This window comes from Equus caballus, chromosome 19 (assembly GCF_041296265.1).
Source record: "Equus caballus isolate H_3958 breed thoroughbred chromosome 19, TB-T2T, whole genome shotgun sequence".
Classification (NCBI taxonomy): Eukaryota; Metazoa; Chordata; class Mammalia; order Perissodactyla; family Equidae; genus Equus; species Equus caballus.
Window position 1 is genome coordinate 20,554,803 of NC_091702.1, and position 288,358 is coordinate 20,843,160.

General features: G+C 38.3%; 4 protein-coding genes and 1 long non-coding RNA gene across 41 annotated transcripts; 4 read left to right on the forward strand and 1 right to left on the reverse strand.

The window, feature by feature from the left end:
- Positions 1 to 3,815: 3,815 nt before the first annotated feature.
- Positions 3,816 to 52,898, forward strand: GPR160 (G protein-coupled receptor 160). 9 transcript variants are annotated; one of them, XM_014732745.3, is made up of 6 exons: positions 3,816 to 3,945; positions 4,624 to 4,864; positions 6,699 to 6,940; positions 47,503 to 47,620; positions 51,197 to 51,278; positions 51,439 to 52,898. In XM_014732745.3, the coding sequence occupies exon 6, from the start codon at positions 51,511 to 51,513 to the stop codon at positions 52,522 to 52,524; it is 1,014 nt and encodes a 337-aa protein (XP_014588231.2). In that variant the 5' UTR covers positions 3,816 to 3,945; positions 4,624 to 4,864; positions 6,699 to 6,940; positions 47,503 to 47,620; positions 51,197 to 51,278; positions 51,439 to 51,510; the 3' UTR covers positions 52,525 to 52,898. The 9 variants fall into 9 exon arrangements, with proteins under 9 accessions (XP_014588231.2, XP_014588229.2, XP_014588232.2 ...); XM_014732743.3 differs by lacking the exon at positions 6,699 to 6,940; XM_014732746.3 differs by lacking the exon at positions 6,699 to 6,940 and having other exon boundaries at positions 4,624 to 4,747.
- Positions 52,899 to 53,731: 833 nt separating this feature from the next.
- PHC3 (polyhomeotic homolog 3) lies at positions 53,732 to 129,979 on the reverse strand. 29 transcript variants are annotated; one of them, XM_070243233.1, is made up of 18 exons: positions 129,915 to 129,951; positions 129,040 to 129,129; positions 127,266 to 127,431; positions 123,777 to 123,932; positions 122,602 to 122,679; positions 104,228 to 104,386; positions 102,069 to 102,167; positions 94,728 to 94,974; positions 88,203 to 89,074; positions 87,863 to 87,910; positions 85,255 to 85,440; positions 83,613 to 83,766; positions 78,867 to 79,117; positions 77,827 to 77,986; positions 71,405 to 71,519; positions 68,178 to 68,310; positions 67,855 to 68,086; positions 53,732 to 62,656 (listed from the first exon to the last, which is right to left on the reverse strand). In XM_070243233.1, exons 3-18 carry the CDS (start codon positions 127,407 to 127,409, stop codon positions 62,502 to 62,504), a joined length of 3,189 nt encoding a protein of 1,062 aa, XP_070099334.1. In that variant the 5' UTR covers positions 127,410 to 127,431; positions 129,040 to 129,129; positions 129,915 to 129,951; the 3' UTR covers positions 53,732 to 62,501. The 29 variants fall into 29 exon arrangements, 20 of the variants coding, with proteins under 20 accessions (XP_070099334.1, XP_070099335.1, XP_070099333.1 ...); XM_070243234.1 differs by having other exon boundaries at positions 129,739 to 129,935; XR_011429011.1 differs by lacking the exon at positions 129,040 to 129,129 and adding an exon at positions 67,551 to 67,678 and having other exon boundaries at positions 62,518 to 62,656; positions 129,915 to 129,979.
- On the forward strand, positions 129,472 to 135,030 carry LOC138919109 (uncharacterized). Its single transcript, XR_011429020.1, has 4 exons — positions 129,472 to 129,722; positions 131,680 to 131,799; positions 132,290 to 133,588; positions 134,299 to 135,030. It is a non-coding gene; the product is annotated as an uncharacterized lncRNA (long non-coding RNA).
- A 17,850-nt stretch (positions 135,031 to 152,880) lies between these two features.
- PRKCI (protein kinase C iota) lies at positions 152,881 to 227,272 on the forward strand. Its single transcript, XM_014732748.3, has 18 exons — positions 152,881 to 153,214; positions 171,576 to 171,697; positions 183,654 to 183,743; positions 185,427 to 185,477; positions 188,172 to 188,257; positions 189,636 to 189,776; positions 192,427 to 192,481; positions 193,770 to 193,828; positions 208,864 to 209,040; positions 209,480 to 209,577; positions 210,230 to 210,316; positions 212,277 to 212,412; positions 217,018 to 217,105; positions 218,087 to 218,212; positions 219,821 to 219,900; positions 222,020 to 222,109; positions 222,486 to 222,601; positions 226,397 to 227,272. Exons 1-18 carry the CDS (start codon positions 153,114 to 153,116, stop codon positions 226,482 to 226,484), a joined length of 1,791 nt encoding a protein of 596 aa, XP_014588234.2. The 5' UTR covers positions 152,881 to 153,113; the 3' UTR covers positions 226,485 to 227,272.
- A 30,406-nt stretch (positions 227,273 to 257,678) lies between these two features.
- Positions 257,679 to 283,303, forward strand: SKIL (SKI like proto-oncogene). The gene is made up of 7 exons (XM_023623303.2): positions 257,679 to 258,009; positions 259,620 to 261,398; positions 272,466 to 272,560; positions 274,034 to 274,266; positions 277,486 to 277,727; positions 278,024 to 278,248; positions 278,896 to 283,303. Exons 2-7 carry the CDS (start codon positions 260,301 to 260,303, stop codon positions 279,052 to 279,054), a joined length of 2,052 nt encoding a protein of 683 aa, XP_023479071.1. The 5' UTR covers positions 257,679 to 258,009; positions 259,620 to 260,300; the 3' UTR covers positions 279,055 to 283,303.
- Positions 283,304 to 288,358: the final 5,055 nt, after the last annotated feature.

The following is a 288,358-nucleotide window of genomic DNA, read 5'->3' on the forward strand; positions in this document are numbered from 1 at the left end:
GCAAAATCTAGACAATCAAGGGGGCTGGCCCCGTGGCTGAGTGGTTAAGTTCGCACGCTCCGCTGCAGGCGGCCCAGTGTTTCGTTGGTTCGAATCCTGGGCGCGGACATGGCACTGCTCATCAAACCACGCTGAGGCAGCGTCCCACATACCACAACTAGAAGGACCTACAACGAAGAATATACAACTATGTACCGGGGGGCTTTGGGGAGAAAAAGGAAAAAAAATAAAATCTTTAAAAAAAAAAAATCTAGACAATCAAAAGACAGTTCCAGATGAATTCAAGAATGGGAAAGACATTGCCTTAATGGATTGTTGGTGAACAATGAATCCCCTTAAATACCAAACTAAGGTAAACGATAGCAAGAATTATCATTACAGAGCAGAATGAGTTGCAGGGTTGACACTGTTGATGTAAACAATCAATCAGGTGGTCAAGGAAGGCGAGCTGGGCCAGTGGGCCTTCGCTGGAGCAGCCACCGAGGTCAGTTTGGCATTATTCCTGCCTGTAGCTGTGCATCTGGCTCTGTGATCTGCCCAGAGATTCGGTGAGCTTCTCTCCAAAACATTATTTTTCTGCTTAAATTAGCTAGAGTGGATTCTGTTCTCTGTCGTTAAGACTGACTGATAAACCATTCAAATAAAATTTAAGAAAAATAATGTATGTGGTCAAAGTCGGAGTTTGAGGGGAAACCAGTGCTTACACCCAGTTGTAAAATGTTGTTCCAACTTTTTAAAAGGGCAATTTGGCAATGTTGATTAAAATTTTAAACATAAATCCCAGAAGTTGTACTTCTAGGAACTTATCTTAAGGAGTTATCTTCTAAGGAGCTCACATTCTGGGGTGGAAGGGTGGTGGGAAAACAGACAGTAAAGAAGGTAAACACTTAAACGATACAGTATGTTAAAAGGTGAAAAGTGCTAGGGCTGGCCCCATGGCCGAGTGCTTAAGTTCGCGCGCTCTGCTGCAGGCAGCCCAGTGTTTCGTTGGTTCGAATCCTGGGTGCAGACATGGCACTGCTCATCAAACCACGCTGAGGCAGTGTCCCACATGCCACAACTAGAAGGACCCACAACGAAGAGTATACAACTATGTATGGGGGGCTTTGGGGAGAAAAAAAGGAAAAAAATAAAATCTTAAAAAAAAAAAAAAAGGTGAAAAGTCCTTAGGAGAAAGGAGAAAGCAAGGAAGGGGACCAGGAGGTATCAGGTACTTTGTAATTTGTGATAAATGGTCAGAGAAGACTCTCATCCGAGAGGTGAAGGATTAGGTCATGTGGTATTTGGAAGAAGAGAGTTCCAAAAAGAGGAGACAGCAAGTGGAAAGGGCCTGAGGCAGAGGCCTACTAGCACATTGAAAAAAAACCCCAGCAAGACAGCTAGTGTGGCTGAGCAGAGAATGGAGTATGGAAGGAGGTGGCTCAGAGGGGTAATGTCAATGGGGGCAGACAACTATAGCTTTATAGGCCATTGTAAGGACTTTGGTTTTTACTCTGAACGAGAGGGAAGCCACTGGAAAGTTCTGAGCAGAGACGGATAATACTGGACCTACATTTTAACATGACTATTTCAGCTGTTGCCTTACAGAGGGGTTGAAGGAGGGCAAGGGCAAATACGGGAAGCCATTCAGGAGGCAATGATCTAGTCAAGAGATGGATGGTGGCTTGAAAGCACGGGGAAGCAGTGGAGTGGGGAGAAGTGCTCAGATTACACGAATGGGCAAAAGTGTAGGAACAAAGATGTTCAAGGTAATGTTGTTTGTAACTGAGAGAAACTAGAAATAACTGAAATGTCCATTAATAGAAGGCGGGTTAAATAAACTATGATACAGACTTCTTACTTAAAAACTCTTGTAGTGATCAAAAGCAAGTATTATTTTTTAAATTAAAAATCTAAGTGAATAATAGTAATTTTTAATGCTATTCAATTTCAGCAAAGAAGGATATGCTGTAGTTTTAACAAAAGCATGTTTTTGGACCATTAAAATATCTTGTTTGGTAATTAAAAATGCAAACCTAGAAGCACTGAAATTAGAGTGTCTTATTTAAGAAAAAGGTATGAGTCAAACAGACATATGCACCTGTACCTGTTAAACTAGTGTTCCAGTAATTCAGGATTGGTCACTACGAAACATGTGCTTCTATTCTTTTCAACATTTTTAGTAGAGCAGATATAGTCTAGGAAATGAGGAAACAAGACGCTAGGCGAGTCGTGGTCTTTACTGAAACTTTAAGATTGACTTTGCTGTTACAAAGCATCTAAGATCTGAATAGGCAAAGAGATTAGTCTAAAGGGTGACAGTAGGAAGTGGATATGTGGTTCTGAATCTCCATATTGGCCCGGTGTCCATGTGGTGGAGGCTAAGAGCTGTTAGATAAGAATTATCTCACTGATCATTTATTCATCACTCACCATATGCCATGCACTGTGTCCTGTGTTTTTATGATGACTTCTAATTTTACAACACATAATCTAACCTCACAAATTTGCCCAAGGTCATTAGCTAAATGAACGGAAGAGCTGAAACTCATACTCGGATTGTCTCATGCCAAAACCCACCCTCTTTCTGCTGTAACACTCTGTATTAGTTAGGGTTGGCTAGGCTGATTTTTAAGGCTTTTCTTTGGAAAGAATGGTGTATCCATTAGGATTGCATTCAGTTGCTTGTAACAAACCCTGACCGAGAGTGCTTTAAAGTAAGGGGATGAGTTTTCTCACGTAAGAAGTCTGGAGCTAGGCAGTTTGTGTAGGTACTGCTCCTCCTTTTCTCTTGTGTGTTGCTCTGCGGTCATAAAGCGGCTGCGCCCTCCACCCTCACAGCAACATCGCTGCCAAGAAAACAGAAGGGGAATAGCAATGGCGTTGGCATCAAGAAAGCAAAGACCTTCTCAGGACTCTCCAGGCAAGTGCTTCCTGCATCTCATTGGCCGGAATCGAGTCATGTGACTGCCCTGCAAGGCCCCCTGGGAAGGTGAGCATTTTAGCTCAGCACATTGCCTCCGTGAACAAGATGTGGGCTCTCTTAGGAAGAAGGCCCCTACAGCGGCCTCTGAGACAGGGTTCGCCTTGGGAAGGAGTCTGGTGTGCACAACCATATGCTCCCCAATCTTCTCCAGACAGGAGGGGTCCGAGGGCAGTTGCTGACACAGGCTTTGGGAATGGAGGGAGAACAGGGGGCACTTGGGGATACTTGGGGATGCTGGGAGCATTTGAGGACAAATTCAGCCTGCTGGATCGGCCTGGAAAGAGGCATCAAGGGTGCAGGCTGGCTCCTCAGAGTCACCTCCTCCCAGCCCAAATATATTTGTTATAACATAACAATTATCACTCAAATATTTGTTGAATAAATCTAACAAATTAGCACTGTTGACGCCAAAAAGACAATGCAATGTAAGTACGCTTTTGCAAATGTGCTATTTGCAGAATTTTATTTAAAAAACTGAATTCATAGTGCACTACAGGCGGTTGCTCAGTGGCATGCACGTTTCAAGTTCTGTCACCCTGTATATACCCTCATCTGGAGACAACCGCCAATGGCCCCTTGTCCACCCCGCTGGGGAGAAGGGAGCTCCTCGGGCCAGGGTCTCACTAAGCGCCCGGCGGCCCCCGCTCCCGCACCCTCCACCTCGCACCCCCGGGGCATCCCGTCTGCCAGCCTCGAGCCCAGCCCCTCTCCCGGGGCCAGAGGTGGCGGCCGCCGTGGCCTCTCCCCGCCCCACTGGTAGCGAAAAGCTGCCCGGCGCCCACGCCCGCACTTCCCGGTCGGAGCGGGCCCGGGGCGGGGCTCGCCGCCCCCACCCACCTCCCCGGTGCAAGCGGGCGCTCCGGCCCTCCTCGGCGGTTCCTGGGGCCGGGCGGCAGGTGCCCGGGCGGCGACCTCGCCGCGAGGCTGCTGGCACGCCCAGCGCCGGGGAGGCGGAGCCGAGCCGGGAGCCGCGGCGCTCGGTGAGTGCGGTCCGGCGCCGGGCTGCTCGGCGCCCGGTTTCCCGGCGGGCGTTGTGCGCGTCGGGGCGGAGCGCAGCTTCCCTTGCCGGGGTCCAGAAGCTGCCCAGAAGCGGGGGTCTCCTGGGACCGGGGAGATCCTGGGGCGGGGCGGGGCCTTGGCTGGAAGCCGCAGACGCCCGAGCCTGAGCTCTTCGGCTGCCGGCTATCGCGTAGCCGTCGTGCCTGGGGTCTGTCGTGAGCTTGGGGACCGAGGGATGGAACCTGGTGGCCTGGGTTGGGAGAATACTCACACCGAGACCCTCGCACCCTGCTTCCAGGGGCGGCAGCTCTTAAACATTGTAAAACAGGGGCTGTTATAGACATGGGTGTATGTAACTTGCACTCTCCTCCCTGGCACACACAGGTGGGCGTATACAGTGACGTACACACATGCAGGTGTATTCGTTGGGGCAGACTTGGCGTCCCCTGTCCTGGCCCTCGGGCGTTGGGGACGGCGCCCGGCCGCGCGCCGGGCACTGGGATTAAGCCCCAGGGCTTTGCGGGCTGTTGGTTCCCGGAGACCGTGGAGTTCCGGTTGGTTCCTCTGTGGCCAGACTGGCTGGCTCAGAATTCTCTCTAGATAACCCGGGACCGCCCTCCGGAACTCGTTGGCTGGAGCTCTTTTTCTCACCTGGGCAGGTGGCCTCGGTAGGTGGCTGGGGGCCCGCCCGCCGCATTCGGACCGCGAGGACTCGGCGGCGGAGGAACGTCGGGCGGGGAGGAAGCGCGCGCGCTGCGCCCCCACCTTGTGGAAGCGCCTGGGGTAAGCGCGGTGTTGCTCAAGCCGCTGGGAAAACCCGCAAGATCGGAGTTGCAAAGGACGCGTGAGTGAGTGTGTGCCTCTCCGAATTGCTAACGGCTTCAGCTCAAATCGTTTCAGGTGTGCTTTGCAGATATTTTTTAAACTTATTTAATTATAAAAACGACTAATTTGTATATTATTTTTTCAACCGTCTATAAGACTGGAGTTTCTTTGTGGTATCCCCAGGATAGAATTATTGGGAACTGCCGGTAGGGATTAGCCTGGCTACTGTGCGAATCACAGGAACAGAGAAGCTGTGGTTTTTAAAGAGACAGAACGCGGCAATGTAATGTGTGATCCTCGGTTGGATCCCGATTTGAAGAAACGTTTTTAAAAAATTGAGCCGATAGAGGAAATCTGTAACTGGTTATTTGATAGTATTAAGGATATTAGTTTTGTTTAGTCACTTTTGGTAATGGTAGCATTACAGTTTTTTTTAAAACTCTCATCTGTTAGAAATACGTACTGAAGTTGAAATATAGGTTATGGATTTGCTTCAAAATAATCCAGTTTTGGGGAGCGCCGTTAGTTGATAAGAGAGGGGGAACAGATGGGAGGAGACTGGCTGTGAGTTGTTAATCGTGGAAGCTGGATGAAGAGTGTGGGGGTACGGAGTTCCTTACACGATTGTCTCTACTTTTGAGTGTTTGGCATTTCCCTTTAAAAGTAACACCATCATCACCACCTCCTGGGGAGCTTTTGTGCAGAAGGTCGGTTGGGAAGGCACCGCTAGTGATTCCAAATCCAGGGCCTTACACAGACCCTCACTCTTTGTAAATTGGGTGTAAAGGCTGCCTCTCCAGACTCAGGAAAAGTCTTCTTTTCTCTCTCCTGGGGTTGCAGCTTTATTTTGCTCAGAAGGCAGAGGGTGTTTGCTGAGTGTGACAGAGCTGAGCGGATCAAGTTGATGCAGGTGGATGCTGGGTCAGCTTTTTATATACAAAGGGTATTAGCCGGCCTGGGGGTTGAGTTGTCTTCAAACAGACAGGTTGTGCAAAATGTGTTTCAGTTTTTCTGAACTGCCGAAATCCTTTCCAACTTATGCTCATCAAAAAACAGAGCTCAGAGTAGTGAACACATCATATACACCTAGGATTTGGGTACACTTCTGGAAGCACTGTATACATCAGTAAAAAGTGTGCATTATAAAAACAAACGACACTGTGAGTGGAGCTCTGCTTCTTTGCTGAAAGAGAGTTGAGCTGTGTGTGTTGCCCTTCTCATGTCCTGACCTTGTTTGCTTCAGGCATCATGAGTGTAAATATTTAGAAAAGAACTGACTACTAACAAAATTCTGCACTGTTCTTTTCCTTTCCAAGGACACTGCTTTGAAGAGGAGAGACTGGGGGAGTGATACCTATATATTGATCCAACTTGCTTGGTTTTTCCCCTCTGGATTTATTGTATAATTCCTATGCATTCTGTGATGCTTGACTAGTAATTTGGAAAAGCGATGATGGTTTGAGGGAGCTATTAAAGCTCAGTGGAAGGAGGAAGGGGAGGCATACTGCTGAAAGATAAACCCACATTTTTTAGTAGCTTCAGTGGAGCTGATTTTAATGCGTCTTTGCTTTTAAGAGGAAACAAGCCAAATCAGTGACATCTGGGATAGTTGAAAGTTGAAGTGTTAGATGAATCCCCTCAGCCTAGACCTTGCCCATGTAGATTTGCTAGTGTAAAAGAAGTTATGAAGATGCTTTGTCAGATTCAGTTCAGAAAATGCAAGAGTATGTCCCAGCTTTGTCACAGTCTATGGAAAAATGAGAGAACCAGCAAAAAGCCCCTCACAGTTGGAAAATCTAGTGAATTCAGGATGGTTCTTACATGAAGTCGCTTGGTTTGTGGTTCAGTTTTCTTTGTCTGGATAAAAGAAATATGTAACTGCTAAAAGTGTCTTTATTTTCTATCTCAGTTCTCTAAAACAAGAGCATGGAGGGAGAAAACTTGCTGGGCCCTTTAGTGACCAGGCAGTGACCTCACGTTGACTCTCCTCTGTGTGAGGATGGTTGAACTGGACTCTGAAGTGTTGATTGCTAATAGCCATTTTAAGGAATTACCACACATGGGACACCATCTTCTCCCCGCATCACGTTGTTGAAGGGTATAAACACATTAGAAAAGCAAATGACTGCTTTGTTGGCCTAAAAATGAAAGGTAAGTGTGTTGGCGGTCAGGTCAATAATACTCTTTTAGTTTGTTAAGTACTTTGCTTTTATCTCCATCACTTCACCCCATCCTGTGAGGTGGAACAGCGGTGCTGGAGGATTATTTTAGTTTTTAACAAGTGAGAACTTTGCAATTAAAGGAACTAAGACTTTTCAAGATGCTAGAGATGTGGGGGCAGGAAATTTAACGTTTATTAAGATTTTGTAGTAGTCTTCACACACATATCGTGTTTGTAATTCTCATAAATCTCTTCAAGTTGGGTATTATCAGCCTATTTTGCAGATGGAATTGTAGCTAAGAGAGGTTTAATAGTGCACTCGAGGTCTTGTACCCAATAAAAGTAGAGCCAGGATTCAAATTCTTGTTGGATCTTAGAATTTACTTTGTTTCAGCCTCTGTACTGTGCCTCACTACCTTTAGCAGACAGCAGAGCTACACACCCTGGAGTTGGTTAGTTGGTCTAGGCAAGCTGGCTTTTTACCACACTCGACTTGCCTAGTTAGAAACTGGGGGCATGGGCCACATCCAACCCACAGAGATGTCTTATCAGGCCAGCATAGAGTTAAAAAGAAAACCAACGTTGAACACTGGGAGACTTCAAACGTTCTGACTCCCAAGAATTCCCAAAGGTAGCGCTAGAGCAGCCTTCTCTCCAGAGAAGGGTAGGGCACTCCAGTTCCTCCTGGTCCCCATGACTCCCTAAAGTGCCCCCCACTGTTGAGATGGGGGCCATCGCACTGGTCCTGTTGTTTCTCTTACAGCAAGGGGTCTTTCCACATGTGTGTCTCTCCACAGTGGGATAATGAAAGATAGGTTGGGACGCTCTTGTCCCAAGAAAAATGGGAAAGAGCGTATTCCTTCGAGGGAATGAAGAAAGGAATGAAGTTCTTGTGTCTACTAAGCAGGGCTTCTATGTCAGAAAAATGGCAGGTATGTCGTCGTTGTTCTCACACCGGCCTCCTTGACTCATTCACACACACCTTTAGAGTTTGCTGCCCCTGCGATACAGGAAGATGGAGTCTGAGTGTGGGCAGCTTGCCGCGGGGGAGAGGAATGTCTCCAAAATCCCAAACCGCGGACTCTGTGAGTGGGGGAATGGGTCCCTTGTGCCGGGGGGGTTGCCAGGGTGTGCTGCGGGGATGGGGCACCCGGAAGCCCTCCCCCTTCAGGCAGCCTGACGTCGGGGTCTGTATGGACGCTGAGCTTGTGCCTTGGCTCCCTGGCGCTGCTCCGGGGCCCCCGCTCCCCCGCCCCTCCCCCCTCCGGTGGGGACAGTCTGCCCCGCACACGGCCTGGGCCCCAGCCGAGAGCTCTGAGCGCTGAGGACCTGAGGCGCCCGGAGCCGGCCCCTGAGAGATTTCTGTGCCCCATCTCCTCCTCTTGAAACTTTCGGGTGACGGTCCCGGGACGGCCGTTGTCCCCTCTATCTGGATCTGGAGCTTCATTGCGGCTGAAGCTTCGATTTAGATCTTTGTTTCCTTCGCCTGAATTGTGAGTGTTCGCAGCTCTGTGTGTGTGTGGTGTGGTGAGATGAAGAAAGGGAAGAGGAAATGGCCCGAATGGACCCTTGTGGTCCACGACGTGGTGGTGAGGGCCCGTCCGGCGCTGTTTCGAGGCCTGTGTCCCTAGAGCGCTCAGTCCGGCGACCGTGTGCGGGCGCGGGGGGAGAGCGCAGGCGGCCTGAGGAGCCGGAGGGTTCCGTCAGCGCGTGGCCGGCGGGCGGGCTCGGGACTCGCTCGGCCCTGCAGCCCGGCCGAGGCAGGCTCACCCTGCGCGTGGCCTCGAGCCGTGTGGCCGCATTCATTTCTGGCTCTCCCACCACCTGCCGCTGGCTTCGCGCTGTTTCATCAACTGCTCTGCGCCCCCAGTCTCCCCCGCTTCCCATGGAAGTCGTGACACGGCCCCCTCGGCAGGCCGCGCGGGAGAGTGAGGCCTGCGGCTCCCCGGGGGCCTCTCACGGATGCTCGGAGCGCCTGCCACCTTCCCTCGGCCTTTATTTGGGCGATGTGCCCCGAACTTGGCGGAGGAAGGCAGCGGCGTAGCCAGGCCCCCAGCCCTGACCCCCCGTGTCACAGGGAGCCGGGCCGGCCGCCCTCTGGCCGCAGGGCTTCGGCCCTGTTGCTTGGGAGTCAAAGTCCACAGTGACTGTGGCGAGGACGTGGAATGTCCACAGTGACTGTGGCGAGGACGTGGAATGCCCCGGGGTGCCGTGTGGGGACAGATGCCACCGTGTGTGGAAGAGCAGGCTGGCGTCACGGGGAATGGGTCAGCTCAGGAGACCCTGCCACCGCTGGTGGCCACTGGGTCCTGTTGCGTCCGCCGCGCGTGTGTCGGCCGGCGTAGGCAGACCTCACAGGAGCGCTGAGGGGCCGACGCCTTCGAGCCGGCGCAGGCGCAGTGAGGGACGAGGCCGACTTACCCTTGGTGGTGAGATCCTAGGACAGGAGCACCGGCAGGTTTACTATTTAACTTGGAGAAATAATAAAGATACTATTAACTAATATTTAAATGGCATTTTATAGTTTTTAGAAGGGCTGTCTAATTTGATCTTCAACCCCTGTGCAGGTTTGTGTGCATTTCTTTCTGTTGCCTTTTGCTGCCTGTCAGGAGAGGTACAAAAGTAAACTGAGGCTCAGGCCAGAAATGAGCCCAGAAATGGGAACATGGGACTGGCCTATTCATTCTACTTTATCAGGGAAGGTTCTTATTCCTTCTGTCCTTAGGGTATCCTAGGGAGCGGTGACATCCTGGAGAGGGCAGGGGAGATGTTGATAGCTGAGGTGTTCCCAGGATGCTGAAAGCATCCATTGTGTCCAGGGAGGCTGAATGGAGGGGCAGCGTGTCCCCTCCTGGTCCCGCAGAGCATCTGAGGCGGAGGTCGCCCCTGTTAACAGCTGCTGCCCAGACGCAGTCATGGGAGTGCCAGAGGGGCTCAGGGAGGAGAGGCGTGGGCTCTGGGACTCCTTCCTCCTCAAACCCCAGGTCCAGACCTTCGCTAAACCCGTTTCCTTTCTCCTCCTCCTATTTCTCCTCGTCCACTCCCAGCCAGGTGTTCCAGTGAGACGTGGAACAGTCCCCCGCCCCCTGGCCCCATCTCCCAGCTAATAGGCCCCCAAGCCCGCTCCCTTCTAACCAGCCCTTCAGCGGGTTCTCACTGCCTCTGCCATTTTCCGCTGCTGTCCTTGCCTCCTAGTCCTGCACAGGCTCCTTCCCTCCTTTCAACTTTACTTTATTCTGGAAAGTTGAAGGGAAAAAAATCATCTCTGACTGCACCATCCGAGGACCCAAAGACGTTAACATTTTGGCATATTTTATTCCAGTTTTGTTTTGGTTTGATTTGCTTTTTTTAAAAAAATAAACTTAATAAGTTTTTACATTTTTATAAACATTTAATTCACTTTTGTGTAAGCATTTTAACAAAATTGTCATACTGTGATTAAAATTTATCATTGCATTTTCCATATCTTTACGAATATCATTTATAATAATTGCATGCTATTTCAGCCCTTTTTAGCCGTTCTCTTAAGATTAGAGAACTAGGTGCTTGCTCATTTTTTGATATTGTAAATCATTCTAAGTTGAATGTACATAAACCTTTGGTTCTGTAATATAGTAAGACATAAATCTATTTGGTCTTCATCCCTGCTTCCTAGTACAGAGCTCCCGGTGAGAGGAGCATCTTTTGTTATTCATAATAACCCTCTTTCAGCCTTACCTGACTTTATGCTAATAAAGTGATTCTTGGAGGACGGGATGTGATTACCAGAGGGACCAACCACCTGATTAGAGTGTTGAAACTTTCAGCCTCCCACCACTCCAGGGAGGAGAGGACTGGAGATTGAGTTAATCACGCATGGCCAATGATTTAATCAATCATGCCTATGTAATGGAACCTCCATAAAAACCCTCAACAATGGGGTTTGGAGAGCTTCCAGGTTGGTAAACACAGCAAGGTGCTGGGAGGGTGGTGTGCCCCTTCCCCATACCTTGCCCTATGCATCTCCTCCATTTGGCTGTTCCTGAGTTGTATCCTTTATAATAAATCGGTTATAGGAAGTAAAGTGTTTCTCTGAGTTCTGTGAAGTGTTAAAGCAAATTATTGAACCTGAAGAGGAAGTTGTGGGAACACCTGATTTATAGCCATTGGTGGAAGTGACAACCTGAGACTCATGACTGGCATCCGAAGTGGGAAGTCGTCTTGTGGGACTGAGCCCTTAACCTATGGGGTCTTCACCAACTCTGGGTAGTTAATGTCAGAATTGCTTGGTGTGGAAAAACCCACATATTTGGTGTCAGAGGTGTTGTGAGTAGAGACAGTGTTTTTACCTTTCCATTCCATTTCACATTATTTGGGATGGATTTTCCTATAAGAATTACTACTATAATTACTGAGTCAAAGTTTTGAATAGTGAAAAGCTTTCTTTCTGATTACGAAAGCAATAAATTTTCATTGTGGAAAATCTGGTAAATGAAGGAGTTCAGAACAGGCCTCCCCAAAATGTACCACTTTGGCATGTGGAATATTTTGAGCTAAAGGCAATCCCGACTCTGTGGGCTCAACTTTTAGCTCTCCCTTAAAGAATTTAAATTGGAGGCCTTCCCATAAAAAGAGTTATTACCAGAAATAAATTTTTATGACATATCTTAATGGCAGGGCAAACCTCTAATTACCAAATATCTGCTGTTCTTATCATCCTGTGAATTACCCTCTTGCCCTCTGAAGCCTCGGGTTCCTATCCCATTCCTTAGCTCAAGATGTCATATATATCTCATTTTACCTTTTTGTTTCTGAACCTCTTGTGTATGTGGGGTCCCTGTATGTATGCAATTACATTTGATTTTCTCCTATTAATCTGTCTCATGTCAATTTAATTTTTAGACCAGCCTGAAGAAACTAGAAGGGTAGAGGAAAATTTCTTCCTCCCCCACCGAATAAAAAGACCAACCAACCAGAGATCATCACTGTGGGTGCAGCTTGGCTCCTCCAGGGTCAGGGCTGTCTGCAGCCCTGCTATTCCATGTGTGGCCTGTGGACCAGCCACACAGGCATCACCGGGGAGCTTGTTAGACATGCAGAATCTCAGGCCCACCCCAGACATTTTGAATGAGAATCCATCTTTTAACAAGATTTGCATTCAAGTTTGAGAAGTATTGGTTTGCAAGGCTCTGACCTTACCAATCACAGGTGGCCTGTCATTAACTACCTCTGATATGTGTATATATACATTTTTCCTATTTACCGTGTGTTGGGATAATACTCTATATATCTCTGGTTTTCAACTTCCCATCCCCCACAGCGTTAGACAATGTGAGGACAAGGGCACGCTCCCCTCAGTGGCACTGATTCAGGGATCAGCAGAATCTGTGGGAGGCAGGGGGAATTCCAGTCTGTCCCCAGTGAGATGCCCTGATATACACAGGTTTTATCTTGCTGCTCTCATTTATTATATTGTCAGCATTTTCCAGTTCTTTAGTTTTTCTGAAAAGCTTGTCTTTCGTGACTGCAGAGACTGGTCCCTCTTATGACTATCATAATTCATTTGACTACTTCCCTGTTGTTAGGCATTGAAGTTGTTTTGATTTTATGGGGGTGGGAGAATGTTCTGTAGGCTATTATAAGTATGCTGAAGCATGCTGCTCAGACACTAATTACTTCCTTCAACTCTGATTATTTCCTTAGGATAAATTCCTGGAGTGGAAATACCGGGTCAAAAGGAATGAGCATTTTAAACACTCTTTAAAATGTGCCAGGAGTGTAGGAACTGCCCCCACACCGGCCATCCCAGACAGGGTAGTGTCGTTTGTAGACAAACTCTCTGGGGACCAGTGGTCATGCCTCATTCGTCATCATACCTCCGGGCCTGGCTTAGAGCAGCCTCTGAGGTGTGTCTCTAAGGGGGGCTGGGGGCGTGTAGGGGAAGTTACCGGAAGGGTGGGTGGCTGCCTGTTGTGGTGGCATTCTCTTCCTCCTGGCCTGAGTCCTGAGTTGTAATAGATGCCCCTGACCAGGCAGCAGCTTCCTTCAGGCTGTATCTGCACAACTAACTTCACCTTCCAGTGGCTGGAGGGGGCAGGAAGCAGAGCAGAGGGACCTGCAGTTAGTGGAGGCCTGAAATGACAACTTCACTTACTAGTCCTGAATCTGCTGGACCTGGTTGGCACCAAACTTGTTTTGCTTCCTAAGTCTGGGACTGTTAGGTTATCTAACACTTTTTCCTTCCATGAGCAGACCAGGAAACTCATGCTAAATAAACTGTATTCTGAAAGGTACACTCAGATTCTGATATAAAGAGAAAGTGAAATATCAGCATTATATTTGTGACTGAGTCACAATCTGAACTTGGATGCCTGGAATATATTTTTATTTTTGGCCCTCTGCAAATAATTTTGAGTAAAGAGTGAGTGAACATACAAAGAATAAATGAGTTTGATTATGTTTCATAACATACCTATGTTAAATATTTGTGTGTGTGTATCACATGACAATTAAAACATTTAAAAATAGGTATTAAATCATTAGCTACTCATTTACATTAACTATTTGACATGTTATGATTTCCAAACTGACACACTCGCCCCACACCTTCTTGAAGTAAGTGTGATTGATTGATTCAGAGTTTGTCTAGTAGTAAGTCTTTTTTATTTTTGGCATTTTTAATCAATCAATTTTGATTTTACATAGAGTAAAAATGCACAGATCTTAAGTGTTGCATTTTGTTAAATCTATGCACCCATGTAAACAACATTCTTGTCAAGATACAGAACATTTTCATGCTCCAGAAAGTTCTCTTGTGCCCCTTTGCAGTCAGTCTCCCTACCCCAGGGGCAATTGCTGTTCTGATTTCTAGCACCATAAGTGAGCTTTGCCTGTTCTTAAACTTCATATAAATAGAATGCAATATAGAGTAGACTCTTTTATAAATGGAATACAGTATACAACAGGAGAACAAAAGTGGTTTCTTTTATCAACATAATGTTTTTGAGATCTATGTTTGTTGTGTTTCAGTAATTTGTTCTTCTTTATTGATAACTAATATTCCATTCTTTGAATATACCACAATTTATCCATTCTCCTTGGAAGACCATTTGGGTTGTTTCCAGTTTGGGGCTATTATGAATAAAGCTGTTATGAACATTCTTGTACAAGTCCTTCTTTAAAAAAACAGTTTTATCAAGGTGTAATTTACATGCCATAAAATCCATCCGTTGTAGGTGTACAGTTCTGTGATTTTTTTAGACTTGTACAACCACCACCACAATCTGATTTTAGAACATTTCTGTAACCCCTGAAGTTCCTACATGCCTGTTTACAGTCAATCCCCACCCCTAAGCCCAGGCAGCCATTGACCTGCTTCCCGTCTCTTGCCTTTTCTGTATATTTCCTAGAATCTGTAGTTTTTTGTGTCTGCCTTCTTTCACTTGGTGTAACGTTTTTGAGGCTCATCCATGTTGCAGCAACATGTTCCTTTGTATTGTCGAATGGTATTCAATTTTACGGATGTACCACGTTTTGTTTATCTATTCACCAGTTGATGCACATTAGAATTGTTTCTGTTTTTGCCTATTATAAGTAACATTTCTATGAAGATTTTTGACAGGTGTTTGTGTGGACCTATATCTTTATTTCTCTTAGGAGTGTAATTACTGGAACATATCATAAGTTTATGTTTAACTTTTGAAGAAACTGCTAAACTGTTTTCCAAAAGTGGCTGTACAATTAGAGTCCCACCCACAACGGAGGAGGGTGTTCATTTCTCCACATTCTCACTAACATTCAATATTGTTAGTTGTTTTGATTATAACCATTCTAATGGATGTGTGATGGTATCTCATTGCAGTTTTAATTTGTATTTCCCTAATGACCAATGATGTTGAGTACCTTTCCATGTGCTTATTAGTCATTTATATGTCTTATTTGGAGAAGTGTCTAGGTAAATCTTTAACCCATTTTTTAAATTGGGTTGTCACCATTGTCTTAATGAGTTGCAAAATTTTCTGAGTATTTAAGATATTAAAATAAAAATATTTGAATAAGAATATTGAAATATTTTTTAAAATTCTAGAGGCAAGTCAGATATATGATTTGCAAATATTTTCTCCAAATCTATGGCTTATCTTTTTATTTTCTTAATGGTGCCTTTTAAAGAAAAATGTTTTAAATTTTGATGAAGTCTAAGTTATCGATTTCTTTTATGGTTTGTGCTTTTAATTACCTACCTAAGAAATACTTTCCCAGCTTCATAACAAGCTTTATCTTGAGAGCAATTTTACATTCACAGCAAAATTCAGCAGAAGGTATAATTTCCCGAAGAGATTTTCCGTATACCCCCTGGCTCCAAACACGCACAGCCTCCCCTATTAGCAACATCTCCCATCCAGTGGTACATTTGTTACAATCATTGAACCTACACTGACACATCATTATCACCCAAAATCTGTAGTTTACATTACAGTTCACTCTTGGTGTTGTCTATTCTATGGGTTTGGACAAATGTATAATGACATATATTCAGCATTATTGTGTCATACAGAGTGATACTACAAATCTTCTGCACTCCCCCACCCTAACCTCTGGCAACCACTGATCTTTTTCCTGTCCCCGTAGTTTTGCCTTTTCCAGAATGTCATATGCTTGGACTCATACAGCATGCAGCTTTTTCAGATTGGCTTCTTTTACCTAGTAATATACATTTAAGCTTCCTCCATGTCTTTTCACGGTTTGATAGCTCTTTATAAGTGCTGAATAATCAAAATTTATCCAGTCACTTCCTGAAGGACATTTTGGTTGCTTCCACCTTTGGACACTTATGAACAAAGCTTCTATAAACATTCGTGTGCAGGTTTTTGTGTGGACATAAGTTTTCAACTCCTGTGGGTAAATGCCAAGGAGCATGATTGCTGGATTGTATGGTAAGAATATGTTTCATTTTGTAAGAAACTGCCAAATTGTCTTCCAAAGTGGCTCTGCCATTTTGCCTTCCCACTAACAGTGAGAGTCCATGGTCCATGTAAACAGTGAGAGTTGCTCCACATCATCTCCAGCATTTGGTGTTGTCATACAAGTCATTTTGTGGACATAGAGTTTCATTTCTTCTGGGTAAATACCTAGGATGAGAAGTACTGGATCATCGGATAGGTGAATGTTTAAGTGCCAAACTGTTTTCCAAGGGTTTTACCAATTTATACTCCCGCATATTTTCAGATACTTGGTATTGGTCTTTTTGCCTGTGTGTGTGCGAGGAAGATTGTTGCTGAGCTAACATCTGTGCCACTCTTCCTCTATTTTATGTGGGATGCCACCACAGCATGGCTTGACGAGCGGTGCTAGGTCTGCTCCCAGGATCTGAAGCTGCAAACCCTGGGCTGCCAAAGCAGAGCACACAAACTTAACCACTATGCCACCAGGCCGGCCCTTGGTCTTTTCAATTTTAGCCATTCTGATGGATGTGAAATTCTATGTCCTTGTGGTTTTAATTAGCTTTTCCCTGATGATGAATGATGTTGAGCGTGTTTTCACTTGCTATTGATCATTTGTACATTTCCCTTTTGAAGTGTCTTTTCAAGTGTTTTGCCTGTTTTTGTTTTGAGTTGTTTGTCTTTTTACTGTCGCTTTGTAGGCCCTATATCTATATCTATGTATAGAGTCTGGTAGTCTTGGCACAAGTCCTTTGTTAAATACATGTGTTGTGAATATTTTCTCCCAGTGTGTTTTTTGCCTTTTAATTGTCTTATGAGCAGAAGATTTTAATTTTAATAGTCTGCTTTATCAATTTTTTCTTTTATGATTGGTGCTTTTGTGTTTTGCTTAAGAATTCCTTACGTGGTACCCCAGGGTAGCAAAGATATTCTCCTTTGTTTTTCTTCTAGAAGCTTTAGAGTCTTAGCTTTTATGTTTAGGTCTGTGATCCATCCTGAATTAATTTGTATGTGTGGTATGAGATGGGATTGAGATCCTTCTTTTTCATACAGTTATCTAGTTGGTCCAGCACCATTTATTGAAAAGACTTTGCTTTCCTCCACTGAATTGCATTAGTACTTTCCTGTAAATCAAGTGGACTGTTGGAACTCTCTACTCTGTTCTGTTTGTCTGTTCATAAGCCAATATCACACTTGAAATCAGACAGTGTAAGCCCTTCAACTTTGTTTGTTTTCAAACATTTTTGACTATTCTGTCCCTTTGCATTTCCATATACATTTTAGAATCAGCTTATCAATTTCTACAAAAAAGCATGGTTGGATTTTGATCAGGACTACATTGAACCTATCAATCTAGGGAGCATTTGACATCTTAACAACATTAATCTTCTTATCTATGGATATGGTATATCTTGCCATTTATTTAGGTCTTCTTTAGTTTCTCTCAGCAGTGTTTTATAGCTTTTAACATTGATGTTTTCTGTGCAGTTAAAAAGATTTATTCCTATGTATTTTATGTTTTTGAATCTATTGCATATGATATTTTTTACATTTTCAAATTTTCTTCATATATATATATGCCATATTTAAAATTGATCTGAAACCTTACTAAATTAATTTATTAATTCCAGTAAGTTTTTGTTAGATGCCATAAGATTTTCTGTGTATATAAACATCATCCACAAATAGTTTTATTTTATTCTTTCTAATCTCTATGCCATTTTTTTTCTGACTTCACTCAACTAGCTAGGATATCCTAAAATGTTGAACAGCAGTGTTCAGAGCAGATATCTTTGCCTTGTTCCCAATTTTAAGGGGAAAGTGGTCAGTCTTTCACAATTAAGTATGATGATAGCTGTAGATTTTTTGTAGATGTCCTTTATCAGGTTGAGGAAATTGCCCTCAATTTTTTCTTTGCTGAGAGGTTTTCATCATGAATGGGTGTTGAATTTTGTCGAAAGCTTTTTCTGCACCTCTGAAAATGATCATGTAGGTTTTTTTCCCTTGATTTTGTTCATGTGAATATTTCTCTTTTTCATCTTTTGGCATTTTCTCCTCACCTCAATTAGGGAAAAGACCGCCATTACTCAGTTCAAACACTTGAACATCTTGGCATCATTCGTGGAATGTGGGTTCAAGATAATCTCCATAAAATAAGTTATAATCTAAAAAACACCTAAATATTTAGATGTTTCTACCTAAAACGTTTAGGTAGAATTATTTTACTTGGGCGTCCTACCTGCCCCCAAAACCTTCTCTTACTCTCTGAAACTTCCACCATTTAGTCTCCTTCTTTAAAAAAATCAGTCTAAGGAGATGTGTATATTTTCCAAATCCTGAGGGAATGAAAACAAAAGAGGTGAGTATTTTTGGTGGTAGAATAAGCTGGCATAGTCTGGGATGCTGTTGTCAAAGAGTTACGGGAGAGCTAGACCCTGGTTGACTGAGTAGGCTATCCCAGATTGTGTGATGTTGAGAGAAGGAGCTCCCTCAGCTAACTCGCCTGTTTACTTTCTCAGCAATGACAGACAGAGCCATGGTTTAAGAAACCATGAACCACTGAACTTGAGCCATGTAGTCATTTCTCTGGTTACTGAGTCATCCCAGGAGCTGGGTTCAGCAGCTTGGGACTGTGAGTGGGGTTGCAGGAACTACTGAACACAGTTTTATGATTGGTACTTTTCAGGTCATTGTATGCTTAAACCCCCTCCTATGCTTAAGAACAAGACTAAAGTTGATGATAATCATTGAGAACTAGGAAGCAATCTCTAGTTCAAATATGCTTTGAAGACTAAACCTCTTTTATAAGCATGTTTGCTAAGCAGTCATCCCATGTATATTTGGACATTTCTGGTGGTGGTAGAAATACTAGCTCCCAAAATAATATAGCCTACCTTTGAACAACTCCCATTCTTATAACACTTTAACTATTGCTCTTATGAATCTCTTCCCCATATTTGTTGACTTCTTTAGGTATATTTCTATTTATTGATATCTTTCTTAAAATTTGGTAACAAAAACTGAATGACTAATACAAGGTATGGAACTCCTTTCTCTTTAATTCCAAGCATTGTACTTTTATTAATTATCTGTTCTCACCAAAATGATGGAAGAGGTGAATATATGTGTAAAATTTGCAGTAAATAAGATGACACAGTCACATGGTGATGGAGGGATATGTGAAAATATACATCATCATCATGTTAATTTACAAGCAAACATAGGACATTGGGTAAAAATTAATGGCAGCTGTATTGAAAACCAAATCATGTCAATGTAACCTAATTTTTTCAAAAACGTTGTAAGGATCTGGAGGATGCAGGGCACATATATCTTGACTTTCTCATGCTATTGATTTAATTATGTTTAACATAATCGTCAACAACCCAGGGAAACATAGTTCAGCTCAGATGATACCACAATTAGATAGTGGAAAGGTCATACAGAGACATTATCAAGGATAAGGTACTGGTGTGGGATAGTTCTTATCAGCTAACCTTTCACAGTTCAGTCTGGGACCCAGTTATATTTAATCAATTTTAACCCATGACTAGTGATGTATTGTGTATATGTTTGTTTGTCTACCAGAAATACTGGCAACAGGAGTCAAAATAACATCGATAAATTAGGTACTTAGAAGTTGGACAAAGTCAAATGAAGACTAATTAATTTTGTAAGTAGCAAGTTCAAATTGGAGAATGATTGGCTTTCCTGGCAGAAGCCCCTGGGCCATGGTGAATCACCAGGTAGTTGAGCCATCAATAACTGTTAATACAAGTATATGCAGAATACCATATTTCATAAGTTGGTGCTCTGGTTAAGAATACTTATGTGAGGCTGAGAGCAGGAAAAAGATATAGCGAAGGCTTACAGTGGATCAATTTTGAAATAGAAGGAGGGACATATGCAGCAAGTGGGGAGGGATATAAAAAAGAACCAGTTACAGGTACTTTGCATTAAGTAGAATGGGCTGAAATGCATTAAAAATGACCAAAAATGTAACAGCTCAAATCCAGTACAAGTTTATTTCTCTCATGTTACAGTCCTTGTGAGTATTTCAGGTCATTGGTGGCACTGCTTATTCGGGGACCCAGCTGGTGGTAGCTCTGCTGCCTTTACCATGTGTCCCTCAGAGTTGCTCTGTTGCCCAGGAAGGGGGAATGAGCTCAGCCCAGAAGTGGTTTATATCACTTTTGCTCACATCCTATTGGCTAGAAATCAGTCATGTGACCATACTGCAAGGGAGACTGGGAAATATAGGTCAGCAGTGTGCTTCAGAAAAAGAAGGGGACGCAAACTTTGAGAACCATTAACTGTTCCTGCCATACCTTTAAGAAACAGATTTCTCACCAACAATAGAATTTAGAACACAAGAGTATTTTCAACTTAGGATTTAATACTAGTTAAACCATCATTCAAGAATGAGGGTCAGAATTAGGAGTGATGTCAGCATCACAGTGGAGTGAGCTCTTCCCTTAGATCCTCCCCACTAAGATACAATGAAAAGGACATTCATATACAAACAGAGGACATTCACACAACACAGAAGACGTCTGAGAGACCCATGCAGCCATGGGTCTGAAAGTGGAGGTGCTGGACCTTCCAGAGGAAGTGGTCTCCTCTCCCTCCCCCAATGGCAGGGACCCTGGGCTCTGGACCACGAGTGGCTCTGAGAGGAAAGGGGGAAGGAGTGGCCATCCACAGGAACACCTTCACTCTCCAAGTTTCCTCACAGCCTGTGGGAAAGCCCCACATAGAGGTGACTAAGCTATTGCAGGGGTGTCTTCATCAAGCTAGCACTCCAGGAAAGCAGATAGTGAGGGCAGAGTGAGAATGCCACCAGGACCAGACAGATGAAAGAAAGCACCCCTCCCCCTCTCTGGTGCTCCAGCTCAGCCTGTCGGCCACAGTGCCCACACAGATAGCAAAGCAGTGGCTGTGAGCCAGCAAGCTGTGGATCATGGCAGGCTCAGAATACTTAGCTCTCGACTCCCACCCAGTGGCGGGAGGTGGAAGCTGTGACCAGATACTGCCACTACCCAGAGGCACAAATCCATGCCATCAAACAGTATGAAAAAATATATTAAATCTCCAGAAGGAAAATGACAAGCACCCAGAAATCAGTGCTGAAGGCATAGAAATTTATAATCTAAGTGACAGAGAATTTAAAATAGCTATCATAAAAAAATTCAAAGAGTTAGCAGAAAGTAGACAGTTCAATGAAATCATGAACTTCTTCACAAAAGAGATTGAAACTATAAAGAAGAACTAATCAGAAATGTTGGAGATGAAAAACACAATGGATGAGATAAACAAAAGTGTGGACTCCCAGGAAAATAGAGCTGATATTATGGAGGAGCAAATCAGCAGTCTGTAGGACAGAAATAGAGAAATGCTTCTGATGGAGGAAGAGAGAGAACTAAGACTAAAAGGAAATGATGAAATTCTCCAAGAAATATCTGACTCAATTAGGAAATGGAACATTAAGGATTATAGGTACTGCAGAGGGAGAAGAGAAGGAGAATAGAGCAGAAAGCTTGTTCAAAGGAATAATAGCTGAAAACTTCCCAAACCTGGGAAAGGAGTTGGAAATACAAGTGAAAGAAGCCAATACATCTACTAACTATATCAATGTAAAAAGACCTTCTCCAAGGCATATAGTAGTAAAGCTGGCAAAAGTCAATGACAAAGGAAAAATATTAAGGGCAGCAAGGCAGAAGGAAATAACTTACAAAGGAACCCCTATCAGGCTTTCACCAGATTTCTAGCAGAAACCTTACAGGCTAGGAAAGAGTAGAATGATATATTCAAAATTCTGAAACACAAAAACTTTCACTCAAGAATACTCTATCCAGTAAAAATATCCTTCAGATATGATGGAGTAATAAAAACTTTCCCAGATAAATAGAAGCTAAGGAAGTTCATTGCCACAAGATCCCCTCTACAAGAAATGTTCAAGAAGGCCCTCATACCTGGAAAAAAAAAGAAACAGGTAACAAAGATGTCAGCAAGGAGATAAATAGGCAGACAAAATCGGAAAATTGCAGCTCTCTATCAGAACAGGTTAGCAAACACTTAATTATAACATTAAAGAGAAAGCGAAGGAGATGCTGGCCTGGTGGCCTAGTGGTTAAGTTCACGTGCTCTGCTTAGGCATCCCAGGGTTCACCAGTTCAGATCCCAGGCATGGACCTATTCATGTTTATCAAGCCATGCTGTGGCAGCTGTCCTACATATAAAGTAGAGGAAAATGGGCACGGATGTTAGCTCAGAGTCAATCTTCTTAGCAAAAAGAGGAGGATTAGCAGCAGATGTTAGCTCAGGGCTAATCTCCCTAAAAAATAAATAAATAAAAAGATAAAAGGAAGGAAAACACCAAAAATATAATCTCATGATTTTAACCACAAATGCACAACACAAGATGGAAGAAGTTGTGAAGGGGAAGAGGAGAGGAATGGAATCAACTTAGTCTAAGGAAATAAGAGGCTATCAGAAAATGGACTCTCATCTATAAGATGTGTTATACAGACCTTATGGTAACCACTAAACAAACAATTAGAGACACAAATGATAAATAAAGAGAAAAGTAAAAAAACCATCATAGAAAATTACGTAACTGAATTGGTAGTCAAAAATACTGTGACTAGAAACAAAGGAAATTCAGAAGAACAAGAAAAAGAGCAATAAAATGGCAGCATTAAGCCCACATATTTCAATAATCACTCTAAGTGTAAATAGATTGAATCATCCAATCAAAAGACAGAGAGTGGTGGGATGGATTAAAAAGCAAGACCCAACAATATGCTGCCTCCAAGAAACACATCTGAGCTCCAAAGACAAACACAAACTCAGAGTGAAGGGATGGAAGATGATACTCCAAGCTAATGGCAAACAAAAGAATGCAGGTATTGCCATACTTATATCAAACAAAGTAGTCTTCAAGGTAAAACAGGTAATGAGAGACAAAGAGGGACAGTATATAATGATAAAAGGGACACTCCACCAAGAAGATGTAACACTTATAAATATATAGGCACCCAACACAGGAGCACCAAAGTACATAAAGCAACTATTAACAAACCTAAAAGGAGATATTAACACAGTAATAGTAGGGGACCTTAACACCTCGCTTACATTAATGGATAGCTCATCCAGACAGAAAGTCAACAAGGAAATAGTGGAATTAAACAGAAAACTAGACTAGATGGACTTAATAAATACATATAGAACATTCCGTCCAAAAACAGCAGAATACACTTTCTTCTCAAGTGCACATGGAACATTCTCGAAGATAGACCATATGTTGGGAAACAAAGCAAGCCTCAATAAATTTAAGAAGATTGAAATCATATTACACATCTTTTCTGACCATAGTGCTATGAAACCAGAAATAAACTATAAGAAAAAAGCTGGGAAAGTGACAAATATGTAGAGACTAAACAACATGCTACTGAACAACCAATGGATCATTGAAGAAATTAAAGGAGAAATCAAAAAATATCTGGAGACAAATGAAAACTAAAAGACACCATACAAACTCATACGGGATGCAGGAAAAGCGGTCCTAAGAGGGAAATTCATAGCAATACAGATTCACCTTAACAAGAAAAATCTCAAATAAGCAATCTTAAACTACACCTAACAGAATTAGAAAAAGAAGAACAAAAAAAAGCCCGAAGTCAACAGAAGGAGGGAGATAATAAAAATTAGAGCAGAAATAAATGAAATTGAAACAAACAAAAAAAACAGTAGAAAGGATCAATGAAACAAAGAGCTGGTTCTTTGAGAAGATAAACAACATTGACAATCCTCAGCCAGACTCACTAAGAAAAAAAGAGAGAAGGCTCAAATAAATAAAATTAGAAATGAAAGAGGAGAAATTTTAATGGATACCACAGAAATACAAAGGATTATAAGAGAATACTGTGAAAAACTTTATGCTAACAAATTGGACAGTCTACAAGAAATGAATAAGCTCTTAGACTCCTACAACTTCCCAAAACTCAATTAAGAAGGAACAGAGAATCTGAATAGACTAATCACAAGTAAAGAGATTGAAAGAGTAATTGAAAACCTCCCCAAAAATAAAAATACAGGACCAAACGCCTTCTCTGTAGAGTTCTACCAAACCTTCAAAGAAGACAATACCTATCCTTCTCAAACTATTCCAAAAAGTTGAAGAAGACAGAACACTTCTTAACATATTTTAGGAGGCCAACATCACCCTGATCCCAAAGCCAGACAAGGACAACACAAAGAAGGAAAACAATAGGCCAATATCGCTGATGAACATGAATGCAAAAATCCTTGACAAAATATTGGCAAACAGAATACAGCAATACATTAAAAAGACTACACCCCATGGTCAAGGGTGATTTATACCAAGGATGCTGGGATGGTTCACATCCACCAATCAATCAATGTGATACACCACATGAACAAAATGAGGAATAAAAACCACATGATCATCTCAATAGATGCAGAGAAAGCATTTGACAAGATCCAACATCGATTTATGATAAAAACTCTCAATAAAGTGGGTATAAAAGGAAAGTACCTCAACATAATAAAGGCCATATATGACAAACCCACAGCCATCACCATACTCAATGGGGAAAAACTGAAAGCCATCCCTCTGAGAATAGGAAGAAGACAAGGGTGTCCACTCTCACCGCTCTTATTCAACATAGTACTGGAGGTTTCAGCCCAAGCAATTAGGCAATAAAAAGAAATAAAAGGAATCCAAATAGGCAGTGAAGAAGTAAAACTCTCCCTGTTTGCAGACAACATGATTTATACATAGACAACTGTAATGAATCCAACAGAAAACTATGAGAAATAATCAACAACTACAGCAAAATTGGGTACAAAATCAACTTACAAAAATCAGTTGCATTTCTATAATCACTAACCAACAGAAAGAGAACTCAAGAATACAATCCCATTTACAATTGCAATAAAAAGAATAAAATATCTAGGAATAAATTTAGCCAAGGAGGTGAAAGACCTATACAATGAAAACTATAAGACATTATTGAAAAAAATCGATGATTACATAAAGAAATGGAAAGATATTCTATGCACATGGACTGGAAGAATAAGCATAGTTAAAATGTTAAAACTACCTAAAGCTATCTACACATTCAATGCAATCCCAATCAGAATCCCAATAACATTCTTCATGGAAATAAAGAATCCTAAAATTTATGTGGGGCAACAAAAGACCTTGAAATAGCTAAAGCAATCCTGAGAAAAAAGAACAAAGCTGGAGGCATCACAATCCCTGACTTCAAAATATACTACAAAGCCATAGTAATCAAAACACCATGGTACTGGTACAAAAACAGGCACACAGATCAATGGAACAGAACTGAAAGCCCAGAAATAAAACCACACATCTACGGACAGCTAATCTTTGACAAAGGAGCTAAGAACATACAATGGAGAAAGGAAAGTCACTTCAATAAATGGTGTTGGGAAAACTGGACAGCCACATGCAAAAGAATGAAAGTAGACCGTTATCTTTGGCCATACACAAAAATTAACTCAAAATAGATCAAAGACTTGAAGGGAAGACCTGAAACCATAAAACTCCTAGAAGATAATATAGGCAGCACACTCTTTGACATGGGTCTTAGAAGGATCTTTTCAAATACCATGTCTACTGGGGCAAGGGAAACAAAAGAAAAAATAAACAAGTGGGACTTCATCAGACTAAAGAGCTTCTGCAAGGCGAAGGAAACCAGGAAGAAAATGGAAAGACAACCCACCAACTGGGAGAAAATATTTGCAAATCATATATCCAACAAGGGGTTAATCTCCAAAATATATAAAGAACTCACACAACTCAACAACGAAAAAACAAAGAACCCAATCAAAAGATGGGTCGAGGTTATGAACATTTTTCCAAAGAAGATATACAGATGGCCAGTAGGCACATGAAAAGATGTTCAACATCACTAATCATCAGGGAAATGCAAATCAAAACTACACTAAGATATCACCTTACACCCATTAGAATGGCTATAATCACCAAGACAAAAAATAACCAATGTTGGAGAGAATATGGAGAAAAGGGAACCCTCATACACTGCTGGTGGGAATGCAAACTGGTGCAACCACTATGGAAAACAGTATGGAGATTTCTCAAAAAATTAAAACAGAAATACCATATCATCTAGCTGTCCTACTACTGGGTATGTATCCAAAAAACTTGAAATCAGCCATTCAAAGAGACTTATGCAGCCCTATGTTCACTGCAGCGTTATTCACAATAGCCAAGATGTGGAAGCAACTCAAGTGCCCATCAACTCATGAATCGATAAAGAAGTGGTGTGTGGGGGCTGGCCCCGTGGCCGAGTGGTTAAGTTCGCGCACTCCGCAGCAGGCGGCCCAGTGTTTCGTTGGTTCGAATCCTGGGCGCGGACATGGCACTGCTCATCAGACCATGCTGAGGCAGCATCCCACATGCCACAACTAGAAGAACCCACAACGAAGAATACACAACTATGTACCGGGGGGCTTTGGGGAGAAAAAGGAAAAAATAAAAATCTTTAAAAAAAAAAAAAAAAAAAAAAAGAAGTGGTGTGTGTGTGTATATATATATATATATATGTATATACAATGGAATACTACTCAGCCATAAAACAGAGAAAATCGTCACATTTGCAACAACATGGATGGACCTTGAGGGTATTATGTTAAGGGAAATAAGCCAGACAGAGAAAGGCAAACACCATATGATTTCACTCATATGTGGAAGATAAACACATGGACAAAGAGAACAGTTTAGTGGTTACCAGGGGAAAGGGGGTTGGGGGTGGGCACAAGGGGTGAAGGGGCACATTTATATGGTGACTTACAAATTTTGTACAACTGAAATTTCACAATGTTATAAACTATTATAACCTCAATTTAAAAAATTATGGCATAATTATACATCATATAAAAAAATGAGCGTCGTCGGTCCCTGTGGAAGAGAATTTGGCAATATCTAAAAAAGTATATGACCATTTGCTCTTTGACTTAGCAGTTTCATTCTGGTAATTATTCCAGAGGAAACAACTGCACAAATCATCTTTGCAGAAAGATGCTTAGGAACTATAGACCAGAGCAAATGATAAGGGGGTAGGTGCATATGGGTGGAGGGAATAAGGATGGAAATGGGACTTTTCTGAGTATCCCTTTCTGTATAGTTTTGACTTTGAACAATGTGAATATTTTACATATTCAATTACTTAAAATTAAATAAAAATGAAAACAAAGCACATCCTGTAATTGAATATACAAAGAGTAACTAATAATAAAAAATGGTATATCAAATTGATTACATAACCACAAAGAAAACTTTGTAACACGATGCTCAGATTCTGCACTCATAGTGGGATATAGTCTAGGGACAAAGAGTGAGAGAGAAATGTTGCACTTTATTTACATGGTGAGTTGTTGGCGATGGTATCAATGTGGTAACTTGGAAATTATTTGGTAGGCGTTTAGTTAGGACAAATAAATCAATATAGTATTGTAATTGGGGACCCCGTTCTTATTCTGGAAGAAGGGAGATAAAAATGTGGAATGACATAGGTGAGTTAGAATCCTGTGATGTTAGCTCTGAACTGGAGGTTATCAGTGTGAACTCTTGATCAAAAAAAAAATAATTTTTTTCCAGCCCTGCCCATTGTAGGTCTAGACGCAAGGACACTCCAGTAGCAATGTGCACACTTAGTGCCCAGGTTTTACTTTCTAAATACCATTTTTTACTAAAAGAAACTAGGGCTCCTTGAAAAAAATGACTCTGGGTCAGCAGAAGTACAAGGTGCCAGAAAGCAAACAAGTGCTTAGAGCCTGGGACACGTCACGAGGACACAGGGCCAGCCAGAAGGAACTCCAACAGGGTGAATTTGGGAAGATTTAGGCATTCAAAAGAATAACTATGGCAGTGGATTGTAATGTATGGAATAAAAAGAAATCCGTGAGTCTATAATATATTTCCAGGAAAAAAGAATTGCCAGCTTGTAAAAGCAATTCTACAATTTGTATAGAATTAGACAAATCACTGTTTTTTGTAGAATTAGAAAAATCACCATTTTGCAATTCCCATTATGGTCATTGATTCAGGCAAGGATGATAAATGGATGCTAAAACTTGTAGGTGAAACTTTGTTGTGGAACTGCATAGTCTCAAGGTATTACCCCAGAGGTTACTTATTGATTACAAAAATGAAAAGGTACCCCTACAGTAGGGAAATAGGGCAGACACCTCCTTAATCAAGTGATCTAACCTCACATGACCAGCCATGAGACAAAGTGACATAATGGGATGCATGATCTAGATAGCATTCTTTTGAAAAATGTGTATCTAATACTGAGAAACAATTAGACAAATCCAGATTGTGCAATATTCTACAAGACGATTGACCCACAGTCTTCAAAAATGTCAGTGTCATGAAGCATCAGAAAGAAAAAATGGGGAGCAAAATGGTGAGGTGAGCTGACCTGGGATTCTCTCCCCTCCAAAATACAACAAAGGATTGGAAAAACTGAATTTCAGAGAATAAATCTAATGCCAACATGTTAGAGACCTACAATACCAAGAAGGCGGAGATCATAAACCTTGCTCACGGCCTCGGAGGCGCTGGAAGGGGTAGGAGAGAATACTGCTCCCTCCCCTAGAGTCTGCAATGGCTGCTGCGTGGGTCGGGAAGGAGCGGGGGAGGGGCCGTGAGACCCGGGGATCATCCAGGACTCCTGCCGCTGATTCAGTGGAGACCCGCTGACGGAGGGGAAAGCTTCCGTCCATGGGGACCTCATAAATCAAGGGCCTCGGGAGACCAAAGAACAGAACTGATCTGAATCCAGATCAGGGCGTGAGAAAAGTAGCCCCTCACTCCTGGCAAAGCCACTGGGCGCAGCCATCTTGCCCAAAGGCGGAGAGCTCATAACACGTGGCTCTCGACCCCCATCTAGAGGCGACAGGCTGTAACTGCAACCGAATTCCACCACCATGTGAAAAACACCACTCCTTTACCATCCAGCAATTTATAAAAGCCCCAGACCAGAAGGAAAACAATAAAAACATAGAATTAAGTCCTGAGGACTTCGAATTAGGTAAACTAAGTGATAATGAGTTCAGAGCAGCTATAATCAAAAAACTCAATGAGGTAGAGAGAAAGATAGAGAAACAAGCCGAGTTCTGGAGTTACTTCACAAAAGAGATTGAAATCATAAAGAAGAATCAGACAGAATTACTAGAGATGAAAAATACAATGGACCAGATAAAACAGAATATGGATTCCCTGAATGCCCGTGTAGACCCCATAGAAGAGCAAATTAACATAATTGAAGATAGGCTGAATGGCTCCAGACAGAGGAAGAAAGAGAACTAAGAATTAAAAATAAATGAGGAAAATCTCCGAGACATAGTGGATTCAATGAGGAGTAAGAACTTAAGGATCATAGGAATTCCCGAGAACGTGGAAAAGGAAAATGGAGCAGAAAGTGTGCTTAACGAAATTATTGAAGAGAACTTCCCAAATCTAGGGATTGACGGAGAAATGTGTGTAGAGGAAGCTTTCAGATCTCCTAGATTTGTCAATGTAAAAAGACCTACTGCAAGGCACATAGTAGTAAAATTGGCAAGAAGGAAAGATAAGGAAAGAATACTCAGGGAAATAAGAAAAAAGAAGAGAATAACCTATAAAGGAGCCCCTATCCGACTGTCAGCGGATTTCTCTACAGAAACCTTACAAGCTAGGAGACAATGGAGTGACATATTCAAAGCTTTAAAACATAAAAATCTTCAGCCAAGAATACTCTATCCAGCAAGAATTTCCTTCAGATATGAGGGAGAAATTGAATCTTTTCCAGACAAACAAAAGTTAGGGGAATTTGTAACTAAAAGCCCTCCACTACAAGAAGTCCTCAAGAAGGCTCTCATACCTGAAAAAAAGAAAAAAGGGAAAAAGGGGTCACAATCCACAGACTAGGGAGACCGATGGATAGAACCAGAACAGGATAGCAAACATTCAACTATAGCATTAGGGTAAAGGTAAGGAAAGTACCAAAGCGAGGACGATCTTATCACTCTAATTACAAATTCATAACACGAGTTGGAGTAAGAAATGAAAATAATTATTTAGGAGGGGAAGAGCAAAGGGTCTAAATCAGTATTGGTCAACTGAGTAAGAGACCACCAGAGAATAGACTATATAATACACGAGATTCTAAATACAAACTTCAGGGTAGACACTAAAATAAAATACAGAACAGAGTCACAAATCATAAATAAGGAAAAATCCAAGAAACCCAGCATAAGAAATTGTAGTATTAAATGGGTAGGCTAAAGCACACAGGAAAAGAAACGCAGGAAAACAAGATAATGAGTGACAGATTGTCAGCATTAAGTCCACATGCATCAATAATCACTCTCAAGGTAAATGGATTGAACTCTCCAATAAAAAGACACAGAGTGGCAAAATGGATTAAAGAACAAGATCCAACAATTTGTTGCCTCCAAGAAACACACCTCAGCCCCAAGGACAAACACAGACTCAGGGTGAAGGGGTGGAGGACAATACTTCAAGCTAATAGCAAGGAAAAAAAGGCAGGTGTTGCAATTCGTATATCAGACAAAGTGGATTTCAAAATAAGATAGGTAAAGAGAGACACAGAGGGACAATATATAATGATCAAAGGGACACTTCATCAAGAAGAAATAACGCTTATAAATATCTATGCACCCAACACAGGAGCACCAGATTCATAAAGCAACTATTAACAGACCTAAAGGAAGATGTTAAAAACAACACAATAATAGTAGGGGACCTCAACACCCCACTCACATCAATGGACAGATCATCCAGACAGAAAATCAAGAAGGTAATAGTGGAGCTAAATGAAAAACTAAAACAATTGGACTTAATAGACATATATAGATCACTTCACCCTGAAAGAGCTGAATACACATTCTTCTCAAGTGCACATGGAACATTCTCTAGGATAGACCATATGTTGGGAAACAAGGCAAGCCTCTACAAATTTTAAAAAATTGAAATAATAACAAGCATCTTCTCAGATCATAGTGCTATAAGGCTAGAAATTAATTACAAGAAAAACGCTGAGAAAGGCACAAAGATGTGGAGACTAAACAACACACTACTGAACAAGCAATGGATCATTGAAGAAATTAAAGAAGAAATCAAAAAATACCTGGAAACAAATGAAAATGATAGCATGCCATACCAACTTATATGGGACACAGCAAAAGCTGTATTAAGAGGAAAATTCATTGCAATACAGGCACATCTTAACAAGCAAGAAAAATCCCAAATAAGCAATCTTAAACTACACCTAACTGAACTAGAGAAAAAAGAACAAATGAAGCCCAAAGTCAGCAGAAGGAGAGAAATAATAAAAATCAGAGCAGAAATAAATACTATTGAAACCAAAAAGGCAGTAGAAAGGATCAATGAAACAAAGAGTTGGTTTTTTGAGAAGATAAATAAAATTGACAAACCACTAGCCAGACTTACAAAGAAAAAAAGGGAGAAAGCTCAAATAAACAAAATCAGAAATGAAAGAGGAGAAATAACAACAGACTCTGCAGAAATACAACAGATTATAAGAGAATACTACAAAAAACTATATACCAACAGAATGGATAACCTAGAGGAAATGGATAAATTCTTGGACTCCTACAATCTCCCAAAGCTCACTCAAGAAGAGGCAGACAATTTGAACAGACCAATCACAAGGAAAGAGATCGAAACAGCAATCAAAAACATCCCAAAGAATAAAACCCCAGGACCAGATGGCTTTCCTGGGGAATTCTACCAAACTTTCAGAGAGGATTTAATACCTATCCTTTTCAAGCTATTCCAAAAAATTAGGGAAGATGGAACACTTCCTAACACATTCTATGAGGCCAACATCACGCTGATACCAAAACCTGACAAGGACACCACGATAAAAGAGAACTACATTGATGAACATAGATGCAAAAATTCTAAACAAAATTTTGGCAACCAGAATTCAGCAATTCATCAAAAGAATCATACATCATGATCAGGTGGGATTCATACCAGGGACACAGGGATGGTTCAACATCCGCAAATCAATCAACGTGATACACCACATCAACAAACTGAGGAATAAAAACCACATGATCATCTCAATAGATGCAGAGAAGGCATTTGACAAGATCCAACAGCCATTTATGATAAAAACTCTGAACAAAATGGGCACAGAAGGAAACTACCTCAACATAATAAAGGCCATATATGACAAACCCATACCCAACATCATACTCAATGGGCAAAAACTGAACGCCATCCCCCTGAAAACAGGAACAAGACAAGGATGCCCTCTATCACCACTCTTATTTAACATAGTACTGGAGGTCCTGGCCAGAGCAATCAGGTAAGAAAAAGGAATAAAAGGAATCCAAATAGGGAGGAGAAGAAGTGAAACTCTCGCTGTTTGCAGATGACTTGATCTTATATATAGAAAACCCCAAAGAATGGATTGGAAAACTCTTAGAAGTAATCAACAACTACAGCAAAGTTGCAGGGTACAAAATCAATTTGCATAAATCAGCATTTCTATACTGCAATAACGAACTAACAGAAAAAGAACTCAAGAACACAATACCATTCACAATCGCAACAAAAAGAATAAAATACCTTGGGGTAAATTTAACTAAGGAAGTGAAGGACCTATATAATGAAAATTACAAGGCCTTTCTGAGAGAATTGGATGATAACATAAGGAGATGGAAAGACATTCCATGTACATGGATTGGAAGAATAAACATAGTTAAAATGTCCGTTCTACCTAAAGCAATCTACAGATTCAACGCCATCCCAATCAGAATCCCAATGACATTCTTTACAGAATTAGAACAAAGAATCCTAAAATTCATATGGGGCAACCAAAGACCCCGAATTTCTAAAGCAATCCTGAGAAAAAAGAACAAAACGGGAGGCCTCACAATCCCTGACTTCAAAGCATACTACAAAACTACAGTAATCAAAACAGCATGGTACTGGTACAAAAACAGGTGCACAGACCAGTGGAACAGAATTGAAAGCCCAGAAATAAAACCACACATCTATGGACAGCTTATCTTTGACAAAGGAGCTGAGGGCATACAATGGAGAAAAGAAAGTCTTTTCAACAAATGGTGCTGGAAAAACTGGAAAGCCACATGTAAAAGAATGAAAATTGACCATTCTTTTTCACCATTCACCAAAATAAACTCAAAATGGATCAAAGACCTAAAGGTGAGACCTGAAACCGGGCTGGAAGAAAACGTAGGCAGTACACTCTTTGACATCAGCATTAAAAGGATCTTTTCATACACCATGCCTTCTCAGAGAAGGGAAACAATAGAAAGAATAAACAAATGGGACTTCATCAGATTACAGAGCTTCTTCAAGGCAAATGAAAACAGGATTGAAACAAAAAAACAACCCACTAACTTGGAAAAAATATTTGCAAGTCATATATCTGACAAAGGCTTAATATCCATAATATATAAAGAACTCTCACAACTCAAGAACAAAAAATCAAACAACCCAATCAAAAAATGGGCTGGAGACATGAACAGACATTTCTCCAAAGAAGATATATGAATGGCCAATAGGCACATGAAAAGATGCTCATCATCGCTGATCATCAGGGAAATGCAAATCAAAACTACACTAAGATATCACCTTACACCCATTAGAATGACAAAAATATCTAAAACTATAGTAACAAATGTTAGAGAGGTTGTGGAGAAAAAGGAACCCTCATACACTGCTGGTGGGAATGCAAATTGGTGCAGCTACTATGGAAAACAGTATGGAGATTCCTTAAAAAACTAAAAATAGAACTACCATACGATCCAGCCATCCCACTACTGGGTATTTATCCAAAGAGCTTGAAGTCAGCAATCCCAAAAGTCCTATGTACCCCAATGTTCATTGCAGCATTACTTACAATAGCCAAGACGTGGAAGCAACCTAAGTGCCCATCAACAGACGAATGGATAAAGAAGATGTGGTACGTATATACAATGGAATACTACTCAGCTGCAAAACAGAACAAAATCAGTCCATTTGCAATAACATGGATGGACCTTGAGGGAATTATGTTAAGTGAAATAAGCCAGCTAGAGAAGGATAATCTGTGTATGACTCCACTCATATGAGGAATTTAAAATTATGGACTGAGAACAGTTTAGTGGCTACCAGGGGAAAGGTGGGGTGGGGGGTGGGCACAAAGGGTGAAGTGGTGCACCTACAACACGAATGACAAACATTAATGTACAACTAAAATTTCACAAGATTGTAACCTATCATTAACTCAATTAAAAAAAAAAAGAAAGAAAAAATGGCAGGGAAGTATTCTAAATTAAGAGAGACGAAAATGACATGACAACTAAATGCAATGTGTTATCCTTGATTGGATCTTGGATTTTTTTACAAAGCTGTAAAGGACAATATTGGGACAGTTGGGGAAATTTGAATATGAACTGTGTACTAGATCTTATCATTATGTTACTATTTAATTTCATGGGTAAAATAGTAGTAGTATAGTTATTTAGGAAAATGGCTACCCAATCGTAAAATCAAAAATCATTGTAGGAAAAGTGGGAAAATATAGGGACAAAATGAAGTCTTATAGGACCACACTACCTAGGATAACCATTGCTAAGCTTTTGTATATTTCCATCCAGTCTACATATATTTAAACAAAATTGAATTATACCAATCATGGTTTATATTCCTTCTTTTTGTTCCATGTTATATGATTGACAATTCTCCATTTCATTGAATAGTCCTCAAAGACATTTTAAATGGTTATATAACATCTCTGTATATTTTCTTTTTTATTTATTTATTTATTTTTTAGTTATTGTATGAGTCTTATTACCATATTTTATCCACTCTAACACCCCATCAATTGTAAAACATCATTATTTGATGTACCACCAAAAAGAAAAATATCCTGCCAAATTATGATGCAGTTTTTTTACTTAGAATTATCTATACTTATTGAAAGAGCTCCTTTAGACTTATTTAGTCAGTTTTTTTTCATCATATCTTTTTTGTATATGCATAATTAGGAAGATTTAAGCAAAATAAATTGGTGATGGTATTCCTAACACTTCTTCACATTAAATGTCCAGCTTTTCTAAATTACATTTCAATTTAGTCTTCAGTGTCTATGTTTTCCCCCACGGTACCATCCTCTGTGCCGTCAAATGCTTTGTATAGTACAGCATTTAGGAGTGCTCCACTCCCTTTGAATTTTACACTTTAAATGGCTGAATTGTATGACATGTGAATTATATTCCAAAAAGGTGTTTTTAAAAAAAAAAAAAAAAAGTGTAAAAGTGTTCCTTTATTACATCTGAGATTTTCTTCCAAGCTGCAAATTCTGATGCTTCCTGATCTCACCAGAAAGTGCCAGTAGAGATTTTCAAACAGCAACCAGCACTCCTCAAATGGTCTTTAAATTGTAGTTGACCAGAACACGGAGTGATGGCGTCTGCCCAGTCATGGCGCCAGGAATAGCCACTGAGGTCACTCCTGCATAGGCAGTGACAGTTACCACATAGCCACTGCCTGCTAACAGTGACCTGTAACACCTAAAGTAGGTGAAATACAGTCTTTTGTTTAAAAATGAAATTTCTTGTTTTTGTTTTTAAATAAATTTTAATTTTTACCCAAGTAACAAAGGTACATTATTCAAAGGACTATCCAGTTGGGTCACAAGGCTTATTCCAGGAGGAAAAAGAAAAAATCCATTTTTCTGCCTGTTCTCCACAGGCAACTTCACCTCCTATAACTGATGGTATTTACCTTCGTACCTCCCGTAACATGCTCATATTACGGTTTTCACTTTAAGCATTACCTGTTGACTTCCAAAGGGAAGATGATTATTTAGGCTTCTTCCGCCTTGCTGACAAGCCCCACTTCCACTGTCACTATAACCATGGACACTTCCCCGACCCCATGCTGTCAATGTAACTATGATATTAATTGTGGTTATATCCGTATTCAGTGTTAACATTATTCTAACTGCAAAAACTCTCCACAGCTAACCAGGGTCATATATTACAATTTCATTTCCTTTCCTGAACAACTTTTTTGTTTTCCTTTGAGTGGACTTTTTTCTTCTTTGTTTCTTTATACTTATCATTAATTCAACCACAGACTCTTCCCTATTCTGTAAATCTCTTTAAGTACATTCAAAGGTATTTGGAATTTCCATCTTGTGGAAATTTCTCCCGTGGCCATATGGCCTGCTCTCGCTCAGATTGTGTGCTCTACCTGTGGTGTGGAGATAATCTCCTTCCACCCAAGGATCCTCCTTCCTCTCTTCTAACGCATCCCCCATTTCCTGGATCCCAGTCTTTCTCTTTCTTAGTTTACTCCCTCATTGTGACGGAGTATGCCTTCCATTGGCTTCCTAAGATCTTCATGTGATGCAAACATTTTTGAGACCTCACATGCCTAAAAATGGCTTTGTTTTATATCTACGCTTAATTGACCATTTAGCTTGTGTAGAATTCTACATTGGATATTAATTTTTTCATTAAAGACTTAAAAGCTTTTTAAAGTAAACGGAATACTTAAATCATTTGTATAGTTGAGAGTTGTACCAATTTGTAGATAACTTATTTAGTTTTTCCTTTTTCAGTGTATTTAACTTTTCAAATACTTAATACAATCAGGTGGTTAGAAGAATTTTCATCTTCTTCTCCCCAAAGCCCTGCCAGTACTTAGTTGTATATTCTAGTTGTAGGTCCTTCTAGTTGTGCTATGTGGGACACCACCTCAGCATGGCCTGATGAGCAGTGCTAGGTCTGCGCCCAGGATCCAAACCAGTGAAACCCTGGGCTGCTGAAGCAGAGTGCACAAACTTAGCCACTCGCCAAAGGGGCTGGCCCCCCCAGGAGAATTTTACTACTAGGAAAAATGTATATATTGAAGTCTCCATCCCATCCATAGCCCCATCTGCCAAGTTGCTACCCTTGTCACCATTGTTTCTAACTTCTTAAGCGTCCTTCCAGGATTTCTTTATCCATATATGGAACTTATTTAACTATGTATTCTTTTTCCTCACCCCTTTTACACAAAGGGTGGTGTATTCTATGTACTGTTCTGTATCTTGTTATTTCCTTAGCAGTGTATCCTGGAGATCTGTCACTTTTAAAAGATAGCTACACAGTATTGCATTGGATAGATGTGTCATAATTCATTTAAAGGTTTCCTTATTGGTGGACATTTGGGTCGTTTCCAATCTTTTGTTATTATAAACAGTGCTTCCATGAATAATCTTATAAACAATTTTTCATGCATGCAAGTAAATCTATAGGATTACTTAGGAGGGACTTGTTGGCTGAAAGGACATATATGTCTGTAATTTTGGTAGACATTGCCAGATGGCTCATCACAGGAGTTAAACCATTTACACCGCTGCAGCCTCACAGATGTACTCTGCTCGTGAATTGTGGGAGTTTCCCTAGCTTTTAAGAGGCAAACATAGTTTAGATTTCTCTTTTTCTTTTTATAGGTGATGTCGACCATCTTTTCATATGTTTAAAGCCCATTTATCCTTTTTTTGTCAATTGTCTCTTCACAGCCTTTGCTCATTTTTTAATTTCACTATTGGGCTTTTGATCTTTTTCCTGTCTGATTTCCAAGAGTTCTTTACAAATTCGGGAGATTAGTGTTTTGTAATGTTTTTTCCCAGTTTGTTGTTTTCTTTTGATTTTGCCTATGGCTTTTATGCCAGAAAGTGTTGTTTTTTATTCGGTTGAATTTATCACTCTCTTAAGGTCAAAGTTATCCCTGGCTTCCACTGTTGCTGAAGAGCCTGACCCCATCCTGACTCTTTTTTCTTTATTTTTTTATTGAAAAATAAAATACAGAAACAGAAAGCCATTCACAAAAATGTATAGCTTAATGAATCATAAGGTGATCATAAGGTGAACACCATTTAACTACCCCTCAGGTAAGGAAATAGAACTCTGTACCATAAGCCCCTTCCTTGTGACCGCTCCCAATGCCATCCCTCGCCCCCAAATAACTTGACTCATAGAGTAACCACTTTCTTGCATTTTTTTTTTTTTTTTGAGGAAGATTAGCCCTGAGCTAACTACTGCCAATCCTCCTCTTTTTGCTGAGGAAGACTGGCCCTGAGCTAACATCCGTGCCCATCTTCCTCTATTTTATATGTGGGATGCTACCACAGCATGGCTTTTGCTAAGCAGTGCCACATCTGCACCCAGGATCCGAACCAGCGAACCCTGGGCTGCTGAGAAGCAGAACATGTGAACTTAACTGCTGCGCCACCAGGCTGGCGCCCCACTTTCTTGCATTTCTAAAAAGTAGTTTCATCACCCAAATGTTTATCCCTGGAGACTTTAATTTAGTCTTACCCTTTAAAAAGTAATTATTTGAGATGTCTTTTAAGTCTCTTTTTTACTCTATAGATGATTTCTCCATTCCTTTTCCCCTTGTTCTTTGGTTGAAGAACTGGACCATGTGACCTTTAGAGTGCTCCACAGTGTGACTTTCGCTGACTGCACACTCGTGGCACAGCTCAGGATGTCCCTCTGGCTGCTGTATCTCTTTCCTGTTTTAAAAACAGCTTTATTGAAGTCCAGTTGAGACATAGTAAACTGCATGTATTTAATGTGTACAATTGGATATTTTTGCCTTATGTCTACACCCATGAAAAGACCACCACCATCAGGATAGTGAACCTGTCACCCCAGAAGTTCCCTGTGCCCCTTTGTAACTTCTCCCTCCTGCCCCTCCCTATCTCCTCAGCAGCTAATGATCTGCTTTGTGTCATTATAGGTAAGTGTGTATTTTTTAAGATTTTTATATAAATGGAATCACGCAGCGTGCATTCCTCTTTTTGCCGGGCCTCTTCCACTCGGCATAACTGTTCTGAGATTCCTCTGTGTTGCTGCCTGTATATTGATAGTTCCTTCCTTTCTTTTGCTGAGTAGCATTCCATTGCATGGACGATAGCACTGTTTTGTTTGTCCACTCACTTGTTGATAGAAATCTAGATTGTTCCCAGTTGTGTGTCCTCTGTATTTCTTGCAAACTGGCAGCTGGATCTAGAGATTTGATCAGACTCAGGTTTGGTCTGCAGGGGGCATGAAATGTCTGGTTTCTCTGCTGTTGTGATGATGATAGCAGTAGGTGCTTGATGTCTGTCTACATTTGTTAAATTCACGGGTGGAAGGTGGAGGGAGGAGAGCTGGTTGCAGAGTGGTGGAATTCTAAGTCTACAGTTTATTTTTTATTTATAAATCAGAACACTCTTTGAAGAGATACTTCCTCTTATCTACTACTTGGTTACCCAGTGGTACGTCTTATATAAGGCAGGGTAAATGCTTTATTCTTTCCCTTAACTTACAGGATATCCATTCCATCTCTAAATTCTTTATATAAAACCTGTTGTTGGTGGTTTTTCTCTTAGGAAACTGGTAGTCTCTTCCGTTATCACTGTTTTGAAATTTCTGACGATGTGCTGTAACGTACGTCTGTTTTCTTCCCAGGTGGGCATTCATGGACTCTTTCACTCTTAAAAAACCATCAGAAATTTCTAGAAAATGTTACAGCCTTTTATTCGATTTCTTCCCCTCCAGTGTGTTCTTGCTTTCTGTGACTCCCATTATTCAGATTTTGCACCTGCTGGATTGGTTCTCTAATTTTCTTATCCTTTTCTCTATCTTCTTGTTCTGTTTTCTGGTACGTTTCCTGAACTTTATTTTCTAACTCTTCTGTTCAGCTTATCATTTCTGCCATCATATTTTCATTTTCCAAGAGTGCTTTCTTGTTTTCTGTTGTTGGTGTTGAGAGTAGCCTCCTCTTCTTGTTTCATGGATGCAGTATTTTCTGCCTGAAAACAATGAATTTCTAAATAAAGTTTTCTTCTACCATTGTCTCTTTCTTCCAAGTTGTCTTTTTTTCTCCTTGTGGGTTTGACTTTTCATAAGAGAGATTTCCTTTGAATGTCTGGGGACCTTTGGATGTCTAGTCATACTTAGGAGAAGGGCTTCATCTAGGATGTTTCCTTAGGGAAGACTCAATGTCAATATCTTTAGATATTTCTTGACTGATCCCCAGAGAAGGAGTTTTGGATCTTTGTTTTGTGATAATAGTATTCCTGAAATCCAAATGGGGAAAAGAAGGCTGGAGAGGTGTCATCTTTTAATGTATGTATTTTTACTCAGTCTCCGTTTTCAGCATGGGACCACTCCATCCTCATCTCTTCCCACGGTTACCCTCTTCAGAGGGGAAAACCTCGTTCTTGTTCCTTGGTTGGGGAGAGACAGTCACCTGCTGCACTGAGTCAGGGAAGGGATCTGAGGTCTGTTTGTTTCATTTACAGTGAATCCTCCTGTTTTTAGCCCTGTCTTTACATCCCTTTCCAAAGTTACCTGGGCCAACAATTCCTGAGCCTTTTGAGGGTCCTGAGGTAGAAGCTAGCTTGCCATTGTGCTTTCTCCATGGCTGGCTTTCCTGAGCCTATTCTTAGCATATATGAGTCACCTGAGGATTTTATTAAAAATGAAATTGATTCAGCAGGTCCAAGTTGGAGCCTGAGAGCCTGCCTTTATTTACAGCAGGCTTCTGGGTACTGCTTGTGCTCCTGCTCCTCAGACCACACTTTGTGCGGCAAAGTGCTAAGTCATTTACCACTCATTTTCCAGCCTCTGGATTTTTTGTTTTTGCCAGTGTCCACTATTGCATTTTGTCCTTGGAGGTTTGTGCCTTTAAAAAAAAATGAAAAATTTCAAACATACATACAACTAGACAGAATTACCATTAACCATGGGCGATCCTTCCCCATCTACACTCCATCAACTCCCCACCAAACACAGATGGTGTGTTATTTTGAAGCAAATTCCAGAGAAGATGCCTCATCTGTAAATATTTCAGTGTGTATTTTTTTAATGATAATTTAAAAAAGCAACCATATGTATTAGTTTGCTGGGGCTGCCATGACAAAATTCCACAGGCTGTCTTAAACAACAGAAATCTATTTTCTCATAATTCTAGAGGCTAGAAGTCAGAGGGCAAGGTCTCGACAGGCTTGGTTTCTCCTGAGGCCTCTCTCCTTGGCTTGCAGGCAGCCACCTTCCAGCTGCATCCTCGCATGGTCTTTCCTCTGCATGCGCCCATCCCCAGCGTCTGTGTGTCTTAATCTCCTCTTCTTATAAGGAGACCAGTCAGATTGGATTAGGGCCCATCCATACGACCTCACTGAATCTTAATGACCTCTTTAAAGGCCCCATGTCCAAAGAGAGTCACATTCTAAGGTACTGGGGGTCAGGGCTTCAATGTAGAAATTTGGGGGAACACAACAAAATACCATTATCATGCCAAAAATTAATAATTCCTTAATATCCTCAAATTTCCAGTCAGTGTTCAAATTTCCAATTGTCTTATAAATATAAATCTGTTTCAGTGAGTTCAGATAAGTTCTACACAGTGCACTTAGTTGATATATCTAAGTCTTTTGTGTCATTGATACAATTTATTGAAGAAACAAGTTGTTTGCCTTGTAGAGTTTACTACCATCTGGATTTTGCTTTTTGCATCTAGTGGAGGTATATTTAACATGTTCTTTTGTCCTCTCTTTTTTGTAAATAAGCAGTTGAATCTACAGTCTCGATCAGCTTCTAAGTTTCGGGCGAGTCTGCTTCCTAGGCAGTGGTGCATCCTTCCATCTCTCCCTTTGGATGTTAGTAGCTGGTGATGATCACTAGCTGCCTCCATTAGTGCATCAGGGGTTGCAAAATGGTGATTTTCAATTTGTATTATTCCTTACTCACTTATTAGTTAGATTACTTCTATAAAGGTAAACACCTCCTCACTTAGTATTTCGTCACCAAGTGCTATAGTTAGTACAGAAAAATGCTTGATTCTTTCGCTGTATTTACCAGTTTAAAAACATAGTGACTTGGTTCCCTAGTGTCCTCAAATGTGACAAATTAGGTTTGCTTGTTCATTTTAGAATCAGGTACAAACTCAATTTGCTGTTCTTTTAGTGGTGTTATGAGAGGGAGTAGAGGTAATTACATTTATTCAAAAAGCCATCTTTCATTAGAAGTTGTATCATGATTTATGTAGCCAATTTCCTACTGTTGGATATTTAAATTAATTCCAGGTTTTTGCTTTATGTCCAATACTGTGAAATGAACATCTGTAAAAATAAATGAATAAAACACACTCATTTTCAGTGTACAGTTTGAATTTTGAAAAATGTACACACTTGTTGGCCAACCCACCCCAATCTAAATATAGAACATTTCCACCTCTACAGAAAGTTCCCTGGTGCCTCTTCGCCCAACCTGGTCCGATGGTCTGTCTGGCCTTACAGATTCGTTTTGCTGTTCTGGAATTCCATATAAGTGGAATCACACAGTCTGTACTCTCAGGTCAGGTTTTTTCATTCAGCATGTTTGGAGGTTCATCCCTCTGTAGCAGGTATCAGTACCTCATTCCTTTTTATTGCTGAGAACTATTCCAGTGTATGGATATACTACAATTTGTTTATCCATCCTCCTACTCATGAATATCTGGAGTTTTCCAGTTTGGAGCCATGATGAATAAAGCTGCTACACACATTTGTGTACGTGTGTTTTCTTTTTGTGGACAGGTGTTTTCATTTCTCTTGGGTAAATACCAAGGAGTAGGATTACTGGATGAAATGGTAATTGAATGTTTAACATTGTAAGAAACTGCCAAATTGTTTAAGCAATGCCTGAGAGGTCTCGTATTGTCAGTCTTTTAAATTTTAGTTATTCTAGTGGGTGTGCAGTGGCATCTCATGTACTTTTCATTTTCATTTCCCCAATGTATCTATTTAAATCTTTTGCCCATTTTTCCAGTGGGCTAATTGTTTTACTGAGTTGTAAGAGTCCTTTTATATTCCAGATCCAAGTCTTTGGTCAGATATTTATTGTGAATATTTTCTCTCAGTCTGTAGCTTACCTTTTCCTTCTCTTAACTATGCTTCCAAAGAGAAGTGTTTGTTTTTTAACAGTCTAATTTATCAATTTGTATATGTGCATGAGTACATGTGCATGTCCTAAGAAAGCTATGCCCCCTATAGTGGGTTGACTAGCGTCCCCCCAAAATTCATGTCCATCCAGAATGTGTCCTTATTTGGAAATAGGTTTTTGCAGATGTAATTAAGGTAAGGTCATACGGAATTAGGGTGGGCTCTAAATCCTGTGACCATCGTTCTTATAAAAAGACGAGAGGACACACACAGGGGAGAAGACCATGTAAAGATGGAGGCAGAGATTGGTGTTACGCTGCCACAAGCCAAGGAATGCCAGGAGCCAGGCGCAGCTGGAAGAGGAAGGAAGGATTCTCCTCTAGAGCCTTCAAAGGAAGTGTGGCTCTGCCGACACCTGGATCTCAGACTCCTGGCCTGTAACGCTGTGAGAATCACCTTGTGTTGTTTTGAGCCTCCCAGTGGTAATCTGTTATGGCAGTCCTAGGAGACGTACACCCACCCAGGATCACAAAGATTTTCCCGTTTGCCTCTAGAAATTTCAGTTTCACTTCTACATTTAGTCTTATGATCCATTTTATTTTTGTGTGTAGTGTGATGTAAGGATTAATTTTTCCCATATGGATATCCAGTTTCCAGTGCCATTTTTAAACAAGACTATCCTTTCCCCCGTTGAATTACCCTGCACTTTTGTTGGAAATCAATTGACCATAAACGTGTGGATCCGTGTCTGGATCCTCTTCTGTTCCCTAGCTTTACAGAACTATCCTTATGCTGATCTCACCCTCTTCATTTCTGTACCTTTATCAGGTAGTGTAAGTCCTCCAACTTCATTGCTCTTAAAAATCATTTTGGGTCTGCTGGGTCCTCTACATTTCCATGTAAATTGTAGAATCAGCTTGCCAATTTCTACAAAAAACTTGCCAAGTCTTCCAGTCCACAGTATGCCTTCATTGATTTAGATCTTTCTTTCTGCAATATTTAAAATTTCCAGAATACTGTGCTTGCATGTGCTTTGTCAAATTTATACCTAAATGTTTCATATTTTTGATGCTATTGTAAATGTTTTAATTTCATTTTCCAATTGTTTATTACTAGTATGTACAAACATTTCTTAAAGGTAACCTTGCTAAATTCACTTGTTACTTTTATTAGCTTTTGTTGTAGATTCCTTAGATTTTCTAAGTACATGATCATGTCACCCATGATTAAGGACAGTTTTACTTTTCTTTCTAGTTTACATGCCTTTTATTTCTTGTTAGTGCCTTATTGCACTGGCTAGGTCTTACAATAAAATTTTCAGTAGGAGTGGAGGGTGGACATCCTTATGTTATTCCTGGTCTTAGGGTGAAAACAGCCACTCTTTCATCACTGAGCATGAGGTCAGATGTAGGTTTTTCATTGATGCTTTTTATCTAGTTGGAAAGTTCCCTTCTGTTGTCTGTGAGAGTTTTTATCATGTTGGATTTTGTTAAATGCTTTTTCTAGTCTATTCAGATGATCATATAGCTTTTCTCCTTTATTCTGTTAACATGATGAATTACATTGATTGATTTTCTGATGTTATTGGCTGTGATCTATTAGGATATGTTACTTTTTATATATTGATGGATTTAATTTGATAGTATTTTATTAAGGATTTTTGACTCTATGTTCTTTAAGGATGTTGACTTATAATGTAGTTTTCTTAAAATGTCTGTGGTTTTGGTATCAGGTAATTCTGGTCTTGTAAAATGAGTTGGGAGGTGATTTTCTCCTCTTGTGTTCTCTTTAAGTTTGGTCCTTCTTCCTTAAACGTTTGGTAGAATTCATCAATGAAAACATCTGAGCCTAGAGTTTTCTTTGTAGGAAGGTTTCTCAAGTGCAAAATCAGTTTCTTTATTAGGGATCTTTTTAAATGAGTTTTGGTAGTTTCCAGAGATTTGTCTCTTTGGTCACAGTTGTCTCACTTAATGGAATAAAGTTATTCATAATAGTCCTTTATTATCCTTTTAATGTTTATAGGATTTGTAGTGAGTTACTCTTTCCTAATTTGGAAAGAAGTTCTTTCTTAGTTTGGCTGGAGATTTATCGATTTTATTGTTTTTTTCAAAGAACTAGCTTTTTGGTTCATTAGTTTTTCTGTTGTTTAAAAAATTTCATTGTTTTCTGCTATTTTATCCTTCCTTTAGCTTACTTTGGGTTTGATTCACCCTTCTTTTTCTTAAGGTATTAACTTAGGTCACTGAATCAAGACTTCCTTTCCAACATAGGCAAATATAAGAAAATCAGAACAAAACAGTGCAAAAGCAATTAATGTATTGGTATTAAAATTGAATTTTGATTTTACCAATTTTCTGACACTTGCATTGTTGCTTTTCAAAGTTCTTTTTTCTAGTACAGCTTTTTAAAAATTCTGACAATATAAATAATACATGCTAAATGTTAAAAAAAAATTTCAAAGGGTAGAGAGATTATAAAGTATAAAGAATTACATTAGTCAGGATAGGCCATAACAAATAATCACAAAATCCTTGCAGTTTAATACAACAAGCCTTTACTTCTTGCTCACACTTTACATCCATTGTCAATCCTCAGCGGCTTTGCTCCACACAGTCCCAAGGACCCAAGGACCCAGGTGCACGGGGCTCCACCATCACGAGCTGTACTATCTCGAACACACGGCCTTGTCATTGCCTGCGGCAGGGAGGGGAGAGGACTGAGGGGCTCCCATCTGCAGTTAAACACTTTGGCCTCACAGCCTGTTGGCCAGAATTAGCCACGTGGGCCCTCATAATTGTAAGCGTCAGGGAACTAAACTCTTCCCATGGGCCTAGAAGCAGGGATGAGTGAGCATACAAGTCTGTACCCCAGGAAAAGGGTGAAAGTCACCTGTCCTCCTCGTCCAAGATAACCCCTACGTCCTGTCCTCTCCTGGCCCCAGTGACCTTCCTCAGGGCCAGCCTTACGTCTGGGTTGGTGATTACTCCTGTGGTCTGACCCATCAGTGATTCGTATTTCACTGTGTTCTACTTTTGCAACCCTTAACTGATTTTATCAGTGTATAAATGAGACCTGGGAAAGAGAAAATCAAGATCCCTTGCTAGTTGCCTTAACAACATGTAAATTTCAGATATCTTTTTAAAACTTTGCTTGAGAATGTCTCTGAAAGATACACGATTAACTGGGAAGAGTGGTTTTATTTAGGGACAGAAATGGACTGGAGAGTGGTGAGTGGGGGTGAGGGGTGCTGGAAGAGTGGGTAGGAGGGGTAATTTTCACTATATACACTTCTGTAACTTGTTTTATACCATGTAAATTATATTACCTACTTTTAAAAATAAGTTAAATAAAAATCTTTGTTTTCTATATTTCCTTACTCTATATTGAATCTAATTATATGTAAATAAATGAAAACACGTTTCCTTAAATGTTGTTGTAGTTGAATGACACTGTATTTTTTCACTGAATTTTGACACATCAAGCAAGGACCACATTTTGAAAAGTGTATTTACCTCTTGGAGGAATAAAATTCCATTATCCAAACAGCTCAGTTAGTTATGGTCCTTTGGGTACCAATAATCAACAGTCACTCTTACTTGGATGTTACCTTTCGGGAACGCTCTGATCCCTTCTACATTGCACTTGAGAGCTGAGCCGTAACTGACTTACTGAACATGAGCTTTGAAACCAGATCTGAGATTGAACTTCAGCTCCAACACACGTCAGTTGTGCAGCCTCAGGAAATGTGCTTATTAACCTCTGAGCCTGTTTCCTCATGGCAAAAAAGAATATATACCTTTCACGATTGTTGTAAGGATTAGCTAAAAGGTATGTGAAACCCTAGACAAGGCTCAATACATTTTTTCACCCCCAGGTTTTCTCCACGTGTGAGGCTCAGCAAATCCCGCTATAGTGTGAATTCCATTTTCTGTACGATAGTAGACCAGAATGTTAACTGTGCCCATCTTCTTCCCATCCTACTCTTTAATGCACATGGTTTTGTTAAACTTTTGATATTTCATAGCACAACTATTTGATTATAATAATACTATGAAGTTATTTACCTTTTTTTACTCTCAAGCTCATGAATACAGAGGACTTTCCAAAGGCTACATGATGTGTGATGTCGCAGCTGATTAAATGCAGATAAGTCAGGCATCTGCTGTTGGGCCAGACACTAAAGCAATTTGTGAAATGGGAAACAATGCCACTCTGCTGACTAAATTTTTTTGTTTGGGAAAATATGCTAATTTTTCATTTAAAAAAATGTTACTTATTGCTAACATGCAACAGTGTCAAAAGGTCCTTAAATCAAACAGTTTGAGAACTGCTAGTTTAGACTCTGAAGCCTGTGAGTGAACTGTGTGATGTAGGCAAGGTTTCTTTCACTAGATGCCGTGTTACATGCACCGCATCACAGGGTCTGTGGTGGACTTTCGATCTAAGTACCCCCTTTCCTCCTTTTGCTGGAAAGAATAGCAGCAGTCAGTTACTGGCTCCCATCCCACAGAAAGTTACAGTTTTTCTAAGCAGAGATCTGGAGTCCCTTACACTGAACTCCAGTTATTAATGGCTATTGATGGTTATTTTTGTTTTCTATCTTTCACACAGCACTTATTCACACGGCATTCTGGTATGCCAGGAACCGAAAGTAAGATTACTGAAGGCAGTAAAACTGAAATATAATAGGAAGATCATCAGCCAAGAAAGCCCGACTAGAGAAAGCAGAGTAAGTATGGTGGTTGTTAAGAACTAGCAGGGTTATCAATAGAAAAGCTGAGACCGGTCCATGATAAGAAGTCGTGGTTTGCTTCCCTCAGGCCCTGCTCATACTTCTCAACTGGTCAGATCATACAGCAAGCAGAGAGGCCTTGAAAAGGACTTCCACACTAACTTTTTAAGTTGTATATGAAGCATATGAGTTGACTGATAAGTAGTTTAAAAAAATCATTCAGGAGAAGAACCATATCTTGTAAATCTCTGAATCTCTGTAGTTAATGTGAACATTTTTCAAGGGAAAATTTGGGACAGGTAGCCCATCAAAGGATTTCTGTCTTGTTCTGGGACGTTTAAAGAACAAATACTGGAATTTTGAATGCTTTCAGTGGGCTGTGGGGGAAGTGGGATATAAAGTTGGTATCACCTAAGAAAGTTTTGATTTGTTTCCATGATCATGGTATTCAGGAACCACTGTAAAATGAACAAAAACTCATTTTCCAATATATCTCCTTTCGATTGCTTTTTATTGCCTCGGGTTGGACATCTTCCTTGGGCCTCTTCCCCCCTCATCTCTAAGTTTCTCCCAGCTTTCCGATTCTCTTATGTGTTCCATTTCAGACTTGTCTGTCTTTCCTCCAGAAGGCCGTAGCTCATCCTCCTCCTCCACGTCCTCCTCCTTTGCTGCCCTTCCTTAGCCCCTTGGAGACACTCTGTCACTTCCCTCCTCCAGGGACCAGCCTGCTTTTCTGGCCTTACAACTGGCCCCACTCTGAGAGTCAATGATGAAATGGAAACTTGGGAAACATCCCTCGGATGTTGCCTACTTAAACAGATTTCTGAGCTTTACTTATTTAATTTTTGATACGAGTTATAAAGGATAAAATCATTTTATACATATTACTTTTTAAGATTTCTTTTAAAGATACTTTTTTAAAAAGTGAGTCTTGAAAAAAAATAATAAAAAAATAAAAAGTGAGTCTTGAAAAATTGGAACCCACACTATTTCCCTTCCTCACTCCCATTCAAACCAACATTTACTATTTAAAACTAAGCCTGTTTTTTTCTTGGCACGAGGAGGACTTTATATGGTCTTACCATTCCACTAGGCTTCCTATCCAAGCAACATCACTTATAAGGCTAGTGGCATTCATCAAGGGAGTAGCCATGAATGTGTGCCCTTGCATATCAAATCTGGAATGGAACTTTTTCAGGAGAGGGTCATTAAACTATATAGTATATTTAATTATAGAAAAAATTTGAGTGTACAAAAGAACTTGTTTCATTGGTTCTTTTATACCTATGGTTGTGAAAATAGGTATTGGGTGCTTTTTAAAACTATCTTTACATATATAAAGATATATGTAAAGATGTGTGTGTATAAATTCATAATTTGTGTACCTTAATAAGTGAGCTTATGACACGGTAGATTTATGGCCATGAGAGTATGTTAAGGAAAAAATTATTCATGACCCTCGGTAAAGAACAGTAAGGCAGACTTTACTCAAGGCCACTGCAGCGGGGTTCTGCAGTGGGAGAGCGATTGAGTCCAACTCTGATACAACAAGGAAAAGTGGGGATTTATAGCCAGGAACAAGGTGGGGGTCAGTGGATGGAATATTATGGAGGAAACATCAGGGATAAGAGGGGATTCTGGCTCATTCGACCTAACAGGAGTCTTGCTGAAGGCAGGCCAGGGTGACCAGACATCACCTGGGGGACAGTGGGGGACAGTGGGGGGTGAGGAACCTAATCAGATACGGAGGGTGGGGGATTCTGGTTAACCTGACTTAGCAGGATTCTTGCTAAAATTGGACAATGAAAAGACAAACACAGCTCAAAGTCAGGGCCTAGAAGAGTTGCACTCTCTACTCAACTAGGAGAGACTGTGTCAAGTTAAGGTTCGATCTGTCAGGCAGAACTGATAGCCCTCTCCCACACTGATTTCCTTTCTTCACCCTCAGACAATATCCTCACTAGTCCCTTGAAATTATTTAACCATCAGTTATCTGCTTTTAGGCAAATTCAGTTTTCTCACTTTCAGACTTGATACTCCCTTACTTACGTTTTTCCTTAAAGTTTGACATATTCTGAAGAACCTGTAAGTATACTACTACCGTATTAATAATTCAATGTGTACCCTTCTTAGTCTTTTGATATATATGTATAATGTCTCAAAAATTAAATGACAGGGCTGGCCCCGTGGCCTAGTGGTTAAGTTTAGTGCACTCTGCTCTGGTGGCCCAGGATTGGTTTCTAGGCACAGACCTACCTCACTCTGCTAGTGGCCATGCTGTGCTGGCAGCCCACATACTAACAAACAGAGGAAGATTGGCAGAGATGTTAGCTCAGGGCAAATCTTCCTCAGCCAAAAAAAATAAATGACATGTTGCTGCCTAATTTCCTAACCTGAAACTCACTTAACATATTGTGGAAATTTATATTATCTTTTTTAACATGTAACAAATTCATAAGGCTTAACATAAGTATAGAAAAGGTAGAGTGAACTGTCTTCCTCCTATCCTGAGAAACATTTTTAACGGCTGCACAATAGTACATCATACGAATGATACCATGTATCATTTTTAACCCATCCCCAATTATTGACATTTGTGGGTGGGTTTGTTGTTATCATTTGGGTTTGGTTTGGTTTGGTTATTTATAAACTCTGTGGTTGAACAGTCTTGCAGAAATCAACTGGAGGGTTTTTCTAGGATAAATTTCCTTAATTTCTTTCCTTTCCTGATTTCTTTCTCTTTTGTCATCATCTTTTTCCTGCCTCCGAATGCACTTATCACTCAAGCCTCAACTCTTGTTCCTTTGCCTTTACCTAGCACTTCTTAATGGTCTCAGATGTCCATGCTCAGTCCCTGTTCCTTCCCATATTCTCTCATCTCTCCAGGTGCCCCATCTGAAAGATCATGTTCCAGAAGATAAATCTTATCTTTCTTTCCTTTACTAATGTCCCCATTGTTTTCAGCTGAACCATCTGTTTTATATCTTTGAGCTTTAGAGATTTAATCTGAATAATGATCCTGCAGCTAAAAAGCTTTGAAAACGGCTATAGTAAAGGACCCCATAAGCATTACCTCTAAATTTCACTGACAAAAAGACCAAAAGACAAAAATGCGGGTGGGGTAATTTTGTCTGGAGCCAGAGTGGGATTGTTCTGACTATTTCTATCAGGCTGCTATTTTAAGCCTGTGTTTTGGCTTTGCTAGATAAAAGTATTTTTCTACTTATTTACACAAGTTATTAAAACCTGTACTCAGGGGTCAGCCCGGTGGCGCAGCGGGTAAGTTCGCACTTTCCACTTCTCAGCGGCCTGGGGTTCACCGGTTTGGATCCTGGGTGCAGACATGGCACTGCTTGGCACGCCATGCTGTGGTAGGTGTCCCATGTATTAAAAAAAAAGTAGAGGAAGATGGGCACGGGTGTTAGCATAGGGCCAGGCTTCCTCAGAAAAAAAGAGGACTCGCAGTAGTTAGCTCAGGGCTAATCGTCCTCAAAAAAACAAAAAAACAAAAACAAAAAAACCCTGGACTCATAGAGAAGTTTTAGTAACTTATATATAACATTTTGGTTATAGATCCGAGAGTTCTGGACCATGTGGTTCTCAAAAAATGACCAGTGTATACACATTAATTCTTCTTGATCATGTTCTGTATTCTGTAAGTATCATGAAAAATATAAATTCCTGTTTATATATTTATTTGGGGAAAATGAATGGATTAAATCAGATTTCTGAGAACAGACGTGCTTGCTTTGTAAAGTTTTAAAAGAGAGAGCATCAAGATAACATCAAGGTTTTCTTTTCACTTTTCTTTGCAGGAATGGAAAATAAAGGGAAGCAGTGTTTTATCATATGTATTTCAGCCAGCCTTCTGAAATCTAACTAAAAATATGACTGCTCTTTCTTCAGAGAACTGCTCTTTTCAGTACCAGCTACACCAAGCAAATAAGCCCCTAAATGCCAACTGTTTGCTGCTATTGATTATACTTGGGAAAATATTACTAAATATCCTCACAATAGCAATGAAAAGAAAAAACACCTATCAAACTTTTATGGCGTATTTTTGCATTTCATTGGCATTCACTGATCTTCTACTTTTGGTGAACATTTCCCTTATATCATATTTCAGAGATTTTGTACTTTTAGGCGTTAGGTTTACTACATACCACATCTGCCTATTTACTCAAATTATTTCTTTTACTTACGGCTTTTTGCATTATCCAGTTTTCCTGATAGCTTGTATAGATTATTACTTCAATTTCTCTAATACCACCAAGCTTCCATTTAAGTGGCAAAAATTATTTTATTTTTTTATAATAATTTTAATTTGGATTTCAGTCCTTGCTTATGTTTTAGGAGATCCAACCATCTACCAAAGCCTGAAGACACAGAACGTCTCTTCTCATCAATGTCCTTTCTACATTAGCTTTCAGAGTTACTGGCTGTCATTTTCCATGGTGATTATCTTATTTATAGCTTTTATAACCTCTTGGTCAGAAGTTACTACCTTGATACAGGCTATGAGGATAACTTCCTATATGAATGAGACTATCTTATATTTTCCCTATTCATCCCACTCTAGTTATACTGTGAACTCTAAAAAGACACTCTTGCCCAAGTTCATTATCTGTTTTCTTGGTACCTGGTTACCATTTGTACTACTTCAAGTAATTATCCTTTTACTTAAAGTACAGATTCCAGCGTATATTGAGATGAACATTCCGTGGTTGTACTTTGTCAATAGTTTTCTCATTGCTACAGTTTATTGGTTTAATTGTCACAAGCTTAATTTGCAAGATATTGCATTACCTGTGGATCCATTTGTCAACTGGAAATGCTGCTTCATTCCACTTACAATTCATAATCTTGAGCAAACTGAAAAGCCTCTATCAACAATTTGTTAATATGTTGCCGTATTAAAACATTATTTTATGAACAGGAAAGGATGACGACTCAGGACACACAAGGAATGAACTGAACTGAAGCTTTCGCCCTGCCTAACTTTCATACCTTTTCTGAATGTGTTTTGAGACTATGATATTATTATTATTTTAAACAAAATAATTACAAGAAAATTTTTATACCTATTCAGGAACACTGCATGTTAAAAATATTAATTTGTAACACAAAAGTGAAATGAGCTAACCTTTGGCCATACTGATATTCGTGTTACCCAAAAAAACTACTGGATGCAAACTGCTATGTAACCCTCAGATTCAATGCCAACTTTAAGATATGAACTTTAATAAACATTTTTATTAAATTCAGAGCAAGAAAATCAAGATTGTGTTCTTAAAATGATTTGGCTTAAATTTTCTTTAATGTAAGAGGAAGAGTAGCTCAATTTAAATTCAGCTTATTTTTAAAAATATATCTCTGTTCTTAATGTGGATATTCCTGGAAGAAAAGTTTAGGTTGCTCACCTTACTAACCTGGGAGTACTGACTAGGTCTCGTTCCATGACATACGAGGTACATTTTCACTGATAACTTATATGTCACATACTTGCATGTCAAATCATAATCACATTGGCAACATATCACTCTGTACAGTAGGGTTTCTCATCTTCAGCACTATTTGACATTTTGGGTTGCTGGGTTTGCATTCTATGCTGTGGGAGGCTGCCCTGTGCATTGCAGGATGTCAGCAGCATCCCTGCCCGCTGCCCACTAGATGCCAGCAGCACCTCCTTCCCCAGTCACGACAGTCAAAATGTCTCCAGACATTGCCAGATCTCCCTGGTGGGCAGAATTGCCCCTGTTGACAACTACTGGAGTAAAGCAATCTTAATGGCAGAATAACTGGAAGGCACTTTGTGAATTAAACTTTACATGGATATTGTCTAATCTGTCAACATCTGAACCTGGCCCCTCTACTTCTCTGTTACTTTTCCTCTGAATGTACTGCTGTCTAATTGACCACAACATGGGACTGAGATATTTTAAAGTATATTGTACTTAATTAGTAGAGATTTACACCCTGCAGATTTTAAATCAGGAAAATTTATAACTACCTCAAACCCTTCATTAAGCTTTTTGTTTGTTTCCTTAAGAGTATTCCCTATGCCTCATAAGCTTAAAGAAAAAAAGAAAAATTATTCAATAGACCAGCCAAATGGAAGAGGCTTTTATTTGTAAAGAAATGAACTTACAACTGGTCTACAATATATTATTGTAATATAAACAATATAAATAAATGATCCTGTAGGCCCACTAACCTCCATCCAGACCCACATGAAGCAATGTTACAACAATATTCTATGTGAAAATGTGCAGGTAACAAAGGTGCAATTACAAGCAAGTTTAAGCAGCAGAGTATAAGGTGCTTTAATTTAACAGTTAATGTTGCCATCAACAAACATCTGAATGCTCAATTTTACTTCACTGAATACAGACACAACAAATATGAAAATCTAAAATTCATACACATGCTACTTGTTAATATGAAAGTGCTTTTTCTTTTTTAAAAAAATACACCAAATGGACAATCTTTTTACATAGATCATGGTGTGCTCTTATAATGCAAAATTAACTTCATTTTCAGGTTATACATTTTAAAACTGCAGCTACAGACACCAATCTAGGAACGCTAATGCTACGAGTGCTAAAACTATTTCATTTCCTGTAAGGAGGACTCGAATACAATAGCCAATGTAAAGAATACATCTATATATAATCTTAACATTTGTTTTCTGTAAAGATAAAAAATGTTTTCTTTCCCCTTGGTGATGCTTTGTTCATCCTGGGAGGATCAGCTTTTGAGGTTTTAATAATATGAAAGTCCTATTTTAGGACAATACGAGGAACCAAAAGGAGCAATTTTTAAAAATCAGTTAACATGTGCTTGAAGCATCAAAAATTAAAATTAAAAAAAGTTTATCACAATTTGCCTTTGTTAAATCAACAAATTTTCTTTTAACAAGCAAGAAGACAAAAAGCACGAATTCAACAAAGAGGCTTGAAATAAATGCCTGCCCCAGTGTCAGTACCCACCCTGCACACTGCTGTCTACAACTCCAGGCTTCACCACAAGCTCACTCCTTACTCTGAGAATAGTTTTTGGAACTTACTTTGACTTTTTTCCTACGGAAAAAACAAAGACCATGCTTTTGAATGAGGTGATTGGGACTCTGGTTAAACATCTTGGAAATTAGACATCCAAAATTATACCATCTTTGCACACTTCGTTGACTTTTTAAAATATAAGAATACAAATACAAAAAGTATTTATGCAATAGATATTTTAACAGCATAAAATATTTGAAAAATTAGTTGAATTAAAACATTGTAAAAGTTAATTTTACCCAGTACTATGAAAAAAGTTTTTAAACCCAGACTATCTGGTTATTTGAATATCAACATTCCTAATTTTCAATCAGTTTGTTACACACACTAATCTAACATGTATCTGGACATTTTCCTGCTTTAAAAAGCTGTGACTATGATGAGAAGAGATCTTTATAATATTAGATATTTTCATTTTGTATCTTTATGGAGAACATTAGTATCAAGTGATATTACTATGTAAAGCTGTGTCAATAGGAATTACAACGTAATTTACAGAATCCTCCAGTAGGCAAGGAACCTTTACTCAATTAATAATCTATCCCATCGATGTCTGCTCCTCAAATACTTGTCAATTCCAGCAGGGAACTGTTTTATGTTTACCAGTTCTGCGTTTTAAAGGAAACCCTTTTACTATGTAATATATGTGTGCTTTCTAAAAAGCAGATATTTGTAATAACAATAAAATTTATTTTGTGTGATTTTTCTTGCTTTAAAAACAAAAAAAAAACAAAATAAAAATCAAACCTGTTCAGCGATCTCCTTTGAGATTTTTCAGTTTTATAAAGTTACTTCACTGTCAATACTGGGTGTAAAGTTTTTGTAGTTAAAAATGTAAAGTCAGTCAGCACCAGCTTCTTTGTACTATTCTGTCACACACCGTGCATAGCAACCTCTGGAATAGATTCAAGTGTCAAAATAACTCTGAGAAATATGGGCTGTCACAACAGCTTCAAAATGTAAATCCTTAATGTTAGGTACCCTTAATTGTGTAACCTATCAGATATACGGTTGACTGGTGTTCAACTGTGAAATGTGTTGTAGGAATTGTGATGTGACTCACTTAAACACCTTCCATGTGATCTGCCTCATCCTTTACCCAAGGCATAAAAAATTCCCTCTCAGTTCCAACTTTATGTTCAGTACATTAAGTAATAATAATTATGTCCATGTTTGTTTAAGCCACCAGATTTTGTTTGAAGATTTTGTTTACTTATTACTAGGTTCCTTAAGTCATGTGCACCACACAGTAAATGTTCAAATGGTTTGCTAAACGAATGGATAAATGTCAATGAATGATAATGCTCATATGTGTTCATATGTACAGAGGTTAACTAGCAAGAAGCATTTAGAAAAATGGCCTCATTTGCTCATCTGTATGAATTTTCTACCTTAATCTTTAGGAGAACAAAGACTGTAGGTGCCCTAGGAAATGCATGCTTAATAAATAATTATCTTTCAGCAAAAGCTCTTAAGTATTAAATGAACCATTAAAAGGAAAGAGAATTAATTAAATAGGAGCAACTTTAAAAATACCCCATTATGTGGCCTAGAATCATCATTTTAGAGCAAGGAGGCACTTTAAAGATGATTTGAACCAAAATTCACATTTTGAGTAGTATAGGGTCCATGCTGTAAACTCAGAAGAGGAAAGAGGTTAAGAGCTAAGTAACTGCCTGAAGCGTCACACAGCTAATCACCAACTGGAGTAAAACCCATCTCCTGGCCAGCGTTCTATCTTATTCGTCATGTTAATTTAATGATTATTCCATCTATTATTAACTATTGAAGTAGACTATTTAGTATTACCTAAAACAAAAAGGATTATGATTTTTAACATGGCATTCTAAACAAAGATTTTAAGCAGTGGTCACTCTGGTTTGCTTGAGGCAAGACTAAAAAAGTTTCTTCTTTCTAAAGTAGGTTGACGTTTATTTCACTACCAGACCCACCACTCTCTCATAAACACCAACTTCTTCACCTCCATCAATCAAAGCTCCACAAAACATGAATTTAACACTGATCATATTCCCTAAAGTATAACTTTTAAGCAAATAAATGATGGCTACTATCAATTCCTAAGATTACAGGAGGCAGTGTATACAGGTTAGGGTCTAAAAGGACTTACTACATTACTCTTACATTTAAAACTATGTATGCCACGTTAGCATAAGTGTTTTAAATTTATCTTGATTTTTTCCCACATTAAAATTTTTTCCTTTTAAACAATACATTTTAAAACCTTTGCACAGGTTTTCTTCCTATGGATTCATACTGATGCCACCAATATCACCAAGAGCAACTATACTTTTCAGAGGCAGTAGGAAAAAATATTTTTCTAATGTACCTCTTCTCCAACATCTGATCTGAGAGTAAAACTGTCATCTTTAAATAAAATTAAATGTTTACAAGTTATACAAAGGGAAAAATACAACATCCGTGGGAAACATTTCCTAAAAGGTTCCTCAGCATGGCGCTTCAGAGGTACGTGCGCCTGTGCGAGGGCAGCCCGGAGCCTCTGTGTGGGAAGCGGGCCTCAGCCAGCAGAGGGGGGAGGCCGCTCCCTCTCACCCATGTGTACTGAAGCGAAAGAGCAGAAGCAGCCAAACAGTTTGCTCTGGAATATGACGGCAATAATTATATTTGTATTAGTGCTTTACAATTTCAAAAAAAAGCTTTCTCATAGTATTATTTTAAAATAGATTAAATAAGCTCTAAAAAATATGTAAAACTTTAAAATTCTTAAAAATTTAGGAAACTTTTTTCAAAGAAGATAATACAATTTTCAACATTTTTTATTGAAGAAATGGCTTGTATTGCTGCTATGAGGGAAATTTCCTATGAAGGAAATTATAGTGATGCATTTTATGAACTTCTAACAAAAGAGGAATATCTTCCCAAAGAATTTTAAGATGTACAGCTTATAATAGGTTGAAATTAAATTTTAGTAAGATTACATATTTACTTTTCCTAATACTGTTATTTGTGCTTATCTAACTTGAATCACAATTTTTAAGATGAAATCAAATGCTTCTAAATAGATTCATAAAATACCAATATTGATGAGTGTGGATTAAACAATTCATTTCATGATCCACACTACTGTGCATCAAAGAAATGGAGGTAGGCTTGTCTTTACTGAAATCCACACTAATAAAGAGAAACCTGTAGCTCTTAGTCATCCAATGTTTAGACTGAGACACAACCTAACAAAATCCTGTCTTAAAAACACCTTTCTTTATAACAGTCCATATGCTTGATTCAACTGTGGTATCTGAAAATGGACTCTCTCTCCTCTTTAATTCTGATAACTCAATCATAACAATTAACCTTTGAGTTTTTAACAAATATTCTCCAAATATATTTGTCACCTTTTTGAGAAGTCAAAAATCACTAACTTATGTATCACTTGAACTATTAATATGCTCCTAAGGGCAGGATCACTTGATAAAAAGAGTGAAAGAATGAGTCTGCTTACAGGTAAATCTCGACATAAGATTTATGGGATCCAATAAGATAATGGGATCCAACCATTACAATTTATTATTTTGAACTACTGAAGGTCATATCTATACTTCATGACCTCAATCAGTTAACTGTACTATCCTCTTGGGTCTCGAATGCTTTCCCTCCTATTTGTCTCCTCTTCTACTTCCCTATCCTTCCCCCTAGAATACCTTCCCCAGGGCCCAGCTAGTTACATATATGGTGCACAGGAAACAGACTGAGCAGACACTGTGCAGAGATGGGCCAGTTTCTACTGCGCAAAGGTTTCACTGAAACATGACTATTAGGTATTAGAAAGTCCTGTCCCAGTTACCTCCCTAAAATTAACCCTACTACAAAATCCTCTCTAAGGATTTTCAGCCAAAAGTCTAAAGAAAGTTTTCATGCAGAGTTTCCTTGGGGCTAGAGGAGGCTTTAGGGATGGTGAGGGGTGAGTGAGGTCCTTCTGTGCTGTCAGTAAAGCTCAATGCCAGTTGCATGTTGGCAGCACGTGTTTCTGCCATTCACTAAGGGTGAGGATCTTCAAACCACAAAATATAACCAGGCTGTTCTGGTTAAAAATATGTCTTTAAAACATTTTAACAGTGCCAGCCAGGGATTTTTTCCATTTGATATGGCTGTGAGGATGGCATCATTCGCATTTCTTTGCAAAACTGTTTACGCACATGTAAACACAACATAAGTCAATACAATCCATGTATTGCCTCCCTATCATACTTGTGCCATGGTGGCACCCAAACCCTGCCAATGCAAATAATGGGAACAATCCAGTGCTATGGGGCACTATGACAGATTTTAAACTAAGACTGGTATTTGAATAAATGTCTGACTATAATTCCACACTAGATATATGAAGATTAGCTATGTCAAAAATATTCAAAAGCATGGGCAAAACAATACTTATTTCATACAGTTCTAAGCGTTTCAACACGCCAGGAAACGAAAATAAAACACTGAGCTACCTAAAAACAATCATTTCTACTTAAAACTAGGTAAAACATGAATACTAACTTCCAAAGTGCAGAAATTTGTTCAGTGTTGAAGTGGATGAGCTAACAGAGTGGCAGGTCTCGTGTCTGCCTCTCCCATTCTCAAGCTTCTTCACTGACATGTCTTTCCTCCCATCCCCTCTTCTCTACTCTTAGGTGACAGCTCAAACGGGGACCAAAAAAAGTCTGTTTAGCAGATGCCACAGCAAATTAAAAGTACCATCATGGAACCAGTTATATGCTACTTAAACAGCGGCAGGCTGGGAACAGCACTGTCTCATGCTATACTGATTCTATCAAAGCTGCAGAGCTGCGTTCGACACGTGCCTGCACAAGGCTTGATGAAAAGCCATGTCATGTAAAAAATAACCTTCACAAACCAGCTCTCTCGGTTTGTTTACCTCCTTCAGAACACACGGCTTAAAACAAATAAAATCTCAAATTTCTAAGGTTTTTTCCCTCAATGAGAAAAGAGTGCATTAGTTTAAAGAAGTCAGAAAATACCAACCTCGGTAGCAAAAGGAAGGACTTCCCATGTCCCCTTTCTGCTTGTCACTCCCTCTCCTCAATCAAATTCCTAAAACAATTAGTAATATGAAAGAAAACGAAAATAGTAGCACTCTCCCCACCTATATCACACTAAAACTGTGCTTAAAGCTCAGGAGACAGGCCAGGGCCATTATTTACATCCACTATATCTAACTGAAGCTTTGAAATTAAGATGGTTAAATCATCTAGAAAGAAAGAGCTGCATCAATGAATAAAACTACCAATTGAAAGCAAATGAGCCATTTCTAAATAAAACAACTCAATTTTTTGGGTGTTTTCAGTGGGGACAACAGAAGATCTGGACTAATCTTAAGATTATTAAAAGGTTTAAGATATAAGGTGCTCTCAAATGGAAACCTCTCTTGTAAGCTTTCTTGACACTTAACACAGTGCTAGGCACAAGGGACTTTCAGGAAGTACATAATGACTGATATGAGAAGAGGAAGTAGATAAAAGGAGAACCTACAGCACAGTTCAAAGTTATGACCTTAGAGGCTACAGATATTTATATTTAGTTATGGGACGTAATCATTATTGCTAGAGGAGTCTATCCCTAAGTAATCAATTTTGTATTAACTGTTTGTGGATTATCTATCATCAAGTTTTAATTCCAGAGGAGATTTTCCTTTGTGCCCCCATCCGCCACATAGTGGGCCATCTCCTACAATGCTTAGCCTATACTTGTGCTCTGAAGTTGCAAGATGAGGGGAACAGTCAAGCCTATGACAACTCTGTCACAATGATTAACTGCTAATATATGAAAATTGACTACAGAGTACCTACCTTTCCTTGAATCCAATCCTTTCCTTTAATCCAATAATTAGAAATGTGATATAAAGAAATATGTGACACAGACTACAAGCTATTGTAGGTCTGGAACATGAGCCTTACACTATATTACATTCTAATCCTACACATAACTATCGGTAAACATCTTTTTTTAAAACATTACTACACAAAAGAACCCCACAAAGCATACATTCAAACAAGAGGCATCTAAAGATTAAAAAAATTACCCGCTGTATTTTTGTATAAAAATAATCAACATTCTCTAATGTACACAAAGCCAAAAGATAAATATTTGTGATGTCTTTAATGACATCTTTAGTCTTCTACTAGCTCAACACAATCCTTTTGAAAAGAGCAGTGACAATGACTGAAACCCATGGACTCTTTCCTACCTACTGAATCTCTGGCAAATATCTGTGTATGTTCCTTCAATTATTAAAACATTTCCATTTTGTGGTATAGATAAGATAAAAAAAAATTAAAACAAATTTTTGAGGTCCAGGACTACAGAGCTCTCAAGGCTCCCAGAATAATTTTGTTTTAGTGTCATAATTCTCAGAGAACACTAAAAAGGTTTTGTTTTAAAATTTTTTTTCCCTAAAACATGTACAGACAAAATTGGATCTGATTATCCAAGAGATATCACTTGGTAAGTGCTTTGCAGGAAGTATGCAAGGGTTTAGTCAAGGAAAAAGGAATGTGCATTCTAGCTAGACCCAGCACGTTCAACTTCAGAAAAAATCCCAGGACCAACCACATAGCCACTACAAACGATTGCCTTGCCAGCAAAGGCTGTGCACTGGTTCATAAGGTATAATTATATGTGCCTTCATCAATGCAGAGGTGCAGAGAGATGTGAAAGATAATTAATATGAATCAGTACTTTCTGAGAGTCAAATTATTTGCAGACTAGTCCTTATTTTTTAGGCCAATTTAATGATTTTTCCTCCTTTTTCTAGTATGCCGAAAACTGGAAAAATGTTCAGCAGAACATTAATGCTATCTGAAGCACTTAATTGTATAATGTATTCCTTATGATGGCCTATCTTTTCAAAATAACCCTTTGGGTGAAAAAGAGCAGCATTTATCACTCCTACATCAAAGTTTCTCAACCTTGGCACTACTGACATTTTGGACCAGATAACTCTTTTTTGTGGAGGACTGGCCTGTGCATTGTAGGATATTTAGCAACATCTCTGTCCTCCAGCACTAGGTACCAATAGCAACTCTCCCCCCCAACCCCCAAGCTATGACAACCAAAATGTCCCTAGACATGGCCAAATGTCCCCTGGGGAGCAAAAGTGACCTCCATTGAGAACCACTGCTCTAAATGTACAAAGACTTACATGAAAAGTAACTTTCTCAGTCACACCAAATTCTTGGTCAAGCTTGGAATAGAAACCAAATCTTCTGACTTCCAGATCAGTGTTATTCATGCTAGAATGCAATCTTTTTTCTAGACATAGCCATTGTCTAATAGACATGTTTTTTAAAATGCACTCGGATAGCTCACTGCATACAATTCCAGTCACTGGACTACTAAATTATTCCTAAATTACCTCTCACAAGACAACCTATAGCAAACTTATAGGGTAGAAAAATGTCTAAGAAAACTGAATCAAAAGAGGAGAAAGGTAAATCATTAAATTACTTTTAAAAGGATTCTTTATATTAATGATAAACATCACCTTTAAAAAAATTATCTAGTATAACACGTTTCTTTGAAAAATATCATGGCCCTCTATAGCAAGTCTTTCAACGTTGTGTGTGACCTGTAAAATTAATTTCATCACTGTTGACTAATTATGAAAATGTACGATGAATTTTCATATCTGTAGAAGAAATGTCAGCTTTTGATGCAGAGATCCCAATGTGGTGGGCTATCCACCACAGTAAGTGATAATATTCTAGGCCAACTTGAGCCTTTACCTTATGAGTTTGAGAAGAGTAAACCTGCTGTGATCTCAAAGTGTCAGGCTACTGTTACGACTCCTTCAGAGAGTTGATGCGCGCACAGATCTTTAGGGCCGGGCCCAGCTTGATATTCATGGCGCTCATAAGATGGTCTTCCTTTAGCAAGAGAAGGGCCTGTCCGTCAATCTCCTGTGCTCTGAACTCATCTGCGATATCTTGGCAGCCTGGAATTTCAGCAGAGGGATGGAGTGAGAATTAACACACATTTGGATGTTACTCCTAACAGTCACAATTATGCTTTTACTGGGCCTGAGTATCTGAAATACAGGCTGAGAAACAAATGAGATTTATTTATCGTAGGCTTTCTTGGGTTCACTCCTGAAGAAGTGAGCATTTCCTGGTATTCTGAAAATAAGAATTAATTTGAAATCCAGGTAAAGCAATTTACTTGGAATTGTTGTTCTAAAAATATTATAGAAATAATTAGATGAGTCAGGTAAAATATACAGATTGATCAGTCCAGATATAACATACTTTCACAAAAAGGAAGATGGTGTCACCTCAAAGCATGCCACACATATAACAAGTTTGGATGAATTCGTTATTATACCTCATCAACTCATCTTTGTAAAATATGTCCTTCACACATAGATACAGAGAAGTAAAATATATATTCTACCATTTCAGTAACAATTTAGGAATATTTTCTTAAGTACTAGAGTACCGCTTTCATTATCATTTATACCTTATGCTAATTTACAACCTTCAATTGCCAAGCACATCTAAAACTTTTATTGTTCACTCAGCCAGAACCAAACCATCAAGACTGTAGTATCAATCTACTGTGATGCTGCTGAAATGTATTACACCGCTTGACTTGTATGATGACTTGTATGTAGACTCATTTCTACTTCAAATCTTAAATCACTGGATTTAAATTCATCTTCCCTTTGATAAGAAAACATAAATTCTTATTGAAATTATGAGCTTGCTAACTAATCTCTTAGCAAATAACCAATATTTTAGCTCTCAGTCTAAACCAGGCACTTCAGCAGGTAACAACGCTAGCATCTACTTGAACCTCAAATGTTTATTATCTACCGAATTTTGCACGGCCAGGTTACTCACTAAACTTGCCCACTAAGGGTAAAGACACAGCCAGGAAAGTAATGAATTAAGGAACCACGAGAGAAGTAAATGAAAAAAATGTGGAAGCTTCCTTAAAAGAGACAGTAAAATTATAAAAATGAATTTAAGAATAAAAACTAACGGCTTAAGGTCTTTCTATTTTACTCAAATCAGCATTCTAAGGGAAATCACGAAGATACAGAAATGGTTACATGATACCTTTGGATACCACAACTTTGCTGGAATGATTATCTTTCTATAGCAAAGGTGTCATCCTCTTGTTTATAGAAGATAATGAAGTCACCCCCATAACCAAACACAAAGCACTGCAGGTATGAAACGCATATATTTTTGGGTAAGTGAAGGACTGAATGAGTGAATAAACAAACAATGAACAAAAACAGAATCTGCCACAGAGGAGCTATCTGTAAAGGTAATACAAACATTTTTTCTGCATTCAGCTGTGTAGCCATCTTTTTCTCCTGGTTCTTTCTTTTCCCATCTTCTCTGTTGGTTGTATCTTTCCTGTTCCCTATATAGCAGCCGGGTTTTCGATTTCTCTATTTTAATAATTTCTCAGACTTTTAAAAACTGACATTTCAAAAGTACCCTATGCAAAGTTTTTATGGTTTTGCCCATTTACCATATAAAAGAAACTATATAGTTAAAATGAGATTACTCACCATAGAAAAGCCCCTTTTCTTTTCCCAGAGGTAGCTCTCAAAACTGGGCAGACAAAACTGACTAATCTTGCATCTAGTTGTGACTTCATCCTTCTTTTTATGAAAGAACTAATGTTCTTCTCTCTTCAGTCTTACTTACAAGAACACGGGAAAGAAAAGAAGAGAGAGAAAGATAGGGTAGGACTTACTTAGATTCAGAAAACAGGAGCAGTGAGAAGTAATGAAGACCATAAGAGCTACATTTGGGAATAGAAACAAGGAGTTCTCCGTGAGAAAAATACACAGCATGTTCTTTTCCCTCCGTATTATGAGATCTCTCTTCAAATGTCTTCTTGTAGGTAGACAGTAAATGTATTAGCAAAATAATTTTTTAAAAAGTGCTTTTGAAAACAGCATGCTCAAATGGGAAGGCATTATCTTCAGAATTTTAGATTACAACTTAAGCCAATCACAAAAAATGGTAGTTATATTATGCATCAGTATAGAAATGAGAAAATAAAGTGACTTAAAAAAGAAAAAGGAAAAACAAAAACAAAGCAGAAGCAAATATACTTCCAGAAACTCATGAGAGAAAAACAAAAAAAAAATTCAAGATGCTCAAGGTATACTGAGCTAAAGCTCACTGAGTTTCTGATATTAGAATCTACTTCTGTAAAACGGCTGGCACCCCAGGGACACACACAAAACCTATCCCTACTGCGGCCACCAGTCGGCTCAACTGACTTTACGTCACCAGAAGCAGCTGTGAGGACGGGCATGGACCTCTGCACATGGACATGGGGCCCAAATGAACTTCGCAAGTGTCCAGTTACTTTTCCAGCTAAACCCAAAACAAAAACACCCCCGCACAAAGTGACCTCAGTAAGGCTGGTGAAAAGATTATCACCTGTCACTCACTACTATAGAATAAACAAGTCCCAGTATTAGTATTATAAAAACCAGTAAACAGTTGTATGTTTTTAGATGATTCCTATTTTATATGCCTACAGAGAAACCAAATCTACTGCGGATTAACAGATCAATAAACAGAATAACCTGATCTTTGCCAAAGGCGGTTCACAGTAACAAGGAAGAGTCTAAGAAGATAATTGCAGTTAACTGAAAATAAAAACAACTGTTCTTGTAGAGAGCTTTTTAATGAACAAAAATTCAGAGGAAAATAATTTTTCACCTTATTAACAGCTCTGAGATTTGGATGTACTGCATACCAGCTCTATGTCCCACCAGGACGGTTCACAAGACGACATTATACAAAGAGAAGAGAAAACCCTAGCAGTGAATATTAAGTGTCCTGATAAAAGAGGGAAGCCTATCCTCAACTAGAAAGAAACAAAATACAAGAGATTACAAAATTTAGAAGCTTGTTCATTCTATGAGAAAAGCTCGGGAGGAGACTACTCAGAAAAAACAACAACAAGAAAAACCCAGCCCTGAATGAGCTGAAAGAGGCTCAAAAGGAAGTTTACAAAGGCCAGAAGAGGACAGAAAAATGAAGATAAAGGCTTTTTCTGGTATGAGATCTACCTTAAGCTACAGGCATTCTTCAGAGAAAAACTTCGAGAAACAAGAAATAACTGATCACACATAATAAGCTTGTTATTTAGCTTGTCAAAGCAGTTTGGGAATACTCCCAATTAATCAGTAAAAGAAAAGCCGAGTTATATTAAGCAGACTCCTGAACAGTACCAAGCAGTTCTAAATTATAAAGCAGTCCCTTTTTAATGATATATAATATTCTCTACACAACTGGCAACAAAATTAAGTGTCTTGAACTCAATAGGACAAGCATCTCAAATTATAAGCAATAATAATAATTTTTTAACTCAAATGGACCAAGACTGAGACAAAAGAGTTAGCCTTTGTTCTGATAAAGCAGCCAAGAGAAGCTTCATGGCTAATGGATGCTGAGGAATATTAGCCCTAAAAACAAGCACAGGAAGTGATAGGAAAATCAGCAATATCTATTATTTATTAATTATATGGTCAACTACTTTTCTCGGGATATGAACCAATCTTCCTCCCCTAAGGAAAATAAATACTTTCCTCCAAATGAGAAATCAGGCTAACAAACAGCTCATGGCCCACCTGGAAGACAGACTACTTTCGAAGACGACAGAATCAAAGTCCAGTCCCAGGGGATCAGTATAGATCCCAGCACTAATTCTCAAGATACCTACACTGGTCTAAACACTAAAATTTATTTCATTAAATCTTAAAACCACAACCAGTGAAGACTCACCATCCTCTAATACATCAGTTTCACAGCAGATTCTAAATCCACATGGCTAGCACTTAACTCACACCTAAGTTTTCTGAGGCGTGTACTCAAAAATCTTACTATGAAAAATTTATCCTCTCTTTAAACAATTTTATCTTTCTTTAAAAGTGACCATATCTAAGTTTCTTTAAAAATAACTTATTTAGCATTTCTAAAGCAAGTTATTGAAAAAATAATTTACTAACACTTCATAGAGCTCTGTATATAAGGTCAAATGGCTGATATGTTTTTACAAAGCAGTAGTACTTCTGAATATACTTTCTTGACTCACACAGCACATTAGCCATAAGTTTGCTTCTGAGACAGTGGTCACCTTTATAGAAAGAATAATTAGCAAAAATAGCCAGATTAATTTTAATAAGTCTGTAGATAAGTTCAAAGTGGATGTATTTTTCTGGAAAGCTTGTGTCAAGAGATGGTTCCATTTACAATAAAACCAAAATGGGACAACCATTAAAAAAAAACTCCTTGCTTTCCATATTCGTAAGGTCAAATTGAATAAGATTTGCTGATTTAAAAAAATACATTGTCCTACCATATATAACTAGTGTGGGTCTCATCATGAGCAAAGGTGTAGCTGTCTTTAGCATCAGCCCCTTGGAAAAAGGGGGATACAAAAGATTATTGTTGCATTAAAGGAAAAAGATAAAGACTTAAGCTGACGGAAAGAGTGCCAAAATGAGAGAGCCAACAAACACAAATAAGGAAGTTACCCTCAAATCAGAACAGGATACCATAACTGAATTCTAGTTGTCTACTTAACAAATCAAATTTCAGAAGTGTTTTTGATGTCTACTTATTGCAAAGAATCCAAGAATGCAGCTTCCCTTAAAAGAACCAGCTTTTTTAAAAAGCAACTAAATTTTACCATATTCTAAAAGGTCTTGATTAGCTTTCAAAAATGTAAAAAAAAATTATGGTCTCTCTTATTTCATTTAAAAAAGGTTAAATTAGGAAATAAGGAGAAAATAGAATAGAAAAGTAGAAGAGCAGAAGGGAAGAAGTGTCTGACTCAATCTCTCTACTGACCTCTCGAGAGAAATCAGACTGAAGAGAAGAGAGCACCTTTAATATCTTCACCGGCTGAGGGGTCACAGCAGAAGCAGGACTAGTCAGTTTTTATCGACTTGGGGGGTATGAGAAAACACCCAGTTGTGCTGAGGGAATAAGCAAGAGGAAAGAGATCACATTTCAATAGCAAATGCCATTTAATTAACACATACACACAGTACCTCTCTAGCCCTTTTGTGCACTAGGTGTGGATGGATATAACATCATTCCTGTGTGTGAATGCACAAGAAAAATATTAAGGCCAAAGTGGTGAATTACATACCAGGCAAAGAATGGATGAAGGCCCAGACATCATCCACTGTCCATATAGATGGCTCTGTTTGTGCAACTGGTAGCAAGTCATTGTTCTCAGGCATCTTTCTAATTCTCACATCCCGAAGCTCACGTTCTCTTTCCCGCTCACTTTGCCTGCGCAGACGTGTTGTCATAGCAGATGGCACAGGATCTTCATGAGAAGCCAAGTCTTCTTCTGCAGATGGATAAGTAATTGGAAGCTGGAAAACGTAGTACAAGTAAAATACAGCATTGCACTTTCCTTGCATTTCTGAAAAGGGTATTGTACATTGAAGCAAGGTTTCTACAGACCTGCCTAAGGAGATGTTCTCTTGCTGCCCCATCAGGGCCACTTGGACGACGGCCACGATGACCAAGACTTTGATTATCAGGCTTACGATTCCAACGACTAAGTGCAAATTTTTTAGAACAGCTAACATTGTACCTAAGAAATTCAAGTAAGAAAAAACATTAAATGATCCACGAGACGTTCCATTTACTATTTAATTATGACTTCAAAGTGCAACTGTGAATGAGTCTCATACACTTAAGAACTATAATACCTCAGAAAGTAAACCGTAATATTTACTGGATTTACTTACGCTAAGAGTCAAAAAACGGTCTCTGTATCTATCATAATATAGCTCTCAATATAATATTGGCCACCTATTACAAGGTATTGATATTTTCTCCTAAAACTAGCATGACAGTGGGAAACTTTCTGCAAAATACATAGGATAACTGATTTTTTATAGCAGCAAAATAATTCAAGGTTCCAGCAGATAAAGAAGTTATGAATTAACTATTTAGATGTTCAAACTGATACTTTCCCCAAGTAATCATTTCTGAAGAGAGATTACTAAAAAGAGCTTAATATAGTAGAAAGGTGGAAATCTCAAACGGCTAGTAAAAGATTTCTCAAATGTTACTAAAATCAAAAAGTGAAAACGTAAAGTTGAGACTTCAAAGTTACACAAGGAATTCATAGCTCTCATTATCCGGGAAATTCACAAGTACATATTTCTTTAAAATTGGCTGAAAGATTATTTCTATTTTATAAAAATAAACTCTCTAATATTTTCGAAGATACACCTTTATCAGGCATGATGACAACTTAAAAGAGTCCACTGCCATTTAGTGGATTCCCAAGCCCTAGAACAGGGGCCAGCAAACTTTTTCTATAAAGGGCCAGATAGTAAATATTTCAGTCTTTGTGGGCCACAGAAGTCTCTGTCACAACACTCAACTCTGCATTTGTAACGTGAAAGCTGCCACAGACAATAATGAATGAGCATGGCTGGATCCCAATAAAACTTCATTTAGTAACACTAAAATGGGAATTTCACATAATTTTCATGTGTCACGAAATATTATTCTTCTTTGGTTTTTTTTTCAACCACCTAAAAATGTGAAAACTATCCTTAGCTCTGGGGCCACACAAAAATAGGTTATAGGAAGGACTCAGCCTGGTCAATTTGCCAACCCCTTCCTTAGAAAGAAGAGTAAAAGGAAAGAATCTAAGAAACAAAATTTCTGAGAAGCTACAGAAAGGCTAAGAAAAACATGTGCAGTTCCTTTTTTACACACATAAAACTGCCAATGTGATTTCTTATTTTCAAAACTCTTTTGCTCTAAGATGATTTTTCAGGAAAATGACAAGAATAAATCCCAATAAACTTTGCTATTGACAACTGTTCTAGACCAATATCCAGATTCCAAAATAAATTTTTCTCATTCTATGTTTTATGAAAATATCAGGAGGTAGAAGTAAGGGGTACTATGAGAATGAATAGGCTATTTTTCCCCTAGAAATACAAAAAAGAAAAAAGTGTCGTGAAGGCCACTTCATTTTACCCTAAAACAATTCAGCAAGCTCCTCTGTGCTCACTATGCTCATTTGTGGACCCAGCTCTGTAGGTTTCTGACTTCCATTCACATCAATTGACAAAACTTCTTTCCCCATTACTACAGGGAGGAGAGACTACACTTGCTGTTTAGTCCCTAAGTATGCAGACAGCCAAGACAGGCAGCTAGACAGACGTGCAAACAGCAGCAGCTCTTCCTGACTAATTGATCCTCTCTTCCAAGCTCTCCCATCTGCATTTCCCTACGTTAGGACCCCAGCCCTCTAAAGAGATTTCACCCAACGGTATAATAACGTGACAGCTTAGCAATCATCTCTGGGAGAAGACTGATGATAGCGTACAATGTCCTGAAATATTTCTAAATAGTCAAGAAGTTTAAAATATTATGAAAGGCAATGCTTTTCCCTCAGAACTTTTAATCACTTAGAATCAGAAAGCCACTCTTCTTTCCTGTGGTATATGCAAACTGGAAAACTCACAAGTTAAAACAGGAGTTACATAATTTGATCAAGACTATCAATGACATAAAAGAATATTTGTGTAAGAGATCGACAATTGAGAAGCCAAGGAACTCACTTTTGAAGAAAAATACTTTATTACTTATTCAACTTATTTTACTAAATATATTTTAGTGGCACCATACTAAATAATATGTTCAAGCAAGAAATTCCCTAAATGCACACAATTAAGACCTTACATTCTTTGAGAGAATAATCAGTTTTTGGAACAGAGAACAAATTTCAAAATAATCAACCTGTCCATATACTTCACCTTAGTAGTAAATACCTATATTTGGATTTATTATCAGAATCAGAGGTGTTTTTTGGGGGGTTTTTTTTTTAGTGAGGAAGATTGGTCCTAGGCTAACATCTGTTGCTAATCCTCCTCTTTTAGCTTGAGGAAGATTGTCACTGAGCTAACATCCATGCCAATCTTCCTCTATTTTATGTGGGATGCCGTCACAATGTGGTCTTATGAGCTGGGCTAGGTCCACACCTGGGATCCGAAACTGTGAACCCCACGGTGGCAAAGCACAGCGCTCGAACTTAACCACTATGCCACCAGGCCGGCCCCTTTTTTCTTTTTTAATGTAAACTAAACTTAAAACAAGATCAATGAAGATACTAAACACTTCTTTTGTCATTAATACTATTTACCTATAATATTGCTATTGAAAATACATATTTAAAAAAGACAGATGTTTTGCTATCTGATAATGTAACAGTATGGAGAACTTATGCTGCAGCTGTCCTACTTAGAAACTTAAATAAGATATGGCTAAAACAAATGAAAACATTTTAAAACAAAACAAAGTAAATTCAGGTATGTCAATATTGATAAAACAATCTTGTGATTAAAGAAATATTGTTTTGATACCTCCAGGACTAGCAGTCTATTCACAGGAGGGATTCTCCTGACTACGCTTACCACAGCAGAGTGCTACTTCAACATGAGATCACACTGTAAGACTCATGTCAGTGTTATGAATGTGGAATTTTCACAGAGCAATATTTAATAACTAAATAGCAAAGGAGCTCCAGATAATGCCTATTTGATATTATTCCTCTACTTTATAATATCTAGTTTTGACTACTAGTAAACTCCACAAGTTTTCTGGTTTTGTTACAGTGGTTGTTGGTTTGTGCTTTATGAAATTCAAGAGAAAAGAAATACCTTTTGGCACATGACATAGTGCAGAATCGTTTTGACCGCAGAAATTCATTAGCATATCCCATCTTCCCACAGAATTCACACTTGAGCAACTCACTGTCCATTTCTTCTAAAGTCTCTAAAAAAGAAGGAAAGAAAGGAAAAAACTTCCAAAACTTTGTGGCAAATTTTCTTTCATCCCCTACTTTGTGTGGCTGCTGCTAATTCAGACCCTCCAGCAAACGTAAAGGCGTGGTCTTTTAACTTTCCAGTCCACAGCCACTGTGGCAGGCAAAAGCCTCCAACAGCAATGCCCCCACTGGCCCCTCCTGCTCCTGCATAAAAACTGTATAGAGTTTTCTCTATATAAATAAACAAGACACTGTTAAAGGTTCATTTTGCTAAGAATCTAGCATGTCTAAAATGTGCAAATAACTTTCTTAAGCACTGTAAGAGAAATGAAGATGAGTACAACAAAGTCACTGCCTTTCAGGAGAAACACTTTCAAAAAGCAGCATGTGGGATAGGAATTCTGGTACGTTGTGCTGTGGAGATACATAGCAGAGAACACGTAACTCTAACTGGAGAGAATGAGGACGCCTTCAAAAACAACGTCAAATTTTGAGATGTCTGATTTAATAAAATAATTAACACTTAAAGATCTGCAGTGCACAATAGAATATATAAAGATGTATATATCTAATTATAAAATAGTCTCTTTTAGTTATATTGTATTAAAACAAAAATAATTTAATCTTAAAAATCACCAACAATTTTGTAATTTCTAACGTCTACCCCTCTTTGTCAGGGTGCTCTCTATTAGTCCTTCCTCCGCCTCTACATCCCTACTACATCCTTCCTCCACCTCTACATCCATGCCATACCTCAAGCCATACCACAGGACCCAAAGAAACTTCCTACCTAAATCCTCAGGTATTCAGCAGGGGTCACCTATAAGCACGCAACTTAATCTTGATGATCCACAGTTTTCCCATCTGTAAAACAGGGTTTATAATACCTTTCCCAAAAAAATCACAGTGAAGATTAAATGAGTGCCCAGCAAGGAGTAGGCATAAAAAGTGACAGTTCTATTTCCTACTTTCCACATAGGAACTAAGAGTACCAAGACCTGTAATAAATGCTAAGAAATACTTCAGGGGCCGGCCCCATGGCCAAGTGGTGAAAGTTCTGCACGCTCCACTTCGGCGGCCTGGGTTCACAGGTTTGGATCTGGGATGTGACCGACTCCACTCATCAGCCATGCTGTGGAGGCATCCCATGTACAAAGTAGAGGAAGACAGGCACAGATGTTAGCTCAGGGCTAATCTTCCTCAAGTGAAAAAAAAAGAGGAGGGGCCTGGTGGCACAACAGTTAAGTGTGCTCGTTCCGCTTTGGCGACCCGGGGTTCGCCGGTTTAGATCCTGGGTGCGTACCTATGAACTGCTTATCAAGCTATGCTGTGGCAGGCATCCCACATCTAAAATAGAGGAAGACGGGCACGTATGTTAGCTCAGGGTGCACCTTCCTCACAAAACAAAAAAAACAAGAAAAGAAATACTCCAATGAAAACTGTTAAGTTCTTAAATCTACCATATTTTGCCATTTTCTTGCATCATCATAATTCCTATGCCAAGTCATACAAAATATGGAAAAAAAAGCACTCCACTAACTAAAGCTTTTAACTGTGAGCTCCATATATGCTTTTCTATGCTATTCGTTTAACCAAGACTTGTTAAGCTGAAGAAAGGGACTCTGAAATGTAGACATGGATGATAAGTTCTCACTAAGTTCAAGCACTCACATCATCCTAGGGTAACGAGAGAGCAAATGGCAAAGTGTTAAATCAACTGAGGGCTACTAAAAAACATACTGTGAAATAATATTTGAAGATCCAAGGGACATCCAAATACACTGTCATGACTGATCAAATCATGAAGTAGCAAGTGATCATTTTCAGAACTTACCAAGACTACCTCCATAAGCAAAAGTCATCAATTTGGTAGCAATGAGGAAGAAATAGTCTCAAAACAAGTAAAATAAAAATTGCTCCTTCTAATGACCTAGAGGAGGCTTTCTCACAGCTGTGGCCCAACAACACATTCCTGGGACCTGATGTCACAACTTCCAGGAGTATTGATTTTACTTGGTCATGCTTGTAACCTGACCTGACCTTGAAAAGCCTGTACCAGAGACAGAACCTCTCACTCAAGCACCACTGCCACCAATCTGGACCCAAAGAATCCATTCTTCAAGTTGTTCCATTTCCAGTATACCAAAAGCTTTATTTCAAAAGTTTTTATTAATCAACATAACAATATGCAACACTTGAAAACAGGTTAGAATACCTTATGAAGGAGAAGGAAATGTTTTGCTGGTGAGAGAGGGGAGATCACAACCAGGTAGGGTCTAAGGGTTAACAACTAACAAAAATAGAATAGCAGTTTTACTTCCCATAAAGAAGAGACGAACATGATCAGATTTTAAAAATCTCTGTTTTAGAATGTTTGGTCAGAATTTTCACAAATTTGTTACCAAGGCTACTTTTTCACATTTGTGAATAAAAAATTACAGAGCCAAATGAATTAAAAAAGTGCTGCTTTAGCTAGTAAAGATGGGATTCTATGGCAGAGACAGCTGGTAATTCTCCAATATCTATTCTTCGCTGTTCTCCCACAGTAACAAAATTCTAGTTTTTAGCTAGGAATATGGCCACTGAGAATAAAAACGATAGTTTCTGCCCTAGGTGTGGCCAATTTCTGACCAGTAACATGTGAATGGAAATGCTTGCAAATTCCAGGTGGTGACTTTTCCCCCATCTCATTGATTAGAATGTGATCATGAAGAATAGCTATTTTGGAAATGAGAGCAACATTCTTCCTACCTTATGGTAGAACCATAAGACACTGGGAGCTTAGGTGCCCAACACCATGGAGCTCCGGACTGCTACCTTTGGGCTATGTCAGAGAAAATTAAACTTCTACCCTACTTAATCCAATATTATTCTAGATCTCTAATGCAGTGGCCAAACATATATCCTAACTAATAGAGGTTCTGAATTTTTTAAATTTTCCTGAAGACTTGAGATCACTTGAGGATGGGCAGCAAAGAGAGAGGGAATGAGACAGAAACCATGATTGGTGTGATGACTGACCAGGGAAGACAGAAGATATTTTGGTAAATCACAATCCATCAGTTGGAGATTCTGGATACAGAACCAGTCCAAACAGAAACATAGTTTAGAGCCAGACCTGATTGCCTAGTGGTTAAAGTTTGGCACACTCCACTTTGGCAGCCCAGGTTTGGTTCTCGGGTGTAGAACCACACCACTCATTTGCCAGTAGCCATGCTGTGGTGATTGCTCACAGAGAAGAACTAGAAGGACTTACAACTAGAATATACAACTAGGTACTGGGGCTTGGGAAAGGAAAAGAAAAAAGGAGGATGATTGGCAACGGATGTTAGCTCAGGGTGAAGCTTTCCCAGCAAAAACAAAAAAGAATCATAGTTTATCTTTTAAAAAGAGAATAATCTTTACATTAAGTTTTTTTATACTGAATTAAAAACCATATATACTACTAAAACCAAAGCCACTAAATAAGTGACCTCACCACTTCACCCTATAGTACTTACCATAAACACAGAGACAGAAACATTCTATAAAATTACCTTTGGAAATTAAACTATGAAGTATTTAAAATTTTGGCACATTTTTATGTAAATATATCTCCACTATGAAATAGATCAGTCATCTATTTGTATTGAATATATTTAACATTGTGTAAATTTAAAGTGTACAACATATTAATTTGATACATTTACATATTATGGTTGCTGTTTTAGCTGTATTTAGCACCACTATTACACTGCGTAATTATCCTTTCTTTTTAGCAGTTGGGATCATTTTTAGTCTCTTAGCAAGTTTGATGATTGTAGTTACAATATTATTGTCTACATTCAGTATACTGTACATTAGCTCTCTATGGCTTATTTACTACACATTGCATGGATTAATCATCTTGAAATCTTCCTTTTGCTTACTCTGGTATTTTCTTCTGTTAAACTACCCTTTGCCTTGTCTTCCATCAATCCTTCCCTTCCTCTTCCCACCATGACTACAAGTATCAATTATGTGCCAAACCTTTACATTCATCCTACAGATGACCAGCAGTTTTCAAAAACTCATGTTCATGTCATCTGCCTAAAAATCTTCAGTAACTATCCTCTTGACAAGATAACTCCTAACTCCTTAATTGAACATCCAAGGTACTCTAGAATCTGACTCTGCCAGTCTTACTTCCCACTACTTCTCTAACCCACTGCCTACTTCACTGCCCCCTGCTGAAGTTAGATAGCACTTGGCACACCCTTCATGCATTTACTCATGGTGTTCTAACCTGAAAGTTTCTTCCTGTTATCTTAAATCTATTCTTTATCATCCAAGTTCCATGTCAAATCCCATTTCTAGAGAAAATTCACCAAACTGGCAATAATGTCAACCAGTTTTAAAGTCCCAAGTTCTTACTGTTTATATAATTCATTTAAAAGTTACCATATGTTTCTCCTTTGTTATCTTTCTATTATGGAGACTTGCTAGCTCCTACCAGATCAGAAGCTCTGATGAGGTCCTAGTACAGCCTAGCATGTGCTGTATGTCTATTGTTTTATAAAACATGAGTACCAAGGGATATGCCATGAAGCTTTCTAAGCAGTTTTCCATTTTTCTTTAATGTGTGCACAAAAGAGGGCACATTATATACACTGTCCAGCAGAGAACTTTCACTTATATACTTCTTGTAGATATACGCAAGAAACAAAAATCCCTGCACATTCATCTTTACTACTCTTCATCTTAAATGAAACATTTTCTCAGATAAAATAGTATGCATAACTAAAAGCAAATATTCAGGAATGAAATTAAATTCGTAACAACAAAAGGCAAAATGTAGATATTATTTGAATCCTGATTTGAACAAAATAACTATAAAAGGACATTTATACAATTATATAATTGGGGAAATCTCAATATGAATCAGGTACTAGAAGACATCAAAGAATTATTATTGTTTTGTGCGATATAGTATTATAGTTATATAAGGCAATGTACATTTTTTAGAGATGCACAATGAACTATGTCTCAGTGAAACAAAATGAGGACTATGATTTTTTTTTAAACAGAAGTAAGAAAAGAAGGGAAAGAGAAAAAGCAACAGAGAAAGAGAAAGAGAAAGAGAAAGAGAGAAGCGAGGGAATGGAAGGAGGAAAACAAAACGGATGGACAAGCTAGTGTGGCAAAATAACGTTTGAAATTGTTGAGTCTGGGTGAGTGGGGATTCATTATATAATCCTATCTAATTATATGTATGTTTGAAATTTTTCATAGTTAACATTCTTTTAAATAAAAAACATCAAATTGAACTTAATGTAAGTTAACAGTAAAAACCTAATTTTATACTATCATACTCTTTGCTGTTCAAATAAAAAGTAAAACAGTGATGAATACATTGCAACAGTTTATAAATTACCAACAAAGACAGAGATGCCTTCCTTTTAAGAATTAAGAAAACTGTGGGCTAAGACAATATCTATTTTGCTTACTATCATGCTATTTTGCTTAATTTAGCAAAGTACAGGCACACAGGACATGCTTAATAAGTATTTGCAAAATGAAATCAATTTTAGATGAAATATACTAATATATTGAGGATAATTACTCAGAGACAAATGTTAATTAATTCACTACTATAGAGCCCTGACTATACTAAATGCTATTCCATTAAACTGAACCGTATCAATTGCAGGGCCATGATGAGAATCAATAAATGATAAAATATTTCATTTTTGCATTGGTGTTTGTTTTCCCGCAGTCATTTTGTATATCACTTTGACTTTTATGGAACATTCACTATTAGAACAAAGTGTATAAAAAAGGATTCCTTGACATTAAGGAGATTTACCATTATTTTTCTCTTTGAACAAATTTAATCACCTCTTGATGAAAAAGTACATCCTTAATACAATTGTAATATCCACCTGATAGCACACATCAGAATATGGAAGTCTAAAACCAAATAACTCATAGGCTCTAAACTTTAAAGCAAACTCAGTAAAACAGTCATTTACTTAAAGTCTGCTTAGAAAAACAAAGCCAGAGAATTGGTTTTTTGATGCTAAAATTCTGTATTACTTTCGTATATAATGGAACTTTTCCCACCCACACTCTTCAAAAGTCAAACTGACATAATACAAATTAACAACAGTCTTGCTATTTTAATTATTTGGCCATTAAGAGTCTGGTTAGCTTTCCCATTTTAGTGAAATAAAGTATTACGTGAGAATAAAAGTGAATACTTCAAGTGAAAAATCTGTGCAGAATAAAAATCCATGTTATGTTTCAAGTAGTAAAAGTCAAAGTTAACTCAAATGGTATCAAGTAACATCTACGAACCTTCAGCAATCATGTCTTCCATCTCCGTGTCAGACGAATTATCTGCATGTTTTGTATTATTCTGTAGCTCTGGCTGAACACACACAGAATTTATCACCTGAGTATCCAGGAGAGGCCTTTTTTTCACAGGCTGTTCTATTAGCAAAGATGAACGACTCACCTTAAAAGAGAGAGAATAAAATGAAGTAATCTTTGAAAAGACTTTCAGAAATAACTTGGTTAAAAAACCTTTTGAAATGAATGCTATCTGTGATAATCTACTTGTTCAACTGATCAGATCCATTCATTAAATGCTTTATTCCCTAAGAAAAGGTTAGACAACCTGGACAATAACTTTCTATGCCAGGGAATCAGCAGTACAGATACTTCAAAGTCTCCGTCAAACAGAACCTAGTGTCCCAGTTTAGGCAAGCAGTTAAAAAAAAAGTCTTAAGAAATCAGTAATAAATTTTGATTAGCCAGCATCCTTAATTTATTTTTTTTCTGCCACAACTTGTAAGATTTTTCCTGTACAAAGGTTTTTATTTGTAGGGTTACTTCCTCAGGATAGATCATTATTGTATGTACTTTAAAGACAAGGGAACTAATGTTCAAAGTGTTTAGGTGATTTCTTCACAAAAGCAGAATCAGGACTAGAACTCAAGCCTCCTAACTCTAGTTCACAACTTAAACCATTATAATCACAAAAAGAAGTGGAAAAATCCTCAAACATTAACATTAATATCAACAACAACAAAAAATTAGGGGCTGGCCCACTGGCACAGTGGTTAAATTCATACACTCTGCTTTAGCAGCCCAGGGTTTGGATCCCAGGCACAGACCTATGCACCACTCATCAAGCCACGCTGAGGTGGCATCCCCCGTACAAAGCAGAGGAAGACCGGCACAGGTGTTAGCTCAGGGACAATCTTCCTCAGCAAAAAGAGGAAGATTGGCAATGGATGTTAGCTCAGGGACAATCTTCCCTACCAAAATAATGATGATAATAATAATAATGCTACGTGAATAATTTAAAAAATACAAATTTACTTGCTACTTACAGGAAATGGCTCCAATCCCTCCTGAATCACAAAGCCTTCAATAACATGGGTCAAAATCTGTGGTTTAACGATAGCCTGTGGAGGTTTGTTTTCTATACTGGGAATGCTACTGGGCATAGACGTACTATTGCTCCTTGTGGTAGCAGCTGGAAGTAAGAGTGGAGGCGGAGGAACAGAAACATGTGAAGGGTCTGATGGAGATTTAATGACTGAAGCACTGACTGATGCCACAGCAGGTAATTCCACTTGCTCTGAAAAGAAAAAAGTCATTTTTTTGATCTTTAGCATTCTGCCCAGGCAAATATGAAATAAAATTCAAGAATAAACATTAATAACAATAACAGTTAATATCTGGCATTTTAAAAAACCATTCTAAGAACTTTATATTTATTGTCTGATTTAATCTGCACAATAACCTTATGAGATAGAAACCACTCTACCCCTACTTTACAGAAGAAGGGAATAGCTTGCTCAAGGTTATCATTCCAACCTTGGTTAAAAAGAACTGTCCCATAAAACATGAAAATGTTTTAGAACGTCAATTTAAGAATAATTACTAAAATAACTGCTTTTTAAAAAAATTTTAAGCTACACAGATGTTAAATTCCTTATGTTCCTTTTATCTATTCTAAACAGTATGGGAGAAACAAGTACTTTGAAAGTATGCTTAAATAACAAGGATCCTGAAATCCACAGACTAAGCAAAGATTCTGATGAATTACACAGGGCATCACCTTTACTTCAAGCAGTAAGGCTAATCCAACTCCATGCACACATGTTCTTTGGTGTTTTCTTTACAACTCTCCAGTGGCACTGTATATGTCAATTTGGGGGAACAACTGTAGTACCAGGCAAAGGAAAAATGTTGGGCTGGATCTCTGTGATCCCTTCCCTTCAAACTCTGAAGACCACAATAAGTAGACCAAACAGCCTGTGATGGAGGCTTTACTCACCCATTTGATAGCACCGAAAAACCTTTACTGCATGTACTAAAGTGGAAAGATGGAACCAGTTGATAGCTAGGAATATCACTGACTACAGATATTTGAGAAAAATAACAAAAAAAGAGCATGTGTATAAAGATACTACTACTACTTACTGAACACTTATATGCCAGCTGCTGTGTAAATGCCTTACATGTTGTAACTCTTTTTTTTCTCTTTTTGCTGAGGAAGGTTGTCCCTGAGCTAACATCTGTACCCACCTTCCTCTATTTTGTATGCAGGATGCTGCCACAGCATGGCTTGATGAGCAACGTGTAGGTCCACACCTGGGATCCAAACCTGTGAACCCTGGGCCGCTGAAGCAGAGCGTGCAAAGTTAACTACTATGCCCCATAACACATTTAATCCTCAAAACTAGCCTATGAGTAGGTACTGTTTTTATAGACATGGAAACCAAGACACAGAAAGATAAAGTAACCTGTCTAAGGGCACAGTTAATAAGTAGTGGAGCTGGGATACTAACCCAGGCAGCCGGGTTCTGGAGACAACGCTCTTAATTGCTATGGTAACTCCTCTCCACCAGCAGTATGGAAGGACTGACACCATTATCAAAGACACTCAAAATATAGCCCAATTCGGTAGAGAAGAAAGAATAGGAATCCCTAAAGTGTAAAAATTCCAGCTAACAAAACAGTGCAGTGATCATCTGTGTAGTCTCAGAAATGGAAAAGCTAACAGTTCACACTTCGCAACTCCGATGTGATTAATATGTAGCTTATCACAGCACTATTATAACCACAAATTAATCTAGCTCTACCAAATAATCCAGCAAGATAAACTGTACTGGAAAACCTGTTTAAAGTCACACAATCCCTTATGAAAAACTAAAAAGGAAAGTCAGTAGAAAATGCTGGTTTGCTGATTTCTGAGAACAAATACACAATTGTACACATGTATTACCAAACTAAGGAACTCAACAAATATCTTATCTATACCCAATCCTCCCATAAACCCCTAGGGGAAAAGAGATAAAACATATAAAATTCTGAAGAGGGACTGAAAGGTATTTTTTCTCTTGGAAGGAAAATATAAATCTATGGGGAACTAGAAAATAAGATAAGGGCCGGCTCCGTGGCCGAGTGGTTAAGTTCGTGCACTCCGCTGTGGCGGCCCAGGGTTTGGATCCTGGCCGCGGACATGGCACCACTCGTCAGGCAACGTTGAGGCGGCGTCCCACATCCCACAACTAGAAGGACCTGCAACTAAGATATACAACTGTGTACAGGAGGGGTTTGGGGAGATAAAGCAGGGAAAAAAAAAAGACTAGCAACAGTTGTTAGCCAAGGTGCCAATCTTTAAAAAAAATAAATAAAATTCTAATGTCCCTTACAGATTCATAGATACTCTGTTACTTTAGAAATATAAAGCTGAATTCAGTATAATTTGGTTTATTCAGAAAATACTGCTTGGTATATGTTCTAATTAATTTTTAGATCATATGTACAAATGTGCCAATTTTACACAGTCCTAAGTTGTGTTAAAAATAGAGCTTTAAGTTACTTTTAGAAGAAGCTAATACCTATTACTTGCCAGATTATAATTAGCTGCTAAAATAGAAAACACAAGAAACAGTAATGTATTACAGTAGAACAAAAACACAGTTATTACACTCTCTGGATTTAAGACAACTGTGGAAGAGAACCCAATTAACTGATAGGACTCTGCCACAGGTCACTCTGCCTCTTTAGTCTCATTTGCTGAGCATGATCTACGGGCTGCTTCTATCTCTTTTTTAATGGGTGCTTCTTGCTTTACAGAATTTTTATAGGTATATGAAAACTGAATCCTGGATGGAAATAAGTCCCTCTATTTTTGTAGGTTAGTTTATTTCACAATTTGATGACAGTTATTCTAAATATCAACCTGTGCTTGCTCCTCCTTCTCACATATTACACAAGAGTATTAAGTATTTACTTCATAGTAAATTAAAGAAGATTCGAAAGTCTACATTCTACTTAGACAATTTAGCCAGAGACGTTCTTGACAGGATCTCAGACTATACTCCTGAGGAAAAAATGTGAAGATATTCTTGTGTCCCAATAGTTCAGAATTATTTACATTTTCTTTGAGTACCATTAGTAATGCTTATTAGGTAAGTAAATCACAGTCACAGTGTGAGGTTACTATCCAATTAAACTTCTATTTTTGCCTTTCTAAATCAAAACTCCAGGAAATCTGCAGTATATGGAAGGTTCCATTTTCAGTGGACAGAAACAACAAAGATGATTAAATTTTTTAGATTTCCTTAAATCCATCTTTTAAGGTATTATTTGGAATAAACAAAGGCAACAACATTAAACTTGTCAAATATTTTATATAAGTTTATTGACTAAAGGTTTCCTATTTTTCAGGAGGGGAAAAAAGTTGCAAGAAAATTGATTTTCCCCCTTCTATACTTTCCAGAGAAGCACACTGGTAGTGAGAGAAGGAAAGCCAGAGAGAAGGGAAGGGTTAGAGATGTGGCATGCAGAAGAAAAGAAAAGAAAAGCGAAGCAAGGGCTGCCTTGGCAGCAAACAAATCAGTTTCCCATTACAATTTGTTTCCATGCCTGTTATAGTGGTTCTTCTGTGCTGAAAATGATTATGAGGACAATGAGATACTGAATAGAACAGAAGACTCACAACGAGGCCTGAACCAAGATCAGTATCATCTGGATCAGGGGTCAGTAAACTTTCTATAGGGGACTATATGGTCTCCACAACTACTCATCTTTGCCAAAGCAGTGCAAAAGTAGCCACAGAAAATATCTGAACAAACGAATGTGGCTGTGTCGAACAGAACTTTATTTATGGACAAGGAAATTTGAATTTCACACAATTTTTACATGACATGAAACACTACTCTTCTTTTGAATTTTTTTTCAATCACTTAAAAATTTTAAAACCATCCTTAGCTCATGAGCCATACAAAAACAGGAAACAGGAAAGATCTGAAGCATGAGCTATAATTTTCCAACCCCGATCTAAATAAAATATTCATAAATTTAAAAAAACTCTAACTCGGAATCTACCTTTTTCAGGACCTAGACACTGGGCTACAGGTCATACTAACGTTTTAGTAGAACAGCTAGGATTCACAGTCACTTGGATGTTGTAAGGAGGAACATACAGAAGATTTATCTGAAGTCATAAATAGCACTGAAGTAGTGAGTACGAATTTGAATGTTTAAACTCAATTTTTTAATCCATGTCTCTAGTAAGAATTAGTGAGGCTTAATTTAAGTACTGTCTGGAAAAGAACACCTTTAAAAGCCTTTACTCAGTCTGGATCACAAGCAATTACGAGGAATCTCAAATATGACTTAGAATGCACTGTGATTTTTGGAAAGTATAACTGAAATCTTTTTTTTTTTTTATTGAGGTATTGATAGGTTACAAACTTGTGAAATTTCAATTGTACATTAATGTTTGTAACTGAAATCTTTAGATAGAGATTTTGACTTATTCTAATTTTTAAGCTAGAAATAGCTTGACACATGAATTTGAATGGGCATTTGAAATACATCTGTACAAACCACTAAAAGTTAGAAAGCTAAAATATGTTTTTCATTTGGCTGTTTCCTTATCAATTGTTCTAATTGTTCCGTGTCAAAAAACACCCTTGAATTCTCATCTATGTTGTGCTGCAATTAATCACATAACAAATTAGTTTAATACCATCTCTAGCGGGAAAAAAATAAACTTTTCCCATTACTAAAATTTATCTAACAGAAAATTCCCACAAATTTAGGTACTTGCTAACCTAACAAAGGATGTTCAGAAGTCAAATCTTCTCCTCTCCCCACAGTTATAGCAGCTGGAGACAATGTGGGTGGTGGGGGAGTTCTGTCCATCCGGACACATTCATCTGACTCTTCCGGCATTTCTTCCTCACACACATCTTCTACTTGATAAACCTGCAATGACAAACCACACTGCCTTAAAACGTTTCTGAAAATACATTTAACAAGGTGTTCCTAACTTAATTTAAAAAAAATAAATTCTAAGTGTTTTAAACTTAAAAACAGGGCAAAATGACTATACAAGTTGAAAGGAAAACTTTCAAATCACTCAAATGAAGTTTTTGATAATACGTGACGATATTTCACTAAAAGCAAGTTGTAGATTACTATCTAGGCTACAAATCACTAAAGTTTTCAAAAAGGTATCTGTCAAGTCAGAACATATTTTTAGTTTTGAGAACTAAAGAACGTGTTTTGATTTTATAAACCTGAATAACTATTTTGGGAATTTTCTATTGTTTCTGTTAACTTCTGTCAAAAATCAAAATAGATACTAATACTTTTCACAAGCACAACAAGTACATCTCCAAAATGACACATAACATATCAGGAAATGTACTGCCTAAAGGACTACATCCCAGGGTCTTCCTTATTATATTTATGTGAACTAAAGATTAAATTATGAAAAGTAATGCCCAAGTAACTACAAAAAACGTATGCAATTACATCTTTTAACTTCTGATCTGCTCAAGAATCTAATGCATTTTTATAAGCTAATATCAGGTAAACAGAAAATACCTGTCCTTGAAATAACTGATACATACACACACACACACACACACCATCCTATGCCATCTGACACATTATTTTTAGTTGTTTAATACTGTTCCATACTTATAGAGGAAAGTTTTTAAGTCTTTGACTTAACTACCTTGGTATCCAAAGCAAAGACTAAAGAAGAAAACATGGACTCAAAAGCACTCTGACAAGGAACTATATAACTAAAAATAACTAACATTATTAATTTTTTATTAAACTTCAAGCTGAATTTTCAAAGTCCACTTCTAAAGATTGACACAGGTATTTTAATTTGTCATCACTATTTATTTAACCACTATTGTTGGAAGATGATAGATTACTAAAAACAAAGCCACAAAGCAGTTCACCTCCCTTCTTTTATGTACAAAGCTTGCTACTTAAATTTATAAAGGTTGTGAGTTTTTAAGATTACTTACCCAAATTGATTAATATTTCTAATAAATGTTAAAACAAAAAACTTTTCAGCAACGTTAACAAAAAATTTTAAGTGATATCTAATACTGTATACATTTTTAATCAAACTATTGAAAAAGTTTGATGATTTGAAGTATGTGAAAGTAAATATAAAAATGATCAAGAACTCTGAACCCAGCAAAACCAGGTATTATATAAAGGACTATGAAGTTTCATCTACAAAGATATCTCTAACAACCCCAACAGTGTGGGAAAAAAACCCACTAACTTTCTAAAAGCCTCTACTAAGAATAAAATATCTTTTCTTTTGCCTGTTTAAAACTTTAAAAATCTTAACGGTACAGATAATTTTGTATCAAATATAATATCCAGAATTGTGATCTGAATCAGCTACTAAGTAGGCAACATTTTTAAAAGTTATTTGCTCACAGCCCTGCATCTGGAAGCCTGTTTCACCAGCAGAGATTCCTTGCCTCGTGTCTGGATCCTCAGAAGTGGAGGCAGTCGTTCCTTACTGTACAGTGCAACAATGATAGCTGCTAGTATCTGTTCATGATAATTTTTTTTTAAATGATGATAATGTCCAATACAGGGAAAGTCATCCAAAAAAATGTCCTGAGGGTTAAAGGAAAAAAAAAAAAAACCTTCTAGTGAGGGGCATCTGCTGTCGTAGTGATTACCTTAACTTGGCAGAGTGGTGGGGATACTGATTCAGAGGTAATTAGACAAGTAGAGTTTCAGCAACCAGTTCAATTGTATCTATGTAGCATTCCTTTGTTAGGTATTACTTTTCTCCCAAAGATCATTATCTTTTATTAAAATGCTGAACTCTCTTTTTAATATTAATGCTGTTACAAGTTTTTCAAATACCTACGACAGTAGCTTTTAAGGAATCAAAGTTAGTTCATGCACATGATTCTGATTTTTAAAAAATAATGAAACAGTTTTAAAGGATAAAAAGAGGCACAACACAAATAGCATATTCTGAAATAATCCATCAAAGAATACCGTAAAATACTTTTCATTATTTATAGTCAAACCTAACTACATACTTTCTTCCAGATCTCCCATGTAAAGGCAAAATAAGTTAATGAGTAAAAGAAGGAGGCAAAAACATCTGTCACAGACATCTGGCACCATCAGCATAAAAAAATCTAAGTGCAACAACTAAAACATTGAATAAAGCAAAGAAGTGGAGGTTTTGCTCACAAGATCAGGGAACGGCACATCACAATTCTGTTTAGTTCATAACTACAACTATTCTAAAACAGGCAATGACTGCCAAACTTACCTCAAAAATACATCAGTCACATCCGTCTCCCTTTCCTAAATAAACTGTGGAACATTTATTAGTTCTAAATTATCTACCCTCACATCTTACTTAGCATAACCAAACAGCAATGAAAAATCTTAGTTTTAGAAATATATCTTTTTTAAGTGTATCTTTTAAAAAGCATGATTTTATAATATATTTTAAAAATATATCTTTTAAAAAAATACCGATTTTACTTTGATAATTTATACTAATCTTTCAAAATTTCACATCCCTTAAGAAGTAATCTCTCTACCTTTAAATATTTGAGGTAAGGAGGAATATGTAAAGAAATGTGTAATTCATGAGGAAACGATTAAAAAAACAGATTTGATCATAGGTAATAAAAGAAGAGTATAGCAATTTAGTAAATAGGCTATGGTACTCAAAGGTAAAAGAAAAATAACATAGAAACATCTACAGCAAGCATGACCATATGAGTGATTGAAATGAAAGTTATCACTTTCATAGAAAAAAATCCAAAAATGAGATGACACGAATTTTTTTTAAAAATTTTTTTAAGAGAAGTCAGGAACTAACAAAATAAAATCTTAAATATTTTTAGCTTTAATTTAATGAAAGTGTCACTATGCTTTTGATATTTCTATCCCAAATATGTCCCTCCAAGATTTCCCCTAACAAAGACAATTAGAAAAATATACGGCATAGAGAGAAATTTTATTTTTTACTTGTTAAAAACCAAGTCTACTGAACTAAAAAGTGAGAATATTAAATTTAAATTAAATTTGATCTCTTTGAAGGTACTGAACACTCTGAAGCCTGTGTTTTTATGCTACGATATCCACTGCAAACTCTTCCAGCAATCCTTTAAAAGAAAATGGAAAGACATGATAATTGAATGAAAAACTTATTTCTAACGCCCATTGTTGTTTCTGTCAAGTTGTTTTTAATAAAAGTGAATAGGAAACGAAATTCAATCTCTTTGTGCCTATTAAGATCAGTCAAAATGACAAGAATAAAAGAATCTATAGATTTGCACACTGAGAACCAAAATGTTTCCTATTATGGAAAGACTCTGAAACTCCTTTCCTTTCTGAACTCATGGTTGTTAGCCTTTAAATGATAAAATCTCTTCAGTGAGGTTTGATCTTTGAGAAGATTGTTTTCCTCAGTTAAAAACTGAATTTGATCATTCTGCCTAAACATTTAGAGACTTTATTTCCATTTTTATTGTAAATTATTTTATAAATTTAAAAAGTCCTTTAAAGAATGTTTAAAGAAAAACATTTTTCAAGGTAATTTTCCTTTGTAGGCAACATGCACCATTTTTAGAGGTTTATTCTGATAAATTTCACCACCAATCTCAATTACTCAAAATTTTTACTCCTCCCAATGAATTTTTTTATCCTCAGTACTCAATTCATCCACTGAGATTTTTCAAGCTTTTTAATGAGAAATATGCTAAGGATATATTTCCCCTTAGTAGAAATCTAAAACTCAGAAGTTTAATAATTCTAAAAGATGGTCTACAGTTAACTTTTTTTGCTAAGTTGGATTCTTTCCTAGAATAAATGTTTTTTAAGAAAATTTTAATTACAAAATATATTACCAAAAAACTACATCATACAAGCATACTTCCACCTTGAAACAAAAGCCCCTAAAGGCCCAGGACTTCAGAATGCATACAACCAAAAAGGTTAGCTAGATAAATCATACGTTTAAGAACATACAAGCCAACAGAAGGGATCTATGAAGGATAATCACCTTAAGAGAAAAAACTTTGTGCAGATGACACTGGTTCAAATGCATTCCCTTGGGGAAAAAAAATCAACTCTGTAAAGATAGCAGATGGATTTGTTTAAATAGTAATAAAATTAACGAGGGACTTTAATAACCATCACAAATTATCAAGCATGCAACCATACTACAACAAACGGCATTTTTTTTTTTTGCCCATAGAGCAAGTTTCTCAGACACTGACAGATGGAAATTTCAAGCTTTTTAAATTCACAGGCATTTAGATCTAACGATATAACATAATGTGGGAGAAAATAGTTTTTACTTTCAGTTCAGCAAGAAAGTCAAAGAGCTTCCAAGGGCTTACCACTGGTGGATCAACAGGTGCTGGTGGTTGCACTTGTAGGTTTACCGCAACAGTCTGTGGAGGAGGAAGAGTCTGAAATGGCAACTGGACCAAAGCTTCTGCAGCTGGAAGCTCCTCTTCTGACACCAAAGCATTCTGCACCAAAACCTGGCCCTGGGATAGAATTTCAGGCTGCACTTGTAAAGACTGCATAGACTGCAAGGGCAGTGGTGGAATCTGAGCTGGAGGAGATGTCGACATCTGCGGAGGGGTTGCAATTGGGATTGGAGAGGACTGCAGGGTTGAATATTGCTGGTGTGATGCTGGAGACACAATCTGCTGGCCTGGGGACACCAAAGTGGACTGCTGAACTGGGCCAATGTGTACAACAGGGGAAGCTGGAAGCGGAAGATGGGACGGAAGATTCAGCTGTGCTGTAGGTTGCACCTGATTAGCAGTGGACTGCTGCAAGTTTGGCCCTGACTGGAGAGCTGATGACACAAGAGGGTGTGGCTGAATAAGTGCTTGTGGATGAATAATTATAGTAGGAGACTGACTTGGTGAATGAGGCGGTGGAGGAGACACCACTACAGACTGCTGTGCTGACTGTGACTGGTTGGGAGACATTGTTAAAGGAGGGGGATGACTCTGAATCGGTGAGCAATGCTGTGACTGGGCATTAGTGGGAGCTGGAGGAAGGCCATGGTTTTGGAGTGGTATACAGTGCTGGGACGGGGGTGGGTCTTGAGTTGGATTTTGAAGTGTGATTGGCTGAATTTGCTGTTGCTGCTGTTGCAATATCAGCTGATGGTGGGAAACCTTGGGAGGTGGTGAATGAAGAGGAATCTGCTGATGTTTTATTAGAGGATGAGGCTGAATTGGAGGATATGAAGCTGTGAGAGAAAAAAATGACAATTAGTATTTATTTCAAAAATAGCATAGAAATTTTTAAATCTAGCGGAGGAAAGTTTTCATATCAGAAGGTCATAATCATTAGAAATCTACTACCAGTCTTCCAGACAAGAGTGCCTTGAAAATGTAATGACAAACCTTTTCCTTAGAAAACTATGAAGATTTCATAAAATAGGCTGTACTAAGTTCCAAAAGAAAAGTGCCTAAAACAACTGATTCATCAATCTGAATCTACACCTTTCTTGTTAAACTTTATAGGTCACCAAAATATCTGCATTAACTTTTAACAAAGCTTATCCACTTGAATTCCTTCTTTGGGGAGAAGAGGGGAAGTATCATTGAACAACTATAATATATATAAAGATAACTTCAAAATAATAAAAATACAGTATTAAAACTCATAAAATAAAGGTCTCATCCTTTCTAATCTATGTCTAAACATTCTTCCAACTAACAGTCAATGTAATTACTTATAAAGCTTCCCAAATAAACTTCCAAATTTGAGCCGAGATGAAGAGTTGGTATTATTTGACTCAGGAAGAGAAAATGTTTGCATAAAAAGTTAATTCACTTAAGCAAAACACATGTGTGAATTCTATAGCTTGGTTAAATAATCACCGTAACTGAGAAATGAAATTTCAGGGTCCATTCCAAATCGTGGAGAGCACTAGTGTTACTTGCAATCAGAAGTCCATGGTGTCTAAACAAAGGACCTTGTTTTCTTTCTTTCCTCTCCACAAAAAAAAACCCCTACAGTAATCTATAATTGATAGGATTCAGTTTTCTCCACAGAGAAGCCACTCATGACAGGGATAATAAATATAAGAATTAGCAAAATCAAGTAGTAAGGAGTTTCCCATTCACGATGCCTCTTGTGTACATTGGTGCACAGGTTTGCAGAGGGAGATGCTGGTGAAATCCCCTCTATCTAAATGAGTATGGAAACTGGGCTCACAAGAAGATAAACTGAAAAGACTGCTTAATATTAATACCATGAAAAAATTATACACATTTAAAATAGATTTAAAGATAGGGCAAAGTTTTTCTTAATCTCATGTTATGATAAAAGATTGTAACACCTTGCATCTATTTTTATATTCAACCACACTTGTGACAAAAGCCTTATAAAAACTTCTAACAACTTTTTAAAAACATTTTTGCATTTGGTTGCTTATTATTTAAAATTTTGGAGAGCCTTTAAGGAAATTAACATCTGATTAACATCTCAAGAAAGAGGCATTTAGAAGATTCAACAAATATCCACTAACTGTTTTAAAAAAAGGAGGAGGAAATTAGGTCTAAAATTTCATCTAACAAAATAATTTTCATATAACTAGAACAGCACTTTAAACTAAGACTGAAAATTTTATGCCAGCACTTTATAAATGTGTTGATAAAGACTTTATATTAGAGAGTACTCAATAAAATCTTGGATTTCTGTAGAGTGCCTTTCAAAGAGCTCAAGGTGTTTTCACATCTCTCTCATTTGTACTCACAAAATGCCTGTGGAGTAGATAGGTATTATTCTTCCCTTTTTTACCGATAAAGAAAAAGAGTTTTCGCAGGCATAATAGCAAAGGCCCACTTTAATTCAGTTTTTTAAGTTATAATTAAAATTTACCATATTCTTGAAGTACAATGGATATTATATTCACAAGAATAAAAATTCTTTCTGTGCTCTAGCAAGTAAGCAGTCACTTTTTATATTCTAGAGCCAATAATTCAATAGATTAATAGTCCACCCTGTCACCTAGATTAAATTTTTCTTTGATCAGAAATCAAAGTAAGTCTATGTATTTTATATTAGTCCAAAAGTCCAACTGATAAGCACATATATTACAGAAATACTGTGAGGGTATCTGAATCAATACTTCTGTACAAGAAAAGTACTAGTGCCCTGGAGAATAATATCACATATATTTGTTTCTCTGATTTTAATAAACACTTTATTATTGTGAAGGTGGCCTTATATTTGGAGAATTAATGATCGGCATCCTCTCTCACATATGTAGTAGAATTCTTTAATTATTGTAAATAATTAAATATATTCTTGTAAATTATTAATTATTTCATTCAATAGTTACAATAACCCCACCAGGTAGACAGGGTACTACACCAATACAATATATCACAAGTGAAGAAACTCTGAGTAGTTAAGTGACTTGTCTGAAATCACCCAGCTATTAAGCAGCAGTGCTGGATCTAAAAGAACCCATAATCCCAGCTGAGTCTGGGTTCCTATTATGGACTGAATGTTTGTGTCCCCCAAAATTTATATGTTGAAGCCCCACCCCTAATGTGACTGTATTTGGTAATGGGGCCTCGAAGGAAGTAATTAAAGTTAAATGAGGTCAGAGGGGTGGGGCCCTGACCCAAAAGGAGTAGTACCCTTATAAAAAGACACACCAGAGAGCTCACTATCCTCTCTGTCTCTCTGTCTCTCTCTGTCTCTGTGTCTCTCTCTGTCTCTCTCTCTGTCTCTGTCTCTGTCTCTCTCTCTCTGTCTCTCTCTCTCTGTCTCTCTCTCTCTCTCTCTCGGCACTCAGATGAAAGCCAGGAAGAGAGCCCTCACCAAAAACCAAACACTGCCAGACCTAATCTCGGGCTTTCTAGACTGAGGAACTGTGAGAAAGTAAACTTCTGTTGTTTAAGCCACCCAGTCTATGGTACTTTTTTATGGGAGCCTGAATGGACTGACACAGGCTTTTCACTACACATTGAATTAATGTTTGCAAAAAATGGTACATATTTTTTCCAACTCGACTAATTTCATAAAAGCTCTAAAAACCGCCATAAAAAAACCTGAGCTGTAATATAGTTCATGATAATTTCCAGACATTTGGTTAAAGTTTGCCTTTATTTCATATATTAAAAATAGAATTATTAACTGTCAAGTGGGAACTCTACCTTCAAGAAATGATGAAGAAAACCAAATGATTTAAGCCCCCTAGAAATATATATAAGGACATAATAATTATTAGATTATTAAAATAATTAACTATATAATTAATATTTTGCTAAATATTTTATTTGATAATTTATTTAAATTTTATTGTTTTATATTTAATATTTATTATTAAATATATTAATGATATAATTAATGTTATTAAAATATATTATTAAAATAATAATTATTAGATTATACTACATTAGAACATAAGTAGATTTTTTTATATTTGAAAGTGACCTGTAGGAACAAGCATTTTTCTAATTGAGGAAAAGGACAAATTACCAATTCAAGAATCTACAAAAAACATCTTAGCTTCAAACTAACTGCCCACCAAGAAGAGCAGAAAAACTAAAAGGGGGGAAAAATATAGCTGCTGCCTTGTCAGAAGATACAAATTGCTTTGAATAACTGCAGTGTAAGGCTTGAATGAATTTGTAAGTTTGGCAGCTGCAAGGGTTTACACAGCTTAGCGTGTTCCATTTGGTTTTGTTTCTAATCAGTAACCGTGGAAAACTGGACTTCGGTTAATACACATAAGAATTGCAAGTGTCCTGCGGCTCTTCAATGGTTCTGGCTTACTGGTCTCCTCTATACCTACATAAAATACTGGCCATCAGAGGATGGCAACTATAAGGCTATTACAACACTATCAATGAAAGGGGGAAGAGTAAGTGTCAACCAGAACTAGGTACTGGGAGTCCAGGGTGACTGAAAATCTGAAAGTAGATCTTGCTTGAACTAACACTGAAAGAGTTCCTAGCTTTCTCTGAAGGTAGCATTCTCTTTCGAAGGACATTAACCTACCCTCCAGTATAATCTATCAAAACTACAGAAATCACTAGAAATTGTCCCCTGAGCAGTCATTCCATGCACAGTGGGTCACTGCTGCTCCATACTCACTCCTATCTACTCTGGCCAGAAGCTGGTTTGAGGCTGAGAATACTCTAGACAATACAGTACAAAAATCCTGTCATCAAGCCATACAGACAGTGGGACCTGGCAGATAGATGTTTATGAAAAAGAGTTTATAGACGTTTATAAAAGAATTTACAGATGTTTATAAAAAAGAATTCACATCTAACTATACTATGAATGGATTTATTAAACATTATAACAAAGCCCACACTTATCTAAGATTCAGATTTAAGAATTCTAAGCAGTAATACCTAATACAAATGGAAAAAATTGCGCTATAACTTCCAAAATTCAAATGGAAAAAAACCCAACTATTAATCCAACAAATATTTACTGTCCACCTATTACAGATAAGTACAAAGAAAGCACAACTTTGTGCTGTCAAGATAAAAGGATGAAAGGGTGAACCAGAAAAAGGATAAAAGGAGTTAATAAATGTAAAGTACTTGACACCTAAGTGCTCAATATTACTATCCTTGCCTCAAAGCTTACTGTCTAGTACAAAAGCCAAGATCAGTAAGTATACATATAACTATAAAAGAAAAAGTACCATAAAGGAGCATAAAAATGCTACATAAGTTCAGAGTGATAAGAGATATCTAACTAGGAGAATCAAATAATTCCGAGATTTAGAGATTGGGAGACAGAGAGAATGTTGGCAATATTAGCAGAGGGGAAACATGAAAAGAGAAACAGATTAGGGTAGAGAAAAAGCAAACTTCAGTAGTGTAAAATGAATCTTTAAAAAGTAATGCAGTTACAAAAGGACAGAAAGAATATGATTCCCTGATGAGGGTGAACTAAAGGAGAATTTTTTTTAATGAAACATGTGAGATGTGTAGCCTAGTGCATGACACACACACACATACTTTCAATAAACAATAGGTATATTGGTAAAAAAACATATGCAGACACATTAGGAGTAAGGGAGACCTAAGTATTCTTAAGAAGCAAAGGGAAGGATCCAGCATGAGAGACAAAAGATGCTGCAACAACTACAAGAGAAGGTCAGGAGCCGGTAAAAAAGACGCAATCAAAAAAGATGCAATCAATGACAAGCTAACAGTGCTAACTTTAAAGAAGAAAGCAGATACTTCCTTTTCTCAGTAGTAGTGAAGAAAGCTCAACACTGAGAAATTCTGAGATGAACAGAAGAGATAGTAAGGAAACTCACTCTGGCTCCAATATTTTCAGCATGAGAACCCTGAAGCAAGGTTATCTGTAGATAGCAGGGAGCACTCATGGATTCAAGGGTTGATGAGAATGAAAACCACTTAGTTGATTCCCTGACACCCTTCCTCTCAGAGATGGAAAAAAAGCAACATGGTAAGGAAAATAACTATGCATAATCCTTATTTTGGGAAAGTGATAAATTCTTGACACTAATGACAACTTTAAACAAAAAATATATTTGATTTTTTAAACGCTTTTAATTTTGTTCCACTAAAGCATATTAAAGAAACTACAGGCAAATACATGTTTTAAAACTAAAAGGTTTTATCTATATAATGGGAGATCAGCACACAATGAAGATGTTAATCAAATGTCAATTGACCAAAAAAATCTATTTTATTATTATAATTTGTTTTTAACTGTTGGGCTTTTTTTCCAAGCTACAATATTAAGATGTTCTTTTTTAACTTATGAAATTCACATTTAAAAACGTTTTTAAAGTACCATTCTTGTTCAAGCAATGGACATCTTTTATTTTACTCTGCCTGCCAAGAAAATGAATAATGCAACTATTTGCAACAAAAGTTTTATCCCACCTGGTGCTATTAACTGGTGAATACTTGATGTCCGGGTGACAGCTGTGCTTCGTGATTCCAGACCTGGACTTTCTCCTTTCTTATTACTTTCTGGAGAAGGATCTCGTTGGCTGATTTTAGAACTGGTCACTGTTGTTTTGTTATGACAAATTGTCAACGATTGAGTTTGACTAGTGCTTTTTGGCGGACCATTCTGTGAGCTAGATAATACACCCAACTTCTGGCTGCGTAATGTTAAATTCTGAACCTAAGAACCACATAACAAAAAATAAGGATGAAACAGATGGTATTAATTGATGTGTTAATCATTACCATTATAACAATGACAACATGTATATATTATGCTTTTCATACATAAAGTTCCAAGCACTTGAAACAACTGATTAATTCTGAAGGGGAGTTGTTATTCTAAGTAATGATATCTTAAAAATTAAGTTGCAATTTTTAAAAAAGACATTGAGAAAGAATCAGTAGAACCATATACACTGCAAATGAACTATGAATATGAGGAAATCATTCTGCAACATACTGCATTTTGAAGTTACCAGCTTGGAGACAGCCAAAGGGAAGGAGAAAGAGGAAGGGCATTCCAGGCAAAGAGGAAAACTTCAGCAAAGCTACAGAGGTGAGAGAGCCAAGGGTGTGTAGGGGAGAATGAGTAATTCCTTCAACTTCACTCCGACTTCCCCATGTCAGGAGATAGTGAAACATTTTAAGGTTACAACTATCTCATAAACTTGTGAGAAGTTACTACGTACAATTGTACAATTCGGAGAGCATGGATACAATTTTGCTGTCTTAATAAAGATCAGAAAGAGAGAACAACAACAACAACAAAAAGCTACCAGCTCTACAGCGATTATAAGGGAACACTAATCTTCTAAGCAAGCAAATTAATTCACCAAATCACCTACCCTATTGAGGGAATTATGAAAAGCATTTCCCATTTCCTCTTTTTAACTAGCTGGATCTTGTCGTGTTATTGTTATGAACACTAACCTGCCTTTGAGAACTAGATCTCATGAACTGAAAAGATTGTGCATGGCCTTGAAATGGGTTATGTGATGGCTCCTGTCTACACCTGGAGCTATTCTAAACATACTGCCAGTCTGAATGGTGGCAGCGAGCATCCAAATTACTCTCACCTTAGGTTTATAATGTCTCCAAACAGCAAGAAAACAGCTCTCCAACAGCTAACTCTTTGGCTATGTGGAATGAATGCACCAAATACATTTATGCTAGCACTGGCCCTGGGAGGGAAACTGAAGTAAAAAAGATTCCAAAGTGACAAAGCAAATGATATATTGCTGCTTTATGAATGTTCTCCAGTTTCACGAGGGCTCTCTCTCTCTACAACTCTATCAACTCATGTTCAAAGGCTATACCTTCTCCTTCCAAGTGCCAAATGCAGTGTTCAGCCAATAGCAAGTGCTAAGTAAATGTTTGCCTCAGAGCAGCGGAGGTTTCAATCAGTTCTATTCTAAGTTACTGAAAGAATTTTCTAAGTAAGACCATATGGAGTGTCTTCTCTGATTTTTGTCAAATATTTCATAGCAATATAAGCAGATTAACAATTGCTGTATTATTGAAATGTAATACAAAAATAAAATATGCTAAAATCCAGATTTCTCAGCTTGCCACTCGGCCCTCCACAGTCTAGGCCCAAACCACTTCGAGCCCCATTTTCCACTCCTCCAGTCCCAATGCTCATATTCTAGCCAATTGTTCTGCTTACCCTTCTCCAAACATACCTTCCTTCATTTAGAGCCCTTGCTCGAGTTCCTCTTGCCTAAAACGCCCTTCTGCTTCAGCAGTGACTCCTGAAGCCCAACCCACTCTTCACAGCCCAGTAAAAATCCCCTCTCTCTCCCCAAGAAACCGCCCCAAAGTCCCCGGTTAGAAACAATTTCTCCTCCCCTCTATAATGGTTTTCCCATACAATTTGGATCATATTGCCTATAGCACTAACAAATGTCTAGCTTATTTTAGAATTACTAATGTCTGTGTCTGTGAAATACTAAGACTCTGGCTGGCAAGCTCTCATCTGACATTCATTTTTGTACTCCCTGCAGTTCAGTGCCGCAGACATAACAGAAACTTCAGAAGTCTGACATATTGTCCTACATCTGATTCAGAAATATATATTACGCGGCTTTTGTTGTTGTTGTTAAGTATTTAGTTCTATTTACAGTTTTCTTAGGCTAGCATTAAAACTTGTTCATATTTAACCAAAAGATCTCAACAAATATCTAGTGGAGGCACATTAAAATCTCTCAGGAAGCAAGGGAAAATAGCATTAAAATTTAACCTCTGCCATAAATGATAACGTAGACCACATAATAACCAAAAGCTGAATTATAGTCTGAGAAACTTGAAAACTTTCCTTCAAATGAAAAGCATATTCATAATAAATGAAGATTTGACACAATAAACCCTAAAACCTGCAGCAGTGCATTTCTATAAAATGTTGTATTTTCTTCTTCTAATTTTCCTTTTGTTTTCTGGAATTCAGAAAGAAAATGCATGTGTGTGCATATAATATATACTATATAATATTTCTATGAATAAAGTTTAGAATATGGCTATAATATCTATGGTCATCTTGGCTTAAACATTTACAATAAGTTTCAAACGTAAACTATACTCCTAAAGTATATTATAAAGCTAATTTAGCTGTTAACAGAAAGATCACATATTTAGATTTCTTTGACAGAGCTTCACTTCTGAGCAGAACTCACCCTTTCTAATACAAACAATACTAGGGCACTCTAATGTCCAACTTTCATTTCACTGGACTTTTCCTATGATCAAATTATGGAAACTTTTTGACTTTTGAAAAAGTCTAAGTTTCATGTGAAGTATTTTTGCTAATTTCACATCTTACATTTTTATAGTGGATTACCCAAATACTCTCACATCAATTTTTCAGTTTGGATCTAACAAATACTGTGTGAATTATCACAGCATCTCTTCTTTGCAGACGAGGAAACCAAGAGTTAATGAGACACTGCTGGCAGGAGAACTGAGTTTCTAGCTCTTAAACCCAAAGCACTGTTTTCACCTCAATTCCAACAGCATTCTCCAGATACCCTTGATAAGTAAGATTTCTTGCTTTTCTATAAACATACTTCTAGTCCTATGATATCTTTTCTGAAAGTCAGATTTTTTTTCTTTTTTTTTGCATGGTGGGGACAAGAATACAGCATTTAAAATACTAAATAAGGGTGGGCTATTACAAATATCTCAACTTTTGACAGTATGCTATAAATAAATTTTAATACTGAGGAAAAATTAACTGTTATACTGACTTCTGTCACTGAAGGAGTATTAAAATAAAATTTCAAATTTGGTATTTCTGAATTACAAGAAAAATAATTGTTTTTAAAACTGCAAATACAAGTTTAAAAATTAAAAATGTGGAGCACAGATTTTTTAAAACTAAGAGCCCTGAACTCAAGGACAGGTATCACTGGAATATCCAAAGTATTAGCATCACCTACCACTGCCAACCTCATTCACTGCCATTTCAAAAGAACAGCAAAGAAAAACATTTGTAGAGAAATTCCTAAAGGTCAATCCACCCGTCTAATTCCTCACAGCCTATCTTTGAATGAAGTCAGATTATCACAGAGCCACATATCCATATCAGTAAAAGTGGACCTCAAAGACCCACTTTGGGTTTTTTTGAAGGAAGATTAGCCCTGAGCTAACATCTGCCACCAATCCTCCTCTTTTTTCTGAGGAGGACTGGCCCTGAGCTAACATCCGTGCCCATCTTCCTCTACTTTATATGTGGGATGCCTGCCACAGCATGCATGGCTTAAGAAGCAGTGTGTAGGTCCGCAACTGGGATCCGAACCGACAAAACCCAGGCCACTGAAGTGAAACGTGAGAACTTAACTACTGCGCCACCGGGCTGGCCCCAAGAGCCACTGTTATAAATTACTTTGACTATGCTCACATTGAAGATGTCATCAGAGACACTGTAAGATATTTTCTCCATGAGAATCCACAAAACTAACTGTGCTCTAGAGAGCATGTTAGTTGTATTTTCCTAACAAGTGGCTTATTTTACCTTAAAAACTGCAAATGTTTTCTTTAAATGGTGTGTTTCTCTCTTCACCATTTGCTACTTGAAAGCTAAAAACCAAATTCAAGATGCATCCTTAGACAATGTATAACAAAAACAGTAATCAGTGGCATGTGATATCTTATGTGCCAGACACTATGCTAAGTACTTTACGAATATTGTCTCATTTATTCCTTATAACGACTCTGAACTATTACTTTCAGTTTATAGCGAAGAAATTGAGACTTAGCATAGGTAATAACAATAACAGCTAACATTAGGGAGTGCTGTTTCAGACACCGTTGTGTTTTTCATTTATACATATTTAATCCTCACTACAACCCTATGAAGTAAGCATTATAATTACTTTATAAATATTGATTTTATTTTATATTGTGGAAACTAAGGTGAGAGTTTTTTGGGTTTTTTTTAAGATTTTATTTTTTTCCTTTTTCTCTCCAAAGGCCCCCCGCCCCCCGGTACATGGTTGTATATTCTTCATTGTGGGTCCTTTTAGTTGTGGCATGTGGGACGCTGTCTCAGCGTGGTTTGATGAGCAGTGCCATGTCCGCGCCCAGGATTCGAACCGACGAAACACTGGGCTGCCTGCAGCGGAGCGTGCGAACTTAACCATTAGGCCACGGGGCCAGCCCCGAGGTGAGAGATTAAAGATACACAATGAGAAAGAGGCAGAGCAAGTATTTGAACCCAGAGAGTCTGGCTCCAGAGTCCAAACTTATGAACACTATGATATACTATGATCTTGTCCCAAATCAATCAACTGGCAAGTGATAAAGTTGGCAATTGTTGCTGCTCAAGTCAGAATTTGAACCCAGGTCTTCCTATTTCCTTATTTGCGAAAAAAAGTACTGATGAGTGCCTATGACCTTCTAGATACTACACATACATATTACTCATTCTTCAAGTTACCCTACAAGTATGTGTGACTATTAGAGATGTTTGGTAACTTGTCTAAAGTCATACAACTAAGAAAATCCATGAATTACTTCATGCATGTAATTTGAATAGCAACCTCACTCCTAGCTCCATGCCACTTTCCTACTCTTAGTTGGGCTTTTTTCTTGTACGCATTCAATTTATTTCATCTTGTTTTATTATACGCAGCTTGTAAATCAATTAAAATCTTAGAACAAAGTTAGGTATATATAAAAATAAAATTTAAAATATTCATCAAGTTGATAATGTTCTAGCTCTACTGGGTTTAATAAAACCAAAACAAAACAGAAAGATCATTAATTCAACAAACTCATCCCACAAAGAGACACTACAAAAGTTTAGAGCTGAAAGAACCTAAAAGTTAACAAAGACAAAAGTCTCATTTTGTAAATACAGAAACTAAAGTCTAACAAACTTCAGGAACTGTGGAGGGTCACAAAGCACATTAAGGAGAAACCTCAGTTTAATTGATCACCATCTTTATGTGCTGATTTTGAAAACTGGCCTTTATTATTAAATAAAATAATACATTAAGAGGTTCTATGAAAAGTACCAAAGAATACTGCTATCTCATTTTTCACTTTTTACCAGAAGATTGAGATTATTAAAACAAGAAGCCAAGGACAACCCTAAGACATACCAATTTCTGCCATACATTGTATAAAACACTATATTCTACTCAGTTATTTTAATTTAAAATTTATTCATTTTTATCAACTTTACTGAGATGTCATCAGATAAAGATGACATACAATAAAATGAATGAACCAGTTCAATAAGCTTTGACATACGCATATACCATGTTACCACCACCCCAAACAAGATATAGAACATTTCCACCACCCTAAAAGTTCACTCATGTCTCTTCCCAGTCAATCTCATCCGCCTTCTGACCCAGGTACCACCAATCTGAATTTTTTCACTATAGATTAGTTCTGCCTGTTCTGAAATTTTATACAAGCAGGAATCAAAGAGTATGTACTCTCTGGTGTCTAGCTTCTTTTGCTAATTGTGTTTCTGAGATCCATCAGTAGTTTGCTCTTTTTTATTTATGAATAACATTCCACAATTTGTTTATCCATTCACCAGTTAAGGACACTGGTCACTTCCAGTTTTGGGCTATTCTAAATAGAGCTGCTATGAACATTCATTTGCACATCTTTATGTTGGGTATATGTTCTCAGATCTCTCATGGGAAACATCTATAAGTAGAATTGCTGGGGTCACATGTTAAGCATAAGTTTAACTTTACAAGGAACTGACAAATTGTTTCCCAAAGCAGGTGTACCATTTTACACTCTCACCAGCAATGTACAAAAATATGGTTGCTCCACTTTCTCGCTAACCTGTGGTATTATCAGTCTCTTCATTTCAGCCATTCTAGTGAGGGTGTGGTGATATTCATTGTGGTTTTCATGTACATTTCTAGAGTGATTAATGATGTTCAGCATTTTTTCATGTGCTTACTGGACTTTCACACAGCTTCTCTTGTGAAGAGTTCAAATCTTTTGCCCATTTTGAGTTGAATTGCTAATGATCTTATTGAGTTGTAAGCATACCTTGTATATTCTGGATACAAGTCCTTTGTCAGATATATGTACTATGCACATCTTCCCTCAGTCTGTGGCTTACTTCTTCATTTTTACAACAATGTCTTTTGAAGAACAGTTTTTAATTTTGATAAAGTCCAATGTGTCATTATTTTCTTTTATGGTTAGTGCTTTTTGCATCCTAAGAAAGCTTTGCCTACCCTAGAGTTATAAAGATATTCCCTATGTTTTCTTCTAGAGGTTTTAATAGTTTTGGCTTTTACCTTTAGGTCTACATTCTACTTAAAGTTTATTTTTGTGAATGATGGGAGGAGAAAGTTAAGGTTCATTTTTTTCCACAGTACCAAAGTAATATTCTATTCAATTTTTTAAATTTAAAATTTACCCAATTTAATTCATTTTTAAGCTTAAAATCAATCTTGACTTAACTACATAACTGCTTACAAAGGAATCTACACAAAAGAATACATCTCAGATAACAAAATAAATGTGCTTTACAATAAAACTAAACATACAACATCAAAGCAAAAACTTACTAACTTTCACTAATGTCAGATAACCTAAATAACTATGTTTAATGGTATTATAATTTCTATAGAACAAAAAAACTTTCTTGAAGCTCTCATTGTATTTTTATTCAATTTCAATCTGAAACGTATGACAAAGAGCGCTGAAACCATCAGTAACTTAAACACAAATATATGTTTATCTGTAACCTGAAGATCCAGACCTCAAGAACCACATTATGAAGCTAGACAAGCTCACCTGAGTAGCTGCAGACTGACAGGAAGATGACGATGACGACGAGACAACAGGAATGTCAGACTGTACAGCAGCCACAGTGGTAGCGGGTGTGAAAATCAGCTGTACAGACAGAAAAACCAAAAAAATACCCTAAGACAAAAGAACGTGTCCCACACACAATGTATAGCAGCAAGAAAGACTGAAATTTGTGACAGAAAGACAATGCAGTTTAGGACTGCCTCCTAAGCAAAAGGTTTTACATGACAAAGAGAAGTTTCTGATAATAGAGAACTCAAAAAAATCATAAACATTTTTGAAACAGCTCATGATTCTGATGAGTAGAAAAATAAATCAGGGCTCAAAAGAGAAAATGTATTTTGGTAATACGAAATCCTCACACCAAATTTTGCCCCAAATAAGCTATTATACTTAAACTTTTCCCAGCTCAAAACTATTGTGGCAGGATTCCTAAAATGGAACTTATAATAGACAATCATAGTCACTGCTCTTGAATACAAATTAAATTTCAGTGAGAAACATGAAAAGAAACACCGAAAAGTCTTTTCAGTCCTCTTTACCACAAAGGATAACTATACCACATACTACACTATAATATTGCACTCAGCCACATAGAATCCAGAGTAAAAAGCTAGGTTGCTCTTGATTTTAAAAAACTAGTTGTAAAGAAATATTCATTCTAAATGTGAATGCCACAACATGTCAAAATTCAACAACGAAATAGGTTGCAAAAAAGCTTCAAATCAAAAAAAAGTAAAAGAAGTAAAGACATATTCAATTCATTTACTAATCATCGCATCTCTTTTCAAATGTTTTTTCAATATTGAAACAGAATGCCATTAATTCAAAAAGGCAGTACAATCCCCTCAGAAATTATCCAATCCAACTGAGTAAATTATGACAGTTGTTTTCAAAGAATGTATAAATACTCTATTTCAAAATTGCATCAAGAGTTATTCAATTCCTCAAAAACTGTTCCTGTTTAAATTAAAATTATCAATTAAGGGATCTTTAAACTTCAGTTCTTTATATACTAAATTCAAGTGAATTAAACAACAAAGTATCACTTTCACAAGAAAGTAATTTCCAGTACAAACAGCTGAAAGTACTAAACCTAAAGGAGATGATGTTCTATTTAGCTGGAACCGTATAAAACTGCCAGTTTTTGAAGTCAAAAATGATTAAATAGCAATCATTTCAAATAGTTCAGCCTAATTTTGAAGCACTTTATTAATTAAATAAGATCTCATGGGGGAAAAAACCCAGAAATATGATAATGTCTACTGAATAATCTATAAAGAAAAGGTGGTCATGTCATTATTTCCTGTCAGAAATATGATGGGAAACTTTCTTTGTAATTTTAGTGGAGAACTGGGGATCCAGATACATATTCAGTTCACTGGACAAAAAAGAATATAAACATATACATGTTAGGCCCAAAGCTCTTGTCTAGCTACCTGTAAAGACATGAAATAAAGTAAATGTCAACCAATTTCTACATTCCTTTAAAAAGCTCAATAGTTAAATTAGGAAATCAGTAGGTACTCAATATAAACAGGAAAATTTCCATTCCTGTTTTAAAAAGATCAAAATGAGCATAAGAACACAAATCACTTTGCAGAATGTGAGATGGGAATAATCACAGCTAAGAATCACATCTGGTAAATTACTAGGAACTCAAATCCAGATTTCAGAAGATCCCATAATATAAATTCTAACTTACAGTTAATAACCAAGTTTTTAACATTTCTAACTATTTCATCAAATCTAAGATATCAAAGATATACAATGATTTTATGTATCATTATAAGAACCAATTATAACTGTAAGATGCCATAAATTATAAACTGTATTTCAGTTTCAGAGATGTTAAAATGTGAAAAAAGGTGTGGAACCAATGAAATTTGATAGTAAAAAATAATCACTCTTATGTGACAGAATCTGTTAGCCTCCCAATGTTGCTAATCACCATTAATTACAATGGTGCTAATTACACCAAGCAGGCCCATGACGTAAATGTACAAGAGCTAAGCATACACACACTCAAAAAAATTACGCGTTCCTTAAATATTAAAAATGCCTCTCAACGCATCAAATCAGGAAACATTTTGATCTCTCTCAAGTCCTTAAACACTGAAAAAATTTGGTAGCTCATATCTTACCATTTGAGCTCGGAGATACATTTGAGCTTGGCTTGCCGTTAGGGTAGGGGAGGTACTCCCTAGTAACATAGTCTGTTGGGTAATACTGCCGCTGGTAGAACTGGAAGCCTGGGAACGGCTTATTAACTGTGCAGGTGTAGGAGAAGTGGAGAGGTTGATCTAAGGAAGAAAACATATTAGGTCATAGGCTTCCATTTCTTGCTTCTATGTCAGTGAATTTCACCAAGCTGCAGCTAGGCAATCAATAGCAGTATAAACTGTGGCTAAGGAATCTAAAAGAGAGGGCTTCATCTTTGACAGACACCCCGCTCTCACTTCTTTGGGTAATTACTTGCACATATGCAAACAATAGCATGTACTTGTTAGTAATCAGGACAATTTTTAAGGATATCTTCATTGTGTTTCAATAAGATTCCAGTATCTTAAAATATCATTTCTACTACCTCCCAAAAGTTAGGGCTAAAGTTCCATTATTTTAATATTACACATAACTTAAAACATTCAAATGAAACATTCGAACTGTTTACACAATTTTGTCAGATTCTGTCACTTTTTGAGGGCTTTCTGAAGCAAACAAAAATTAAAACACGGATAATCCATTCACATGTATAAAAACATACATGTAACATATAATTAGTATAACATTCTCCCTCAAAAGCTCTCAGAGAAAAAGAAAATACAATTGCTACTTGTCAAACAGACAGAAAAGTCCTGAATTTTGGTTACAAAATTAGATTATAAACACTAAAGTTAAAACTGCTGTTAAGAATAAACTAGTGTAGTCTATCTTTAGGCTACGTAAGCGACCAGTAACTGGTTGTATCTGTGAAGGCAAACTGGGTGGGGCAGGTAAGAAAGAGGACAAAGGGAGATACGTGTACACTTCTTTATCTTTCCAATTTCATACCACACACATCTATCACATCTACTTTAAAAATAAATAATATTTTTAACAGGAGTAATATAATCTGACCTCATATCCTTTTTGTGGACAAAGCTAGAGAATAAAATTAAGAAATAGTTTATTAGACTTTTGATTCAAGCAACAAGGCAGACTGGACTAATACATCCACGTGCCCAAAGAGACTCACAGAAATGCTAGATCAACATGAAGAATTAGAACATATAGCCGAACTCAAAAAAGGGGAAGGGAGGGGGGAAATTCCCAGGTGCCAGAAAGGAAGAAACTCAAAATATTTAAGCTCCTGCTGACACCAAGGCAGTCTGGGGGATACTGGCCTACAGAGACAGAAGACCTGATTTTGAGCCTATTTCTGGGGAGAGCTGGAAGTAAAGCCCTATTTTGAGCCAAGATCCTCAAAAGGGCTGCTCAATATGTGAAAAGGGAGCTAGAAAAGCTCGACTCATATGCCCAGACAAGCATCAGGGAAGCCTGCCATCAGCCCTGCTCCCAGTGTAGGGAGAGAGGCTCCTATGAGAATCAAAGCTCCAGGCTGGTGCCATGCGGAGATACAGAATCCAAATTTATACTACTTGCACAGTTCCACAACCCATCCCAAAACATTAGCATTTGCACTCATCCAGGACATCTGTTAAACTGAAAAAGTGATTGGAAGAAGCTGAGTGAAGGCTATACAGGAGGACCTCTCCGTACTATTTATGTAACTTCTTCTGAGTCTATAATTATTTAAAAATAAAGTTTAAAAACTGTATAGTGGGCACACAAGAGTTGGTTAACTAATTCTTTAAATTTATCTGTATCTTTTAAGTGATTCTTAATTTTAATAAAATACTTAAATCTGTAATTCAGTGCATACAGACAATTAATATAATATACAGAATTATTCTGCAATCTGGCTTTTACTCCTAGCACATCACTAAAACCCCATTAGCAATAATCACCACTGCCCTCTCTCTGACAAATTCAGTGAATTGTTTTCAAGCCATCCCTTCTCAATCTTCTTTACAAGCTCTTCCTTCTGGGCCACCCCAAAACGTTCATGTGTTGTCCTCAATACTTTTCTTCTTGAATTCCTAGATTATCACATCTCCTCCCACAGTTTCAAACAACTCAATCCCAATGACTCTCAGTCCTTGAGGCAAACTCTTATTCTGAGCTTCAAATCCAAACACCTACAAAACACATCTTTCTGGATGTTGCTTACCAACAAAAACTCAACATGTTCAAACACAAAACTCATTATTATTCCTTTTTAAACCAGCTTGTCCTCAAATGGCTACTGGCAACTTCTAAAACCCCCTAAAACAATTATCTGGGAGTCATCCTGATTCTTCCCTCTCCTTTATCACATATACAAAACCAGTCAACCTGTCTTATTATTTCAACACCTATATTCTCATTTTCATTTTGATTTTTTTTTTCTTATTATTTTAAATGTTTTTGGTTAGGAAGACTGGCCCGGAGCTAACACTTGCTGCCAATCTTCCCTTTTTTTTTTTTTTGCTTGAGGAAGATTCGCCCTGAGCTAACATCTGTGCCAATCCTCCTCTACTTTTTGCATATGGGATGCCCTCACAGCATGGCTTGATGAGGGGTGTGTAGGTCCACACCCAGGATCCAAACTCACGAACCCTGGGCCTCCGAAGCAGAGCGTGCCAACTTAACCACTATGCCACCAGGCGGGCCCCCCTCATTTTGATTTTTAATCACTTAGCTTAGGAGTCTAGGCCCAGGGCACTTCCAGATAGATTACTTTAGCACTCCTCCATACACACCCTTCACATTAGCCATGTGAAACTATCTGCAATGTCATGATGCCTCAGGCCTCTATGGCCCTGGTAATGATGCTCTGGACTACACTGAGCACTCCCCTACCCCACCCATCCCCGCCCATGTAGTGAACAATTCTCTAGAGCCAGCCCTGATGGCCTAGTGGTTACAGTTCAGTGCACTCTGCTTCAGCAGCCGAGGTTTGCTTCCTGGAGGCACAACCACAACACTTGTCTGTCAGTATCCCTGCTGTGGCAGTGGCTCACGTAGAAGAACTAGAAAGACTTAAAACTTGAATATCCAACTATGTACTGAGGCTTGGGGGAGGGATAAAAAAAGAGAGAGAGAAAGACTGGCAACAGATGTTAGCTCAGGGCAAATCTTTCAAAAGAAAAAACAAAACAAATAAAAATCACCTGTTGTAATAAGCTTTTTCAGGCATCCCCAGATCCCATGTAACTGACTATTCCCCTTCCTCTTTGCCTGTTACCTTCCATACACTTCTAGTGTATACTTCTATCTCACCCTTCTAAACAATCATTTCTTTAAGGAGGGGATCATGTGTTATTCATCTTCATACATCCAATATCTATGAAAGTGCCATCATTCAATAAGTTTATTACGTGAATGAATGTCAAGTTATTTTAAGACATACTTCAGAGTTTTAATGTAATATATAAACCCAGCACAGAGAGCGTAAGTGTGTATGTATGGGAGAAAGGAAGAAACAATTTTGGTAGAGCCCCTAACAAAGCACAGTAAAAAGGCAGAGCTAGTGTGGTGATATTAGTTCAACCCTATTTTTGATGTGCTATATAATAAATGGTTAATAAGTTTCCTCCAAAACTTATTCTTTTTCTACGCTACTCTACAAATGGACATTGTGGATCAAGCCGTGCTGCAAAGGTTAAATCACTCAGCAGGGTCAAACTGGACCCATGTACTTCGGCATTCAGGGTGCCTTCCTATACCCCGAGTGCTCACTAATTTGGCTCACTCTGCAAAAATGATGCATTGGTACTTTTTTTCAGTCAGTGACTCTTAAAAAAAAAAAGAAAGAAAGGTACTTTAGTAAGGATAGACTACACAGTCTTTAAACAAAAACATAATAAAAGTTTTTTAAAAAAATGATCGGTTGATGGCTAAAATGCCTGAGAGTGCCCTTTAAGGAAGTAGAACATCAAGTACAAACCTAATGTTTTTCTTTTTCTTAAAAAAGAAAAAAGGAAGTAAAAAAAGCTAAAGAATAACTTCCTACCCACCTGCATTCCACTTTGTCTAAATTGTGAGATCAGCGAATAAATATCATGTTTCTTTTTAAGTTCCATACAGCAAGTAACATTTCAGGCAGTGTCTACTAACAAATGCCCAACCCACAAGGGCAAACAGGTCAGTAGCCATCTCTGCAAGAAGTCCGTTTCCACAGCTGACCTGACTAAAAAACGTCCCTTCCTTTCCACAACTGATAAGGCTCTTCTCTACTTTTCTTCTTTGCTCTGACCTGAACCAGAAACCCTTAACTGTTTCCATTATTTTCTCTGTCAATTCCATCCCACACTCCTAATTCCCTTTTACTTTAAAGGCTTGGCCAGTCCTGTCACTTCATACCTCAAGCCCCACACTCCATAAAGGAACTCACTCCTTGAGCCCTATTACTGGAAGCTCTCTCCCCACTGGCACTAATTCCATGAGTCACTGGAGAAAACCAAGTCTGTCAAGAAAAGCCACTTAACTCCCAACCACCTCTTGGTGTCCCCAAAAGGAGGTTACACAGGGTCCCTGGCCCAGAGTACTCCCTAGAGCCAAGCCCATTTGCTGCCATTTGACTGATCAGAATCCATCAGGTATATCCTCAGAGAGACACAGCACACAGAAATTAAAAGAACAATGGATACTTGTATTCAATGGCATGAAAATATCTTTATGATCCACTGGTGAGTGAAAAAACTGCAGAATACCCTGTAGAGTATAACCCCACTTACATAAATGTCTGTGTGCATGTAAGTCAGCCCTCCACAGCCACAGGTTCCACATCGGCAGATTCAACCAACCTCAGATCAAAAGGCCTGTGATGGCTATGTCTGTACTGAATGTGTACAGACTTTTTTTCTTGTCATTATTCCCTAAACAATATAGTATAACAACTATTTATATAGCATTTACATTGTATTAGGTATGACAGTAATCTAGAGATGATTTAAAGTATATGGGAGGTTGTGCGTAGGTTTTATGTAAAGACCATGTCATTTTACACAAGGGACTTGAGCATCCAAGGATTCTAGTATCCATGGGGGTACTGGAACCAATCTCCCATGGATACTGAAGGATGACTGTATACATACATATCACACCTGTAAAAAACATGTTAAGAAAAAAGTGCACTGTATATACATACAATAATGCACACTCATAAACCTGCACATGATTAATGAATAATGCCTACTAGGGGTAAAATTTGCAAAGATTTATATTTTCTTTTTCAAAGTTCTTATGTTTTCTAAGTGGTTATTAACTTTAGAATCAGAGAGGAAATGCCATTTTCTCTTTTTTTTAGGAAAATTAGCCCTGAGCTAACATCCGCTGCCAATCCTCCTCTTTTTCCTGAGAAAGACTGGCCCTGAGCTAACATCCATGCCCATCTTCCTCTACTTTATATATAGGACGCCTGCCATAGCATGGCTTGATAAGCGGTGCATAGGTCCATGCTTGGGATCCGAACCAGCGAACCCCGGGCCACCAAAGCAGAGCGTGCAGACTTAACTGCTATGGCACCAGGCCAGCCCCTCCTTTTTTTTTTTAATATTTACTTTAGCATATTGTTTTTATCAGTTTAAAGTAGCATATAAATTTTCCTGTCTCATTATTCAGTGGGAATTTATATGTGAGTAATTCAAACATCTAGAAGTGTACAATACTATATAGAAATTTTGAGTAATGATACCTAGCCATGAAGGATTTCCTTTTTAAGAGACTGCACGTTTTTAATAACGAAAAGAAATAAAATGCCTATCCTATTATAGAAAACCATTGTTTCTACTTTCTGCATTACAAGCTGTAAAAACAACAGCAAAACAAAAAAAAAACAACCTCACAATCTCCCAATTGCTTTCAGATTTTTGACACCCTAGAAAGAAAAGTTGCACTGCTGAAACAATTAAAATACTGGAAATAATTTAAAATGTCCAGCCAAGAAGGTTAATAAGATAAAGCACATCTATACCGTACAACACTATGCGGTAGCTGAAGTGGGTGAGACTGAGCTCTATGAACTAATGTAGAAAGATCTCAAGACACAGTTAAGTTAAAAAACAAAATGCAGAATACCTACCACAGTGTTTATAGTGCATAAAAAGAAGGTGTGTTAAACACACATACACGTTTCTTCATGCTATGCATGTCCATAAGGCATCAGTAAAGATCTGGAGGGATATCTAGCAAACTGAGGAAACAGAAGGACTGAAGGGGAAAGGAGGCTGAAGAGGGTAACACTTTTTTACTTTTTCTGTACTGCTGGAATATTTTATGAGAATGGAGTAAACTTCTCATGACCATACAGATATTCAGGCTAGAGTTTTTTGTTTTTTTTTTTTTTAAAGATTTTATTTTTTCCTTTTTCTCCCCAAAGCCCCACGTACATAGTTGTATATTCTTCGTTGTGGGTCCTTCTAGTTGTGGCATGTGGGACGCTGCCTCAGCGTGGTCTGATGAGCAGTGCCATGTCCGCGCCCAGGATTCGAACCAACGAAACACTGGGCCGCCTGCAGCGGAGCGCGCGAACTTAACCACTCGGCCACGGGGCCAGCCCCCAGGCTAGAGTTTTATTTTAGACTATTATTAAGTTTTGGAATAGGCTCAATCACTTGAAATTATATTTTTAAAAATCCTCGAAAACAGTGAGTTTTAAAACTTAAAGTACCTCCTAAAATAGATAACAGAGGATGAGGACATTAGCTATAGAACACTGAGAAGGACAATAAATAAATAAGCAAGGAATTTTCTCTTAGATGATTTCATAATGGATTCATTTGATATGTGGTTGATCTGATTTAGACATTTTTAGAGAAAACTGAACATTTTCAAGGTTCTTTATCTAAAAACAATCTCACTGACCCAATAAGTGTACTCTTAAATGTTTTTTTTTCAAGAAAGTAACTGGATATGTATACAAAGATATGTAACAAAATATTCAATGCAGGTTTACTTACAATAGCTAAAAAAACGTAAAAATTAAAACTGCCAGCAAGAGGAAAATAGTCTTTAAAAAAAAGGTAGAATATTATGTAGCCATTTAAAATCATGTTTATAAACTTACGGACAAAGAGAACAATTTAGTGGTTACCAGGGGGAAGGTGGGTGGAGGGTGGGCACGAGGGGTAAAGGGGCACACTTATATGGTGTCTGACAAACATTAATGTACAACTGAAATTTCACAATGTTATATTATGACCACAATAAAAAAAATCATGTTTATAAAATAATAAATACAGAAGATAACTGGTAGTCTAGTGGTTAAGATTCAGTGCTGTCACTGCCACGACCAGGGTTCATGTCCTAGTCAGGGAACCACACCACCCATACGCTGGTTGTCATACTGTGGTGGTTGCACGTTGCTGTGATGCTGAAAGCTCTGCCACGGGTATTTCAAACTCGAGTATGGTCCCCCATGGTGGACAGGTTTCAGTGGAGTTTCCAGACTAAGACCAGGAAGAAGAACCTGGCCACCCAGTTCCAAAAAAAACAGGCCATGAAAACCCTATGAATAGCAGCAGAGCATTGTCTAACATAACACCAGAAGGTGGGAAGATGGGCAAAGACCAGGAAGGGTTCTGCTCTGCTGTACACAGGGTCTAGGAATCAGAATCACCTGACAGCACTAACAACAAGCAGAAGACAGTAGTCTGAGCACACCCAAGAGCTTCTCACTCCTCCTAAAACCCATTGAAATAGCAGTTAATAACAACAACAAAAAGAATGAGGAAACAGACAGACAAATCTAGACTGTGGTGGACATTCCGTAAGTGAGCTGGATTCTTCAAATGTCATGAAAGCAAAAAAGAAAGGCAGGTAGACTTTTTTATATTAAAGGAAAATAGGACACCCACATGCAATGTGTGATCCTTAATTAAATCCTGGGGGAGGGGAGGCTATAAAAGGTATTTTTGAGACTACTGAGGGAATCCAAATATGGAACATATACTAGATATTATTGTCTTCATTTCGTAGGTGTGATATGGTACTGTGGCTGTGTGGGAGCATCTCCTTCTTGGGCAATATGTGCTCAAAGACCTAGGACTGAGGTGCCATGGTGTCCTCAACTTACTGTCAAATGGTCAGGAAAATGCTGTATGTATAGATAGAGGGAGATACAGAAAATATGGCAAACTTAACAACTGGTATAGATAGCTACTTGAAGGGTACATGAGGGTCACTGCTTAGTCTTTCCATTTTTCTGTGGGTTTAAATTTTTTAAAAAACCTTAGAGGATAAAAGAAAAACAACATCAAACAAAAAGAAAACACACATAAAGCAAAGAGAGAGGAGGGTGCCATCTGTATCAAGATATTTCATCACATTTCTACAGGATCCAAAGAAGACGGGATCATACTGATGGAGGAAACAGAGAGAAGGAAGCTACAGTCCAGAACATAGGAAGAAACAGACCAGAGTGGATTGAGACCCAGAATTTAGAGGCATAGAAGCAGAGGTAAGAAATGGGGCTGAAAATTGAAGGATTATCTACAGGTAAATCCACGAAACACTCACCAGGTATAACCCCATCCCTGTCCCACCTAAAACAACAGGCATCGAGACCTAGAAAGAAAGGACTCTTCTCTAAATAAGTCAAAGAACTGCTGAGGAAAAGCTGGGCTTCTAGAGTGGGTATTCAGACCTTGAACTAAAACCCTCCTTATTCTGAAACTGCTGCTCACCTGCCTAAAGGCCAGCTTCCTACTGCATAGCTTCAATTCTAAACCTGCCAAAGGTATATCCTTCCCACTGTCACCACGTGCTCTTCCTACGTGCAAACACAAAAATTTTTTTTTTTAATTTTATTTTTCCTTTTTCTCCCCAAAGCCCCCTGGTACATAGTTGTATATTTTTAGTTGTGAGTCCTTCTAGTTGTGGCATGTGGGATGCCACCTCAGCATGGCCTGATGAGCCGCCATGTCCGTGCCCAGGATCTGAACTGGTGAAACCCTGGGCTGCTGAAGCAGAGCCCGCGAACTTAACCACTCAGCCACGGGGCCGGCCCCAAATACAGAAATTCTAATCAGCCTCTTCACTAAGGAAAGAGGTCTGCTGGGGGGCAGACCTATCGTCAGGCCAGTGGAAGAAACCGAACTTGATTAATCCACACAATGATTCACTCTTAAATTAAGCAGAAAACCAAGCATTTTAAGAGAAAATTGCTTTCTCTTACAAAAGAAAAACCAGCAGCACAAACTGAAAAAAAATCAAGATAGTTCCTACAGAAAATAAATTATTCAGGAACTATAAAGTGTTTTAAAATCTGATAAGTATTACAACAGAGATCTAAAATATTTCATAACAGAAAAACAGGATACTATAAAAAAAGAATAAGAAAATCCTCTTAGAAATTGGAAATACAATGGCTGAACTAATTTTTTTTAAAGATTTCTTTCTTTTTTTTTTTCCTCCCCAAAGCCCCAATACGTAGTTGTATATTCTAGTTGTAAGTCCTTCTAGTTCTTCTACGTGAGCCGCCACCCCAGCACGGCTACTGACATATGAGTGGTGTGGTTCCACACCCAGGAACTGAACCATAACACAGAACAAAAAAGGCAAAGACAGAAAATGAATAAAAAGATAAAAGAAATAAAGGATCAATCCAGAAAGACCAACCTCCAACTAAGAAACTCCAGAACGGGAACAGAGAAAATAGAAGGAAATACTTTTTTAACTTTTTTAGTTTCATATACATGAACACTGAACACCTAGTCTTCAAACTAAGACAGTCCACCAAATGTTCTGCACAATGACATCTAGACACATCCTCACAAAACTCCAGAAAAACTAAAGAAACAGGCAAACCTAAAAGACTGAAGGGAGAAACAACCAATCACCCGAGGAATGATAATGAGACTTAACATCAGCCTTTTCTTGAGCAGTACTAAAATTTTGAAAACAATGGTCCCTGCTTTCAAATTTCCTAAAAAAAATTATCTTCAATAGAGAACTTATGTAAAAATAATTATAGGAAAGGTATGGGTAGGGAATTTTCAGGCCTGTAAGCATTCCAAGTTTACCTTCCATGTACCATTTACAAGTAAGTTATTAGAAGATACTCCGGTAAGACAGAACTCTTATCACAGTGCCTCTGACTGTTTACATGTCTGTGTCCTGTACCCCTGTATCCTAAGACCTCTGTCCACTCTGAATCCTCTGCACTGAACACCATGCCTGGCCCCAAGTAGGCATTCAATAAGGAAGTACTGGCACAGATTATCCTCATGAGCATGGGAGACTAACACAGAACCCCACTCAGGCATAAACCCCTGAAACCAAGCTCTGCTGTTTCAGGATCATGAGCTTATGATGAGTCCTCTTCTCCGCAAACTCTACATATTTTTTAAAATTCAGCATAAGTCCCATAGACGAAGCCTTCTCCAACTACTTCAATCCCCAGAGATCTATTTTCCGTAACTCCCATGGCATTTATCCCTTGATTATATACTGATATGTTGTTTACTGTTTGGTATGTCTAGTTCTTCAAATGCATATTACTGTCCCTAAGGGAAGGGACTTTGACTCGTGTGTACCCCTAGTGCAACTAGCACAGTGTCAGACAATAGAGATACCTGCTGACTGGCTGCCGGCCCATACCTGGCAACATAAGAATCTCATCACTGAGGGTCAGGATTTATACTCTCTGCTATTACACAATTTCAGACAATCAGAATATATCCTGGGCCAGCCGGGTGGCACAGCAGTTAAATGCACACGTTCTGCTTCGGTGGCCCAGAGTTCACCGGTACGGATCCCGGGTGTGGACAGGGCACTTCTTGGCAAGCCATGCTGTGATAGGTGTCCCACATATAAAGTAGAGAAAGATGGGCACAGATATTAGCTCAGAGCCAGTCTTCCTCAGTAAAAAGAGGAGGATTGGCAGCAGATGTTAGCTCAGGGCTAATCTTCCTCAAAAAAAAAGATTTTGGGGCCAGCCCTGTGGCCAAGTGGTTAAGTTCGTGCACTCCGCTTCAGCGGCCCAGGGTTTCGTCAGTTCAAATCCTGGGTGCGGACATGGCACCATTCATCAGGCCATGCTGAGGCGGCATCCCACATGCCACAACTAGAAGGACCCACAACTAAAAGTACACAATTATGTACCAGAAGGCTTTGGGGAGAAAAAGGAAAAATAAAATCTTAAAAAAAAAAAAAAAAAGAACTTGTAATCCCCTCAAGGGTCAAGATACAGCATTAGCAGCAATATTAATACTGGCTTCCGAGCAGTTGATGACATGTTTTATATTTTCATTTTAAACATTAAAAACAAAAACAACTGTTAAAAAAAAAAAAAGAATATATCCTAAAATGAATTCTCTGCATGGCAGAAAATCCACTTGCAGTAATCAAGAAGTAACATTACACATTATATATTCTAATTGATGATTATAACTCCTATAATTTCACCTTTCAATAAACATTACACACCTACTGTGTGACAGGCACTGTTTTTTATAACATACATAAACTGTTCAAGAAAACCTGACAAAATCTTAGCTTAACATTTAAACCACTTTTTTTTTTTTTAATAGAACCCTTTCTTCAAACACAATCTTATTCAGTAACTTTTTGTGTGTGAGGAAGATTGGCCCTGAGCTAACATCTGTGCCACTCTTCCTCTATTTTATGTGGATGCCACCACAGCATGGCTTTGACAAGCGATGCTAGGTCTGCACCCAGGATCTGAACCTGCAAAACCCAGGCCACCAAAGCAGAGCACATGAACTTAACCACTACACCACCGGGCCAGCCCTGACACATACACACAATCTTATTCACAACTCCCAGATTCAAATAGATCACAGAGCTGCTCTGTTTAAAGTTTAGGGTAAGGCCCAGAGCCCCATCTATTTTAGTCTGTTCAGGATGCCACAACAAAGTACCACAGACTGGGTGGCTTAAACAACAGAAATTTATTTCTCACAGTTCTAGAAGCTAGAAAATCCAAGACCAAGGTGTTGGCCAATTCAGTTTCTGGGGAAAGCTCTTCTGCTGGATTGTAGATGGCCTCCTTCTCACTGTATCCTCCCACGGCAGACTGAGAGAGAGATCTCTGGTGTCTCCTCCTCTTTTATAAGGACATCAGGTCTACTGGCTCAGGGCTCCACACTTAGGACCTGATTTAACCTTACTCATCTCCTTAAAGGCCCTATTTCCAGTACAGTCACAAGGAGGTTTAGGGCTTCAACACAAGAATTTTGGGGAAATGCAATTCAGTGCATAGCACCATCTATTGAGCCTTCTCCTTGATCCAGACCTAGGGACATCTGGACGAAAAGACTAAAAACCATCTAAGTAGACAACTTAAATTTTGCATTAAAAACAACAACAACACAGGTATAAGGAGTTTAAATGACTTGCCCTAAGTCACACCACCAGTCAGTCACATATAAGACTAGAACCCAGGACCCTCAGCTCCTCCATGCAACCAAACTTCCTCTCGTGATAATCCACAATTGTTAGCAAAGTCATCCCGTATTCGTGACGTGAAGTTTCAATGAGATGCACAAGACATCACGAAACACCAGACCTCCCACATGAACTCCAAACTCATATATCCAATGTCTACTCAACACCTACAGGAGGGCGTCCAACATACATCACAACCTAAAATGTCCAAAACCAAAATCCTGATTTTCTTCTCCAACACCTGCTTTGGCAGATTATTCCAGATGTTCAGGTCAAAATACTACAGAGTTATCCTGGACTCTTTGCCTTTCCTCATATCTTTTATTCAATCCATCAGAATATCTTGTTAGTTATACTTTCAAAACATATCCAAATTTCTATTATAAAATATTGAAGAAAAAGATACTCAGAGTCTGGCTAGTCATTTTTCACTCATCTTCTGTCACCATTATAGTCCAAACCAACAATATCTCTCTCTTGGATTACTATAAGAACCACTTAACTGATCTCTATGCCTCTATCTTTGCCCCCTAGAACCTACTCTCAACATTGTAGTTAAGTTAAAACCTGTGTGAGATCATGTTACTTCCCCAATAGCTTACCAACTCATGCGAGTAAAACCCAAGGGTTTTATAATCTCCTCATGACAGGATTACAACTACCTCTCTAACGTCATCCCTAAACGATAGCCCCAGCTCTCTCATTCCACTCCAGCCACACTGCCCTCTTTTCTGTTCCCTGAGCATATTTGCCTCTCTCACCCTCCTTAAAATGCCATCTTTATTAGCAACGCTTTCCCTGACCACCCTAGTTAAAACAGCAAATTCCCTCATCCCATTCCCCTTCATCGCTTTATTTTTCTCTATAGCACTTAACACCATCTGACATATTATACACTGGTTTACTATGTGTCTATCCCTAACTAGCTCCATACAGACACAGATTTTGTGTGTTGGGTTGCTGTATTCCCAGCACCTAGAAGGGTGTTTGGCACATATTAAACGCTCCATAAATATCTGTTGAATGAATGAGTGAATTATGCATGAATAAAGTCATAAAACTAACTGAGCTTCAAAAACTCATCTTGCCTAGGAACATAACTAGAAAGCTATCAAAAATAATTTTCCCTTTTGACAGAATAGTACAGTGAATTAAAGTCAAAACATCTGGAATTAATGTAGATTCCAGGGCCAAAAAACTATGAAGAAAGGGAAAGAGAATGAGACACAAACAGCCCTTGAGTCATTTAAAAACTTATGATTGCAATTTCCAGCCAATAATCCTTTCCAGCTGAAAATGTCCAAAGACTTGGAACAGAAGGTATACAGAATGATGACGCTTCATTTACATTAAAGCAAATAAAATTAACTACCTATCTATTTACATTTATGTATAGAAATGCACAGTAATAAGATAGGAAAGTTTCACACAAAACTTGCCAGGGCAAAAGGGACTACTGCAGGGGGATGTCACTTCTACTCTACACATTTGTAGCGTCTGTCTCTTAGACAACAAGAGTATATGCATGTTTTATTTAGGCAATATAAAAACTAACAAAATAAAGCTCTTTAATCTACTTCCTTAGAGATAACCACTGATTAACAGTTTGTTGTATAGTAAAGATTTTCTTTCTCTATAGTCAGACAGATACAGAGATAACTTTTAAAAAATAAGTTAAATGGACAGGAATTCTGTCTCCAGGAGGATGGGATAGACATACTTTTCCCTATTCCTCACCTTAAGTACAACTAAAAACCCTAGATCTTACATATAAAACAAACATAAGAAGATCCAAAAAGGTGGAGAAAAGCAGACTGACTAGGGACCTCAGGACCCAGAGGATGAGGTGGTTGTCAGCTCTCTGGGTTTTCTTTTTGTCTCATATAACCCAAACCTGGAGCCGAAGTCGTCGGTAACTCAGAAACCCCAATGGATGCAGACAGAACAAAAGCCCCAATATAAGCCACTCTTTCTAGCCACAGGATTAGGAAAGGGACAGCCTAGCAACATAGAAAACTTTTAGACAATAACTGCTCTATTCCAGCCAAACACCACAGAACACACTGTGGCCCCACGCACACCCACACCAGCAAAAACCTAGACTTTCACCCTCGCCAGACTGTAAGGAGGCACCCTAATCCCCCAATTCCTCCAATGGGTTAGTGTCAGAGAAGGCAGGCGGAGAGCCAGGACTTTCATCCCAGGAAGGCGGTAACAGACTACCACACTACCAACCCACCCCATTCCTTCAATGTCAGTGAGACCACATGGGAGGAATAACAGCATCCTATCCCTCCCAGCCAAGGAGGCATCAGTGGAGTCCCAGTAAGGAGCCAGACGCCTCACCTGCCACAGAGCAATTACAAGGAGCACTCCCTCGGGTGTCAACAGAGACCCAATGGGGAATGTGGACTTCTACCCCTACGTAGCAGTAAAGACATGGCACATGCTCCCTTTCAGAAGCCAGCCAAAACAAAAATTTTAAATAAGATCCATAGTCTCAAAATGTCCAGGTTTCAATCAAAAGTCACTCATCATATCAAGAACCAGAAAGACCTCAAGCTGAATAAAAAAGAGAATCAACAAATAGATGTCAACACCAAGAGATCTTATAATTACCTGACAAAGATTTTGAAGCAGTCATAAAAATGCTTTGAATAAGCAATTATGAGCCCACTTAAAACAAAAGAAAAAATAAACTCTCAGCAAAGAAATAGAAGACAAAGAACCAAATGAAAATTTTAGAATTGAGAAATAGAATAACCTAAATAAATGAGTTAAATGAGTTACATTCTTGCTTTTTTTCACTTAATACCTAGTGAAAATCTAAACCTCTCTGTATATACACACACAGCATTTTTTAGTAGCTATAGTATTGCACTGTATGAATTAACTATCATTTATTTAACTAATCCTCAATTAATGGACATTTATATTGTTTATAGTTTTTCATTACTACAAACCATACATATTTGCATAATTATGTCTTTTTTTGCATAATTATCTGTTATTTTTAGTAAAGAACATCACTAAAAATGAAAGTGCTATGTGAAAGGGCATGCACAGTTTAAATTTTCATACACACTGCCACACAGCCCTCCAGAAAAGCTGTACCAATTACATTCCCACTAATATTGTGTAAGCACACCTACTTTCTCACATCCTTGCCAACAATGGGTATTGTCTCACTGTTTTTCCTCGTTTTCTAATTTGACAGGTGAAAATAATATATTGTTGTTTTTACATACATTTCTTTATTATGGTAAATATATTTTCATGTGTCTATAAAACAAAGTCTTTCTTTTGAAAATTACCTATACAGGTCTTTTGTGAATTCTCATTGTTTATCTCACTAACATAAAAGAACCCTTAGTATTTCACAAATATAAACTGATTGACATATATGGTAACATATATATTTTCAACTGTTTTGTTGGGTTTTTCTGATGCTTTTTTTTTCTGCAGAAGAGTTTTAACTGGTTTAGATTTCATTTTAGCAAATCAAGTTTAACTAAATATTAGTCCCATTCAATTGAAGTACAAAGACATCAATCTAAAGACTCAGTCCCAACTAGTTTTAGAGCCTATCAATCATGAAATCACCACTCTTGCTCCTGATAAGAGTCTAGAATTAGTCTTTTGTTTTATTGAGGGGAAAGAAGAGAATGCTGGCACGTACTACTTATCTATATAGTCAATTAAAATAGTCTTTTCCAGATACACAGTTTCCCCAGGTGGCATGATTGGACTTCTGACTCCATTTTTTAAAATATAATATTCCATTTCCACATTGGGATCCCACTCCTACGCTAAACCCCAACCTATCTGGCTGGTGACTTGACAACCTACCTTATAGCCCTTTTATCTACTGGAGGCTGGACCCTTTCAAAACCATGGCTTTCACTGTTATGTGGAAACCTACCTCAAAATAACCCAAACTCTGAAAACTACTACACTGCCATCTGATGGCTCATTATTATCACTACCTAGAAATTTTTGCTACCATGCTCTGACCTTCTTTTGGAGACTGACCTAAATTTACTAAGCTACCATGTGTGTCATCATTTGGACTGCAAGTCAACTCACTTGAGCTGTTGCTCAGCTAGAACAGAAAATAAAACAAATGCGAGGCATTATTCCTTTCTTTTCTGAGCATCTGTTCTCCCTACTTACTTCTTTTCCCCCACCAGCCAGTCACAGGTTCTGGCATACTTCATAATAAAAGGCTACCTGGTTTATGACAAGTAGCACTAATAATCTCATAAAAAATAAGCACAATCACTGGAACTGTAATTTCTGTGAAGGTCATATACATAAAATCATAATAAAAAAAGTTTAAAAGAATACCTTTTAATAATGTGAAGAGAGAAAAATTCAAAAACACATCTCTCTATACATATATAACCTAATGTTATTTCAGTATTTCATAGAATTTGTCTATAATTTTTTTAACCAGCCCACAAACTGCTTACCAGTCCTTTCCTTAACTACTAACGTATTAGTTAAAGACTTATCTCACATCTATAACCATAAAGACAGTATTAATGCTTAGGGCTATATCACATTAAATTTTTCATCTTCTTCATTTCTTCTAACATTTTCAAGCCATAAGTAATTTCTTTTTTAGCTAATTTTATTCATGTTCCAGGATACTTCCACACTAAAAAAGAAATTTTTAATTAAAAATGTCAGATCGATAGCCAGAAAAACATATGCTCACCATATATATATGCTCACCAAAATATATGCTCACCATACACGTACTTAGTCAGCAAAGACCACACCCTTAGCTAAAGACATACAGCAAAAGTTCATCTTCAATTCTTTAGCAATCTACAAACTATACTCCACTAGAGTCAATTTTACAAAGTATCAAAGTACTACCATCCTGGATCAGGAAAAAATAGCTAGAAAGAACATTGTTAGGTTTAACTCAGTAGTTCTCAGCCAGCGACAATTTTGCCCCCCAGGAAACATTTGGTAGTACCTAGAGACATTTTTGGTTATCACACTGGGGGAAGGAGGAGCGCCGTATCTAGTAGGTGGAAGCTAGGGATGCTGTTAAACATCCTATAATGCACAGGACAGTCCCCTATAACTGGTCCATAACATGTATAGTGATGAGGTTGAGAAATCTGGGACAACTGACGAAATCTGAATATAGACTGCATTGTATCAATGTTAAATTTCCTGACTTTGATCACTTTCATGTGGCTTTGTTCCTAGGAAATATATATCAAAGTACGCAGGAAAGGAATAAGTCTCAACTCACCCCCAAATGGTTCAGAAAAAGATAACACATATACACGTAGAGAGAAAGAATGAATGATAAAGCAGTGAGCCAAATGCTAACAATTGGTGAATCTGAGTAAAGAGTATAAAAAATTTTTCTCATTATTCTTGCAATTTGAAATTATATCAAAATAAAAATTTAAGCAAGTATTAGCATAACTGTAAAGTTCTTTTAACTGGGAAACTTTGCACAATTTCCCAGTATATATGTGCAATATGGCAGATCAGCTTTCTTTTTACTCCTTTCTCAAGATAAATTACACTATCTTGAATGGATACTTGTAAATTGGACCCAGATAACTCAAATAAGTATAAGCTTAAAAGTATAATGTCTAAAATGTGAACTGCAGAGAAAAAGCTAGGAACATCTAGATGTCTACCAAGGACATGACATTCTTTAGTATATCACAGTAAATGCATGCCCTAAGACCCCTGCATTGTGTGTTTTAGGCTTTCGGTACACACTGAAAACTGCAATAATTTAGAATCACATAAGATCTAAACACAATCAGTAGGAAAGCATGTATAAGAAATACAAAAACATTTTTAAGACTCAGGTTTTCAGAATTTTAACATCAGTTCTAAATTCTTGAACCTTATCATTCCTATTTCCAGGCACTTGTTACTTAAACAGCATTCAACAAATATACAATAACAGCTTTGCAAATTTAACAGTTTGCTTTTGAAAAGCAATAATTAAAACTTTTAAATACAGGAAAAAATTTAGAGCACTTACAGATGTCTGGGACATACTTGACTGTTGCGTGACACTTCCTGTGGGGGATGTGGATGGTCTTCCACTGGACAAACTTGCCTAAAATAATAAGATCTTTACAATATGTCTACAAAATCCTAAAGTTAAAAACTTTCTGGTACCAGGACACCACAAAACCACAATGAAAGTCAAAATGTCTATGTATGAAACAATTCATTTTGCAGTCAACATGGATTAAGCTTTGGCTAAACAGATTAAGAAAAAAAGAAAAAGCTGAATGGTGAAAACCCAAAGGCTAAGCTTACTTTAATAGCTGCACTTATCGTCAGTTTTACTCTACAGGTCTCTGTCTTCTGTGAAGTGGAATCACCTCTCCAATGTTATGAAAAAGAAACTGAAGCTACATCAAGTACCAGTGGGTTTCAGTTTCCTAACTAGTATCATGAACACGATGTTATTTAAAATTACACTACCAAGAAGTAACAGCTGGGGATGTGTTTATAATAGAAATAAACCTTTCTCAGGTTCAGTCAACTGAGATCCTCCTCTAGTGAGATTTAAGATTAAATCTCATATATAGTTTTATTTAAATAAATAGTAAAATAAGAATGAAAATTTTTTAAAAAATAAGCATGTAATCATAAAATCATCCTATTATGAGTAAAAAATAGTATGACTGGATTTTAGTAAGGTGCATATACACATTTTATTTAGAAAATTTCTGGAGGGCTACCTATTAAACTGTTACAACGGCCACCACTGAGGAGTGAACAACAGCAGTGGGTGTGGAAAAGGAACACCTCTACTTTACCTCTTATAAACAAATACCTGATGTTGTTAATGAGTGTAAATTACTTATAAAATAAAAAAAACCTTTTTTGTTAAAATGTAAACATAATTCATGTAACCCTAAGTATTCACTGTTGTACCTAGAATTTCATATACAAAACCATGAAGTTAGCATAGCACTTCCGCAATGTAGAAAAAAGCAGTGAGACAAAAGCTAGCAACAGAGTAACATGGAAAACATATCCATTTTTTTTTAATTAACTTCTATTTGGCAGGCTATTATATTTCCTTAAGGAAAAATAATCACAGGACATTTGAGAACTATGAAATATCCAGTGTATTTATTTTCAGTAACTATCTGCAGATACTGTCAACTTTGGTCCCCTGAATTCTTATTTCAGTCTCACCTGAACAGCAGCAAGGCTTTGAAGCTGGGAGCTGCTTAAATGCTGCTGCTGAAGAGCTGCAGTGTGCAGCATTAAGTGCTGCTGTTGAGCTGCATACATCTGCTGAAGGTACTGAGCAGCTGAGCTGGGGGGGCGATGCAATGCCTGTTGAATTACCTGTGATAAGTCAAGTGAACCAATGTCAAACCAGAATCTTAACCATAAAATAAAGTATAAAAAAGTAGCAGTTTAAAATTTCACTACTGTAATATTCAATGTCATCAAGCTTATTAACATAGTTCTCTCCTAGTTTCATATCACTACAATTCATTAATCTGTACAAATTAAAATTACCCAATAGAGGTAATTCACAAAAGAAAAAAGGGCCAAATAAGCATTTGAACAGATCTGCAATCTCACTAGTTAAAACTTACAAATTAAAACACAATACTATTTTCCAACTTTCAGATGGATCAAGATTTAAAAGACTACTACTACTAAATAGGGAAACAGATAACTCTCATACACTGTTAGTATGAATGTAAACTGGTATAACCGTTTTGGATAAAATTTGGTAGAATTCAGGGATTGGGTGCAGCGAGGAAAATATATATACCTTCAGCCATTACAAATAGTAATGTAGATGAGTGCCGTTCAGTACAGCCACTAGCCACACCTGTCTCCTGAGCACTGTGCTAGTGCAACCAAGAAAATGAGTCTTGGACTTCACTGAATTATAATTTTAATTTAAATATAAATAGTCCCATGCAGTCAGAATCTACTGTATTGAACAACACAGAAATATCCATATTTATTAACAAAAAAATTCCCAAATATATCATTAGGTGAAAAGAGCAGGTTACTAAATAGTGCATAGAGTAAGGTATCATTTTTACATTAAAATATTTAAAAGAATATTTAAGAAAACATTAAAAGACTACCAATGGGCAGCTAGATTAGAGGAGATTTTTATCTTCTCATTTGTACTTTTCTTTAAATATCTGAAAAAACTTACAATGAGTAGGTCTTATATTAATAATCACATAAAATTATAAAGCTATTTTTTTAGAAAATTACTACATAATTACTTTTTCAAATATTTTTTAAATGTCAGATTCCTTGTTTCGATTGTTTCAACATAGAATAAAACTATTCTTACTAAAAAAAAATTCCTGAAAGTCCTAATTACTGTGAATACTTATTAGTAAAATACAAAATCTGAGTCTGAAACTTCATAAACAGATAAATGTAGAAGAGTCAAGTACTCTAATCACAGAGAAAAATCCTTTATCAGTCCAAACCAGTAAGTCAGACTACGCCAGTCCTCTGCAATCACATCCCAAAGTCATGTCATGCCCACACTGACTCTGAAAGAGCACGAATCCTAATCTCAGCATCAAACCACAGAGTTTTCACAGGGCTAAGGAAGTAACAGAGCCACAATCCTACAGCTTGAGGGACTGAGTCAGGACACCCTGAACCACAAAACTGTGAATCTCTTTATCCAAATACCAAGAAAGCATATTTCCTTCTGCTGTTTGCCTTCATGTGTTCCCATCTCATCCATATTTAGCTTACTATACCTGCTACAGACTCCTGTCACAAAATCAATGTAGGCATTTGACCCCTAGTTGCAGAGGTCTAAAGACTAGCATTAAGTGATTCAGAATTACAACAATGTCTTTTTGGTCAGGTAAATGTATACATTTTCTTCTAATTCCATAACAAAATTCTAAAATCAAACTGAAGTAACAAATGCATAAGCTATCTGACAGATATTTTTGCCAGAGAGTAGTAATTTTTTTCTATTGTCAGCAGTCTTTCATTACCATTCAATGCTATACTCATGGGAGAGAGACTCTTTAAATACACGTTAAAGGTACAGCACATTGTTCTTATTTTGCTCCTCTAAAGGAACAAGGAGGGTAAAGAGAATTCACAGGACTGAAAAAGAAAGCTGGAAGGCATTAAAGAACTACTTAGGTAGTTCAATAAATATGGATTTGATTGCATTTTAAGAGAAGCAATTCTATGATCTCATAGGAACTAGTGTAAGTGCTATTTGTGAGATATATCTATATCTATACCTCTCCAGTAACACACTATTTTTTTATTAACACATCCAGCTGAGGTAAAAACTAGAGAACAAAATGGCTTATTAAAATATTACATCATCAGTACACTCAAAGATCTAGATACTCTTCCCCATATCCCCTGCCTCGGAAAAAGGTGAAGAACACAAAAAACACATTCTACAATCCAGTTTGAATTTCTGCTGAACTGACTGGGTCTCCAGCAATTCTGATTCCACCCATGTTAACCTCAGAATCCTAAACCATAGAACAGTTAAATAGCCATTATAATGAGATAGTCATTCTAGGAGAATGGAGCAGGGAGAAGACTACATTGCAAACAGGTAAGTTATTTTCAGGGTAGAATGCAATCATGGGGATTAGAGAGAGAGAGTAAGCAAGTATAATGGAAAAAAAAAGAACTCACAGAGTGGTTAAGGGCACAACTCTAATGTCAGAAAACCTACCAGCTATGTGAGTTTAGAAATGTTATTTAGCCTATTTAAAACATCAGTTTTCACCCATGTGTAAAATGGAGATAATAACCAACTTCATAGAGATATGATGAGGATTAAAAGAGAGAATCCATGTAAAGCATTTATCAAATACATGGCACATAGCAATTGTTCAATAAATATTAGCTATTGTTATTTATTAGGTATATATAATGTGCCCCACACAGTTTGAGATGTTTCCTTTAATCCTCATAATAACTAATGAAGTAGGTGGTCTCATCTTCGTTACAGTTTCCTGAAGCTCAAGGAGATTATGCCTCTCACCCAAGGCTACATAGCGACAAAGAAAATGGAATTCAAACAAAGAACATATCAGACTGCAATGTCCATGCTTTTTTTATCAGTCCTGCAATACCATATTGCCTCAACCTCCATTATTATAAAGGTTAACAAAGTAAGCTTAATTTTCTCAACTAAGTGAAGAGCCTAAGACTTTTCCTAGTTAAACACATATTCCCTTCCCCTTTTGTCCCTAAGAGCTTTAGAATGGATCCTCCTGCTTAGGGTTCTTAGGCCACTTGGGTTTAAAATGAACCTCTTAACACATCTACAGACCTGAATAGATCTCCCTAAGTCTATATTTTGGGTTCAAATGTAAAATAACCCAGAAAAACCTAGAGCCATTCTGCATATTGGGGCTCTACATCAAGTGTCTCCATATTGCAGCAATAATTAGGAAGCTTCCAATTATAATTTTCCTGATATACCTTTTTACAAGGTACATGGTGACAAAGGTAAGCCCTGTCAATAGAATGATTATTAAATAACCTTTTGGTTGTTTCAATCATTAACAATTCTAACTGTAGTCATTTAGAGGTTACCACGCAACCCATTCGAGGATATGAAACAAGAGATTCATCCGGTTTAAGCAAAAAGTAATGACACGCTCAGTCTTGGCCTACCCGTCATTATAACTGAAATACCTGCACAGCGTGCCTGTCTGCACCACTGTAGACAGAGATCTGTGGCTGCTGCATTCGAGAGGAGGAAGTGGTGATGGTGGTGGTGGTGCTGCTGTTGGTGGTTGTCGACGCAGAAGAGGTTCCAGGATTTGGTTCACTATCCATGGCTGTACTGTGGTCCTTAAATCTAGCAGACAACACAGACGGTTTGTATTGGCAAAAGCATTATCTTATGGGCTTTAAAGAATCTTTAGTTATTCCAAAGAAATAATAAGCAACAGTCTAAATTTCTAAGAAGGGCCTCATAAAATACAGATAGCACACAATCACCACAAGCACTTAAAAGGGAAAAGTATTTCACAAATATATAGCATATTTAATAGTTAATATCTACTAAATTTGACTTCAATTGATTCAGGACATGTAACTCAGATAAAACCCAGCATGAAGTTATCTTTTCATTATTGAAGGAAGATGAGTGTTTTGAAACCAAAACAGGTGATACAAGAATACTAACCTACGTAGGAAAATAAAAACTTAAGCAATATGAGAGTACTTTAAAATATTTCTTCACGTTCTTTTGACCACACTAATTACAAATTAAAGTAATTCTTACCTATACATTAAAATATAATGCCTAAGAACTTGTGTTAATTAGCTTAGTTTTGGGGTACCATATATACACTTTGCTTTAAAAATAAGTTCTCTTAGAAAATAAGCTAATTAAAAAAATAACGTTTATTAACTCACACTGGCTTTTCCCCTAATTATTCTACAATATTGTCCTTATTTCATCAAATAACTCTTATAAGCAGATTACTCTGACTGGGGAAATAGAGAAGCAGCTGACAACAATTTCCCCACTTTCTGACAAAAATCTCTTTTCACAAAATTGATCCAAATTTAGAGAACAGCATAATTATGTCACTTTCCTCAGGTATCGACAGTAAAGTACGTTTTTGTACAAGACTTTCTGATTCTTTTCCCTTCAATATTACAAACTCACATCACTATTGTGGTACGAAATTCCACTAAATACAGAATCTGTATTTGGATAAATTCAAACAACACTTTATTCTAAGTCAATTCGGAGGGCCTCAATGTTGTCGGAAACCAGAACTACAGTAGATTTTATAAAATTAGAAATGCATCACAATGGGGAAAAGCACACGTGAGAATATTCTGGTTTTCTCTGCCTTTCTTATCTGTCTTGTCTTCTGAAAAAAAAAAATCTGACCCACCTCACATTAGCAGCATTGACAAGAATGTAACAAGAACGCATTCTTCTTCAAGAAAAGACAAAGGAATTTGGCACTAATTGTGTATGCATACACTATTCCCATATGGTGTCCTCTTATGTACAAATTTTCTTTGTTCTTTATATCATTTATGCAAATAGTAGTCAAACGCTCTTCAAGGATTCAAATGGATAAAGATCTCGATTTACTAAGAGGAAAAGCAAAAGGAAAAAAGTGGGGGGAAAAAGCTGACTCTTCACTAACTTTTTTGATAGTAAATGACTCATACATCTTTATGCTTCTCTGTTGTTTTAATAGTTTTCCAAACTGCCTTCCACTCATCAAAGCACAGCATCATAGGTTGACTGTTCAACATCACACAGATTTAATGATAGACGAGGTAAACTTTTCACCAAATTACTGGCTGTCATAACACTTCTGAACCTCGTACCAGTGATATGCAAAAAGCCAGCTTAAATTCGGGTCCTTTTAGACTGCTATTCTGCTTAACCATGAACTCAAACCCAAACCCTATAGTAAGCAGTTCAGTAACTAACCAAAAATGGTCACAGAGAATCCAAATTCGAGGCACCAGTCTAAACATCGATGAGTGGAACTGGCCAAACCACTGTACTGCATTTGGAGATCTGGCACAAAAGAAAATTTTGGTAACTCCACCGTCTATGTATAGTAACGCCTGCAAAATGCAGCCGGCCAGTCCTGGTGCACAAGAGGCCTAGGCAGGAAATACTAAGTTTGAGTCGCTCGCTAAGCATACCATCACACCGCCACACAAGAATGTGGCCCTCTAGGGAGGCATCCACACTGCAGCCAGAGACCCGAGGGAAAGATCTTTCCTTCCAGGGTGTTTTCTGCCGGGCCAGCCCCGCAGGAGCCCGGGCCGCTCTGAGGCCCGCGCTGGGACACCTCTCCCCGCCTCCCGGGGGAGGGCGGCGAGCCGCCCCGCGTCTCGGTTCTCCCACGGAGGAGGAGTGGGGTGGCGCCGGGGAGGGAAGGAGGGGAGCGCGAAGGAGGCCTGCCAATGCCCGCCCAGCCCTACCCAGCCTCCGCGGGCCCCCGGCGCGGGCGCGAGGCCCCCTAGCAGGGGTGACAGCGCCTGAGGGGCCCAGCGGGGCTCATCTCCCGGAAGACCCCCGCGGTCGGGGTCCCAGGGGTGACCCTGAGCGCAGGGCCCCGCCGATCCGGGACCAGACGGCGGAAGGGGCGCTCCCGCCTGGAGGTAACCGGACCCTTACAGTTCGCCTCCGTCCCCCGACACGGGCCAAGCGGGCTCCTCCACGATAAGGGGCTCTCGGGTCTCCTTTTCCCTCGCACTGCCCGCGAAGGAGCCTCGAGCTTTCCCCTGGGGGGGACGTGTCGCTGCCCCCACTCGCCCCCCGGTTACGACATCAGTCACCAGCAAGTCACTCACTCCGCTTCCGCCATCTTCTCTCCTCCATCACTAGCACGGGCTGCGCATGCGCCCCCCGGCGGCGGGCGGAGGGGCGGGGTCGACTCAGCCCGGGGCCCCCGAGGTCACGTGGGGTCCTCGGCTTCCAATCCCCCCTCCCACCTCAGGCCTTGCTGTGTCTGGGAAGTGACCAGGTTTCCCCAGTTTAGATGCTAGTCTCATCCCCAGCCCTTCGCTTTCTCTTTCCTAGGGTCTTCTTCCTCTTGGGGAGGGGTCTGTAACCAAGATATGCAAAGTTCTGCTTAGACTTTTTAATTAAAAATGTGAAGAACATCTAAAATATACCATTGCCTATGCAAACTGCAAAGAGGGAGATGAAAGAAAATACGAGGATAGGATGCTGAGGTCTTAGAGGGAAAGGAAATGCTATGTGGCTGCAGGGCTTGTTACGTGGGGCGCATTGGAATTTGGGGTTCAGAACCAGCAGTCCCTGACAGGCTTTAAAATAGTGTTCCAATGCCGTGATGGGGGTGGTTGAGAAATCGTCCTGATTACCCTGTGAATATCACTCATGTCTTCCACATGAATTTACTGAGCGCTTAGTAGGAATTGCAAACCTGAATACCACAGAGAACAAGCAGGAATGGCCACCAGTTTGCTAATGTGCTTGACTATATATGGCAACTTCTCTGAGGCAGGATGAGACGGATATATAAAGATGAGTATAAAAAGACCCTGTCTTCCAGGAAATCTTAATCTGGAGAGGGGCGTGGATTTTATAGAGATATCCATGCGGTATAACTGTTCTGGAACAGATCCATTAAGGGCTTTGGAAACCTTAAGTTCAAGGAATAATAAATCTTTACTGCCCTTCACAGGAAAAACCATACTGATCACAAGTGATGTCTTCTTTTTTGCTTTTCTTAAAATGGTGGAGTCGCAGTAATTTCGAGAACTGAGAAATGAAATATTGATATAAATTCATCATGAAATGCAATGTGGTCTAATGAAAAGTATACTTAATCTTAGAAATCTTGTGTTGCAGAATCTCCCTAGGGAAGGGAAAAGAATGCTTCCTATGTGAGCTAAATTGTCCCTTTACCTTGATTCCCCATCTGATAACATTGTTTCTTTACCTTATTTTCCTCTCTCACAGCAGTGCCCTTCCTACTTCTCCTAGGAGAACTCACTGAGAAAGTCCCCTTTTGAAAAGTCCCTGTAGATGCTTAAAAATAAGATATTACTGCTTTTTCTTTCTTTTCTGACATGCTCATATGATGTCATTGTCATTCAATTCACAAGTCAACAGTCTATTGGTATTACTGAAATTTTTTTTCAGAAAAACAAAAGGGAAGAAAGCACAGTCTTAGACCTATGTTGAAAATGCATAATTCAAGGAAGCGTTTGGAATAAATAGGCCAAAACTGTTCCTTTTCATCCCTCTTTCCTTTGAACATCTAAGGCCTGTATCTACATTGTCACCTTGTGCAGATCAGCTTTAAAAGTCAGGACATATATTGGGCAAAGTGAGACCAGTATTGCTTTTTAGAAACATTTCAAAACTCAGTGTTTATTATAACGACAGCTGACATTTGGATAGCCTTTTCCTAAGTGCAGAAGGACTTCCACAGACTCTTTTCATCTTCACAACAACCCTGTGAAGGAGTTATCATTGTTCCCATTCAGCACAGAAGGATAGTGAGGCTCAAGGTGATTATGTGCTTGTGGTGACTCTGCTAGAGTATACCAGAAGTGGGGTTCTAATTCAAGCTTTCTCTCTCCAAAGCCAGGTTTTCTTCACTGCGTCATTCAGCAAGTCCCTGTGCGAAAAGTTAGAGGAGACAAAGCATGAGGAGGAACTACGCTTGAGAAATTTACCATCACTTATCTGATCAAACAGAGGAAGGTATTTTACCCCTTCGTGATTTCCTAAGGAAAGAAAGGATTTCTACGGCATGCTAGTGGGGTGAACTTTTTTCTGAAGTTTCCAGGAACCACTGCTAGGATCCTATTTGATTTTAGAAAAATCCCTCTCACATTGTGAAGGATGGATTGAAGAAAAGTGAAAATGGAGACAGGGAAACTAATTGAGGAACTATATTAATCCTTAGAGAAATGATAAGGGCTACAAAAATGAAAGGGAGGGCTAGATTCAAATTTTAACTCTGGTTGCATTAGTCACTTCAAGTGCTCAACAACCATGTGTGGCTAATGGCAACTATATCGCACAGTGCAGATATAGAGCATTTCCATCATTGCAGAAAGTTCTATTGGACAGTGTTGGTGTGGACTCTAGATCGGGGGTTGGCAAACTATATCTGTCTTAGTCAGTTTGGGTTGCTGTAACAAATACTGTAGACTGAGTGGCTTAAACAACAAACATTTATTTCTTATAGTTCTGGAGGCTGAGAAGTCCAAGATCAAGATGCTGGCAGATTCAGTGTCTGGTGAGGATTCTCCTCCTGCTTTGCAGACAGCCACCTACTTGCTGTATCCTCACAAGGTGGAGAAAGAAGGCAGTGTAGCAGGAGTGGGGACCATGGGCGTTGGGGCCACTTATTCATGTAACTTGCTTGTGCCTTCAGGGCCTGCTTGCCCCTATCATGTATATTCCGCTTTTATTTGATGATGAGTGCTGCTGTGCACACCCAACTTTATGGATTGGTGGGTCAGATAACACTCCGTTCATGATGGGCAGGTCAGATTGCATGGTAACTTGTGACTCATAGGCATTCAGTCTCTGTAAGGCCCAGTAGCAGGCCAAGAGTTGTTTCTCAAAGGGAGGGTAGTTATCTGCAAAGAACGGCAGGGCTCTGTTCCAGAATCCAAAAGGCCTGCACTGTGATTCACTTGTAGGGGTCTGCCAAAGGCTCCAAACGGCATCCCTTTCTGCCACTGACACTTCAAGTACCATTGGATCTGCTGGATCATATGGCCCAACTGGCAGAGCAGCTCACACAGCAGCCTGGACCTGTCACAGAGCCGTGTCTTGTTCTGGGCCCCACTCAAAACTAGCAGCTTTTCGGGTCATTCAGTAAATGGGATGGAGTAAAATACTCAAATGAAGAATATATTGCCTCCAAAACCCAAAGAGGCCCATTAGGTTCTGTGCCTCCTTTTTGTTTGTAAGAGGAGCCAGATGCAACGATTTATCCTTCACCTTAGAAGGGATGTCTCAGCATGCCCCACACCACTGGACCCCTAGAAATTTCACTGAGGTAGAAGTGAAATTCTTTTTGCATTTATTTCCCACCCTCTGGCATGTAAATGTCTTACCAACAAGTCTAGAGTAGTTGCTACTTCTTGCTCACTAGGTCCAATCAGCATAATGTCATCAATGTGATGGACTAGTGTAATATCTTATGGAAGGGAAAGGCGATCAAGGTCCCTGTGAACTAAATTATGACACAGGGCTGGAGAGTTGATATACCCCTGATGTGGAATCATGAAGGTGTATTGCTGGCCTTGCCAGCTCAAAGCAAACTGCTTCTGGTGGTCTCTACTAACATGTACCAAGAAAAAAGCATTTACCAGGTCAGTAGCTACATCCCAGTTACCAGGGGATGTGTTAATTTGCTCAAGCAATGAAACCACCTCTGGTACAGCAACTGCAATTGGAGTCACTGCTTGGTTAAAACCTACAAAATCCACTGTCATTCTCCAAAATTCATCTGTCTTCTGCACGGATCAAATAGGTGAGTTGAATGGGGATGTGATGGCAATAATCTCTGCAATCCCTCCAGGAATATGGTATTGCTGTTGGTTTACTAGTTTTCTAGATAGAAACAATTCTAGTGGCTTCCACTTGGCCCTTCCCAGCATAATAGCCCTCACTGAACATGGCAGGGAACCAATGTGGGGATTCTGCCAGCTGCTGATTATTTCTATTCCAATTATACATGCCAGGACTGGGGAAAAAAACTATGGGATTGGTTTGGGGACCCACTGGGCCTGCTGTGACACAGAATTAAGGGGAAACTCCACCGATCACCTGACCACTATAAGCCCCTACTCTGATTGGTGGACCACAGTGACATTTTGGGTCTTCTGGAATTAAAGTCAGTTCAGAGCCAGTATCTGGTAGTCCCCAAAAGGTGTGATTATTTCCTTTTCCCCAGTGCACAGTTACTCAGGTAAAAGGTGGTAGGTCCCTTTGGTGAAGGCTGAAGAAAGATTAACTATATAAATTTCTGGTAGCGTACCAGTGTCCTTCCTCTAGGGGCTGTGGCCTCCCCTTCATGTAAGGGGTTCTGGGGTCTGTAAACTGGCTCAAGTCTGGGATTGATTGAGGGGCTGTGACTCTTTTTATTATTCAGGTTAGACTTTTGTTTACTTGACCTAGAACTTTTCTACTGATACAGTTCAGGTAAGAATTTAGTAGACTTCGTATCTATTTTACTTCTAGGAACACCATGATCAACTAGCCAGCGACATAGGTCTGCACCAGTCAGACTGTTGGATTGCTGCTTTGACTCTGCTGTCCATCACAGTAACCACACCCCCTTTGCCTCTGGCAGTTGAGCGCTTCCAATTGGCCCCTGCCACCCTGGGATCCAATTACTCCCAATTCAATGGGTACAGTTCTGCTATAACTTCTGGCCTAGAGAGAAGAGTGATCGCAAGAGCGCTTCAAGGATGCCAGGGCTCCCCTCATAAGCTGCTATAGACTGAATGTTTGTGTCCCCCCCAGAGTTCATGTGTTGAAGCCCAAATCCCCAATGTGATAGTATTTGGATTATGGGGTTAGTGCCCTTATAAGAAGAGACATGAGGGAGATGATCTTGCTTCTGCCATATGAGAATACAGCAACAAAGTGGCTGCCTGCAGGCCAGGAAGAAGGCTCTCACTAGACACCACATCCGCCAATACCTTGATCTTGGACTTCCCAGCCTCTAGGACTGAGAAAAATAATTGTTGTTTAAGCCACCTACTCTATAGTATTTGTTATAGCAGCCCAGACTGACTAACATAAGCCCACAGGCCGAATCCCCTTGTTTTGGTACAGCCCTCAATCTGAGAATGGCTTTTACATTTTCTAATGATTGAAAAAACAAAGGAAGAAGAATATTTTGTGACAAGTGAAAATTATGTGAAATTTAAATTTCAGTGTCCATAAATAAAGTCTTATTGGAACACAGCTGCACTCGTTCATTTATGTATTGTTTACGGCTGCTTTTGTGCTACGAGGGCGGAGCTGAGTAATTACAACAGACCCTATAACGGTCCAATTACTATCCTGCCCTTTACGGAAAAAGTTTGCTGACCTCTTTTCTAGATCACTGATGACCCTGTGCTAGATTCTTTTGGAGCAATTAATACAGCACATTCAGGGTCCTATGCCCCAACTAGACAGTGATCACTCTCATAGGATCCTATAGGATGAGACAAAAACTCCAGCAGACCCAGATTTGAATATTAAAGTCACTGCTTTACCACCTTAGACAAGTAATTGAACTGCTTCAAGTTTTCGTTTTATAATGTGAAAAAAGGGGGACCACAACACATTACAAGATTGCTGTAAAGTCTTAATTAAAAACCAAATATAAAGTCTAAAAAAATCTTTTTTCTTTTTCTTTTTTTAACTTTTTACCAAGGTCTTTCTTTACCTAGAAGTGCTCAATAAATGTTATTGAGTAGCCCTAAGACTGACTAGGTTTTAAATGCTTGTTGAGGGAATGAATGCTTGGATATTCGCATGAATGAGGTATAAAATTCTAGCATGTCCTGTAAATTGGAATGACACAATGCATAGACTTGCTTTCTCTTTTCTTTGAAAGTAGTGTACTAAAACCAAATACTTTCACTAAACCAGATAAATTGAAACTGAAAAGACAATCTCTAGTACTGCCACCTCTCACCCGTCTTGCAATAATCAGTGTATTAATCACACGCTTATCAGTCTTATCTTCCCTGGACACCTGTGGGCGGCACTGTGCGCCGGCTGCTGTATTTCCCCAGGTGCTGAATGGTAGAAACACAGAGCGTTAAGGCTGGAAGGAGCATTAGACATCATGGGACCCACACTGAGGAAGAATCCATGGCAAAAGCAGAATCTGAATTCTGATTCCCTACCCACCGGTCCAGAGGTTTTTGCCTTGGGCCACAAAGCCTTACTTCAAGCACTTAGGTGCTCAGTAAACACTTGCAGATGCTATGTACTTTCATTTCCATTCCGCTTTCACACTTAGTGTTTGCTTAGCACTGTGGCAGCCTGGAAGAGTTGTTATAAGCAGGGCTTTAGAATCAGACAAACTTAGATTTGAATCCTGGCTCTGCCACTCCCTAGCTGTGTGACCTCTTGCCATCCTGTCAGCTCTACCCTCAAAGGATGACCTCATCTCTGGCCACACTACCATGAACACGCATGAAATCATCAAAATACAAACCAAATCTGACTCTTCTCACCACCTCCACTGGGATCCACCTAGGCCAAGCTGCCATCGTGTCTCTCCCAGACCACTGCCGTTGGCTCCCCAAAGGTCACCCTCCTTCTATTCTTGTTCCTCTGCAGTCTGTTCTCCGCACATCAGCCTAAGTAAGCTTTTAAAATTGTAAGTGAGATCATGTCACTGTCCTGCTCAAATCCTCCAGTGGCCTCCCATTACACTTAGCAGAAAGCCCCGAGTTTTCTCTGACTCACTCTGCTCCAGCCACCCTGGCCTGCGGGTCTCTCCTCTCCCAGCTGGGAATGCCCTTCACACAGATATAGCTTCCTCACTGCCTCCAGGACTCTCTCAGCTGTCTCTCCTCAGAGAGCACTCCCTACCACCCAAAGTAATACGGCCTTCTCATCGCTTTCTTCCCCGTATCGCTCTTTGCTTTTTGCCATACCACTTCAATGCACCAGACATTATGTTATGTACATATGTGTTTATTTATTTGCTACCCCAAACAGCCTCTGGGTTATTACCTCCATGTTTTGTTCACTGTTGTATTCTTAGTTCTTAAAACACTAAGTGTTCGGGCTGGCCCAGTGGTGTAGTGGTTAAGTTCATGTGTTCCGCTTCAACAGCCTGGGGTGCACCAGTTCGGATCATGGGCACAGACCTACACATTGCTCATCAAGCCATGCTGTGGCAATATCCCTCACACAAAATAGGGGAAGATTGGCACAGATGTTAGCTCAGTGATGATCTTCCTCAAGCAAAAAAGAGGAAGATTGGCAACAGATGTTAGCTCAGGGACAATCTTCCCCACCAAAAAAAAAAAAGAAAAAAAATTAAGTACTCATTGTACTTAATGTGCCTTCAGTGAATGAAGCTATTTAACTTCTCTAATCCCCACTTTCCTAATCTGAAAAATGGGGATAATATTTACCACAATGTTATAATATATAGAAGTTAATGTAGAAGTTAAATAAAAAATGAAATAATGAGGGCGGGCCTGATGGTGCAGTGGTTAAGTTTGCACATCCTGTTTCAGTGGCCAGGGGTTCGCCAGTTTGGATCCCGGGTGGACATGGCACCGCTTGGCAAGTCATGCTGTGGTAGGCGTCCCACGTATAAAGTAGAGGAAGATGGGCACGCATGTTAGCTGAGGGACAGTCTTCCTCACAGAAAGAGGAGGATTGGCAGCAGATGTTAGCTCAGGGCTAATCTTCCTCCAAAAAAAAAAAAAGAAAGAATGTATATCCACAATAGAGCATGACAAGTGCTCGGTAAGCATAGCTGTTATTATTGCTCACTTTTTTGTTATGTTGCCACATGCTGTTATGCTTAAAGGAAGATAATCTTCTATCATATTTCCAAAGGTTATGCATTTTTTAAAAATTACGAGGCAGTTCTTACTTTTGAAAGTTAGTTAGCATTATACATTTTTTAAACTTGCATATACTGTGTTTAAAAATATTTAGTGTATTTGAGAATAGATTTTTGCCTCTAAGGTCCTAATATATTACAATAAACAGTGTCAAATCAGTTCCACATTAAGTCTTAATTGTAACGTCCTATTTATGATAGATAAGTCTCTCGTGATTACATAAAATGCCAGACACACCAGGAGGCAGAACAAAATACATTATAGGGAACAAGCAAAGCTACTGAACAGGGATGAAAAGTTGGGGAAAACTTGTCTGACAGAAGCATACAAAGATACAGAATTTGATTTTAATATTTATCTTTAGTAAATTCTGAATACAAAATTGTGCAAAAATTTAAATAATGCAGAAATATATAAGTAGAAAATGAAAGTCCATTGTAATCCACTCTTTCCATGCCCCCACATAATAATTTTTAACAGCCTTTTGTATATACTTCTTGAATTTCTGAGTACTGACACATGTGAGTCTATATATCTATCTCAGCAATGATATTGAACTATACACACACTCTTCGCCAAATTTCTGCACTTAACAGTGTATCTTTCTGTGTCGCTGTGCTTGTTTCCTTCCAGTTCCTCAAACCTGCGAAACTTTGCTTACCTCAGGACCTCCCTCACAACGCTGGAATATTCTTTCCCATACTTTGCAAATCTGGTTCCTCATTTCCCTTTAATTCTCTGCATAAATATCATTTATTTGCATAGATTTTCTGATTAATTTTAGAGTCCTCCCACCGTTATTCTCTATGACTACACAATATTTATTTCCTTTGGAGCAGGTACCACAGTTTGTAGTTAAGTATTTTTTTGCTTGTTCTCTTGCCTATTTTTTCTTTCCAGACTGTGCATCTCACAAGGACAGGAACCAAACCTATTGTGTATATTATTGTATATAGTAAGAGGACCAAAGCTATTACTGTATACTCAGTGCCTGCAAGGTGACAGGCACATAGCAAGCCCTCAATAAATAAGTGTTGGAAGAATAAATACACTTGTAAGTAACGCACTGAAAAAAGTATATCTCATCTTTCACTTCCTGTGCATGATGGATAGAGCATTGCCTTCTTTTTCTTCAGTTCTTTATTTACCCTTAGTTAAGAAACAGTACTGTACTTGTCTTGATTTGTACCTGGGATTTATTTTATTCAGGTATGGTAAGGTGACAGACAATAGAGACAACGGCCCTTGAAAGAAGAGTTTATTATTTATAGTTCCCAAGAGAAGGAGGCATGCCACACCATGCAGAGCCACGTAGGAAAGTACCGGGGTCAGTCAGGAGGCAGAAAGAGTGAAAACGAGCACGGCCCAGAGCCTTTATAGTGTTTTCTGCAGGAAGTAATGAGGGAGGCAGTGCAGGAAAGTTTGAGCAAATTTGGGATTGGATAGTATGAATAATTTTGGCAGACTCTGGTCTATGGGGGTGTTCTCGAGTTGTCCAGTACCTGGCCCTGGGGTGACTTAGGACAGGGGAAATATTGGCTTGGTGTGTGAGTTAGATAAAGGAGGTGACTGGGGATATGGGCCTTGGATTGGTTGGTTTGCATATGAAAGGCACGTTTACAGAGGAGCCATTTGCTCTCTCTAGGAATTAGCTAGCCCTGGAAAGGGTGGTCTCTCTTGTGTCAGTAAGGCCACCAAGATATCAAAGCATCATAAAATATACAAAATAAAAAAGATGATTAATACATTTCTAACCTAATTTAGGTATTATGAAGGTTGATTCCCCAATTAAATTCTTTAGATGAAAAATATAATCCAGGGGGCCAGCCACGTGGCTGAGTGGTTAAGTTTGCACAGCCCAGGGTTTCATCAGTTAGGATCCTGGGTGTGGACCTAGCACTGCTCATCAAGCCATGCTGAGGCGGAGTCCCACGTAGCACAACCAGAAGGACCCACACTAGAATATATAACTACATACTGGGGGACTTTGGGGAGAAGAAGAAGAAAAAAAAAGAAGAAGATTGGCAAGAGATGTTAGCTCAGGTGCCAATTTTTAAAAAAAAAACAAAAAGAAAGAGAGATACAATCCATTATTACTATGCGGTATTTTAAATACACTATATACTTACACAAAGTGTAGTATGATATACGTTGATTTCAGAATGATTTCTGCTATGATGATTTAATGTACATATGGTTTTATTCAAAGAAATAGAATAAAATTGACATATTTTTCTGAGGAATGCTTGGGTTGCTTATTTGAAGTAGTTTTATGGAAATAAAACATTTAAAAGCTGATAATTTTCCCCTAGCCAATACTGTACTATTTAATCTTAATCTACAATAAGTTTCCTCTGTCTCAATATAGTATATTTAACAGCTCAGAAGCAATCTATCCTTTGTAGTGGATATGAAACATTTTGTAGGTAATTAAACATTTGTGTGTGTGTCTGTGTGTGTGAATCTTTGTCTAGTTCAATACAGGAAGATGGGCAGGGCCTGAAATATGGAGTTGAGAGCCTGACTTTAAGCACTGGTCCTGCCCATTTCCAGCTGGGTGCTCTTAGGCAATTCATTTAACTTCTCTGAACCTGAAGTTCCTCACTACGGCAGGGATAACAGTAATCTTTACAGGCGAGACTACTGAGAGAAATCAGTTCATCTAAGCGCAACTGTGCTTGTCACAGTGTTTTGTGACTGCAATGCGCTATATACATGTCTTTGAAGTTTATTCTTACTGCAATGTACCACAGGGATATTTTTTCAGAATAAGAATTCAGAAGGTTTTTCTGTTGTTGTTGTAATTGTAGAAATGTTCAAAGGAAAGATCAGAGGGGAAAACACTAAAAATTGATTCAGGAAAAGAATAATAATTCATTCTCTATTTATATAGTGAAATTTTGGACTTAAAGGGTTCTTTCCATCAGTGAACTTCAAAGAGCTTTGAAAAGTTTATTTATTTTCATAATATTTTGAAGTCAGTTAGGTTAAGGTTGTCATCATTTATTCTCTGTAAGGGAAATAAATACACAGCAAGTTATGTAACCTGCTTAAGTCAAAATTAGAAGCAAGGCTTTCAATATTGCCACATAATGCTCAGACTGGAGATTGTGCTGCTCTCCACAATAAGCACCTTCTTTTGCTGGAATCACCTAAGGTTTGGTTTTATCAAAATACTTGCTGGAGCAGGCAATTAAAATATAGAAAATCTGTCATCAAATAATCATTAGCTATTCATTATCAGCAAACAATCCACATCAAGTGCCTGTAAGATATAGGCATTGGTTTACCCTTAATGAAGTTAAGAATCTGCATCCTTTCCTGAGGTCCCAGAGCTGCTATTCTCGTCTATTCTGGGCCACCATTCCCTCTGCTCTCATCTAAAGAACCAATATCTTCACATTCTCTTCTCCCTGAAACTTCAGCTAATTTAGGACTAAATCCACAGATCCTTCCCTGGCTTACGGAGTCTTTATTTTCTAACTCTAATGTTAAACACCTTCCTCTGCTTCCAACTGCCCTTATACTTAAGCCTCATTGAATTTCTCACCGTTCAGACACAAACTAAGCCTTCTCCCCGTTCTGCCTTTACACTCAACACTAATTCCACCTAAAATAACCATAAGAAGAGGTTGAGGGGAAAAAGAAAAGGCTACACTTGTTCAATATTTATTGAGTGCTCTACATAGAATATCTTGTCTAATTTACACAGCAAACCCATGAAGTAGGTATTACTATTCTCCATTTTGCTGATTAGGATACTCATTTTTAGTGGATTAAGTAACCCCTCCAAGGTCACACAGCTAGTAAGCGGCAAGATTGGCTTTGGAACCGAAGTCCAACTCCAAAATACATTTTCTGGCCTCTCCCATATGCTGATTCTCCACCCACTGTCATCAGCTGGAATTACTCTTCAGACTCTGCTTAACATTTTCTTCTTTGGGTCTTCACAGCCTCCCACGGATGGAGGTAGTTGCTCCCATAGTACTCTGTTTATATTCCTCTAGTAGTACTTACCAGGTGTTTATTTTTAATTGAGATATAATTCACATAATATAAAATTCATCTATTTGAAGTGTACAACTCAGTGTATATTTACAATGTTGTGTAACCACCACCACTATCTAATTCCAGAACATTTTCATCACCCTAAAAGAATCTCTATGACCATTAGGCAATTGTTCTCCATTCCACCTTCTCTGCAACTCCTGGAAAAGACTAACTTGCTTTCTGTCTCTATGGATTTGCATATTCTGGACATTAATATAAATGGAATCATACCATTTGTGGCCTTTTGCATCTGGCTTCTTTTATTTAGCTTAATGTCAAGGTTCATCCACATTATAATATGTTTCAGTACTTCATTCCTTTTTATAGATAAATAGTATTCCATTTTATGGATATATCACATTTTGTTATCCATTCTTCACTTAACGGACATTTGGTTTGATTTCACTTTTTAGCAATTATGAATAATGCTTCTGTGAACATTCATGTACTAGTTTTTGTGCAGACATATGTTTTTAATTATTTTGGTTATATAACTAGGAGTGGAATTGCTGGGTCATATCGAAACTCTATGTTTAACATCTTGAGGAACTGTGAAATAGTTCCCAAAACAGCTGTACCACTTTACACTCCCGCCACCAACACATGAGGGTTTCAATTTCTGCACATCTTTGCCAACACTTGTTATTTTCCATCTTTTGATTATAGTCAACCTAGTGGGTGTGAGGTGGTATCTCATTGTGATTTTGAGTTGCATTTTCCTAATGACTAAGGATGAATATTTTTTCATGTTTTTATTGGCTATTTGTATGTCTTCTTTGGAGAAATGTCTATTCAAATCCTTTGCCCACAAAAAGAAATTGAGTTATTTGTCTTTTTATTATTTAGTTTTGAGTTACTTATATATCTGAATACTAGTCCCTTATCAGATATATGATTTGCAAATGTATTTCTCATTTTATGGATGACTTTCATTTTCTTGATGGTGTCCTTTGAAATACCAGCATTTTTAATTTTGATAAAGTTCAATTTGTCTTTTTCTTTTGATTTTTGTGCTTTGGGTGTCAATCTAAGAAACTATTGGCTAATCTAAGGTCACAAAGATTTACTATGTTTTCTTCTAAGAGTTTTATAATTTTAGGTCTTACATTTAGATCTTTGATTCACTTTGAGTTAATTTTTGTAAAGGATTTTGGTAGGAGTCCAACTTCATTCCTTTGTGTATGGTTATCCAATTGTTCCAGCATCATTTGTCAGAACAAAATAAAACAAACCAAAAAAATATGATTTCCCCCACTGAATTGTCTTTGCCCTTACCACGTGTTTTTAAATAAACATTGACACGTCTGCTACTGTGATCTCCCTGAGTGCAAGGATTTTTTTATTCCTACCTCCATGTCTAGCATGGGACTATGACACAATAAACCCTCAACAAACATGTTCAATGAAAAACTGTTTGGAGATTCCTAGAGTCAACCAGCAAATACCAAGTGCCATAGACTTTGCTAGGTTCTGGGGAAGTTTTATACATAAAGCTCACAATCTAATGAATTTTTCAACCCAAAAGTTTCCAAGGGGTCCCAGAATCTTACAGTCCTAGACTGGAACGTGTCTTGGAGATCATGGACCCCCTCATTTTCCAGTAAGGAAAAGTAGACCTTGAAAGCTGAATGGCAGCCTGTGGCCTATCTCATGTAAATTTGCCAGAGGGTTCCAGATCTCTCTGGAAATTTCATTCTGACTATTGCAAGTTGACAAAGGACTTTTTCAGTTAGTCCTTGAGAAAGACAACTGCCTCTGTTTCATACCACACTTATCTTCTGAGATAACTGCTATCAGAGATTTTTTTTTTTAAATTCTTCCAACCTAGCTGTACACAGTTACTCCTTTCTCTGAATTTCTATAGATCTTACTTGCTCTTCCACAAAATTGGCGGTTTATTTTGTACTGCACTATTGCTTTGGACTGTTATATAATCTTGAATTGTTATTTATCACATGGTGATGTGTGGCCTTCTTAAGTAGACTACCCCAACTAGACTCAGGGGCAAGAACTGAATTTTATACTTTAGTGTATGAAATATAGAGCCTTGTGCCTAGTGCACATGCAGCAGATGTTTCTTCACATTATTTATGTATTTAAATAATTCATTTTTAAAATAAGAAGCTAATAGTTCTAAGTTTTGTTCTGTTTCCCCCCTCCCATAGATGAAGAGGCAGCGTACTCTTCAGAGAGTAAGCTTACTCTTTACCTTCTCTCAATTTGTAAATTTTCTAGTGACTTTCTACTTGCTTTCCTAAAGGAATGGGGAAACCAGAGACCTAATAATTAGTACCTATATATTTAAATATTTCTTAATATTACTATTAAAAGTTTTAAAATTCTAGTAAAAGGATAAAAAAGATTGGAAGAATTCCACCAAGAACCCAATAAATTAAACTAACTCTCAAGGGAACTCTGAGTCGTGGTTTTAAATTACTGAGTCAGAAAGTAGAGAAAGACATCCTGTTTCTCTTCTTATCTCAAGCTTGCTTTCTAATTGTGAGGTAGAGGAAGGAGATGGAATAATCTAGCTGCATATTGAGCAGCGCCTTGCAGAACGTAACTAGAATCTTTGGAACTGTTTAACTGAGTTAAAATATAAAATTAAGACTAAATAAAAGGTTGCTGAATGAGAAAGAATGAGTATGTGATGACATGATAGTACACTACCATGCATCTATGGGAATCCAGTGAGCCTGTTAATTGACTGTGAGAAGAACAAATTATCTGTGGCTCAAAGTCATTCTCTAATGACAATGAACCCAGACAGCATTTTAGCATATGATTAGATCAGGCAAAACAAACAAATAAAAGACAAAAAAACAAAACTAAGAATTTTGTGAAGTTAATTTTTTTCTCATCTGCCAGAAATCACTCAGTCTCTGTTTCAAATTCATGCTGTTTTACAATTATGCTAAAGAATGAAAAAGATTGCAACAATAATAAAGTCATCATCATTCACTTCTCTGGACTTCATTTGTAAAATGGGGCCTGGATTTTTTCCTCCTCCAACTGTAATCAGTGGACCAGCAGCATCAGCATCATGTGAAAGCTGGTTTGAAATGCACAATCTGGGTCCCAGCCTAAACCTTTGAAACCAGAATCTGCATTTTAACAAAATCTGCACCTAATTTGCATGCATGTTTAAGTTCGAGAAGACTGACCTAGATCATACAAAGTAACTTCTAGCTAGTCAATTCTACCGTCCCATGATTCTAGTTGAAAGATTCTAAGTTAGGTAAAATGAGAGTCACTTCCTTAGGAATCGTGTTTGACTTGAGTAAACAGATCGCTCACAAGTTGAACTAACTTTTCAGGTCACAGCTTTAACAAGGCAAACAGAAAATAAAGACTTGCTCTGCTTGTTTAGTGTTGCCAGCTTCCTTCCTCTCGCACTAAGATGAATTTTAGTGTTTAAGTGGACGTAAACCCATGTAACATTATTTAAATATTAAGTTAAATAATTTAATGTTTGTGGAACACCTACACTTTTCTAAGTGACAAAAATAACTTAAAAGGTAAGATTCCTGCTCTTGAGGCACCTAAAAGATGGTAGCTTTGCTTTAAAAGTCTCGGTGTCTGGGACCCTTTGTTGATTTTAGACTGATTCATAATTTGTTATTATCTGGAATAGGAAGCCATGCCAATTCAATACAGTATCTTGTGCTTAAGTTGCAGGGTGCTAAGCACAGCATGCAGCTTTATCTCTGGGGTGCTGTTCCCGTTGACTTTGTACATGTGATTAAGCAGCCAGACATCATTATAGACTATGAGCTCTGCTTTTTCCCCTGACTTCTCTGTGGCCCAAAACAGGACATGGTTTAATTCAAGGTCAGCAAAAATTCAATGTGAAAATATTTGAGTCCAATAGGAAGTAGGCAGAGGTGGTAGAGAAAATGAACTAGTCCTCTGTCGGAGGGGAGAGAGGTTGACAAACTTGTGGGGGAGAGGAGTTGACTCCAGAGGCTGTGAGAGAGAACTAGCTTACTGCAGGAGGCTGGTGCTGGGGTGGGTGAGCGGCTGGAGCAGGGAGAATATATTAGATAAGGTTTACATTTTCAATTGAATATGCCATCCTCAACAACAGTTTGCCTTTTCAAATTGGAGTGTAACTTACATTTAACGGTTGATTGCTGTTAGTGACAGCATATTTGGTAGGCAAACATCATTAAACAATGATACTTCTAAATGAAGTTTCTATGTTTTGATGGAGGCTCTTTCAATATGTCATTTTACTAGTCAACTTTGTGCCTTTCAGTCTATCGAGACACAAGTGTGTTCTTCTGGCTCCCAAAGAAGATGAGCTAGTACTTATGAACTGTTGCTACTTTTCTTTGTCATTTACTGGCACGTAGCTTGCTATTTTCCATTTTTTTCTCTTTATCAGTATATATTCTGATATCCCATCTGGACTGTTACTTTCTTAAAAATAAGGAGAGAGCATAGTGCCTGGCACCAATTAACTCCACAGGAGTTAATTATGTTGAGGTTTCTTACACTTATTTGATTGTTCAGTGACTTTCATTAAGTCAATGTTTTATAATTCCTTTGTTATTGCTGACTCTTCTGCCTAATGGAACTCTCTATTGATGGTTCATTAGAACAAACCTTTTCTTTCACACGTTTTTTGTATTAACATTGTGCTACTTTATATTTTAAGAATTAATTAGTCCAGCCTCAGGAAATCCTTATCAAGTAAAGCAAATGATTATTCTTGTCTTATAGATAAGAAAAATAAAGCAAAGTGATATTGTTCGGTGTCAATAGACATTATTGAGAACGTATTACGTACTAGATGCAAGGGATACAGAGAAGAACAAATTACAGTCCCAGCCTTATGAATGTGCCAGCAAGAAAATAAACTCTGGGAACGGCTGGCTTAGTACTTAAGTTTGAGTGCTCCATTTCACTGGACCGGGGTTTGAAGTTTTGGATCCCAGGCGCCGACCTAGTACAGCTCGTCAAGCCACGCTGTGGTGGTATCCCACATAAAATAGAGGAAGATTGTCACAGATGTTAGCTGAGCGATAATTTCCCTCAAGCAAAAAGAGGAAGATTGGCAACAGATGTTAGCCCAGGAAAAAAAGGAGAAAAAAGAAACTGACACTGTGTAATACGTGTTGTAATTGATATATAAACATAGCGTAGAGCAGGAGTACAGAGAAAGAGGAAAAATGACGAGAATGAGTATCTAACAGCCTGGGGGCAGAGGAGAGTTTGTAAATGGTTCCTAGCGGAGAGTGGAAGTGGGCCAGGCATCATGGGGACTGAGCTGGGGAGGGCTTTTCAGACTAAGCAAGAGGGTACTGTATATAGAAAGGTGGAAATATGTGTCACCGGCATCAATAAATGAGTGATTATCAGGGAACATATAACATGAATTTTAAAACTATTTTAAACTTAAAGTGAAGACATTTTATTTCAAAGGCAAAATAAATTAACGCTCATACTGCTTTATGTCATTATCTGCATTGTGGGAGTAGACTGAGGAACTAGAATGAAAATAAATTTGTGTGGCTGGCGTGACTTGGAGATAAAGTGGGAGATGTCAATGGGGCAGTGGGAGGGCATAAGAAGAGGAAGGGGAAAAGGGAAATCATGGGGGTATTGTTTGATAGTTACACTAACTCAGTCAGGTTAATTACAGAATAAAAACTAAACTCTCTCACTAACCTCAGCTGTCAGGACTCCAATCAGGAGTTTTAGTCATGGCTTCTGCTCTTGAAAGTTAAGTAAAACAATTAATGTGATATTAGGACATGATCACACAGGACCTATGTACTATTTATTGTCTTATTTACAATTCTCCAAGCAGGTTATTCCTTTGCTCCACATTGAGGCAAGCACTCTGATGATCACAAAAGGAGAGATGTTGGCCAAAAATATTTAAATCCCTCAAGCCTGTGGATTTGAGCATTAATTAATTTTTTCCTATTAAATTTATTGCAGTGAGACAAAGGCAAGTATAATTCAGCTCAGTGCCCAATATTTATCTCCACAGGTCACAAAGTGCCTCCAAATGATCAAGACTTTCAGTTTAAACACTTTTTTCTCCTTTTAATGACTTTATCACATGCTCAGTGTAACCGCTGAAGAATGCTAGGTTAAGGGCGGCAGGCTTATGCAAAGTTGAGGGTATTAGTAAGCACCATTATTAGTAAGCATACAACAGAAAGAAAATGGGCTGTAGGAGGCTTGTTCAGTGTCTACCACTGAATTCCCATTTTGTATCATTTGATTCTCGGTTAAGAAACAGGCTTCGAAGATCCAGTAGCAGAATTTATCAGGTGACATAAAGAACGTGGCAAACAAACTTTCATATTTGATCTTGGTTGCAGGGCACACTGGTGAGGGTAATTAAGACTGAATATAAAGGTCTACCTGAAAGATCTTCTGATCAGTCATTTTCTTGTTAGAGCAGCTCAATCTGTAGAAAGGAAGCCAAATGTCCCAGAAGATACGATTAATGTGACTCCAGGTTCCTCTTAAAACCTTTTACAGAGTCCTATTTTCTTTAAACTAAAGAAGTGGCTCAGTAGTTTCTAATATCTGGTTACTAAAAGTAACACAATTGCTGTGCCCTGATCATCCCATATGCATAACTCTTTGTGCCTTATATCTATTTCAACTGCATCACATTGACTTTAAAAATTAATGTCAGAGCATGTCCAGAATAGAGACATGAGCTCCCTGTATACTCTCCCCAATGAAACAACCATCACTAGTGAAAATTATAAATAAAAAACTACCATTGGATCAGACTGTGGAGCAATTTATGCCCCAGGGCATTGTCAAAAACACTGGGGCAATCAGTTGCCATTGAGTGGAGGCTAACAGCTAGGAGTGACATCAGTAAAGGCCAAACCAGCCAAAAGCTTGAGAGGGAGATGGAGGAAAGAGGCAGTCAAAGAGAACTTGACTGAAACAACTGTCATCCCCCAGGGGAAGGAGAAGGATTCAGTGTGACAGTGTGCATGCCAGAGATGCACCCTCTGAGGAGAGACATCAGAGGCTGCACACTGTAGGGAAATAGACTTTACTGAACTAGTCTAGCCGAGTCACTAAACAAATAAACAAGCAAACAACAACAACAATGACAACAAGCCCTGGAGCCAGTCTAGATCAATCTCCAGTGTTGTTACAATGGACCTGTACAGTTTGCAACAAAAAAATTATAAGACATAAAAAGAAACAGGCAAGTGGGACTTATGCACACAGAAACTGCCTTTGAGAAGACGCAGATGTTGGACTTAGCAGACTAAGACTTCAAAGCAGCTATTATAAATATGTTCAAAGAACTAAAGGAAACCACGCTTATGAGTATAGATTCAAAATTCCTCAACAAAATATTAGCAAATTGAATCCAGCAACATATAAAAGGGATTATATGTCATAACCAAGCAGGATTTGTCCCAGAAATGCAAGGTTGGCTTACATCCAAAAATCAATTAATGGGCCAGCCCTGGTGGCCTAATAGTTGAGCTTGGTGTGCTCTGCGTCAGTGGCCTGGGTTCTGTTCCTGGGTGCAGACCTACACCACTTTTCTGTCAGTGGCCATGCTGTGGTGGTGGCTCACATACAAAGAGAGGAAGATTGGCAGCAGATGTTAACTAAGGGCAAATCTTCCTCAGCCAAAAAAAAAAAAAGAAAAAATCAACTAATGTAACATACCATACGAACAGAATAAGGGACAGAACCACATGATTATCTCAATAGACATAGAAAAAGCACTAAACAAAACCCAACACCCTTTCATAATAAAAATAGCCAACAAATTAGGAATAGAATGGAACTTCCTCAACCTGACAAAGGGCATCTACAAAAAAATCTAGAGCAACCATTACATTTAATGGTGCAAGACTGCAAGCTATCCATGTAAGACTGAGAATAAGGGGCTGGCCCCATGGCTGAGTGGTTAGGTTCATGTGTTCAGATTTGGTGGCCCAGGGTTTGCCGGTTCGGGTCCTGGGTGCGGACATGGCACTGCTCATCCAGCCATGCTGAGGTGGCCTCCCATATGCCACAGCTAGAAGGACCCACAGCTAAACAATACACAATTGTGTACTGGGGGGCTTTGGGGAGAAAAAGGAAAAATAAAATCTTAAAAAAAAAGGGGGCCAGCTCTGGGGCTGAGTGGTTAAGTTCACGTGCTCCGCTGCAGGCAGCCCAGTGTTTCGTTGCTTCAAATCCTGGGCGCGGACATGGCACTGCTCATCTAGCCACACTGAAGCGGCGTCCCACATGCCGCAACTAGAAGGACCCATAACTAAGAATATATAACTACGTACCAGGGAGTATTGGGAAGAAAAAGGAAAAAAAATAAAATCTTTAAAAAACAAAGACTGAGAATAAGACAAGGATGTTTACATTCTCCTCTTTATTCAAGATAGTATTAGAGGTCCTAGTTAATGCAATCAGGCAAGAAAAAATAGTAAAAGGCATCCAGATTGGAAAGGAAGATGTAAATCAACTTGTCTTCTTTTTTTATTTTAAAGATAGGTCCTGAGCTAACATCTGCTGCCAATCTTTTTTTTCTTCTTCTTCTTCACAAAGCCCTCCAGTACATAGTTCTATATTCTAGTTGTAGGTGCTTCTAGTTCTTCTCTGTGGGATGTCACCTCAGCATGGCCTGATGAGTGGTGCTAATTCTGCGCCCAGCATCTGAACCAGCAAAACCTTGGGCCACTGAAGCAGAGCACGCAAACCTAACCACTCGGCCACAGGAACTGCCCCACAATTTGTCTTCTAAAATTGCATAGTCATGTATATAGGAAATTGTAAGGAATCCACCAAAACACTATTAGAACTAAGAAAGAGTTCAGCAAGCCTGTAGGATACAAGATATATGGAAAATCCATCATATTTCTATACACTAGCAATGAATAATCAAAAATGAAATTAGAATGGGAATGTAAATTGGTGCAGCCAATACGAAAAACATTATGGCGGTTCTTCAAAAAATTAAGAGTAGAGGGGCCCAGTGGTCCTATGGCTAAGTGGTTAAAGTTCTGAGTGCTCCACTTTGGGGACCCAGGTTAGCAGATTCGGATCTTGAGTTTCATAGGAAATGTCCAGAATAGGAAAATGCACAGCAACAGTAAATATGCTAATGGTTGCCAGAGGCTAAGGAGAATGGAGAGTTGCTGCTAATGCATGTGTAGTTTCTTTTTGGGGGGATGAAAATTTTCTGAAATTAGATAGTGGTGATAATCGCATCACTTTGTGAATATTCTAAAAACTATTGAATGGTACACTTTTATTTTTATTTATTTATTTGAGGAAGATTAGCCCTGAGCTAACATCTGCCACCAATCCTCCTCTTTTTTGCTGAGGAAGAGCTAACATCCATTCCATCTTCCTCTACTTTATATGTGGGACGCCTACCACAGCATGGTTTGCCAACTGGTGCCATGGCCATAACCCAGATCTGAACTGGCAAACCCTAGACCGCCAAAGCAGAACATGCGCACTTAACCGCTGCACCACCAGGCCAGCCCTGAATAGTACATTTTAAATGAATGAATTGTATATTATGTGAATTATATCTCCATAATGCTGTTAAAAAATTAAGGTTATGCTTTCCCTGATAACCACGACCAAAAGCTTTCTTCATTCAGAAAAGGAAAACTTATTTGTATGATGGGATTGATGCAAATTATCAATATTTACAGATTGTTATTGATGACAAAGTAAGCAATAAGCTTCCTCTGAAAACAAGGACTACCTTCAAAGTATGCCATGACGGCAATGATGAAGGATTTTTCAAACTACTAAGGAGTAAGGATCCAAAATAAGAAGTTTTTTCTGACTTTCCTTTCTAAACTCTCACTTCCCATATAACATAATTTCCTTTTCTAGAGCATCATATAATTTTTCAGATTTGTCACAAGCATATTAAATTTTCCACTAATCCAGTTATTTCACAATCTCGCTTTAAAAACAGTTTATATTCCATAGTTAATTCGTATTTAACAAGCTGATGCATGTCCCCAGTTGCCAAAAACCTTGATATCAAGTCTCCAACCAGAGTTTTTATGAAGAGTGTAGAATCCAAGTTTGTAGCAGTTGTATGATATCCTCCCAGGCTAAGTGTCACATATAACTCTGATGAGTCAACTCCCAAGCCTAAAGAAAATTATTTCTTTGATTATTCCAACCCTTTTAGTATGTGTTGGTACCAAGACTGATGCAGGGGCTGAATTCATGCTACCTGTAATTGCAGTATGTGACAGAGCCAAGACCAGTGGAACGTCAGAGACTAGGCTACAAGGACAGATTCTTTATAATGCCTGGTTAGCCAGTGTTAGAAAAAATGCTGATGGAAGGATGGACGGATGGACGAATGGATGGATGGACTGGATAAATACTCATTATGCACCTGTTCCACGCAATGGCAATATACGGGGGCCTAGATATGGGGGCCGTGGAGGAATAAAAGTCATTCTTCCATCATATCTTCTAGTTGAGTTTCCTCCTTTATGACATTCATTATTACATTTGTTACGTATGTTATTAAATTCTTTCCACAGAAGAGGCTATGCTGCACAGGTAATCAAATTCTTGTTCCCCAAAAAAGGCACTATATACTTGAGACGATTTATGTAATTGGAAGGGAGAATTCATAAAAGAACAAAGTCTAGATCATGACGAAGCCCAATCATTTCCAGGGACCTCAGACGCCAGGGCTGGACTCAGGATTTCCACGCCGACGGGTCCTGGGGCGCACTGTGGAGACAGACTCACTCAGCCAGAAGGCGGGGCGCTCTACACGTAAAGAACCTCAAATCCCAGAATCCCACGGAAACTTCAAATCCCAGAAACCCGCCGGGCAAGTCTACCCGAAGGCCCAAGTGGGCTGACCGCGGACGCGACCAAGTTAGGAAACTGGGGTGAGACCCCGCAACATTTTGTCACCTACCATTTTCCCTGTAGGGAAGGGGCTTTTTACAGAACGACAGTTACCCGTCCTTCGCGTTCTCTCAGTCACAGGTTCCACGAAAGGCCCCCTCCCGGCGGGTTCGATAAGATAGTCAGCGTCTCCCATTCTCTCCTCCTTTTCTTGCCCCCCGAGAGAATGGTTCAGCCGGGCATGAGGTCCGGGAGTTGGCTCGATGGTTGCGCCCGCCCTCCCCCGGAATGTGGGCCTTTGGAGCGAGCGAGGTGGGAGGGGCGGGGAGGCGTGCTGGGCCGGGGCGGCGGTGGGGGCAGTGGCGGCCGCGGGCTGTGGGAGGAGCCGCGCGGTTCCGGCTGCCCCGGCGAGGCGACCCTTGGGTCCGCGCCGCGGGCCGGGAGGACAGGTAGGCGAGCGGGCGGCCGCGGCTCCGGGAGAGGCTCTGGCGGCGGAGTCCCCCACGGCGCCTGGCGCGCCCCCCGCACCCTCGGCCTCCGGCGTTGAGGCGGGGGAGTCAGGAGATGCCGACCCAGAGGGACAGCAGTACCATGTCTCACCCGATCGCAGGCGGCGGCAGCGGGGACCATTCTCATCAGGTCCGGGTGAAAGCCTACTACCGCGGGTGAGTGTCTCGGAGGTGGGGGTGGGGGGCCGCAAGGCCAGCTCGACTTGGCCTGGAGGAGGGGAGGGTGAGGGACTGGAGATGTTGTGGGCGGGTTGGTCTGGGCGGGCGACTCTGGGGACTTGGGATGGGTGACCGGGTGATCGAGGGAGGAGCGTGGGGCGCTGGATTGGGGCACCTCCAAGGTGTGGTGCACGGCGCCCGGCAGTCGGGCGGCTGAGGGTCCAGAGTAGAGTCCGAAGGAGGAGCCTTGGAATAGAGTAGGTCCACCTGGTGGGTTCGAGCGACTCGCCTACTAATCGATTTACAAGGGCTTTATGTTCTTAAATCTGGATGTATTTGGGGTTGCGAGTTGATTCCGAGTGATGCCTCAGTTAACTAAGTTTGCGATGGGTTTAAGAGACAGGACTGCTTCAGTTTCCTGGTCCTTTTGATTACCAACAGGCCTAAAACCTCTGGTTTTCCGAGTCAGGTTTATCTTCATCGCCTAGATTTCACCAAGTGTATCTGGCCTGTGGTCAGGCTGCCAGTATATTAGACACAGGAGTTAAAAGGGTAAAGTTGATGCGTTTTCAGGGATGTGCATTAGGTACTTATGTCTCACCAAGATTAGATTGTATATGTGTAAATTAAAATTTTATGAACGCTTCTTTGTCAGTGTTGCTTCAAGGACTGGCCGATAGGATGAGATATATTGCAAGGTGAGAAGAGGACAGCCTAGGCACAGTTTTAAAATCTGTGATCCGTACTCATATCGTTACTTAAGGTATAACTCCTGTGGTTACCAGAAATAATCCAGTCTTAAAACCGTTGTATTAAATCATATTCTGTAATCAATGACCTGAAGTGTCCCCCTTCCCTTGAATTCAGTTATGGTTTGGATTCTTTGAGATAATTATATTTAAGCGCATTAGAAGGGTGAAATGTTAGTGTGAGCATAAAGGTTTGAAACTAAGGGTTAACAAAATCCAGCGCTTTGGCCTATCTTACTGCTTGTCCAAGCAGAAGTAAATTGTTTTAAAACACTCGAGCACTAGGAGGTTGAAACTACAATGAATTACTTTTACATTCCTGAGAGGATCAGTGAAGATAGCACACTTTCAAAATGCCTCTCTTGTTTTGATTTCAAAGAAAATATATGCCCCTAAGTGTCTTACTGATTTGATGTGAGGACTTAAGTTAGTTTGCTGTGACGAAGCCTCTGGCCCTGTTTATTCACTTGATTGTGTTCAGGAGTAGTCTGTAGGAGTTATTTGGGACAGTATCAGTGTTTGCATAAATTGATCAGGGGGGTCTTGATTTTAAAACAATACCAAGTAGTGTGTGTATGTTTTTAAAAAGATTTTAGTTGTCACAAGAGCTGTTTTGACTTGAGGGTGGTCAGCGATGAACTTTGCACTTTGGGAAAAAAAGCTTTCCTTCCTTTACCTTACCTTTAATTTGATAGGTGAGATCGTTTGCGCTAGAAAGTGTTCCATTTTATAAAGTTGACAATTCATGAGTTGTTAGGTATGGAGAATGAAATGTAGTATGTGTTTTTTTTTTAAGATTTCGGATTATTGACAGTTTAAAAAACTAGATTAAAAAATGAATATACACACATGGTAGGAAAGTGCAAATTTTGCAGAGGTATAAAGTAAAAAGTGTCCCCCATCCCCCTCTTCCACCCTCCAGAGGTAACTACTACTGACAGCTTATTTCTGGTCTTTCTGGAAATTGCCTTTATTACTTTAAAAGTTATACTTCTGTTTTGTGATTTATCACCTTTACATAGTATCTATTGATTCCTTCCTCTGAAAGATGAGAAATTGGGGGCACGCTGTCTTTTGCTTTCTCTCCTCCTGGTGCTTCTCAAGTTTTGATTGTTAAACTATTATTTTTTAGTTTCCCAGTTTACCTTTATGACTTTAAATAATATGAATCCTTGACTTATTAAATTTAGATAGTTCCCAACGATTCCAACTATGAAAGATGAAGAAACTAGTGCTTCTTCCTTTTTTCCCATTTTTATTAGTTTGACAAAAGTAAATAGGCCTAGTTAGTACATCAAAATCATTGTAAGCTTCTCCTTTGGAAAGAAATCCAAGTCTGCTTGCTATACTTTAGGAAAGTAGGTATCATATTTTCTTGGTTTATTGCTCCAATTATTTAAGAAAAGAGAATAAGGACATAGAACCCTTGTAGTGCTGACCAAAATTTCTCCAAGACATTCAAGTTAACATTTTGGTTTTTTTTAAACCTATGAATTTTTGCTAAGGAATGAAAGGATCAATCCCTTGCCGTTTAGTGCGTTTTAGGCAATGAAAGCTTTCTAATAGTGCCTTGATTTCAAGCCTCGTTTAAAGACAACATCAGCACTTTCTAAATTGTACCAATTTCTGTCCTCTGAAATTAGATCTGTTAAGATTATATGTTTATTAGCAATAGTCTAAACTGATGGTTATGATATTTCATAGTCAGCTGCTCATTACTACAGATGAAACTAAATGAGTCACCAGTGAGGATAGATGGTAAACAGGTTGGCTAACTGGAACACCTACTTGATTTTAAAATAGAAAATCCCTCCTTTATATTAAGAAATGTGAGGACAGTCTGCATTTGAAAAAGTTTCTTTTCCCTCAGAGCTTCTGAATGGCTGTTATCTGAGAGCTTTTGCCTTTATCCCCTTCTTACAATATTTGTTTCCAGCGAATATTGAATCTGAGAATAGCCAGAATTTTGAATAATTGAAATAATAAAATGAAGTGAATAAATTGCCCTCTCCTTTCAAAGATCTTTATAATGTTCTCATTCTGTTAAATTTGTTCTTAGTGCAAATGTGATCTCTCCGTAGATATAATGGACCTTTAATTAGATTTTTTTCTTGTTTTTAAGCAGGAGATTAATAGCACTGAGAGTCTGATTTTGTTGGAGACCACCTAAGAGTGCCTGTCTCACAGGCTGTGCCCCTCTTTCCTTGTCAGTGAGTGGCCTGCCTCCTTCAATCATTACCCAGTAGTGTTGGTGTGGAGGAAGAGAAACAGGTTTTGTTGGTTAGTGATAGATTGCCATTGTATGTGCTTATCCTTATATAAAGTTACTTGATATTATGGGATAGAATTTAACAAGGAAATGTCTGGACTGCTCATTTCTTAACATTATAAATGTATGAGAAATTTTGCCAAAAGCTTGTAAAAATGCTTTTGAAACCACTGTTGAGCCGTTATAACAATCCAGAGGGTTCTTTCTGTGCATGTCTGCATATAGAAGATTAACTCCTTGCACATTTGGAATGTATAGCTGGTTCAGTGAAGAAGTAAGAAGGGTTTTCCTCACTGTGAACAAGTCTTGGCAAGACTTGGTTTTAAAAGTGTTGCAAAATGATTTTAGCGACATCCTTTAGTAATGGTTCTAAGGAGATGAACAGTGTGTATTGAGTTGAGAGTTGGGGGAATGTGAGTGGCTGGTCCCGGAACCTCTGATATGGCACCTCACCAAAGGGCAGCTGATCCATAGCTTTACCAGAGAGACGAAGGACATGGTGGCCTCGTGCCAAAACCAAAACAACCCTCTCAGAAATTTGAATTAGATAATATAGAGCTAAATTGCATGTTAGCAGTGAGGCCTGAAGCTGGAGAGTTGAGGGAGAGGCTGGTGAGGCCAGCACTGACCGTGTGCAAACTAAAGGAGAAAGAAGCAGCTCTCTACAGAAAGTCTTCCTGGGGGCCCACGGTAGCTTTCTAATGCAGTTCCCGACGCTCTTCGTGAGGGAACTTGAATGTTTGTTACTTTATAATTGAAATGAGCCTTTTAATTAAAACATGAAGTTTTACGATTCCAGTTCTTGCTTACGATTTCACATATTGCCAAAGTGTGTTTAAACTCAGTTTAATAAATCTTGTTGAACACCTGCTGTAAGCCATGCACATGGTGCTATGGTGGGCACAGAGGATGTAGAGGTGGATAATACAAAGCTCTGCCCTCGAGGAACTGAGAGACCTGTGGGAGGAAAGACATAGACGAGTTAATAAAGGGGTGTGTGTGTGGGGGGGGTGTGTGTGTGTGTGTGTGTGTTTCCGGGTAAGGTACTTGCAGAGATGGATTTTGGGGAGGAGTTGGGGTGAGAGAAGCCTTCCTACAGGATGAAATGTTTGAGGCTTTTAAAGGATAGATAGGTTTGCCTGGTGGATGGTGATGTTGGGTGGGGTTCATTCCAGGCATTGCACAACTGCAGGATATGTTTGGAGAATTAAGATCAGTTTAGTTGTTAGTCCCGTATTCATTCCTTATTAGGACGTACAGTGTGAAGTGTGGGCACTGATGAGAAGTGAGACTAAGAAGGTTCAGAGGCACTGCATCATCAAGATTCTTGAATATCATACCGTGGACTTCAGACTTTTTCTCATTGGTGAAGGTTTTAAGTAAGAGAGATGCACGGTTAGATTTTCTTTTTAGAAAGATCACTCTTGGAACACGTATGGGAGGTGAACTGGCGATGGATGAGAGTAATTTGGAGGCTTTGGAAATAGTCCAGGTGAGAGATTCTGAGGAGATAGAAAAGAGGATATAGATTCAATGGTGATTTTAAGGGGTAGAGTCAATATGAATTGGAGATTGATTGCCCGTAGGGAGGCCGGGGGAATAAGGGGGTCTGACCACTCATAGGTTTCTTATTTGAGAAAGGCTAGGGGCTATAGAACCGCCCTGGTGGTCTAGTGGTTAAGATTCAGTGCTCTCACCACCATGACCCGGGTTCATTTCCTGGTCAGGGAACCACACCACCGATCTGTTGGATGTCAGACTGTGGCGGCTCCATGTTGCTGTGATGCGGAAAGCTATGCCACTGGTATTTCAAATAGCAGCAGGGTCAGGTGGACAGGTTTTAGGAGCTTCCAGGCTAAGAGTAGGAAGAAGGACCTCTTCTTCCTGGCCACACTTTTCTGAAAAAAAAAAAAAAAATTGCAAGGGAATATTGAAGGAAGAGATTTGTGAGAGAAGTTAATTCATTACCTGGAACAAGAAACCGAATTTTGAGCTCAAGGCATCCAGGGGCAAATGTCCAGAACTAACTGGGGAATAGTTTATTGTGTACCTGCTCTATGTCTCAAGCACTGTGTGTGACAGCTCACTTATGTAGGAATGTGGCTGAGAATGATGGTAGAAACAAAAATGCCACCAGTGGTCAAATACACATCACAAAGGCAAGGTGCTAAAGCTAAATTTTTAAAATAACAGCAATACGTGAAGTGGAATGTTCCCCCTGTAGCCTGTCACCTCCACTTCCTAGGGGTGGCCATTGTTAACAGTTTGGGGTAGTCTACATCATATCAGTATATCTATAAGTATCTGGATATGTACACACAGACACACCCTTTTATTTTTCCAATAAATGGGTTCATATTTCTATGCATATTTCTAGAACTCAGTTTTTTTCATTCATGATCTTTCCATGTTAAGATAGACAGATGAATAGATACAGATATAGGTAGACAGAGCGATCCACCTCTTTCTTTATAATTGGTACGTGGTGTTCCACAGTATTGTTATACCATAATTTTTCTAATTGATAAACATATAAAGTTGCTTTCATTAAATCACTATTTCAAATCATGCTGAAGGAACACCCTTATTTAATATGTATTCTTGCAAATATGGTCGAAGATAATGCCTATTTTAAAACTTGATGTTGTCCTCCAAAAAGTTATCAATTTACTTTCCCAACAGCAGTGTACAGATGAAGTGTTTTCCTTAGGCTCCCATTGCACTTTATTGATCTTTTAAATTTTTGCAAATAAGATTGGCAAAAACTGCTAACTCTTTTTTACAACTGTCTTTTTATACATTATTGGTCATTTATATTTCCTCTGTCGGTTGTCTCTTCATGTCTTGCCCATTGTTTCTCTTGCGTTCTTTTAATTTCTTTTTATTAATTGTTTGAAGGGACATTGACATTTTGTCAGTTAAAAAGTTGCCAGCATTTCTCTAACCTGTTGCTGTCTGGAGTTTCTCATTTTTATGTAATTAAATCTGTACCGTTTTTTCTTTATGGCTTCTGGGTTTGTTTTCTTAGGTAGATGTGTTTCTCATCTAAAAATATTCTATTTTTTCTTCTATTAATTGTCCAGCTTTTAAGTGAATATCTTTTGAATAAATCTGGTATTTATGGGTTTAGTTATTTGTGGTGTACTGATACAACTTAATTTTTTTCAAAATGTGTTCTAATACTATGATTGAATAGGTTGTTCTTTCACCATTGATTTGAAATGATAACTTTGTTATATAGTAAATTTCTCATATGTGCCTAAGTACTTTATATTCTATTTCATTGATTTGGGGGGAGAAATTTATTTTTACACATACCACCATTGATTTAATTACTGTAATATTATAGTTAATTTTTTTTTTTTAAAGCTTGGCACCTGAGCCAACAACTGTTGCCAATCTTCTTTTTTTCTGCTTTTTCTCCCCAAATCCCCCTTGCATATAGTTGTATATATTTTTTTAGTTTTGAGTCCTTGTAGTTGTGGCATGCGGGATGCCACCTCAACATGGCCTGATGAGCGGTGCCATGTCTGTGCCCAGGATCCGAACTGATGAAACCCTGGGCTGCTGAAGCGGTGCGCGTGAACTTAACCGCTCGACCACAGGGTTGCCCCTATAGTTAATTTTGATATGTGTTATGGAAAGCCTCATTTCATTAACTTTCTATTTCCAAATTTTCTTGGTTATTCTTAGAAATTTTTTCTTCCAGATGAATTTTTGAAGGTTTTTATAGGTTCCAGAAAAAAATCTTATTGGCATTTTGATTTAGAATTGCATTGAATTTATAGATTAATTTGACAACTGATAGTTTTATAATATTGAGCCTTGCCTTGTAAGTATGTGGTATAATACCTGTTTATTAATTTCTTTTGTGTTTTTCAGTAAGGTTTCTGTCCCAGAGGTCTTGTACATTTCCTGTTAAGTTTGTTAGATATTTTATAATTTTGTTGCTTTTATGAATGGGATTTTTTATTCTCATAGGCTTATTATATACCATCTATTTTTGTATATTTAAGTTGAACTGGCCACCTTATTAGTTCTAATTATTCTTAGTTTACTGTCTTAGAATTTATGGGTAGATAATGCCATCTACAAATAAGAGTTTTTCCTCTTCTCTTCTACATATCTCTTTTTTTTATTGAGGTCATAATAGCTTATAACATTGTGAAATTTCAGTTGTACATTATTATTTGTCAGTCACCATATAATTGTGCCCCTTCACCCCTTATGCCCATCCCACAAGCCCCTTCCCCTCTGGTAACCACTAAACTGTTCTCTTTGTCCCTGTGTTAGTTTATCTTCCACATATGAGTGAAATCATATGATGTTTGTCTTTCTCTGTCTGGCTTATTTCCCTTAACATAATACCCTCAAGCTCCATCCATGTTGTTGCAAATGGGACAATTTTACCTTTTTTATGGCTAAGTAGTATTCCATTGTGTGTGTGTGTGTGTGTCTGTGTGTGTGTGTGTGTGTACACCACATCTTCTTTATCCAATCATCAGTCAGTGGATGCTTGGGTTGCTTCCACTTCTTGGCTATTGTGAATAACGCTGCAAGGGATGTAGGGCTGCATAAGTCTCTTTGAATGATTGATTTCAAGTTCTTTGTGTAAATACCCAGTAGTGGGATAGCTGGATTGTATGGTATTTCTATTTTTAATTTTTTGAGAAATCTCCGTACTGTTTTCCATAGTGGTTGCACCAGTTTGCATTCCCACCAGCAGTGTATGAGGATTCCCTTTTCTCCATATTCTCTCCAACACTGGTTATTTTTTGTCTTGGTGATTATAGCCATTCTAATGGGTGTAAGGTGATAATCTTAGTGTAGTTTTGACTTGCATTTCCCTGATGATTAGTGGTGTTGAATATCTTTTCATGTGCCTATTGGCCATGTGTATATCTTAGGAAAAATGTTTGTTCATATCCTCTGCCCATTTTCTGATTGGGTTGTTTGTTTTTTCGTTGTTGAGTTGTGTGAGTTCTTTATATATTTTGGAGATAACCCCTTGTTGGATATATGATTTGCAAATAGTTTCTCCCAGTTGGTGGGTTGTCTTGTCATTTTCTTCCTTGTTTCCTTTGCCTTGCAGAAGCTCTTTAGTCTGATGAAGTCCCACTTGTTTATTTTTTCTTTTGTTTCCCTTGCCCCAGTAGACATGGTATTCAAAAAGATCCTTCTAAGACTGATGTCAAAGAGTGTACTGCCTATATTTTCTTCTAGGAGTTTTATGGTTTCAGGTCTTACCTTCAAGTTTTTGATCATTTTGAGTTAACTTTTGTGTATGGCCAAAGATACTAGTCTACTTTCATTCTTTTGCATGTGGCTGTCCAGTTTTCCCAACACCATTTATTGAAGTGACTTTCCTTTCTCCATTGTATGTTCTTAGCACCTTTGTTGAAGATTAGCTGTACGTAGATGTGTGCTTTTATTTCTGGGCTTTCAATTCTGTTCCATTCGTCTGTGTGTCTGTTTTTGTACCAGTACCAGGGTGTTTTGATTACTATAGCTTTGTAGTATATTTTGAAGTCAGGGATTGTGATGCCTCCAGCTTTGTTCTTTTTCCTCAGGATTGCCTTAGCTATTCGGAGTCCTTTTGTTGCCCCATATAAAATTTAGCGTTCTTTGTTCTATTTCTGTGAAGAATGTCATAGGGATTCTGATTGTCATTGCATTGAACCTGTAGATTGCTTTAAGTAGTATGGACATTTTAACTATGTTTATTCTTCCAGTCCATGTACATGGAATATCTTTCCATTTCTTTCTTTTTCTTTTTCTTTTTTTTTTGGAAGATTAGCCCTGAGCTAACTGCTGCTCATATTCCTCTTTTTGCTGAGGAAGACTGGCCCTGAGCTAACATCCATGCCCATCTTCCTCTCTTTTCTATGTGGGACACTTACCACAGCATGGCTTGCCAAGCAGTGCCATGTCCACACCCGGGATCCGAACCGGTGAACCCTGGGCCACTAAAGTGGAATGTGCATACTTAACCACTGCACCACCGGGCTGGCCCCTCCATTTCTTTATGTCATCATCGATTTCTTTCAATAATGTCTTATAGTTTTCATTGTATAGGTCTTTCACCTCCTTGGTTAAATTTATTCCTAGATAATTTTGTTCTTTTTGTTGCGATTGTAAATGGGATTCTATTCTTGAGTTCTCTTTCTGTTAGTTCATGATTAGAGTATAGAAATAACAAGCAATTTTTGTAAGTTGATTTTGTACCCTGCAACTTTGCTGTAGTTGTTGATTATTTCTAATAGTTTTCCAATGGCTTCTTTAGGGTTTTCTATATATAAAATCATGTCATCTGCAAACAGTGAGAGTTTTACATCTTCATTGCCTATTTGGATACCTTTTATCTCTTCTTGCCTTATTGCTCTGGTCCAAACCACTAGTACTTTGTTGAATAAGAGTGCCAAAAGTGGGCACCCTTGTCTTATTCTTGTTCTCAGAGGGATGGCTTTCAGTTTTTCGCCGTTGAGTATGATGTTGGCTGTGGGTTTGTCATATATGGCCTTTATTATGTTGATGTACTTTCTTTCTATACCCATTTTATTGAGAGTTATTATCATAAATGGATGTTCGGTCTTGTCAAATACTTTCTCTGCATCTATTGAGATCATCATGTGGTTTTTATTCCTCATTTTGTTATTGTGGTGTGTCACACTCATTGATTTGCAGACGTTGAACATCCCTGTATCCCTGGTATAAATCCTCCTTGATTGTTGTGTGTGATCTTTTTATTGTATTGCTGTATTTGGTTTGCCAATATTTTGTTGAGGATTTTTGCATCTCTGTTCATCAGTGATATTGGCCTGTAATTTTCCTTCTTTGTGTTGTCCTTGTCTGACTTTGGGATCAGGGTGATGTTGGCCTCCTAGAATGTGTTAGAAAGTGTTCTTTCTTCTTCAACTTTTTGGAATAGTTGGAGAAGGATAGGTAATAAATCTTCTTTAAATGTTTGGTAGAATTCTCCAGAAAAGCCATCTGATCCTGGACTTTTATCTTTGGGGAGGTTTTTGATTACTGTTTCAATCTCTTGTGATTGGTCTATTGAAGTTCTCTATTTCTTCTTGATTCAGTTTTGAGAGGTTGTTTGAGTCTAAGAATTTATCCATTTCTTCTAGATTGTCCAATTTGTTGGCGTATGGTTTCTCATAGTATTCTCTTATAATTCTTTGTATTTCTGTGGTATCCATTGACATTTCTTCCCTTTCATTTCTAATTTTATTTATTTGAGCCTTTCTCTTTTTTTCTTAGTGAGTCTGGCTAAGGGTTTGTCAATTTTGTTTATCTTCTCAAAGAACCAGCTCTTTGTTTCACTGATCATATCTACTTTTTTTTTTGGTTTCAATTTCATTTGTTTCTGCTCTAATTTTTATTATTTCCTCCCTTCTGTTGACTTTGGGCTTTGTTTGTTGTTCTTTTTCTAATTCTGTTAGGTGCAGCTTAAGATTGCTTATTTGGGATTTTTTTTATTTGTTAAGGTGGGCCTGTATTGCTAGTAATTTCCCTCTTATGACCACTTTTGCTGCATCCCATATGAGTTGGTGTATTTTAATTTTCATTTGTCTCCAGATATCTTTTAATTTCTCCTTTAATTTCTTCAGTGATCCATTGGTTGTTCAGTAGCATGTTTAGTCTCCACACACAAGACAGTTTCCCAGCCTTTTTCTTGTAGTTGATTTCTATTTTCATAGCATTATGGTCAGAAAAGATGCTTGATACGATTTCAATCTTCTGAAATTTATTGAGGCTTGCCTTATTTTCCAACATATGGTCTGTCCTTGAGAATGCTTCATGTGCACTTGAGAAGAGTGTGTATTCTGCTGTTTTTGGATGGAGTGTTCTATATTTATCTATTAAATCCATCTGTTCTGGTTTTTCATTTAAATCCATCATTTTCTTGTTGACTTTCTGTCTGGATGATCTATCCATTGATGTAAGTGGGGGTGTTAAGGTCCCCTACTATTATTGTGTTGTTAATGTGTCCTTTTAGATTTGTTAATAGTTGCTTTATGTACTTTGGTGCTCCTGTGTTGGGTGCATATATATTTATAAGTGTTATGTCTTTTTGGTGGCATATCCCTTTTATCATTAAACTGCCCCTCTTTGTCTCTCATTACTTGTTTTGTCTTGAAGTCTACTTTGTCTGATATAAGTATGGCAACACTTGCTCTCTTTCGTTTGCCATTAGCTTGGAGTATCATCTTCCATCCCTTCTCTCTGAGCCTGTGTTTGTCTTTAGAGCTGAGTTGTGTTTCACGGAGGCAGCATATTGTTGAGTCTTGTTTTCTTTTGTGTTTTGATGGGGAATATTGGCCCTGAGCTAATGTCTATTGCCAATCTTCTTTTTCTTTTTCCTCCCCAAAGCCCCAGTACATAGCTGTATATCCTAGTTGTAGTCCTTCTTGTTCTTCTATGTGGGATGCTACTACAGCATGGCTTGATGAGTGGTGTGTAGGTCTGTGCTCAGGATCCAAACCAGTGAACCCCAGGCTACTGAAGCGGAGCATGTAAACTTAATCACTACGCCACTGGGTGGCGCCTGGGTCTTGTTTTTCAATCCATCCTGCCACTCTGTGTCTTTTGATTGGAGAATTCAATCCAGTTACATTTAGAGTGATTATTGATATACGAGGGCTTAATGCTCTCATTTTGTCACTCATTTTCCAGTTGTTCTGCATTTCCCTTGTTTCTTGTCCCATGTATTTCGGACTGTCAGTTCAGTTTGGTAGTTCTCTATGATGGTTGTCTCAGTTTTCTCTTTATCATTTGTGTCTCTGTTCTGATTATTTGTTTAATGGTTACTAAGAGGTTTGTATAAAAAAACTCATAGGTGAGATAGTCCATTTTCTGATAGCCTATTTCCTTAGACTAAGTTGATTCCATCCCTTTTCTCTTCCCCTTCTAAGTTATTATTGTCACAACTTATTCCATCTTGTGTTGTAAGTTTGTGGTTAAAATGACATTATATTTACTTTTGATGTTTTCCTTCACTTTATCTTTAATGTTATAATTAAGTGTTTTCTAACCTGTTCTGATAGAGAACTGCAATTTTCTGATTTTGTCTGCGTATTTATCTCCTTGCTCAAGGCTTTGTAAACCCTTTATTTTTTTTCCAGGTATGACGGCCTTCTTGAGCATTTCTTGTGCAGGAGGCGTTCTTGTGGCGATGAACTCCTTTAGCTTTTCTTTATCTGGGAAAATTTTTATTTCTCCATCATATCTGAAGGATGTTTTTGCTGGATAGAGTATTCTTGAGTGAAAGTTTTTGTATTTTAGAATTTTGAATATATCATTCCACTCTCTCCTAGCCTGTAAGGTTTCTGCTGAGAAATCTGATGACGGACTGATAGTGGTTCCTCTGTAAGTTATTTCCTTCTGCCTTGCTGCCCTTAATGTTTTTTCTTTGTCACTGAGTTTTGCCAGCTTTACTACTATATGCCTTGGAGAAGGTCTTTTTACCATGATAGAATTAGTTGTATTAGCTTCTTTTATTTGTATTTCTAGCTCCTTCCCCAGACTTGGGAAGTTCTCAGCTATTATTCCTTTGAACAAGCTTTTTGCTCCATTCTCCTTCACTTTTCCCTCTGGTATACCTCTAATCGTTATGTTACGTTTCCTAATTGAGTCAGATATTTCTCAGGGAATTTATTCATTTGTTTTTAGTTTTAGTTCTCTCTCCTCCTCCATCTGAAGCATTTTTATATTTCTGTCCTTTGTATTATCAGCTGTTATTCAGGTAGTGCATGATTTTTCTTTATGTCAACCATTGTATTTCTCATCTCCAACATTTCTGGTTGGTTTTTCTTCATAGCATCAGTCTCTTTTGTGAAGTATTCCTTCTGTTCATTAAATTTGTTCCTGAATTCATTGAACTGTCTATGTGTATTTTCTTGTAACTTGTGGAATTTTTTTATAATAGCTATTTTGAATTCTCTATCAGTTTGATTATGAATTTCTTTACCTTCAGGTTTGATTTCTGGGTGCTAGTTATTTTCTTTCTGGTCTGGAGTATTAATATATTTCTTCACACTGTATGATTGTGTGGATTTGTTCCTGCATTTAGTGATAGTATCTGGTCGCAGCTTCCACCTGCCACCACTTGGTTGGGGGTCAAGAGCTGTGTGTTCTGTACCCACTGCAGCCTCTGGTGTCTGTGCCTGTGCTTAGCATCTATGCTGACAGGTCCTGTCTTCGATTTCTGGTTCACTTGCTCACAGCTGCTGCTTCTCTAAGCTGTGTGCTGGTGGTCTGGCTGACCGCTGAGCTGGATCAGCAGGTGGGGGGCGGGGCTCTTTCTTTCACCTGCATGATCCCAGGAACATTCTCACTCAGCCCTTGCTATCTGGTCTTCTAGAGTGCTGGCTTGATGAGGACACCCCTGCAATAGCTTAGCCACCTGTGTGGGGCTTTCCCCCAGGCTGTGAGGGAAATTGAAGAGTGGAGGTGTTGCCATGGAGGGCCACCCCTCCCCCCTCTTTTCTCAGAGCCTTGCGTGGTCCCGGGCTCTGGGTTTGCTGCCTTTCTGGAGGGAGTGGAGATCCCCTTACCTCCTTCCACTTCCTCTGGGGGTCCAGCATCTCCACCTTCAGACATGTGGCTGCATGAGTCTCTCAGATGTCTTTTGTGTTGTGTGAGTGTCCTCTGTTGGTTTATGAATGTCCTTTCTGTTGTATCTTAGGGGGTGAGTCTAAGGGAAGAGCTCACTCTACGGTGATGCTGATGTCACTTCTCCATTTACTTTTCTTAACCATTTGGCTAGGTTTTCCAGTCAGTGTTGAATTTTAGTGGTGTTCTTTTATCTTAATGAAATATGATCAGTAGTTAGAAAAATTCTGTAAATTATCTTCAAAGATACCCAGTCTTCTTTTCTCCCTTTGAAGTATGTTAAAGAGCGTAGAAACTGAGTTTTATAATGTACCCACATGTCCCAAGAACTGTGAGAAGTGTTTATAATCTACACAGCAATATTCAGAGATAGATATCATCATCTCCATTTTATGGATGCTAACATTGACACTCAGTAAACTATAATACAAAACTGAGTCTTACCCTTCAGAGAAATTTCTCTTTTCCAGTTTACTATATTGATGGAGCTTTTAAAGATCACTTTTTTGCTTTATTTTCGAATTCATATTTCACAGTTCTTTTTGAGTCAATTTTGTATCTCCTTGGTTATTAAAAAAGAGAAGTTGAGGGGCTGGCCTGGTGGTATAGTGGTTAAGTTTGTGCTCTCTCCACTTGGGCTGCCTGAGTTTTGCAGGTCAGATCCCAGATGTGGACCTACACATTGCTCATCAAACCATGCTGTGGTGACATCCTACATACAAAATAGAGGAACACTGACACAAATGTCAGCTCAGGGCCAATCTTCTTCACTAAAAATAAAATAAAAGAAGTTGCATTATGACTTTTTTTTTATAATTAACAATCAATTTGAGGGGTGATACTTTGAGATTGTATGAATATCTTATTCCCCCAAAGTCTTTCACCCAGTGGTTTTACCATCCATGGATAATCCTGCCTAAATCTATGATATTGGTGATTACAAATGAAACTTTTTTTTCTGATTATACTATATTTAATTTAGGAGAAAAGCTTGTGTTGAAATAGCAGAAGTGCTAAATGTGGTTCCTTTTTAGGTTTATTTTTAAAAGCAACTAGACCTAAGGAAAAACTTTAGATTCTATAGTTAGAACATAGGAACGTCATGCTTAAATCAGTGTGTCTTCTAAACTCAATAGCAAAATTAAAAATACCTTTTTTTCCTTTTTTAGACATTCAGCTAAAACTATATCTAAATTTTCCATTTAGGGAATCTTTATGATGAAGCCAAATATGTTATGTTGGAGACCAGTGGTAAGGTGATTTATGCTAATGCTGAAGTTAGCACCAGAGAAAATAAATCTTGCATGCATAATTTGTTTTATACCTTTAGAATGTAGTAATATCTTTATTTTTCAGCTCGTTTTTAGCTTTGATGCTATAATAAGGATCTGGTGATTGTGGACTGTTTGAACATGGTACTTTCCCAATTACTTAGAGAAGTGTTTATATAAAACTCCCTTAAGTGTTTTAGTTCCTGGAACTTAGGGAGTGGTAGTTGATAAAGCATGACTCCTTCATTGAGTCTCTTTACGAGGTATGTACTTATGTTTTTAAAAGACTACAGAGATGTTTTGAAAATATTTGTGTATTCTGATAAATATTTTTTAGCTCTTGAAAAATGATTTCTGAAAATCCCCTATTGTTTACAGACATGCTTACATATGTGTTAATTTCCCTGTGGACCTTAATAAGGAAGTCATATTTTGATACTCTCTGATCATACTGATGTTTTCTCTTGCATTCAAAAAAGATGTCACACTTGTTTTTTACTAAAGAAGTTCTATGAGAGCCTTTCCTTCTCTTCTGATGTAATTCTAAAATACGTTTTCCCAACTCTTACCCCCTCATACTGGTAACTTTGAGGATGTTTTGAAAGGAAATTGCTTTAAGATAAGCAGATTCTCTTTTAATGTCATTAGAAGGAGGAAATATTTTAAATTAAAAATATTTAATTTGTTTATAAAAGTCATTTTAAGTTTGTTTTATATTTTATTTATATTTATTTTATTAGAAAGTAAATTTTATAATAAAATCATACCTTTACATGGTGGAAAAATTCATGATAATCTATACCGTTCAGAAGGGTCTATAAGTAGAAAGTACGTCTTCCATGTCTAGTTTCTCCCCAAACCCCAGTTCTACCACCCAGAGTTAACAACTTTTAAAATTTTGTTTTGTTTTATTACATCTGTTGTTCAGTATGAAAGATGGGGAATTTAGCACTTCTTCGTTGCCTCCTCTCCCATTTTTAGTTCCTGTGGTTACATTTATAACTTGAATAGTATAACTTCTCCTGCTTTTCCTTTTTCTAATTGTGACTAAAAAGAAATAAATTTACCATCTTGACCATTTTTAAGTGTACAGCTCAGTGGTGTTAACTGTATTCACATTGTTATGCAGCCAATCTCCAGAAGTTTTTCATTTTGCAAAACTGAAACTCTATGCCTGTCGAACATCAGCTCCCCATTTCTCCCTCCCCCCAGTCCCTGGCAACTACTATTCTACTTTCTGTTTCTGTGAATTTGACTACTCTAGATACCTCATATAAGTGTGATCATATAGTATTTGTCTTTTTTGTCACTGGCCTATTTCACTTAGCGTAATGTCTTCAAGGTTCATCCATGTTGTAATGTGTCTCAGAATTTCTTTTCTTTTTAAGGCTGAATAATATTCCTTCATATTTATATATCACTTTTTCTTTATCCATTCATCTATTGATGGATGCTTGGGTTGCTTCCACCTTTTGGCTATTGTAAATAATGCTGCTATGAACATAGGTGTGCAAATAGCTGTTGGATTCCCTAATTTCAGTTCTTTGGGATATATACCCAGAAGTATAATTGCTGGATCATATGGAAATTCTGTTTTCAATTTTTTAAGGAACCTTCATACTGTTTTCTATACCTGCTGCACCATTTTACATTCCCGCCAACAGTGCACGAGGCTCCTGTTTCTCCACATCCTTGTCAACACTTGTTATTCTCTGTTTTTTTATAGTGGCCATCCTTAATGGGTGTCAAGTGATATTTCCTTATGGTTTTCATTTGCATTTCCCCTGTGGCTGGTGATGTTGAACATCTGTTCATGAGCTTGTTGGCCATTTCTATATCCTCTTTGGAAAAATGTCTGTTCAGATCCTTTGTACATTTTTTATTTGGGTTATTTATTTTTTTCTTGTTTCCTGCTTTTATTTTTAAATCATTAGTTTTAGATAGAGACATTTTTGAATTTACGCTTCCTTTCACTTTCTCCACATCTTGATTTTTCTTAGTAATTTTTACATTGTAAAGGTTTATAACATTCTATTGTTTAACTCATAAATTTTTCTTTAAAGTGATTTTTAAAAGCATTTATAATGAATCCTTATATAAGTGTTTTGCACTTGAAGAGCCAAGTACTAGTATAATTAGATGCTTAGAGAAGGAAAAATAATCTTGTGCCAATAAAACTTCTCTCTTTTGAAGGTTCCTCTTAACTTTGTTTTTTGGGGCTGGTATGTTTTCTTGGTCATTTCCTTCCTTTGTTCAATAAATATTTATCAGGTGCCTTTTCTGTGTTAGGCACTGGGTTGGCTACTAGGAATATAATGAAGAAAACAAAACTTCTGCTTGCACCACGCTCACATTCTAGCTGGGGTAGCCAGTGGGCTGTAAACCTCAGTTTGTCTGTCGGGGGGCAGAAGAGGTAGGTCAGAGAGGCAGCCAGGGACGGTTCACACAGGTTTGTAGACCGTGCTAGGGACTTGGAATTTTACTTTGCATGAGGGGACAGACATTTGAAGAGTTTAAAGCAGAGGAAAGCCATGAACTATATTAATTTGATAAAATCCTTAAAACAGGGTCTGATACCTAGAGATCACTATATGAGTGCTTGTTAAATGAGTCATTCAGTCTATTTGCCTCACTTTTGAAAGGATGACTGTGGCTGGCTGCTGTGTGGAGATCAGATCATGGGGAGCCTTCTCGTGGCTCTTTGGAGGAGACCCCAGGCCTCTGCTCTAGAACATTTTGCTGCAGTTCTGTCTTATAGTGAATAGCTGCTAGGTGGACTTATTTAAATACTCTTGCTTATCTAACAGATACAAAAATAAATACACAGTTATGTCTATTCCTATGTTTTTTGGGTCTCCACCTTAAAAGATGAATCATTTTAAAAGCAATTTTGGAAAATGGGAATTCTTTTGGAAAAAGGTGAAAATGAAGGTGTGAGATCTAGAAATCATACAAAGAGTGGTTGCTAATCTCATGGTGGTTAATCTGTGGAAGTCGGGGTTGAGGAAGAGGACATGACAGGTCTTTATCAAATTACTGAAGAGCAGTCTCTTGGACAAAGGGTAGACTTTAGGGAGGGGACTAGTGATTGGAACAGATCTCAGGTAAATCTAAGGCAGAGGCTTATCAACAACAGAGCCATTTATCTGTGCAGTGTAACACCTCACAAAAGAGTGCGCTTCTGAGAACTAACACTGAAGCCAAAGCAGGCCTGCCGTCTGTTGGAGCAGCAGGCTGGGCTTCCTCAGTGAGGAGGGGAGAGGGAACTGAGGGTTCTCCCAGGTGCACCGTTTTTATTTTTAAAAATTGATATTGTTTACTTTACAGAGATCGTGTCCTGGAAGCTGCACGTGTTGAAGGACACAAAATAGCTGAAGTCTCTCAGATTGTCAGGCATTCGGTAATATGGAGATTTAATCACTGCCAAACTCAAAACTCCTTTTCTCTTTCAGGGATATCATGATCACACATTTTGAACCTTCAATCTCCTTTGAGGGGCTTTGCAGTGAGGTTCGAGACATGTGTTCTTTTGACAATGAGCAGCTTTTCACCATGAAGTGGATAGATGAGGAAGGTGAGTGGGGAGAGGGGCTGCCTGTGTAAGCCTTTGATGTCAGATACTATTCTTTCACTTGTTTTTAAAATGTAATAAAAGCCCCAATTAATTTAATGAGGAAAAGGTATCCTAGAAATTTGATGCCATCATTATTTTTCTTTCTTTCTTTTTTTTAAAGATTGGCACCTGAGCTAACATCTGTTGCCAATCTTCACTTATTTTTTTTTCTTTTCTTCTTCTCCCCAAAGCCCCCCAGTACATAGGTGTATGTCCTAGCTGTAGGTCCTTCTGGTTGTGCCATGTGGGACGCCGCCTCAGCATGACTTGATGAGTGGTGCTAGCTTTGCACCCAGGATCTGAACTTCTGAAGCCCTGGCCCGCCGAAGCGGAGCGCGTGAACTTAACCACTCAGCCATGGGGCTGGCCCCATCCTTATTTTTCTTTAAATATTTGAATTAAAAGAGTACCAAAGTGTACAATCTTTGTTTTGCCCTTTTTACCACAACATAGAGGGAAATTAATGAGACTTTTTTTAGCAATAAGATAAACATGTCATCAAATAGTGTTACGTTTTACTTTATTTTGAATATAAATGTTGTCATATTTTAACTTAAGAAATTATCTTCAATAATTTGACAGTATTTTTTACTGAATATTACTTTAAAGAAAATGTTATGGAATAAAAGTGATCGTGACAACTGTTGTCTCAAAGGTGGTGGCAGAGACTCAATACCTCAGTGACTTGTGCTCAGAAACATTTACTCAATATCTGTGCACCGAGGGTAGATGTTTTCTATTCTCAGACTCATGGTCTCATAGGGAGATGGACAGGTGAATAACAAACGTGATAGGTTGAACGTGAGTGCATAGGGGTCTTGGAATACGAAAGCACAGCATCTACATGTGCCTGAAATATCTGCAACTGAAGTAAACCTATAACAGAGAGGAAAAGTTTTCGAAGTGGAGGAGGTGAGGGGAAGACCATTTACTATGAAGAATAAGATATAAAAAGGCACGGAGGTATGAAGAACACAGTGTGTGGGGAGGAACAGTAATTCACTGAATTTAGTGTGGGGAGTGGTGAGGTATGAACTTGGGCTGGATCCTTGCTTCTCAGAGTGTGATCTGTGGAGCTTAGTAGCAAAGAGGACTCTCAAGCTCCATCGCAGGCTACTGAATCTGACTCTACGTTTTAACGGGATCTACAGGCCAGTTGCATGAATATGAAAGTTTGAGAAGCATACGACTAGATCCCAGAACACTTTGCAAACCACAGTAGCCTTTATTTTACATGATGCAATGTCATTGAAGTGTAGTTAATAGATAGTTTGTATAGTGGTTTCTATTAATTATAATACTAATGGAATTTCATTTTAAGGAATGTCATTATAATATTTAGCTCAATAATTGGGGCAATTTCTATGTTCTTTGATATGAAGAGCCCTGGAAATATATTATCCCACCTCTAAGGTATAGGTAAACACAAACCAGTTTCATTGTAAAGACTTTGAATTTTTTTTTTTTTTGTGGTGAGGAAGATTGGCCCTGAGCTAACGTCTGTTGTGAATCTTCCTCTATTTTTTTCCCCCTCCCCAAAGCCCCAGTACATAGTTGTATATCCTAGTTGTAGATCATTCTGGTTTCTCTGTGTGGGATGCTGCCACAGCGTGGCTTGATGAGTGGTGTATAGGTTCACGGCCAGAATCTGAGCCATTGAACCCCAGGCTGCTCAAGTGGAGCACATGAACTTAACCACTCAGCTATGGGGCTGGCTCCTAAAGACATTTAAAAAAGTTTTTATAAAGTAATCCATGTTCACTGTTTGGGGAAAAAAAGTAACACAGGTGTTCATGAAATTTAAAAAGAAGTTTCTTTTTGCCCTTTCTCCTCTCTCCTACCTCAGCAATCCCAGTCCTAAGAGGAAGCTAATGGGAACAGCTTAGTATATATTCCTTCTAGATGTTTTCTATGCATATACAAGCATGTATGTTTCTATACATTATTTATAAACACACTTTTTTTTGCACAAAAAGAATTACATACAAACTGTTAAGCAATATATTAAGCACAATATTCCATGTTGTACGTATTTCACGATTTATTTATTTAATCCCTTATTGATGGACATTTTGACTGTTTCTAGGTTTTTGCTACTATAAGCAGAATATAATGAACATTTTTATATGTAATTTTGTGCTATTTTATGGGACTCTGTAGTAAATTCACGGAATATGCACAGTGTAAATTTTGGTAGCTAGTGATAATTTGCTGTCAAAAAAAGTTAAACCAATTTATGGCACACCTGCATTGAATGAGAGCATCCCTTCACTTTTGCCCTCAGCAACCTCAAATACTGTGAGCCTTTGACATTTTTGGAAATCTAATAAGTGAAATGCTGGCTTGGTGGTTTTTTTTTTTTCCTGCTTTATTTCCCCAACCCCCCGGTATATAGTTGTATATCTTAGTTGCAGGTCCTTCTAGTTGTGGGATGTGGGACACCGCCTCAACGTGGCCTGATGAGCGGTGCCATATCCATGCCCAGGATTCGAACCCTGGGCTGCCGCAGTGGAGCGCACGAACTTAACCACTCGGCCGCGGAGCCGGCCCCCTGGCTTGGTGTTTTAAATTTTGTATTATTTAAGAGTAAGACTGAGTATCTTCATCTGTTCGACCATTTTTTGATGTACTCTATTGCAAGGTTGGTTTAAATATTGTTAATTATAAATGATGTGGATGTCTTACAGTGTGTCTTTAGCCTGAAAATGAGACTGTATAATTTAGCACAGTCCAAAGAATATAATTAGCATCAATAAACTATTGTTATTATGAACCAATGTTATTTTAGTCCTGTCTTGATCATTTCATGCCATTTATTTGCTGTTTAGGGTTTTTATAACCAGTGGTTTTCAAACTGTGGTGTACATAGGAATGACTAGATAATGCATTTTATTAGAAGAAATTGGTTTAGAGACAATCCATTAAAAATTTTTATAGTACTCTTGTACTTTGGATTGCTTTTCCTAGAAAGTTCTGATCCCAGATTGTCACTTTGATTGATTGATTGATGCCTGTCTCTTTGTTGTTCTTCAGGTCTTAACTCAAATGTCATGTCTTCCAAGAAGCCTCCTACCCTTATTCACTTTCTGTCTTATTTGTCTGGTAAAATGGAAGCTCCGTGAGAGCAGAGCTCTTGTCGTTTGCCGTGGCGTTCCACTGCCTAGAGTAGTACTCAGAAATGCTCACAGAATATTTGTGAATTATATAAAAGGCTAGCAGCAAGCCTTTCCATGGTACAGTTTTATGTTAGTTATTGGAGATTTAAGCTTTGGGAGTTGCAGTTTATTCTATTTTTTTCTTCATATAATAGCATATTTTAATTAACAGGTTCACATAGTAAATTAATTCTCTGATGAAACAGTCTTACCCTTTTCTAATGCAAGTCATAGTTCTTTCTCTTTAAATAGCTATTAAGTATCCTGATTTTCTGAGGAAGACTACAAAACTGTTGCTTTTGCCTCACTCAAGTAAAAGGTTAAACTTTCCATTAAGGTCTGTTGATTCCCATGTGATCCTTCTGACCCTGGTTAGTTCTGCTATCAGTCTTTTCTTAATTTTAGGCATACAGAGCCCGTAGTAACTATTTTTAAGTTCCTTGCAGTTATTTTTCAGTTGTAATTTTGTCTCCTTTATTTTTAGCCATGTAGACATTGGGGCATGTTTATCTGGAGAAAAAATTTTCTGTAGGATCAGTGGAAGACAGGGCTGTAATTCCGTTTCTCTGGTTTTTGAGAAACATTGTTCAAGAAGCTAAACATTTAATTGTGGGATTTTATGTGACAGCAAATCAAGATCATAAGCTTACTTCATTTCTTTAAACAGATTTATGACAACCGCCCTTTTTCCTTGTGTTCAAGGCCAGTTTTACTGATTTGTTTTGATGTGCATGTGGAAAAACTGGTTTCTTAATCTGACTAAGCATTTTAGAGTGAATAGTAATTTGTAACAGTCATGCCCACTTCTCATATGCGTGACAGAGTGTGCAGCAGAGAATGAGAAGTATGACTTTTTAGTTACTCATATTTTAATTGTGACTGTTTTTCCTTAAGGATGTATTTTTTATATTTATACCCTAACATTAAGTGTTTTCTGAATTTCTAATTCTATAAATTTCTGATTTATTAAGGTCTGATTACCTGGTTTAAATGTAACCCTGTTTCTCTTCTTTCACTTCTCTTTTACTAGAAACTAGCCTTTGGATATTTTGTTTCTTATTAAAGTTTTTTATAGAATAATGTGGGGGCCCGGCCCAGTGGCCGAGGGGTTAAGTTCGAATGCTCGGCTTTGGGGGCCCGGGGTTTTGCTGGGGATCCTGGGCGTGGACATGGCACTGCTCGTCGGGCCATGCTGGGGCGGTGTCCCACATAGCACAACTAGAGGGATCCACAACTGGAATGTAGAGCTATGTACCGGGGGGCTTTGGGGAGAAAAAGGAAAAATAAAATCTTTAAAAAAATTACATGCTTTTTAATAAAAATATTGATTTGTTTGAAGGGAAAAATATCTCTGGGGATCTTCAGATCCCCAGAAATAGCTGGGATAAATTGATGATGTGTTTTTCTGTGAATATACATCTAGAAGGGATAGGGTAACAATTTTTTTCTTACAAATAGACTAATATTGTGCAAGCTGTTATTTAACTTGCTTTTTCACTTAACGTCTTGTGGATATCTTTCCATATCAGTGTATGAGGATTTATATTGTTCCTCTTAAAGGCTGTGTAGTATCATGTAACATGGTTGTACCATAATTTATTTAACCAATCCCCTTTTGATGGGTATTTGGATTGTTTACAGTTTAACTGTCAAAAATATTGGTGCAGAGAGTATCTTCATGCATATATTTTTTGGGCACCTGTACTGTATTATCTGTAAGATAAATTCCCTGAAATGGAATGTGTTCTTGATCATAGATGGTACCAAGTTGATCTCCAAGATATTGTACCTTTTGTTATACTTTCACCAATAGCATATGTGAGTTTTTTTTTTTTTACACTGTGTGAAAGAGTGAGGGAAAAAGCTGAAAATGTGAGTGATTTCCAGAGCGTGGGAGAGGGTATTATTTGGATATTGTTCTTTAATTCATGTCCTGTTGCCTTCAATAGGTAAGATTCATGAACATTTAACGTGACCTATAAGCATTCTTTGACATAAAGAATATGAAGTGTTTCTGAATTCTGGGAGGTTAAACTTCTTCCTGACTTGCATTATAAAATCTGATGTGTTCACAGGGGGGAAATTGAGTGCCAAGGTGTAACAAAACCATATTTAGGATGGTAAGAAACATACTTCTTTTATGTGGTATTTTCCAAACATCTTCAGTCTGGTGTAATTTTAGCGGGTGTGTTAAGAACTAGAAGAGCAAATTGTTCTTGCTTTTTCTTTATCACCCAACACTATATACTGAGAGTGGTAATCATGTCAGAAAAAATAGTGAGGGGAAACCTTTTTGACTGAATGTAAATTCAGTGTTACTTCAGTTACTTAGCAGTATTATAGCTCTGAACCTGGAAATTAAAAAATGAAAATCAACATCAATAAGAAAAAAAATCTAAGTACTCCTGAGCAGATCTCATTTTGTAACTGATATTTTCCTTCTGCTTGGAGAACTTCCTTTAACATATCCTGTGGTGGAGTTTTGCTGATGATGAATTCTTTCAGCTTTTTCATGTCTTTATTTCACCTTTTAAAAAACGGCTTTCTTGAGGTATAATTGACATACAATAACCTATACATATTAAAAGTGTACAGTTTGATGAGTTTTGACACCAAAGAAAACATCACCATAAGCAAGATAAAGAACGTGTCCACCACCCCCAAGCGTTTACTTGTGCTTTGCGGTTCCTTCCGCCTGTCCCTCCAACTATTGATCTGCTTCCTGTCACTATAGATTAGTTGACATTTCTAGAGTTTTATAGGAATGGAATCATACTGCGTGTAAGTCTGTTTTTTGGTCTGGTTTCTTCCACTCAGCGTAATTATTGATACATGTGTTATATGTGTCAGTAGTTCCTTTCTTTTTATTGCTGAGTGGTGTTCCATCATGTGGATGTACCACAATTTGTTTATCCATTTGTCTGCTGGTGAACATTGAGGTTGTTTCCAGTTTTTGACTATTACAAATGAAAGTGCCGTGGCAATCATGTCCAAGTCTGTGTACAGATATGCTTTTCCTTTTCTCTTGAATAAACACTTAGAAGTGGAATAGATGGATCATAGGATAGGTATATATGCTTGTTTTTTATAAAATAGGAAAAGAAAAGTTTGAAAAGGAGATGAGGTTTGGTACTGTGCCCCAGGAACATTCTCAGGCAGGTGGTTTTTAGAAAGGAGTTTATATGAAGTTGAGAATCTGGAAATTGATTCCTTTTAAAACTGCCTATGCCTGATAGTCCCTGGACAGTCTTCCTGCACTCCCAGAGACAGAGTACCCCGAGTAGAAGACAGCTGACTTAGACAAGTCCCCACACACTTCTCTTACGTCTGACCTCTGCCCCAGCTCTGTGCTCCAGACATTCTGCCCAGTAAGCTCTCACTGTTACTTTATCCACCAGGCTGTGTAGATGCCTGAGAGGCAAAGGGATCAGACTGGGGCCCACCTGGGAGAAACCCCTTGCAGTGATGGGGTGAGGATGGGTTGAGAGGTGAGGCAAGGGAGGCCGTAGAAGCCTAACAGGGCACCAGGACTCCCAGACTCCTGCTCATGCTCTGGTCTCTGGGAAAGTCTGTCCTTCTTGTTGGCATCCCCATCTCCAATTGCATTGTTGTCTTCCTTACCTCTCTAAGAGGTAACTACTGTCATAGGATAAGTTTATAGTTCAAACTGTTTTCTCCTGTCCCTCCATCCCCAGGCAACCTCTGATCTGCTTTCTGTCGCTGTTCCATATATGTAAATGACAAAGTATCGTGTTTTTATGTGCTTTTAAATTCACATAAATGGCATTATTCAGCAAATATTCTGAAACTTCCCTTTTTTCACTGGACATTATATCTTGAGGTCTATTCATGTGGATAAAGAATTAGTGTGCTCTTTTTTATAAATTCTTTTTTTATGGTGGTAAAATATACATAACAAAGTTTACCACTTTGATCTTTTTTAAGTGTGAATTCAGTGACAGTAAACATATTCATAATGTTATGCAGCCGTCTCCACTACCCATCTCCAGGACTTTTCATCATCCCAAACACACGCTGTCTACCCATCTCCAGGACTTTTTATCATCCCAGACACACGCTGTCTACCCATCTCCAGGACTTTTCATCATCCCAAACACACGCTGTCTACCCATCTCCAGGACTTTTTATCATCCCAGACACACGCTGTCTACCCATCTCCAGGACTTTTCATCATCCCAAACACACGCTGTCTACCCATCTCCAGGACTTTTCATCATCCCAAACACACGCTGTCTACCCATCTCCAGGACTTTTCATCATCCCAAACGAACGCTGTCTACCCCTTTAACAGTAAGTCCTCATCCCCCTTCTTCTGGCCCCTGGTAACCCTTCTTACACTTTCTGTCTCTATGAATTTCTATCCCTGTAAATTTGTCTCTAGGTCACCTTTGCTTTTGAAAGATAATTTTGCTGGATAAATAATTCTGGGTTGATGATTTTTTTCAGCTTTATCTTTGTTCCTCTGGATGGAATGTGTCTCTGGCTGCTTTTAAGATTTTTCTATTTATCACTGGTTTTAAGCAATTTGATAATGATGGGCCTTCGTTTAGTTTTCTTTGTGTTTCTTAACTTGAGATTTGTTGAGCTTCTTGGGTCCATGGGCTTATAGTTTTTATCAAATTTGGAAAATTTTTGTTCTGGGGTACATATAAGTTCCTTGGAAACAGTTGATCCTTCATTGCTTGATTTCTGATATCTTGAACCATTTTTTCATTTATTTTGTCTGTTTTTTTATTGTTTTAATTGGAAGGTTAAATCCGGTTCCTATTACTCCATCTTCTCCAGAAGTGGAAGTTGAGGATGGGCAGCTTGATATTATAACATATGCTTTGGTAAACACTGATTTCTACCTCCCAGAAATAGGAAGCAAGAAGCCAGAAATCCACTAGTGTTGTGGTTGGGCCTAATATTGAAAGGATACCACCTAAACCCCATAGCATTCTTAGAAAACTTTTGCAAATCTTTATTTTAAGCAATGCAGCCCTTTGGAGTAGGGAGTGCAGTGACTTTCACAGGAGGTGTTATAGTGTTCTGAACCTAGTACCTAGAGGCAGGATGGCAGTGGGAAGGTCCTGGTGGGAACAGAGAGTGAGTCTGTAAATCTATGGCCAACTCAAACGTCAGGGAGAGGAGTGTGGGGGAGCTGTCTCAGGGAAACGTTCAAGATTGCCAACTTTGGTGTTAGGCTGTGTTGATTTTTTCAAATGTAGGGCACTGAGTTCAGCCATATGCTGAAATACCAAATATAGCTAGTGTTATATATGTGTTTCATGTTCTGCATCTTGCCAGGTTATCTCGTAAATAGTTGGATCTTGCATATTTACACACTTTGAGGTCCAGTGCTCTAATTTGCTTCTTTCTTTTTATAGGTGAAAAGAAAATGTAGATGCATTGAAAAAAGACCAGGCCTGCTGGTTAATGTACACATTTCATTACCCTGAAGTTCTTTGGATAGATCTCACTCTGGGTGTATGCCTGTTATAGGATGGAATTCGGACTTTAGTAATAAAGTGGGCTTTGAGAAATAGCCCTTCCTCTCATCTTTGTTTCATGATGAGTCTGCATGGAATGTTTTACTTCTGAGTTATGTGTCCTGCTTTATCAGGCATTAAACAGTTGGCCCAAAAAAGGAAATACTTGAGCCAAAGACATTCAGTCCAATAAAAACAAAATAGGTTTGAGTATACGTAATGTCAGTGATTAACTCTTATTTTCACACTTCCTTGTGGTTATTCAAAAGTATCAATTTCTAGGTACATATTGAAAGAAGGTACTTGACTTGGCCTGGGTTTCACCCAACAGCAAGCAGATACTGATCTGACAAAAAGACAATGTCTAGAAAGAGGGAAAAGTTGGTTTTTCAAAATATGGTTATAATGATACCTTTAACATTAGTTAATTCCATTCATGGCTTATTTTATTTTATTTTATTTTTTTGGTGAGGAAGATTGGCCCTGAGCTAACATCTGTTGCCAATTTTCCTCTTTTTGTCTGAGGAAGATTGTCGCTGAGCTAACATCTGTGCCAATCTTCCTCTATTTTTTGTATGTGGGATGCTCCTTAGCATGGCTGATGAGTGGAGGAGGTCCAAGCCAGGATCTGAACCTGCGAACCCCGGCCTGCCAAAGCAGAGTGCATGAACTTAACCACTTTTTGAGGTGGCTGGACGATTTTACGTTCCCACCATCAGTGCACGAGGGTTCCAATTTCTCCACATTCTTGCTAACACTGTTGGTCTCTGTTTTTTTGGGTTTTTTTGTTTGTTTGTTTTTTATAGCCATCCTTAGTGGTATCTCATGAATTTGCATTTTCCTAATGATTAGTGATATCGAACATCCTTTTATGTGCTTGTTTGCCACGTGTATATCTTCTTTGGAGAAATGTCCTGTGCTCATTTTTTTTAATTGGGCTTTTTTTGGTCATTGTTGTTGAGCTGTAGGAGTTCTTTATGTATTCTGGATGTTGATTCCTTATCAGATATATGATTTGCAAATATTTTTTCCCACAGCTTGTCTTCACTGTGTTGATGGTGTCCTTTGATGCACAGAAGTTTTTTTGTTTTTTTGTTTTAACAATGAGCAAATATCTTTTTTTTTTCTTTAAGATTTTATTTTTTTTCTTTTTCTCCCCAAAGCCCCCCGGTACGTAGTTGTATATTCTTCGTTGTGGGTCCTTCTAGTTGTGGCATGTGGGACGCTGCCTCAGCGTGGTGTGATGAGCAGTGCCATGTCCGCACCCAGGATACGAGCCAATGAAACACTGGGCCGCTTGCAGCGGAGCGCGTGAACTTAACCACTCGGCCACGGGGCCAACCCCTGCACAGAAGTTTTTAATTTTGATGTAGAACAATTTTTCCTTTTTTTTCCCTCTGCGTTTGTTGTTATATCCAAGAAATCATTGCCAAATCCAATTCATGAAACTTCTCCCCATGTTTTCTTTCAAGAGTTTTCTAGTTTTAGCTCTTAATTTAGGTCTTTGATCCATCTTGAGTTAATTTTTGTTTATAGTATTAGATAAAGGTTCAACTTCATTCTTTTGTGTATGGTTATGTTTGAATATTTTATAATGAATTTTTGTTAGTTATAGGTGTTTAATGGTATTGTGATTATATTAAGGAATTTTTATCTAGAGTTATAGAGATTTGCTCAAAATGATACAGTGGGAGGGGTATGCACGTAAAACAAGATTTTGTCATATGTTTGAAAGTTTTCAAAATAAAAAGTTAAAAAGAAGAGTTAGTAAACCAGGAGAATGGTGTTTTAGAAATCTAGACAGAGAGTTTCGATAAATAGTCGGTGAGCAGCTTTGTGAGATGCTGTGGAGAGGTCGCCTAGAATAAAGACAGAGGAGATGCTGTTGATTTCAGCAGCTTTTTCATGACCTTAGATACAGCAGTTTTAGTAATGTTTGGACTAAAACCAGAGTGCAGAATTTTGAGAAATGCATGGAAGATAGAAACATGGAAAAAGCAAGATGGGATCACTATTAAGAAAAATTATTTCTAATAAATCTAAAAGATTATAAGCCTATGATTAAAAAAATACAAAAGAGACGTATGAAGTCAAAAATGAAAGACCCTGCCCCGTTTTCTCCCCCTTCTCCTCACCCACCTCCTCCGGTTCAGTGTACTGTTTGCTATTGAGACGGTGGCTGTTGAACGAGTGGAATGAAAACCTGTGGGAGAGAGATTTTTGAGAGGGAGACTGGAACATGCCTTTGCCTGAGCAGAGCTAGTGGAAGGAAAATAAAAAAGAAAATGAAACTGAGGAGGAATAATGGAGTGACCCCAGAGAAGATACAAGGAAGGAGGGATTTGGTGGCCAAGTTGGAGAAAGCAGAGGCACTCATTTCTTTGAGACAGCAGGAAAGGAGATGACTTAGTTTTTCTCTCTCAAGTAGTAGACCGCATTCTCTGCTGAGAGTGACTGAGGTTTGGAGGGTTGGTGACATCTAGTGTGTGGTATCATTTGGTGTAACCACAGGAATGAGCAAAAGAATGGCAGTGTGGAGGACCCAGCTCAGGCCCCAACTATGTTCAAAATGACTTTTTCATTGAGGAATGCTGTCATGCAGGGAGATGTGCCATCTCATCGATTGCCAGGGTGACTCAGTGCTTTGGCTGGTTGACTAAGGGAGGTGTTTTCTTCTTTCCTTCTGTGAGTGTAAGTTTACTAAAACAAGGTGTTTACATTGAAAAGCAGCTCAAATGGGACTGCTCTTCAGTCCAGGGTACTTTGGTAGGTGTGCTTCTTCTCCATGAGCCTCTTTAAGTAGACTCTGAGGTGAAGGAAAAATTTGACACAATGATGACGTCGAGACCTCTAACCTGACCGACCGTGTGGTGGCAGTGGAACCACTTTCACTTCCCCATTTAAAGAAACAGGTAACACAAAGCTTGTCCCTGGCCATTAGTCATGCTCCACTGACAATATGAAATGTAGTCAGGGTAGGTTCTGTTTGCTATATTTTGAATATATACATTATTGAGAATTAAATGGTTTTATATATATAAAATTTGGTATCTGTGAACCTCGTGATATTTTATAGAAATAGAAATGGAAGTTATATTACTTACTTTAGAGAATAGAATTGTCTAAATAAATATCTAAAGACTTGTCCTTGTCAAATATTTCTCTCTATATATGTTTTTCCTGAAGATTTTATGTAATGGAGATTGTTTACTAATCATCACGTTTGGAGGATTTGAAAGTGAGCTTTACTTTACTTTTTATATTTTTTAGGAGACCCTTGTACAGTGTCATCTCAGTTGGAGTTAGAAGAAGCTTTCAGGCTTTATGAGCTGAACAAGGATTCTGAACTCTTGATTCATGGTAAAGGATAGTCATTTCTTACTCTTCTAGAGCTTTTTTTAAATTTAAATAACCCTATATTCTTGACCTTCTTAAAACATAATCCTGATGTCATTTCTTTGATCTCTGTCCCTTATCTGTATGTAATGTTTTTATTCAGTAGTTTCTCAAATGCTAGAGAAGATAAAACCAATCACCTTCTTATAATCATGGGCAATTTGTTATTCGTGTATGCCTTCTTGGATATTCAACTGTGATCATCTCTCAATGCGTCACAGCAAAGGTTAGGGTAGAATTTGAGAATTGAGAGCCTAGTAGAACCTAAGTCCATCCCCTTGCAATTTTGTAATGTATGCAAATAATGACCTCCGGAGAGATCCTCAGTGTCCTTTCTTTTATTTAAGGGTCAACAGTGAAACTATTTACATAGTTATTACAGACTTTGTGAGAGGTGGGCAGTGGGCTAGAAGAAGAGACCTAAACTCAGCCATCGTGTAACTGATACATTGTCAACCTGGGTTGTAAATCTGGATATTCTGATTCCAAATCTGTGCTCTTTTCATTGTAACATCCTACCCTTCAAATTTTTATGTTGTGTAGAACCCACTTAATATACCGCATTTAATTACAATACATTGGTAATGTTTTATGGAACATTTTTGAGAGCTTTAGGCGACTAGACCTAGGGAACTCTTTAAAACTTGAAGCAAATATAAATCTTCCGTAAGTATAATGAATTATTTCAATACCTTGTTGTTCTTCCCTTGTATTTTTCTTTACAGTGTGTTTTTTAAAAAACAGTAGTTTGACTTTTTTCTACCTTTGGAATTTGACATGGTGACTCCCAAGGGAGCCATAATCTAATTTGTTGAGACCCTAGGAGAACTTTAGAAGTCACCCATTTTTTTGTCATCTCTTTCTAGAATAAAACTGCAATGAATGTTTAAGAAATGATTGACCAATAGTATTAAATGGTCAGTTTGTTTTAAGGTTTATTACTTTTTGTACTATATCACAGATCTGTTTTCAGAAGTTAGCTTATATTTCTACTTTTAAAATACATTAGGAACTATGTTTCCCATACTCTGTGCTCTTTATTAAACCATGTCCTTTTGTACATCACAGAATACAAACACTTGACTAGATGTTCATTAACATACTATTTCTTTATATTCTCTCTCTTTATAAAAATGGTCTGAATTAGCGTGTTTATAAATTTTTAGTTTCTAAGATAAAACTTACATTTTTGATTTGAGTGACGTTTCTGGTGTCAATTTATTCCTAAAGTTAGTATACATATTTTAAAAACGGTAATGGTTTATGTTCGTATTTGTATTTATTTTTGTAATTTAATTTTAATTTTTCATCGTAGCAAACTTACTACAACAGGGATTTAAAGAAATAGTTAATGATTTCTCTAAGGGCAAAAAAAAATCAATTTGTGATGTAACAAGGACTGGAATGAATAATTTGAGCATCTACTGCATTGTTTATGGATGTTCACTTTCATAAAAACTTCTTTCATTACAGCCTTGGTAAAGTGGATCTCTTCAAAGTGTAATACTGATCATATGCTAAGTATTTTGTGTCAAGAGAGGGTCAAGTTGAAATTTGGGTCATTTTATTTGATATTCGAATTTAAAATTCATATGTAATTTGTATGTTTTAAATATTCTGTATTAACGTTAGTCTATTTTCTTTCAGTCTTTCCTTGTGTCCCGGAACGTCCTGGAATGCCCTGTCCAGGAGAAGATAGTGAGTGTCTGTGTACTTCATACCTTTGAATAGAGTTATTTGTGATACAGTGGCACATGTGAAAAGAAATCAGAAATAGAACTCTTAATTCACTTGGTTTCTTTTCTGTTCTTCAGTCTAATTTAGAACATATTAGCAACTGCCTAAACTCTCTAATTTTGCTAGATCAAAATCAGGCAGTTCTTAGTTACAACTTACTGACAAAGTGTTCTTTTGCACATTTGAAAGGAAAATTAAGTTAATTTTAAGTCATGTTTCTTCCTGGTTTTTAATTTTGGAAATTTCAAACCTATGGAGAAGTTGAAACAACATTGAAAACAAAGATACTCATATATCCATTGTCTATATTCACCAATTATTAACATTTTTTGTGTTTGCTTTATCTCTGTATCTTTATGTGTGCACATATGTGCATGCATGTATATATATAGCAAGCACACTTCTTTTATTTTTATTTATTTTTTTGGTATACCCTTTGAGAACTGACAGGACACTTCATCTCTAAATACTTCAGCATGTGTCCTTAGGAATTGTTATGGGATCTTCTTTTGAATGTCTGAGCTAGTGGTTACTGAGAGGAATTGAAAGAGTCAGCTCTTTGGCCTGATATAATTTAAATGTGCAAACTTATGTACGATCGTAAGTTATTGCTTTTGGTATATAGTATAATTTATTAGTTGTAGATAGGCAACTCATTTTCATTTGTGGTTTCTGCACGTATACATGACTTTAGAAGGAAGGGTGGTAAATGTTTTGTTTTTAATTAAGTGAAATAGTTCTAAACTTTTAATTCTAAGACCCTTCATGCAACTTGGTGAAAAAGAAAAATTAATGACGGGTGTTTGTATATAGAGTTGAGTGGGGACTATGTACTATAAAGGAAGATGGGGAAAGATAGGGAATATGTAGACCCCGGAAGCAATAGTGAAAAATTTAGGTTAGGATTTGACTAGGAGTATTTCACTGGAGTTCCAGTGGGAGATGGATAAGCAGTGCACGCTGCCTTCACAGAGCTGCTGGAGAAGCGGCTGTCCTCTCTGTCCAGGCGAGAGTTCTCAAAGACTTGCCATTGTTGCGGATCTCTTATGGGTCTGTGGCACACTTCCTAGATAACATATTTCCTAACTTTTCACTCTGTTTCATACTCACTCTCCTTCTTTAAAATTTGCTGGTGAGGATTTTGACACCACTCCTCTCCTAGTATGATAAATATTACTAAACTAGAGCATAGAGGAAAACTGGTAACCATTACTGGGGTCTCTTGGCTCTTTGAATTCCTAGGAAACATTAACATGTTTAAGTTTAAGATATATCAAGTTGTAGTTCATGAAAGCTTCTGAAATAGATTTTTCTTTTAGGTTAAGATATTAAGAGAAACTTTCTGCTTTGGTACTCCTAACAGAACAAATAATTAAAAATAAAAGCATCTATATTTAAGATTCTTTCTGTATTATGCTAATTCAGAACATTTTAACTGGTCTTTTCTATCGTAATTTAAAATAGTAAACCTAGTGCTACATTTGCTTTAAAATATGACTTTAGAAACCGAATGGAATCTTTGCACAGTTTTAAGTATTACTGTGGAATATTGCTATTAATGACTAATAGACTATATAGTAGTGATTGACTTAACCAAAATTGCGCAGGTGCACTAGATTAGATCTTCTGGAACCTCTTAGTTTGTTTAGGAAAAGTATTAATATATAAACTATTGGATAAAAGATTGTTGAGGAAGAAGAGAATATTCTCACAGTTACAAAATGTCCATTATAGAGTACTTAACAAAAAGTAAAATGTACCTTTACAGTAAAGAGAACTAGCAATCACTACCTTTAACAGAGTGATTGAACACCAGTACTGAGAGTCAGCAGTCTGACATTTGTGCATCTCTTAATGTGATGCAATCATAAATACTCATCACCTATGTGTCATTTTCACCAAAGTATTTAATACTGAGTCTAATGAGAAAAGAGACAAATCCAGAATGTAGCATGTAATATAAGACAACTGCCTAGAGTCTTTTAAAAAAAAAATCAACATCATGAAAAACAACAGCAAATAAGGCAGAGTGAATGCTTTAGTATATATGAAAGAGACAAAAAAGGTATAGCAACCAAGTGGGTGCCTGAATCTTGACTGAATCCTGGAGAGAAAGAGAAAGCTATGAAAGACACTTTGGGTGCAACTAGGGAAATTTGCATATGAATTGTAGATGAGGTGATACTGAATTAATGTTAATTTTCTAAGACATGGTGATGGTATTGTGGTTAAGTGGAATTAGGGGGAATGTCCTTAATCTCAGGCAATGAATACTTAGTTATTTAAGACTGAAGTGTTATGATGTCTGCAACTTACTGTTAAATGATTCAGAAAAAAAGTGTTACATAGAGAGGAAAGCAAATGTGGCAAAATGTTAGTAATTGGTAAATCTAGGCGAAGGATGCAGGTGTTTATTGTTCTATTCTTTCAATTTTTCTGTGAGCTTAAAAAATTTTCAAAATTAAAAGTTGGGGGAAAATTAAAAAATGGAAAAGCAATGATAGTTATTCAAACATTTATACTCCATGGGCTTTATTTTCATTTCATATTTTTTTCTTGCAATGAATATCATGAAAAAATCACAGACAATTATAGAATTACTTTTATTTGCACTTGCTCTTTTCTTTTCTTTTTTAACTTTTAATCTCTCTCCAGAATCCATCTACCGCAGAGGTGCACGCCGCTGGAGAAAGCTTTATTGTGCAAATGGCCACACTTTTCAAGCCAAGCGTTTCAACAGGGTAAACCTTAGTTTTTCGATCGCTGATCATTTGAGACATTAGTTTTTTCCTCTCTGCTATGAAAGATAGTCTTGTTATTCCCTTTTAAGGGAGTAAGCAGAGTGACCTAACATTCCTGGTTTCCCTGGGCGGTACACCTGTTATCCTGAGGTAATTTTTAATAAGCATCTCCTCTCATGCTTAAAAATGTTCTAGATGGGGCCAGTCCAGTGGCATAGTGGTTAAGTTTGTGTGCTTCGCTTCATCGGCCTGGGGTTTGCAGGTTCAGATCCTGGGCGCAGATCTGCACACCGCTCATCAAGCCACCCCGTGGAGGCGTACCACATACAAAATAGAAGAAGATTGGCATAGATGCTAGCTCAGCAACAATCTTCCTCAAGCAGAAAGAGGAAGATTGGCAATGAATGTTAGCTCAGGGCCCAACTTCCTCACCAAAAAAAATAAATTAAAAAAATAAATTAAAATGTTCCAGATTGGATGATTAATTGTCTGATTACCCTACCATAAGAAAGTTGGATTTTTTAATGCAATTCAAGACAGCCAGAAAATAAGTTTATTTTGCAAACCATTTTATGTTGTAATTTTAATTTTCACTGATTAGAAAATAATAATTGCAAACACTGATCTAGCTTTTACTATGTCTTGGCCACTTTTCCAAATGCTTAACATATATTGACTCATTTAATCCTTACAGCACCCTTGTGAGATAGGTGCTATGTATTTCCATTTTATAGTTGAAGCAACTGAGGTTCGGGGCTGTTAAATAACTCACCCAAGTGACACAGCTAGTAAGTGGCAGAGCCGAAGTTTGAAAGCAGTCTGTCTCCAGAAGTCCATGTTTTTAACTACTGATAACTACAAATTTATAGGCTCCATTTCCATTCTAAAACCAATGCCGTGTTCTGAATTCATTAATGTAAGGAGCCACCACCTGAGGTTCCCAAACTCGTTCCCAGCAGCACTGATATTTGAAAAGCTTTGAAATGAAAAGTCACTTTAGGTATTGCTCTTTGGGTTGACCTCTGAACTGTCTGCAAGGTTTATGTTTGTTGGGAGTCCTTGCACAGCTTTTTCGGCCATATGTTTTTCAAGCTTAATTCACTTTTCCTTTTTTTATTACTCTGAACTTAATTATGTGAAGACTGAAAATTCTTGGACTTCTAACAGAAAACAGCATGGTTGCAGATTTCACCCTCTTTGAAACAAGCTGTCTTTTTCTGTTTATTTTTCCCATTGTAGCTTTTGGAAAAATTGTGTATGCTGAAAGGAATTGAGTTAGAGAAGAAAGCCACTTATTTTGACTGTTAATGAGCAAACTGTTGGGAAATGATTCTGACCATTTTTTGTTGGTAAAATCCTGTTGCACTCCCCTTTCCAGCGTGCCCACTGTGCCATCTGCACTGACCGAATATGGGGACTCGGACGCCAGGGGTATAAGTGCATCAACTGCAAACTCCTGGTTCATAAGAAGTGCCACAAACTCGTCACAATTGAATGCGGGCGGCATTCTTTGCCACCGGTAAGACACAGCTGTCTGTTTTTTTAATAGAGCATTTGTGGTAACTCTGCTAGAACAGAGGGCTGAAATGGGGAGGTCTTAGGGAATCACAGCTCAGTGTTGTTGCAGGATGGGTGGAACACTTTACAGTCCAGTTGACATATTCTGAATTTTGGAATTGTTATTCCAAATTTGTTTGTAGAATATAGTTAACTTCTTTGTTTAACTTGCTATGAAATCTTCTGGTCTAGATTAGGAAGATGTAGGGAGACCCACTTAGGAGATATTTTTCTCTTCTTTAAGCTAAATCCATTAGTTTATAGCTCCCTTTATTCTAGCATCTGCACGAAGCAGAGATCAGGTAAGACGAGTCAGAGGCTTCATGTTTGCCATTTAAAGTGTGAGATTACTGGGGAATTTTTGCATTTAAAATTTTTGCTTTTTGCTTTCTAAGTATATAGTTAAAACGTGTTCGTTATGGAAAATACAAATGAATAAAGAAAAATTAAGTAAAAATCTCCCATGAAATCTGCTGTCTAAAGGTGATTGTCATTTGATGTATATCCTTCCCAAACTTTTTCTGTGCAAATTTGTGTGCCTAAACTTTTAAAATTTTAAACATATATAAGAGTAGATGGAACAGTATATTGAACTTATGTATTACCAGTCCCCCAGCTCCAGCAGTTATCAACGCATGACCAATCTTGTTTCATCATTACTCCATCGATAACCTGCCCTCACCCTGTATTATTTTGAAATAAATCCCAGATGTATTTCCCTAAGTACCTCTAAAAGATAAGGACTCTTTAAAAATCGACTAAAAAACAAATTCCTTATATCAAATATTCATCCAGGCAATGTTCAAAATTTCAGTTGTCTCATAAATATTGTAATTTTGTTTTTGCAGTTTTTATTATGAATCAGAATCCAAATGAAGTCCATATTTGGGATTGATTTGTCTTAGATATTTTTTAATTTACTTATTCCTCCATCTCTCTCTCATTTTTTTCCTTAAAATTTAGTTGTAGAAGAAACTGTTGTCATTTAAAGTTGCAGAATTTTTCTCTTTGTTTCTCCATGGTTATGTTTAAAATGTTCCCTTTGTCCTCTTTATTTTCTGTATATTATCTTTGGATCTGGAGATTTGATTAGATTCTGGTGTTGGTTTTCATGTAGGTTGTTTTTGAGACTACTTCATAGGAGATGGAGTATTTGTCTATCAGGAGACACATAAATGTTTGGTTGTGTCTTGTTCTTTTACGTATTTTTAACAAAAGAGAGATCATATGTGTACTGTTTTATAACCCATTTTTCTCACTAAATGATATATTTTGGTGATCTTTCTGTATCTATTGCCTCATCATCTTTAGCATAATATTTTGTTATATGTCTTTACATGTATAATAATGATTTACTTAACCTATTTTTTAACCTGTTTTTTAATTTAATTTTAAATTAATAATAATTTATTTAACCCATGATTGAACATTTGAGTTGTTTTCTAAATTTTCCTATAAAGAAAACCATGATGAACTTCCTGGTAAATGGATCTATAAGTAAAATTACTGGGTTAAAGTATAAGCATTTTTAAAAAGATTTGGATGAATTTTTCTAAATTGTCTTCTAGAGTGATTATACCATGTTTCTTCATAGTACTTTTTTTGGACATTGTGAAAGTAGGTTATTATTGGTGGCTCTTTGGTATTAGAATTATTTAGCTAGGTCATATAAGCTTAGGAATGGGTTTATAGTTAGGGAAGTGAAGATCCAACCTTAAGGAAAAAATAGAAGGCCACAAATTGTGAAGATAGTTTATCCAGGTTACTGTTTGTATTCTTGAGTACTCTTTATGGAAAGGTGATGGAATGACTTATGGAGATTCTTAAATGTAGAAGGAGAGAGGGACAGGGTTAGTGATTATATTGATATTTTAGGATGGGTGCTAAATGCATTGAAAAATCCATGAGCCTATCTTTAAGGTAGTCTTAAAATTATAACTGTATAGGTAATGCTCCTTTTCAAGTTTACCCTTTCTTGCTGTTATTCATTAAAGCTGGGTCCAAGATTAATGAATTGGTAGCATTTTAGTTTGAATTAGCATTGTGCCTGAGGTTATTGGCAGTCACTGGGTTAAGTCAGTTTCTAGGAGATATTTCTTTTCCTCTTTTGGGTCCCTGACGCCTTTGAGAATCTTCAGAAAAATTGGAAACCCACAAAATTTTACATGTAATTTCAAGAGGTTTATAGACATCTTAAAATCTATCTCTGGTCCTCAGCTAAAGAACTCATATACTAGAAACTCCTTTTGCCAGAGACTTATAGTGAATTTATGGAGCACAAAGGAAGAGTAGGTACTATAGGAGAGAAACAGATCAAAGTATATAGGATTTTAATTTGACTTCTAATTGATGGTCTGAAATTAGTTTTGTGTTTCTTCTGTTATCTGTGAAATGCGACTACCATTTCCTCATTCGCGGGAATAGAGTACGGGTTCATATAGTAAAATTAAAAGTAAATTGAATATAATATAATTCTCACTCATTAAGTTATATTCTTTCAAATTTAAGTTTTAATATGCTGTCTCATCAAAATCATGTTATCTCTGGATTTATAGAGGTATTGTGATTTAAAAAGCATCCACTAAGTTACCCTATCTTTGAAATGTTTGTAGGAGCCTATGATGCCCATGGATCAGTCTTCTATGCATTCAGACCATGCACAGACAGGTAAGAATGACGCTGGCACAAACCACTGTTCATTAACGAAGTATTATTTAAGGACTTCTTTAGGTGACTCTTTCACCCAAGTTTAAAAACGTTCATGTTCTTCCTAAATAAAAGTTAGGTAATCGTATTTTGTGATGGTAATATCTGTCATAACATTTAACATATGCATTTGGCGTTTTAAAAAGATAGCTATGTAAACCATAACAAATGACTGTTTTCTCTAATTCAGATACGTTTCTTTTGAGACCCCTTTAAATTCAGCAAACTTAGTTGTTTAAAATAATGAAAAGATATACTCGTTTTATAGGCCATGTTGACTATGTTCAAGTGACATATTAAAAGCTTTGTTATCAGAAGTAGGGGCTGGCCCCATGACCTGGTAGTTAAGTTTGACACGCTCCACTTTGGCCCAGGTTCGCGTGTTCAGATCCTAGGCACAGACCTACACCACTTGTCAGCCATGCTGTGGCAGCAACCCACATACAAAGTAGAGGAAGATTGGCACAGATGTTAGCTCAGGGCAAATCTTCCTCAACAACAAAAAAAGCTTTATTATTAGAAGTAGATTTTATGTAAAAGATACAGAGGTGCAGTATGGAAAATTCAAACAAGATCATGTGAGTTCAAATGTCACATAAATACAAAACCCTAAATATGTATCTGGGAAATTTGGAGAGCAGTTAAGTGGGACAGAGCAGCCTGATCTGGGATGAATCCAGGAAGGGGAGGCAAGGGAGTTTGTCTGGAAGGACAGAATGCAGTCCCTTGTTCATGGAAGAAGCTGGTTGTATGAAATGTAGGCTTTTTTTCGTCCAAAGTAGCTTCAAAGAATAGAAGCCCAGAGTCCAATCTTGGTCAGTTTCTTACCGGACCTGTGTGGTATGGTAGTCAGGAACGTTTTCAGTATAAAGGAAGTAAGGACTGAAAATCAGAGACACTCTATGCCTCAGTCATACTAAAATAATTAGAGTTTATAGAGTCACCCTTACAGAAGGAATTGATTAATTTGTAAAGAGGAGAAATATTTTTAAAATACCAGAAATATTTGTTAAACTCAGTACTTGGCTAGTGATTGGTTCTCCCTCTCTTTACCCTCATTAAAGATGAAGATTTAACTCATGTCTGTGCACAGTTTATTAGTAGGACAGATATTCACTTTTAAATGATGAAAACTTATTCAGAAATAAAAACTTAAAAAAATCAAGTCAAAAGAAAATTTTAAGTCAAATTCAGTTGATGAATGCTATATTTTTCTCCCTTTTTTTAATGTTTACGATTGGGTTTTTAGTAATTCCGTATAATCCTTCAAGTCATGAGAGTTTGGACCAAGTTGGTGAAGAAAAGGAGGTAAGATAATTAGTCTTATTTTAGTCTGATACATTATGTTATCAGCTTTTTAGTAAGACTTGACAGTTTAAAAATATGATAAATTGACTTGCTTGGTTAGATCATAATGGCAAAATGCAGGAATGATTTTTAATGTTTCTTGAGTTTTATTCTGATTTAATTAAATTACTAAATTCATTTAAGAAATAGTCTGGTGGGATAATTTATTTTCATTTTAAGATATCATAATTTAAAAAATATAATGTATTTAAGAATGGTGTTTAGAATACTTGATAGTATTGTTTAAAATACATTATAAATCTTTCCATTTTATAGGCTAATTGTTTATTTAAAGTATAAATGATTAAGCATCTTAACCACCATTATTTTTTTCTGACAATTAAACATTTTATCAGTTTTTAAAATAAAATAATTTTTAACTAAAAATATCTAAGTAAAATGATAACCAATTCTTTGTTAAAAGCTTGTAGTGAAAAAAATTTTTGCCTCATACCTTCCACTCCCACTTTGACTTCAGAGAGGCAGCCTTTTTCAGTCATTTCTGTTTGTGTCCATAATGTTTATACCTCTGTTTTTCAATTTTTCGACTTTATATATTTCTGGCCCTGAAGGCTTAGTTCACATTACCTCTCCCTTTTCCCTTCTCTTTCCAATGTTTGATAAGTATATTATTTTTTACTCTTGGTTACCTTTAAAATAAAAAAACAATTTTTAGTTATGGAAAATTTCAAACATAAATAAAAATAACAGAATAGTATAACAAAGCCCCTGTACCCATTACCCAGCTAGAACAGTTAGCAATACACGGCCAGTGTTGTTTGTCTACCCACTTCTCTCTCTTGTATCATTTGAAGCACATCTGTTGGTTGCCTATTTAATCTTACATCTTAGTTTCTTGTTCTCTTTTGGTCTATACCTTGACTTTCCTCTAGTCATCCCTTTTCTTTCTTCCAACTTTACTCTTTTACCTACATGTTTATTTTTATGTTGCCAAGGTTGTTAACATTTATAATCTGTCCTGCAACTGTAACCACATCTTCCATATTTTGTTCATAGGTTGAATGAGTCATTCAAAGGAGGAAATTTCTAACAAGGAATGAATCCTCTGTTCTTCTGACACCATGAGTTGCTAATGTTTTCTTCTATTTGGTCTTTAATACTCTTTCATAGCTTTTGGGGGTTTTTTGCAGTTTCTCGTTGGTTGTATTATTTATTGCTTTGGTTGTTTACCAAAGATTCATTTGCTTTTATCTTCAAGATTTTTTATACACTTTAAAGTTGAAGAATAACATACAGTGAAGTACACAGCTGACGAGTATATAGCTAGATGAGTGGACAATATTGACCACCCAGATCAAGAAGTAGGGTCTACTAGCATCCCAGAATCCCATCTGTGCCTTTTCCCAGTCACTAACACTCCCTCCTCCCTTCAGGTAACTGCTGTCTTAACACCACAGATTAGTTTTGCTTTTTCCTTCAAACTTTATGCAGATAGATTCGTACAGTATGCTTTTTGTGCTGGCTTCCTTTGCTCAATGTTGCGTTTGTGAGGTTCAGCCATGTTTGATATCAGTATTTCGTTTATTTTCACTGTTGATTCAGTTTATTCTACTTTTGATTTTTCACCCTAGATTGGGATTGTTATGATACATTGCTATGAACATTCTTGTAAATGTAGTTTGGCGCACGTATGTAAGCATTTTTGTTAGGTGTATGACTAGGAGTGGAATTCCTGAATTGTGTACATTGAACTTTAGTTGATAATACCAAACAGTTTTCCAAAGTGCTTATATCAGTTTAGACAACATCTGAGAGTTTGATTTGCTCCACATCCTTGTCAACACTTTGTATAGTCTTTCTTTTTAATTTTACCCAATCTGTTGAATGTGGAGTAGTAGTTTATTATAGTTTTTATGTGCATTTCCTTGCCTCACACCTTTTCAAATATTTATTGGCCATTTGAATATCATTTTTAGTTAAGTGCCTATTTATGTCTCTTTAAAAGAAAATGAGTAGTCTGCCTTTGTTCTACTGATTCGTAGAAGTTTTTTGTGTATTCTTGACATTAGCCTATCAGTTATATATTGCAAATGTATTCTCCCAGCCTATGACTTGTATTTTCACTCTGTTAATGATGCCTTTTGATGAACAGATATCCTTGACTTTTAATGTAGTGAAATACATCCGTCTTTCCTTTTTGGGTACTGCTTTTGGGGCCCCTTTAAGAAAACTATGTCTTCCCCAAGGTTATTGAGAATATTGAAAGGACTATACTTTCCCCCATTACTCTGCAGAGCTGTCTTTTTTCTCCCTCCCCAAAGCCCCGGTACATAGTTGTATATTCTAGTTGTAAGTCCTTCTAGTTCTTCTATGTGAGCTGCTGCCACAGCATGGCTACTGTGATTCTGCACCTGGGAACTGAACCCGGGCCCCAAGTGAAGCGTGTGAAACTTTAACCACTAGGCCATCAGGGCTGGCTCTGCAGAGCTATCTTTTCATCAATTATATGCCCATTACATGGTATATTTCTGGTTTCTCTTTTATTTTCCGTCATTTTATCTATCTTGTGCTGATATCATGCTGTTATGATTACTATAGCTTTGTAATGTTTTTATATCTAGTAAAATTCTTCTACTTTGTTGTTCTGGGGATTATCTTAGCTACTCTTACTAGCTTTTTGAATTTTCATATAAATTTTAGAATTGGCTTGCCAGTTTCCACAGAATCAAACGAATAAACCAAACCCGTCAATCAATTTCAGGAAAAGTGACATCTTTACAATATCAAGTCTTCAATCTATGAACACGGTATATTCTTCCATTTACTTAGGTCTTTTTATTTTATTTATTTATTTTTTTTTTTGAGAAAGATTAGTCCTGAGCTAACTACTGCCAGTCCTCCTCTTTTTTTTTTTGCTGAGGAAGCCTGGCCCTGAGCTAACATCCATGCCCATCTTCCTCTACTTTATACGTGGGATGCCTACCACAGCATGGTGTGCCAAGCAGTGCCATGTCTGCACCTGGGATTCGAACTGGCAAACCCTGGGCCACCGAGAAGCGGAATGTGTGCACTTAACTGCTGCACAACCGGGCCAACCCCTAGATCTTTTTAAATTTCTGTCAGTGTTTTGTAGTTTTCAGAGTTCTTGCACTATAGGTATTTGATGTAAATTTTTAAATTAAAATAAATTTAATACTATTATATAGAAATAAGTTTTTTTCTAAATTGTCTTGGATCCTGAGACTTTGCTAATTGATTTATTTATTCTAATAGCTTATCTACAGGTATTTTTAGGTTTTCTACGTATATGATAATCTTATCTATGAATAACAGGTTCATTTCTTCCTTTTCAAATCTTACAGATTAGTTTTCTTGGTATTTTATTTATTTATATTTTTAATTGCAGTAACATTGGTTTATAACATTATATAGCTTTGGGATGTACATTGTAATGTATTTCAGATTCTGTGTAGATTACTTCATGTTCACCACCAAAAACTAATTATAGTCCATTCCCTCACATGTGAGGTTAATCACCCCTTTTGCCCTCCCCCCTGCCCCTTCCCCTATGGTAACCACCAATCCAATCTTCATTGCTATGTGTTTGTTTGTCGTTGTTTTTAGCTTCTACTTATGAGTGAGATCATATGGTATTTGACTTTCTCCCTCTGACTGACTTCCCTCAGCATAATACCCTCAAGGTCCATCCATGTTGTCACAAATGGCCAGATTTCATCATTTCTTATGGCTGAATAGTAGTCCATCGTGTATAAATACCACATCTTTTTTATCCATTCCTCCCTTGATGGGCACCTAGGTTGCTTCCAAGTCTTGGCTATTGTGTATAAAGCTGCAGTGAACATAGAGGTGCAAGAATCTTTATGCTTTTGCATTTTCAAGATCTTTGGGTAAATACCCAGCAGTGGGATAGCTGGATCATATGGTAGATCTATTCTTAATTTTCTGAGGATACTCCATACTGCTTTCCATAGTGACTGCACCAGTTTGCACTCCCACCAGCAGTGTACAAGGGTTCCCTTCTCTCCACATCCTCTCCAACATTTGTTGTTTCCTGTCTTGTTAATTATAGCCATTCTGACCGGAGTGAGGTGATACCTCATTTGTAGTTTTGATTTGCATTTCCTGAAGCTAACGATGTTGAGCATCTTTTTATATGCCTGTTGACCATCTGTATATCTTCTTTAGAGAAATCTCTGTTCAGATCCTTTGCCCATTTTTTAATTGGGTTGTTGGTTTTTTTGTTGTTGAGCTGTATGAGTTCTTTGTATATTTTGGATATTAACCCCTGATCTGATATATGGTTTGCAAATATCTTCTCCCAATTGTTAGGTTGTCTTTTCATTTTGTTGATGGTTTCCTTTGCTGTGCAGAAGGTTTTTAGTTTGATGTAGTCCCATGTGTTCATTTTTTCTTTTGTTTCCCTTGCCCGGTCAGACATGGTACCTGAAAATATGCTGCTAAGACTGATGTTAAAGAGCACACTGTCTGTGTTTTCTTCTAGAAGTTTCATGGTTTCATGTCTTACATTCAAGTCTTTAATCATTTTGAGTTGATTTTTGTGCATGGTGTAAGGTAATGGTCTACTTTCATTCTTTTGCATGTGGCTGTCCAGTTTTCCCAACACCATTTATTGAAGAGACTCTCCTTTCTCCATCGTATGCTCTTGGCTCCCTTGTTGAATATTAGCTGTCCATAAATGTGTGGGTTTAATTCTGGGCCCTTGATTCTGTTCCACTGATCTGTGTGTCTGTTTTTCTGCCAGTACCATGCTGTTTTGGTTACTATGGCTTTGTAGTATATTTTGAAGTCAGGGAGTGTGATACCTCCAGCTTTGTTCTTTTTTCTCAGGAATCCTTTGGCTATTTGGAGTCTTTTGTTGTTCCATATAAATTTCAGGATTCTTTGTTCTATTTCTGTGAAAAATATTGTTGGAACTTTGATAGGGATTGTGTTGAATCTATAGATTTCTTTAGGAAGTATGGACATTTTAACGATGTTAATTCTTCCAATCCAAGTGCATGGAATATCTTTCCATTTCTTTGTGTCTTCTATTTCTTTCAACAATGTTTTATAGTTTTTGGTGTACAGATCTTTCACCTCTTTGGTTAAGTTTATTCCTAGGTATTTTATTCTTTTTGTTGCAATTGTAAATGGGATCGTATTCTTAATTTCTCTTTCTGCTACTTTGTCGTTAGTGTGTAGAAATGCAACCGATTTTTGTATGTTGCTTTTGTATCCCGCGACTTGACTGTATTCCTTTATTGTTTCTAAAAGTTTTTTAGTGGATTCTTTAGGGTTTTCTAGATATGAAATCATGTCATCTGCATAGAGTGATAGTTTCACTTCTTCTTTTCCAGTGTGGATCCCTTTTATTTCTTTTTCTTGCCTGATTGCTCTGGCTAGGACTTCCAATACTATGTTAAATAAGAGTGGTGACAGTGGGCATCCTTGTCTGGTTCCTGTTCTTAGAGGGATAGCTTTCAGTTTTTTTCCGTTGAGAATGATATGTGCTGTGGGTTTGTCATATATGGCCTTTATTATGTTGAGGTATTTTCCTTTTATACCCATTTTGTTTTTGAGTTTTTATCATAAATGGATGCTGTATCTTGTCAGATGCTTTCTCTACATCTATTGAGAGGATCATGTGATTTTTATTCTTCATTTTGTTAATGTGGTGTATCACGTTGATAGATTTGCAGATATTGAACCATCCTTGCATCCCTGGAATGAAACCCACTTGATCTTGATCATGATGTATGATTTTTTTTTTTATTAAGATTATGATAGTTAACAACCTTGTGAAATTACAGTTGTATATTATTATTAGTCATGTTGTAGGTACACCACTTCACCCTTAGTGCCCTCCCCCCACCCCCCTTTTCCCCTGGTAACCACCGATCAGTTCTCTTTGTCTATATGTTAACTACCACCTAGGAGTGGAGTCAAACAGAGTTCATCTTTCTCTGTCTGGCTTATTTCACTCAACATAATACCGTCAGGGTCTATCCATGTTGTTGTGAATGGGACGACTTTGTCCTTTTTTTGTGGCTGAGTAGTATTCCATTGTATATATATACCATATGTTCTTTATCCAATCATCAGTTGCTGGGCACTTAGGTTGGTTCCATGACTTGGCTATTGTGAATAATGCTGCGATGAACATAGGGGTGCATGGGACTTTTGGAATTCCTGATTTCAGGTTCTTAGGATAGATACCTGGTAGTGGGATGGCTGGGTCATAAGGTATTTCTATTTTTAACTTTTTGAGAAATCTCCATACTGTTTTCCATAATGGCTGCACCAGTTTGCATTCCCACCAACAGTGTATGAGGGTTCCTTTTTCTCCACAGCCTCTCCAACATTTGTCACTCTGGGTTTTGGATATTTTTGCCATTCTAACAGGTGTAAGGTGATATATTAGTGTAGTTTTGATTTGCATTTCCCTGATGATTAGTGATGATGAGCATCTTTTCATGTGTCTATTGGCCATCCGTATATCTTTGGAGAAATGTCTGTTCATGTCCCCTGCCCATTTTTTGATTGGGTTATTTCATTTTTTGTTGTTGAGCTGTGTGAGTTCTTTATATATTATGGAGATTAACCCTTTGTCAGATAAATACCTTGTAAATATTTTTTCCCAATTAGTGGGCTGTGTTTTTGTTTCAATCTTGTTTTCCCTTGCCTTGAAGAATTTCTTTAGTCTGATGAAGTCCCGTTTGTTTATTCTTTCTGTTGTTTCCCTTGTCTGAGGGGTTATGGTGTCTGAAAAGATTCTTTTGAAACTGATGTCAAAGAGTGTACTGCCTATGTTCTCTTCTAGAAGACTTATTGTTTCAGGCCTAATCTTTAGGTCTTTGATCCATTTTGAGTTTATTTTAGTGAATGGTGGAAAAGATTAGTCAATTTTCACTTTTTTACATGTGCTGTCCAGTTTTCCCAGCACCATTTGTTGAAGAGACTTTCTTTTCTCCATTGTAGCCCTCAGCTCCTTTGTCAAAGATTAGCTGTCCATAGATGTGTGGTTTTATTTCTGGGCTTTCAATTCTGTTCCATTGATCTGTGCACCTGTTTCTGTCCCAGTACCATGCTGTTTTGATTACTGTAGCTTTGTAGTATGCTTTGAAGTCAGCGATTGTGATGCCTCCAGCTTTGTTCTTCTTTCTCAGGATTGCTTTAGCAATTCAGAGTCTTTTGTTGCCCCATATGAATTTTAGGATTCTTTGTTCAATTTCTGTAAAGAATGTCACTGGGATTCTGATTGGGATGGCGTTGAATCTGTGGATTGCTTTAGGTAGAACGGATATTTTAACTACGTTTATTCTTCCAATCCATGTGCATGGAATGTCTTTCCATCTCTTTATGTCGTCATTGATTTCTTTCAAGAAAGTCTTGTAGTTTTCGTTGTATAGATCTTTCACTTCCTTGGTTAAATTTATCCCAAGGTATTTTATTCTTTTTGTTGCGATCGTGAATGGGATTGAGTTCTTGAGATCTTTCTCTGTTAGTTCATTGTTAGCATATAGAAATGCTACTGATTTATGTATGTTGATTTTATACCCTACAACTTTGCTGTAGCTGTTGATTGTTTCTAATAGTTTTCCTATGGATTCTTTGGGGTTTTCTATGTATAAGGTCATGTTGTCAGGAAACAGCGAGAGTTTTACTTCTTCGTTGCCTATTTGGATTCCTTTTATTTCTTTTTCCTGCCGAATTGCTCTGGCAAGTGATTTTATTGTCTGTTTTTTTTGTTGTTGTTTTGTTTTTTTGATAATTTTTTTAATCTCTATTTGTGGTCATTGCTTTCCCACTGAAATAAGTCCCTTCAGCATTTCTTGAAGAACTGGTTTCTTGGTGATAAACTCCTTTAATTTTTGCTTGTCTGGGAAGCTCTTTATCTCTCCTTCCATTCTGAATGACAACCTTGATGGATAGAGTACACTTGGCTGTAGGTTTTTTCCTTTTAGCACTTTAAATATGTCATGCCATTCTCTTCTCACCTGTAGGGTCTCAGCTGAGGAGTCTGCTGATATCCTAATGGGCTTCCCTTTGTATGTCACTTGTTGCCGTTGTCTTGCTGCTTTTAGGACTCGCTCTCTATCTTTAATTTTGGACATTTTAATTATAATATGTCTTGGTGTGGGCCTCTTTGGGCTTATCTTGTTTGGAGCTCTCTGTGCTTCCTGAACTTGGATGTCTGTTTCCTTCCTCAGGTTAGGAAAATTTTCATCTATTATTTCTTCAAATAAATTTTCTGCCCCTTTGTCTCTCTCTTCTCCTTCTGGGACACCTATAATCCAATGTTAACACACTTCATATTGTCCCAGAGTGCCCTTAGACTGTTCTCATTCTGTCTAATTCTTTTTTCTTTTTTCTTTTTTCTGTTCTGCTTGGGTGATTTCCTCTAGGCTTTTGTCTAGCTTGCTGATCCGTTCTTCTGCATCCTCGACTCTGCTATTGAGTCCCTCTAGTGAATTTTTCATTTCCAGTGCTGTATTCTTCATTTCTGATTTTTTTTTTTATATCTTCCAGTTTTTTGCTGATGAGCTCACTGCGTTCATCCATTCTTCTCCCAATATCTGTGAGCATCTTCATGATATTTTGTTTGAACTCTTTGTCGAGTAGGTCGCTTGTTTCTGTTTCATTTAGTCCTTTTTCTGGGGTTTTGTCCTGTTCCCTTGCTGGGAAAGTATTCCTTTGTCTCCTCATTATGCCTCTTTCTCTGTGCTTATTTCTATGTATTAGGTGAGTCGGCTGTATCTCCTGATCATGGAGAAGTGGCCTTATGTATGAGATGCCTTATGAGGCCCAGCAGTGCGCTTCCCTCTCTTCACCAGTCCAGAAGATCCAGGAGTGACCCCTTTGTGGGCTACTTGTGTCCTTCTGCTGTGGCAGGGTTGCTCCCACTGCAGGTACCAGGGAGTCTAGTCTTTCCTTCCCTGGTGAGCTGTTTGTAAATCCGGTTTGGGGAGCCTCAGCACCGATGACTACAAAGTCTATCAGCACACTCCTATTGCAGTTTTTCCTCTTAATTGGGTTGGTACCCAGTGTAGCTGGTTGCTAGGCTGAGGGGCTTACAGTTGTGATAGGCCTCAGGCCTACAAGGCTGTTGTCAGTTCTCTTAGGAGTGCAGCTGAGTGGGGCTGGCCCTAGGCCCACAAGCACTCAATTGTTTCAGTCTTTGGAAGGTGGGGCTGATCGTTTTTATGGCTATTTGTGAAGCACAGGTCTTCTGTGCTGGTAAGCCTCACCCCCCCCACAGGACCAGACACACCCTCAACACAGTCCTGGTCCGTGCAAATTCTCAACCCCCTGGAGCGTACCCGGACGCCACACTGCAGGGGCCCCCACTTCTCCCCCAGTGCTCCCCACAGTTCACCTTGTCTTCACACGGGCCCTGCCCCACAGTGGCAGACACCCTTGCCTGCCTGTAGAGGATCAAGGCACTCAGTCAGTGCAGGCTGAAAAGTAGCCTGAGGGCTTGCTGTTAGGTGGGGCCAGTCCCTAGGGCGGGTTGCCTGCCCTGGCTGACCTGGATTAAATCTGTGCTCTAGTGGGTGTGGCAGACCCCTGGGCTAACAGGCCAAGGGATGAACCTCAATGGCGCCCCCTGGGGTCTGTGTCAGCACACCTGGACCAGTTCAGAACAATGGCCCCCACCAATGTCTCAATATCTGGAGAGATCCCTCCTCTCACCAAGATGCCCCCAGAGCCCACCAGGTGAGTCTCATTTCACCAAAGGCCTTCTCTGGTGATTTTAGGTTGCTGCAATGAGTGAGTTTGTGCACGGGCCCTCTAAGACCTGTGTCTTTTCGGCTTTCGGCCAATAGCTTTTCTGGGGGTGTCCCCGCTGCAGTTAGTAGCCAGCAAAGCCAGACAGTAAGACTCCCATCTCAGTTGGGCTGAGTCTGAAGGATGCTTATAGCAGTATTGCCCCCGCTCCAGACCTCACTTCTCCAGAGAGAACTGCATACCTTCGGGTGGCTCCCGCCTGGCCAGCTGAGAAGCTCCACTGCTCCCAAAGGTGGCCTTTTTCCTCTCCAACAGGAATTTCTGCCTCTTCTGCCTTAGTCAGGACTGTCCCTTGTTGTGGGGATTCTTTTTATCCAGTTTTCAGTTTTCTGTCCAGGGTAATTTTTCCAAAAATAGTTGTAACCTGGTTGTGTTTGTGGGAGGAGATGAGTTCAGTCTGCTTACGCTGCCATCTTGAGATCCCCCCTAGTTTTCTTAGTATTGAATTACAAGGACCTCTACAGATGACCAAAATGATGTTGAAAAGAAGTGGTGATCAGGTATTATTGTCTTGTTCACATCTCAGAGGGAAATCTTCTAATATACATCAAGTTTAATGTTTGCTGTAGGCTTTTATTTGTAGATATCCCTTTCCATTTGATATGTTTGTCGGTGGCATGCTTATCATTGGCGGTTGTGGAGTTGATCATTTGTAGATTTCATTAATTTTCAATTGTTAAGGCTATTTTTCATTTCTGGAATAACCTCTGTGTTGTGATGTATTATTCTCTTTATACTTTGGGGAATTTGATTTGCCAATATTTACTTTAAGATTTTCTTTGTTGTTTTAAATATTGAGAGTCATTGACCTGTAGTTTTCCCTGTTTGTATTGGATTGTTGAGTTTTGGTATTGTCGACAAAAATAATCCATAACCAATCTATAAATGAAAATTTGGGAGTGTCGACAAAAATAATCCATAACCAATCTATAAATGAAAATTTGGGAGAGTTTATTCTGAGGTAAAATCTGAGGACCATGTCCTGGGGCCTTTTTCCCAAAGGAAGAAAGGGCACCCAAGAAGTGAGGTGTACAGAGTGGTTATCTACCCCCAGAGAGGATGTTTCACATATGATTGAAATGTCCCTCCCACAGTAGTCACAAGATTGCCCTGTCGGCACAGTGCTTGATGGACACAGCAGGTAGTGGGTCTGCTATCTCGGAGGGCGTAGCAGGAGGCAAGTCTATTGTCTCGAGCTGGGCAGTCACAGGTGAGCGCAGCAGTCAGTTCCTAGCCTAAGGAAAGATGCTTAATCCTTAAGGAAATGCCAGCGTTAGGAGGGGGAGGGAAGTTGCACCTTTATCTCAAGGGCCTTTGTTCTTGCCATAGGGAATCTCTAAAGCAGATATACAATACATGGTCAACGGCCGTGGTCAGGTCCTTTTGGAAAGACAAGGTCAGGATGAATTAGGTTTACATCAAATGGCTTCCTCATATTGTCCAATACATCCTATTGCTTGCCATTTCTATTTGTCAGTATCAAGATAATACTGGGCTCATAAAATGATTTTGGAAAGTTTCCTATTCCCAAGAAGGATTCTTTTATACGATTGGCATTATTTCATTCTTACATTTTTGAAAGAATTCATCAGAAAAGTACTCTGGGTCTGGGGTTTTCTTTGTGGGAAGGATTTAATTCTGGATTCTGTGTCTGAATGGACCCAGGACAATTTCTATTCTCTTTCTGCTTTTATCTGTGTTGTTCCTTGGAATTTGTCTAACCTAAATTTTCAAGTTTATTGACATAGAATAGTTAATTTCAGAGACTATGAATGATATCCTTTTTCGTTCCTGATAAAAGTTATTGTACATTCCCTTTTTCTTTATTAGTCTTGCCAGGGGGATATAAATTTATTTGTCTTTTCAAGGAACTGACTTTTGGCCCTTCTTTGTTGAATGCTTATTTTCTATTCAAGTGCATTGATTTCTTCTCTTATTATTTTCTCATGCTTTTCAGTCATTAAATCTAAAATATATTTTAATCTCTATTATGATTTCTTCTTTAATCCATGTATTATTTAAAAGTCTACCGATTAATTTTCAAATATTTGGGAAATTTTTTTATTATTAACTTCTAGCTTAATTGTGTTATAAGTCAAGAACACATTCTGTGTGATTTCAGTCCTTTGGATTTGTTGAAACTTCCTGAATTCCAAGCACATAGGCATTGGTAAATGTTCTGCAGGTGTTTTCAAATACAATATATTCTGTAGTTATTGGGTACAGTGTTCTGTGTAGGTCGGTTAGGTCAAGAGTATGAACACTGTTATTCACTTACCTCACTGACTGCTTGTTCTTTCCCTACTAAGAGGGTTCATTGTGGATTTGCCTGTTCCTTTTAGTTTTGTTAGTTTTTGCTTTACATATTTTGAGGCTATGTTATTGAGTACACATAAATTTACAATCCTAATATCTTCTATTTGGTTAACCCTTTTTTGTAATGAAATATCCCTCTTTGTTTGTAGAATGCTTCTTGCCTTCAAGTCCTTATGTTAGGCAATTGCTATGTAACAAATTACTTCAAAATTCAGCGGCTTACAACAACAGAATGACTATGTGATAGTTTCCATGGGTCAGGAATCCAAGCGTGGCTTATCTAGGTGCTCTGCCTCAGTGTCCCTCACAGGCTGCAGTTGAGGTCCTGGCAAGGACTGCTGTCATCTCAAGGCTCGACTCGGGAAGGAGCCACTTCCAAACTTACTTGCCTCATTGTTGACAGGATTCATTTCCTTGCCAAATGGCCCTCTCTGTAGGGCAGCTTACAACAAGGTAGCTTGCTTCATCAGAGCAAGCAGACAGTAGGATCCAGAGAGAGTGCATGCCAGCAAAACACAGCTCAGTCTTTGTAACCTAGTCTCAGAAGGAACATTTCATCACTTTTGCCATACTTTTTTCACCAGAAGCAAGTCACCAGGTCTAGCCCATACTCAAGGGGAGGGGATTACACAGGGCATGAAAACTAAGAGGTGGGGATCACTGGAGGCCGTCTTAGAAGTCGGCCTACTACAGTAGGCTGCAACTACTCTGTCTCATGTTAGTTTAGCGACAACTCTCTTTTGGTTAGTGGTTGCATGGTATATGGCTTTTTGTCCTTTTACTTTCAGCCTTCTGTACCCATATATGTAGGGTGTGTCTTATTAACATCATATAGTTGGGCTTTTCTTCCCCTCTAGTCTCACAGTCCTTGGCTGTAGTATTTAGTATGTTTTAATATTTACATATTTTTACATTTAATGTAATTTAAGCTAATTACTGATTTGTGTTTAAGTCTACCATTTTTCTATGTTTTCTGTATCTCGCCTGCTTATGTTACTTTTCTTGCCTTCTTTGGGGTTATTTATTATTCCTTTTTCACCTCTTTTAGCTTGTTTGAATTCTTTTGCTGTTCTATTACTGGTTGTTCTAGAGATTCCATCTTACATCCTTAACTTACTTAAATTCAATACAAATTATTAATAATACTTCTACCATTTTCTAGAATATGCAAGGACCTTAGAACACTTTAAATTCGCTCACTTTTCTTTCCTGCCTTTCATGCTATGTTGTCATATTTTAAAATTCTGTGTGTGTGTGCATATTAGTGTTTTTAAACAGTCAGTCCTTATTTAGGTTTATCCACATTTTATTCTTTTTGCTCTACATTCCTTCCTACATGTCTGTCCTTTCATCTCAGATCATCTTTCTTCTTCTTGAAGAACTCAGTATTTCCTTTAGTGAGAGCCTGCTGGTGATGGATTTCCTTAGTTTTTGTCTGAAAATGTTATTTCACTTTCATTTTAAAGGCTGTTTTTGCAGGATATAGAATTGTAGGTCAACAGAGTTTTTTTTTAAGGCCCTTTGAAAGTGACATTCCACTGTCTTCTGTCGTTTCATTCAGTCTTTGTATTGTTTCTGTGAAGCTACTGCTGCTTTTCTTGCATTTGATTCTCTTTTATAGTTTCCAGTTAACCATATTTAAAGTCTGTATGTTGCCTTAGCTTCTTACCATTCTCTGCTTTCCTTTTTTTTCTTTTTTTTTTTTAAGTTTGGTACCTGAGCTAACATCTGTTGCCAATCTCTCTCTTTTTTTTCCCTTCTTCTCCCCAAAAGCCCCCAGTACATAGTTTTATATTCTAGTTGTAGGTCCTTCTGGCTCTGCTGTGTGGGATGCTGCCTCAGCATGGCCTGATGAGTGGTGCCATGTCCTCACCCAGGATCTGAACTGGCAAAACCTGGGCCACCGAAACAGAGTGCGCAAACTTAACCACTTGGCCATGGGGCTGGCCCCCATCCTCTGCTTTCTTAATCTGCCCTAATCTGATTTTTCACTCTTGTTTATTTATCCTTATTACCAAATCAGATTATTTTTTCTAAATTTTTGTGTATGACCCTTCTTTTGACTCATCTGTCCCCTTCAGTTTTCATAATACCTTTTTTCTGTTTGTACTTACTGGTTTCTTTATCTTTCTCAAAATTTACTCTTTGTTTTTCTTGATACTCTTCACTTTAGAAATTCTTGCTTAATTCTCATGGGTACATCTGTTGATTGTATGCTGAGATTTTGCAGGTTTCTAATAAAAAATTATCTTCAGTCTTCTCTATAAATTACCAGAAGCCTAAGTTTCTAGTTGTGAATGAATTATAAAGCTGACCTTGTCATTCCAAAGGGGCCTTGGTATTGTGTAGCAAAGAATGTTTTCCATTAGCTGAACTGCCTTATACTTCCAAAAATGTCTCTACATGTGTCATCTCATTAGCTCAGATTTCATCCATCAGGCTTCCAGCAGACTCTTCCATCTTGATGTCCTATTCTAACTTCGGTGTGAAAAACCAAGCTCTTTATCTCAACAACTCTGTCAATCTTATCCCATGCTCACACTTTATTTTCCTATCAGTGGTACCTCCAATCTTCCAGTCACCAAAGGTAGTGGCTTTTTTTAATTCAAGCATCTCTGTTGCCTCCATACCCAAAAGTTATCAGGTCCTTTTAAAGATATTGTTTAACGTTTCTCAGATTTCAGCTCCTTCTCCATTCCTGTCAGCCACCCCTCTGACCTCAACTCATGAATTCATCCAACCTCTTGAGTAGTTAGATTATATCATTTGGAATGATGTAAGAAAAGAATTGTTAAGAACTTAAATAAAAAAATATTGAAAAATCATCATAGGTATAACTAGGTGTTAGAAATATAATGTATTATGCAAAATACTTCCAGGTATAACTCTGATATAAACATTCTCAACAGGCAATGAACACCAGGGAAAGTGGCAAAGCTTCGTCCAGTTTAGGTCTTCAGGATTTTGATTTGCTCCGGGTAATAGGAAGAGGAAGTTATGCCAAAGTACTATTGGTACGATTAAAAAAAACAGATCGTATTTATGCAATGAAAGTTGTGAAAAAAGAGCTTGTCAATGATGATGAGGTAAGCACAGTTATGTTTTAGTACTTCTGAACTGTGAAATTGGCTTAAGTGTACTATTTCAGAGAAAACCTTAATGTTTGTGCCTTCTTATTTCAGTCTACTTTTGTAAATATATGCCTCAAACAGATGATGTAAGATATATTTAAAGTAATCTGATAATTATTAGATTTTTAAAAAATAAAAATCAAACCATATTATTATCAAAGGAAAGTACTTGAGCTTTGTAAGTTTCCTAGACTGTTTCATAATATTGAAAGATTACCGGTGGTGTTTTTCTCTTTGTATGTAAATTGTTGTTTCTGATCATCAATGGTTTTGATATTTAGCCTAGTTAGTTAATAACTGCATTGGTGATAATTGAATTGCTGAGAACAAATTTATCGTAGTTTTGATGGTATCGTTTCAGTTTGACGTAGCTTTCTTTCATGTTTTGACGTAGGATATTGATTGGGTACAGACAGAGAAGCATGTATTTGAGCAGGCATCCAATCATCCTTTCCTTGTTGGGCTGCATTCTTGCTTTCAGACAGAAAGCAGGTAAGATGAAGAGATAATGGAATGATTACTGGCTTTGTGCATTTGGGTATATTTCACAATGAGAACCCTTTCTACTGTGATTGCTTCAGTGGAAGTCTTGGAGACGGATGCCACAGTACCATGCTTATAACTTCCTGCTGCTCATACTCCAGTAGAGGATGCCAATATCACGTCGGATCAGCATTAGGAAATTACCTGCTTTAGGCAAAACAAACAAACAAAACAGGTCATAACTGTGGCAGTAGGAATCCAACCTTTTAAATATACCCAAGATTCTAGTTTTAGGACTTAAAGTTTCCTAGAATTTGACTAGGGGGAGAATTCCTGACTCCTTTACCTTAAGTGACAGTTGAAACTGACTTCTCTTGCGAACCGGGTGGGAGTGAGGGGCTTTGGACTGCAGGCGGTACTGCTCTAGAGGAGAAGTAGCAGCTTACAGAATTATTGTCGTGCTGCTTTACTTTCCTCTATCTTCTGTGATTAAACAGCTTTCTACTCCAACTACCTTGGTTTCCACCAAGTTCCTGGAATCTTTGTTAGGGTATTTCAGACAGAATGCTCTTTAAGTTGTGACAAGTCTCTACAGTGTTTAGAAAGCAAAGTTACGCTGCCTCATTTTGGATCTCGGTTTCACGTGTTCTCTCTGTTTCAGGTTGTTCTTTGTCATAGAGTATGTAAATGGAGGAGATCTAATGTTTCATATGCAGCGACAAAGAAAACTTCCTGAAGAACATGCCAGGTAAGTTTTTTATTTGTTTTCTGTTTGTGCTGGATTTTGGGGGAAGCTGTGGGAATTTTTTACATGCCAGTGTTTGAAAAAACAGTAGATAAATCATTTATTTTGATACTAGTTAATTCTTTGAAAGTCATGTGGAAGCTAAGCTAAAAGTTAGTTTACATTATTATAGATGTGTATATATAACATTGTATATTACATATATAATAATATAATTATAAGCAATTGAAAAGTATAAACAATAGTAAAGGGGAAACCTTTAGTCTGCTAAACCCAATTATTTTCAATAATTTTTGTCTGTTCAGCATTAGCTACTGAAATAATGAATTTACAGTCACTTATTAGTCTTATCAGGTTTGCAGTTATCTCTGACATTTTTCATTGCAAGATTATTATTCGTATACATATTTGAGAGTAATAAAACAACTTCGCTTAAGCTATTATGTTATTCTGTTCTTCCTGTAATTATAATTTCTTAATTCTTCTGCCTTTGACTTTTTCCCTCTGATCCTGTACATATTGATGAATAAGAGAAACAAGTGTTAAATATTATTTGTCTGTCTATTTATTTATCTGTTTGTTTATTTTCTGCCCTTAGTTTGGTGTTATTATACAAGATTGTAAATTGTTTATATGTTGGAGGAGTTAGGTGGGGAAGGATCATGGCCTTGGATAAGAAGTTTAGTCCATGTTTTGTTTTGTTTTTTCGTCATAATTAGCAGTATTCTCACCTTTTTGTGTTTCATAAGAGTGATGCCAAAATGAAGCATGTGCGTTTGTATAACTATGTAACAAAGGGTAGAGATTTCATGTTTAAAATGGCTTATTTAGTGGAAATCTTGCTAGTTTATTGATAATTTCTTGTCAAAAAGAGATAATATCCTTCAATTTCATAAGAAGGTATAAATTGGACTAATCTAATCTTGGAGCCAAACTGTGGTGGTGGTTGTTTAATTTACTGTATGTCCATTGTTTATTTAGGGTTTATCAGATGGTCACCTTCATAGCAAAGCCATAGATGATATTTTGAATTGTGAACATAGCCAGTATTTGTTCTTTGTTCAGTTGGACTTGGAGAAAGTAGTCTAGTTTTTACTGTCTTAAAGTGCCAGTTCTGGTCTTATACCTTCTTTGCTTTCCTAGGAACCAAAGTACAGAATAAGGGCTCAAGTTCCCTATTCAAATAATTCTGTACCTCCAAACCTGATCATGATAACATTCACCAGAGCAGCTATAAACCAGCTTGGAGGTTTTCATTTTCATTATTCAGACCAAAAGTTCTGGTTATTACCAATGAGTTGGTGGTAGTTCTAAAAGTTATTTCTTTAATATTAAATGTTATGGTTGTAGAATAATTTCTTGTAATTCTTTTTCTAGAATTTTGGTATGGATTTTATAGTTTGAGTTGTCAGCTTTTAGTATTCCTTCTATTCTAGACCAGTCAGTGGTTTTTAGCATTTTGGAAGGTCATTGGTCCTTTAAAGAAGTGATGAAAGCAATGGAAACTCGCAGAAGCTGTACATGGGCATATATACATACAGCTTTGTCTTCGGGCATAGGAGTATGGACTGCCTCAAGTACATCCAAGGACCCAAATTGAATACGATGTAGTCTATACAGAAGCCAAACTATAATGATGTACACCTGAAATTTATGTCATGTTATAAACCAATATTACCTCTATATAAAAGAACCCCTGTTTGAGACTCAAATTAATAACTTTATGAAAAGTGTGAGTTTAATTTAGACTGGAACTTTTATAGTTGTGTTTGGGGCTCACATATTGGAAAATGGTACTTCAATTTATGTTTTGATATTGTCCCTAAAAACACAGGGAGAAAAAATCTTTTGACCTGATTTTGATGTTTTCATTTGCAGATGGGAGTAGGGCTTAAATATCTTCCTCTAGAAACTTACCGCAGTTTAAAAATTTGAATCAAATGAGTTTTTCATTTTATTTTAGATTTTACTCTGCAGAAATCAGTCTAGCATTAAATTATCTTCACGAACGAGGGATAATTTATAGAGATTTGAAATTGGACAACGTATTGCTGGACTCTGAAGGACACATTAAGCTCACTGACTATGGCATGTGTAAGGTGAGGCAAATTTCCAGTTATTCAGAAGATCTCAGTGGCTCATAAAATTGTTTTGGTAAAATAACTTTATATTTAAAGATGGGGAAATGATTGCTACTTTGTTTAGGATACTTTTTGGAATCTAGCACAAAGACAAATTGTACTTATTTCCTGACCATTTACGAAATTCTCTATTTTTTCTGAGTGTAATATGTGCTATAATGAGAATTAATTTCTTTTTAATGTCAGTAAGTTTTTGTCTTGAAAGTTGTGACACTATTGAAGAATATTTGGAAATAAAAATTGTCTAGAATCCCATGACTTGAGGACAACTACTTGCATATCACCTTCCAGTTTTTGTCATTTAATTGTAACTCTGAAATAATGCATTCAAGGTTTTCCTAGGAAATCTATTTAAAATTTAAATATCTGATGTAAAGTGCAGTAGACCAAATGAAGAATTTTAGTTTTTCAGGACATGTCCTTCATTACTTGGTGTTCTATTCTTTTTGTGACAGTGTTTCATTTAAGGGTCTAGCCTTTTTCCACAAAATGTGCAGGGAGCGACTCTCCTTGTTAAAGTAGCTGGGACAGCGTTCTCCTCACAGTAATGTGGCAACAAGCATGCCAGTGTGTGAGCTGCATCCCCTGTTCACCTGAGGGCAGGGCCTCCAGAGCCTGGAGATTATTTAAATGCTAACATGAAGTAAGGCAGTCTAACAGTATCAAAGGTTTAGCCTTAGTATCTGTCCAGCAACATTAGAAAAGAAATCTTCACCTAAAGTATTTTGCTTTTATGTACAAAACTCAGACATTTATCTTTTCTTACATTAAATTTCTATTTCCTTAAATTTTCAATCATAAACAAGTAGAGATTTGGTAGGCGAACCTCCTATACCCATCACTCAGATTTGTGCTGCCTTTTTGATCTCTGTGTCATTTTTTTTCGCAGTGGATTTTCTTCTCATTTCAAAAGAAAAATGACAGTAATAAAGGAGTCTTATAATTTGTCAAGGGAAAATAAAGCCAAACAAAAATATGAAGAATGTTAACCCTGGTACAGAGTGTACAAATTAAAACAATAATAAAACAGGGTTTTTTTAATTTGAGTTCATAATAGTTTACCTCATTGTGAAATTTCAGTTGTACATTATTTCTTGACTGTCACCACATAAATGCTCCCCTTCACCCCTTGTGCCCACCCCCCACCCCCCTCCCCCCTCCCCCGGGTAACCACTGAACTGTTTTCTTTGAATGAGATGGTTTTTTTGCATGCCAGATAATTGATTTTAAAATTATAATAGTCTGTTTACAAGAGTTTAATGCAATGGGCATTCTCATATGTCATTGGTGAAGGTATATATTGTTGTAACGTTTTGTAAAGGAGTTTGGTGAGGATATATCAGGAATCTTAAAGATGACCATATTCTTTGATCCAGTAATTCTCCCTCTGGGATATTCTGAGTAAATATTTTGGTCAATGAGGAAAGGTTTATGACCAAAATTTTTTATTGTAGTTTATGATAAATGTTATAAGTAATCTAAATGGGTACTGGTAAGGAGGATAATTAAGGAAATTATGGAATGGCCACAAAACATGGCATTATGAAGTCGTTTAAGAAGATGTTTACAAACAGTTCATAACAATGTAAAATGTTTATAACATTAAGTAAGTTTTAAAGTATAGAATTGTCTAATTCTATATGTCTTGTTATGTATTATTCTGTTATGTAGCATCACACATTTATTCTGTTTACTTTTAAATATTTTTAAAGTTATTATAGTGGGCATGCATTACTTAAACTATGAAATTCACAAAAATGAATTAAGCCTTTCTTTTTCCTTTCTTCCTCCCTCTCTCCCTCTCTCTCCCTCCATCCCTCTCTCCTCCTCCTCCCCCTCCTTTCCTCCCCTCCCCCTCTCTGACTCCCTCTGCCCCTCTCCCCCTCTCCCCTTCTCCCCTTCTCCCCTTCTCCCCTCCCTCCCTCCCTTCCTTCCTCCTTTCTTTCTTTTCTGTCTCTTTTTCTTCAAAGAAATTTGGAAATCCTGTTTTGCCTGGAAGATATTATTAGAGAAAAATTACTTAATATTTTGTTATTCTGAATGAAAAATAATATTGGTTGTTATACAGTCTCATTCTTTCCAGAGATCCTCAGTCAAGTTAATCAGGATCTTTGATAAATCTTAGCAGTCTTATTTAGTAGTTCTTTAAGTTGGTTGTCCTGCCTACTTCCCTTTCTGTTTTTCCTCCTTCTCCAGGAGCTGCTTAGTCTTATTAGTAGGAAAAGACATCAGGATTGGAACTCTGTTCAGAGACTTTGCTAACAGCAGTTGTCTCTGCTCTCACTAACACATTGACACCCATGATGTTAAAGCTTATGGGAAATAAATGTCCTGGAAATTTGAATGTTCTTATTTTATGACTTAGAGTCAGTATTTAAACTTACCTAAAGTTAAGGCAAATTTTGGATGAATTTCTTTTCCTTATGACGATTCCTCGGGAAATTTAAAACACTAAAATTTTCTTCCATAGTTTCTCCAGAAACACATCCTTTAATTAGTTTCTTCATTTTCTCACTAGATGCTTTTATATAAGAGAGTGCAGAGGATAGTGATGACTGGAGGCATGTGAAAACTTGAATTAGGATCTTCAGGCATATATTTAAATATTTCGTGAACATTGATTTTATTCACTGAAAAATTTCAGCCATTTTATGAATTGATGTGCCTTTAACTCTGTTTTTTCATCAGCAGGGGAATTTTAATAATAACATTTATGTTATGCTGTAGATAATTTAGCTAATGGGCCTACATTCAGATATTCGGTCAACAAGTGAATGATGGAGCATAGCTCTGTTACAGGTTAACAGACTGCATTCCTTGCCTCTGACTCTTGCCCTGAAAGTGCATGTCATTTATCGTGAGACTGTATGTTAAGCCATTGCCAATAATACAGATCATCTTAAGTCACATATATATTTCTTCGTTTACAAAAATTACATATATATCCCTATTAGGAATCATAAAAAAATCCTTGGAGTCACAACATATTCCTAAATCTTTCTCCAGATGTTTATAGCAGTGTTAAATACAATAGAGTAGAATTTGAAGACAAATAAATACACCATGCCCAGAATATCTCTGGAGGGACACATCAGAACCTCATGACAGTGGTTGCCTCTAGGGAGCTGGAACTAGATGCACAGGGGCAGGAATGGGAGGAAAGCTTGGTTTTCAATGTATCCTCCCTCCTTTTTTTGTTTGGGATTTTGTACCATATAATCTAACAAGAAGGAAATGGTTAAATTCTAAATGCATATGTTCAGTTGAATTTTATAGTCATTAATAATAGGAAGTCTGTAATTACATAGGAAATTACATGCTTATAAAGTTAAAAAAGCAGATGCTTAATTGTATATTTACTATTCTTCAGCTTGTTTTTAGATTATCTTCTTTTTTATTGCTGAGGAAGATTCGCCCTTAGCTAACATCTGTTGCTAATCTTCCTTGTTTTGCTTGAGGAAGATTGGCTCTGAGCTAATATTTATGCCAGACTTCCTCTATTTTGTAAGTGGGTCCCTGCCACAGCACAGCCCCCGATGAGTGGTGTAGGTCTGCGCCTGGGAACTGAACCTGGGCCACCAAAGCAGAGTGTGCCAAACTTAACCACTAGGCCACTCGACTGGCTATCTTTTTATTATTTCTTATTTAATTGCCTTGTGGCCAGAGAATGATCTGAGTGATATTGGTTCTTTGAAATATATTGAGATTTCCTTTATGACTTAGTATTTGGTCAATATCCAAGATGTACATAAAAAAGAATATAGAATTTTTATTTTGCATGCAAGGAGTCTCTCTCTCTGTTTCACAAACTCTCTCTCCTCTATTGCTCCACGTACCCACATGGGGGCTCCAACCTCAGGACCTAATTACCTCCCAAAGTCCCCACCTCCCAGTGCTATCACTTCATGGCCTCAATGTACGAATTTTGGGGGCACACAAACATTCAGTCCATAGCAGGGATTGTGAAATTCTAATGATTTTGCTCATTTTTACTCTTTGTATTTTGAGGCTGTGTTGTTAGGTACATACAAGTTTGTTATAACTTCTTGGGGATTGTTCCATTTGTTATTATGTGGTTTCTCAATTCGTATATATTAGTGTGTTTTGCCTCAATTTTGTCCATCCTGTAGCTATTAAAATACAAAACCAGAAAACTTATCCCTTAGGAAAAATGACTGGAAGGGAAATACCATAATGCCAGCAGTGGTTGTGTTGGGAGGTGGGATTTAAAGTGCTTCTTTTCTTCATAAAATATGATTCCTTTTACTCATATGAATTTGAATTTTTGTATCAAATTTTTATTTGAGTATAAATTATTTTAAATTAATTTTTATCTTAGTTGAACTTACTGTTTGCCAGCATCTAATGAGGACGGGTTTTCTGTAAGCTGTTTAGTGGCAACCTGTGATTTTAGTAATAAATGCAACTGTGCTAGTGATATTTTATTTAAGCTTAATGTATGCCTACAGATGCTGAGCTCATGTGATAGATGAGATAAAAAGGGGAATTTAAAACAGAATTTTGGATCTTATTTTTTCTTTTTTTCCTTTTTTTTTATAAAAGGAAGGATTACGGCCAGGAGACACAACCAGCACTTTCTGTGGTACTCCCAATTACATTGCTCCTGAAATTTTAAGAGGAGAAGATTATGGTAATAAATAAATAGATGGTATTTTAGCTATGAGCTAGAAGGATAGTTAGATCTGGTACCAAGTGCATTACAGTACACTTATTTCAATGCTGATCTTATTACTATAAACTTTTTTGATCCTTTACAACCTACATGAAAACCCTAAACTCTGAAATTGGAGCCAGTGGGACCTGGGTAGTATTTGGAGGTAGAAATTTGAATAATATTTTATTAGTGGCAAGCACTAAAGAGTACTAGGCACTATTTTAGACAGTTTACATATATTAACTAAGTTAGTCCTTTTAGTAATCCTATGAGGGAAGCACTGTTAGTTCTCATTATACTGATGAGGAAGCTAATGTACAGAAAGTTTAAATAACTTATCCAGGGTCACACAGCTATGAAGTGTCAGAGTTGGGATTTAAACTTGAGCCATGTGACTCACGAAGATTGTTCAGAGTTCCTGGGATATTTCCCCCAGGAATCTGAAAGGTGGTAGAAAGATTGACTGCTTGTCAGGAACCAGAGGATATGTTTATCTTAAGAAAACATTTGACCCTTTAGGTTCTGGCCCTCTGATTTCAGCAGTTGTAAAGGAGGCTGGGTGCCTGTGACAGCTGCTCCTAATCTGACTCCAGGATCTCTCAAGGATTTTTAATCAGCTAGCAGAAGATCAGGTTTTAGACCAAGGAAGGTTATTCTCAATTAGAGCTTAATTATATCATCAAAACAAAATATTAGATACAGGCCATGAGTCTGAAATTACAGACATAGTTGGGAAAAGAAACATGTTCTATTGCCTGTATTTTATTTTTAAAATTATCTTTTAAGTACCTCCCCTTGTTGATAAGTGAAATATACCTATAATCCTCAGTGCCTACCATGATAGTTACAATGCTTTTAAGAGTTTGCTTTTTCATTGTGGAATAAAATGAATCTCAAATTATTGACTTTCAAGAATGCAGAATGGATAAGTGTTGCTTTAAACTTTCTCTTCGGAAGGTTTCAGTGTGGACTGGTGGGCGCTTGGAGTGCTCATGTTCGAGATGATGGCAGGGAGGTCTCCGTTTGATATTGTTGGGAGCTCTGATAACCCCGATCAAAACACAGAGGATTATCTCTTCCAAGGTAACTTGCAGTATTTTACAGACTTCCACTGTGAATAACCTATTCTAGAGCGTGAATGAGGACGGCTCAAGTTTTTACTCTGAGTAAGAAAGAGAAGAATAGTAGCTGGCCCAGTGCTTAGTGGTTAAGTTCATGAGCTCCGCTTTGGCAGCCCAGGGTTCACAGATTTGGATCCTGGGCGTGGACCTACCACCACTCGTCAGGCCACACTGTGATGGCATCCCACATACGAAACAGAGGAAGACTGGCAAACGTGTTAGCTCAGCAACAACCTTCCTCAAGCAAAAAGAGGAAGATTGGCAACAGATGTTAGCTCAGGACCAGTCTTCCTCACCAAAAAAAAAAAAGAGAGAGAGAATAACCTGGACAATATACTCCTTAATATGTGGGGCTTTGGTTTTTCTCCTTTTTGATACATCATTCCCACCTCTGTAGTCTTCAGTCCCGTTTGCCAGTTCTCTTCTCATCCTCAGACACATAACAAAGAGGTTCCTTCAGATGGTGTGTCATGAACAGAAATTGGAGGAGGGAATCCTGGTGGCTAGAGAGGACGGTCTTTTCACCTGGACCCCAAGGCTGAGTGCATAAGTCCAGAACAATATGGGAAAAAAGTTGAGTACCAACAAGATAAGAGGGATCAAAGGATGAAAAGAAAACCCCAAGATTGGAAATACAAAGAATGGAACAGAACAGAAACAAGCAGATAAACACAGGGATCCCCCCCCAACACACAGTCCAAAGAAGTGTGAAGACTGCCATAAAATTCTACATTTAATAATTAAGGCCATCACAGGAAATGATTGCTATTCCGTGTAATGGGAAATCCAAATGGCCATGGAATATGTGGAAAGACGTTCATCCTCACTAGTAATTAGGGGTATGCACATTAAAGAGCTACTATTTTGTACTCATACGTTTGGCAGAATTTTTTTGTGTGTGTGTGAGGAAGATTGTCCCTGAGCTAACATCTGTGCCAATCTTCCTCTCTTTTGTTTGTGGGACACCACCACAGCACGGCTTGGTGAGCAATATCTAGGTCTGCACCCAGGATCCGAACCTGCGAATCCTGGGCCGCTGAAGTGGAATGTGCGAACTTAACCACTACGCCACTTGTGCTGGCCCCTTGGCAGAAATTTTAAAGTCTGGTAATACCAGTGCTGATGAGGATGTGGAGCAACAGGAACTCTCATAGACTGCTGGCGACAGTGACAATGACACAAGAGCCTTGGAGAATAATTTGGCAATGTCCAGTAAAATTGAATATAGTAATATGTGCCAGCTTTTTACAGATATTAACTTGTTTAAACTTCATAACAACCTTATGCAGCAAGTATTATTTTTATTCCAGTTTTACAGATGAGAAAACCAAGGCACAAAGAGGTAGTCAAAGAATAAAACGTGCATGTAAATGATAAAATCAGCATTCAGAGTAGGGGCTGTCTCTGAGGAGGAAGAAGAATGGGACTGGGAAAGCACACGAGACACTTAAGTAGTGTACATAACGTCTTATTTTTTTCTGCTAGAATGCCTTAAATATCTCATAATAAAAATTTAAAGATTAAAGCCACGTGAAAGTTAAATATAACGCTGTAAATTTTATCTTTCTAGTTATTTTGGAAAAACAAATTCGCATACCGCGTTCTCTATCTGTAAAAGCTGCAAGTGTCCTGAAGAGTTTTCTCAACAAGGTATAAATCCTGTATAAAATCTTTAGTGGTTTATCTTTGTATAAGGGAAACTGGCAGGTAGAGCTTCAGGCAACATAGAATTCCAAAACATCAGACTATGTGATTCTTTCAGTTAGATCTGGAATTTATCTGTCACTAAGATGAGTTGTGCTTCCCATTTTGCCAGTATAATTTACCCCAGCTATACATTACATATGGTATTTTTAATGTAAATGATATATACCATGTACTCAATTAAGGGCAGATTGCATCTTTGGGGATAGTCTCAATGGTACTTTCAGTTCTATTTTTCAATTTTCTTTGGCTTATCATTATTTATAGAATCTCTTTAGCTTTTGAGTACTTGGGGCAATAGTGTTCCTACAGATTCTCATGTCAAAAACCCTATAATTAGATCAAATCAGAAGAACCGAGATGCTATCATTGGCTCTTAAAAAATCTGAACATCATTCACTTGTTTGTTGCTAGGCTGTTGGTAGGCTAGGAGAGTTTGGGGATCTATCTGTCATGATTCTGAGCTGCTTTTACTCATAACACTTCTAAAACCAAACGTGTAGGCTTTTTTCCACACCACTTCTTCAACTCTCCAGACACCAAGTGGATGTCTTACAATTCAGTTCATTTCTGACACTAACTACTCGGAGTTAGCATCAGACTGCATATGGGTTTAAATGTTCAGTCCCACAAGACTGTCGTCACTTCAGATGCCAGTCGCAAGTATTGGGTGCCCACACTTCTGGCTGACTTGGCTACAAAGTTGGGAGTTCCCACAACCCCCTCAGTTCAGGTTCAGTGATTAGCTAGAATTACTCATAGAACATACAACTCATAGAATTCATAGGCTCATAGAACTCAGGAAAACAGTCTATTATAAAAGATACAAATGAACAACCAGATGAAGAGGTACATAGGGTGAGGTCCAGAAGGGTCCTGAGTGCAGGAGCTTCTGTCCCGGTGGAGTTGGGTTGTTCCAGCCTTCTAGCGCATGGATGAGTTCACCAACCGAGAAGCTCTCCAAAACCCAGGATCTGGAGTTTTTAAGGAAGTTCCATTATGTAGCATGATTGAGTAAAGCATTGGCCATTGGTGATTGAACTCGATTTCCAGCCCCTCTGGAAATGAGGCTTGAAGGTTCCAAGCCCCTCACCACATGATTGGTTCCTGTGTCGACCATACCCCATCCTGAAGCCATCTAGAGGCCCACCAAGAGTCACCTTATTAGCCTAAACTCAGGTCTGATCAAAAGGGACTTGTTATGAATAACAGAAGACACTCCCATCAGAAATTACAAAGGTTTTAGAAGCTCTGTGTCAGGAATCTAGGACAAAGACCAAATATAAACTCATTATGGTATCACAACGATCTTGGCAATCGTGAGTCTTATTTTAAATAAATGGTAGGTTAGAAAGTAGATTGATGTGTATTTATCTTTAAGGTAAATAAGATGATAATGAATTTTAATAAAATAAGAAATTGAAGCTTGTTTTAAATGAGTACTTCATATGAGGAAAGCTTTAAACTAGAAATCTGTTTCTAGTGAAAAATGAAGTTGAAAGGTGTAAATATGCAAAATAAAATGCCTTTTATTAGAAAGAAAAATGGCAACATGTTCTCGTTCACAGTAATGAATAAACCAAGACTTTTTATAAGCTGCAGCCCCTTCTCAGTCCAGCAATTCAGATGATGGTTGTATCGTTGTACACAGATTTTCGTTTGTTGCTGTAATTGGGCAGAGGGCTTTTAAACTGAGCTAAGAACAAACTGCTGGAGTTTGCACATTTTGACTGTCGCTCTGACCCATGCCAAAGACATAGCTGGATGCTGCTCAAATGGCTCTGCTGCTCTTTCTCCTCCCGGTTTTCTTTAACAAGCAGTGGTGACACGTCTTCACTTCGGTTATGTGATAGCAGTAGAGGGAGCCGTGAGGAAGTCGCACGTGTCACAGCTTCAGATACTCATTTGAGTCTAATGGTGTACTTCCCAGAAATGACAGGTAGACTGTTCTGATTTCAGATGTAAAGGTCTCCTATAATAATGGACATGAAACACAGGTCACAAGGATTATTTATTCCGGAGCATGATATTCACCCAGTTCTTGAAACATTTCTTTGCACCATAGGACCCAAAGGAACGATTGGGTTGTCATCCTCAAACAGGATTTGCTGATATTCAGGGACACCCATTCTTCCGAAATGTTGATTGGGATATGGTATGTAAATTTTGATTGTTTTCTATGTTAGGTTTCATTATTATCTTGGGCCAAGTTTTATCATCTTAAAAGATTGTTGAAAAATCTAGTATATCACAGCTTAAATAACTTAAAACACTCTCTAAAGTGCTTTTCTAAAAGCTTTTAAAATAATAAAAGCTTAGAATATTAATTTAATGGAGCAGGTTGTGTATTATTGAGGCCTGCTTCAATGTTCAGATTTGTAAGTTATTTCCGTTATTGTGAACATCGGAGAACCACGCCTAGGGACTCACTTTAATAAAGACTGGGAAACATCTGTGGGCAGAGGAGAAATGAAGAGGTGGAATTTTTCTAAGAATGCAGGCTTGAGCTGTCATCCAATCTGTCTTTCTAGATGGAGCAAAAGCAGGTGGTACCTCCCTTTAAACCAAATATTTCTGGGGAATTTGGTTTGGACAACTTTGATTCTCAGTTTACTAATGAACCTGTCCAGCTCACTCCAGATGATGAGTAAGTAATTCTACAGACTGAAATATTTTTAAAGTTCTTTCAAAGCCCCATTTTTAGTGGCTTCACGGTTTCATTATCAGTTTATACTATAATTTAACCATTCAGTTATGAGATATTTGAATCCATTATACTATTATAAAGTATAACAATAACTGCCATTTTCAACTCTGCTTTACATGCGTTATCTCTGATTCTCACAACCTTGTAAACCTCGTTGTGGTCATCTTCGTTTTACAAATGAGGAAACCGAGGCTCAGAGAGATTAAGTGAAGTTACACAGCTATCAGGTGGCAGAGTCAGGATTCAACCCCAAATCTGACTGCCTAAGCCTGTGCTCTTTGCCCTGCTCTGCACCCTTTCCCATTTTGACAATGACCATCTTTACCTGAGTTCCTGTTACCTTAAGACAGAAAGGGAATTAGGTCAAAGGGTATGAAATTTTAAAGGTCTTGATATGTATTGCCAAACTGCTTTTCAAAGGATTACATCAGCTTATCACATCCAGCCAACAGTAATCTGACGTATTTTTTGTGTTTATGTTGCATCTTTTAAAAATATGGTTTAGAATAGTTTGGGGATATTTGATCATCTACCTGTCATTCAGAGTCATTCTCTCATCTCAAGGAGGCCCTTGCTGCTTGACAGTCATTTTACTTACATCTCATTAATTCTTACCACATTCCTCACAGCAGCTGTTCCGAACTGTCTCTACATTTTAGACGCCTTCAGTCCTACCCTGCCTCCAGCGCTCTGACAGGACTAACCTTGCCTTAACTTGACTGCAAGGATGGAGACCTTGCTGCTGTGAGCTTGCTCCCTTTCCAGCTGTCCCCAGACCACCTTGCATCTCAGAATTGCTCTCCAACGCTTCTCAACCTCTCTCTTCTTCCCTATTCTTGGAAGGCTGTCCCTCTTTCTCAAGGGGCACCCTCCTCTTTTCCTGGACCTGTTTCCACAAGTTTCCTCCCAGATTTCGTTTTGTCACTTGTCTCCATTACTCCACCTTCTTTAGTTTCCCTTTTCCTCTGCTTATAAACATGCTCAGGTATCCTAATTTTTTCCCTTGAATCTTAGCACTTTTTTTCTTTTCTTTCCTTTTTTTTGCTTGAGGAAGATTAACCCTGAACTAACATCTGTGCCAGTCTTCCTCCACTTAATATGTGGGTTGCTGCTACAGTTTGGTGGGCAAGTGGTGTATGTCTACCCCTGGGATCCGAACCCATGAACTCAGGCTGCCAAAGCGGAATCTGCCGAACTTAACCGCTACACCACGGGGCTGGCCCCTCTTAGCACTTCTTTGAACCACCACATTTTTCTTTTCATCTTTAAGCTTTTTCAGAAATAGTTAATAGAAGGTCATGGTAAAAAAAAAAAAGGAAATCAGCAGTATCTGTATCAGACTCCTTCAGAGTAGTGAACATTGATTGTCTTACACTTTCTTACTGCCCAAACTTTAACCCCTTACAATTTAACCTGCTCCTTCAGCTTTGGAAGGTTGAATTGACTTCTTAATTTCTAAGTTTTGAAGCATGTTTTGTTCAGTCTCCATCTCTCCTGATGTCTGTAAAGCATTTGGCATTCATGGCCTTGCTTTGGCACCGCCCATCCGGGTTCTGTTTAATCTCTCTGATTACTCGTCATCTGTTTTTGCTGTCCCCTTGAGACTAGGATGCTCCGTGGTTCTGTTCATGACAGCCTTCTCTGTGCTGTATGCAGCTTGTGCCTGGGAGATTGCAGCCAGCCCCGTAGCATGGATACCAGCTATTTAAATGACTCCCAGCTAAATTAGCAAACAATTATTGAGCAAAAGGCACTATGCGAAATACTAGACATTCAAAGATGATCAAGACGTAGGCCAATCTTGCAAAAAACTTACTGTCTCCTAGAGGGAGAGATACATACCAAAATCATTATTTCTGACAGCATCGTGTATTAGAAAGAGTGCTGGATTTAATCAGAAGATAGGACTTTGAATCCTGATGCCACCTCTTCCCAGCTCGGTAACCTGGGCGTGAATTGCGTAACTTCTCTGAGCTTGCTGCTTCTCATATTGCCCACCTCACGAGGTTGCTGTGAAGAATAAATGAGCGGTGGTTTCTAAAGCACCCAGCCCTACCCTGATCTCTCTCCTGAGCTGCATTTCCATCTGCTTGTGTACCATCTCCTCTAGTTTGTCAGACATGCATCTAAACATAGGAAGTCTAAAACCAAAGAAAGACCCTCTATGGTCTCTTTTTCTGTTGTTCTCAATCAGTTTGTTGTTTTTATTTACCTTTTTCTGCTCATTATATCACCGTGTGTTCCTGCATTCAGATTCAAAATGTCAGTGATTGTTGACTCCTTTTTCCTTAATAAACTGTATTACACCTTCAGCTGCCAAGTCCTTGTCTCTTTTTCCTTTTACTTCATCACTTGTGTCAGATCCCTTTTTTCCATTCCCATTGCCATAAGCCCAGTTCAGATCTCTTTCAAATCATACCCAGGACATTATGCCGTCCTCCTAATTGGGCTCCTTCTTTACTTTGCAACCCAATCTGTATACCTCATGAAGTACCATTCCACTTCTCTAACTCCTTTAGTCAGAAACCTTTAGTAACTCCTACGCTGCCTACCAGATAACATCTATCCTCTTGGCCAGCATTTGAGGCCTCTCGCCATTGGCTCCAGCCTGACTCTCCAGCCCTCTCTCTCACTCCTCTCTCACACAAACGCTGTGTTCTGGCCATTCCCCGATAGCGTGCTGTTACCTTTGCTCATGCCATTTCCTCTATATTCCTTCTTCATTTGTACCTGTTGACATCTGCCCCATCTTTCAGAGCACCCTCAGATGCAACCAGATCTTTGATGGGTCAAGTGAATCTCCTTAGTGTAAACATCACTGGCTTCTTTGAGCCAGCCATGACCTTCCTTCCAGCATCATCTGCCACTTAACACCCTTCTATTCCTGTGCTCCAACTCTAGTAAATTACTTGCATTCTCCTAGACCTACCATAATCTTTCATGAGTCTGTTCAGCAAATGTTTGTGGAATGAACGCTGCCTTTCTTGATTTCTCCAGCTAGAAGTCACCCTTTTCTTTAGAACTGTGGTTAGAACAGAACTTAGTTTGTCCCACATGAAACTTGGCAGCTACTGCTTTCTCTTGTAGCTTTCTGTTACGTGAAGTAGCATCCCTTCCTGAAGGAAGGGACTGTGTCCCATGTAACTTCATGCTCTGCAGTATGGTGTGTACGTTCAAGTATTAAAATGTTCGATAGTACTACTCGCTCTTCTTCTATATTAACCAGAATTCCAATCTCTCCCCTCCCTGTGACCCATTGCCTCCCTGTGGTGGTCTCTCCTTTTTCCAGGTCTTTCAGTTTACTTGTTCCTATTGCCTTTTCCTGTTGGTTAACTTCTTCTGGGCCTTCTCTTCACCGTACTGCATCTGGCTGTTGAGGTGACTACTAAATTGAATACTAATTCGGACCTGGATGTTCACCTATAGTTAGAAATGTAGCTCAGGTCAAAAGTTAAGATTGCCCAGAATTGTGACAACTTGTGCCTTTTTTATTCCCAGCCCTCAGTTTTGGACTACTTTTTGGTTCTAAGCTTGCTTGTGGGTTTATTAGTCTTTTCTGATTTTCAGTACTCTTGATTCTTCTGGGAAATGTTTTGGGATTAATCTAAAAACTTGTAAAAATTTTTTCCATAATTTATATAAATTAGCCTTATTTTTGGTTTCTTAACCTTATTTTACCATTTGAATTAAAAGTTGAAGAAATGTTGATTATGAAATTTATTTTTCTTTCAACAGTGACATTGTGAGGAAGATTGATCAGTCTGAATTTGAAGGATTTGAGTATATCAATCCTCTTTTGATGTCTGCAGAAGAATGTGTCTGATCCTCATTTCTCAACTATGCATTTTGCTCGTGTTGCCATTTAATGCATGGATTCACTTGTTACCAGCCTGGATACATTTCATATTTGCCACCGACAAAAAAGCACTCAGTATCTTCTGTTGTTGTCTGTAAGAGTCAATTACTACATCCAAGTTTAACTGAAAAAAAATTGAAACTGGTTTCCAGACAATTGTGTCAAAATTAGTTACACTCGTAATCCAGCAGCCTACTGATGAGTAATGAAAGTGTCCTTTTCATTTAAGGGAAATACTTACCACTGCTTTTAAAAAGAGTGTTGCATTATTAAGGCACATGATGGAATTGCATCTAAGCCTCGCATAATTTTTATCATTCTTCCTTTAAGTCATTTAAATGTTTAATTTTGGAATAAAAGATTAATTCAAAATATAACAACTTGTTATGTTAACTATTGGTTTCTGAGTTCTTTGTGTTTAAAACTTTAGCTGTAGTTTTATCATTGCCTTGGATAATTAAAATATTGATTTTTAAGGCAACATTTTATTAAATTGATTGGTAATAAAAGGTGTTGCTTGCTTAGAATTAGGGAATACAGATTCTCCTTGAGGAATAAAATAGGCATCTTTTATTAAGGATCGGATTCCAGATCATTAGCTGTCATTGAAAAACTGATGCAGATGATTTCTTTAGGATATCAAGGGATGGGCTTCTCAGCTTGTCTCTTCAGCCAGAACTTTAACTGGAATGTTAGCAAATGTTGTTCAGAGGATCCGGATGCAATTGAATGGAAAATTTCTCAGTATGTAAAAAGGGAAAAATAGAAATTTAAAATAGATCCAAAAAAGTGCAGTGGTACTATTTATTTCTTATTCGAGAGTAAATCCCGCAGCTGTTTTTTGGTGATTTGATTTAAATAATGAGGCACTCGCTTGTTACCAAACTTGTAAAAGCATTCCATTTATCCAGTGGAGACAGAATGTATACTATTTTTTCCTTATAATTTAGTATACAGGAAAGAATTCATCTTCTGAATAGTGTGTTAACCATGATTGTTTCTTCCCCCAAACCACATTAGCCATACTTTTGGACCCTAATTTATGGAGTCTTCAGTGAAATCCAAGAAAAGTAATAAAGTAAACGTGAATAAATGTCCAGGGCACACACATACACTCACACACGTCACAGTTCCAGCTCCTTCGGTGAGTTTTTGTTAAGTAGGCAACACATGGAATACAGAGTAGATCCGTTTCAGGGGCCAAGTTCTTCAGATTATTTTTTATTAATATTAGTGGTTAGCAATTTATTATTTAAAGGGATGTCAGAGATAGCATTCTTCTGTTTTAATATTTTTTTATGAAAAGGGACTTACAGAGTAACATAATCATTTAAATTACTTACACTTGCCCAATCTTAGTAAAATTTAATTTAGAGGGAAGCTATCTAGTCTTAAATTTAGAATGATTTAAAATTTGTAGGCATTTAATAAATTATATATATATATATATATATATTTTGGATGCTATGTTTCATTAGAAATGTAATTTTTCCAGTTTCCGGCCATGTACTCATTTTTTCTTCACATAACTAAGTCTGAAAGCAATGAAAATCTCAAAGGAAAATATTAATATACATTCATATGTTTATTTAAGATGTATATATGTTTCTCTTAATACCTGAAACTTATTTTAAAACAAAAAGCAGTATTCACTTCAAATCGTAAACTTCTAGAAAATTCTGACATCTTATGTCAGAAATATGTTTATGATCTTGCTTTTAAGTGGTGCTGTTTTCCCTAGGGCATTAGTTCTCAAATTTAAAATGTAGAATGATCACCTAGGAAGTTTGTTTAAAATGCACATTACTGAGCCCACCTTAGAATTCTCTTGGGGCTTTGGACCTCATTTTGAGAAACACTTTCTTTGAGTTATTCTTTTACTTCGTCTTGTTAAATATTAGAGTGAAGAATCACGGTAAAACATTCTGAGCAGGGGTAGACATTGAGCCACGATCTTACCTACACTTTTAAATCAATTTTGAATGAATGACTTCTTCAAGTTTGATGTCCTCTCAGAAAAAAGAAATCCATCAGGTTTTTATCAATAATGTTACAAAAGACAAGCATTTTTCTGTGATGATGTTTTAACCATTATTCAGGGTGGTCTTTTGTTTTTAAATCTTTTTTTTTTAACTAATAAGATTTACTGTATATATTTTATACAGAATTACATTACAAAAACGTTTTTAATTATGTTCTGTCTTTTGTAGTTTTTAAGTGCCACGCCAGTTCTTTTATATTAGATAGAAGTTTGCTCACAGTACTTGCCAGGGGAAGAAGACAGTTGACAGAATGGCTGGAATTTTGGTATTCTGAGAAAAAAATTTTGCATAAGCATGTGGTCAGATCATTTTATGTGTATGCAGCCTGAATTGGATATCAGGTATTTAGCTTGTTTAGTGTCTGTACATTTACTTTTTAAATTTGATTTTGATTTTTGTCATGTAGAATACTGCCTTGGTCATCATAATGTAATCTGTCTTTGTGTACCTTTTTTTTAACTTTAAAATCTCTAAATAAAATGTTTAATACTCACCAGGATTGGAACATTTTTAATATGTAGTGTATCAGAAATCTGTGTAAGAACAAAGTATATTAAAATTCGTTGAAGAATTAAGAATGAAGGGGCTGGCTGGGTGGTGTAGTGGTTGAGTTCGCACGCTCTGCTTCAGTGGCCTGGGGTTTGCAGGTTTGGATCCTAGGTGTGGACCTGCACACCACTCATCAAGCAATGCTGTGGCAGCATCCCACATACAAAATAGAGGAAGACGGGCACAGATGTTAGCTCAGGGCCAATCTTCCTCACTAAAAAAAATAAATAAAAATGAAAATTTTAGAGTTTGGAGTTTTGCTGTACTTAAAGCAGCATTCTGCTAGTACTGATGTCGTATTGTAGACATTCATTCATAAAATGCTGTTCAGTGTATTTTTGAACTTGCCCTTCTGTGAATGTCTTCGATTGGAAAACAAATTAGTAAAGAATCAGCTGAACATAGAGCATTTTAACTAGTTTTAAAACTGAGGCAAATTTAAACAGAATCAGAATAAATTACTCCCAAATTATGTTCACAGTGATCTAAAATTCCTGCTTTCTTGGTTGTAGCTAGTCTCTGTACATGAACAAGTGTGATCCTGGAGTCCTGAAGTACTGTAACTTCCTGTTTCCTTCCCTTCATAGAGAGAATGAAATCTTAAACGCCTTTACTGTTTTCTTAATTGACTTCCCAGAGAACTAGGGCCTGTATACTAAAACAGTAAAGACTGATCTCCTTTGTCTGTTATTTAAGTTCAACTCTTGCTTAAAATGGGGTTAAAGGCAGTATTAATGAAGTACTGTCCAGGCCATCCCCTAGAACAAATCGCAAATTTGGTTGTTTTCTTTGAGTTAGTAAAATACCAAAAGGGAGGCCAAAGAGGAGTTGGAAGCTTTAGGGAAATTTTGCGTTAAGGCGGGTAGTCACTGGGGCAACCAGTTTCTCTCTGAAAGGTGAAGTCAGCCTCCAGTCTTTAAAGTCCAACAGGCTGGTGTCTGGGAAACACCCCACGGCGAGTCTTTTGGTGTATTTGATGGTCTCCCTTCCTAGATTTACCCTCCTGCTCTAGGACTTCAGGGGTCAGTTAAAACCCGGATAGTCTAAGTAGTTCGTATCTGTAGTTTATTGTTTATATTTAATATAGTATATTCAATATATTTATTGAATATACTGGAATTTACTATGCATTGTACTAAATAGGGCTAATAAAAAGACAAAACCAGGGCTGCCCCTGTGGCAGAGTGGTTAAGTTTGTGCACTCTGCTTCTGCGGCCCAGGGTTCACAGGTTCGGTTCCTGGATGTGGACCTACACACCGCTCATCAGGCCATGCTGTGGCAGTGTCCCACATGGAGGAACTAGAATGATTTGCAGCTAGGATGTACAACCATGTACTGGGGCTTTGGTGGTGGGGCGGGGGAAAGATTGGTGAGAGATGTTAGCTCAGGGCCAATCTTCCTCACAAAAGAAAAAAAACCCAACTTCTGTCCTTGACATTTGAGATGGGAAACAGAGTTACTGAGAAAGATATTTGTTTCCACAACAAATAGTCCAGAGAAGAAAGACAAATAAATGTAGTAAAGTGTACACTATGTGGTCATGACAATTTATCCCCTTTACCAATGGAAAGTGTATGAGTTTTACTTGACATTCATATGTAGTTGATCCATGCTAGACATTTTTCAGATTTATGGTAGATTCCACAAAGCTTTTGGAATTCATATATACACAATAAGAATTCATAGAAACAATAAGAATAAAATCTTAGGTGCCAATATACACCCATAGTATAAACATGCACATAGTGTATAGTATATATACACATAATACTATGCATATAATAAGATTATTTTTGGCTTTTGCGCTCAGAAATATCAATTGAATTTTACATGGAAATGGGAGAGAAAATTTTCAGATGCTTCTGCTTAGATTTTGTACACTCCATGTCTGAAATTCATAATTAAAATTAATCCAGCTCAGAATTTGAGAGTGACTTTTGGATGTGAAGTGTGGCGGTGCAATTCACCTTCGTGTAGCAGCAGTTTGTGGCTTAGTAGCATTAACACGGTATTTTTACTCCTATTACTATTTCAATGTTTTCATTGAAGAAAATGAAATTACTAGTATCTAAGAATTAAGTGGCTGTTCAGTGTGACCTTTTCTAGGATATCTGAAAGTTAAAACCCATGTCAGATGGATTTACCTGACTTCATAGAGCTTTAGCTCAAGTTTTCATCAACAGTATAGCTGGTCAGAAGGAAATTCTAATTGTGTAAAAAAGAGCCCTTTGAAAGGCTCTAGCAAAATCCTTGAAAGATCAGATGCTTTGTTTTTTCCATTAAAAGGAAATGCTGGGGAGCCGGCCCCGTGGTTGAGTGGTTAGGTTCGCGCGCTCCGCTGCAGGCAGCCCAGTGTTTCGTTGGTTTGAATCCTGGGCGCGGACATGGCACTGCTCATCAAACCACGCTGAGGCAGCGTCCCACATGCCACAACTAGAAGGACCCACAACGAAGAATATACAACTATGTACTGGGGGGCTTTGGGGAGAAAAAGGAAAAAAATAAGGTAAAATTAAAAAAAAAAAAAAAGGAAATGCTGGATTTCTGGAACCATGGAACTGGACTTAAAACTTACATGGTATAAACTGTCTGCAGTGTGAATGGCTATACTTGGTGACTTTTTACATTATTCATAATATATTTAGGAATAAAATTTCATAAAGGTAGTTAAGTACAGGAACCTAATTCTAACTCACATTTTATGGCCTTTTACAGAAGATTCTCTAAGTAAAATTCTTCCTAGGCACTCTAGGTTTTTATTTAAAAGTCAGATTTTTAAATTTAAGGACCATAAAAGGATGTGCATTTGTGAACAGTTTGACTCGTTTACCCAGTTTGAAACAATATTTTAATAAGGAAATCTGAATCAGTGTGCCAAAGATGATATTTTGCTGAATTATTCTTTCTTTAAGTTTAAAATTTTAATTCGTGTATTTATTGGAGGCTTTACAATGTGTCTAGTGCTAGGCTGATTCTGCAGGATTTAGAAATTTTTATCGTAGGGAATTTTTTTGATATACAAAATAAATTCATTCCAGAAAAGTTGGCTTAAATTTAAAAAAAGCCAGTGTGTATTGTTATCCCTTTAGTTAGAGGATAGATCCTATGATTAAAATAAAAATTAACATTCTCCCGCAAGTAGTGAGGTCTGAAAACTATGGAAATGGAGGGAGACAGCAGTGTATCTGGTTCCATCTCAGAATGGGGAGTCTGTCGCCTCACCGCCACCAGGGGACAGTCTCTTGCTGTAATGAAGGTCAGAGTTACCCGCACCTCAGCCCTCTGCAGGCGGCGGTATGTTCACTCCGGGCTGGTTACCAAGAGGTTCCAGGATTTCATCAGTGCTGATCGTGTGCACTTCAATTTTACAGAACTATTAAAAATCAATATACCGTTTGAATTGCTTGTCTGAAGAAAGTCTCAGATATGTTATCTGGGAGTGTGCCAAGTTTTCAAGGACTCGCTTTGCCTCCTCTAAGCATTCTGGGTGTTAGACCTTCCACGTTCATTCAAAACAGTGAGGACCTGTTCTGTACCAGGGGCTGGGCTGTACGAGCAGGGGTCTGGTCATGTCTTGTTTCGTGCTGACTGGACACTCCTCCGTCTGTGAAGGAGACCTTTAGCTGAAAATAAAACCAGGGTTGATTTTGCATCTAACTACAGAGGAATTCAATCAAAACAAAATCCAAGAAATTGGCCACTTTCTTTAGTTGTGGAACTTTGTGTATTAAATACTACATGGCATTAAAATAGTGACATTCATGAATTTAATCGAAGAGTGTTTGTGAACACTCAGATTGTCCATTAAAAACACGATTTCAGAAGAGTTTTTACCATTTGCTATTTCACAAACACTAAACACTTGTGTAGTGGGGTTGAAAGCATCAGTTTGCCAATGAAAGACCTTTCCCTGCTAATCCTGTTGGAAATTAATTTCCCCATGCCTCCATTTCGGTTACGTACTTCATTGCCTAGAATAACTGATTATATGATGTGCCGTAAGTTGCATTAAACAACCTCACACCTTCTCCTTCACAGGTTTTTCATCAACAACTTTTTCAGACTTGTGTGTTGACACCACTTTATAATCTGCACGTTGTAACTTGGTAGTAAGAGTAACTAGGAAGTATAAGAATTCCTTTTTGTATTTCGAAATGGGGGCAAAGCTTGTACCTTGTAACTATAATGAGCCCTGGCGTTTTCACTTCTGTTTGATTTTCAGTGATGCCAAAGGAAGTTAAGTTTCCCAAAGAAAGTTGCTCCTTGATGCTACATCCACCCAAATAGCAATATTATTTATGGATTTTAGTAGCTAACATGGGCCAGGCATGTGCTAAACATTTTGCACATGTCCCATTTAATCCTAACAATCCCCGTGACAGTGTTTCCTGCCCCCCACCCCCCTCCCCCAACCGCTCTTCCACCCAGGGCTACTGAACTGAAATCCTTAGCATCTCAGGCTAGTCTCAAGTTAAATTTTGAGAACCACTAAGCTGTATGAATATATACTATTATCACCATTCAATAAATTTTTTTTAAAAGTGGAGATTTAGGGAAGTGAATTAACTTACTCAAGGTCCATATGGCTCCAGTGCCTATTGCCTCTAAAGACAGTTTAGATGAAGTTTTCTCTAAAATCTGTCACCTGCCCACTGTTTTTGCACCGTCCTCTCACTTTCCGGTGTTAGGTCAGACAATGCTCCGCTGCCGTTTACAGGGTTTTCACGGCCAAGTTTTTCAGAAGTGGGTGGCCAGGTCCTTCTTCCCAGTTTGGAAGCTCCACTGAAACCTGTCCACCATGGGTGACCCTGCTGGTATTTGAAATACCAGTGGCATAACTTTCAGCTTCACAGCAACACACAGCCGCCACAGTATGACAACCAACAGATGGGTGATGTGGTTCCCTGACCGGGAAATGAACTTGAGTCATGGTGGTGAGAGCGCCGAATCTTAACCACTAGACCACCAGGGCTGGCCTCTGAGAGATTATACACAACTAATGCACTGTTTTTCAAACTCTGTCTTGTTAACTCCTTGGTGGCCATCTCCGTAGGTCTGTTTAAGGCCTTAGTCCCTCCTCTGTTTGGCTCAACCCTGCCTTCCCATGATGTTGCACTCTCTCTTTCCGTGATTTGAACCTCCCACTTCACAGACCTACAAACTACACTCTCTTGGACAGCCCAGGACCCCTTTCTTTCAAGCACTCAGAACTGTGTGGTAGCCCATCAGAAACTGATCCTAGGTCCAGCGTTTGATGTGAGACTGCCCAGTGAAATAATCCTGTGGCTGGCCTCCTCACCCAGCTATGACTCCCTCAAATCAAGCAGTCCAGGATGCTGCCCCCCAAACACACACGCACCTTTAGTCTAATAGGTGACTGCTCAGGTTAGTTCTTTGAGACATCTTGGAGTTCGTTATGCTCATATGCTGGTTGTCTGTGGTGGCCACCCAAGATGTGACCCCAGTAAGGTAGCCTGCCCTGCACTCTCATTTCCCGTTCTTCTCTGTTCTCACCCTTCCCCAGCTCAACTTCCCTCTTCCCTCCTAGCATTTCTCCTGTGTGCACGGGGGCCTTCCTTCCTGGGTAAATGAGCATCAAATTTCTCAGCCTGTTCCTTGTACTTTCCTTCCCTTTCTGACTGTCCCCTGAGGACATTGCTCTCAAGGGGGGGGCTATGCATTCTCCTGTAGGTTCCCAGCCTTCAGCATTCTCCGTTGCTAATGTCACTGCAGACTATTATTCCTTCACCTGTGTGTGAAAACCCTACTTCTTTGGGGTTCATACTATGTGGCTTGGCCTCTTTGTCATATAACATACTCCTGCTTACTCCGTTTCATTTGAGGAAGATTTGGTACCTGGCTCTCTGCTCTACCCTAAGGCCTGCCATCAGTGACAACTTCTGTGTCTCAATGGGCCAGGGAGGGATCCAACATCCAATCAAACACCAAATCCCATCCTTTCTTTCTGCTCAGTTTTTTTCCTACCACTCGTTTCCACCTAAGGACCTCAACTCATGCTGGCCTCACATCTGTTGTATTCTCCTCCCCTTTCTCAGGGAGGGCACCTTATGTCCTTCTGGCATTCATGTCCCTTCCATAGAGAGGACAACCTAAGGCCACTTTATCTGGTGGATCTCACCACTACTCTTATCATCACATTTTCTTTATTTTATTCACAGCATCTCTCACAATGTGTAATTATATATTTCCTGGTTTATTTTATTGTCATCTGTCCCCTTCACTAATCTGTATGTTCCATGGGGACAAGAGCCATGTCAATTCCATTTACTATTGCAGTCCCAGTGCCTAGAACAATGCTTGGTACAGGGACCCTCTGGAAATATTTATTAAACGAATAAATAAATTAGTGAATGAACAAACATTCGCTCTGTGCTTTGGAAAGAGAGAGCTCCCACTGGCTCGTGGTTTCACCATTAGAGGTTTGCAAGGAAGCTTCCATTGCTCCGGCAGAGCTGGGACTAAGGAACCGGTATTTTTCACAGACAACGCAGATGATTTTTGTGCTTTAATAAAGCTTGGAAAACTGCATTAGGGAAAGGCCTTCACCCACATGCTAAAGGCTGACCTGGGCTAGAGGAGCTTTTCTCTGCAGTTGGCAAGGTGAATCATTCTGGGCTTTTGTGGGATTTCCCAGCACTGATGTAAATAGAAGCTTTTAGAGAAGGCCCCCAATTATTCAGGTAATAAATGGAAATCAAGGGAAAGGGGACTCCTGAAATACTGTAGAGACTGAAAAGCGTAGACAAATTTTCAGTGATTATTAGTTTTCTGTTTTGTAAGAATTCAGGAGAGGAGAATATTGTGTGTGGATTGCCTCTGTCGCCATAACAAGGTGAGTCCTATTGAAAATCCTCAATGACAGCACATTTCATACTTTGAAGATGGATTTGGTTCTCAGAAATACTCAAAAGCCACTTGGAGTCGAGTTTAACATGGATGGCAAATCTGGGAAATATTGTTCTGGGAATTTGGACCTTAATCTCCCCACCAACCACTGTCGGAGCGCCTCTGACGGGATGGCTTCTCAAGACGACCTCTGGAGGTAAACAGGACATTTTGCTCCTTCTCTTTGGCCCACAGAGGAGGACGTCAGTTCTCCTCGGGGGAGAAGAAACCCAGAGAACATATTTTTTTCTCCATCACAACGATTCCAAGAAGCTGTGCCCTTGTCTCTGCACGGAGCTCACCGAGGTAACTCAGGTGCTCGCCGTGGGCCAAGGGTGGGGAGAGTCCAGTTCTGAAGCTCTTCCAAGCCAATATTCACAGAACCCAGAGGAATGTGCAGTTGGTTCTGTCCTCCAGGCTCCTTGTGATAGAATTTCATAGGGTTGGGGTGGTGGGGATGGAAAGAGGGACATTGCACCTTTAGTTTAGAATCTTTGTCCCCAGAAGCGCACACAGCTGCAGGGTCTCCCCCCAGGCCCTTGGGAGTCCTCACGTGGGCCTTCTGGAAGATAGCAGAGAATGTCCCACCCAGAATCCCCTTTCTCTCCCCCTGCCCTCGCCCCGCTGCCCACCTCCTTTACCACCTGAAGAACCACTATTCTTACCTCATGCCCCATCTCTGTGACTAACATGGGAAGGGAAACAGGCATTCTGCGGAATTGCCTTGCTTTAGTTTGCTGTTTGTTAAGTTTTTCTTTTTTTTAATTTAGTCACTCCTAAACTTACTTTAAAAAAATCAGACATCTTGCATTGTGAGGATTAATATCCTCTGATAGCCACCTCCGGGTCTACATTTAAGATTCGTGCTGTCCCTGCTGGCATGATTCTTGGGCCTTTGGGACTTAAAGGCGCGTCTGTCTCCTTTGAAACCTGGAGGAACATCACAAAGTCCCCTTCTCTTAATGTTGACCCGACAGAAGCCATGTCTAATTTCTCCCTCCCAGTTTCCTAAATTATTCACCCTCTGACAGGCAAAGAGATGTTATAAATGATGGTGGGCTGTACTGAACCAGTGCTTTTGGTATTGTAGGTTAAGCAGGTGTAGGTGTGAGGACCCAACTGCCATTTCTAACACCATCTATATGAAACCTCTATATATCTATAGAAAGATCTTCTATGTTCCAAACAAAGGACAGACAAGCAAACTCATGGACCCAGTGTTACCGTGGAGACAGTCCCTGTGTGTACGCACAGGTGGTCCATCACATAACACACGTAAAGGTGATGCCTTGGGGCATTTTCACTACGATAACCCTTTTGGGGACTTGATGAATCTCTGGCCCCACTGACTATCACTTAGGGTGGGCTACACTGCTCTAACAGACAGACTCGTAAGGTGATGGAGGTTTATTTCTTCCTCTCCTAACCGTCCAGGATGGATGCTCTGGGTCCGGAGCTGGGAGGATGGGGCTGTTTCCCATGGACATTCAGAGACCCAGGCCAATCCTCGCCCTGCCACCTTCAAACCATAGGAAGGAGAAAGGCAGGGAGGCATGCTTATGGGAGGTGTGACCAGCCAGGCCTGGAAGTGACTTGCCTCTTAGGCTCACATTGCTTTGGCTAGAACCCAGTCCTGTGGCCTTTCCTAAAGCAAAGGAGGCTGAGGAGTGTCAGCCAGCTTTGTGCCCAGGAGGAAGAGGGGAATAGATTTTGGTGGCCTGCCGGCTGCCTCCACCGTGCTGGGCAGCGCTTCTTGAGACTGAGCGGAGTCAGTGGAGAAGGCCTGCAGTGACCCTGGGAGGAGCATCAGCATATCTTTCTGGCTGAGAAGGCTCAGGTGGGAAGTCCTGAGCTGACACTCAGAGATTCACCAGCCAACTGTCTCTTGGTGACTGCAGCTCTGTGTCCCCCTTTGACTTCCCTCTTCCACCCCTGGCTCAGCTGAACTTCCAGCTCCTTCTTTGCCCTCCTCCATGCCCTGCTCCCCGTCAGCTTGGCATCAGGCTCCCGGTCCCTCCTCGCTACCAGGATCTGCCGAGTTTCCTGGTCCCTTATTCAGCTGCCCCCTGGACTCCTTGGCTTTTGGCTCATGTGTCTTGTGAGTCCCCTTCTGTTCCTCCTAATGGGGACAACAGCACTGGGGCTCAGAGCCCCTCTCCTGATGCCCCGTGCCCAGGACATTGCCCTTGATGGCCTCCCTTTGGCTTTGGCACTTTGGCCTCCTCTTTTGTTTCCCTCACCACCATCGGACCTCCCTCCTGGCTGATTGCTGGTTTGGCCTTCTTGAAGCTATCCCTTTCACATTTGAAGACGTTCAGCTTGTCACTCCCCCAAACTCCAGACTGCATCTGTGTCAGGGGCCTGGGGCCTCACCATCTCCTTCCTGTGAGGAGCTCCCTAACTGAAAACTGTCTGTGGCCCAAGCAATTCAGAAGACATATGGACATAAAACACATTTAGTAAGAATCCTTCACTTGTCATTTAACATATGTCAACAGCCTTGTAATGGTGGGATTTTTATGTAGGTGATCTGCCAGCCTCGTCCCCATCCAAGTTGGAAACCCTAGGTCTGTATTTAACGAATATCTTGCGATGCCCTAAGTATTGTGGCACGTATATACTTCTTTGTTTGCTGTGCAGCACCTAGCACATACTAAGCACTCACTAAATACTATCAATACTAGCTTTTTCCTCATCAATCTATTATTTTAAGGGAAATTCTTTCTGTAGTGAAGATTTAGATGATTTAAAATGTTGGCTACTCAGTCCTTAAAATAAATATTACAAATGAAGTGATGATAGAACAGACAATAAAAAGGCTGAATATACAGCACTCCTGAGAAAGATTGTATCAAAAACTAACGAGAAAGGCAGCTTGAAGACTATCTATACCAGAAAGAGGTAAAGTTAGGTATTTACTACACTATTCTGAAGCTTGCTTTGTCGTTCTGCTTATAATGTGGCTGGGCTGTGTTTTTAACACCATTATAACTACATTTTAAAATGAAGATCTGTCTTAAAAAAAATATGGCAACTATAAAGACAAATAGCATGGAAACAGGCTAAAAGTTGGCTTGACCAAGAAATTCTTTAGCAACTCCTTAATATCTTTTGGCTAAGTGGACCTGGAGAAGGAATTATAAGTTATGGAATGATACTCAAAATTGGAAAGGGAGATCTGTTAGGTAGGAAGCAAATTCTTCTTTACAGAACCCAACACATTTGAAATCAGGGGAAAGAACTGATGGATGGTTTAAGAGGCAATGTTTGACTGAAGCCTGCCTGCTGTACCCATAGCTACCTGCCCACAAGAATGTGGCTCCCTGGTGACAGCTGAACTAATTATAGAAAAACAAGTTGAGTGGAAGGAGATGAATTATGTAAATTTACATTGACTGAGGATCCTGTTGGAGCATTCAGGAATTTTGATTATTAAAAATAAACCTAGGTTTTTCTTACATTGAAAAGCAATTTAAAGCTGAAGTATAATTTGCTATTGTTTTAGAATGAAATCTGGATTAGCTAAAATAACATTCATGAACATCACTGTAAATTACTTGCAAGTAACAGCCATTTTGTGGATTTGAGAGGAAGTATAAAATGTGTTTTAGGCTGTAAGTTTATATTTTATTTTTTGTTTATAAAAAAATGCAAGGTACCAAAAGAGTCATATTTTTCCTAAATCCTCACTGTTAAAACAGAAACCTGCAACTTTCTCTGCTCTATTTCAAGTAGTTTTCTTATTCTAAAATATAAACCTAGCTTAAAAACCGAGCATTAGAAAACAATAAAGAATGGAAAGCCATTCAAGCTTCTAAAAGAAAACATTTTTTGTTTGTGTTCAGAGATAGGCCATTGAAATCAATACCTTAATAAGGATGCTTAACACGATTCTTTACACATTTAGAAATTTGATAAACTCAGGTTTAGTGACTATGTTAACAAAAGCACATGAAACTGGTATTTAAAATTTTTTCTTAGTGAAACATTACTCAACACTTAATTTAACATGCTGTAATTTTAAATGAATCTTTTTTCCTACTCAGACACATTGGAAATGCAGCTAAATTGTTTCAGTCGCCCACTCACTGAACAAAAAAAAAATGACTTATTACTTGCTACATGTCAGGGAGGTGAAGGGTCTACCACAAAGACAGCACAGTTCACAGGAAGGTTTTTTCTCGCTCCCCACCGTCACAGCGCTCTGACTAAGTGGGGAAAGCACTGCTACATCGGAGTCAGGAAACTGCAAATGTAAAATGCCCTGTGTTTATTGCTGCTCTCAATTCCCAAATATATATATTTTAATGTCTGCAGTTCAGGCGAGAATGCCCCAGCCTTTTTCCAAACGCGGATCTCGCACGATTTGTGTTATACTGCAAAACGCTGCGCAGACAGACAAAGGACAGCTTGAGGATACCCGGGTGTTCATATTTAGCACTGACACAGCACTTTCATCTGTAATGTGCCTTACAAACATTAACTAATCAAGAGGAACAACACCCCTGCAAGGTATTTAGCAGGATGCAAAAATGAAAATCTACCAGCAAGACAGCCAGGATGCATAAATCATGAGATGTTAAATCAACATGACCTGAGAACCAGCAGGACTCCCTCCCCCTTCTCTTGTCATGACCATCTTTTGGGAAAGGCAAAGAGTTAGATTTTCTGTCAAGCGATGGTGAGGGGGTGACATCTAGGTGGAGGTGGGTGGGAGGACTGTGATAAAGTACTAAGTACCACATTTGTAAAAGGGAAATGTTCTGCTAACTCAGAGAAGGGGCTTCAAGAATAGAACCCTTTTAGAAGTACCCTAGAGAATGGAGAAAATCGATGTCGTTGTTTAATTAATCTACTGCAGATTGACTTCACACGAAGGAGCTCCAACCAGGAAGGTACCCTGCTGGGAAATCCGACAGTGCACAGTTGGAGAGTCTAAGAGGGCAGGAGAAGGGCCGGTGGTATCATCTACATCTTTTGCTCTTCCAGGGGGTGGGGGAGGGCATCGTGACCGTCCTGTGATCTGACTGCGCTTTGCTCACTTGCTCTATGAAAGCTGTCTCTACAGCTAACAGCGCTACGCAACGGTGAGTGGAGTCAGTTCAGCAGCTTTTAGAGGAGGGACTGGAATGTCGTTCAGAAGAGTCTGCAGTTTAGGGCTTTAAATGAAGATGACTGGGATTCTGACTAGGCCTGTGACCTGAGTCTCTGTTTGCAGGGTTTAATAATCTCTATCTCACAGAGGATGCTAGAAAAAGAAATGAAAAGGATGTCAAAGTGCTTGAGAATTGTAGGTGTCTTCTCCCTACTGCCTTGGACGTGCAGTGGATCTGAAGCAGGTACAGCTCTGTCTTAACTTCAGGAGGTCTCCCATCGTCAGGAGGTCGGCCATCGTTAGAAGCAGTTCCAGAGTCAGGACGCATCTCAGACACCCTCTAAAACCACCGAGTTGCACTGTCTGACACAGTGGCAGTGGGCCACACATACTATTGAGAGCTTGCAGCGTGTCTAGTCCAAACTGAGATGAGCTCTCACTGTAGACTACATGCCAGATTTCAAAGATTTAGGGGGAAAAAAAATGTAAAATACTTTATTAATAATCTTTATATTTATTCCGTGTTGAAATGAAAATGTTTTGGACATATTGGATTAAGTAAAATATATTAAAATTAATTTCATCTCTTTTTACTTTTTAAAATTGTGGCTATGGAAGACAAAGTTACATATGGAGCTCACGTTTGTGGTTCACATTATGTTTCTAGTGGACAGTGTTGCCCTGGAACATACTCTCAAATATCTTAGATCACACATTTCCTCAGTGGAAAAAAACGTTTGGGAACGCACCACCCCAAATATATAAATTTTTTGTTTATAAGTATACTTTGTATACATGAGAAAACATAAAAAATAGAAAGCACACATATGAATAGAAGTCCTAATATCTTCTTGCCACGCTCCAGTGATCACCACCAGTAGCTCTGGGGTGTGCACACGCCCCTTTGGAAATTGCTCCCTTAGAACTGGGTCTTGATGAGGCAAAGGACCTATTTGTCACAGTCCCTTGGGGAGTAGGAAAACTTCTTGATTACAATTGGAGAGAAACAAAATTACAATAAAAATTGTAACAATACACAGATTATACAAGTAGAACCAAAGTACTACTTTTGTTCTACATTTGTTACATTTCAAATGTAACAAAATGAGTAAGAAAAAAAGGCTAACAGCAGCCTCCCCTGAGCAGCCCCTGCAGAATTTTCTCGGGGAGTGGGCAAGGGGAGGAGGAGTCAAGGGAGAGGCTCTGAGACTGAGCCGGGAAGGTCTCTACATAGAACTTTACATAAAGTTGGGAGGATGTCAATTGTTCGAATCAGAGACTGTTGGGGAGGGACTAATGCACACCCTAGGTGCCGCTTGGTACCTTCTCTCACCACCCCTGCTACAGTAAAGAGAGACAGGCTCTGGACCTCTAAAAGTTCATTAAAAGGAGGGAAAGGAAGGTTCGGGGAAGAAGGCAGCGGAGAAGGAGCCAGTGCCTACGTTTTCAGGTTCTCTGAGCAGAGGGGCATAGAGTCCCACTCCACATAGGGCCCCAATGGGCAAAAGACTTTCTGACGACAAGAGTTGGGAGATGCTAAGTTTTGAGGGCAGTGAAAGATTCCTCTGCCCAAGTTTGGGCCAAGAACTGAAGAGATTATGAGCTTGGGCAAGGCATGGGGACCTCTGTGCACTAGAGACCAGAGAACCTGCCCATATATTCTAGAATACACACCTGAGATCAACTGGGACTCGCACGACCTTAAGGAGGGGGAACCCAAATCTTGGCTGAGATTAATTTCCTGGCAGCAGAATTATGTGAATTAGAGATACATAGAAATGTGGTAAATTCCTAATGAAAAATATCTTAATTAATAAATATACATAGTTACATAATTTAAAAGGTCAAATAGAAATAAAAATAAAAGTCCCTGTCCCACTCCAGGCTCCAGATTCCCACTTCCCAGGAAGAGCCACATCAACTTTGTGTGTGTGCCTGAGGAAGACTGGCCCCGAGCTAACAACTGTGCCAGTCTCCCTCTGTTTTATGTGGGATGCTGCCACAGCGTGGCTTGACGAGTGGTGCTAGGTCCGCGCACGGGCTCTGAGCCTGTGAACCTGGGCCACCAAAGCGGAGCATGTGAACTTAACCACTACGCCACTGGGCTGGCACCTCGCCTTCAACTTTTAAAGCTGTTTTTTCTCACATTTGCCCCCACATTTCTAAATACGTGTTCTTCCTATTTCTGAAGTTGTTGAGTTATATATATTACCTAAGGACTTCCTACGATGGAAGATGAAAGTTCAACTCTCCCTCACACACACACACACATATACACTTTATCACCCCTCCCTTCTCTCAATATAGTTATATCACAGTTTCGCAATTTTGGTTATTAATAGAGTATGTACATTAGTATGACAATGCTAATTTATTCACAGCAGAGCCAGGTACTGTATCATGATTTTCATTTCTTGAATAACTTTTTGTTTTTTCCAGAGTTAGTAAGTACCTTAAAAAACTTTGCTTAGTTTTCTATTTACCTATTTATCACTCATTCGTCTTCAGACCTTCTCACCACACAATAAGGTTCTCTCGATACGTTCACATACTAGAAAGTGTGTCATTTTTCTGTCATTTCTCATCCTCTTGCACTTGTCATCCCGGGACCATCCCATCAGCCCCACATTTCCCTTTGTCCTCATCTTTTGCACTTTTTGTTCTTGTGGGTTTATACTTTTATTCATTTACTTCCCTTTTGATGAGGGTTCAGGAAGGCACAGATGTTATTTTTTCAGTAGGGCTGCTCATCAGGTAGTGGGAACGACGTTTTCCAGCCTTAGTCTTGTCGAGTAAAATTCAGAGCATTCTCACAAAAATAGCAGCATCTGGAAACCACGACCAGGGCAACACCAATGACACACTGAAGAGGGAGTCCTTCCTCCAATCGGAGCTGACTCCAACCGTCTGCTTGACAGTCAGACTTCGCGGTAGAATGCAAAGTCTTCTTAAACTCTAGTAACACACTAGTTTGTTCTATAAATACCAGATTTAAGTAACTCATAACAAATCATTTTGTAAATTCTGGAAAGTAGCTCTTAGTCATATGAGAAAGTAAACACTTACGCGATTGTGGATCATTCGTCTCTAAGAACCAAAGAAACTCCTATGGCCAAAAGTGGAACATTTTGAGCAAAAACAAATTGTAATGGGTTGAAATATATAAAATATGCTAAAAGCCATGAGTTTATAAGGATACAAAAAATCAAAACCACAAATAGAAAAAGAAACACTCTTTGGTCATCTTTGGAGGATGCTCATTATTCTGAAAAACGGTAAATAAAAGGAAAGAAGCAAACATTCTGCCTTTCCTGAAAAAAACTGTACCTCTAGGTAAACAATAGACTGTGAGGGAGAGTTCTTCTTTCTAAAAAACATATCCAGCTAACAAATGAGGAGGGAATAAATGATATTGCAACCCCTAATGAAATAATGGATCCAGGAACGGTCGTCAATGGTTACTGAAACCATTTGCTAAAAACCGATGGGGAACTTTGCAATAGATGGATCAGGCTGACAACACCTGGAAACACTGATCGATCTTAATATTACAAAAAAGAGAGACAAGCAGACACGACGTGTCTCGTGGTGTAAATAGGAAGTATACAACATTGCCAGTAAAATATTCTTGCCAACAAATCACACATAATGTGATCAAGTCTTTAGATTTTCCTACGACTATAATGGAAAATAGAGGGAGCAGGAACATGATAAATTGACGTTATAGGGATGCAGTCAACAAAATCATGAAAAATTAGAACATAGGAAACTCTACAGGACAAATGACAGTTTCTTCCTCAAATAAAATATAGGAAAAAGGAGGAGCTATAGATTAAGAGGCTCAAGAAACATACCTAAGGGCAGTATGTGGATCCTGATTCAAACACACCAACTATAAAAACAAGCAAACAAAACCTTATGAGACAACCAGGGAAATGTGAACACTGACTAGACATTTGATAATATTAAGGAATTATTGTTAATTGTTTAAAGTATGACACTGGTAATGTGGCTGTGTTTTAAAAGGACTTGTTGTTTGGAGATGTGTACCAAAGTAAAGAGAGGTTATTTTGCCTGCTTTCCTTATCCCACCAACTTTATCCCACAGGGGTGGCTCTCTTTACAATACAGTCAGAAAGCTAATGTAAATGCCCAGGTCCCCTCTGGTTTGTCACAGAGCCTGCTGTATGTGGGGCCTTGGAGTCATTCTCAGTCTTCAGAGCCAAGGAAGATCCAGGGTAGTTGGACACTGAATGGTAGTAATTGCTGAGTGTGAAAATGTGTGCCAGGGCCAGCGATAGGGAGGGCTGGGGACTTGGTAAATTGAAAAACATGTGCTCTGTCTGAAGGCATTCAAATTCAATGATAGATGGAGGGAGAGAGAAAGAGAGAAGGAACACTGGAGCCCAAAAAGCACAGCTAGGCTATTTCCTTTAGCCAAATTCATGATCCCTGCAGTAGACCTAAACCTATATGTGAGCTGAATCTAGACTTTTCTTGGAAGTACAACTTTTGGTCATATCCATCTCTGACAGTCAGCAGAGAACTCTAGTGCCTAGTCAGAGTGGATTAAAAATTTTACGCTTACCAAACTGACAAAGCAAGAATGGGTAAGGAAATGGACTACCAGGAAAAAGGCAGTCCCTGAGGAGCCTGACTGTGTTGATTTAGTGATAAGAATCTGTACACCAAGGGTGTCAGCCAGACAGGAAATCCATCCTGGTGGAGAGTCAGAAGTGCCCCAGTCAGGGTGGACAGGCTGTGGCAACATCGATTGGCTCCAAAGGGCATTCTTTATACACACAGGTATATCTCAGACTTTGCAGTTACCAGAGACTTTCCTGGGCACTGGAAGGGAGCAAAGGGTTGGGAGGGAATTAGGGGCCTAAGAAAGAGGCAGGAAATCTACTTCTTTCCGCCTTGTGATTGGTTGAGTTTTATTCAATTTAAAAATAATTCTGAGATTCTTCCCAAATACTAGAGAAATATCAGAATGTGGCAGGAAACTACTACAAAAACCCAAGATTTCTGGATTGTTTCAGGATCTTGCTGATAGGATTATTAATGTATTTGGTGGGTTAGCAGGAAAGCTGACTGGATCAACTTATGCATCGTCAAGAGCAAATACTTACTGAGAGTACTACATAAAGGAAGCATACCAAGCCCTGTGGGGGATACAGATATGAATAAGATGCAGTGCCCGACCTGCCAGATCTTACAATACAGACGAAGACCTAATTTCATTAAATTACATTCTAAGACATCATGTGGTAAATATAAACGATTGTGAGATTAGGAAAGGCTGAGATGGACAGGCAGAGCTTCACAAAAGATCTGGGAACTGACTGTAGCTTTGAAGGGTGGCCCGAATTTCAGTAGATATTAAGGAGAGAGAGAGACTTTTTCCCATCTAATTCTTTCATGGTATACTAGATGCTTCTAGTGCCTGCTTGTTTGCATTCCCTCCAAAGAAGACGCCTTCTCCAAAGGCTCTTCTAGGCAGTCACATTTTAACACTCACGACCCCCTGTTCCTGCAGGTTAGGCAAGAGGTTGTTACCTGACCCGTGGCTGTCATCCCCAGGTGTGGCCTGAGCAGCATAGTCTGGCTTAGAAAGACATTCTGAGCCCATGAGGGTCTCCTTCTTGACAACTTAAATGTAGAAACATGGAAAGAGCTCAAATGAAAAGACGCCCCGTGTAATTCAAAGTGATGAGTAAAAGAAGAGAGTAGCAGGCTACCTAGGAGCCTAAGGACTTTCTGGTTCCACTTACAGGTCTCTTCATAATCCCCTACCTCGTAGTGACTTGAAGTAAACAGAATGGATATGTGTTCCTTAACCAAATTATCTGATTAAATTATATGGACAAGATAAATGGAAATAGTAACAGGGTTTTTCCTCTCTCTTAGCTCTGAGACTCTTGGTACAAAAACCTTGAAAGTCATCTTAGTATTTATAAGGTGGACATTGCCCTTACATTTGTATGCGAGAGGAACTGCATACAAAGTTAACCAGAACTTTCAGTTTCTCTTTCTGTTACCTCCAACTTCTCTCGCTCCCTCCCTCCCTCCCTCCCTCCCCTTTCCTTATCTGGTGGATGAAATGAGAGCAATGAGAATGAAAGGCGGGAAATAAAATCAAACTAGGCACACAGTCAACACACAACTATGGCTGGAGGCAGTCTACAAGTTTGATTCTGAGCTTCTAAGAAGCTGGGGGAAAACATGGCTAATAACAGCCTTTTCAGTATTTGTAAGACAGAAGCATAGCACTTGAGACCCAACAGAAATTTCTCTCTCACATCCTCATAAACGGAATGCCACGTCATCCTCAATCAACAAATGACAGGTGGCTCTTTCTTAGAAAATCTCTCACGAAGATGGAGAGCGTAATGCCAAAATCCTCCGAAGGAAGGCAACTCTCCTTGTTTTAAGCATGAACACTTCCGATGGTTCGATTTGATCCAAGGAAAAAAGTCTAATGGGGAAAAATATAACAGGCCTGGAAGAGTGGATGGCCTTCCAGTTCTCTGGGCAAACTTTGATGACTAGCATTCCTCACAACTGTACTTTGATAAGAACTAAAGAGCAGAGAGGTTATATTCTGAAGGGCAGAAATTGGATCCAGCTAATTAACAGCAGATGCATATTTCAGACATTTTGATATGTGTACAATTGATGGAGCAGGTGTTATGGCTGGCATCATTTTCTAGAAACAGGAAGCCAAACCCAAAGAGGCAGTACCAGAAGATCTGCCAGTTTAGGCAGAGGTCTCGACTGAACGTCTAGCAGGTGTGGTGTTGCTGGTGGAGTCATAGAGGCCTGTGGGAGACTGGACTCCAGTTTCCTGTTTATTTTGGCTCACCGTGATCTCTGCAGTGTATATTTCACGGAGGGACTTAGGAGTCTACTTCAGTGTGGATGATGGTCTACAACTAAATAATTTTGTAACATTTATTGGCAAGTTTTTCTCCATTTTCCTAAAATTATGGTAATGCAGTGTTTATTTTACCTATTTTTAAATGTGTAAACATACTGAATGCCTGGCACTTGTCCATCCAGGAGAAAATGACTAAAGCACATGAGGAAAACATTATATAGCGCTTTATTTGACAAGCTGATTTATTTAAAAATCAACAAAGTGGCTAATGGAACTTCAGGGTAGTAATTTCACATTTATATTAACCTTTAATGAGCCCACGTGTTTTCTTTAAAATCTATATTACCTGTGTAAAGAAAACCTATTCATTAGAAATCCAGTCTCTGATTTTGGTAACAGAGCCAATATTCATATCCCACAGAGGCCTATTCCAGTGAGCTTTAAAATCCAAGACATTTAACTTTGTGAATATAAGACTTTATTATCAACACTATTTCCCATGCTGTCAGTTGAAAGAATATGTTGACCACCTACTGTAACTAATTTACCTGGTAAATGGTTGAGACATTAATGGATAAAACAACAGAGTTGTTAATATTTTTCCTAGGAAAATAACTTTTGTACTTATATTAGGCATATTTACAAATAATCATTTTACTGCCTGAAGTTTTAATATATAACCTTATAATTTATTTATAAAGAAAAATGTATATGTCAATTCTAATTGGCTAATTCTGTATTTTTCTGTTACATTGTAAAAGGAGAAAGTCTAATTGGGCTTAATTAATTAGTAGCAAACCCTTTGAGCCAGGCTTTTTTGGGTGAGTCTAAGTCTAGGTTGTTGGCCAGCCTGTGGTTCAAGTTCCCACTTTTGCTCCATTCAGGGACCCCCCTTTGCTGGAGGAATAGTCTAAGACCACCGTAAGGGACTATGAGCAGCATGGGTTTTGTCAGAAGAGGACTGAGGAGTTGCACGCATCATGATTGATAGGTTTCATATTAGCAGCTTCCAATCCTTCTGTCTTGTGAACAACACTGACGCACATCCTCGCTCTACATCTTTCTGCATTTGTCCACTCTCTTTGTTAGGATGCATTTCTAGAAGAGTAACTGCTGAGTCAAAGGACATGAAAAATTTTAATTTTGCTACCTATCTTGCCATAATTTTACCATTATATTTCTTTTGGTCTCTTAATATTTCACTTACTGAACACCAAGAATATAATACTTACTTTCTCTTTCGATGTGTGCAAATATATAAGAAATAAAATAAGTTTCACCTCTGTAATCAGCTCACAAAAATGGTTGAGCATTTACAGCCTTGTTCTTTTCCTTATTTTTCTGTGAAACTGTTTATGAAAGAATTTTCATATTATTTTGGGAAATATTCATATCTCTAGAATTTTTTTTAAAAGATTTTATTTTTCCTTTTTTCTCCCCAAAGCCCCCCAGTACATAGTTGTATATTTTTAGTTGTGGGTCCTTCTAGTTGTGGCATGTGGGATGCTGTGTCAGCATGGCTCCACGAGCGGTGCCATGTCTGCGTCCAGGATCCGAACTGGTGAAACCCTGGGCCGCTGAAGCAGAACTTAACCACTCAGCTATGGGGCTGGCCCCTCTAGGATGTTTTTTTATTTCAAGAAAAGGTTAGGGCGGCTTGACTGCTGCTAGGGAGACTAGAATCCAGGAGAGAGAGAAAGATAAAATTCCAGGTGCTCTTTTTCACTTAATTTTACACATTTTGTAAAAGATTTAAAAAAAAAAAACAAACACCTGCACTCTGGGTGGTGGAACAGCTGAAAAAGTTTGGAAAGTCAGGCCTGGCTCTCCTCTCAGCTATTCTCTCATTTGTCCTCTGTCCTGCCTGCCCGAGGGCCTGGTCGGAGGGATCCTGCTGCCATACTTGTCCCTAGTCAGACTTGAGGTAAGAGAATTCTTCCTTCTACCTTTTCTTTATACTTCTCTTGGTGTAGAGCTTCTCGAACTTGAGAGGGCAGAGAAGCACCTGGGTTTATTCAAAGGGCAGAATCTTGCACTCCGACATCTGGGATTCTAATCTGGTAGTTCTGGGGCCAAGAATCTTTTTTTTTTTTTTTTTTTTGAGAAAGATTAGCCCTGAGCTAACATCTGGGGCCAATCCTCCTCTTTTTGCTGAGGAAGACTGGCCCTGAGTTAACATCCATGCCCATCCTCCTCTGCTTTATATGTGGGACGCCTACCACAGCATGGCTTGCCAAGTGGTGCGATGTCCACACCCACGATCCGAACCGGGGAACCCTGGGCCCCCGAAGGCGAACGTGGGCACCTAACCACTGCACCACCAGGCCGGCCCCAAGAATCTATATTTTTAACAAGCTCCTCAGACAACTCTGGCGCCGGTGCTTGGCAAACCCCACTGGGATAAAAATTGCTTCAGGGACGTAATGGGTACTTTTTGGGTGGGAGGAAACCAAATTTAAAGTTTTCTACTTGAAAAAGTTTTTTAATAAAAAAATTGGTAATGCTACTCTTTGTTTCGGTCAATCAGTTCTGGGTCTCACCAAACAACTTTCTGAAAGGGGATCTTGAACTCTGTCTCCCCAGTTCTTCCCAAATGAGAATGCTGCTGGCCCTTGCCTTTTCCTACTACCCATCCTTTTTAGTTAACACATCTGTCTCAGTCTTCCGTTCCTAACCCCGCTGGTTCTCCCCTTCTTGTTGGGCCATGACAGAATCCACTGAGGGGCTCCAGAGTTCCTCCTGATTCTACTCCAGGAATTAATATTTTGAAGACACGTCCCTGGTAAGGTCAGGGAGTGTGTGGCAAGGTCATTTGGCTGTCTGCCAGGGATGGATCCGGCCGATGTTATCTGTGTTAATTAGAACCTGGCTCTTTGCCTTGAAGTTTCAGACACTTGATTTTGTCAACAAACAAGACTGGACCTGGTCTGAGCAGTTTCACTTTAACCAAACTCACAGCACCTAGTAAGCACAACCAGCACGTCCTGTATTTGTTTACAGTTAGAAAGGAACTGGAATATTTGCATTGGCATGGACCTCCCCCATTCGAGGGGTTTGGGAAGCCCAATTACAATCAGAATTTTGCTTCATGGGTAAGAAGTCAGAATAAGGGAGGTTAAATATACAATTTGCTTTCTGGACACCTTGAGGCTGATGCATTCATTTCCAAAATTGAGACAGTTTTGCTAATCTTGCTGACCAGTTATGGCATTTGAGGGATATATTTATTTTGTAGATTTGTTGATGTGATCGGTTAAATTTTTTTGACGAAAGGACCATTTTCTCTCTTCAAAGTGACTTTGCCTCTTTCTGCTTCCCTCCTTCCTTCCTTCTCCCCTTTGTTCCTTTCATTCTTTTTGTTTGTTTTACAGGCAATTCTCATTATCCTTTGTCCACCCTAATATCTTTTTCCCAAGTTATCGCGTGGAGTGGGAGGTAGGGATGTAGTTTACAATGACTGGGTCAGGCACTTCATAGTGGTCTCCCACTGCTTCTACACCACTCTCAATTTTCTTTTGATTCTCATCTTGACACTGCAAACCAACTTTACTATTTGTATCTTGTCACAGAAAAAACCCCATTTTCAATGATGAGAGAAATGTGCTCTCCAATATGGTAGCCACTAGCTACATACGGTGGCTATTTAAACTTAAATTTATTAAAATAAAATAAAATAAAAAGTTCGGTTTCTTAGTTGCACTGGCCACATCTCAAGTGCTCAACAGCTGTATATAGCTGGGGGCTCCCTGTTGGACAACACAGATATAAAACATATCCATCACTGCAGAAAGTTCTACTGGACAGCATTGGCCTAGAGACTCCTACATTTAAAAGAAGCAAGAAGATCTTTAAATATTTTACACGCCAAAGGCAAAAAAAGATGGGCTGTTTTAATTGTTTGATCTTTTTTTGGTGGCGGAATCTAACGTCAGTGAGAACTGGCAGTTATGATTAAGTCCAGTCATAGACAAAATGGAAGCAGGTAGGTCTTTCTGCCACTGTTCTATTCTTCCACTTCTGCCTGACTCTTTTGGTTGCAAGTGACAGAAACCCACTCTGACTAGCTCAAGCCAAAAAGGGGATTCAGTTCAAGGTTGCAGGAACATCCAAAGACAGGGATACAGCTCAGTCTGGGAACAAACTGGAAGCTAAGACTTGAGTCTTATCAGCACTCTATCTGCTCCTCTCTTTGCATCTGCCTCATTTTGGTTTCTCTGCTTACACTGTTTTTCCACTCCATGATACAGCAAGTATGATCACCGATAGCTCCTGAGATTATACTTCCTCGATTCAATACATCAGCCAGGCCAAGGCTAGCCTCTTTCAGTGCTCTTTCCAAACACCTCTGGGAAGGTGTTCATTGGCCTAGCTTGGTCCACGTGTCTATTCCTGATCCACTTGGCTGTAATTGGGGCCAAGGTCAATCATAGCTGTGTGGACCTCTGCTGCTGTGGCCTGTTGGCTGTGGTTCAGAGGGTGGGCCAAGAGGCAGGAAAAGACAGAGCTGAGCAGCCATCACCATGGGAGGCCAGTGCAATTCTCACTCTACCATTTGATGGCCCAGGACTCCCTACTTTGGTCCTTTACCTGACCTTTCCCTCCTTGAGCTACACCACAAATACACTCTATTTCTACATTCTCTTCTAATCAAAGTTTCTTTATCTTGTGTACCATTACAATAGAATTCTGCTAGATGACCAATTAATCTGATATAGACAGCAAACTGTAGCAAAGATCTCAGATAAGCCCAAAATATCAGTTCTCTTCTGATAAGTGGGGATAATTTTGCCTAACCTGAGGCATTGTTGAGAGACTAATAATAATAATAATAATAGTGATACTGCTTATTCCCTTCTAAGTAATAACATTTTCAGTTTAACTTGGATATAACAGAAATAAATATCTTAGAATTTCAAACCTATGTCAGAAAGGCAGTGAAAGAATATTTAGTGACCCTCAAATCACATAACATAACCTTTAATCCTATTTTTTATACCCAGATTAATCCTACATAGAACTCAGATTTGAAAATCATGTATAACCTTTTTCACAATCTGAGGGGAAGAATTCATCTGGCTGTGTGGTCTTGAGTACAACTCTGTGCCAGCTTCTTTATCTATAAAATGGGGTGATAATAATGCCCACCTCACAGGGCTGTTGTGAGGATTAAATGAGTTATTATGCATAAAGTGCTTAGAACAGAGCCTAGCGATAGGAAACACTATATAAATGTTAACATTGATTCTTCTTTTTTTTTTTTTAAAGATTGGCTCCTAAGCTGACATCTGTTACCAAGCTTCCTTTTCTTTTTCTTCTTCTTCTTTCTCCCCAGAGCCTCCCAGTACACAGTTGCATATTCTAGTTGTAGGTCCTTCTGGTTGTGCTGTGTGGGACGCCACCTCAGCATGGCCTGCTGAGCAATGCCATGTCCGCGCCCAGGATCCTAACTGGCGAAACCCTGGGTCTTCCAAGTCAAGCGTGCGAACTTAACCTCTCGGCCATGAGCCAGCTCCTGATTATTATTCTTTAATGCACTCTTTCTTAAACTGTAGGTTGAAATGCAGTAATAGTGAATTGAAATACAAAGAAACAGAGCAGAATCAAATATCAGAAAGCATTGCACATAGTAAAGTGTTATTGTGGGTTGTGATAAATATAGCACAATGCCTGGTATAGTGCTACCCACTCGGTAAGTTTCAATATTGCTCTTTTTGGCTAATTTGAATGAGTCCTTATAGTTTATTTGAATGAGCACCAAGATGAGTGAGGAAATGAAGAATGGAAACTCCCCCGATGTGGGTCAAATATATTTGGTTCTAATGCCTATGCTGTCACTGGTTGGCAAAGTGGTTTGGCATGTGATCTAAATTCTGCCTCAATTTCTCTTTTGTTAAAAAGGGAATTTCTTGCATGTATCTCGCAGGAAAGTGTGAAGCACGTTGAACTACTTATAGTTCAGCAGTACGTATTAGACAACGCCTTTCAACTTGCAGTTTCGAATCATAGCTGGCGACATCATAAGGCTAATTATGACTCTCCCTGTTTTTTTTTTTCTGGAAAAAAAATAGAGAGAAAATGTTTCTGATTTGCAATAAGTCAAACTTTGCCAAACTTTCTAAACACTCATGAAATTCCTAGAATTGACGATGAAATACACTTAATGTGTGTTACATTGATTTTAGAGTTTATTGCAAGTTAAACGTCAAAATTCAAACATTTCCCTATTTCACTCTTTCTGGATATTCCTTTTTGCTTTCTTCCTTTTATTTCCCTTCCAACTGCACAGAGCCCAAGTTAAAATCTGAAAAAAAGAAGTGCTGTGTGACACCATTCAGGAAGAGGACATTAGCAGTTTTTAAGCATCTGGTTCTCATCTTATTTAAAGCATGAATATGGGAATTGGGATCCTGTAGGTCCACTATTGACTTGGAAGCTAAGAGGAGAAAGGAGCCCCAGAAGAGAAAGCCTAGTCAATGAGGGGCAGGAACTTTCCACCAGCAGGGGCAGTAGCATTGAACTAACGTGGAGAGTAAAGTGCACAGGCAAGAGGATCGGTAGGAAAAAGATTAAAGTGCTGTGAGGAAGCTGAAGGGCATCGGTGCCATCATCATCATCATCATCATCATCATCACCATCATTCTGACAAGTAGAAATAAGTGAAAAGCAACAGAAAAAAAAGCGAGATGGAAAGAGAAATAGCTGAGATTCTTTTGTAAAATCGAAGGACCTTGTAGCATCTGACTTGCTGCTAAAAAAATACTGCAACTAAGTTTTTTTGTTGAGGATCAAGGAAGGGGGGAGAAGAGGTACTAGAACCATCATGATACAACTGGTTTCTCTTCCCTAGAAACGAGCAGAAGGTGTAAATGAAAACACAAGCCAGCGTTTGTATGCCCAATTAACATTCATTTGACTCTTCTTCCCCCTCCTTCATAAAAATAAAATTAACTTACACGGAATGTTTGCACTCCACCCTATCCTGTTTGTTTTCATAGTCTTCATAATTAATCTTAGTAGGTCATTATCAATAGATCAGTGAATGGAGACAAGAGGGAAGCTTTTGTCCCAAACCATTTATCAGGTCACAAGGCAGAAGTGGTCTTTGAATTGATCATCTCTAAATTCTTGGTTTCTATTATTACCAGATGGCCATAACTACTGAAGAAGAAATTCTAGACCACTTAGTATGGTCAGTTTGGATCTTCTATCTGTATGCTTAATGGAAGATGAAACAATGAGTAGGGTCCCCACCCCCAATCACTTGGAATGCTTACCTGGGCACACTGGCACACACTCTCGCAGTGGCCTTGCTCAGGTCCTGCTGGCAGCCAAGGTGAGGTAGGAGGCCATGCGAAACCCATCTAACAGCTGTTTACTAACCCACACTTAAGCCGACTTTTCAACGCTGATGAAGACCATCAGTATGTAGGAATTACAATATTCACTACCTCCCTGTGCTTAATTTTTTCTAAGGTCTGTATTCTCTGTCTCTTCAATTCTGTTTCTGAGATAAAGAAACCATCATTTGCTCCAGTGTTTTTAATTTCATATTACACAATTTTACTAATTATTTCTGAAAACCCTTTTAAGTAGGCCTGCAAACATGTGGCTAGTGTGAGCCTTCCCGTCTGTATCAGATCTATGTAAATATACCCTGCTTGGTTTCACTTGCGTCCAAACCAGTATCTTTGAGGCCAAGACCTTGGGAATTCAAGGGCAAAGTGAATTTTAATTTGGTACATTTTGTACTTTGATGAATAATGAAAAAAAATTCCCCGGAAGCTTGATTGGTTTTAGCCACATTTGCCTGTCATTATTTCTCAAACCATTGTACACAAAATCATAGGCACAAAAGATTCTTCCCTCAAAAACCAGATTCCCGGGGAAAGCAAATCAAAAGAACAGGGGAGGGGATAATGTGTCTGATTTCTCAAAAGTCTATTTACTGTCCAATTTATTTCAGTTCTTAGGCCTTTGGACAGGCTAGCAAGTAATCATTTTTATGGCTCATAAAATGAGTACTAAACATTTGTTATTAATTGCAGTTCGGAATCACTTTTTTAAAAATCTGTCATTTGGTTTCTAAAAATCGTTTCTTCTAGCTAGACACGAGCCAGGTGCTCAGAGGTGACCGGATGCCAAGTCTCAGGACTGTCCAGTCTTCCACATCAGATCTTTAGCAGGGCCTTCTGAATATTCTGGAGATTAGAACTCTATCCCCCAGACTCGCAGATGCTGTTCTCCCCCCACTGGCTCTGCATAGAACATCATTATCTTTGCCGAGCTTCTGTCTCTATGGCAATAACAGATGGGAAGTGCTGCGGAATTATTCATGTTCAGGAAAGGAGGCAGTCAAGGAGGGGAAGGTGGGGGGTGGGAGAGGGGGCACGACCCAGGGGCACGGCGATGCGGGCGTGAGGAACGGAACTTGGAAATGGTGGGGTGGTGGGGAATGAGAGGCTCGTGAGCCTTTCGTAGGCCCGTTGGGAGAAAAAGAGGAAAAAAAAACCCTATAAGCACAGCAATATTCCCAGTCGGCCGGCTGCAAATGTGGACCCCATGTGAGCGACCCTAAAGTAGTAAAAACAGGAGAAATTGGACGAAAATGGGTAAAAGGAAAAAAATGGGGACAAAGCTCGAGTCTTCTGCATTCTATGCACTGCGACTCGGGGGACTATTTCAGTTCCTGATGTTGCGGTGGGGTAGAGAAAAGGGGATTTTTTGGTATTTCGAAACATGACAGAGTCGCTCGGCCGAGTTCAGTATGTTAATTGGCTATCCTGGGAACACGGGCCAGGGACCACTCTCCTCGCCCCTGAGGCTCACAGCCGAGAGCTCTGAAATCGTATCTTTCCTCGTCTCATCGCGTGTTCTCCTCTAAAACAAAACCCCCAAACCCCTCAGTAAAAACTGTAGAAACGTGTGATTTCCATCTCCCTTTGGATCCGAGCGGGCAGTCTGATGGGGGCGGGGGAGGGAAGCGAGGCTGAGAAGTAGGGACAAAAATGTTTCTCTCGGTTTCGCCGGAACTTTGGCCAGCCTCGGGCCCGGCCCGATGGCGGAGAGAGGTCAGCCGGGGAAGGCGGCCGGGCCGGGCCGGGCGGGGCGGCGCGCAGGCAGCTGGCGGGGCGGGCCTCGGGCTGGAGGCCCCACGGGGGCGGGGGGCAGCCCCGGCGAGCAGGGCCCACCCCGGGGGCGCTGCAGGGCGGCCGCCACCCGGCTGCCTCCGGGGCGGAGCGGCCCAGCTGCGCCCCGCGGGGGGAGGGTCGCCCGCGCCTGACCTCGGGCGGCGGCGCTCCGCCGGCGGGCCCCGCCCCCGCCCCCGCCCCGGCCCAGCCGGCTGCTGGGGTCGCGCACAGTGCACCGCGCGGCCGCCCTGCCCCCTCTCCCCTGGCGCGCGGCGGCCGAGCGGCCAGGGCGCCCCCGGGTCTGGCCCGTCACCACAGAGCAGCGGGTGGGGCGGGGGCGGGGCGGTGGCGGCCCCAGACAGCCGGCTGGGCGACTCGAGGAAGGAAGGCGGGCGGGTGGCGGTGGGGGTGGGGTGGGGAGGGAACATCCTGTCTGCGCCGAGCGCACCGCAGACAGCGCCGCGCGCCAGCCGCCCAGACGGCGCGCGGGGCCAGGAGCGCCGGGCGCGCGCCTGGGGGAGGGGCGCGCGCGCGAGCCGCCGGGGCGGGGGGAGCCCGGAGGAGCCACCATAGGCCAGACGGCGCGCGCCTCCCTGAGGGACGGCGAGCTTCGAGGCCACGGCGGCGGCGGCGACGCCGGCGGGCCCGCGCGCGCGGGGTCGTCGCTGGCTCCGGGCCCCGCCCCTCCCCCTCCCCGCCGCCCTCGCTCTCCCCCGGGCGGCCGGAGACGGCGGCGGCGTCTGCGGGAAGCCGTGTGTCTCCGCAGTGACGTGGGCGGGCCGAGGGCTCGGTGACGTCAGAGGGCTGTGTGTAGCGATGTGTGTGGGGTTCGGAGCGGCGCCGGCACAGGCGAAGGGAGCGGGCGAGCGGCGGCGGCGGCGGCGGGCACAGGTGCGGCCCGCGCTCGCGGGGGGGGGTCGCGGCTGGAGGAAGGGGGCGCGCGGCCCCCCGGAGCCCGACGGCGGCGCCGGGGGGAGTGAGGAGTTAACAAAGCTCGTCGAGCTTGCCGGGCGCCGAGGCCGGAGTCGGGGGTCCGGATGCGCGGGTCCCGGGTGGGGTCGGGGCCGCGGGGGGCGCGGGGCGGGGGGCGCGGGGCGGGGGGCCTGCGGCGGATGCTGCCTCGCTGACCGGGGGCGGTAGGCGCGGGCAGGGGAAGGGCGCTGCACTTGACCCGAGCCGTCGGGACCCGGAGAGCCGGCCGCCCATCGCCGCCTCCCCCACCCCCGGCGCCGGGCTGCGCTCCGTGGGGATGCCCCCAGCTCGCCCGGTCGCCCGGCGGCGCGGGATCCCGGCTCGGCGCCCCACCCGCCCGCCAACCCCTCTCCCTTCTGGCCCCGGGCGGGCGGCGGAGGTGCCGCCCTCGGGGTGCTGGGGTAACACCCGAAAACTTCCCGGGGAGAGGGTGCGCGGGGGATTTCCACCGTCCCCGCCGCGGCCCCCGCAGTGGGGCCGTGTTGGGAGGGCACTTGGGGCTGTCGTGAGATCGCGGGTGGGGGTTGGGGGGTTCCTCTTCCTCCACTTCCCACTACCCCCTTGCACACTTCAAGGCGTCCAGGGTCCCCTGTGGTCCACTTCTCCCTCCCCCCTGGGGTTTGAGATGGGCGGGTGGCTTGGCGTGGGCCGAGGATTCCAGGGTTTGGGGGGCTTCCCCATTCTCGGTCATTCCTCCTGCCCTCTTCCTTGGCCTGCGTTGGCTGAGGTGTTCCTGTGGTGGGCGAAAGTCAGTGCGTTGGCTACTGGCCTTGGTCCTTAACCCTTTGGGTCTGTTTTAAGGTAAATTGTTGGGAGTTTGGGAGGCAAAAATTTCTATTTATTGGATTTCTTTTGGATTTTTCTCTCAACAAGGAAGTGGAAGAAGAATCTTTTCTTTTTCCCTCTTCCTCCATTTGCATTCTTTGTGAGGTCTGTCTGCCTTGTGCTTTTTGTCCCGGATTCGTCTTGTTCAAGGATGGAGATTCCCAGGAGGGGAGTCTATAGCTTTTGGCTTCCATGAAGCAAATTCGCTAAGCTTTTAAAGGGAAAGTTAATTTTTGCCTACAGTCATTCTAAAAAAATAGCATAAACTGACGCACTTCAGATTGTAACTTAGTTACCTATGGTAGATATGTTAACTCCTATCTGAATTTTTTGCATGAAACTGGTGTTTTTTTTTAATTAGATGAAGTACTAGATTATTTTAGTTAAAATGGCATAACTGAGGAAGCCTCTAGTACTGAGTTTTGGGTGAGATGATCTGTTTTAAGTTTCTTCCTATTCTGAGTTGGAGTAACCCTCTCCCTTTTGAGGGGATGTTATTGCTCCTTTTACCCATTCTCCAAATTGCTTTCCTATTTAGATGAAGGTTCTTTTAGTTAGCTGGCGTTAGATTTAAAAAAATCACTCAAGTGTCACCTTTGGTAAAGTGAACTCAGTTTAAGATTAAGAAACTAGTTTCAAACTGACCTTTAGGCCTCTGGAGCAAATCCAAATGTAACTCTTCTCCCAACCCCCTTCTCTTCCAGATTAATTAAAAGAAGAATGAACAGTAATCCTTGAAGATACCTGGGCAGTTTTTCTTTAGGTATCATTTTTAACTGTAGAAGTTCAAGCGGAGTCAGAGGCTCTTCTTACTGGTGTGAAGATTTATACAAGTCTTCAGATTGTTGACACAGACCAACCAATCGTCATTTTTTGAGAAGATACTGTTTTTTTCTTTTTCTGGTGTCCTTCGTGCCAAAAATTAAATTTGGGTGCATCATTTTGACTTGTGTTTGTGTCTAGGTTTTATGACACAAGTAGTCGCATAAACTTTTCACGTGTTTTGCTTAAAACCAAACCGTGGCATTGAACCTGGACATCTTGAATTGAGAGAACTGGTAACTTTATTTTAATAAACATATCCGAAGATTTAAAAAAAGAAAGACTTCCTCAGAGGTGTGCCTCTTAAAATTATATTCTTTATTGTTAGAGACAAAACAAGAAATTTTTAACACTGGCAGTGAAATTATACTAGAGTATAAGCAGAACCAAAACAAAGTTGCAAGATCTATTGAGTAGTTTAGGGAGATCTCTCTTTGGAAATTTAAGTTTTCTAGAGAGTAAGTTATCGTAAGTGTTGGTATATATTGCTTTTCTCTTTTTAAATAAGCAGCTAAATAACAATGCAAATCTCAGACTTACTTATTTAACAACAGTTTTTAGCAATGGAAAATCTACAGACAAATTTCCCCTTGGTTCAGGGCTCAAATAAAAAACTGAATGGGATGGGAGATGATGGCAGCCCTCCAGTGAAAAAAATGATGACAGACATTCATGCAAATGGAAAAATGATGGTAAACAAGATGCCAACAGTAAAGAAGGAACACTTGGATGACTATGAAGCGCCGATGGAAACTGATGGAGAGCATGTCAAGCGAACCTGTGCCTCTGTGCCTGAACCTTTACATTTAAATCCCAGTTTGAAACACACTTTGGCACAATTCCATTTAAGTAGTCAGAGCTCTCTGGGTGGACCAGCAGCATTTTCTGCTCGGTATTCCCAAGAAAGCATGTCACCTACTGTATTTCTGCCTCTACCATCTCCTCAGGTTCTTCCTGGTCCACTGCTCATCCCTTCTGATAGCTCCACAGAACTCACTCAGACTCTGTTGGAAGGGGAGTCTATTTCTTGTTTTCAGGTTGGAGGAGAAAAGAGACTCTGTTTGCCCCAAGTCTTAAATTCTGTTCTCCGAGAATTTTCGCTCCAGCAAATAAATACCGTGTGTGACGAATTGTACATCTATTGTTCAAGGTGTACTTCCGACCAGCTTCATATCTTAAAGGTTCTGGGAATACTTCCATTCAATGCCCCGTCCTGTGGGCTGATCACATTAACTGATGCACAAAGACTATGTAATGCTTTATTACGGCCACGTACTTTTCCTCAAAATGGCAGCATACTTCCTGCTAAAAACTCATTGGCCCAGTTAAAGGAAACTGGCAGTGCCTTTGAAGTGGAACATGAATGCTTGGGCAAATGTCAGGGTCTCTTTGCACCCCAGTTTTATGTTCAGCCTGATGCTCCATGTATTCAGTGTCTGGAGTGCTGTGGAATGTTTGCGCCCCAGACATTTGTGATGCATTCTCACAGATCACCTGACAAAAGGACTTGCCACTGGGGCTTTGAATCAGCCAAATGGCATTGCTATCTTCATGTGAACCAAAAATACCTAGGGACACCTGAAGAAAAGAAACTGAAGAAAATTTTAGAAGAAATGAAGGAGAAATTTAGCGTGAGAAATGGAAAGAGAACTCAATCTAAGGCAAGTTTCTTTTTTTAAATAGCAATTTTGAATAACTGTAATGATTTCCTTTGAAATCAAAAGTCTGTGTTTAGAATATAAGCTAACCTGTGTGTCGTTAAGAAACTTCATGCAACAACAGCAAAAAATACTGATGTATGTAATGTATTTGTTTAACACATTTTAGGATATAAAGTGCTTTCCTGTGTGTGTTCTCATTTGAATCTTCCAAACAACCTAGTGAGAGAAGTAGAATTATTCCCTTTTTACAGATAAAGAGAATGAGGCTCAGAGAGATCAAGTGGCTTTCCCAAGATTACATAGCCAGGGAGTGGAGGATTTGGGGCTTCTTTCTCAAGTCATGTCCTCTTTCTTTTTCACACATCCTGCTTTTTGATGACTTAATCTCTTGTTTTCCTAGGACTCAAGATAATTTACACTTTGGTGTTATCTCCATTTGCAAATGGTATAATAGCTAGCCAAAACAGTTCTGGTGGTGGGCCCCATACAGCATTTTTCAAAGGTACATCTAGGATTTCTGACTTTGTTTCTGTACTTGGATATTTGGGCTTGATCAATGTTAGAAACAAATGGAAAAAACAGATTTATCTGAAGAATTTGTGATTCTTTTAAAGAAAGGAATACTTACGGCCAGCCCTGTGGCCAAGTGGTTAAATTCGTGCTCCGCTTCAGTGGCCCAGAGTTTCGCTGGTTCGGATCCTGGGCGCGGACGTGGCACCGCTCATCAGGCCGAGTTGAGGTGACGTCCCACATGCCACAACTAGAAGGACTCACAACTAGAATGTACAACTATTTGCTGGGTGGCTTTAGGGAGAAGAAGAGAAAAAAAAAAAGATTGGCAACAGATGTTAGCTCAGGACCAATCTTGGGGGAAAAAAAGGAATAATTAAAAACAACAGCTAGAATAAAGAAAAGATTATTTTAGACTAAATAAATGTTAGTATAAAAACCTATTAGCAAAGAGATCTTAAACTTATTATTTTTCCCACTTTATTGTCTGGTAGGCTAAACTAATATCATTCTAAGAGTTTGAATGCCTGGGTACTAGATGTGATTTGGGTTATTAAATATTCGGTTTGTTGATCTGGTTTTTAAATATACCTTCCCACTTGATTAAAATTATAATAGGTAACACTAAGTGTTTAAAATGTGGCAAGCATTGTTCTCGAGCAGTTTTACATGTATAATTTTATCTTGATTCACACAACAAAAGATTGACCATCTTAAGACTCTGATTTTTCCACTGTTAGTTTTTATTCCTTGAAATAATCTCTGCCCTTTCTACTTCGCAGGAGAAATGAGTAAAGTGTATTAAATGACTGAAGGTTATTCCCAGCAACATTAGAGCTTGGGCTGGAACCTAAGATTTGGTGTCCCATGCTTTATTATGGTGCCTTTACGGTTTTGAGGGACATTTATTTACAGTGTAGTTTAAGACAGTGATTTATTTGCTTCTGAAGCCCAGTGAAGATCCTTTTAGACTCTTAATTCAGAGTGGTTTGCTACTTGCTGCTTCCAAAGGGTCAGCACTTCTTTGAAATTCCTTGCCTGTGGCTACTAGATAAGTTTATATTGTTCAGGTGCAGTTACTAACTGATTTTGGAGCAGGATTGGCTTCAAACCAGTTCTCAAATTGCTAGACTGGGTTACAGATGGACTGGTCCCATGCTGAAGCTTGTGCTTAGAGATTATCTATATTATCAAAATGTGGAATGCCACTTTTGATATTTATATTTTGCCTTAAGCTAATTAGGGGCTCTACTTTACATGTCCATAGGTGGCCACATTATTTGCCAGATACTCTTGCTCCAGTCTTCATTGCTGTGACAGCATTTTTGGGATAAACTACTTTGCCTAATATTCCTGCTCTGTGTTTGCGAGAAAAAAATATCTGAGAACCATGATAAAGGTTGAAAAAAAAAGATGAATTTACTTAACTGAAACCCAATGTGCTAGGGTTTGGTTAAAATTGAAACCATCCTTCATCTGGATGTAGTCCTTTATTGTCTCAGAACTTAATTTGAATTCATTTTTTATTTGTGAAAGGTGTGAGATTTTTTTCCATCTTTTTGCTGTGTTGTTTTTTGCGGTATTTGCTAGTGTTTCTGGTGTATTTTGGTGTTGTTTCCAATTTTATGTGACTTTTGAGCAATATAAGGGAATTTAAGAAAATTTCAGCAAACATTTAAGAAATGTTTTTTTGGTTTCATGTGTAATACATGCTTGAGTAGTCGTTTTATTACTTGCCACTTCACATTTTAAAAATTTACTCCTCAAAACTTTGTGAGGTGGTTCTTTTTTGAAGGTCTGTGAACAGGGTTTCCCAGATGGGTCACATGCTCCCGGTTGTATAACTGGTAGTGGTAGAATCAGGAGTTGAAGGCAGGCCTTCTTACTTGAAGTCTAGTCATTTTCACTGCTTTTCCTTAAAGCAAACTTAGTAGCATAAACTGAATTTTGAGAAACAGTAACTTTTCTTATCAACTTACCTTAATATAATGGTTCTTAAACTCTGTATTAACTTGTCTATAGACGAAGGTAATTAACTGGGAAGGGGGCAAGAAGATGGTCCTAGACTGGGGAACATTTTTCATTATCTTCTGTGAGTCAGGGAGTTGGTTGCCAAACCAATAGACCCAGAGCACACTCGTTTAAAAAACTCAACAGGCCTCTTTTTAGTTAAATAAAAGAATATACTAAATATATTAACCTCTTATATAAAGGATGTTATGTTTAGTGTGAATACTAATGTAATTGGATGTGTTTATATAGTTAATGTAGTCAGAGTATTGTTTTTGGACTGAAAAAACCCCCTGAAACTCAGTAGGCAGTTGTTTGGAATGTAGCAAGTGTTAAATTATTTCTAAGGATGGAAGTCATATTAGTAATGATCGCTAAACTATTTGCATAGCTAATAGCTATATTTAATTTGCATAGTTTGTTAGCTATATATAGATGGGAGAAGTGAGTGGTGTAAGGTCAGCGTTCTAAATGAAGAACTGACTCTATTCTTTGTAGAAACTGAAGGTATACCTTGAACTCTTTCTTACTAAGATCACCACAAGAAGTACATTTGATTTTACATCTGCCTAGGTTATTTTGCAAAATGATGATACCAAACTGTTTATATTTTCATATTGTTTAAGCTTTTTGTGCTTATTATTAGAAAAATGGTTATTGTATTTTACAGTGCACAAATAGATGAAAGAGTGTTGTATTTCTGATTCTTTCTAAATCTTCAGTGGTATTATTTATTTTATCTAATTCTGATTTTGTTGAATGCTATGTTTCTGTCTATGAAAAAAAGTTGCCAAGCAAAGTGATCATTTGCAAATAAAATTTGAAGAGTGATGTTTACTTAAGATTATGTTCAAACACATTAGAAAAGCCCATTTGTAGACAATTGATAAGATAATTATAGGAGATTCTTTACTGTTACAGCATGTGGCTGACAATCTCTACTGAGTTAAAGATGGTGTATGCCCTTATATTTTTTTAAAAATTAAAATTCAGATTTCTAACATTCAGACTTGACTACTCTTAGTAAGTAAAACGATATCATTTTTACTCTGTTTAGGAAAACCCCCTATAGATTATCTATGATGCAAATAGATGACCTAAACATATCAAGTTAAAGATTTTTCCCTCTTAAAGCCTATTGAACAAATCACTATTTTTAGTTTTGCATTTTCCTTTCAGTTCATCATTTATGCAGAGGTAATTGAAGTAATAATAATAGTACAAAAATTTCTTCCCTCTTGTAAGCTTTTATGCTTTTATTTAGGAAATGTCTTTCTTAGTACAAACCTAGATGAGGAAAGGAAATACATTATAGAGAATGGGCAACTACAAAGAGTAGTGTTGGGACAAGATGTGTTCCAGTAATGATAGTGGTAGATTTGATGTAATTTGTTACATCACTGGTATAGTTTGTGTTTTGTGATTAGCATAAATTTTGATCTAGTGGGGATAAGATCAGAATCAAATGAAGTATTTGTGCTCATATGAGGGACCAGTATGAATATTTTTGTCTGACTTTCTAAAATTAATAACTGTCTTCATGAGTTTAGAGACTGTCTTTCTCTTATTTTCCCAGAAGGTAGTTTAGTGCCTGGCATGTCAAAGGCAGTCGGTGAAATCTTTTTTTTTAAACTAAATACATTTTTGAAAAACACTACATTATGTTTTAGAATATTTGGAATTTTTTGAAAAATGATGCTTTAACCTTTAATAAATGCTTATAATTTGCAAATAAGCTGTTGAATAAGATAACTGGTCACATGAGAGAATGGATGTGAAAGCATTTTGGAAGTTAAGAGACTGGAAATATAGGATAGCACTTCAAACTCTTATTGAAATATTTACTAATATGTATTTGGGGATTTTTCCTTTCCCCCAAAATCTTGACTTATCTAGAATTATGTGAAGATATTTCAAAGACAAATAAGATAACTGAGTATTGGGTTCAAATGTATCTCACTCTTAGTTGGTTGTACAAAACAACTAATTATAGCAATGAGTAACTATACTGGTTGGATATTTGTTTACTTACTAAAATGAAGCATACAGGAAGAAAGTGTCAAACAGGTTTGTTTTAAGAATTGCGAGGGCATTTCAATCAAATCTTTAGAATAGCTTTGGGAATAGTGCCCCCTTATGGTTTAGGAAATACACAATCTATATTCATTTTTACCATTAAAAAATGGTAAAAAACTTAAAAATGTTAACATTTTTTAAAGACTTATGATAAAAAAACTTAGAAATTTATCCTTTTGGACTGAGAAATGGGAAAAAATTAAGAAACTTCAAGGAGGAAAGGAAAAGGGTAGGCCTGAAGCAGTGTGTGGTTAGCCTGTAGTGTTCTCTTAGCTGTGCATACATTATAACTTATGTCACTGCGAGAACAGGAAGTAATCAAGAATTTGGTTAATTTCCATCCTTTTAGAATGCTGGGAGTGGGAAATGGCTGTGGAGCAGAACTCAGCTTGGTCAAGTAAAGAGGTAGAACTAGTTTGGGAATAGCTTTGGTAATGGCTTGAACCAGTATTTTGTCCACATATAGAGTTTGGTCTATTGAGGGTTCATATAGATAAAATAATTGAAGGATTTTGTTAGACTACAAAAAGCAAAAAGAATATATAATTAAACCATAAACCTTTTTTTAGGGTGTGGTTTGCTTCAATCACTAAATGTAAAATATTATAGCACATGCTAGGCAGAAAGAGAAATCAGTAGGAAAGACAGAAAATTAATTTAAAGCTCATTTTGATTTCTAGACTTAGAAGTGGGTCACAGAAATATGTATCTAATGACTAGATGGAGGCCCCTCAGGGCAGGAATTCACCTAGTTTTCTAATCCAGAATGTGGTAGATGCTTAATAAAGGTTTGGATAACTGAATGAAAAGTCTTAGTGACCCTATACAGTTACCAGTGATTTTTGAGGAGGAAAACAGATTTAGTTTTAAAGCAAAGTAACATTTTGTCTTTATTTGTGGTGGTCAGTTTATTTTGAGATTTCAAATAGCATTTAAAGTACATATTTTGTTTATCTTATGGCGATAAGGAATAAAAAAGTTTAAGAAACTTAAAAAAACCATTTTGGTAAATAATACTAGAACTGTTATTCCATGTTAAAAAAGTTTTTTGGTGTGATTATGAAAGCAATTTAGGCCCCTTGTAGTAAATCCTAAAAGAGTGCAAAGAAGAAGACAAAATTTCCTCATAATTTCACCATGAAGTGATAATTACCGTTGGAGTTTATTCCTTTACAAATGTGATGCTTTGTACATTATATTTGCATGTAATGTATTTGCATGCAAAAGCATCTGTAGAGTGCACAAGTGTTAATTAATGCAGGGCTAGTTGTTGAAGTAATACTTGTGGACCAATTTTAAGACAGGTCACTTAGAGCATTTTCAAATTGCAGTCTGTCACACATGTCTCATCTGGGGTTCCACGAGAGGAGAATGAAGCCCTACAGAAGATGATTTGAGTGATGGTTTTGTCAGTTCTTCTGAGGATGGTGTATAGTACCATTCTTAATGCTTTGGAGAGAACTTAATTCATTGTGTGCAATGGCTGCCTTGGGGCAGTTGGGCTCTTGAGAACCCCAGTTGAGAAGGGCCTGGAGGGTCATGAAGTCAATTTAGTGGGTCACAAGCATTTAAAAAAACATAAAATGGAGTAAAATAAAACTAGAGTACATTGTACATAGTAAAATTAATCTGCATTTTGATGTTGTGAATTTACTTTAGTTGAAGGCCAAAATAATCTGAGATCAGCATTTTTTTAAAGCATACATGCTGAAATGGGATACAAAAGCAAAGCCTTAGATTCATACAGATTAAAACTTTTGACAAGTATTTTAGTGAGAAGATGTATATGACCTGGAGATTTCCAGGTAATTGCAACATTAAATGGATAGGACACCGTAGAATTCCAGTATAAAAAAGTTATTTTTAAAAGTCCCAGGAATTGACAGGCTTTTTTTCAGTTTGTTCCTTTTCCTTCAAGTTGTAAAGGGAGTGATTGTCACACTACTGACTTCACATGGCTTTGTTTCCATGAAGGACATGAGTTAGTAGTTGCACATTATAAGAACGTGAGCCTTTGCTTTTTCCTGTGAACATTTCTAAGCACTTTAAACTTAAAATTGGCTTTGTGAGGTAGGTGGCATGATCTTTCAGTGTGGGAGCGTTGCTGTAACTCCTGAAGGTCTGTCTTTGATAAGCTGGTGGAGGTGCTTAGATCATATTGTTCGAGTTTTGCATTAGGTTGATTAATTCTAATAATTACGATGAAGTGAAGCAGAAGACTTAAGCCTTAAAATCGCTTAAGTAGCTATTTGCTGCCATGTAACAACACTATTCCTGTTCAGTCGTTGAAACCCTTGTTCACAACATATTGGAAGTTTTGAGGAAACCTGATACTGTACTGAGAGATTGAGTTTCTTTCAGTGAGTGTTGTTGGCAGCTGTCTGGTAGGGTGTCTTTTGTGTCCGTCTGAAATCATTGACCACTTGAATGTCTTAGTGTTATACACAGGAAAAAGACTCTGACAGGTACATTCACTTTATACCTAAGGAGTTATTGCTTAACTATGTATTCAGTTACGTGTTTTGTAAGGTTGCTAAGGGTTTATATGTTGGGCTCGTACAAAGTAATGTGTATTTGATGTGCATTATATTTTATTTCTTGTGTAAGCACACCAGTAGTGAGATACACTGTTAAGTTTACCAAGCTGCTAATCCTTCGTATGCTTACTGTCTTATGAAGACCAAAATGTAAAAATTAATCTTTATCCTTCATAGCACTTTCTAAATTCTGGTTTTTTTTGGTTGAGGAAGATTGTTCCAGAGCTAACATTGGTGCCAGTCTTCCTCTGTTTTGTATGTAGGATGCTGCCGCTGTGTGACTTGAGGAGTGTATAGGTCCCTGCCCAGGATCCGAACCTGTGAACCCAACCACTGCGCCGCTGTGCTGGCCCATAAATTCGATTTTTAGGAATAGTTTTTCCACTATTTTAAAGATTTAATTCTGATTTTTGGGGGGATTTTGGAAATCCCGCCGATATTTTGAGGCATTGTCTTGATTTCTTTAGTTCATCAGTGTTTGTCGTTAGGACTTAATTAAGGATCATAATATTAATCTGATACTGTAATAAAAAACTAGATTGCCACCTAAAAGCAAAATTTATTATTGCAGATAAGTCTAGTAATTTTAAAGAGTTTTAATTTTTTTTTTCTTTTAATGCAATTGGGATATTTGTATGTGAATAGTGCTGAGGGGGTGGAATTGCTTTTATATCTAGAAAATGGTAACAAAAATGCCTACTGGTTTTTTGGTAAATGAAATCAAGTTCTTTAAATTATTTGTCATTGTGAGACTAATAAGCATTTTACTACCAAAATACAATGGTTCTTTATTAGGAAAGGGTCGTGTTTATATAACACAGTAAGTTGAAATTTAGAGAAAATTTCATAAAACATTTCCTAATTTTTTAAGCAGGAAATTATTATTTTGGTTTAACCTCATTTTAAATAACTTATTTAAATTTTAAATAACCTAATTATTTAAAATTAAGTCTTCTATGCATTTTGGGATTGTTTAAATTTTGCTTTCGTAGACATTATTTGTTGCTTTATGACTTTGAGAAGGAAGCTTTGGAATGCAATAATATATGTGAAGTTTTTCTGATGTGTTTCAGATGAGGATGCCATCTGTTGATTTTGTGGTAGATAATGGTGGGGAAGTTGGGTAATAAAAGCATTTTAAAATGTTAAGGCTCTAACTTAAGCTACTAAGTCATCTACATCTCTCCTTTTCCAAGTAATGTAATGTATTTAATTTTAATGTTTAAATACACAAAGGCGATAAAATTATTTTATTGGAAGGTAAGATAAGAGACAATAGATGCTTATATCATGGTGTCTTATTTTTATTCCCAATCAGTAGTTAGCGTTACTGCTGTGCCATTTAATTATATTGTTCTGTTTTTGAAAACCTAATTTGTATGTTGACACAAATGCAGAATGGATGAGAAAATCTGGCATGCCTGTGAGTGTTCTGTTGTATAATAATGTGCTTTTCTTAATTGTTTTTAACACACAGGATAATTTGTTATAAATGTGTTTGTGGCTTACCACAGTGTATTAGGTAAAATTAACCCACAGCATTTTGTCATGGTTATGTTGTGCATTTCCCCGTCATTTATATTATTTGATTTGTATATCTGATCTCTAAAAACACATTCCAGAGACTGTTGGGCTTCTTTGGTACTTCATGGAGTAGAAGGATATTGGATGTGAAAGAGACTATCTTGTGAGTTTTGTGGTAGCTGAGTAACCTTTTAAAAAGTCACCCTGGGAATTAGTGAGCCACGCTGTCATTCAGAATTCATTCAGCAAATATTTGTTGAGTCCCTACTGTATGCCAGGCATGGTGCTAGTACTGAAAATACAAAAGTTAATATAGTCCTTGACTTCAGCCTCCTGTTCAAGCAGAGGCTGGGTAGCCACTTGTAAGGGATTTCAATCGGGGATTTCAGACATTGGCCAGGGGACTGCACTAGGTGATCTGTAAGGAAGGTTTATTGTAGAACTACTCGTCTGTGACTGTTAGTGGGATGGTGCAAGAATAAGAAATAAAGGACAGAAACTAGAGAAGAATGGATGTTGAAAAATAAATGAAAGTGCTAGCAATTAAGGTGGCATCTGAAGTTTAGAGACATCATAGAAATAAAGATGCACTGAGTTTGGATCATGAATAAAAGTAAAACTTAAGCTGTAGAGTTTTGAAATGAACTTAATAATGAAAATTAAGTCACATTTCAAGTCAAGATCTTCAGCTGAAGAAGTTTAGAATTTGCTGTTCTGAAGATTTGAGATTCTAGATCTCCATAATAGGAAAAACTTGAATATGTAAATCAATTTTAGTAATTTTAATTTAAAAATTCTGGAACAGTTGATTTCTTGGGCAGTACATCCAGAATTGTTTCAGATATAAAACTGATTTAAAGTGGAGCTTTATTTTCTAAATAATGAGCTTAACAAATGACTTCTAGAAAAGAAATTCTCATTTAATTCAAGCTGATTTTATATTTCATTGATTTGTTACAGTGAGCTTATCCATGCTCATTAATACCTCTTAGCATACACTGTTGGGGTGAAAAATGTTCTGCCTAAGTGAATTTGCTAGATAACAAAGCTCTTTTCAGCGCTGTGTTTTTTAAAACTAACCTTTTTCGTGAATTCTAAAATGTCTTAGTTTTCAGTCTTTCTAAGTGATATATAGTATGGTGCATTTGTATATGATATACTGTTTATATATGGTATAAATATAGAACATAGTTTAACTGTGTCATGTTGACTCAAGACTTCCTCTTTTTCTCCCCAGATCCCCCCAGTACATAGTTATATATTTTAGTTGTGGGTCCTTCTAGTTGTTCAAGACTTCTTAAACATCAATTACTATACTCTGTTGTGATGAGGGTAGGGGACAGTTGAGACATATTAAATTATTTGCCCTGGCCTATGATAGTCCTCCAATTGTCTTGCTTTTTGAATCAGTTTTTGTGTTTGTGTCTTGTAATTCTCTCTCCTTAGGCTGTCAGCTGTCACCTGGCATCTATCATTTACTATTTCTGTTGCCTGCAGTTAGTTCCCTTTCTAATTTACTGGTAGAACTAAACTGTAGGCTTAGAAACTACGTAAACAAGTGATTGGTTTATTTTATAAATAAGCAGTTGATTTTGCCTCAGATTCTGAACTTCTATAGAAGATTTGATCAGGAATGTGAGGTTTTAGAAACAATGCTGCTCTTATATACAGTCTGGAGGCCCTCACTGAATACTCAACTCTTAAATCCTTTCAGAATATTATTTTCCCTATAAGCTGTGGTCTTGTTAGTCTTTCAAATTCCTTTCCCAGTAATTTTTAACAAAAATGTTGATTTCCCACCATTGCAAGTTACTGTATTTTTATTTTTGGCTTTTAATTGGCCTTAAATCATCTCCTGATTGATCAAGTTGTGTAATGTGTGCTCCAAAAGCTGTTGCTTTTCCATTTTCAGCCCATTTTGTTGGGTCAGGGGATTACTTTTCAGGCCTCTCCTGAGTTTCTTCATCCTTATTGGTTTCCTCCATTAGCATGATCTCCTTAATTAAACCATGGACAGAGTATAAATTGATTTTGCTTTAATCACAACTGCTTAGCATCTGGAGATCTGTTTCTGTTCCATTTTACCTAGTTTCTTGGTCCTGAACTGGAATTTTGGGACATCAGATGACATAGTTTTCCTATTCCCTGAGTGTGGAGTAGTAATCAGATGAGGATGTCATTCCCTACACACTTACCTACTTGTAGAAGGGAGTGGAGCCTTTCAGAGACGGGGTCACGGTGCTTTAAGGAAAGACTACTACCTTCTTAGAAGGTGACTCTTAAATAATGTAACTCTTCTTTATTAGTCAGGGTTCTCCACAGGCACCCTGTGCCCTCATCAAATTGACACATAAAATTAACCATCACATCTTCCCTCAGTAAACTTTTTCCCTTGTACATTTTTCTACAGATAGATGCACCATCAGGAATGGAATTGCAGTCATGGTATCCTGTTATCAAGCAGGAAGGTGACCATGTTTCTCAGACACATTCATTTTTACCCAGGTGAGTGAGTGTTGGCTCGTTCATTCATTGATTCATTCAGCATCTGTATGTCAGATACTGTTCTAGTTCCTGGGAATTTATTATTTAGTTTTAGATTTTCTTGTTAATCCATGAAATGAATTATAAATTGTGTCAAATATTTGAGATAACCTTTTCTTGATGTTTCCATGTTTTTTATAGAAATAGGTAATTTCCTTTTAACCCCAAAGTAAAAAGTAAAAGTTTTGTTTTAATTTCCTTCCTTCCCTTTAAGAGGTAAACGAACTCTTTAAGAAACTTAGGAGCTTTCATAGCAACTACACCCCTCAAAATCAAGTTGTCTTCTCTTCAATAAAAATGCACCCTAGACTATAAACTTTTTATTTACTGAGTCCTAGATTTTTATCTGCTGCTGTAAATGTATATTTCCCCCAAGCGTGGTGATGAAGAGTCTCAGTCCTGTTTACATTTGCACAGTTCTACCATTCCTATTGCGTTTGAAATAAATCTTTGGGCAGTATTAAACCTGTCAGTTTTCTTAGCAGAGTACTAAATTTTCGTCCTCAGGATTCATGTGATTGGTAAAGAGGAACAATATAGATGTCCTGTATAAAGAAAATGAGTTGTAAGAGGAGGTTATTTAGAGTTTAGGGGATGATATCAGTTAAATTGTTGCATCTTTTGGCTAAAGGTTACATATGTAGATTATGGTTAACAATATGGTACTTAAATATCTAGCTCAAATTTGTCCCGTGAGTCTCTCAGATAATTTACTGAGTAATTTTATGTGAGCTTTGAGCAAAATTGGTAGTTATCCCTTCAATCTTAGTTTTGCATAATTTATTATTGCTGTTGGATCAAATATGTAGGAAGTGCTAGAGTATTTTAGGCAGGTTGCTGTGTGGCGTTTGACAGAAGAAGGACTGCCCAGTAGCTGGGGAGCATTCAGAGTGCGTGTTCTCTCCCTGAGCTCTGTAAGGAGGGCCCTGGGAGCTCCTCATTGGGCCCATGGTGAATCAGGTGATAGCCATGCAGTGTGGGACTGCATCGGCCTCACCATGACAGAGAGCAAGGGGTCCTTGCTTTGGAGGGATAGTAAGCAAGAAACTGGTCCTCCAAAGTAGCATATTGTCTGTTTTCTTTCTGGCATAGACATTGCCTAATCAGGGCCATTGAACACCTCTGCAAAGTGCTTCATGCTTTTAGTTCTCAGGCGGTTTTGAGGGAAGGAGGAGAGACTATGATTTTCTTTCCTGTGAGTATCTTTTTAGTGTTTAGAGATTATTTTTTGCAGAATAACAGAAGTTCCTCATAATTTTGCTCTTACTGTCTTAAAGTACTGACTTTTTCAAGAATTCTTTTCTATGACCTTTTTTTCTGAGTTATGTTGTCTGTTTTGGTAAAAAAAATTGTTTAACCATATAAATAGATGTAACGTATTTTGCTTTTTCCCGAATGCAGTATGTGTCTTACTTTGCCTTTCTTTGTTTTCAGCTACTACTTGTACATGTGTGATAAAGTGGTTGCTCCAAATGTGTCCCTTACTTCTGCCGTATCCCAGTCTAAGGAGGTGGCAAAGACAGAGGCAAGTAGACCTGTACCAAGACAGTCAGAGAAGCCTGAAAGTAGTGGGAAACGTCAAAAAACTGTGTCTTATCCGGATGTCTCACTGGAGGAACAAGAGAAAATGGATTTAAAAACAAGTAGAGAATTATGTGGCCGTTTAGGTAAGTATTCAGAACTTATTTTTTTAAAATCAGATATCTAATAAACACGAATATTTAGCATTTTCAAAGAGAATTTCTATTTGAGAGAATTTCCCAAATAATTGAAGCTTTTATCTTAAAAAAAATGCCACCTTTCAACTCTGAGTGACTGCTTCGAACCTCAATTGCTATATTTTCTAGAATGGTGATAGCTGTAGAGGCTTAATGAGATACTTGCATAGGCTATATGGCTTCAGACTGCAAGTGATTTTTGTCTGATTGTTTTTTCCCCTTCCTGCCTTTTATTTGCTGTCAGATTTCTTCAGAAGGTCTTTATTTTTCTTTCTAATGTGCTGTGAACTGAGAAACCATGTAACTAATAATGCTAAGAAGTATATGTAGGAGTAGTTAGGATAGGACTTGAGGAAACTTAGGCATGGAAGAAGCAAGAATTGCAATCTCATAGCTGTGGGAGCCAGGCAGATGGCGTAAATGCAGAATGATGGCTGGGTGAGTAAAAAAGTAGCTGCATAGTTACAGTGCCTTTTAAGATACTGTGGACCAAACAAGACCTGTCTGCTCAAAAGTTGTCTCTGTTACCCTCTCTAGAGCAATAGAGCTTTCCTTATAGCTTAGGTAAGTGTTGTAGTTATTCAGCTTTCTCAGAACAGTTGAAGAGTCCTCTAGTCATTTAACTGTTTGCATAGATATTTGAGATTCTTGGGGGTTTTCTGTACTTTAATTTTGAGATTTTAAAAACAATTTTCCTGGGATTTAAATGTGTAAACGATAAGTATTAATGTGCCATTATGTCCTATTTGCATTATATTTTATTTCCCAAATTAAGTGACTTTGAAAAATTGTTGATATAATTCATATAACATGAAATTTACCCTTTTAAAGTGTACAATTCAGTGGTTTTTAGTAAATTTACAAAGTTGTGCAGTGATTCCATTATTTAATTTCAGAAAATTTCATCACCCCAAAAAGAAACCCTGTAATCCATTAGAAATTACTCTCGTTTGCTCAGCCTCTGTTAACTACTAATCTATTTTCTATCTTTATGTATTTGCCTATTCTGGACATGTCATATAAAAGGGATAATATACTGTGTGGCCTTTTGTTGTCTGTCTTCTTTCACTAAGCATAATGTTTTCTCACTCCGTGTTGTAGCATGTATTAATACTTCTTTCTTTTTTATGGTTTAATAATGTTCTGTTGTATAGATGGATATACCATATTTTGTTTATTCATCAGTTGATGGACATTTGGATTGTGTCCACTTTTTGACTCTTATGAATAATGCTGCTATGAACACTTATGCACAAGTTTTAACATAGACCTATGTTTTCATTTCTCTCGAGTATATATTTAGGAGTAGAATTGCTGGGTCATATGGTAACTCTGTGTTTAGCATCTTGAGGGACTACCAAACTGTTTTCCAAAACAACAGTACCATTTTCGTTCCCACCAGCAGCTTATGAGGGTTCCAATTTCTACACATCTTTGTCAACACTTGTTATTGTCTGTCTTTTGATTATAGCCATCCTAGTTGTTATGAAGTGGTATCTTGTAGTCTCATGGTTTTGATTTGCAATTCTCCAGTGACTAATGATATTGAGTATCTTTTCATGTTTTTATTGGACATTGCAGATCTTTGGAGAAATGTCTAATTAAATCCTTTGCCTATTTTTAAATTGGGTTGTCTCTATACTATTTTTTTTTTGAGGAAGATTAGCCCTGAGCTAACACCTGCTTCCAATCTGCCTCTTTTTTTTTTTTGCTGAGGAACACTGGCCCTAAGCTGACATCTGTGCCCATCTTCCTCCACTTTATATGTGGGATGCCTGCCACAGCATGGCTTGACAAGTGGTGCCTTGTCCGCACCCGGGATCTGAACCGGTGAACCCTGGGCTGCCAAAGTGCAATGTACGCACTTAACCACTGTGCCACCGGGGCCGGCCCTGTCTCTATACTTTTGAGTTGTAAGAGTTCTTTATATATTCTGGATACTAGATCCTTATCAGATATATGATTGGCCATTCTTTCAGTTGTCTTTTCACTTTCTTGTTAGTGTCCTTTGAAGTACAAAAGTTCTGAATTTGGATGAAATCTAATTTATTTATTTTTTCAGTTGCTTACTTTAGATGTCATATCTAAGAAACCATTGCCTAATCCAAAGTCACAAAGATTTACATTTAAGAGTTTCAGCTCTGACATTTAGGTCTTTGATCTGTTTTTAGTTACTTATGGTGTGAGGTTCAGCCTTCCTTGTATGTGGGTACAGTTGCCCCAACTGTATTTGTTGAAATGCAGTTTTCTCCTGATTGAATTGTCTTGGCGCCTTTGTTGAAAACCAGTTGCCTATAAAAGTATGGGTTTATTTCTGGACTTAATCCTTATACCAGTACTACACACAGTCTTGATTTCTGTAGCTTTATCATAAGCTTTGAAATTGGGATTGTGAGTCTTCCAACTTTGTCATTCTTTTTCAAGACTGTTTTGGCAATTTTGAATTCCTTACATTTCTATATGAATTTTAGAATCAGCTTGTCAATTTTTCCCACGAAGCCTGCTGGGATTTTGATAGGGATTGTATTGAAAAAGTAGATCAGTTTGGGGAATATCACCTCTATCTTAGTTCTTTTGGGCTGCTTCACAAAAATACCGTAGACTTACACCACATTTATTTTTCACAGTTGTGGAGGCTGGAAAGCTCAAGATGAAGGTACCAGCAGATTTGGTGTCTGGCAAGGGCCTGCTTCCTTTCATAGATGAGCATTTTCTCACTGTGTTCTCACATGGTGAAAGGACAAGCTCTCGAGTCTCTTTTTATAAGAGCATAAATTATGTCAACGGGGCTCCACCCTTATGACCTAAGTACTTCCTAAAGGCGCCATCTGCTAATACCATTACATAGGGTATTAGGATTTCAACATAGAATTTTGGGGGTTACTAACATTCAGTTCATAATACCATCTTAACAATGTTAAGTCTTCCAATCCATGAATATGGGATGCCTTTCCATTTATTTATGTGTTTAATTTCTTTCAGTGATGTTTTGTAGTTTTCGTTGTACAAGTCTTGTACTAGTTTTGTTAAATTTATCCCTAAGTATTTTATTGTTTTTTATTTCATTTGTAAATGGAGTTGTTTTCTTAATTTCATTTATGGATTGTTCTAGCGACTTTTTAACGGAGTGATATTCATACTTTGTTACTTCATTTTTGCCTCTCAAAGATCCATCAATCTCAAGTAATTCTACAAGTAAAAAGAAACCTGAGTCTACCACTTGCAACTTAGTCAGAGACACAACCAAGGCGGGAATTGACCATGATGCTCTAGTTTCATCTCCGCTTCTTGTCAAAGATGTCATTTGTGACGATGATAAGGGAAAAATCATGGAAGAAGTAATGAGAACATATGTAAAACAACAAGAAAAACTGAACTCAATTTTGCAGAAGAAGCAACAACTTCAGATGGTAAAATTGTTATCTAAATGATAATCCATTATGAAAAGATACTTTTGCACATTCTTAAGAAAAGTCAAGATGAGGTGCTGCAAATGTATTTAAAATTATTCAGAGTTTTACACTCAATAAGCAGTTTTAATATACTCTAAAATTTTTAGAGAAAATGGTTTTTCAGTATAATTACTTCTATATGGAACTGATATGACAGCTGAATTTTAGATATTTTTTGTCCTATTTCTTCCTGAATTGAAATTTTTAACATGATGGAAATAAGGTAAAAATTGTATTCATTCTTTATATTACAGGAAGTTGAAATGTTGAATAGTTCAAAAGCTATGAAAGAACTGACTGAAGAACAGCAGAATTTACAGAAAGAGCTCGAATCTTTGCAGAATGAACATACTCAAAGAATGGAAGAATTTTATGTTGAACAGAAAGACTTAGAGAAAAAATTAGAGCAGGTAATGAAGCAAAAATGTACCTGTGACTCAAATTTAGAAAAAGACAAAGAGGCTGAATATGCAGCACAGGTAAGAATTACTCAGTGTGTATGATGTTGCCCTTTTAATGTGAAAATTGAAGACTTATCTATTAAAGAAATTACTTTTTGTCAAGCTCCTTGGGCTAGATTTCAAAATAAATATTTCTGTTAAATATGACTTTATGCTGTGTCATCCAAGATGATTTTTTGACCTTGATTGCTTTATTAAACTTTTATTGGGTTTCTGTAGTTTAGTTGCTCAAATTGCTAATCTCTAGCTATCTGCATATCATGTTATTTTAATGTAGCATAGGGGTTTCAAATCAACAACTTAACAAACATTCCCTGTTGCCTACTATGTTCAAAAGCACTGGAGCAAAAATGCATAGTAGCTCACAACTTGGGGAAGATGAACAAATAACTCTTAGCAGGAGCAGGCTGTGATGAGAGGTACACTAAAGCATGAGGCAGGAGGATGGGGCTCTGGGTATTCAGTTCTCCTGACCCTTTGTTTTTCCCTCAATTTAATGTCATGTTAAAGTGAGGTTATAGTACTAGATATTCAAGTGATTGTAGTATGTGTGAAATAGTTCATTTTGTAAAAAATAATTTGAAAGTAAGTCTTTGCCTTGATGTGAGGATTAAACGGAAAAACAAAACTGAATGAAAACTGACACAGTCTTTTAAATCACACAGTTGTCAGAACTGAGACAGAGATTGGACCATGCTGAGGCTGATAGGCAAGAACTCCAAGATGAACTCAGACAGGAACGAGAGGCAAGACAGAAGTTGGAGATGATGATAAAAGAGCTAAAGCTACAAATTTTGAAATCATCAAAGACTGCTAAAGAATAGAAACCTTTAAAGAGATTCATCTGTGTATTCCGGACAGGGCTTATTTTTGTTTGTTTGTTTGCTTTGGTAGTTGAATTTTGAACAACTTGTCTGCATGAGGGTCACTTGGCATTCTATCCATTTGTTGATCAGAGAAAGTGAAGAGATTATATATTAGTACATAAATTTTTACATTTTCCAAATGAATGAAAATGTATGTTTCTTTGTACTTTTTTTTTCAACCAGCTTAGTAACAATACTATATGGTTTCAACTATTAGATAATCTGCCTATATTTCTAATGCAGATTTAGCAGTTGTATACTTTTTAAAAGCTGCTTTGTGTGATGGAAAATAGTTGTGGTCAATTTTGTTATCCATATTAGACAATTTTTAGATACAATAGTGGCTTCGTATTTCAGATATATAGAGCTGCTCAAGGAGTTCAATGTCCATTTTTTTCATTAACATAATCTCCTTTCTAAGTTGATATACTCATTATTATTTGCAAAATTTGCTTTTATTTTGTTCATATTGTGGAATGAGTTTTCACCAGTTCTCTTCCTTTTAGTGTCTCCTAAGAGACATTTTGTCAAAATAGGAATTTCACTGATGAGGTTGTAGCACACCCCATGGGCATAATGGGGACGGATAACCTGCTTTGTTGTTATATACTGCTGCTAAACAACAGGAAGCAGTTGTAGTTTGTTTTTTGTTTTAAATGTGGTTATAGTTAGAAAAATTTTTTTATGTAGCAACTTCAGAAGCGGAAATAAAATGTAATAATTTTTGAACTTTTATGTTGTTAATAGTGGTGTGAAAGTATTAATGTTCTTGAGGAAAACTGATAACCATTGATGTACACCAGTTTCTATACAATCCATAATCCTCTGTACAGTTTTTATATGTAGTTATGAGTCTTACTGACATTTATATAATGGATTTGTTTTCCTTAATGGATTTATTTTCCTTTAAATTGTAAAATATTAAACACCTTGAAGGTTATTTTGGACTTTTGTATGTTTAAATGTTAAGTCTTACCAAATTTGCACGAATGGACCATTTTCAATACTACTTAATGTCAAAATCAGGAATTTAAAGTCAATTGATAGTGTATGATAGGTTAATATAGGGAAGTTTAGTTATCTGCTACTAAAAGTTTTTAGATAATATTTAGCAGACAAAGGAATTCCATAGTTTGGGGTAAGGGCAACATATTCTGCACTTTTCTTTTTTTTTTGCACAGAAAAGTCTGTCATTCTTTAATGGCAAATTTCATATTAGTTAATTCTTGGCTTAAAAGATACTAGGTAAAATTTTTGGTGTGCATTTTGTAAAGGAAGGATTCTTAAGCTACCATTAATTGACATTATTATCCCATGAATTTTATGTTTATGTTCTCACATAAGGTACTGTATGAAATTAGTTGAGAGCTAAATTTATTTTTAAAATAAATCAGCTATGGTTAAGGTTATATTCCCCACGTAGATGATAGAGACTCTAATGGTATAAAACTTCAAAAATCAGTAGGTTATCATTTAACCAGTTATTTTCATATTTTGCTTGACGGTACTTATATAGCCTAAAAGAATTCTCATACTTTACAAAGTATAGTTTCTTTTCTCTAGGGTATGATCTAAATGCGTATTTTCTATTTTCCATTTAAATTTTACTGTATTAACCCTACGACTTAATTTGTCAATTCTTGGAAACTCCTTAAGGAGGAACAAATGTTAAAAATAACATCCCCTCATAATACCTTTTTTTTAGATCTGGAGGAAAAAAAATCACAAAGACTTTTTATGATACGGTTTCATTTTAGTTGTGAATTAGTTGTGTCACAGCTAAGCTTTTTGGGAGATAAACTGAAGCTCCTATAATTTCACTTATTTTTCTAACTCACTCAAAATCTTTCTACTTATGTTACTCAGTAAATGATAAGCCAAGTTTCATCCCAAAACTTCTATAATAAATTGCCTAATCTTTGAAATATGTTATTTTAAAATTTTACGCAGTGCTTAAACACCTTTAAATTATCATAAACTCTTAATTTAGAATTGAGTAAAGAAATATTTTTTGTAGTCCTTCACATAAGGAAAACTTGCCACGTGAAAATTGTAGTCTTCATTTTCCAGAAGATACATTGATGTGCCATAGGTTTCTGTCTGACTTCCTTGGAAGTAGTTTATTAGTCAATTGTAAATATTATATCTATTCTAGTTAAAAGTAATTTTGAGTTAAACTGCACCACATAGCTCGAAAATAGAGATTTTGTAATACTTTAAAGGTGGCCTCTGCTAAAATATCTTATCCATATAAACTTATTCTTGTATTTTTTGCATGCTCATTTTGTGTGTTGGTTGCTAGCTTAAAGTTTGTTTTGATGTTAGTTTTTGTGTGCCAATTCATTAGGCAAGGAGATTTTTTCTCAGACTTCGTAGTATTGTTCTTTTCAGAAAAAAAATAAAAATATTTACTTAAAAAAGCTGCATTCAAGGAACGGCCTATCAAAAATGCTAGGGGATCTTTAGAAGGAAGAAAAGATAGAATACTAGCTTACTGGGTGATGGAAGATGTTTAATTTGGGTGATGATGGTTTCTGTACTCTAAACTTTATGAGAAAAAGGTACCAAATGTATCAAGGTAGTAAATGTAAAACCTGCTGTCATTGGGGAAGCTCTAAACCACCCTGATTTCACAGATGCAACTTGTAACACTATGAAGGGACGTGACCAACAGCGTAAGTTTGGCTTGTGCTTTAGTTTTGTAAAGCATATTTTTTTGCTTGAATTCCTGTGTCCATGAGAGTTAGGATGTTTTATGCTTCTTGAACTACTTTTATAACATATTTAATATATTACCAGTTGAGAGAGAAAATCATTTGTACATAATTGAATTAAAAACCAGTTACTAAAGTAGATGAAATAGACTGAGTACAATGATATTTGCAGGTTATCCATATATTTTAGACGTCTTGATGGAACAATTTATTTGCACATCAATGGCTTCTGTTTGAAGGAAAGTAAAGTGATAAGGAAACTCCAGTAATAGGAAACATGCTCAAGGTATTTCCCTAAAATTAATTGTAAAGCTGGTGCTGAAGGTTTTTGATCAGCTTCTAAAATTTTGTTCTCAATGACTTATGTTTTGATTGCTTAGGGAAGAATCCACATTTTTGTTTGCTCTTATGCATTTAATATGCACGACAGGACATTAAAAATTAATATAATGAAAAATTGTGCTCATACTGTACATCTATTTCTGTGCTTGGAACTACTTGTTAATAGTTTTTATTGAAGCTGTCAGCAATAAGGGACAAATTACTGCTGTATTACACATTGTGGGGTTGAATAAACAGCTTAAATTTTTTTTCTAGTATAGGATACTTCAGCATTTCCATTATTGGAAGAAATTTGTATAGGTATTCTATATTGCATCTTGTTTAAAAGGACAGTCTTTTTTTGTAAAATCTTTCCATTTTAAATGGCTTCTAAACTACGTAATGCAATTTGGAGCCTGTTTCTTTAGTAATAGAATTAAATGTCTTATATAGTGCTACTGGTTTTAAATTACAAAGCTATCAAATGTAAAAACTGAAATTTAAAATTAAGCCCAGAAAACAAAATAGTGTATTTAGTTGAATGTAAAAGAAATTTATAAGAGATTTCCTTCCATATAGATACCTCACTTGAAAATAAAGCACAGCGTACTTAAGGTAGTTCTAGCAAAAAAGTCCTACTAAAAGACTTGCTAAATATAGGACAACTTTTGGGAAATTTAGTTTGGAAGAAATAAAATAGACTTGCTTTTAACCATCCTGTTAGAAATATTTGTTTATCCTGATAATTTTAAGCCAACACAGTAGTCCTAAATTATTTCTGAATTTCTAATCTCTGAAGGCAGTAGATGAAGTATCTATTCTGCAACTCTTGAAATTGTTGACTACATTGACCATAATTCAATTTAAAATTTTGCCAATGATGTACAGTTTTATGGTTAAAATTGCTGTGGTTGGTTGCATTACATGACACACAGAACTGTCCTCTACCTCACGTGAAATAAATATTTTATATGGTTTTACTATAAAACAAGACTCATCTATTTGGTCACTTAGTTTACAAATTTTGAATTATATTTATTGAAACATGACATACTGTGCTCTTAGCTTATACCTCAATTGTATTTTGTGCTGTTTTCCATTTTCATGCCTTGTAAATAACTTGTATAGATTGTGGATTAAATTCCAAATAAAAACTTTTAATGCCAATGAAATTGATTCAAGCCATCTTAGTGTCCTGTGTGAGCTCAACTTTCTTGTCCCTTAAGATTATTTTCTCCTTTTGTTCCTTTAAAGTCTATTATTCATTACACACTAAGTGATTAACTTGAGAAACCTTTTTTTAAAATTTTAAAATGTGAGATTGTATGCCATATTTCAGGTGGTGAACATACTGGCATTTTGTGATTATTGTCTTTCATGGTACTTGGACTCTTTATCATCTTTCCCTTACCCTGTACCCTTACCTCTGGTATTAGTTATCTATTACTGCATAACAAGTTACTCTAAAATTTAGAAGCTTAAAACAACAGATAACTCACACAGTATCTGAGAGTCAGAAATGCAGGAGCGGATTAGCTGAGTGTGATGGCTCAGGAGCTCCTCTAAGGGTGCAGTTATGATGTTACCTGGGGGCTGAAGCCATCTGAGAGCTTGATGGCTGGAGCTTCCAAGCTCACTAACGTGGCTGTTGGTAGGCACTCAGTTCCTCACTCTCTCGACCTGTCCACATAGCTCTCCACAACATGGTGGATGGCTTCCCTCAAATGAGTGATCCAACGGAGAGAAAGTGATGCCACAATTTCTTTTATGACCTAGATTCATAGTCACATAGTCTTACCTTATCCTGTTCACTAGAAATGAGTCACTAAGTCCAGCCCATACTCAGTTGGAGGGAATTATGCAAGGGTATGAATACCAGGAAGCAGGGCTCATGGGGCCATCTTAAAGTCTGGTTACCATATCCTTGAAATTTTAATTTTTTTGTGACAAAATATACATAAAATTTACTGTTTTAACCATATTTAAGTGTATAATTCAGTGTCATTAAGTACATTTGCAATGTTGTGTAACTGTCACCACGATGTCCAGAACTTTTTTCATTATCCTAAACAGAAACTCTACCTATTAGACAATATCTCCCTATTCCCCCTCCCTACCAGCCCTTGATATCCTGTATGCTACTGACTCTGAATTTGCTATTCTAGGTAACTTGTATAAGTGAAATCATAAAATACTACTTTTTTTGTATCTGACTTCTTTCACTTAGCATTATGTTCTCAATGTACATCTATGTTGTAGCATATATCAGAATTTCATTCCTTTTTATGGCTGAATAATACTCCATTGTATATATGTATGCCACATTCTGTTTCATCCATTCATCTGTTGATGACATTTGGGTTGTTTCCACATTTTAACTATTGTGAATAATGGTGCTGTAAACATTGGTTTACAAGAATTTGTTTAAGTCCCCGCTTTTAATTCTTTTTTCACCCCGAAGTGGAATTAGCGAATCTTAGGGTAATTCTATATTTAACTTTTTGAGGAACGACCAAACTTTTTCACAGCAGCTGCATCATTTTACATTCTCACCAGGAATACACAAAGGTTCCAATTTTAAATATCCTCACCAACACTTAGTTTCTATTTTATTGATAATAGTCATCCTAATGGATATAAAGTGTTATTTGTGATTTGATTTGCATTTCCCTAGTGACTAATGATATTGAGCATCTTTTCATGTGCTTATTTGCAATTTGTATATCTTCTTTGGAGAAATATCTATTCAAGTTCTTTGCCCGTTTTTGAATTGGATTGTTTGGTTTTTGTTGTTGAGTTCTAGGAGTCCTTTATATATTCTGGATATTAATCCCTTATCAGATACATGGTTTGCAAATACTTTCTCCCATTCTGTGGGTTGTCTTTTCAATTTTAATAGTGTCCTTTGATGCACAAAAGTTTTAAATTTTGAAGTTCAGTTTATTTTTTCTGTTGTCTGTGCTTTTGGTGTCATGTTCCAGAAATCATTGCCAAATTCAGTGTCATGAAGCTTTTCCTATATGTTTTCTTGCAAGAGTTTGATATTTTTAGCTCTTACATTTAGGTCTTTGATCCATTTTGAGTTAATTTTGTATATGAGGTAAGGTAAGGGTCCAGTTTCATTCTTTTGCATATGGGATCCAATTCCCAGCCTCACTTGTTGAAAACTGTCCTTGTTGAATGGTTTTGACACCTTTGATGAAAATCATTGACTATGTATGTCAGAGTTTATTTCTGGGTGCTCTCATTTGTTCCGTTGGTCTATATATCTGTCCTTACGTCAATACTACATGGTTTTCGTTACTGTAGCTTTGTAGTAAGTTTTGAGGAAGTGTGAGTCTTCCAAATTTGTTCTTTTTCAAGATTGTTTTGGCTATTTGGGATCCCTTGAGATTCCATAAGAATTTTAGGATGGGTTTTTCTTTTTTTTTTCTCTTTTTCTTTTTTTCAATTTTATTTATTTATTTTTAATTGCAGTAACATTGGGTTGTAACATTATATAGCTTTTGGATGTACATCATAATATATTTCAAATTCTGTGTAGATTTCATCATGTTCACCACCCAAAAACTCATAGTCCATCCCCTCACATGTGAGCCTAATCACCCCTTTTGGCCCTCCCCACCCTTCCCCCATGGTAACCATCAATCCATTCTCCGTTGCTATGTGTGTGTCATTGTTTTTATCTTCTGCTTATGAGTGAGAACATACGGTATTTGACTTTCTCCCTCTGACTTATTTCACTTAGCGTAATACCCTCAAGATCCATCCATGTTGTCACAAATGGCCAGATTTCATCATTTCTTATGGCTGAGTAGTATTCCATTGTGTATAAATACCACATCTTCTTTATCCATTCGTCCCTTGATGGGCACCTAGGTTGCTTCCAAGTCTTGGCTATTGTGTATAAAGCTACAATGAACATAGGGGTGCAGGTATCTTTATGGCTTTGCGTCTTCAAGTTCTTTGGGTAACTACCCAGCAGTGGGATAGCTGGGTCATACAGTAGATCTATTCTTATATTTTCTGAGGATACTCCATACTGCTTTCCATAGTGGCTGCATCAGATTGCACACCAACCAGTAGTGCACAAGGGTTCCCTTCTCTCCACATCCTCTCCAACATTTGTTGTTTCCTGTCTTGTTAATTATAGCCATTCTGACTGGAGTGAGGTGATACCTCATTGTAGTTTTGATTTGCATTTCCTGATAGCTAATGATGTTGAGCATCTTTTCATATGCTTGTTGGCCATCCATATATGTTCTAAAAAGCGTCTGCACAGCACAGGAAACCATCAACAAAATGAAAAGACAACCTAACAATTGGGAGAAGATATTTGCAAACCATATATCAGATCAGGGGTTAATATCCAAAATATACAAAGAACTCATACAGCTCAACAACAAAAAAACCAACAACCCAATTAAAAAATGGGCAAAAGATCCCAACAGAGATTTCTCCAAGGATGGGTTTTTCTATTTTTACAAAAAATACAGTTAGAATTTTGATAGGGATTGCACTGAATCTGTGGATCACTTTGGATAGTATTGTTATCTTAAACAATATTAGGTTTTCTGATCTATAAACATGAGCTTTTTTCCCATTTATTTATATCTTCTTTAATTTCTTTCAGCAATGTTTTGTAGTTTTCAATGTACGTGTCTTTCTCCTCCTTGGTTAAATTTATTCTTAAGTATTCTTTTTGATGCATTGTAAATAGAATTGTTTCCTTAATATCCATTTAGGATTGTTCATTGCTAGTGTGTAGAAAATGCAATTGATTTTTGCATGCTGATTTTATATCCTGGAACTTTGCTGAATTCATTTACTAGCTCTAACAGGTTTTCTTTGTGTGTATGTGGAATCTTTAGGGTTTTCTACATGTAAGATCACATCATCTACTAACAGAGATAATTTTACTTCTTCCTTTCCAATTTGGATTTTTTTTGGTGAGGAAGATTGGCCCTGAGCTAACATCTGTGGCCAATCTTCCTCTTTTTGCTTGAGGAAGGTTGTTGTTGAGCTAACATCCATGCCAGTCTTCCTCTATTTTGTATGTGGGACACAGCCACAGCTTGGCTTAGTGAGTGGTACATAGGTCCGCACCCAGGATCCAAACCTGCAAATCCTAGGCCACCAATGTGGAGCGTGCGAACTTAACCACTGTGCCACCGGGCCGGCCCCTCAATGTGGATGTTTTGTATTTCTTTTTCTTGCCTAATTGCTCTAGCTAGAATCTCCAGTACTATGTTGAATAGAAGTGGTGAAAGCAGGCATCCTTATTTTGTTCTTGATCTTAGAGGGAAAGCTTTTAGTCTTTCACCATTGAGGAGGATGTTAGCTGTGGATTTTTCATATATGACCTATTTATCATACTGAAGAAGTTCCCTTCTATACCTAGTTTATTGAGTGTTTTTATTATGAAAGGATGTTAAATTTTGTCAAATGCTTCTGCATCAATTGAGATGACCACGTGGCTTTTTCCTTCATTCTATTACTGTGATGTATTATACTGCTTGGTTTTCATAAGTTGAACCATCTTGCATTCCAAGAATAAATCCTACTTGCTCATGGTGTATAATCCTTTTAATATTCTGTTTTATATTTATTTATTTGAAATATATTTGACATAAAACACTGTGTAAATTTAACAAAGGTTTTTTAAAAAAGATTTTATTTTTCCTTTTTCTCCCAAAGCCCCCCGGTACATAGTTGTGTATTTTTAGTTGTGGGTCCCTCTAGTTGTGGCATGTGGGGTGCTGCCTCAGCACGGCTGGACGAGCGGTGCCATGTCTGCACCAAGGATTTGGACAAGCAAAACCCTGGGCGGCTGGAGCAGAGTGTGTGATCTTAACCACTTGGCCATGGGGCTGGCCCCAAACACTGTGTAAATTTAAACATTGTGTGCAGCATGTTAATTTGATACATTTATATGTTGTATAATATGCTGAAGTAGGTTTGCTAGGATTTTGTTGAGGATTTTTGCATTAATATTGATAAGGAATGTTTGTTGTAGGGGTTTTTTTTTTTTGCTTTTTTTTTGTAGTGTCTTTGTTCTTGGTATAAGGGTAATCCTGGCCTTGTAGAATGAGTTAGAAAGTGATTTTTTGGAACAGCTTGAGAAGGACTGGTGTTAATTCTTTCAATGTTTGGCACAACTCACCAGTGAAGCCATCTGATCCTGGGCTTTCCTTTCTTAGGAGGTTTTTGATCACTGATTTAACCTC

What these genes read in the sequence shown, in the direction of transcription:
- GPR160 (XM_014732745.3), top strand. Translation starts at nt 51,511, where the DNA reads ATGACTGCTCTTTCTTCAGAGAACTGCTCTTTTCAGTACCAGCTACAC.
- PHC3 (XM_070243232.1), bottom strand. An exon ending in TTCTGAACATCCTTTGTTAG is followed by an intron (nt 79,118 to 83,612) that starts GTTAGCAAGTAC and finishes TTTTCTTTTCAG; the next exon opens with AGCAAGTGGAATTACCTGCT. An exon ending in AGGGATTGGAGCCATTTCCT is followed by an intron (nt 77,987 to 78,866) that starts GTAAGTAGCAAG and finishes CTCTCTTTTAAG; the next exon opens with GTGAGTCGTTCATCTTTGCT.
- PRKCI (XM_014732748.3), top strand. Translation starts at nt 153,114, where the DNA reads ATGCCGACCCAGAGGGACAGCAGTACCATGTCTCACCCGATCGCAGGC. An exon ending in AGAGGATTATCTCTTCCAAG is followed by an intron (nt 218,213 to 219,820) that starts GTAACTTGCAGT and finishes TTATCTTTCTAG; the next exon opens with TTATTTTGGAAAAACAAATT. An exon ending in TGAAGAGTTTTCTCAACAAG is followed by an intron (nt 219,901 to 222,019) that starts GTATAAATCCTG and finishes TTTGCACCATAG; the next exon opens with GACCCAAAGGAACGATTGGG.
- SKIL (XM_023623303.2), top strand. Translation starts at nt 260,301, where the DNA reads ATGGAAAATCTACAGACAAATTTCCCCTTGGTTCAGGGCTCAAATAAA. An exon ending in ACACATTCATTTTTACCCAG is followed by an intron (nt 272,561 to 274,033) that starts GTGAGTGAGTGT and finishes CTTTGTTTTCAG; the next exon opens with CTACTACTTGTACATGTGTG. An exon ending in AGGCTGAATATGCAGCACAG is followed by an intron (nt 278,249 to 278,895) that starts GTAAGAATTACT and finishes TAAATCACACAG; the next exon opens with TTGTCAGAACTGAGACAGAG.